Below are 241,116 nucleotides of genomic sequence, written 5' to 3'. Positions count from 1 at the left end.
AGCAGTTTCATCAAAAGCAAATGCAGAAAAAAAGTAACTTATTGAGGCTGACTGAAAATAAAATTGCATGTGTAGTTTTGGGTTTTGAATAAAATGTAACGAAAGAAGAGAAAACAAATTAAAATATAAAACTTAACTAGAAGCATCAATTTAAAATGACACTATTCTAATGAAATATTTTACAAAGTGCCATTATGTACAATTCTTGCACATTTTGACACTCTATAATACATTTCTCACGATCACGACCTCACAAAAGCACCAGCGCTATCACAAGCAACACTGCATCTCATAATGCTGTTAATATAATAATCAAAATAATGCGAGATAAGAGAGAGGGGCTCCCTGTAACCCCAAACACTGACGGGGGGGTAAGAAGTGTAATCTTCTCCTCTTATCTCCAACAACCCCCCTCACACTCACACACACACACACACACACACACATTAGCATCTGTTATCTCACAATTATCATATACATTAGTCAACACCTGTTTCACTTAACCTCGTTTAATTAGGGCCATCGAAACGTTGCGCTTCACTCAAAACAATACCATCCGACATGTAAAAGGCCAGTTTGTTGTGGTTCAGTCAATAAAGTAACAAATAAAAAGCGATGGCTCTGAGGCTGAATGGCTTTGTGTTATCAAAAATATTCATTTTCTTACTTATTTCATGAAAGACCTGCGAGTTTATTTTGGAGAAAAGAACAAATCTGTCTTTGAGCGGCACTTTTACGCGTGCGTAAAATGTAATTTATGTAATTGTTTATTCGCGTAATTTAATGTTTTGGCGATAATAATTAATTCAATTCTCAGAAACTACAGATCTGTAGGTGATGAAGTGTCACAGAAGAGACTGGCGGGATGTTGTTAACTCTTTCCAGGTCCGCCTCTGAGCTCTCCGCCGATTAGTGCCAGACATGCGAAGTGTTAAATTTGTCATAAAAATACATCAAACTGGTGAAAGATTTCTTATCGTCAAAACTAAATAAGATGTAAAATAAAAACACAATAAAAACGATGAAACTGGCTCAATATTATTATCACTTTTTGAAACGTGCAGTTTTCTGTTTATGGGCTGCGAAATGTAAAGGGTTTTTTTTTTTTTTTTGCTGTTATGAAACTTAATCTAAAGACTATTTTATGACAAACACATGTTAATTATTACAATGAGCATATTGTTATTTTCATGCGTATTTATTCACCTCTCCAAAGAAAAGGTCGCATTTGAATTGAAACTTCTCTTCAAGATCTTCGTGTTGCGATAAGTAGCACATATTTAGCCTCTCCACGAAAACGCTAAAAGGAACAGCGGAGGGCTCCTTTGATGGGATTTGTTGCCAGTGAAAGCTGCGGGTCTTTTGAACGGAGCTGTCAGTCACCACCGGAGGGACCTCCCCCCTCCCTCCCCCCTGCAGACCCACGCTGGCAGCTGGCTGTATATAAACAGATCCAGGAGACTGAGGTCGCTACTCAAACTAGCAGGGACGCAGGAAAGATGCCCGCATCGCAAAGTGGAATTGGCAGCTTTTTCTTGGAGCGGAACATCAGCAGCATGCCGACTGGATATCAGATCCCGGTGCTGGGATGCCCGCCGGGTGTGCAGCAGCAACAACAGCAGCATCTGGCCGCGATGGCAGCTGGAGTTCCCATAACGTACTCAGGACTACAGGGATACAACTTCATCCCGTATGCGCACCACAGGCACATCGCACACATGGTGAGTTGAGAATTCATAAAATAAATCAATCACTGCATGTAAAGCTGCTTCATGGGGAATAAAAACGAACTGCTTTTGACAAAATGTTTGAAAATCTGCGTAAAAACAACACATTTTTAGAAGACGCATCTTTGAGATCTCACACGCTGAGTTGTACTTAACTTAGACTACGAAGCCCAAAAAACTTTTTTTTCCTCTGAACTCATGAGTTCAAGAGTTACACACACTATTTAAGTGTGCGTTACCTCGCCCACTTTTGATTAAACTTGTGCGTAAAATCAGCGTAAAAGTGTATTTCCACAAAGAGCATCTTTGAGATCTTATTCTCACATTGAGTTATACTAAAGTTAGACTACAAAGCCAAAAGAACCTTTTCTGAACTCACGATTTTAGTGTGCGTTCTACGTCAATGATCGCCAAATGCGTGCGTAATTGCGCACAATCGGGATCTGTTTCCTCGCTCTTACATTCCTCCTCTCTCTTTTCCAGAACAACGCTTTCGACTTGAAGGCCGCCTCTCCCTACCATCACGCGCTGCTGGCACGCGGGGGTGCGTTTTACCCGCCGTATCGCCCCGGAGCAGCCGAGGACCCGGGCAGAGTCGCCAAAGTGGCCACCCGAGAGAGCACCGGGGCACTGAAGGCCTGGCTGAACGAGCACTTGAAGAACCCGTATCCAACCAAAGGCGAGAAAATCATGCTCGCCATCATCACCAAAATGAGCCTCACGCAGGTGTCCACGTGGTTCGCCAACGCGAGGCGGCGCCTGAAGAAGGAGAACCGCGTGAGCTGGGCGTGTAAGGGGAAATCAGACGAGGAGGATGACGAGCAGGAGGGAGAGAGCGACGATGCGGACAGCTCCGTGCAGAACTGTCACCTGGATGACGAGGATGCGCCTCAAAGTGAGCGCGCAGACACAGCTGAGCGCGCGGACAGCTCTGTGGATTTGGAGATGCCGCAGCAGCAGCCGAGCGGCCAGGATCAGGACAGGGAACTTGCACTTGTCAAGAAGGTTGAAAAGAGCGACTCTGATCACACAATAGCCGCTCTGGAGAGCAAAGAAAACACACAGAAACCCAAAATCTGGTCTTTGGCTGAGACTGCCACGTCAGAGACCGTGAAGAAACCCGCGGACAGTATTTACCATCCGGCCGGGAAACTGTGGGCAGAGTGGGCCTCAAGAAACGGGCTGTTTGTCCCGTCATGTTACACCACTCATGAAATAGTCTAAACTGGCGTTTAGACACAAACGAAAGACATTTTTCCTCATCTTTTTGCACTTTAAACTTTCAAACCTCAGGGATTTATTTGGTGGTTAATTCCTGAAGTTTGCAGTGAAATGAAAATTGAGACCAAAGACTGTTATAAATGTAAATAAATGTAGATGTATTTTTCCATCACCGGCATGTAAATTATGTTTCCTTTGTTTATTCATGAAGAAGTATTTTTGCTTAAATAAAGTTCAGCTCCGAGCGAATTCCTGACGTGTTTTACTGCTCTATGTTTGACTAAAAAGCAGTGATAGATGTAGGAGGTTTACAGTAAACTACAGTCATTTGCAGCTTTGTTTTTTCTTTCATTCGGAAACCTAAAATATCAAATATGAAGCCCAAAATGACACTGAAGTTGGCCTCCAATCCAAAACTCCTCTTAGAGTAGTGATTTTTGATCTGGACCTGTTTCAGTGAGGGTTAACATGAAATACAAGTCACTGTAAAATGTGACAAGTTTAGTTGATTTTACTTAAAAATCTAGGAAACTGATGAAATTGAAAATGTAAGTTAAGATTACTATTAGTCTAAATTTCTGTTGACATTAATTGACATTAACACCTAATTGCTGAGTTTACTTAAAATGTAGTCGTATTTATTTAATTTTGTCAAGATGTTGCGACTTAACAAGTTCAGTCAAATCAACCATTCAAAGTTTTAGAAACTTCAGTAAACCAAGTTTACTGTGCTTTATTTCTGTATTCTACTGGTTACAAACTAGTCGATCACATTAAACATGTTAAGAAAACTGAACTTGCAAATCTCCGAAGTTCATCACTGCTGGTGAAATTCTTTGTCTTGACCAAATTAAGTCACACCAACTTTATTTACACATATTGCTAACACTTAAAAAGAACAAAGTGATTTTAACTGTTAATTTTATGTTACAACAACTTCACAAAATTCTGCACATAAATCAACTTAACACTTAGATATATGAAGATTACTAATTATATTTACTTAAAAAAAGTCTCCAAGATTTATTTGTTGAGGCTTCATGTTAAGTGTCTAACGTGCCTTCACTACAGTAAGACCTGCAAAAAGCCAAGACTTGGTTGCTCAGCAATGTAAATTACCTTTCCCTTAACCCTTTGAAACCCGAGCAAATTGGTTTGATTGCTCTCAAAAACATAGGGGGAAGAAACAAGCAGCTTAACAAGATACGGCCCAAAAAAGCAAAAAAGTTACAAGAAAGTTACCTGAAAACAAACAGGAAAAAACTAAAAAGACTGACCGAGAAAAGAAGAAGCTGAAACTGAAAACAAAATAGATATTTATTGTTTTCTTTATCATAATTTTAGATATAACATTACTGGCATTATAAAGATAGCTTTCTGAATCCCCCCCCCAGTTTTTGATCATTTTCTAATAATACCCCCTTCTATTTTAAACCAGTTTTGGGTCAAATGTTTTTGCACTTTGTGGGAATTTTTCTGCCAAGTTGGTCACTGCCTTCCCCCCTCATGTTTCCAAAAGAAATCAAACAAATTTGCTCAGTTTTCAAAGCCTCAAATAACTTGTAAAATGCGTCCGAACCTGAACGCAGCACAAAAACACTGACGCTGTGACGGGTTTCAAAGGGTTAACTGTCAAATCGGAAGCAACGAATCGAAAGCCAACTTCATCCTCGTTATCCCCAAAATATGTAAAGTGCATAGTTTGTGCTGGTAAGGATATCTTCAACATCAACTCAAATTCTCATGCAAGACCAAAATGAGAAGTCGGCTTATTTATGTAAATTGGAGGAGTACAAAGAGAGCATTTGCGTTACTTTGCATATCAAACAAAGTCTATTAAATCTTCCCAAACAGGTTTTTAGTGAGCTTGTTGGCTTGCATTACACTTTGAAAAATGTCAGACCTCAAATGTCTTAAATTCCTCTCTGACTGTGCATGTTAGGGATCCATTTTTGCCATTTTCTCCTCAGGTGCAACATAAAATTCACGTAATATCAGGAAGAAGCAGAAGGCACACACGGCTGTTAATGTAATTATTCAGCTTTGCAGAAGGATTCTTCACTATCAATCACACGTTTCCATGTAAATTCAAAGGACTGTACCTCCATTAATCCGGGGATAATGAGAAAGTCCCTGCAGCCTTGTCTCCAGGCTTCACCTCTTCATGCAAATCCCTACAAACAGGAACACAGAGGGCAGATTAGCTCTTATCTCAGCCTCCTTTCTTACAGCAAACACATGAATACAAAACAAAAACATGCCATTAACCCTCAAAATGTCCAGATCACCGATAAAACTGCGTCTTTAGATGTGCAGCTAATTAATGACACGATCCCACTTCTTATATTTCCAATTTTAGCTCGAAAATAAAATCCAACAGTTTGATTAGCTGGATTTTTGAGTCTACACTGAACCTGCAGCACCACCATGAGGACAAAAGAGGAACTACAGCACTTTGATCCACCAAACCAGCGTCAACAGGTGTACGCTCGTGTTTGCAACCAGTCAAATTCAGTCAAATTAGGAGACACAGACACAATGCACATATTTTTAGACCCAGTGTGACTTACGCTTTCCGGGGATATCCTGATGTCGGATGTCCAACGCAAATAAGCGTCCATAAATCCGTTTGAAACAACGAACGCCCTGCATTGAACTTCCTTGAAAATCTTTACGTTTCTACGTTTTCATTAATATTTAGGTAATCCAGAGATAGTTTTCCGTGCACACGCGGGTGCAACTTAAAGAGGAACTCTTTATAATTAATTCGGCATACTTTTATTGCTGATGTTTTACCAAAATTGGCACAAATTTGGGCAAAAATGTCGGAGCTTAAGCTGCAGGCTGCAGCACGCTTCACTGAATCCACGAAGGCCATGACAGGCTACTTCCTCTGTATACCCCCCAAGGCATTATGGGAATAGTCTTAATTTTGACCAAGGAAGGGCACAGGGGTCACACTTTAACCCTCTGGGACTGTTTGGTGCATTATATGCGCTTTTCATTCTTCATTTTTTTGATATTTATGGCTGTGTTCATGCTTATGGCATACATTTTGCCAACATGGTTTATTTTTGTTTAATATTGAAATTTTCCAGCTCTGCTCCTACAATAAGTCCAAATTACACAGAGGAAACAAAATTGCTATATTCATACTGTTAAGTATAAAAAATGTGCCATTGAAATCAATTCAAATAGAAATTTCTGATCCAACAGCCACAAAAGCATAAAACATGCATTGTATTATTTCTGATCTTTTTTTTATTACCATATTTGGCATATGGAGGAAATACATGATATATATATATTTATATATATATATATATATATATATATATATATATAAAATGTATTTTCTCCATCAAAAGACATAGTGGCATCATGACAAAAATCTGGCATTTTAAGTGTTAAATTAGCTTGGTTCTGAAAAGCGCATTTTTTGCACAGAACAATATGAATGTTTTTATATTAAAGTGGGCCCAAAGGGTTAAAGACCTTTGCATTGTACAGAAACATCACTATCACTTCTATGGTTTCACATTTAAGCGACACACATTCAAACGCCAATAAAAGGCTTCAAAATTACACATTTCACACTATTTCCACTTCACAAGTACATCAAAATAAAATGTAGCCAAGAACTTAAAAAATGCTACCAACCTCAAAACTAATGCAGTGAAGTCACATACTGAATTACGTTGCACTATCTTCTAACATTCAGGGTTCGTACACATTTTGCCAATAAATTTTCATGACTTTAAGACTGAACTGACCGCTGATACTCCTTTTCTTTTTCAGGACTGTGTAATACTTTTTAAAAACATATTATTTAAAAACAGGATTAGAACTGAATATTTAAATATAACTTGGGGACAGTTTGATATTTATTGGAAATATAACCATATATTTCTAAAAGAAAACATGAAGTCATTTTATTTAAAGAAAGTTTTGCAATTTTTTTCTTCTAATTTTTCAGCATTTTTTGAGGGAAAAAGTATTCCTGCTATTTTTTTAAAAAGGAAATATGCCTTCCAAACTCGAGGGCCTGCGAGTTTGTTTCTTTAAATATTTTAAATTTTAGCCATTAAAAAAAACAAAAAAAACCCAAAACATTTTGGTATTATTTAAAGAAAAAAAAGATGTTTTCTTTTAAAATCACAAAAATGACACCATTTATCACGGCCAAAACATGTAGAAACAGAAATCACCGTCAGATTCTCACATTTCCGATGGTGCCTGAGCACATCATGTGTTATTATACAGGTTCGTAAAACAAAATTCCACGACCTTTCCAGAAATTTCAGGGTAAATTTAATTTCCCAAAGCTTTTCCAGGCATGGAAATTGCTTTTTCAGGTTTTTCATGACCGTATGAACCCTGAATATAGTTACACTGCAACTTCATCACTTCTACAGGATTTACATTTATTGTGAAGCTACTATTTACAGTTTTAGGGGAAGATTTATGTACAAGGAAAACATGCAGCAGCAACACAGCAGCTCATAATTATACACTCTCAGCCAAGTCTATAAAAGACTGCGTTTGTGACTCCTGTCGGGAGATGACTACTGATTTCCCGTTCTCCTGAGCCAAAAAGTTTCCCCCTTCAGTGCGACCCGCCGCTGACGCCTCCTGGTTCGGCTGATGCTCGTTTTCCTCCGGCCCCGAACAACCCTCTTCCTGTGAGGACCGCATCTCCGAAAACATGGACTCCTCCTCAATGGGACCAGTCGGGTGCATTATCGGCACCCTGGTTTCTGTCAGTTGTTCCTTCTGTTCTCCCAAACATGACTCAACACACACCTGCAAGAGTAAAACAGTGTTCACGTGCAGAAATATTACAAATATGGAATATTACATTTCAGATGAACGTTAGGCAGCAGACATTTAGAACCACCGCCCATTTTAACCTAAATATTCAAAAATTCAAGGGACTTTTAACAAATAGATTAACAATTTTTGGACATTTTGGCTTTAACTGATAGGACAACTATAGGCGAGAGAGAGGGTGGGCAGGTTGACATGCAGCAAAGGGCAGCAGGTCGGAATCGAACCCACCAAAGGGTTCAGCCTAAACGGGACGCACACTCTACCAGGCGAGCGACAGGTCGCCCCACAACTTGTTTTAATGCAGATTAAACAAATGACATAATGTTTTAATTAGTGAGCTTTGGAGGTGCTCAAAGGTTGATTTTGTTACTTCGGGACAGACCTGGATACCTGTTTCCTCGGTTACAAAACTGATGCTCGGATAAGTTCTGCAAGAGTCCACGACACGAAAACAACCAATGAGAGCTGAGGAGTCTCTAACGCAGCCGTCAGTCTCATTTGACTGTCATTGCCTATTTTTCACCTCAAATGTCTTCGGAAACATATTTTAGTGTACTGTTTAGATGTAAAATGACAATAACTGTGATCCGGCTGCCACGTTGAAAACAGTTCACCAACCAGAGCAAACTTTCTCATTAACAGCTGAACAGTTCACTGAAACATGGATATGTATACGTCTGAGGTGACAAACCGCCGATGTGGTAACAGAATGATGATTCATGTTTGATCAGCGCTGCCGAGTTTAACGCTCATGAGCAGTGACTGACAGCAGCGTCTCCTCAGCTCTGATTGGCTGCTTTCCTTCAGCCGTGGTGAATTACTGCAAATACCAGTAGAAGCACTACGATGAGGAGGAAAATGATTTTTCGTCACAGATTATCCCAGAATCACTGACTTCTTTTCATTCACTACTTGAAACCATTTTTATAGACTTGCTTTTGTGTGATGTCGTCTTTTTGTTTCTTTTAATTTATTTTACAGATTTTATTTATGTTTTATTCATTTGATTTCCCTTTATTTGAGTGTTTTATTGCTTTTGGTTTATTTGTTTGTATTATTTAATATTGACATTATGCATCCTGGATCTTGCATTATTATTGCATTATTATTATTTGTACTTTTTTGTTTTTTGTTTTTAACTTCCATGTATCTTATTTCTGCTTTTGCTTTGTTGAAGCACTTTGTAAACTCTGTTTTCAAAGGTACTATATAAACAAAGCTACAATTATTATTGTTATTTTTATCATATGTACTACTGTTAGGATATACAGATATTTTCAGTAAAAATAAATAATAATAAATAAAAATAAATAAATACAATAAAAATTCAAATTTACCTTTACCTTTTCCTTTGCATCTCCTGAAAAGAAGAAAAAACAGAAAACATTAGTACATAAAATGGATTACTGAAACCTTTACTCATTAAACATGCTATAAAAGAGAGTTTTTAGAGCACAGCGTACCTTTGCAGAACCAATACGTGAGTGAAATTGCAGCTAGAGTCACAATCACTAAAGTCACGAGACAGATCACAACGACGTGCTTTCGCTGGTTTTTCTCTGTAAGAGAAAGTAAGAAATTAAACACATTTTGACAAAAAAATGAGAGTATTTAAGTGGAATATGTGTATTCACTTAGAAAAATACAGAACTCAGACAACAGGAAATGGTTTGAAAAGGTTTCATATCTGCCACACATTTGCATTTGAACAGAGGAAGCTCACATGAGCAGGCGTAAAAACTTTCAGGAAGTCCATACCAATTTTTTAATGGCTAAAAAAGTGTTTTTTTAGCCATTAAAAACACGGGAGTCTACACACAGTGTAAACATTGTGTAGGTGAAGCTGAAAATCCCACAGTCAAAACCACAGACCAACATAGATTTGTGTGCTGCACCATCTCATCACCGTCATGGTTTCGTTTTGAGAAAGATGCGACTAACCACAGAGCTGCAGAGGGCGGGAGCGCTAAAAGTGAGAAACGTTTATAATTTATCAGCCCACACAGAACTTACCACAGACACTGTCAGTTGTGTTTGTTCCTTTTTGCTTAACGTGGTATCCATCCCGACATCTGCAAAGAATTTCACAGTGTTAAAGGATATTTTCTGGCTTCATGTGATCAAAATATTCAGATTGAAACTCTGTGGAAGGGACGAAACACAACTCTTCCAAAAGATATTCTGTCATTTGGTGTTTTGATACTGGATAAAACCACATGTGACGTGTTATAAATGTTAAATTTCATTGAGATCTGTGACTGTAAAGGCCATAACGTCACCCTTGTGGACTTTGTGGAAGCATTTGTTATGTTTCTCCCTTCGATTATTCTCGGTTTTCCTCTAAGTCGTCACCAGTTTCATGCCTCCTCTGCTGGCTGGAGGCATTATGTTTACGTGTTATCTGTCTGTACGTCCGGCCAATTCTGGTGAACGCAATACCTCAAGAAGGGAATTTCCTCAAATTTTGGCACAAACATTCACTTGGACTCAAGGATGAGCTGATTAGATTTTGGTGGTCAAAGCTCATAGTTTAAGGTCACTGTGACCTCATCTGTCAAATTTTTGTAAATGTGATATCTCATGAACACCTTGAGGGAATTTCTTCGAATTTGGCACAAACATTCACTTAGATTCTGGGATGAATTGATTAGATTTTGGTGGTCAAAGGTCAAAGCTCAGGGTCAGTGTGACCTTGTCTGTCTCATTATTGCGAACACGATATCTATAGAGAATTTCTTCAAATTTGGCACAAATGTTCCAATGGACTCAAGGATGAACTTACTAGATTTTGGTGGTCATGGATGAACTGATGTGGCATGGAGTAAGTGTGCAGGAATTACTTTTTTCCTCATGTACGCTGTTTTTTTTGATAGCCTTGCACCTACGTGATGTGCGTATAACTGCCCTCTTTCAGCTGATTTTCAAAGTATTACAGTACTTTAATTTCTGAGAGGAAAATTCAAGCACTTCAAGCACATCGTATGAACCCTGGGCAATAGTGTCAAACTGATGTTTGTGTAAAACATCACATGAGACGCCCATGCTGCTGTGTTACATGTCACGGCTCTTCTGCCTCCGAAATGCCGCCGTGCTCTCTAAAGCCTGCGTAACGGCAAATCGTCTTTACAGCAGTATAGCACAATCTCTGTTAAAAAAGGCCTCTGAAACAGCTGGAAAAGAAAAGTGCTATATAATGAATGTATAATGAATTTCTGGTGGGGTTTTTTTCAGAGCAATCTCGTTTCATATGTAAAAGAATCTGAGTTTCTTTACTCACTCTGACCATTCCTTACAGACGCCGTTCCACGAGATTTCGTCGGAAAATGTGCCTTCTTTGCATTCCTCACACTTTGTGTCGCGTGCATGGCTGCCTAAAGCAGAGCGAGACAGCCAAAAAATGATTTAGCACATTTAAAAACCAAAGCTGATTATTATACATTTGGGTTAATATCAAATGTTAAGTCGTACCTGTGGTTTTAGCCCCATATCCTTGTTTACAGGTTGTGTGCGGCACGCAGGTTATACACACGGCACTGGAGCAGTGGAATCCCTCTTTACACATGCAGGCGCTTTTTTCCTTCTTGTTTTTATTGACATGGACCTGAAAGTTTTTATCTGAAAGAAGAATGGACACAAGCTGTAAACCCTGCGATATCAAATAAAAGTCTATCAATATATAAATGCGGAGATGTTGATTTGCTTCTTACGTGGGTCACAGTACGGCTGAGGTGTGCACTTTGTATCAGTGGTGTATTTATCCTGATAATCATTATCACCACAATCTGTGCACTGAGGATCTTCACAGGTGCCAACGGTGGACATCCTGGTGCCTGAAAAACATGAAGTTGTTCCATAGTAAAACGAAGAAGCAAAACAGTGCGGTATCATAGTATTAAACATATGCAGTAAAAGGGGACCTGTGGCTTAAAGTAATAGTATGACATTTCCGCAAACATGCTTTCTAGCTGAGAGATGAAAAGACCAATACTGCTCTCATATCTGTCTGTTAAATACAAAGCTACAGCTGTGCGCCTATTATAACCATTTTCCAACATAATTAGAGTATATACACATGATTTTGAAGACGATTAACCCACATAAAATAGGCTACAGACTCCTTTCCCATTGCCAGCAGAGCAGAGTTGTTTATATTATCTGTGGGTGTTGGTTTTATTTTTGGTGCGTCACATTTGACTCTGTGGTCAAGTTGGCTAACAGGTTAGTCAACAGCAGCAGAAAGCAGCAGGGATGGAGGCTGTTGAAATGTTGCTTTGGTTACTTCTCTTTGTATTTCTCTCACTTATTCAGACTCTCTTTCAAACTCAGTGCGGACTAATTTGGATCGAGGTTTGAGCTGCTTGGGCAGACATGGAGGATATTTTGTATAAGCACATCATCGCATCTCATTGGTTAAGAGGCTAAAATTAGATAAAACTAGCGCGCTCACCTGGTTGTTGTGATTCCATCAATGCCGAATTAACTGATTAATCAACTTGTAGAAGCATTGTTTGCTAATCATAAGGAATATTGTTTCGATTATTTTTGATATTCATTTATTTAGCTAGATTTCAATACTTTTTTATTTGCTAGTTATTTGTTTAGATTAATACCAATCATTATTTCATTTTGCATATTTAGTTTTGTATAATTATTACCTTTGTGTGTGTGTAAATTGGGTAATGCAAGTCACCTATGATTATGTAGATACATATCAGGCAGGACCAGCATGCACCTGGGTAGGCAAAATGGCGGTTTTTTTTGAGCAAGAGAGGCAGCGGGGGCCATGATTTCTTCATGCTGTTGTTTGCTTGCTTGTTTTTGGATAAATGAATCAGTGAAATGAAGAAACTCTGACTGTAAAAGGTCATTATTTTGCCTGCAGACATCACATGCCCATGACTCACCAGTGGCCCTTTAATTCTATGTTTAAGTTTCATTCTGATTTTGCTGACAAATGACCGCAACACTAATCATCTCAGCTGTCTGGATGTAGCTTCTTATTTACAGACATATATGAGAGAAGCATTCATCTTCTCCTTAAGTCTTGGCAAGGAAGCAGAAAAGTGCATTTCCCAGAATATTCCTCTGTAGTGCTATGAATGTTAGGATGGGGAAAGTGAAAGAGAAACTAATGAAGGAAAGGAGGGGAGCTGAGTGAAAGCAAAAGTTAATGTTTTTAGTATCTGCATTGATGCTGTTTGAGACTGTTTTCCAACAATGTGGCCACAGCTACATTTTAAATTGCCAGTAAATATGTCACAAAACCTCTACAAAGAGACAAAGAGTGACTGTCTGCAATAACAGACTGAACAGGTTCCAACATCATTTTATGCAAAAAATGTCAGTGTGTTTACATACCTGGACCACACATTTTGCAACACTGGCCGTTCTTCTCATACTGAGTCAGAGGGTCACAGCGGGACTGAGCGGCAGCCTGCAAGACAAAAAATACAGAAAGAAAAAGGCAGTTAAAAAAATGTATCCCTGCTGTTTTTTTGCCCTTAAACCTTATTGACACATTCAAAACATATACATGCGAAATTTGCAAAATAGAAGGTATATATCAATATTTCATAATAAAAAATAAATTAAATAGCATAATAAATAAAATGTAGAGAAATGAAGAAACATAAAAATAAGACTTCAGTGTGCTATGAAGATGGAATTAACTGAAATGTCTAAATAATCTAATTTTTGCCTATTCATTACTGATGAGTTTTAACATTAGATTTTTTTTCTGTCTGTTTGTGACTGTTGGTTCACTTCCTCTCGGGCCGTCTGTAAGGGGCGTGGAGGAAAGTCCCAAACACTCATAAAGGAGTTTACTCTGAGACTGAACGCCAGGTGCCTTTTGGTCTTTCTTTTGCTTTTTTTTTCAATTAATATCATTATTCCTGGTTTACGATGCAGATAAAGCCATGCACTTTCACGTGAACTTAATCTATTCTTACTGCAGCGCGGAAAACGAAAGTGAAACTTATTTTTGCAAATGTGCGCCACAGTATCACCATGAAAGAAAACAAAAATATGCGAAATTTCGACCAAAATATCAGATTACACTACATCTTAACGCGAAAAATTCATAAAATAAACTATAAAAGTACCATATTATAGCCGACAACGGCACGACTGCGTGAGAAAACGTAACCGCAGCAGCTTTCAGTTATGACGAGTCAAAATCTATTTGAATTTTTTAACAGTTAAATACATGAATCATGTGACTCACCATCGACGCCCACATCAACATCGATAACAGCAGTAAAAGATACATTTTATTGAATTGTGTCCGCCGCATGTTGTTGCTCTGCGTTCACAGTCTGTTTTCTGTGAGATCTGCTCCCTCCTCTAATAGCTACCTCACGAAGGGAGGAGCACGCGAGGGTATTTCCTGTGTGTGTGTGTGCGTGTGTTTGTGTGTGTTTGTCACTTGACCATTTTCTGTAAATTATTCGCATGGTATTGTCAGTTTGGTTCCTAAAATGTCCATTTTATCCTCTTCACTTACTAAAACACCTGCCCAAACATGAGACTTTGTGGTTGATTTACAGAAAATAACATGAAATGAAAGTTTGGTAACTATTAGGGGTAGAAAAAATACTGAGATATTGGTACTTCAACAAAAACAGCGACATCACTGTGTGCAAATACACTAAATGCAATTAAAATAGCCTAAACATTATCAACAAAATGCATATCAAAAGAAATAGGGGAGAGCGGGGTAGGTTGGGCCATTTTTATGTCAACATGATTTAACCTTCCATTAATCACAGATTAATTTAATAGTTCTAAAAATAATTTGATTTATGAACAGATACAGGTGTCTGCCAACATGATATTGTTATTATTTTTTTTTACAAGTGCCAACCTCCAAAGCTGAAAAATTAAGCCCCCCCAAAAAATTAATTGCAAAAAACTACAGTTCCTCTAATGGCCACATGGGGCTGGCTCCAAAACAGAGTCAATCCCCATAGACCCCATGTTAAAATGTCCAAATTTACAGCAGAAATAAACATATTTAAAGCCTGGTATAAAATCCAGTTTTGGTCTCTATAACTAATACACCAAGTGCAAGTAAAAATAAGTATTGTCTACAAAATGCACGTTAAGTCAAAAGTACTACTAAGTACTACTTATGAAGAGGAATACCTCTTTCAGTGGTGTGTTACTATTTTGTTGGATTATTACTACTGCCTCTGGAAATGTGGCTTGAAAAAATACAAATGCACATATTATATCAAAGTTGAGTTTCTCATTAAGTATCTACTAAGATCTGAGTGAACATGAATGTTCTTAACTATTGGAAAACTGAGTTCAAAACAGCACATTTTGAGGATAATAGAATTTCTTAAGACTGTGTGGGCGTGGCAAATCACGTTTTGATTGACAGCTCCCTGGATCCCACCTTTGTCAACTGTCTCTTATCTCCCCTACAGCCCTGGAGCAAAGCTGAGTCGGTGTGATACAGCCCTATCTGTTCCAGCCACAAAGAAACTGCCACATCTGGTTACGTTACATCTACAGTCTTGAAAGGAGCACTGAAGGATTTCAATTTGGCATGTTAAATTAGTGTTATAAGAGTGGCGTGGGTGCTTTAGAGACAGGGTGGTGTCTGTATTTATTTGTTATTTCCGACATGTATTGCAAGTCAGTCCTTTCAGAAAGAGGGATCCCTCCTCAGCTGCTCCTCCTGAGGTTTCTTCCATTTTTTTCCCTGTTACAGGGTTTTTTGGGGGGAGTTCTTCCTGAGGCAATGTGAGGGTCTAAGGACAGAGGGATGTCTGAGGCAAACTGTGTTTTGTGATAATGGGCTTTATAAATAAAACTGACTTGACTTGTATGTGTGAGCGTATGGTGTGATTGGGCGAGTAAGCGGGCGGTTGATGCAAGTGTCAGTGACTGCATCAGAGTATTCGGAGTACGGCACGTTGTTTTGTATGTCAAGCCATTTTAACATTTCATGGCTGGCTTTGGATTGGCTTTATCCATATTACGTAATATCGATCGTGGATAATCACGCCCAAATCAACTCATCTTCATGAAACAGTGAAAAAACTAACATATGAAGAAAGCTTTCAGTAAAAATACTAACACTAAACTTTGAAAGTGCGCCACTAAAAGTAAAAGGGAATTTGGAATTAAGAATTTGAATTTGTTATTTCCATAGCTGAGTTAAGTTCAACCAATATTTGTGAACACACGCTACTGCGGTGTGCTTAAAACTTAAAGCAAACTTTCGACCTTTAATGCAGAGGAAGTTTACAATGCAGCACAGCCAGTTTATGCTGACTCAAACTTGCGTACATGAGCTGAGACCTGATGTAAAATTTGATTGGAGCCTCCGTTCACGTTCACATTGAAAAATGGAAAGCTTTGCGTGGAAATGACCGTACGCCCACTTTTCTGTTGTATGTTCATTTCATAAATTAGGTCATTGAGTTTACTCCTGATTTTCGAAACCACCGTCTGTTGATGCGAGAGTAGCAGCATAGCATGTAGTTTGTTCTCAAACAGGACTTTGAATGTCTTTGTTTTGAGACATCAGGGGGACATGCTCTGCTAGCAGTGATATGTCATCAATTTTGCCTAAAAACACATACAGGTTATTATAATACAAGAGTAAAGTAATCTGAGTAGTGAGTCAAATAGGTGATATATGAGAGGTAAGTAAAATACTTAATATGTAATGCATGTGACATTATTGTAAATTTTGCCGACACTTACTCAAAGCCAACAACTATTTATTCATAATTATCAAAATTATATATACATTTTAAATTATTTTAGAGAATCCTTATAATTTGTAAGCAGATTTTCAGGTCATTATCTTGTTTTTTGGGCATTTTTTAAAAAATACATTTTTACTTTCCCTTTTTTGATGTTGCTTGTTTGTTTGTTTGTTTTTTTTAATATTTTCAAGTTTTCCTGTACATTTTTATTATTTCTAGCTGATTTTTGGTTAATTTCTTCTTAAATTGCTCATTGCCATCTTCCCACATTTTTGACAGAACTCAAGCCAATTTGACCAGGTTTCAAGGGGTTAAACAACATACAGATTTCATGTTTTATCTATGGGGGAAAAATACAGAGTTATCTAATGTATTATTCCCCCAAATGTATCTCTGCTTGGGAAATTCATGACAGAAGAAGGTTTATTGTTTCATTGTTCTCGGCCGCAACTGCTCTGCTGTAAAGGCTGAAACTAAGGCAGCTGGAGGGATTCCCCAAGGAGTTTTCATGAATGGGGATTCCCCACATGGTCGTCGTGTAAGAAGCGCTGGTGAGAGTGCACTGCTGTTGTGTTCAGACATGCACACTGACAATTTAATGTAACAAAAAGGGAACCGATGCCTTTTGTGTTTGCTGAAACACAGTCAATAAGCTGCCATTCAGATTTTGTTGCACATGTATTCATGCAATTACGGCATGTGCACTTCACTTCTCATAAGCTTTTCATTGCTGGAAATTCCAATGGATTCCTAATAAGAGCGTTCTCCCTGAGCACACACTGAAACTGAAGTCATCATTTACATAATAACACCTGTGAACTTTTCTCTCATACCAAAGCTCATGTTATGTTATGATAATGTTTCAGTAGAAATGATCATGATATTCCTGGTTGTGTGATTTCGTATTATTCATGCCACAGATCCACCTGTGAGAGACGGGGTATTTTGACTTGTAAATTATACAGTTGGACTGGGACCCGCTGTCTTTGTTCTTCTATTCTGCTCTGACATTTGAGCGCTATACTGTGCCTTTTCTTGTATTCGCTCTGCTCATCTTGGTTTATATTCATGCAAGTCTTGAAAACAGTGAATTGTTGACAAGAATTAGAAAAAAGGGATGATGGAAAGATGGCTGAAGGGGAAACTACACATTTTTCATCACTTTGTACTACTCATTTTTTTTTCATTTGATTGGAATAAAGAATGTGTTTCTAGTCACATGCTTTTCTGTTTCTACATTAAAAAAACTTATTTGACAAATCCAACTTTTATGTCCCTAAGCAACACTGTGTTAAATGTAAAATTTTCTCTTACCCTTTAAATAAGTTATGACTTTGCATATTAAATGGATATAAATATGGATATACATAATTTATCATTTTAAATGTATCATAAATTAAAATTTTATAATAAATTGTAACCATAATACCACTAAAAAATCAAAACAGCAAAGATGTAACATACAAGGAAGAAAAATAGTCAAAAGCATTTATTGTAATGTAATCTGAAACTCACGAAATAAATCTATAAAAGATTAAGAACATTAACTGACAGCTGAAATAATAAAGTAAAAATGAAAATGCTAAAGAAAGTGTAATGGTTTGCATCTCTTTAAGAAGATAAGGATGGAAGTAATAGGAGCAGTAGTAGCACTGGTGGCGGCGAAGGCAGGATTAGTATCAGTGTACATTTAATTAGTTTTGGGTTTTTTCTTTCTCTCCTATGTCTTACCTTAGTTTGTTTCTCAGTGACACCTCTCTGACTCCATCAATGTATAACATTGATTTCAGTATAACTAGAATATTAATAATAGGTCCAGCAAATCGTATATGGAACATCATACAACATAATTAACATAATTAAAAATGATGTTTATTCCTCAAACAAACTACTAAAAATGAAGTTGAAACTGAAAATTTTGTTTGTAGATGCAGCAAGATTATAAAAGGCAGAATAAAGTATAACCTTTTTTTTCAGGCAAGAGGGCAATCATTTTTGGTATTAAATAATCATCCTAAAAAGGCAAAAATTAAGGCATTAAAACAATGGTATCTGTTTCACAGTTTGCAGCTTGAAACTATCCTCTGCATTTGTAGGGCAGCTTTGGGATTTGGGGGGGGTTCACCCAAGTATTAGTTTGGATGAACAAAATATATATTAATGCACTTTGCCATATTATTTACCTTTAAAAAACTTTTTCCTCTTTCCAGATTAATGACAAATTTTTATGCTGAAAATATTAGTAGTTATTAGTAATTGGTATTGTGTAGAAACACAATACTTTACAACAGCTAGCATTAAAGCTGTATTGACTAGAGTTGGAAAAAATAGTTACATTTATCTATGTTGACAGTGGTGGGTGTAACTACGTGCATTTATGTAAATATTAGACTTCACATTTTTGAAGTACTTGCTCTTGAGTATTTCTATTTTATGCTACTTTATACTTATATTCCTCTACATCTTAGAGACATAAATTGCATTACTGTATTTTAATTTGGTATTATGAGTATTGAGAAAAAGCAGCAGGTTTCTCAGCGCTCTCTTCTGGGTCAAACAGGATCTGCATCAGATAAGACGCATTTTACTGCAAGTGGAGACAAGTAAACTGACAGAAAATGTTCGCTGTTTTGCAGAGGTAGCCTGTGCTTTGCTGTAGGAGTGGCTGAACAGTAACTACCTGGAAGAAGTGTAACCTGATCTGAAAGAGGGCGGTGGCACAAAGTGTGACACAAATCTCAGCACTTTCCCATTTCCCCGGTCAGAGAAGCAGTTTGTTCAGCACTTCTGTTTAGGTTTTTCATGACAAAAAAAAACAAAGAATCTTTCATATCTTCGCCATAAAAGAGGATCAGTTTCCTGGACTAAGCGGTTGCATGGATATTTTTGTGAAATCTAGAAAGTAATGATGCCAACTTTAGGATCAAAGAAGAAAGACAATCCATCCAAAATGGACAAACATGAAGACTTTCCACAGGTAAGAATCAACTTTATATACACAGACAAGCATTGAGCAGTAAGTTCTTTTAACAGCAAGTGTCAAGTTGTGAATTGCCAGTAAGTGTAAAATCGATGCCCCTGGAGATCAGCACTCTCGCTTTCATTAACGTCAGAGGATACAAGAGTTTGGGTTTATGGGAGTCAATCAAGCATTTCTTACTTCCTCAATTCAACCCAACTTCCCTGCTGTTAGTATTTTCCCACAAAGAAACAACTATTTGCTCAGAAATGTGGCAGACAGTGACTGATTTAAGGAACACAGTATGTTCCTGTAATAGTATGTTTGTAACAGATGCTGTTTGTGCTTAGAAATGCGGCCGTTCCTCTTTACAATTCCAGTGAGCTGAGGCTGACTAATCCCGACTAATCATAAATAATCTAAAAAGAAGACTTAAGCAGTGCTTCGGTGAAATATTGCTGAAACAAAATTCTCCACGACAGCTAAATGGAAGAGCGTGAAAGCCCTAAAGGAAGTTTGGAAATAGCTTTGTAGTTCCCTGTGAGTTATTTGTTTGTTTTCCAAATGCAACACTTTAAAGGGCTGTATTTTGTCACACTACCATGCATATTTAAATCTGTACCTGAATATTTTGGGAAATATCAACCAGACTTATTCACACACAGTGTGCTCAGATTTCCTCTTAACCCTGTGAAACCTGGAACGACATCACTTTTCTTGTGCTACTTTCAGATGCCTTTCAAATTTAAAACTTTGAGCACGTTGGTTTCATTTTCTTTTGAAAACATGAGAAAAAAGGTAAAGACCATCTTTGGCAAGAAATGTCCCAAAAATTGCAAGAAATTTGCAGATTTAGAGGATTTTTTTCTTTTAAAAAAAGCTATAGAAAAATGTCCACAAAACTATATTTGTATTATATTATAGATTTGTTTTACAGATATAATTATTTAAATATTATATAATTTTTAAGTACTTTCTTCCCAAGGCATTCCCTTGTTTTTTAAAACTTTCCTTTTGTTGTTCTCGTTTTGCTTTTATGCTAATGTTAATTTTTTTTTTTAACTTTTTACTATTTTTTTTTGCAAATTTTTAGGTAATTTTTTTTTCAAGTTTCTCACTGCCTTTTCCCTAATTTTTTCCCTAAAAAGAAAGAAAATCAACCTAACATTTCTCACGCATTCATACACTTTATCTTTATATTTATCAATATTCAGCAGATTTTTTGTTTTGCTTTCAGTTGAGCAATGAGATGCAGCTGAGCATCATGAACAAGGTGAAGAGCGGAGAGCTGTCCATTGAGGATGCTCTGAACCAGGCCAGGAAGGACAGACAGCAGCTGCTCAGACGGAAGAGCCTGGCTGAAGAGGTACCAACATTTTAATCCTCAATACTGTTTGTACTGTTTGTATGTTTGTGGGCTGTGACACCAAAGCTCTTGTGCTGACTTAAGTTTGAGTACGGTTTTCTGCTCTATATTGAGGAAAATGGGGGCTTCTGTTTGGTGCAGGGCAGGCAGCACACAGTGAGTCATGGGACAGAAAACCAAAATTATGAAGCACTCCATAGCAACCCAATTCACACAATAAATGTTGGCATTTTATGTTTCTGCACACTACAGATATGCTACGCTTGCATCTTATTATGTAGTGAATATGTTGAAACTTTACATTTTAATGGTGCTGCATTTAACATGGTTATTTTTAGACAACTTGAATATGGTTAAAAGAAGATCATGTTTTGCCCAAAAACAACCGCTTTAGTGGCACACACACACACACACACACACACACACACACACACACACAGAGTCATGCACTCTTCTCTATGTAGTGTGTTAATAAATACTGTGAGCTGAGTGAATATGCAGTCTGACAGTGAAGTTTCTGCAATCAGCTGTACATCAAGAAAAAGTTACACCACATAACTCCTCATTAAGACATATTTGTCTGTGTATTTTCTTGCTGGTGAAAATATAATATATAACAGAACACTTGACGGCTAAATAACCAAATATTTTTCCTCAGTAGTCGGTGGAGACCAAAAATAGAGCCAAAAAGGAGAGTGAATTTCGGACTTTAAACTATCACACCACCAGAAACACGACTTCATATAAATGCTAATGTTGCTGTGTATCTGCTGGATGTCTAAAAAGGCCACTGTCTGTTTAAAGGTTTGTCATGTGAAGGTGACAATATGCCAGTGTTAAACAAACAAAACATACTATTTTGTGAGTTTCAGAGGTGTTGGTAGACAGGATATTAATTGCATTTTATATTGCTTCATGAATTACCTACTTGTACCCTCTGAAGTTGTAGGAAGCCTGTCTTGTAAACAGTGTTTTGTTAATGAGCTGCTCAGCCTGCTGGATCAGTTTTTAAATCTATCTGGTGCCAGTTGTGTCTACTCACAGGTTATTGTTATGAAGGAATGTGGGAGCTGTTTGCGCTGCACCTTAGCAGGAAACAAAGGACAAACGATACAACTGTCCTCAACGTTATCTTTCATGTAACTACAGTATGTGGTTTACTAAAACGGGTTTTCCATTATATATTGATGCCTGACATTTGTTTTTTTTTTGTGTGTGTGTTTTGTTTGTTGCAGGAACCGCCACCCTCACAGTACAACTTCAGTGTTCACAAGCACAGCCGCTACAGGTGGCAGAAGCGGGTTGTTCAGGTGAGTTTAACAAAAAAAAACAAACGAGCATACAGCCACACTAGCAGCTTTGAGGTTCAGTATTAACATGATGTTTAGCAGGTATCATGTTCGGCATCTTTGTTTCGTGTGTTTTTTGCATGCTGTTTATTTTTGCATGCTTACATTTGCTAATTTGTCTTAAACATACATACATCGAAGGCTGATGGGAATTTCATTAGTTTTGCAAATATTTGGTCATAAATTATAGTATTGGACAAATTATAACCTACCATCAAACCCTAAAAACATGCATTGTCCTATATCTGGGTATCATTCTGGGCTTTTGATTTGGAATTTGTTGTCTTAACCATTTTCCACCTGATTAGCTGCAGAGAAAACACATGCTATCTCCACTAGGTGCACTGTCACGATCAATGTAGCTGCTAATCATTGACATATCCCAGGCTGAAATAATAATAAAAACAAAAAAAAGTTAACAAAATTTTAGCTGTGAATATTGTGTTCCATTCTTTGAATAGATCTCCCTAAATCCTACATATTCCTCCTTTAGCTGATCACCAAAGAAAATACAATTCATCAAGAGCGGGATATGAACATTTGCTCCAAATCTCAAAGTCAATAGGATTCATCTTCTGGGGATGATGACTACCTTAAAAACGTCAGAGTAGTTGTTGAGATACTTCAGTGTGGACCAGCGTGCTAATGTGGCTAGAAAATTATACCTGAAGATGAAATAAGATAATTTTCTCTGCATTATGTATTCAGCAGACGGAAGCTAACACACTAATTTAAACTCTCTCATGGTGACCAAACCAGATTGATTTCAAGACCAAAATGCTGTGCAACATCGAGAAAGGCATCATCAAGCGACAATTCCCCTTCTCCACTGTCAAGAGTTGTGATGATGGAGTGGGCTCCAGGTTCACCATTTCCTTGAAAGGACATCATGATTATGAATTAGAGGCCACTTCACTGGAGGACAAACACAAGGTGAATTTATACTCAGAGCAGGTACTTTTAAACTATAAAAATAAACCAGTGCATGTAAAAGTGTCCTGCTTTTTTTTTATATAAAACTCTGCCGAGGCTGTCAATTATGTTAAAGTAAGACGAGGAAGGTCTTGTACTCCTCTGTGGCCAGGTGTTATTGACGCTTTTATTGGGATTTTTTTTCCTGCTGGTGATTCTCAGATGATGCAGCTTGTGAATCAGATCATTTATGGGAACATATACAGTGATCCTGAGGAGGGTAATGCAGAAACACAGCAGCAGCCTCAAAGATCAGAGAGCCTTCGGGAGGGCGTCTTGTTGCTGCACCGAGGAGGCCTGGCATCGTTCAAATGGGTGAAGTACGAACCTTATTCAAGACTCTAATCATTACGGATTGTTAGCTGGTTTTGACTCCAGACATATTTTAAGAGACGTAAAATACTCTGTGAACAGCTCAGATCCTGTTATCATAGTCTACGTTACCTTCTCTTTTGTTCCAGATATGATGTTCATCTCCACCAGGGCCAGCTAACACTGGTCCCCTTCAGGCGACAGGCCCCCGCTGACGGTGAGGTGACGACCTCGGTGCCCAGGTCCACCGTGATTCACCTGTCAGACGGAGACACCAGAGTTCAGAAACCTCAAAGCTCCGACAGTTTCACCCTGATCACCCACAAAAATGAGTACAAGTGAGTGAGGATTACTCAAGGGGAAGTTCAGGTTTTTGAAGTGGGGTTGAACGAGGTACTTATTAATAGTCAGTGTATTACTGACAGTAGATGGCGGTCGCCATGCTCCCAGTTTGGAGAGGCAGATGGGAGAACTGCCACAGAAGCTAAGCAATCTGCTGCTGTGGAAAGGGGTAACAAAAACAAAAACAAAAACAAAAAAAGGGAGAACACTAGAGTACAAATTTTATCTTTAAAAATACATTACAGACAGTATTTGTTTTTCTTGTTTGTTTTGGGATTTTTAAAAATTTAATTTTTTAAGTAATTATAATTTTCGTCTTTCTTTGAGGAAAATGGCATTTGCTACCATTTCAAATAAGCAATTTTTTTTCAAATAACAATTAATCAATCATTAATTTTAACAATAATACATTAAAAAAAGTCCTTACATTTAAGCATTTAATGAATTCTGTCCACGATATCAGCGGTTTCTCTTCAAAATAATTCACAGTCTCGCAAAAAAGTGAAATGTCAATTAGCAGTCTCTTAGCAGTCTCTTCTACAATGCATTTAGTTATTTTGTAGCACTTATGCGGCCTCATACGAGTAATAACAAAAATAAAGGCCTCAAGTGTTCATTACTTGAATTATCTTAGCTAATGAGTGAAGTTGAGTTTTGTGGATTTATTTCAGGTTCAAGGTGCCTGTACCGCATCAAACAGCTGCCCCCGGGGCCGTCCAGAGGGAGCGAGACGCTTGGGTCAAGGCCATTCACAAACTGTGCTCAGACTGGAAGAGGAAGTCGATGGCGGAACACTTTTTTGTGGAAACGAAGGAACTGCGAAATCTCAGTATAGCCGAAGACGCGGAGGACACTGACACAGATCTCGAGTCAAGCGGTGGATTTGGCGGCAGAAATATGACTTATCCTCCAGTTGATTATGAACATGCAGATCCCGCTTCTGCGGGTGGAGATCATTTATCAGCCGGTGACACGAGTCAAAGTTATCCCTCAGCAGATTATGCAAAGCCTCTTCCTAAACCTCGCAGCAAAGGAAACGCTGCTGATATCAAGCCTGATATTTTGCCTCCCGTCCCGTCACCGACCTCACCAACCTCCCCCGCTGTCTTTGCCTTGTCTTCACCCACTTCCCCTCGACCCTCACCCTCCGTTACTGCCCTCACATCCTCCTCCACGGTCCCAGAGTCTCTTAACCATGAATCTGGCTCATCAGGTGTGAAAGGGCCCTCGCCCCCGAGGGTCCCGGTACCCCCACCTTTACCCTTTAAAACCCTGATGCAGTCAAGAAAACCACGCACCAAGGCTTTCCACTGGGATGTAGCTGTCTCAGATAAGGTAATGCTGTCACTTCTCAGTTAAACTTTGTTCATCAGAAGACACTGAAGTACCACATTTTGACAGTTAACCCCTTAAAACCTGGATAGACATCAATTTTTTGTGCTGTGCTCTGACGCCTTTCACAAGCATTTAAATCTCTGAGCAAATTTGTTATATTTCTTTTGAAAATATGGGGAAAAAGGCAACTGGGCAAGAAATGTCCTGCAAAATGCAAGAAAATAGTGGATTTAGAAAATTTATAAAAAATAAGGAAAATGTAATCAAGAAAACTGCATTTATAATTATCAAAATTATATATTGAAAAATATATTATATATTTTTAAGCACTTTTTTTCAAGTAACTTCCTGTTTTTGTTTTATTTTACTTTATTTTACTATTTTACTTTAATTTTCGTGTACTTTTTTTAAACAAGTATTTTTATTACTTTTTTATACTGCATGTTTTAAAACAAAAACAATCACCCAGTTCGGTGTCAAAATAGGCTGTCTCTATACACTCTTGAATTATTGTTTATTCACATGGAGTTTGGTGGTTTTGGTGATGGTGATTTCAGGGCTGTTTCTGGTTAAACAAAAATGATCTCACTCTTTCACTCTGTAGAGATCCTTTCCATAATGTTGTCAGACACTTGTAATCTGAGCCTATCAGTGGTAAGAACAAGCACTTTCAGTCAGTGTACATTGACAGTGCTCTATTTCCCCAAATAATTACACTGAAGCCAGTTTCTCTCACTCAACACTGGACCAGTTTCAAAAATTGCTGTTCCCATTAATCACTTTGACAGAAAAACTTGGGAAAACAGGATCCAGGTTGGACAATACCAAAGATACCCTTTAAGTATAGGGCTTACAAAGTGTCTCATTAGTGTGGATTATTCATATTTAAATGCAGTGCTTTCTGATTGTGGCAAACTCTGAAAGGTCAGTTTCAACTTGGTTTCACTTCATTATTCCTCATATTGCATCATTGTTGGGAATTACTCTTTGTTTTCACTGTCAGCTATTGCTTCCCCAGCGTTGCTCCTTTGTAATGTTAACATTGATTTCCTCATATAATAGAGTTGTCTCAGCCCTGAATTAATTTGTTTCTTGGCAGATTGCAAAATCATTTTGGACACAAGAAAGCGGCAGGAGGATTGAAATCGACACATCGCGCCTATATGAGCAATTTGCCGTCAAAGATCTGGGGACGTTTGATGTGGCAGAGCCGAGCCATACGCAGCATATTATGCTCAACCAGAAGATTGCACACAACTTCAGTGAGTATCTCTACAATGACTGAGTGTCAGGGTTCATACACATTTTTAACAACACGTTTCCATGACTTTTACATGACTTTGAGGCAAATTTTAGACCATACATTCTCTGAAATGACCATCAAATCTCCTCACTGGCTGTTTATCACAACTATATAACAGTTTTAGAAATATATATCATTTACAAAATAATGAATTAAAACAGGATTAGAACTGAAAATACATATATTTTTTAAGCGTAGGGACTATTTGTTATTTATGTGAGGGGAGGGGGTGGTGCAAAAAGGGGGAGGCCTATAAAATAATTTCTAAACACTGGGCAGAGACTTTTTTAATGACTTTTTTTCTCAAAAAAAGTTTTTTATTAACAATCTTTGGCATTTCTTTTTTCTTTAAAACATCTTGATTTTTTTTTAAAAATCGGCAATATCCTTTTTAATTTATTTTTTGCAATATAAAGGAAAAAAACTGTGACTTTTTTCTTTAAAGTTTTGGGTGATTTTTCAAGAAAACATCAAAGATGACACAATTAATCACAGTCAGAAACTGTAAAAACAGAAATCATCGTTGGATTTCACATTTCTGACGGCGCATTATGTGTTATTATACAGGTTTGTGAAACAAAATTCCATGACTATTCCAAAACTTCACAGTATATTTAGTTTTTCAAAACTTTTTCAGGCCTGGAAATTGCTATTTGCAATGACTTATCCAGGTTTTTCATGACCGTACAAATCCTAGTGTGTCTGAGTGTTGGGGTGAAGTTGTGAATATTGTCAGCTTCAATGGATCATTTTCAGCACTTTCACAGCAACATAATAAGTTTAATTTTCATGTTGTAATGAAAAGGCATTCTTCTGGATTAAGTCAAATAAAGGAGCTTATTCCTTCAGTAAATTAGAAGTTGTGGTGTGAAATAAACCCAGCAGAGGGAAGCACCACATAGAAAGGGATCCTTGCAGGAGGAACGTTAATGTCAGGCTCCTTAATTTTAATAAATTAGACTATAATTGCCCAATTTAGAGGACGCTGACCTGAGAACTCTTTTAGGGAGGGCCTATAAATGTTGCCATTCTGCTCCTTTAAAACATAGTGAGGCTATAATGATGCCACAGCGGCTGTAAAGCAGATAGATGGATGTTCCTGCGATGTGCCTGCAGGGGGCAGTGTGTCACCAATCCTGCAGTGCCACAACTGCCTGAGCAATCTGCAGAGCCATTGTGAAGTGGAACATATTCTATATCTCATCTAATGGCTTTTCACTTTTGATTAACTGAGTGAACGTGGCTTGTATATTTCACGATCCAAGCCAGGGGAGAACATCTCAGAAGCTTTCTCCAACAGGCCGCGACACTGCGAGGCGATACAGATGTGGTGGTGGAGGGCTGCTAAATGGAATCAGTGTGATTGTGCAGACCGGCAACATAATTAGAGTTCACATGTTCATAAAATATGGATAGGGGATCTGAGCGACAACGACAGCGATTTCCTGCCTTGATACTGAATACCCCAGCAGTCAGAGTTTGTGCTCCTCTCTGACCTGGAAACTTTGGTTGTGTCAGGAGCGGGGAGCTGAGTGATGACAGCCTGCAGGCAACCCGAGGCCACGCATCCTTGTGCTGCGAGCTTTAGAAAAATTTAAACATTTGAAGAACAAGGGAAACTCTCTGTCTTGCTGCCTCACCTACTTTGGTCCTATTAACGCCAATACAGAAAATGATTTTTCAGCAGGTGCGGAGGAGGCATTCAGATCATTTTGTTAGATAAAAGTAGCAATACTACAAATTGCAAATAAAAGTCCTGCATCTCAAATATCACTTGAGTACTATCAGCAAAGTGTAATTAGACTATGAGTTTAGTTCTAGTTTATTTGTCATTTACATTAAAAAGTATAGTGTACATTAAGTGCAAGAAATGCATTGTGCTCTGGCTCTCTCTTAACCCTTAAAACCCATAAATACAATAAATTAAAATACAGATCAGAAGTAACAGTGATCACAATCCAGAAAAAGGCACCTCTGATTGTAATATGGATTATTATAAGTGATGCACTAATGTATAAGTAGCATTTTATTAGAATCAGAAATACTTTATTGATTCGTAGGTGGACATTGTGAATTTTATGGTTTTAGTTTATCAAGGGAAAGCTCATTTGAATTATGTTATATTCTATTGGACAGCTAAATCTGGACATACACTGTACAATTTGAGTTGTTTTAGAAATGTTTAATTCCAACTCCCACTGTATGAGTAAATCATCACTGATGTAAAGCCAAAACTCACAATTGATGCTCAGACTGTGTGCGCAAAATAGAAAAACTGCAACACTCGGGCTGAAAAACAAAGTCAACATGAAAATGTCACAGCCTGCAGTTTCTCAAACGGCCACTTGAAGCTGACTTCAAAACAGAGCCAGTCTCCATAGACCAAGTTAAAATGCTCGACTTTACAGCAAAAATAAACATGTTCACAGCCACGTAAAAAATGCTTTTGGTTTCTATAGCTAATTGTATCATTCATGACAACTGCATAGGTGTGAATTTTCATATAAATCACCTGTTAACATTTTATTAAGGCCCAAAGTCACGCACATTTAAGAACGGGTTGTCTGAGTCACAGGCTGTCTATGAGGAGTTGATACAGTCTATGCGTCACCTCTACTCCTCGCTCATCCAACTATGGTCACTTCTGGCTCAAAAAACTAAAATGATGACAGCTGAAATGGCTGATTTGCATTCAAAATGGCAGTCCCCAAGCCAATGGATGACGTCACAGTAGCTCCGTCGGTCAGGGGCAGTTAAACAGGTTTGATTGATGTTCAGTCCCCCTTGTACACTACACGATTCAGTCTGACTCTAAAATAAGTCATGTGGCTCAAAACTCGTGTCAGAAATGGGCTCAAATCATACAGTCTATACCCTGCTTTAGTCCAAGCATGAGACAATACATTATATATTATTAGACTCACACATTTGTATGTAAAATCTAGTTTACAAGTCACTAAACTACCAAATTTAGGTGGAGTAAAAAGTACATTTTTCCATGAACTCTAGTAGAGCAGAAGTATAAAGTAGGATACAATGCTAATAATCCAGTAAAGTCGAAGTACCTACATTTTTGACTTAAGTATGGCACTTAAGTAAATGAACCAACTGCAGTTACACTACACCACTGCATTTATATTATAAACAATTGAAAAAAATAATCAGTAAAAGCTCTTTTAAAGTAATGAAAACAGCATCAGACCAAAAGTGCTAACTGCCTGTGAAAACACAGGAACTCTCAGAGGATTCACGTCATTGAAGCCACATGTGAAAAAAAATCTGGTAATAGGACTTCTTTTTCTCTCCTCTTTCTATCTTTTGGCATCCCCCTACAGACAGACAGACACACACACACACACACACACACACACACACACACACACACACACACACACACACACCTTCACTGCGCTTGTTTGCATGTTTATTACCACAAACCTGCCTAAATTTGTGCTGTTTATTCAGCTCATATCTCATTCTTTGCCTCACTATTTATTCATCTGATCCCATTACACTGGGAGCCAGTACGCATGCAAAATCTCTGCAGTTTTTTGTTTTTTTTTACAAAGATAGCAACAGCTCAGCAGTCAGTCAGACGACACCTCGATCAGATGTTATCGCACGTAGGTGATCAATAATTAAACAAACTCAGAACTGATAATTAGTGTCAGGTATGAAGCTGGAGCTCTCACTGTGTCCTCAGCGACTTGAACAACATTAAGTTGTTTGCAGTTACACGCTGAAGCAGATGGAGTAAGACAGCTTGAGCAGGTGGTTGTATTACTGCTGTATTGCGGTTTTGAGTGGTTTCCTCTGGTAATCAACTTGATCCTTGTGGGTAAGAAGAACATCGGCTGTGTCGAGAATCCACAGGACGGTGCTGTGATGATCCATGTACTTATTTATACCATTTTTAGTGCTCTGCAGGAATCCTACAGACTTTTGACAACAAGATTGTAGCTCGTATTGATTTGTTTTTGATTACATTCTTTAGAGAAATACCTACAGAGCAGATTAAAGACGAGGATACAAAGTTTGTGTGTGTGTGCATGCCACCACGACTTTCAAATCACTTTAAATTTTTGATGTAATATCTACTGCTATATGTCTGAGTCACCCGTCACTTTTGATGAGATCAGTGGTGAGAGAATTATTAAGATCCTTTAGTTAAAGTCCCCTTCACTCAAAAATGTGTTTACATCCTCTAAATTGTCTGAACTTGATGACTTGTATCTGTGCAAAGTTTGTCACAAGAGAGGTGATTTAACATTCCTCTACTGAAGGGGTCATGTCCGTGCACTTCCCTAACATCCAAAATTCAACACACATACACCGGCCAAGAGAGCCAGGGGACAGAGAGAGAGGCGAACTGCCTCCTTTTTATATAGTCTAGCTGCCAGCACAGGTGAGCTGAAATTCCCTGATGACCCAGCTCCACCCATCAGGCTCCTGGAGGGAGAAGCCTGGTCAGACAAGGTCGTGACAAGCTACGTCACAAATACAAACGGCCAATCACTGTCTAAGGGTGCAATAACATAGGTGAATATTTGCTTTCCGTTCACCTCCATGATATGCAGGCAAAGTGGTGAATAAAACATCTGCTTCTGTTGGCAACGTAAATTCGCATTGCATGGAGTTCAACTTTGGTGAACTCTGACCGTCAAAGTCGCAGCCTCAACCAATAGCAATGAAGTACATGACTGTTGTTGTTGTGTCTACCAAGTCGATACTGAATTTTGGCCATGAAAAATACATACTGCCTCAAATGAGAGATGCTGCCTGGCTAGCATGAAACATTAGAAAATGGAAAAAAAAAAAAATCAAATTTCACTGTATTTATCAGCAAGCTGGCTAACAAATACCATCACATGCTATCACTGCCAGCACAAATATCGCCATGGCATGCAACGGTCACTTGCCTGCATCCGCTCATGTGTGTACCCCAATACGTGAAACACATATCAATGAGAAAACAGACTTCGACACAACACCAGGAGAGAAACCTGAAACCTTGTACAGAGCAGACTTATCACACATAATATCAACATCTTGGTGAGACTCTTAATATATCTTTCTTCAAACATGAGAACTCTGGTGTATAACCACATAATAACAATGTAGCAACATGAAAACACTGCTATTGTTTGTTTTACATACACTAACACTAATGTGTGTCAGCTCTGGTATATAACTACATAGTAACAATATGAAAACACTAACATCGTAGCTGATATTACTGTTTCAAAAGCATTAACACTGTGTCAGCCACTTTAAGTTACAAGCTAACAAATTAACAAAAAACAAGAAGACGATAACTACCCTTGTTATTCTGTCTGCTAGTCACCGATTTTGTTGCACAACACACTCATTGTCTGAGTCTGTTAGAGGCTCAAACATGTATTGCTGAATCACTCTGTTATTTCCTCTAATGCAAAAACTAGCCGTCTTGATGCATTAAACTGGTCAGAGCTCTGTGCACACTGAAAAGTGGAAAGCGAAACTGAGTGCAAGCAGGATCCAGAATTTCTCAATGAGGGAGAAAGACTTGATGTGCTTTTTTACTTGTTATGTAGATAAACCATGCAAAACAAATCATTTATCATAAAAGTACCAAAAATGTAAGAAAAAGCCAAGGGTGGCTTCTAGTTAACCTGGTAAAGCAGCCCTTTGCTGCATGTCATCCCCCCACTCCCCTCCACCTTTCAAAAAATCTACAAATCCTGCATTCAAATCCTACTAAATAAAAGCACAGAACTAGATGAAGCAAGCTACTAAAAAGAACTTTGCCTCTCTTTGCTGAATAATTTTACATTGCTGCTGTATCAATGCATATGCTGCATTATGCTGCTTTAACTGGAGGAGGTGAAGCTCGTTTTAACTACTTCTCCCCCTCCAAAGAGTCATAACATAAACCTGAGGGTCTGTGGGACGATTAATGAGAGACGAAAGAAAGAAAAAAGTAATGCACAAATCTGTTTTTGTTTTTTTAAACTTCTCTGATATCTGCTGCAAAATACTGCACATTGGGTAACAGTTATTTAAATAAAACCATGAGAGACAAGAAATGTGTCCTGAGTGAAATTGCGACAAGGAATCTCAACTAGACAGAAGGTGTTTTTCAGCCAAAAAACTAGCACAAATAGTACTTTTTTAATGAGCTTGATATGAAAAGAAATAATAATTGCCAAATAATTACAGCGGGTTACTAAACACAATATTTTCCCTCTCAAAAGTTGTGGACTCTACGTTTACAGTAGTATAAAACGTAAATACAAGAGTACAAATGTGTAATTAAGTTCAATACTTGAGTGAATCTTTCTACCACTTGCTGAGATTCTGTGGTTCGGTATGATCTGCGTTTCTGTTTAGGATGTGTTTCCGACTAATGTGGTTATTTACCTTGAGAGCCCCTGTGCATGCTGCCTACTTAATGACTAGAAATGTCGCACTCCTAATTAAAAGTACACCTGTGGCTTCCTGCGCCCAGTGGGATACACTCTCCATCTCCATATTCTAATTTGTCAGGGCAATGCCCAGTTTGTCTGAGTGCCAGTCCACAAAGGGCTTGATTTGCACTGTGTTATTTTAGGCCAGACGCCTAACTCTCACTCTGGAGGGCAGCGGTAGCACTCAAAATTGTTTCTTAATATTTGATGTTGAGATTCTTCATTTGGAAGTGCGACATGAAAGCCTTTGTTGGCCCCGGTGAGGGAATTACTGTCTCCGGTCTTTAATGTCAAGGATTTAGAGACGCGTTGATTACAGCTTTGTAGATCCAAAATTCTCAACATTTAACATGATTATTTTATTCACTTTGTTATGAGGAGATTTTCAATCATTTTATGACTTGGATTCAGTAATAGCACAATTTGACTCCAATTGGAAGTGAAGTGAAAGGGACAGTTTGACACCACAGGAAATGCACTGATCTGCTCTGTCTTTACGCCTCTCATGTCTGTGTGTGTGTTCACTATGAAGCTGGAGCCAGCAGCTGGTTAGCTTAGCTTAGCATAAAGACGGGAAACAGCTAGCCTGGTTCTCTCCGAAGGTTACAAAATTTGCCTCCAAGCACCTCTAAAGATTAGGGGTCGACAAGTTAAGTTGCAGGAAACTTGGTGTTTATGATGCTGAAAGGTTTTAAATAAACATTTGCTAAAGGCATTTTAAAAAGTTTTGTTAGAGTTTGTTATATTCCAAATTTTGACAGAAATGTTTTAATTTTTTATTGTAAATGCATACTAGTTCCAAAGTTTACCTGCCTCATTTAGTACTAACAATTGGTATCAGCTATATACAGTATATATATATATATATATATATGTATATATGAATGGATTAAAAAAATGAAGTTTATTAGCTTCAGAGGTGCGTGTATTTTGTTAACTTTGGACAGAGCCAAGCTTGCTCTTTTTCCTTTTTCAGTATTTCTGTTAAGCTAATTAGCTGCTGGTCATAGCTTCATATTAAACAGACAGTGGCATCGATCTTCAGTCCAATCACTAGAATAAATGTTGGCCTTGTACATTTTTGAAAACCCACCTATATATTTGTATGTTTCAGTGGATATGTTGAAACTTAACATTTCTTTACATTTTAATTTTTAATGTTATGTTTACAACACTGGTTAACATTGTTATTTTTTGGCACAAAACGAGGGGCTCGGAAAACATCATGTCTGGGCTAAAAATAGTGGACATACTGACCAAACTGTTCAAAAACACCTGCCTCTGTTGGTGTTGAACAGAAGTCTAGCAGCTGTCAAGCCATCCTTCATCCTCTTCCTCTGATAAAAAACTCAGCTTTTATACATCTAACATGAACTATGTCGTGAGTCTGAGTCTTTATAATTGTAAAACATCTGTAGTTTGCAGAAACAGGCACCCCAGTCGCCAAAATGTTATTTTGGCGACTGGGGTGCCTTCTTCTCACCTAACTATCAACAAGAAATCTCATTTCACAAAATGTCAAAGTATTCCTTTCAAACGTCTCACGGAGTATTTTCAGCATTCAAAATTAAGGGCAACAAGGCTCTACTTCAGAAAAAGTTTTGATCACAAGTTGGTTGACAACCTCACAACTTCACAAAAGAAAATTGGAAGTGACACTTCCAAATCAATGCCCGAGTGTCTGACTCTGGCTCAAGCATCTCAGCTGTATTTTGTAAAAAATCACCATTTACTTTACATACATGTCTAAAATTCCTGAAGCTGGCTCCTAATGAATGCGTCTCACAGCTTCTGAATTATGCAGAGGCATTTTCGTTAAAAAAAAAAAAATCACATCAGCTTTGACTTGATAGAATGCAAATTTGTGCATTTCCCTGAGGCATTTTGGGGAAAGTAATTAAGCAAAGGACCCTTTGTCTTCAGAATGCTTTTTGAGTCATTTCATCGCAGGATAAGAAGACTATCTGTCAAGAGGAAAGCTTTCATGTACCATTGAGTGTTGTTGACTTTTTTTAATCTATTGTTCTTCCAGACATTTTCCTCAAAAGTTTTCCAGTGCAACCGGGAGAGCTGAAGGACAAACTGTTCATCATTAATGAGGAAGATGGAGGCCTGTCTGATGAGCACATCACCTCTCTGAGGAGGTATGACTTTGTGCCAAAAAACGCTGATTTGTATTCATTCCTGGTAGCGTCACAACTGAAGCCGAGGGGTGAGTGACTTTTTGCGCCTGAGATCATGGGCGGCTGATGTGTGTTTTCGTTGGCAGAGACAAAACCTCTGAGAAACTAGAAATACTGCCAAGTGGTTGTACGCCTCCGCGCACCAGTTAAGTTGCGCTTGCAGTTTACATCCATGTGTGTGAAAATGTGGATATTTAACACACATCCTCCCCCTGGCAGCACAGAAGATCCAAACAATCAGCACAGTTTTGAGATTAGAATCACCAATTCAGTATCTGACCAAATGTCTCCCCGTCTGTTCCTGAGTTATGACGTTGAATTATGGCCAGAAAAGTGTTTTTGCAGAATATTGTGATATCACAGCTGACCTGTGAACTCATGGATATAAAATGTCAAACTTCATCTTTATGACCTATCAGACATTTGTTTGATATGTGAGCCGATGAATTCTTGAGTTATGGCCAGAAACATGTTTTATGAAGTCACTGTGACCTTGACCTTTGACCTTGGACTACCAGATTCTAACCAGTCTTCTTCAGTTCACTAGACGGTTTATGCAAATCTTAAGAAATTTCCTCAAGGTGTTATTGAGATATTGCATTCACAAGAATAAGACAGCAAAGGTCACAGGGACTGTGAGCTTTGACCTTTGACCACCAAAATCTAATCAATTCATCCTAGAAACCAAGTGAGTGTGTGTGAAATTGGAAGAAATTTCCTCAAGGTGTTCAAGAGATAATGTGTTTACAAGAATGAGATAGCTTTAAAGTCATAGTGACCTTGACCTTTGACCTAAGACCACCAAAATGAAATCATTTCATCGTTAAGTCCAAGTAAATGTTTGTGTTACATTTGAAAAAAATCCCTAACGGAGTTCTCGAGATATGGAGGTCACAAAAATTGTCCGATGGACTGATGCACATACAACCTGAAAATAAAAAGCCTTTGGCCTCTGCAGAGACATAAAAAAAAAAAACAACAACCTTGCAGCTCCGTAAATCATCATCGAGGGAGTGCATGTTGCAGCCTGGAAAATGTGAAACAGGAAAACACTGCCAGTTCATGTGATGAGGACACATGGCTTGCACAGCATCCCTCACAGTGTTCTAATACTAAAAAGCAGATGCCAGAACCTTTTACCAGAGCAGCTTACTAATAAAAGTTTTATCTGGGGTTATTTGCGGAAATGGAAACCATTGACATGCCCCTGGGAATAAAACACTGGAGGTGGGTAAAATGCTTCCCAACTCTTACCTGCAGTTTACTCAGTGGCTTGGATGCTGACCTCCTGGAAGGCGAGTGATCTAATGTACTGTGTGGAGGATTTTATTTATTCTATGAAAACATAATATATATTTTAATGCGTCGTGGCGTAGGCCTGAGGAATACAATTTTGAAAGAACCACTCCCAACAGGTGCTGCAATATTAATGGCCAGCGCTACTCCAGCGGCACATAGCCGGTCTCATGAAAAAGTGAATGCCTTTGGTTTGAGGTCAGAATACACGGAAATGACAGGGGGAGGAAGTCCAATTTAAGATGAGCGGGGTTCAAATTCAGTGCAAGCGAGTAAATGGCTGTTCCCATCAGCGCCGTGCTGTTTTGTAGAAGCTGACGAGGGCCATCAGCGCTACTTGGCTTTTAATTACTCTGCTTTCTCCAGGCCGCTCGAAATCAATGGAATGGCAGTGGTCCAAGGGAGGTAGCTTAAGAGCATGCGATGACATAAAGAGACAAAGGTTAAAATGGGAAAGCAAAAAGGAAAACATCCCCAGCTGTGACATACATTTTTAAAATGAATCTATGTTGGGGGTTTGTTGTTGTGATTTGTTTCGTGTTGGATAAATATGACTGATATTTTGCACATAAACTAATTTATGTTTATTGTATTTTAAAAGACAGAGATGTGGATTTTCAGATACAGACAAGGATCAGAACCACATACTTTAAATGTATTAATTTGCCTATTTTTTATAGTTTTCACAAATGTAGCCACTGATATATTAACCATGTTAGCCGAGTGCTGCTCCTAACATTTTAACATAACATGCAAATAAATAAATAAAATAAATAAATACAACATAAGCTACATTTTTGAAAAGACCTGTAAATTTGAGGCATCAATTCGGGAGAAAATTCACACACTGGTTGTCACAAGAAATCCAGTCCATAACTCCATATACAGTAGACCAGTATACATTTTCAACATGCACTCTTTCCTCTTAGCAATAAAATATTCATCATGGCACCTACAGACATCCGTTCTGGAAGGAAAGTTTTTGTGACTGTTGTCAAGCTTTCCTCCGTTCTGTCAGCTGAGTTTTTTTCCTTTACATGTGAGATTATTTTGTATTTCTTTTTGGTGTTTATTCTTAGCCATGTGACTGTGGGTGTCTTGTTTCCTGTCTGATGTGGACCAGTCAGTTAATCAGTCCCTCCAGGATTTTGCGATGTTGTGAGTGCAACAGTTAATGCAAATTAAGCCTATCCCTAGTAGTCTGCGCAACATGGCAATTTGGTCCAATCACACTAACTTTGACTAACTAACAAATTTGACTTTTAAAATGGATAAAATCTCATTTCATTGTATATCTGCATGCAGTATATTGATCCGCACAGAACCCTTAATATTCTCACGTGTGCACGATCAAGAAGGATATTAATTATGCACCATGAATGTTGTGCTGTATTCAGTATACTTCTCTTTCTGCTTTCTCTCCACATTGTTAGACTTAAGCTTATTGAAAGAAGAAAAAAAAGCCTACCATGCTAGCATACATTTGACCCAGTACATTATAACCCCTGTACCTCTAACTCCATGTTCGCTCTTGTTAGCAAAAAAAATGTAAATGTGCCTATTTTGCAGTTCTTTGGCTTTAAATTAAACAAAAAAGGAGAGCCAGAAAACATAAATTTCCCATTTTAAAACTCACCATCCAACAGAATACAAAAGTCTCCATCCATTAAGAGTAGCTGTACCAAAACAAACTAACAATGGTGAGCAATTATCAGTCATTGCAGCTTTCGCAAAATACAACAAAATATAAATGTGGCAGTCTATGGAGGTGAGACTGTACAATAGCAGTAACCAGTGAACACATTATTGAATAAAAAATGATTAATTGATCTCAGCACGTCCTAGTGTGAAATAGCACTTAATGCCCACATAATGTGGCCACTTATGGGTACTCCAACATGTGTCTTCAGTCCATAAATTTCAAACCCCAAATATAAAACCAATAAATGTTACGAAAAGTAACATCACACCTATGCGCCTTTTTAAAAAGCGAATTACAACTGCAAAACTTTTGAAAGAACCACTCTCAACAGGTGCTGCAACAACTCTCTGCCGTTGCTGGCTGCTGGCTGTTTACAGTTCTGTAACTTCTCCCTTCACCACTAGGTGTCACTGTGTCTTTCAGCTCAGCTGACTGTTCCACCAGGAGAGACTCGAGACTGAGCTCTGGTGGTGCATGCTGTGCACTACATACAATGAGCTTAATATAGAGAAGCCCCTGTATTTGTGACGGTACAGAAAAACATATCCTCTGGATTTCTAAATTCCCTGGTATACTGTAATACTGTGACACTGCTCAAGCCTTATGTTGTTTGTCTTTGACCAATATTGTCAGTAGGGGAATTTCAATATTGCCTGACCCTACTTAAAGCAGCTATAATCAGTATTTTTATAACAGCAATGGATCAAATGACTGTGTGTAATGGGAAAAGGGTCATGCATAGTTCCCCTCAGCTCTCTAAGCTTGAAAAGATGTCTTTAGGGCACACAACTTAAATCTTTTGGCTTACTTATTGCTCTAATCAAAAATTTAAGCAAAAAAGTGACTCATTGGTGAAAATAGTGGAGCAGTTAAAGAGTCCAATATTTCAAAATAGCGTTTTCATGTAGGATCCCATCCCTCACTGCAAGAAGCAGATTAAGAAAATACCTTTTTTAGATCCTTAAAGCATTTCAAAAATTAGTACGGCATCTAACAATATATTATGTTTGTTTTCATGTTCAAGGTACGTCCCCACAATGGATGATGTGGAAATGTACAAATCCCACAAAGGACCTGTGACAGAGCTGCATATTGTGGACCAGTACATGATGGAGGTACACTTTTTAGCTTTCCATATTAACTCAAATTCAGATTGTCGTTTCCTATGGATTTGACTTGTGACAGCCATTAAACAAGCAGAGTCTAATGCAGCTCCTGCTCATGTAGCACTTTCTTTAGGAGGGCTTGTTACCTGCCTCCTCATTCACACACTGTGGGTGTCATGACAAGCTCTTAACATTCATCTGGTTATCACCTTCCAGCATGCCTGGCAGTCATCTGACCTGTGTGTGGTTGGCTAAAGGCTGCAGGAGGGGGTAACAGATGAACAGCAGGATCAGCCCACAGTGCCTTTCAGGAATATTTGACACCAGTCAAGAGGGATTTTGTATGTAAGAGACAGGGTGGCATCGCCTATGGATACCTCGTGTAGCTCTGGAGGCACAAGCCTTCTGTGCTAGAGTGCATTCGGCCTGAATGCCACTAAATCGACAACATAATCAGTCTTCTTTACTGCCGCCAACTAAAGCAGGTATTCAAATATTGCACTTAATAACAACTGCAATCACTTGAAACTGAAAGATTAGAGATGATTGCTCACTGCTTTGAGTGTTTTTTTTTCAGAATCTAATGTTCTGCAATTTTCATTTCTTCTGCACATTCTCCCCCTAAAACCCATTAAATAATTAAAGAAAATGAAAGGGCTGACACTTTCTTCATGAATCATCACCGTTGTTTCACCGTGTTAAGCATCATTATTACTTGGAGTCAAACGTGTCCTCCATGTGACGCATAGGATCGTTGACCTCGGCTGCTCTCTATACCGCACTGTAAACTCTGATACATGTGTCTGCCAGTGATCTGCTTTAATGCTTTTTAGCCACGCAAACAGTGTGGCTCTACTTATGGCAATGTTCGTCTGAAGGTTGATCTGTTGGTTGATTCCAGACTGAAATATCTCAACAAATATTTTATCAGTGACTCAACCCATGTTATTTTAAATTTGTGAAGAAAACTGTTTTTCTCATATGTCAATATGGTGAATTGACAAATTGCAGTAAAACAGGACTGTCTTTAACATCAGCAAGGAATTATGAAACCACTATAAATACATATTTTGAAAGGCTTGGATATCAATAGGGTTTTGAATATGTGCGGGTATCACATCAGCGACCTTTTTCAAGAAGGTGGTTGATGAAAGAGGGAGGCTATGATCATACAGTCAAATAGGTCCACCATCCGTGGAAAACTTAAAACAACAAAAAAAAGATGCAAAGCAAAATGACACAAGCAGCTCTATCAGTTCCACTTTTCTACATTTTGACATGATAAACAACATTTATCAGAACATGCACGGCTGCATGTAAACGGGAATAGTAGTGAAATATTCATTTTCATTAGCCATGTAAATGGCTTTGTAGAAATACTGGCTTTTCAGGAAAAATGGCAAAAACAAGAAATATTTTGTGCATGGAAACATGGCCGTTTACGTAGTGCGTGTTATGTTGAATTCCTTAAGAAAACATTTTTTCTTGCATGCCTCCCTGGTGAACAAAGATTACAAAAAGGGGGGGCACATTTAACAACAGCAAAACCACATCAAAACATCAGTTTAAAAACTCTCACACAACTTGTGCAGCATAATCTAAGTCTCATTTATCCAAGTACTTCCCACATGCGCTTTCGCTAAAACATTACTATTTCAAACACTTCCGCATAAACATGCTGCGTTGCATTTCTTCAGAAGTCAGAGGTCGGACCTGGGAATGACATTATGCTTGAGTTGACCGTGTTCCAGTACAAAGAGTTGGAAAACCAAGATGCCGTTAGCAATACCAGTTGACAAAAATTCAAATCACCGTAAATTGTACATACAAACAATTCATAAAGAATTAATAAAACTGTTTTCTTCACAAATTCAAGGTAATACAAGGTGAGTCACTGATAAACAAATCATCATTTTGTGTGAGAGGTATTCCTTTCACAACTAGATGGACTGCCATTAATTTTAGAACACACAAACTCAGGAGGAAATGTATAAACTATGATGATAACCTGACTTTTCATCTAGGGCCACCATCAGATCAAAATAACACTGTGGTTTGTGACTAAATATATGCAAAAACTCTGAACATTCCCACCAGCCTCAGCTGTACTTCATGTTTAGTGCTAATTCATGGATGTATTAAGAGACCTGCATTCAGCACTGAACATGGGGCACTTTTCATTTCTATATAAGTTGCTCAGCGGCACATGAAGCCAAAATGGTTCAAGTGTTACAAATTACCCAGATAATCAGGGGATAATCGCCACGATTTTCACACTGTGTAAAGCAGGCGCGCTAGAGACTCACAGCAGCTGACCAAAAGGTTAACTTGTGGTTTTGTGCTCCACTAACTTGAATGGGCACAAATTGATTTAATTGCGCAGCTCTCCTTGACATTCTTAATATTATTGGACCAAACGGATCAAACCTAAGAGTGAAATCGGTCATTTTGCAGGGGTTTTTACGAAAAAAAAAATGTATCCCCTGATGTACAGGCGTCTCTTTCGCCATGTAAAAAAGTATTTTTGGTTTGCAGGGCATTACAAGAAGGTGTAGGAATACACAGTTCTTAACAGCCTGTGCTAATATGCAAATCTTAGCACGCTAACACACTAAACAGAGAGCTGGGCATTGTAAATATCACAGCTCCCAAACACCAGCATGTCATGCTGCCATTAGCATTTAGCTTATGTACAGCCATGTACAGCCTCACAGAGCTGAAAGACTTTTAAGACTTCTGTGCTTTTAAACTGCTGAAATTGTCTGATTATCTGCCTAACAGTTCTGAATAATCACTTTCCTCTCAGGATGTCTGTGGAGGACACAGAGTGGCATCTGAGAACAAATGTTCCACCATTAAAGAAAACTAAAAGCATATTAGTGTTGTGGCACTGACCTTTTTCCTAAGATGCATCAAATCCTAATAATGCTTTTGCAGGCTGCTGTTTTCTGAAAGTGTTGCACAACACTGTATATGAGGTGTTTGTATGTTCTAAAATCACACTTGTCATGCCTGTGCTGTGCCAAAGCAGAAATCCTATGAAGAGATTTCTTTTTTATATTGCCAATTAAATGAACACAAGTGTTTCTGATTATGGATCTAAGTCAGCAAAATACCTGATAATGTGGCTACTTCAAACTCGGTGACTAATGTGTGAACATGTTTTTTTTCCACCCAAGAGGAATTAAATCGTAAATTGTTACCTTGGCATGGAATCAGTGTGATCTGTTAACCTCGTATTAGAAATTTAAAATGTGTCAGAAAATGTGACAAGACAAGGAGCACGGTGCTCGAGAATGTGGAGGATGACACTCCGGGATTCTTCTTTTTTTTCAGAAATAGCTAAATGATTACATGGTTTTGATTCCTAACACTAATCCTAATATCTCTCCTTAACAATCCGTCAGACCAAGTGCCCTTTGGCTTTTAGGAGACGGTACCTGAGCATGAGCGAAACTGTCTGACAACGTGGAATGATTTATTAGAGGTTAGCACCGACTCAAAGGTCGACTAGGCAGCTCAGCCAATCGTTTCAAGGTGTCAAGCCTTCAGTTTCTCTGTTAAATCAGCCTGTCGACAGGCCTGCAGCACTCCACTTTTGCCTGAGGTAATCTCGCCAAAGAAGTTGAGTGTGTGAGAAGAAGCCGCAGCCATCCAAAGACTTTATCTCCCTGCAGCATCTCCCCGCAGCACTGCTTTTTAGATAATTCTGAATAATCACATGGAAATAGGTTGTGTGATGATGTGGTAATTGCACTCTCTTCTGTATACACACGGCTTATTACACTCACATCTCCTCTCTGCTACAGATGTGCAACATCCCGTGCCTCAGCATACAGCTCGACCTGCTGCTGACTCTGAGAGAGCTTCCGATCAGCATGAACGACCTGCAGCCTGTGAGTTTAGTCGATCACCTACAGAGTCAAATCAAAAGTTGAATCAGATGTTCAGCTGTTTTAAAGTCTGTTCCATTTCTTCAAGCCAAGAAAAAGGGGTAAAACTGCCGCGGCACACGAGGAAAACACGAGCATGCAAATTTATTCCATAATGCAAATACTAATGTTGAGATACATCGTGGCTTTAGACATAAATGAAAAGAACATCTGGGGACAAACTGACATTAATACATGAAAGCTTTTCTCCCTCCAGTTTGATTTTATGTTTGAAGTGGTGAGTGAAGTAGTTTCTATTCTATTTGCTGGATGGTTAAGAGTCTTGAAAACAGAAAGGCATGAGAGGCACTTTAAGACACCTCTCTTCATTTGATGGTGAAGAAAAGATGGATCTTAATCAAATCAAGTCCCATTTTTCTGTAGGTGGTGTAAAACAGACAAAGTTTTTATCTTTATCAGAAACCCAATAAAAACCCACTTTGGGGTTTTCGCCGGGGAGAGCTGTGGAGAAATTCATGAATTTAACTTCATTCGACAAACTTCTCCTCAAAGGCAAGCACTCTTAAATGAATACATATTTAACAAAATAAAGAAAATATACAAAGTTACTATTTAAATATACACATATTATATTGATTTTAGAACTTTCTTAAAGGGAGCAGTTTTTGGGATTTATGGGGATTTAGTGGCTTCCAATAGTGAGGAGTACAGATTGCAACCAGCCAAAACTTGTCGCGGTTGTTGCCACGGACACACTGCCGGTGTGAGCAGTGTTGCACAGGGGCGGTGCGGCTGCTGCTCAGCTGCAGAACATCTAGAGATATAGAGGCTACCCGTTCCACATAACGGGTATGGTTTTCAGAAAAAACAGAGAATGAATGAAAATGGTGTTTTGATATAATTGTTGACATTAAACCTCATTTTACTACAGTATCTATGTCTTAATCTGGTACAGACATGAAGGATTACAAATATATCCATTTACTTAACCTATCCTGTTTCCATTTCAAAATAACGACCTCTGAAAGGGTTCCTGTGGAGGCTTTTTATTGCAAAATATTTGCATGACCGTGTTGTTGACAACACAGTGGCTCGCATGGGTCCGTGTGTTAAAGTAGTATCGGGTTTTAAAAATGAAAATACAGAAGTTAGAGGAGCAGGCAGCTGTGCAACAGAGCTGTAGAAACAATGCTGTCTGTCTGAACACACACAAGTGTGTTACCCGCAGCAGCTCAATGAGATCATCATCGGGTGTTTCAGTTCCTTCAGTGTTTACTGTTCAGTAGGTTTTTATAGGGAGTCAAATATCTGCAGAGGTGTCTTCCTCTTCAAAAACAAACTGACCAGGTCATTTAAACAGGTAAAAACACTGAACAACGCTGTTTTCTCGTTACTAATCAGTTTCTCAGATACTACTGGGCAAATTGAAGACGGGCCGTTAGCTCAGCACCTGCTAATGTGCACTCGCCTTTTTCTCTGATAACCTAAGATCCAGACGTTCAGGAGGTTTTAACCAGGAGCCGAATTATCTGCAGAGGTCTCCTCCTTTCCAAAAACAAATAGACCCAATGCTTTAAAGGATCGGTGTGTAGGATTTAAAACGGTATATTGACAGAAACTGAATATTTAATAATAAGTATGTTGTTTTTTTAAGAGTATAATCACATGAAAATGAGAATCATTGGCTTCATTACCTTAGATTGACCTGGTTACATATTTATAGGGAACAATTTCTTATTCATCAGATCACGATGTTGCACCACTATATTTCTACAGTAGCCCAGAACAGACAAACCAAATACTGGCTCTAAATAGGGCCATTAGTGCTCTCACGTCAGCATCTGTACTTAGAACTCCCATTGCGGCAAAAGTATCAGAGAAACGCCTTTTTTTTTTTTTACTTTATTCACAGTCTTAATGCAGTTTGAATCACCTGGTCCATTTGTTTTGGAGAGGAAGAGCTGTCCGCAGATAATTTGGCTCCTGGTAAAAAAAAGACAACTACGGAACAATGAACACTTAAGGAATTCTAGCCTGGAGAAGTTTCAGCTGTTTGCAATCTGCAAGCCTCGCCACTAAATCTGAAAAGGAAACTGCCGCCAAATCTGCCGCAACCTTACACACTGTGTCTTTAAATCATTGAGAAAACAGAATAAAGTTACATTACAAATCAGTGTTTGTCCATGCCATCATCACACAGGGGCTGCTAGTTACATTGGCCGACTCAAAAACCCCAAAATGCTCATGGTCCTAAGACTGTTTGATCCGTCCATTCTGAGCTACACTAGAAACATGACTGTGAACATGGTGATCTCCAGAACGAGGTCCTGGTCTCTATGTAGATATGAACTGCTTACTCTAAGGTAAGAAAAACATGATTCTTAATTTTCAGGTGATGATATACTGTAGAAAACATACCTATTATATTCCATTCCTACCAATAAATCCCCCTAAATCCTACACACTGGACCTTTAACCCTTACACATCCAGCCAAATGTTTAAGCCTTGTGCAGCGGACATCTCAGGTCAATCATTAGTCAGACTAATCGTTAACACTCTTATAGAGAATTGTTGTTTATTGGCATTGAGGACTGCAGGGTGTGAAGATATTGCAGTCAGACAAGAATAACTCCCAGCTCCTCAGCTGTTTTTTTTATTTTTTTTATTTTTTTATGTGATTCTCTCAAGCCTCTGTTCCTTTCTGCATCAGTGCTTCAGTCCTAATCTCTTGTCTGCTGACTGTTTGAGAATGAAGAGCTACAGTGGGTAAGAATGATGGCACTGTAATCCATTGACTGTGGCAGTAATTTCTCTTTGTCTAAAACTCAGAGACAACATATTGTGCGCTGGCAAGACAACTTGACGAGAAAGATTAGCAATCTCATTAAGTTTCAATTTACTCTTGGCTGTTTTCTTTCTCTTTCTGCTGCATTGTAGCAGCTCGTATATATTCAAAAAAGGTATTTTTTAATCAAACCTTTGCATTTGCATGCAGGTACTGTGAGACAAAAATATCTTGCTCTCTAAGATAAAATCTCAGGTGCAATGTGCCACTGTGTCACAATACAATGTGTTCAAACGTGAGGAGGTTAGGGTCCTCTGTTGCTCTAAATCCTTCAATTCTCTGACACGACAGACTTCTTAAGGCCCGAACATTAAGGAGGATTTACTCGCCACCTGACAGACATTGAGGCTTTAGGAGAGAAAATGGAGAAGTCACCACCTGGGGGGATGTTTCTCACCTATGATGTGCTTGTTGGGGCATAGGCTCGCTGCCAGGATGTCAGGTTTTATTCTGCATTGTGGCCCTGGCTTCTTCTTTAAACTGTTTGCTGTGCTGTGTGTGCAGCCATTTCCAAATATAAATAAGAGGTGAAAACGCAGTGGTGCAGGAGACAGGTAGAGCTCTGGACAGGAAGGCACCCTCTGAAACTGTGACGTATTGAATGGTAAAACCAAATGTAGCTCTTTCAGCAGTATTTGTTAACTGTTCACTGTGACTTTTATTGAAAAAACTGCTACTTTTCCCAATTGTAGTCCCAATCACGCATAAGCTAGAGCATCTTTATCTTCTTTAATGTGACATATGGAAACAAAAAATGTGGCTGGCGAAAAGTCATGAGAGGGATTTAGATTTATCCTTTAGATTTGATTGGATATCTGAAATCTATAACACTGCACTGCACTGCATCTACAAATGCAAGTTCAGACTCTACCATGCAGAGTGAAAGCCATATACCTACAACATCCAGAAACACTGCAGACTACTCTGGGCCCAAGCTCATATTAGATGGACTGACACAAAGTGGAAAAATGTGCTGTGGTCTGGCACCATAAATGCTGGAAGGTTCACATCCAGGTTTTGGAGCAACATATGCTGCCATCCAGATGACATATTTAGTCCATCGTGACAATGAGACACATTCTGCATGTGTTCTAACAATGTGGCTTTGTAGTAAATGAGTTCAGGTACTAGAATGGCCTGCCTGCAGTCCAGACCTGACCCCTATTGAAAATGTGTGGTGTACTATGAAACACAAAATACAGCAATGGAGACCATAGGCTGCTAGGCAACTGAAGTTTTACATATAGCAAGAATGAGAAAGAAATTTAAAACTTCCATTTGTGTCCTTACTGAGTGCTGATAAAAGGAGATGTAGAAAGTGATGTAACACAGCAGTAAACATTCCCCTATCCCAACTTTTTAAGAATGTGTTGCAAGTATTAAATTAAGATTGCATATATATATTAACAACAACAACAACAACAAAACAAAACATTTATCAGTTTGAAAATTAAACATCTTGTCTTTGTGCTCTTTCTAATTGGAAAAAAAGTTCAGAATAGGATTTACAAATCATTGCATTCTGTATTAAATTTGTATTTTAAGCCTCCTACAGACTTATACGTTTAGTGGAAGCTACATTATGCAAAACAGATCTAATCAGAATTTTATCCCAAGCTGTCGGTGAGCGCAAGACCATAACAACGGCCATCCATGAACCTCTCACTGTGCGACAAAGGAACATGGTTTTAGAGCCACAACCAAAGATATCGCCATGTTTCTTTCACATTAGTCATCTATCTTCTGGGACAGCACAAAATCACACGGTGTATGCCGGGCTTTACACAGCATCTCAACTTTTTTGGAATTGGGTTTGTATATACAGGCCCTTGAATTCAAAACAAATCCTCCAAAAACATTTTAAAATTTCTAGGGGAGGACAGAAGAGATTGATTTTTTTTTTTTATAAAAACACTCAAATACTTCAACACAGGGACTCAGGTTTAAATATAGTTTTCATTTAATTGTATTTGAAGAAGGGACATGCACACAACCTCATGCTTACATTGTGTTCTGTAACAATTGCACAGACTTACTTTTACCAAATCTAACCTTGATACTAAATCAGATGCCACTCTAAAGCAAGCTGCATGATATCATTCATACAAACTACAGTTGTTTGCTACGATGGTACAGATGGTTGTCTGCAAAGCCAGTAGATATAATGTAGCTTTCTCTTCTGTGTAATTGAGACTGTCCCAATGGTAGGCTTTGGGAAGTTATTCTTAAAACAGGAGCATATGGTGGGAGTGTTGCTGCTGGCTGGCATGAACCTTATTTGGAGGAAACTAACTCTTTGTCAAGGACTATGATTCCCACAGCATCAACTCCTTTTTCCTCCAGCACACCATTGGCAAAAAGCTAAAATCCCATTTTCAATTCTTTTCAGCTTTTCAGTATAATTTCTATCCATATTCAACAGGATCTGTTCAGAACTGGTTAAGAAGGGAAATTGTGCGATATTCTAGAGGGATATTTGTACTTGACACAATTGCATACCAAATAATGATCCTGCCAAACAACAAGGCCCCGATTATTCATCTTATGAGGTCAAATGAGGTGTTGCTGTTTGTCTTTATGATGTAAAATACTGAAGCCTTGAGTTATTTTTGTCTTTACTTTGTCAGCACACACAACCCCAAAACAAGCTCCAGCCTTACACCTCTTAACATTCACAAATTTGTTGTGTGGAAAAATGAATGCCTGTACCTGTATATGCGACTGGATTACTGAACAAAATGACTTTGCTCTGTGCCCCTTGTGTTTGTCTTCCAGCTGATTAACAAGAAGATCAGAATGTGCACGCAGCTGAACAACTGCAGGTCATTTGTTTCCGTGCTGGAGTACCTCCTCGCCATTGGCAATTACCTCAATGAGAACGCCAGGAAGGAAAAGGCCAAGGGATTCCGCCTCTCCTCCTTAACTAAAGTACGACTCCACCACTGTTGCCTGACCTTTGACAGAGCTGCAGCACAAGGCTAATAAGACTACTCATTGATATACACAGCAGGGCTTCTCTGCATCTTCTTTCAACTTTCTCTCCTGCTTAGATTCACTCAGGTCTGACACAGTCCTTCTGACAGTTGTGCGATAGTGTCACTAGCTGGCGTCACAGGAGAAATGTAACTTTGCACAAAGTTTGGTCACTTGTGGCTGAGTTTCTCAGAAGTGAACCATCATTAAATGAAGTCAGTCAGTGAATCTTTTTATCAAAGCAACATTTCTGCGTCTGCTTTCTGGTTTATTTAAAGAGATAGTTTGACCTTTTCGGCAAATATACTTATTTGCTGTCTTGCAGAGAGTTAGATAAAAAGATTGATTCTTCCGTCATATCTATACTGTAACCATTGGCATGTTTCCATTAACTCTTAAATTGCAAATACAAAATACACCTAATTGAAACGTGTCAATTTTGAAAAAAATCCCACTTATTGCAAAATGTTTCAGGCTCGCATGAGGTGGTATTTCAGGCGATTAGAAAAAGCCATGTCTCGCAAAACTGCAATGGCAACACTTATCACTTTTATAGGTCACATGATGCCATGGCTATGTGCTTGTCGGTAGGAACTGGCTCTCTCGGGCATGATGCAGCAGGCACTGCAAGAGATGTTATTGCATCGCGTAACTCTTCAAAAGATCAGCAGATCATGTGGAAGCTCTGAATCCACAATTCTTCAGTAAAACCATGGACTATCACCTCCGAGAAATCCCTCATATGTGGCTGGCCGCTCCCACATATAAGGGGCTTGCCTTTCCATTATCGATTGCAGAACACACCTACACCCCCTTCAATTGGGAATAATGACAGCTAGTGCGGTGGCTGCAATAGAAATAAACCTGCTAATGTTTTGCACATCCATCGCCATGCTTCTTGGAGTGTTTTTGCGACAGGAGAAGTTGCAAGACATAACTCAATGAAAACAAAGTCAGCTTTGCAATTGTGTTTTGTCATCATTTTGAAAATATCCCTTAAGTTTTGCGGTAGTGTAAACGGGCGGACTCTCACAACTATCCCAGACATGGAGCTCACACTCCTGCAGCAACAGCTACAAACTGTGGTGTGGTGAAGTTAAGTCGGGTGGAGGTGTTGATGGAGTGGGCAGTTCAGTGTACTGAGATGCCCCCAGAGACCACTGATAAACAAGACACTCACTTTAGAGTCATATCCTGTATCTGTTAAACATGAGTTTCACCACTATCGAGACAGACATATCAGGAAAAAAAACTTTGTTTGAGACCATTCTCTGTCTCAGCAATACACTCTTCTGATGTGGTGACAACTGACGTCATTTTACTCTGTTGATATTAGAAGTTAAACTAGTGGATAAAAGCGAGCGGCAAAATAAGAAACAATCCTTAAATTTGTATTATATATGGTATTGTTTTAAATCTGTCATTCATCAACGTGACATTCAGAAGAATAACGTAGTCAAATTCCAGTCACATACACATGCTAATTTAAGTGGAAGAGGGGGAAACTTTGACAGAGTTTCCAAAAATTTTCTAAACTGTTCTTCTTAAGGTTTAGTTTAGTTTTAAGTGTTGTCAGGGGTTTCCAAGAGTATTTTTCATTCTATCTCTGAATTTAGTTTGAGCCACTCTTTTGTGTATGTGTCTCTCTCTGCTGGGAAGGTTTAAGGGGCAGTGCTCTTGGCACAGAAGTAAAACGTCCTCTGCTCCATTTAATGAAGCCGAGGCCTCGTGTTCCCTCAGAGGTGTTTCCAGGTCTAATTGAGAATAGTAAACTGTTGCTGCTCGAGACAGACTCTCATCAAATTAATGGCCGACTGCTCCCAAGAAAAATGCAAGGTTATCTCAGATCTTTTTTTGGTTCTTGTTTTTTTTATTTGTAAGCGTCAATACTTGGTGCGTGTCTTGTATATGTACTCCTCAGAGACTGTCAGGGGTCTTAAATTGGTAAACAACATAACCTAGAAAGAGACTATGAGTGCCTATTACAGAGTTGGAGAGGTCCCTCTCGCATTTCAATTATGTGGCGCCATCAAGTGCAACATGGCTTGAATTTTAGAGTCATCATTATCATTTTAAGCAAATACTGTATGAAAAGAGTTAGTGCAGTTACGTCTAACTATGAGTGATAAATAATATGAAACAGCATGCACAGAATTTACAAAGTGTTTTACATTTAGTCACTGGCATAGGAGTTTACATTGGTATAAGCAAAGATGTTCACCTTGCGCAAAATAAAAAGAAGCCAGGGGCCAGTCAAACAGCCCCAGAAATGTTTCAATGGTTTTAGGACATTTCTATGATTTTGGGGCATTTCTATGGGTGTTTCTTGGATTTTAGGATGTAAGGATATTTCTAGAATTTTAGCACATTTCTTGGACATTTCTCAGATTTTATGGCGTTTCTTGGATTTTATCATGTTTCCAGGATTTTAGGACATTTTGTAGGATTTTAGGACATTTAAAGATTTTAGGACATTTCTAACATTGTGGTTTCTAGGATTTTAGCACGTTGAAGGATTTTAGGGCATTTCAAGGATGTTAGAATGTTTCTAAGCTTTTAGGAAGTTTGTTGGATTTTAGGATGTGTCTAGGATTTTAGGACAACAAGCTCTATTTTGATGCCATTTTATGCACTCTGGCACCTTATATATACAAATAATTCCCGGTGTGATAAACTTTCCAAAGTTTATCACACCGGGTATAAATACAAATACAAATAAACAACACAAAGGACATGTGGCATAGAAAAAAAACATCTCTCTCTCTAAATGTCAACAAATCTATGCATTGCCATCATATTCTTCCAGTCGCCTTCAGTAAACAGTGCTGTAGATATCACTGTTTACTTTACATTATATGTCCTTGTCTGTGGCAGAGAACTATGGGTTAGTACAGAATGTGTCCTTTTATTTTTCTCACTGTGCTCCCCCTCTCTCTCTCTCTCCATAGCTCTCCCAGCTCCGTGGGAGAGACAGGAAGTTCACCTTGCTCCATGCCCTTGTGGAGCAGATCATGTTGCATGAACCATGCCTGGCCACTTTTACCCAGGAGTTGGCAGAATTTGAAACTGTCCCAGGAGGTATTTGCTAATCAAGATTTGATCAAAGCTGAAAAAAATCTGTTTCTTTCCAACTGAGGTCTGTTAAGTGAAACGTGTATTTTCTTTTTTTTTCCTTTTTTTTGTTGGATAGCTTCCATCAAAGGCCTGACCGCAGAAGTAGATGGTGAGTAGATCACATTTTACTACAGTGTCCAAAGACTGTTGTTCTTAAATTTGCTGAGATCACTGTAATACTGACCCGACTTTTTTGTGCCAACACAAGTCATTAGTGAGGAAGTGTGATAGTAACATTTACGAGATATTTCTGTAATTGTAGATTCAGTGTATTCTGTTGAAACACCACAATCTCATTGTCAAGGGAACATATGGGCTCAACCCAATATATTGTCTATATGATGACTTACAAACAGTCAGCAGAAGCACAAATACAGCACTTGACACGATCACACAGGAGACGGCATCTGATTTAAAGCAGCTATTTGCTTCAGTGGTCAAATATGATGGATGGTAACCAAGGTGTGTGTGTGTGTGTGTGTGTGTGTGTGTGTGTGTGTGTGTGTGTGTGTGTGTGTGTGTGTGTGTGTGTGTGTGTGTGTGTGTGTGTGTGTGTGTGTGTGTGTGTGTGTGGGTGTGTGGGTGTGTGTGTGTGTGTGTGTGTGTGTGTTCCTTCAGTCCTGAAGAATGAACTGCAGAAAGTTATCCAGTATAAAAAAACTTCGGCCAAGAAGAAAAATGCTGGAGTTCATCACCCTAACTTCTCCAGAGACCTGAAGGTATCGTAGTAAATCCTGTGTTTATTATTTATTAACGCATTCATTTAAAAGGTACAATATGTCTTCTTGTAAATGGACACGGTATTGATTATAGTCTTTGTTTATTGCATAAATAAATTGTTTATTTTCTGCTTTACTTCCATCTAATAGTGGACTTTAAAACCCCGTCTAATAGCATCAAGTGACTAATTAAAATCTAATCTCTACAAACAAATGTATGCATATGCAGAATCTGTTGGCAATGGGACAAGATTTTGGTTTTGGAAGTGTCTGGTTTTTAGTCAACTTTTAGTTAAAGTAGTATTGGCCAAACAAGTTTGAATGGCAGGTTAACTGTCTGTGCGGAAAATCAAAACTCATTCAGTGAAATGCAATCTCAGAATTCACTGGCTATCATATGACACCAAGATAGCTTTATATTAGCTTTTTCAAAAATGAACATTCATTTGCAGATATCTGTTTAAATGGATAAGCTGAAATGACCGGCGCCGGCCCTCGCCCCCCTGAGGCTTTATTGTAACCAGACCAAAAGCTGATGGGTTCAGAGAATGATTAAAACCCAACTTATCATAAAGAAGAGCACTTGAACAAATATCAGTGTGACAAGAACTGCCTAAAATGGCAAAACCTTTTTATGGAAATTTCAGCATGTTCTTTGTATTTAGTGTGGCCCATGTACCTGCCGCTAACATGGAGGTGGTGGGGCCAGTCACCAGGGGGCGATCTAGATATCTATGGCAGTGATACTCAACTTATGGCCCATGGGCCAAGTCCAACCACAAATAGGGTGCCTGGGATTTTTCTGTACTTTTAATGTACATAAGGTGTCAGAGTGCATAAAATCAAAAATTTACTCTTTTTAATCATAAAAAGGTGCCAGGGGAGGAACACAAATGTCCTCAAATCCTAAAAACACCCCTGTGTACACCATACCTATTTGGGGCTGCTTTAACTAGCCTCCTGACATTTTGCAAAAGCAGCCCGCGGTTAAAGCAAGTTGAGCATCTTTGTCCATGAGATGGACAAAAGTACCTTCCAAATTTCATTGTATCATGTACAATGACAATAAAGCTTTCTATTCTTCAGTACTTGATAAGTAGGTCAGTATTTGTTCAAAATATAGAGAAATCGCTTTTTGTTTTGCTTTGTAGGTTGTAAAAGAAAACATATTTACAAAATAAATATAAAAGGACCATTTTTTCATATTAAAAATTTATTTTAGATTAATAGTAATAGTGTAACTACTGTCTATAAATATCTGCAAAGATCCAAACAACAAAAATGAACATTAGTTTTTAGTCAGATATCACCTGATTTAACATTATAGGCAGATTTCAACGAGGCACAAGCGTGACGTTTGGAAGTATTTTAAAAAACAAAGTGTGCAGTGAAATATATTCCCCATTAAAGCTAATCTTTACAGTCTGTGTAGCACAGAAAGTAGACTAACCTTACCTGCTTAGGTGTTCATTTTGGTCCCCATTCTAACAGTACTTCTTTATTGCAAGTAATCGATTATATGATAGTAATTTATGGGTACTCGCATATGGAAATTACTTAAAATGCCCATCCCTTTATTAGCAAAGATAACATGCTCTTAAGAGTTAGCAGCAGCATCCACGTGTTTGGCCACACATGTCACACCACTTCTTTTCACACAGACCTCATACACACTGTTTTTACTGGCATGCAGCTTTGTCCATTTCACAAACACAATGCTGAAGGTTGTGTGTATTCTAACGCTTCAACATTTATTTTTTTTAAAAGTATACACTGTATGTTGTGATGCCATCCCTGTTCTAAATGGCTATAGAGAGGCTGACCCGTAAGAGATAACTGTAAAGTTTGAGCAATGACTGACTGTCTGAATGAACAAACTCACCAGGAGTTCCTTGTGCTTTCTCTCCATACCCCAGTTGGCAATTGAGAAATACAACACGGATCTCTCGGCTCTGACGAAGACGTGTGAGGAGATGAAGAAACTCTACTCTGTCATTCTGGTAATCCATGAGTTATTATTCCAATATCTCTTTTGTACAGCCTCACAGATGGATAGTTCTCAGTCCCAGTATTGCCTAGATGGCCCTCTTCAATTATTTGTCATCTTACAGTATCTCCTCATCCCTACACACTGAGTACTTATATTTCACAAGGATTAAGTCCCCAAGGTTACTTCTTTTTCGCTAGGTGTCCTTCAAGGCCTTACACCAGGATATTATGCATCTGATATATTCTATAGCCGTGGCCTCCACATCATTTAACAGCAAGCTTGGCTGATTTGCAGCCTTGAAATGCGCTGTACTTACTCTTTTGGATAATTTCTTTAGGATTACTGAACAATCGCGGCTGTCTACTGTAGCCAGAAAGTGCGAGAGACGAGTTCTTCCTGGCCCTTAATGTGCGATGTCACAACGATGAATGGTCTTCAGAAGATTTTAAATGAGAAGCTGTGCGAGCACCCCTGGTGGGTTTCTGATGTGGTTTTTAAAAAAGCAGTGTATTAGCCCACAAGGACACATACCACAAAGTTCTTTGGTTTACTGCTAGTAGTAAGTAGTTCACATTTGTAGCAATCCTTTTTTCATGTATGCCATTCATTATGAATAATATGATTTTAAATATACTGGAAATATTTTTAAATACATTTATTCATACTGTATGATTCAAGTGGTGTCTGGTATTGATTGGACCCTCTGACACCGAAAATTATATTTTTTAGATTTGTTGAGTTTGTAAAGAGAACTTTACTTGCCTTAAAAGGGACAGCTCACCCCAAAATCAAAAACAGATATTTTTCCTCTTAACTGTAGTGCTTTTATCAATCTAGATTGCTTTGGTGTGAGATGTGGAGATATCGGCCGTAGAGATGTCGGCTTTCTCTCAAATATAATGGTACTCGATGGCTTGTGGTGCTTAAAGGGATACTTTCCTGATTTTGAACAAGCTTTCTCTCATAACAATGTGGGCAGCATGTGTAAATAAACTACATGTATGTTAAACTTCCCCCCATCGTGCCAGTGCCCAGATCTCCCTGCTTCTTTGCAAGCAAAAATGTCCAGGATGATGCATGATCTTCATTGCTTCTCTGCCTGTTGTTTGAACGGCTAAAAAGCAGCTGAGATGCGCCTGAGCAGCACTGCTCATGCAGGCAGTGTGGCTGCTCTGACTTGTTAACAGGGGCGCTGAAAAAATAACAAAAAAAAACCCAATAGGTTTAGCAACACTCACGCACTGCTCAGGTAGGTAGTGTGCTTCTGGCATAACACTACAGCTCAGGAGGAAGTCATTAATGTTTATACTGTGGGCTGTCACTGGCAGGAGCTGATGTAGGAACTATTTTCTTTCCACTGAACTTCACCTGCCAACCTTTCATGGTACAGAAGGAATCCTGCATGTAACTGCTCCCAACAACGTCTGTGGATTATCTTGAGTAACCAGGTCATGATTTCTAGAAAGACATACTGCTGTTGAGATTTTCAAATGTATGTTTTTGGTACTTTGAGCACCAAAAGCTGGGTGCCATCTAGCTCCATTATATTATAGAGGGGGCAGACATCTTTACGTCCGATAATGCCAACACAACAACTCACACCAAACCAATCTAGATTGATAAATAACACAACAGGAGAGAGGAAATCATGATTTTTTTTTTGTTTTGGGATGAACTGTCCCTTTAAGCAGTTGTGTTGACGTCAGATCTCTCATAAAGAAAATTCCTCTGTCACACACATCAGATTTAGTGGAGGTACCGGTCCTGTGTATTCCTTTATCACACTGTCTATAAAGGAGGACATTTTCTTTGCTCACTAACCTGGTTAGATTAGGTTTATAAAGCTCAGGCCTACTTTTGACATCTTAACAGGTGCTATGTCTTTTTTTTAATAGTCGCCACCAAAAACAATCAATACAAAAGTGGTGCCTATTTTCCCACCTTTCCCATATCTCTCTGGACAATCCATCATCATAGAGAGTCCATTTACCCTTCCTGCTGTGTTTGAGCACTGAGATATTATAGCGTAAACTGTAAGCTTCAGCACTGGTGAGCTATTGTGTTATATTAGGCCCACAATTAGATTCCTGTGTACTGCAAACTTTTTACACAACTTGCCTGCAAGTAAGTAAAGGGGTCACAGCTAAAAGTGAGTGCACAAAATAATAGGGATATCCTTCTGATAGTCAATTTGCAGCAGTGTTTTCATAACCAACACTGTCTCAGACCTTCAGCCTCCTACTCCGACTCTCTTATCTACATCTCTCCTGTGTGACTGGGGTAGATTTAATAAGAGAAATCATCAAGGGGCATTGTAAAGGCTTTTAAGTATAATGTCTAGGCTTTCACGAGGTAAAGGTATAGCTGGATGTATTGGTAAAAATGCTTATTTGCTGTCTTGCAAAAAGTGGGATGAGACACGTATGTACAGTTGATATAAAGGTATACAGCCTCCTCCTCTTCCTACTGCCTCTAATATTTGCTAGAATTGCCCGTGGTGTGCCAAAAACAACCAATCATGGCCGAGTAGTCTCCAACGCAGCTGACAGCCATGTCAATCACTGCTCCTAAACTGGTGTCAATCTATCAATCTAGGCAGATCAAATATGATTTCAGATTCGGGTACCGCATTACTTATCCATCATCTCTAGTTTTTCCTGACACATTTTTTTGTGCATAGTTTAGCTGTAAAATGAGAAAGTTTGTGACCCAACCGCAGTGTTGAAGGCAGTTGACTAGCCACTGGCCACCAGCTTCCTCATTTTTCAGCTAAACTGTGCCCCCAAAACGCCATTGTCATGTGAACGAATGGACAAACCCTAACAAAACTTTAATGTTTAATGTAAATCATCTTTATAAAAAATAACCATCTTTAAAGGTATACAATGCTGGATTTTTGGTAACAGTTTCTAAACACACTTGCCTGCAAAAGTAAAATTAAAAGCCAACTGTAGATTTACTCTCTTTGGAATTCGCCTCACTATATTTGCATTTTTTGGCAGTGCTGTGTCTCGCTGTTTCACGCCCATAACCATCCTGACTACAGAAAATCAGAAGAAAAAAAATACAGGCAGTCTCTGCAGAAAAATACACCGCCACACACCGAGGACGTGCCATAAGTGATTATTGAGAGGGATTACTTCTTTGACTCTATCATTGTTTTTTGGGAAAATCCTGGAAAGTTTGCCTTTAAAGCTAAACCTTTATCTGTTTAAATTAACTTGCCTTGCTCAGAGTAAAAAAGGAATACAAAAAAATGCTCATAATGAGACAGTCTCTGTTCTGTAAATCATACAATATGTATATATCATAAATTTGCATAGGTAAAATGGGTATTTTTTTAAGTAAAGTTCATTTTGATTTAGCAACTATAATTAATGCTCTATTAACTCAGTAACCCTAAAATCTGATTGATTTATGCATAATTATAATAATGTTCTGACTGAAACAACTTGTAAATAGACCATCTTCTCCCATCCAATCATATTCCCCAAACTATCAAACTCCTTTAAAATGAAACATCCTTACAAGATATTTCCCTAATATTTCAGTATTATTCCTTATTATTCTTAACATAAATCACCCCTCCATGTATTATTAAAAATAGTCTGGTTGTGTAGTGGCTGTGGCCTTTTAAAATTTAACAATTTGACCTTTAACTGTGGTGTCCCCTTCAGGCCAGGACTTGTTTTTAATCATCAGGCAGCCAAAATGCACCATCAGTCCTGCATGCTCAAATCAAAATTGGACCAGTGGACATATTTCTTCTTTAGTTCAGATCATTTTTCTTACCTTTAATAATTAAGTTTGAAATGTACTTTTTTTTCCCATCCCTATCAGTCCACTCTGTTTCTCTTTAAATACCACAGCCTTCAGACAGACCAGTGGCATTTGAAGATGGACTCAGTCCAATGCTTAGTCCCTAGCCCCTCTGATTTCACTGTGTGGAAACCCTGTTCTAATATTATGTGTCTGAAACGTCCTGCGTGTACAATAAACCGCTTGAGGAACATTGGAGGGAATGATTCAGACTGACTCGGCTGTGGCGTTGTGCAAAGGAGCAGCAGGTTGGGGAGAAGGTGTCATATTTAGTCATATCTTGTCACGGGGGAAGGAGAATTCATAATGACTCCCTTAAATAGCCAAGATGCAAATGTATTAAACATAGAAAAAGCCAACGGAAATTTTGTCGAGTTGATTATGGAAAGGTTTATTTTTTGTAGTTGTTATTCTGGAGGTATAATTTTAAAAAGCATTAAATAAAAAAGAGACACTTTATGTATTTTTTTTGGTAACATCTCCTCTCTTATTTCTCATAATTTGATAGATTTCCCAAACAAGTCTGACATATTGCGTGCCTTGTCATTACATCGACACTAAAACCTGACAGCTCTGTCACATTGCCAGCTTTTCTTCATATAATACATATCTTTAATACACCATGTCAGGCAGACCCGATATAACAACATCGATTCCACCTCAGTGGCTGCAGATAAGGTGCTTTTAATCATGCTTCTTCAAGCAAATAGCTCAAACTTGCAGATTAAAGATGATACAAGATGATTCTGTTGGGTGCAAGGAACATTTCAGGATCTGGTCGTGTAACTTCATTTATATCATTATTATAAAGTAAACAGCAGATGTCTTTTTTGCCTTGGAGCGACTTTGGGCGACCCTTTCTATTTAACATTTATAAGTACTGTATAAAAATGTTAACAAATGGTTTATAAAGTGACATCTTTCAGTGTTTATTAATGCACAGTATAAGTCAACAGTTAAAACATACTTTATATTGCTGCCACTATGTTTTCCTACATTGTCAGTCATTATCCTTTTTTTGACAAATAAACACCTTCAGGCACACCTTCACTAACTTGTAGGCAGGTGCGTTATAAGAAAATGTCTTTAAGTAAGAAAGAGAGTTCCCTCACACACTATTCTACTACATGCAATAACTTTTACAGAAATTGATGGCTGAAAACATGCAAAAAAGTTGAGAGACTTATAATTGGAGTAATACTTTTTTTTTCAGAGCAGAATTACGGCCTATTTTTTGCTTTACCCAGACTTCTAAGTGAAGAAACACACTGATTCTTTGAACAGTGACTCCCTTTATTCTCCTAAAAGCATTTTTAAGTGTGGTTTTTGGATTGGTTGGCTTTACTGGGCACAGATCTTGTTTGTAAAAATGCATGTAAATGTTTAACATACATAAGAACCAACAAGGCTGATCAACTAACAGGCTGTGCAGAGAACTGAAGTCACTCAAAGATAAAAAAAATTACCTCAACTGGTGTGTTGGGGCATACCGTATGAAATATTGGGAGAAAAATATGCAAATAGACTAATTTGCACATCTGATGGTATATTATAATATTTTATAGAGAGAACAGGTGTTAATTATCAGCTGACATCTCCCTCTCGCTATTAAGGACATGATTGAAAGCAGGCATCTTACACCTGCGTAAACCTCTCAGAAATGTCAGAAGGCTAATACAAACATACTCACTGTCAGCAATTAATAATAACAATATTTTGAGCATGTGGAAGAGCTGAGGAATGTTTTACAGACAATTTAGGCCTTACTTGTTAAATTACAGCTGGTCAAGTCATTAATTATTATTAATTAATAACTATACAGATTCAGAGTGATTAATTAAATTAACGTTTGAATGGAATCTGAAATAAAAAGCCAGTTAAATTTAATAGTCTATTCTTAAGATGAGTTTTTTTTAGTAGGAATTTGGATAAACCTTTACTGTAATTGCTCCATTTGTCCATCTATTAATGAAGCATTTGTTGGTCGAATGCCAAGGAATTGACCTGATAGCAAACGGTTATACTGTTGGATTTGTCAGAAAAACTTCAGCAAGGAAGAAGGACTCCGCTGGGAAGACGAATCCCATCTTAAGAGAGGGAGCCGCAGAGTAACCGTGAGAGGAGTCTGGTTATAACTGACGTTATGTACACCGACATGAATGTAAAAGGATGTGAATAGTCAGCTGATGGCCATACAGCTGTGAATGGGCCAGAGACTGTGGATGAATCATCTAATACAAGGTCAACTTCAGGGCTCTACTTGAAAAATACTATGCTTCGTAAGATCAGTCCCAGTGATAAAGATTAACACCGACTGTGAAAAATCGCGTGCTGTTAAATAAGTGATTTGCCAGACATCTTGAATCTTTTAAAATCCGTAATTGTTTGGCTCTGCTATGACTAATGACATTATTTCAGTCTTCATATAACCTCGTTCTGACCATTGTGGCCATCAGTTTCATCATAAAGGAATAAATTGGCATTTTGGGAACTACACTTATTCACTTTCTTGCTTAACATTAGATTTAAAAATACATATATCTATATTTAAAATATGGAGCTCAAGTAAGCACCTTGGTTTAGCTGGTGTCAGGCTGCAGTATAGGTCATAAATCCCGCCCCTCCATGTTAGTGAATGGGACATGAAAAACTCAAAGTACATGCAAATATGTTTTTCCCAAAGATGATTTCTGACACTAAAGGTAGTTCTCATCACGCTGATGTTTGTTCAAGTGTTTGGTTTTATGATAAGTTTGATTTTAATGAGTTATTCAATTCTACAAAAAGGGGATTTTCCGCCATGGTGTTTTAACAGGAACTCCCACACTGTGGATATCGCTACTGCGCTGACTCTAGCTCTCAATGACATCACCATCACAAGATGGCAATGCCCGTACCCTGGATATTTTAACCGCACTTAAGACTAGCTGGGGTGAGAGGGAATGCGTCGTCCATCATCTGGGCGGGAGTTACTCGCTTTGACGGACAGATTGCATCGATCAGACCTGACGTTTGCATTAGCGTCTGCTCCGCTATTACACAAATACTTTGTCAGTTAGACAGTAACAGCAGCAGCAGCAGCAACAACAACAACAACATTCCCCATAAGGTTTTTGCAATACACTGAAGTTCCCAGCATATTTCAGCTTTTCTCATTCAGCAACCAGCTGCCTCTGGACTGCTGAATACCAGCTGGCAGCGTCCTTGTTTTCTGTCCAAAGCACTGTGAACGCTGATCTGCTGACACTGATCCCCAGCTTTGCAGCCTCTCGTATCTGCTCCTCCATTAGAGCAATCAGTGTTGAAACAATAATGAACATCTTCTTTATCACCAGAGCCAGTTAGTACATTAAGCTTTTGCCAAATCCAGTCAGACAAACAACAAAAAAGTATTATCCTCCATGTAACTCTGCAAGTGCACCCTCTTGTTCTTACAGAACCATTGCTGAGGTTGTACCAAAAAAAAGGAGCGGGTACTATCCACAAGTTTTGTTGAAGGTGTCAAACAAAATCCCAAAATGTCAAACTGATCAGTAATGGACTGATTTAGAGAACATGTTTTGTCAGCAATCATTCAAACAGAATAATGAATATAGCACTTACAGCATTTTAAAATCTGTTAAACATAATAGGTAAAGAAAATGAGAGGAGGGTGACAGCAGCATAGCTCGAGCCTGAACTTCAACCTGCACATTGAACAGCATGCAATAAGCCAATTAGTACACTTAGTCACTGTGACCCTTTCAGATAGACTGACTTGAGAATTACCAACACATTTATGCCAGCGACCCTTAACCACCTAGGTGCAAGTATTAATTCAGCTGTGCATTTCTACCTTCTTGTATAAGTACACTCAGGGAATGAGTTGCATGCTGTGGCAGTGTATGAGGTAATTATATCAAAAGCCCAGTGTTAAGAAGAATTCACACGACCTTGGCACCAGTTCACTTATGAAACTGAACGTAGCTGCTAATTATGAAATAATTTTTTATAGGCTCAAAGGTCTCAGAGTGTAATTGCTGACTGACTTAAGTTTTTAATATCCAAGCAACTAATCCTGTTTCTCTCCCTGTGTCAAGGTTAAATTCTGTGAACCGGAGGACCAAGACTCTCAGGAGCTCTTCGGGTTGATCTCTCAGTTCATCCATGACTTCAAGATGGCCCACGCTGAAATTATATGAGTTAAATTGTATAGAGCACATATGAGTATGTTTAAACAAGGAGATCATCTCTTCTAAGTCAGTTCAGAAAGATTAAATTATAGGATATAAGCTCAAATGCAGTGTTTGATATTAAAGAGGACCTATTATGCTCATTTCTCTGGTTCATACTTATATTTAAGGTTTCTACTAGAATATGTTTACATGCTTTTATGGTCAAAAACTGTTGATTTTTGCCATACTGTCTGTGCTGGAACACCTGTATTCACCCTCTGTCTAAGACACTCCATTTAAGCGCCTGTCTGTTTGAGGCCCCTTCCCAAAAAGCACAGTGGTTAGTCAGCAATTGTGGGCCTTCTTGGCATCTCTGCACCATCACTGCAGCCTGGGAATGACTATAATGGAAAAAAATTGCACTTTTTAACACAAAAAATGTTCAAAACACAACCATGTTACAGAAGAACTGACTTGACAACCAAGATCACGTTTCCCTTGCCTCCGAAAGTGGGAAGAGACTAACAACATCAGCAAGTTAAAGATTACTTTACATATATATACCTCATTATTTGAAATCAGGTTTAATATGAACATCTGTCATTGTTACACTACATATATGTTCACAAAATATGGAAAGCATAAAAGGTCCCCTTTAAAGATAATAAAATGTTGCACAGATTTATATTTCTAGCAGCTGTTTGTATTTTTCTCCAGAGTTGTTGTACAGATATTTTATTTTATAATGGGCTCTGGATGTGATTCATTGTACAGACATTCAGAGTGAAGTGTACAGTGATGCTCATAGACCTGGATGACAGGATGTCAGTGGAAATCAATTTTGTGAATATTAAACTGATTTATGTCATATTGTTTCATGTCAGAAGTTGTTTGATTTGGGTGAACTTCATGTTTACTGACATGTGTTTTGAGACGAATCAGTAAAGAAGGATTTGCAACTCCTGGGCTGTAAGAAACACTCAGAAGCTGAAGTGTGCTGCTAATACCCACAGCTGTCTGCTGGCAGAGGAACAAAACAGACACCACTTCCGAGGCCAGCTGAGGCTGGTGTACTTTGGGCGTGTGATTATTTTGAACATGCATTTGTGCTGTGGTCAGGGACGCTTCCTATCCCGCTGCTCCAGGAGGAACTCCAAGGCCGCCTCTGATTAAGAAACACATCTGCACTGTGGCATGATGAGAAACACAAACTCACCTCTAAAAGGTAGAAAGATGTTCTTGGCACCAGTTACAAATGATTAATGTGTTATACAGGTTTGTGTGTGTGTGACTTTTTAATCAGTTGACAGCAAAAACATTATTTGTAGTTGTGACTGTGAACCATGGTGGTATAATGAACCAGACCCCTCACTGAGCAGGAAAAGTTACACATTTTCCTGCAAAAGGAGAATCGACTCATTTTAATTAAAACTTAGCATCTGCAGAAACTGGTGATTCATTAGCAGCAAACATATTTCCATTAAAATGTTTCCTTCACAGAGGTTTATCTTATTATTAATTTTTAAATTTCCAATTTGTCAAAATTGATGCTGGATGGATCATTAAGGTTGTTTTTCCTCTGATGTAGTGTCTTTGTAGTGCTTTTAAAATTAAAAAGCGATAAGTGACCTAACATTAAGCACGTGCACAAATTCAACTCTTAGCGCGTCACTTCAAATTACATGGGTTTCTATTTTCTCTCTTACTTTGGAATGAGTTGCACTTTTAAAGATGCACAGATAAATATAAGGGTCGTGGATTTATTTTGCCCTCGTTATACATCACAATCGCACACTTTCATTTCTCAAATACTGTGTCATTACAGGGATTAATCTGTTTTTTACTCTGCTTTTCGATTTTGGTTCTCCAGGTCACTGCTTTTTCTAGATCTGTGTGAAAAAGTAAAACATTTAATTTCGCAGTTTCCTCATTTACATTTGCATTTACATTTACGTTTGTCAAGATGTAAGGATGTTTTCATTCAGTCATCTCATGTCCCCATAGTCCTGTGTAGGTTTACAGCTCAGAAAAAAAAAAACTTTTGCAGCAGATTTGTACCACAGGAAGTTAGCATAAACTATAAACAGACTGATTAATGTAATGTAATGTAATGTAATCATTTTAGACATTTTATTTAAATTATACATACTATTTCTACAAAAATGTTGTATCTTTTTTTATTTTGCATTTTTTATGGCCTTTATGATAAAACATCTGAAGAGTGACAGGGAAAAGGCCAGAGTAGGAGGGAATGACATGCATGTAGTTATGGTTCAGATTTCAACTCAGGCGGCTGATAAGGCCTCAGCCTAAACAGGACACACACTGTGAGCTAGAGGCTGCTAATTTATACAGTTTTTCTCAATGAAAAGTTAGATGACATATTTAGCAAGCTGATACTGGTAGCATGCCATTTGTGTATTTGTAGAAGAGGCATTGTGAATTATACATCTGTTAACAAAATATTTCACAAAAATGCCTGCACGCGTGACAGCCAACGTCCTTGTGCACTTGCTGCAGTACATTACTGGTCCTGTTTTTGTCTCTGTTCTGCACCATGCACATATTCCACAAGGTTAAATTTCAAAAAAACACTGAAAATGAACTTATCTGCCTTTTCTGCAATTTCTGCGGTGGCCTTTCTGTTCATCTAAAAAGAGATGCATTTCCATGCATGCAACACTAGGGGCATACTCTGTACACTACTGATCCATCAACAAAAGACAAAACTGTGGAAACAGGGCATGGCTTACACAATGTTCTGACACATTTTCATGGATAAAATTGCAAAACTTTACCATGACTTTACCATTCTACTTGTTTTTTTCTTGTTTTTTTTTTAAAGATAATTTTTGGGGCTTTTATTGCCTTTAATGGACAGGACAGTGAACATGCAGCAAAGGGTTGAGGTTGGAATCGAACCCGCGGCCACTGTGGCGAGGATACAACCTCTGTATATGGGGCGCCACTCTATCCACTGACCCTCCTTCATTTTCCTACTTGCCCGGCGTTTTTCAAGCATATCAGATTCAAACTTGATATCAACTCTAGTCAACAAATAGAACGTGATGGTAAACAAAACGTCAAATGACGTCGAAGCATAATAGCGCTACGCTACGTCATGAGCTTTAGAAAATAGATTTGTCGTTATGTTACATTTTGTGAAAGGTTGTCAATGGAGGATTTCTGTAACAATTTCATTATACATAACGAAATTCTGTGAGTTTTCCAAAACATTTTAATGATTGGTACTAATTCCATGACTTTTCCAGGTCTGAAAAATGTGATTGTGAAATTCCATGACTTTTTTCTGATTTTCCACGACTATAAAAACCCTCTTCATATGAATTCTAAAAGCTACGAGAACTTTCCTGTCCAATTTTAGACTGACATTTCCCCCCTCAACTCTGCAAAAATTAAAATATACTTATCAGTGGTTTGAGCTCCTCATCTTTGAGCAAGGCACTTATTATTTTCTTGCTCCATTGGAGAAAGTTAATTTGCCGACAGCTGTAGCAGGAAGCTGCTGGTGTGAAGGTGTTATAATTAATTATTATTATCCCTGCTGTGAGAACAACATTTGGCAACATGTTTGCCGAAGAAAACAAAGTCTTCTATTTGTAGCATCTGCAGTTTAAAATGGTAGAATTCCTTAAACACTAGTTTTCACTGTTTCTAAACACCACATCTGCTTGTGTTTTTCTGTGTGGAAAAGCTTCTGTTTCTCCTGCCTTTGTTTACTTCATGCAACCATCTCCAACCTTCCTCCTGGTTTCATGTAGCAGAAAAACATAAGAGTTTTGTATTCCTTTTCCTCTGAAATGAGCCTGTGTATTTGGGTTTTTAAATGTAGCAAAATCTGTTTTAAAAGAAGGTGATAGACTGCTTTTCCATTGCCAACAGACAAGTATGCCTTTCAGGTTTTTTTCCTGCTGAGTCACGTTTAACATCATGGAAAGACAGAAAAACAGGTTAACCACAAGTGGAAAGCAGCATGGAGGCCAGTGAAATTTTGTTTTATATCTCTATTAGGGTTGGGTCGGTACATAAATTTTCAAAACGAATTGATTTTAAGAGCCTGCAAACTGCAGAAACTGAAGTCTGAGATGAATTTCCTACTACGTAAAAATAGTCTATCTAATCTAATATTGAATTTTACACACTTGACTCAACAGTTGTTCCAAAGTGCAAAAAAATGAAACCGTGACCTAACAGCAAATTAGTGTCTGACTATTATCACATTGCACCACGTTACATCAGTGTACTTTGTGCATCGAGTCCATTAAATATGCACTTCTGTTACATTTAAAAGGTGTGTGAGTAGCCTATTTGCTATCTTCCTATGGTTGTTTACCTTTTTAACAGAAAATGCATTTATATTGTGATATTTACTGAAAATGATTCTACACAACACAGCCAACAGCAAGCAGACTAAGTTGTTATTAGCATGGTCATTTATCTTAGCTCCCTTGCGAACACCCTGAAGCCATCTGACACCTATGCTGTTTTGTTGTAGTGAAATAAGGAGGCATCATGTGGGGAATTCCTTGAATTTAACATCATAAATCAGCTGTTTCTCGACCGTTGCTGCGCTTTCAAAGCGAGCGATAGGTAGCTTATTATTAAAAACAGGCCATCAGACAAAATTCCATAGCTCCAAACCGTGCAACGCGTTGCCTGCAGCCAGTTAGGAAACCTCTTTTGTTGGCTTCACATTTAAAAATGTTGCCATATTAATGCAGTTTTCTTGAAAGACTAACTCTGTCATGTCCCTACTTGTCACCCCAAAAACACATGAACTTTCTTGTAAACAAACACAGCATGCGCAGCCCTGACCCTCGCATCTCAAATGAGATTTTATCTCATTGTTCCTGTGCTGCATTCACAGCCAGTCCAACACTAGTGTCTCTGTTAGTTCGTTCAGAAATAAAAATATTATGTAAATCCGATCCATTGTTGATTACTAATGCAAAATAAGTTGGATTAAGTGTTGTGACACTGTCAGCACAGGTTGCTGAAGTAGACAACTTTTTAATTTGACCAGAATGTGTCATTATGACAAATGTCAGTTCAGCCAGTTTTTTATTAAATCAAACTTAGCAAGCAAACTAAGTATTGAACGATGTCCGAGCGCTGCTTGGATGAAGATAGACAGCATTTAGTAGGGGTTGACTGAAATTGTTTTTTCAGGGCCAATACCAATACTTATTAGTAGTAGTTAATGAGACTGATAACCAATATTTGGAACCATTTACAATAAAAATTAAAATATATTCAATGTCAATATTTAGAATTTGGAATATAACAAACTTCAACACGAAACTTTGTTTAAATGTCTAAAGCAAACGACTAATAAAGCATCTAATACGGCAAGTTTCAACCAACCTTATTATAAAGTCACAGTAAAAATAAATAAATAAATAGAAACAACTCCCTGAGGTTTTACAAAGTAAAAGTTCATCCTGTGCCGAAACGTTCTTTGCACTTTTTAAGAAATTAATTTTATCACCGATCATTAAAATAAAACACTGATACAGATAATCAGCAAAATGCCAAATATTGGCCCCAATAATCAGCCAGACCAATAATCTGTCGACCCTTAGTATTTAGTGGTGGCCCATCATTGCATCATGTTAAATTAGCACGTTCAGTTGGGTTTAATGTTTCCATCACTGCTGATCAAAGCTGGAGCCGATAAATACCCTTGACTACTGCAGAGTCAACTGTCCCAGGAGTGAATGCCGTTTGCAATCTTGCCCATTAAATACAAAAGCCAGATGTTAGTGGGCGTGAGTGGGTTTTTCTGGTCCAGTGGGAAAGGGGCTCTAGTCAGAGGTTTATAGTTTCGTCTTTAATTTTTGTGAATGCCCAGCGACATAAATAAATAAATAAATTTTAAAAGGAGCCTCGGAAACATACTGAATGCAAATTTGTATGTGGTTCTATGTTGGACAGCATTTCTATTTTGGGAACTATTTTGGGAGTGTACTAGCAGCTTAATTGGCAGCTGAGGGAATAAAAAAAAAATTTTACATACACACATTTCGACCGCTTCAGTGTACCTGCCCATACTTTTAAGCTGCTGTAATCAAAATGTTTATATGAACAATGGATCCAGTCACTACTGTAGTACTATCTCCAGACACTGCTGTTCACCGCAGCTCTACAGAGAGTTTCAGCATCTTTCAGCTCACTATTTTTGTTTTACTGTCCACAATTTAACTGTTTTCTTTTGCTGTCACCTCTCTTATCAACCCCGTTTCCAGCAGCAGCAGGCAGCTGTTTTTGGCAAAATAAAAACAAGCTCTGATAAACCCACTGCACACTACCTGCTCAGCACCAGACAAAGTCAGCAACCAGCTGGTGAATATAGTGGTGCACTTGGCAACTAACACCATATTTTTCTCAAAAGTTAGAACTTTGAAAACCTTTGAAACCTGAGCAAATTGGCTTGATTTCTTTTTTTTTTTTTTTTTAATGGGAAGAAGGCAATGAGCAACAAAAAAAGAAATGACCCAACAAAGTAAAACAAATAAAAAAGGACCTTGAAAGAGTGCTTAAGAAATCATAATAATTTTGTAATATCATTTTATATATGCAATTATCAAAGTTATAAAGTTATATAGTTTTTTTTCCCCTAGCTTTTTGTTTTTTTCCACTGACATTTTTACAGAGCATTTTAAACCAAATTTATCAAATCTACTATTTTCTTGCAATTTGTGGAACATGTCTTACCAAGTTGCTTATTGCCTCTTTCCTTTGTTTTTGAAAGAATGTTTTCAGGATCCAAAGGGTTAAATACTTGAGAGTTTCCAAAAAGCAGCACAAGAAAAGTGATGTCGACCCAAGTTTCAAAGGGTTAAGAGAGCTAAAAGCAGAGTGAATATTGGACTTACATTCTTCAAATTGGCATAAACAGGACTCTAAATGAGTGCTAATGTTGCTATGTGTCTGCTGGTTATTTCAGTAACTGACTGTTTGCTAACATGTTTCGCATATTAATTTTAAGTGGTGATAATGCGCCGATGAAAAAGAGAAGAAATCAAGACTCCTAAAATGTTTATTCACAGAAACTCAGAATCTCTCCTGAGACAAAATGTTAAAATATCTGAAGGATAGCAGCTGCCTCTGCCAGTGACTGACAGCACGTATGTCTGATTGCCTCTGGCCTATTGCCTATGTTATTACTTTAAAAAGTGGCACATGCACTACTTTAGATTTACTTTTAATTAGTGTAAAAGTATATACATTGCCTTCATAAAAATGAGCTTGCTCCTTTTTATAGATTACCAAAGAAGCTCATTATGTGCGACAGGTCGGTCTGACATGGTCACTGTGTTATATGCAGAGTACATACTCTTCTTTTTGACCACTAATTAAATTCCTTAGAGACTTCTTCGTTTTATCAAGACCCAGTGGTGGGTCTGATTTTTTTCCCTTTCTTTTTATTTGTCCCTCTCAGATGATAAAACGATCAGAGTCCCCTATAGACCACATTAGTTTAAAAGGAAATAATTGCTGGAGGGACCAGGTAAAATATTAATGTGATTTGCCCGCTATCTGATGAGTAGTTTTAACATTTTTAGAGTTTCACCTGCAGTCTGGGTCTGGCAGTGCCTCAGATTGCTGCACACACACAAACAGATGAAAGTGTTTTCTAATCATTGAACTTCAACTCAGCCTGACACTGTGACATGTGAGTGCTTGAGATAATGTTATTTGTGGTTCATGGTGAAGTAGTTTTTAGCAACAGGAGTCCAAAGACCAAGCCTGTCACCACCACTGAAGAAGACAAGGTCATGCCCAATGACTTTTAATATCTGCCAGCTGATTTTTCAGATTGTTTTACTTTCTAAAGACACTGACGAAAAACACAAAAGGTGCTTCCAGTTTCAAAACTTTTCCAAAACTTGTTAATTTTTAAAGAAATCCACGCTTGGAAAACAATATCTCAAATTTCATAATGTTTCCAGGAATTTCATGACCATGGGGTCACTGTTGAAATATGAAAAAGTTCCTCTGGTCCAAAAAACACCTCGTGGCTACAGTGATATTGCCTAAAATGAGAGCTTTTGCAGATTACGTACATCCTAAAACAATTCTTCAATCATTAAATGAAGGTTTTCCCACACATTCATATATTTGTGGGGGACCCAATGCAATGAAACACATATCAATTTTCTATTTGTGGACCTCTTTTGGAATATATATGGCATATGGTTATTCATTTCACCACACTCACACACAGAGTGCACTCAGGGCACAGATGGAGCAGTAAAGCACAACGCACAGTGAAAGTGAAACTTTATTGCTTTCACTCCCTCTGCAGCAGCTGCTGCTCTCATCCACCGATCTGATATGATCAGCTCATCATTCATCATTCAACCTTTATTTAAATCTCCAAGAATCACTGAGGGCAAGCTCTCATTTTCAATGATGCTGTGAGCACAGAAAACATAAAAATCAATTATCTACCCCATGACTTTTCAAAGTGCTGCTGAGGGAAAAAAAGAATCCATGGCAAGTTCAACCTGTGCTGCATTAACGGACCCACAAAAACATCTAAATTTAGAGAGGGCACACAAATGTTAAAAAAATAGGACACATACACGAGATAACCCCTCCATGGTCAGCTACTGCCACACACTGATACAGTGGGAAACACTGAAGCTCCAGTGAGTGAAGAAAAAGGCCATGACTTCCTTGACCTTGGAGGTCCTGTTTGAGCTGCTGCTGCCACTGACCCCCAAAAGGTTTTTGTAGTGTGTTTCGAGCATTTATATTCTCACAAACAACTTAAGAATCACCAAAGAGAGAAAGAAAATAAACATTATGACAGTAATCATGGACTTTATTCCTGTCACAATAGTTCTGCACTGCACAGATAACTGTATGATTCAAAACCGAATCAATGACACAGCAGGGCTCCAACTTAAGGGTGTCACGCCATCCCGGGGACAGAAAAATTGATAAGGGAAGATAAAAAAATAATTTTGGGACGGTCGCAGTACACTTAACCTAAAAAAAATACAACTGCAACTAAACCATAACATTAACCTCTAAACCGTTACATTAACCTCTGACAAGCTGTCAATGTAGAACTGTGAGAGAGAGCAAAATTTAAGAGCGTGCAGGCGCTCTGTCACACACTGACAGTTACATAACCTCCTCACACTGCAGCAGATAGGTGGCCTTCTCACGCACACACACCTCCCCACACACAGTTTACAAATGTAAAAATTTAATTTTACTAAAATAAAGTAACACAACATTCACAGATATTACAACAGATCAAAAAATAACTATGTTATAAATAAATAAATGAGTATGTATTTTAGAAGTGTTGTATGTATATATGTAATCAAATGCAAATAATACCTGTGGTGTTTTATGTATGCCACACATTATTCAGAATAATTTTATCATTAATTAGAATTAACATTAGAGCCATGACATTACCCCTGCCAATCTGACCAAATGTCAGATAGATAATTTTTGTTTGAAAATGTTCAAGATTTTTTGCCATGAAGGACACTTAATGACATATTTAGAAAAAGTGGCAGAGGCCACTATGTGGTAAGGTATGTCGCCACTGTGAGGCTGCAAGACCAGCCGTAAAAAGTCGAGCACATGGAGCCAGAGGGTCTCTTCAATAATAGTTCTCAAACTCTGATGTACTTTAGGGGGTACGTAAGCTCCCTCTAACGGTACGCAGAGGAATAGGCAAAATATTATTAAAAAGTGAAATAAATTAATAAGAAAGCAAACAATGTTATCAAATATAAAAAAATTCTGAATGATAAAACTGTGAAATTACTTGTGTGTAACATTTTTGGTTTGATATCAGCCTGCAAACAGAATGACTGGTTTAAAAACACAATCCACAGGGTGTGCAATCGTGCCTCCAAATGGGGAAGGAGTAGGGAGAAAAGTGTGGATGAAGAGGATAATATTTTGAGCTGCCCTGTTGAAACATAAGCGGACGACAATCAAGCGCTAGTTTAGAAGTGGCATTGGAGTCTCCACACCACATGCTTTCAGCAAACGACACAAAACATTGAGGAGATATGAGTCAAGGTACCTCAATAAGTTATCTTCTTATCAGCAATAAACCTGCCTCCTGTCTGCAGCTGAATGGGGTGAGCATACACTACAGTGAAACACAAGTCATGTTTATGGCTAAGTATTTTCTGAGGTGGTATGCAATCTTAAAAATTTGAGTACCACACATTCATACACAATATTCCAGATTTTTAAACACTATATATATATAAACCATATGAAACATTGTAAAACTTCAACTTCTATATAGGCAAATGTCAATCGTCATTTTAAATGAAGTGCTTCTTAAATGTGACAAAGTTCAGTTTTTCCTGAAATAAGTCCAAGTCTCGTCAGTTTTTAGTTTTCAGGTTTGAGTCAGTTCCTGTTTTCATTTTTAGCTCTGGGATCAATAACAGTTCTGGGTCAGTTTTAGTTCTGGATGCACCCCATAACAACAAGAGCAAAGTGAATGTGAACTTGTCACACAGTCCTACCACACTGCTGTCATCAGAGGCGGTTTCCTCCTCAGGGACTGGGGATGATGAGGTCTGCAGTGGCTCGCCATCTCCTTTGTTCAGGAGGAGAGAATCCACAATCCACAATCCAAGGTCCAGGGCTCCTCTCAACCTGTATAACAACAGGGCTTTTACTTTTAGTAAGGTCTTTCAATTATCTATAGCCATAGTGAATTACCACATCATCAAAATCTTCAATTTGCTACTTTAAAGGGATAGTTAGGGATTTTTGAAGTAGCTGGTTGACGGGGCGCACACCCCACAAGGGTTGATATAAAACTTATATGTATTTCAGCCACTTTAAAAAAGGCCTACCTGAAAAAAATCAATATCAGTCTAAATGGACACTATATTTAGAGCATTTTCTCCGCTTTACCTCGCCGTCACACAGCCTTTTCCTTTGGCACTACATTTCTTATCCGCCACCGGTCAGCTGTTTGGGTCAGAAAGCGCTGTTAGCGACTGTTATGCAATCCAACTGAAGTGAAACTTCAGATTTAAAACACTCTCAATACAGCCTCCACTTAGACTGATATTGTATTTTTTAGGTGGCCATTTTTTAAAGTGGCTAAAATCCTTTTTGATATCAACCCCTCTGTACAGCAAGGTAATGGTGAGCAGTTGGGTTCGTACCCTGTTTGTTTGTGTAAGCCAGAAGCGCTCCGATTGTCAGCTACTGTGTGTAATACACTGACTACACATGAGTATCTCATACAGCCACACTTCAACAATCCACAGCTATTACTTTAAAGGTCCCGTGTGTCGGATTTAAGAGGATATACTGTCAGAGATTGAATGTATTAGAATTATGGATATTTTCTTTAGTGAATAATCACCTGAAAATAAGAATCCTTGGGTTTTCATAATCTTACAATGAGCTATTTACATTTACATAAGAAGCGGTTCCTCTTCCATAGAGTCCACTTTTGTTGCCATGTTTCTATAACATCCCAGAATGAACAAACCAAACACTGACTCTAGATAAGGCCATTAGCATTTTTGCATTGGCCACTGTAGTCAGAGGCCCCTCCAAGACAAAACGAACAGCGATGGAAAAACACTGATTATCAATGTGAAACTGAGTTAGACTGTATTTTTACTGGTTTAAAGAGAAAGAGACCTCTGTGGATAATTTGGCTTCCAGTAAAAAACCCCTGAACAGTGAACACTGAACAAATCCTAACGGGGAGTTCAAGCTTGACACATGAAAGAAGTTTCAGCTGGTTGCAGTCTGTAATCCTCACTGCTAGATGCCACTAAATCCTACCAACTGCTCCTTCATAGCAAAATATTTGTTTTTTTAAACTGTACAGCACATTTTTGTATGAAATGCTTTTTACCTCTGACATCAATCACAAACCTTGATATTTCACCTTTTAACTATTAATCGTGGCTTTTTCCATTTTGCCAAATAATGTACATAAGTCTAATCTTGTCCATGAGCTGATGTATAGTATTAGCTTTAGTATTAGCACAATAATAACGGCACGTTATCACATATTGGCCAATATTGGCTTTAAAATGAAATATCTGTATCAGCCAACATGCTGATTTCTGTCAAGACCAAAAAGCAACATTTTTATTTATCTATTATTTTAATTGACAAAGTTAACATGTACATAGCATCAGCCCTAAGTTGAAGTATTTTTCTTATTTTGCACAATCAATTAATATAGCATATACTAAAAAAACATTGTTCTTCATGTCTCCATCTGCTGATGGGCCATCACAATAAGAGTATGCACAATATGATACTGATGCTCTACAGAGGAGACTTGATGATCACTTAAACTAGGTAGGAAAAACATATTTGACATTGATATCAACATCGGTTTATTAGCCAAATTAGATCTTATACATTGGTATATCTGTAAAAAAATTCAATATCATTCAGCAATGTATTTATTTTTAAAACTTAACATGTTCTGGTATGAAATGTTTTTGTTATCGCATCAATCATGAATCAAGACATTTAACCTTTTAACCATGAATTGGGACTTTTTATGTACAAAAGTCTTGTCACGTCAATAAACTGACATGTAATTTCAGCCTTTTACAAACCTTGCATTTTCATAATAAATGTGACATACAGGTGCATATATATTCATTCATAATCTCTTCCTATGCACAAATGAAACAGTTTTAACCCTGTCGGTACCTGCCCACAACATTCAGGCTGCAATGCATAACGTTAGATTTTAACACACACACAAAACTACAATTTACTATAAAAAAATGAAGGAATAACCATTATGCATGCTCAGTGTAAATGATGAAAAAGTCTTCTTGTATGCCTGAACACCGTTTAATATGTTACGGCCATTAAAATTAGCCTGAGAGGTGCAGCTCACGGTTACAACTAAAAAATACACACGTCGCTACCATCACGTTAGCCGGCTAAGCAGTTAGCTAACGTTAGCTTAGCTTAGCTAAAAATTCACTCACCGAAACATCGCAAAAAAGGTTTCTAGGTCCCGTCGGTCGTCGCTCTTGTATGTTGTCCTTAATATTGCTTAGTTTCAAACACAAAAAAAAATCCGTTTTATATTGTTTTCCACTCTTTATTGCGCACTCCTTCTCTCTGTCCGCTCTTGTTGTCTTCTCGGCTTTCCGATTAGTGTTGAACTTGCTAGCGACAGGAGGCGGGACTTAATTTACTTCTACCAATAGGTGACATTCAATCCGTCATCTGACCAACAGGAAGTGATGAAACGTTGCTGTGTGCATTTACTTCAGTATTTATATTTTATCCAACATTATCCTTCTAATCCACAACACTTCAGAGGCAAATATTGTACTTTCACTCCACTACATTTGTCTTAAAGCTTTAGTTATTTTCAGAAGAAAGTTTTTACACTCTTCCGGTCCAGTAAAAAACATGTTTCTCCAGCTGTGTTGATGTTGATTGTTTATGATAAACTGAAAGTGGAGTGTTCCTAAATATGTTGAGAAATGTTTTCTGCTTCTGAAGTTAAATAAACCCTTTAAAACTCACCTGGATCAGCTGGAAACTGCATTATCACAGAGTTGAAAATAGGGCTTTTATCCCTGACTTTTTAAAGATACATGGTTATAACAGGACAGCCATGCTACAAACATATGATGATCTTACAGACCATGATGCATTACTTTAGACTCAGCTACCCAACAGTATATAAAAAATGAGCACAATATTTAACATCTCCAACAGAAAAAATCACTAATGCAGAATGTTAATCTAAAAACATCAGAAAGAATAGTAAAACACCGGCAGGGGGAAATTTTTCTTTTACTTTTTTTCCAGTGTTAAAAATACTTGTAATGTAGTTGTTTTTTTAACAGTTTAAATTTAGCATTAGATTTTACTACTTCTTCCCCCACTGCCAAGAAAAGAAAAACCAAATGTAATAACAACTAAATAATTTTGACAGCTTACTTTTACCCTTTTTTTCTGTCTTTACAAAATAATAGTAATACTAAAATAAAATCATTTTATGTAACATTTTCTCTACTGGGTAAAACTTCTTTCAGAAGTTGGTATTCTTTATTTGTATATTCAGGAAGATAACAACAACAACAACAACAACAATAATAATAATAATAATAAATGTATTGGTTATAGCACCTAGTGCCTTCCACACAAATACAGAAATAAAATTCACAAAGTGTTTCACAAAAGCAGACAATAAAAACATCAACAAAATCAAAGGCGATACAACAATAAAAACAAAAGCCACAAAAAGAAGGCAAAAGAAAAGGTCATAAAACACAGACTAAATAGAGGCCACTGAGGACCCCTAATAAAATAACTTCAGGTATCAATGCGGGAAGTTTTCTCACGATAAGGGGCCTGAGATCACTTAACAGTCAGTCCTATTAAAAAAAAGTTATAAAACTTTGTTTCCCTGTGTGAAAATTCAAAAGTGTTTCTTGGCACATTACAAACCATCCCCTCTGTCAGCTCTGAAAACTCTCTATTGCCATGGAAACATATTGACATGCACAACATTGGGCACTGAACTGTTCGGCAGAGCTGGGTGATGACACAAATCTCACAAAATGGCAGCTATTCAGGTTGGGGTGATATCCTCAGTTTGTCTTCCATTTATAGATGGATTGATGCCCAAAACAACACAGACTGAGTTTGGATTTGTAAAGTTGCTGTCAGGGATTTAAACACGTCTGATCCAAATAGTGAATACGTTTTTCATTTTTTTAGATTTTAAATGGATGTATCGTGATCGTGTGAAGACTTTCTATTGCGTTTTAAAACCCAGTTGAACTGTGCAAAATTTGGCGCTGCTTCTGATCTGTTTTTGTGATCTGCTAATGACAAGCTGTGCATGCTCTCAACATGTTTTCTGTTTTTAAACATTTATGTGTGAATCACTTTGCACCGCATCGTGTTCTGGCACAGACTGACTTTTTTGTGTGTGTGTGTGTGTGGGGGGGGGGGTGTCCAGATCCCTTTTGGTTGTTGGGCTGTTTAAAATTCAACCATTTTATCACTTTCAACAGTGTAACCTAATGATTTGTTGTTGTTCAGCCACAAAGATCAAAAAGCTGCATTCATAAGCATGGATTTAATGAGAAAGCAAATGATTCCCCAACATCAAATGTGCTTTTCAGGATTCAGGCTCATTTCAGTTTAACAGCACAAAGACAATAATTACATCAAGGTTTCTGGGGTCTCCATCCACACATCCATCTATGCATCCATCCATCTTGAAATTATACCCTTGACATTTATTGTCTGACTTATTTTTTCATAGTGTTTTTGCAGTGCCTTAAAGGTCCAGTTGTAGGATTTAGAGGGATACATTGGCAGAAACGAAATATAATATAATATAATATAAAAGGTTTGTTTTTCTAGTATATAATCACCTGAAAATAAGAATTGTGCTGTTTGCGTTACCATAAAATTAGTCCATTATATGTCCATGTTTCTACAGTAGCCCAGAATGGACAAACAAAACACTGTTTAAACATAAAACACATTTTTCTTTTTAATATAAAATTGCTTTATTCAGTGTCTGCAGGTCTGTTTGTTGAGACCTCTACAGATATTTCGGCTCTCAGTAAAAACCTTCTGAATGTCTGGATCTAAAAGAAAAAAACCGAGCACACGAGTCCGCCATGTTGCACCGCCATGTTTCTACAGTAGCTCAGAATAAACAAACCAAACACCTGCATTTTTGCGTTGGTTGTTTTAGTTAGCAGCCCCTCCCTCATAAGCTGAACAACACTGGAAAACATAGATTTTCAGCATGAAACTGAATTATACAGCATTTTTACCAATTTAAATCACTGAGTCTGTTGGATTTGGAGAGGAAGAGACCCCTGCAGGTAAATCAGCTCCTGCTAAAAACCTCCTGAACATCTGGATCTTAAGTTATCAGAGAAAAAAGGTAAGCACACATTAGCAGGTGCTGTGCAAGCTTCCCATCTCAGTCATGCCAAACAGCACTGGAAAAAACACTGATTTATAATGTGAAACTACTTCATTCATTGTTTTAACTGGTTTTAACCACCTGGTTTGTTTGTTTTGAAGAGGAAGAGACCTTGGTGGATAATTCGGCTCCCAATTAAAACCTCCAGAACAATAAAGAAAGAAAGACTCTAACCAGGAGAAGTGTCAGCTGGTTACAATCTGCAATCCTCAACACTAGATACCAACAAATCGTACACTGTTTCTTTAAGAGCCTCATTCCACATTGCATTTCACTACACATATTGCTTGTTTAAGTGACAAACAAACCTTTGAATGTTTATGTATTTGTTAACAATAGTGGTTACCTGTGTATACTTTGCTCTTAACAATAGCTGAGAAAATTCCATTTGCAGGTGAAGGCCATGCGATGCAGCTGAGAGGCTCTTAGAGGAAGTGGACCTTGAGTAAAGATTTGTATTTATTTTTTTTTTTTATCACTACTATTTCTGAGGTCATGAAATAACCTTCAAGCTCCACGCGTACTCATGAGGGTTGCAAACGCTGGAACTGGATCCCTCGGGCATGATGCAGCAGGTGCTACAAGAGATGTTATTGCATAGCATATCTCTTCAAAAGTTGAGTGGATCATCTGGAAGTTTTGAATCCACAATTCCTCTGTGAAATCGTTGGCTATCAACTCCCAGAAATCCCTCATATGTTGCTGCCCCAGTGTTTTGAACATCCATCGCCATGCTTCTTGGATTGTCGCAGAAGTCGCATAACATCACTCAGTGGAAACGCAGTCATCTTGCAATTGTGTTTTATTGACATTTTGAAAATATTGCTTAAGTTTTGTAGAAATCTGTAATGGAAACCTGCTAAGTGGGTTGTCAGATGTCACTCCACTGACCATCCCCTCCTCTGCCCAGTGACAAAATCAGCTCATACACTACGTCACTTTAGAAACGTTGATATAACATGTATGAAACGTGCAATGTAACATATTCACGATTTGCACAAAAGGACGATGCCAACATCTTCTTTTGGTGACTGAACTGTCTGAAAATGTTACATCATTTTTTTCTAGGTGATGTCAGAGTTTAGTCACTTGTGTCACATTTACAAGCAGTTGTTAATTTCCAGACCATTTTCTCAAAAGACCTTCTGCATTTAAGCCTGAATAAATATGCATGCATTATTTATTTATCTTTAGGAGATTCTTTCTTCCTATGTTTTTCTATCTTCAAATTGTATGCGTGCTGTTGACATTTTTACAAGTCTGCATATTAACTGACCTGCTGTGCTTTGACTAAAATTCCATAACTTAGCAATTATTTAAAATGAATTAATTTGCAAGGTTCTAATTAAACACCGGCCTCTATTTTTATCTACAATTAGTCCCTAATTACATAGTTTGATCGAGGAAACTAGATCATTATTAAGGATTTATGGTCTGTAAAGTAGACTATTGCTCACTTAAAAATGTCCTTATAATATAATGTCCTCCATATTTTTTTTATTTAAAGTTGCATGTACTATATGTACCTGTGTGTGTGTGTGTGTGTGTGTGTGTGTGTGTGTGTGTGTGTGTGTGTGTGTGTGATCTATAAGCTCCTCTGGGCTACAAACTGAAGGTGCCAGATCATGTAACACTTTGCAGTCAGTGGAAGGACATCAAAATTGATCTGTTGCTTTATGGGGAGCCGGTTCGTAGTGACACAAGGACAGAGGTGATTCTCTGACATCTCTAATCTATTGTCAATATTCTCACAGGACACTTTGGATGACTTGTTGATTTAATGCAGCATGAGAGGACAGAGGAGTGCAGTTTACAGCAGCTGACGCTGAGTGATGTATTACACCTAAGATCTTTTTTAGCAGATTGTTTTTAGATTTTCCTCAGATCACCAGGGAAATTATAGGTGAGATTAATTAATTGAAGTTACGGAATTTTTAACTGGGTGAGGAATGTTTCTTATCACCGATTCCTCTGGAACAAGACAGGATTGTGGAGCTGTAAATTGAACCTGAAAGATTTTCAGCCCACCTGTGCCATGAGATTATGATGAGTCACTGCATCACAGTAAAACCTGCAGCCAGGATGGACAGTCCGCTGTGGAAGATCTAAAATGAAATTCAAAATCTTTCTCAAAGTTATTTGAATTTCTATAAATCTAGATTAGGAATCTAGTTAGGAAAAATCATGAAAAATGTATTTGGAGATAATTATTTTATGGATTTGTTGGAACCAAGAGTGGGGGCTATATATTTCCAGTATCATTAACACAGACAATTAATGAATGTATATTTAAGTTGGAAGCTAATTTATGAAGAATTAGAGAAATATAAGCTTTTGGCAAATTACGCAGCGACAGTTAATTATAACTTCTACCACATGTGCGTGCGTAAAGTGGATGGCTGGGCGCGCACACACGCAGCACATCATTGCGGGGAACCGCTGCTGTCAGACGCGTTACTCGGAGTGGGAGTGAGGGCTATGGACGATTTATCGACAGATTCGCGTCTAAGACTGGAACAAGTCTTCTCTAAAACATTGCACATAGTTTGTCCAAGCTTTAAATAACCTAAATATGAGACGCATGGAGAGCAATCGGTGATCTTTGCGTTGTTTGCAAAAGAAGGTTTATTCCTTTTTTTTTTTGTCTCACTCGGATATGGCACACATCTGGATCCAATAAGAGAATTTCACAGCGTCAGACACGTCTGCGGCGGGGGGGACCAGCGGAGGGACTCGGAAACTTGTGTGGTGCAGCAGACGGTCTCTCTTTTTTTTTCCAGAATCGGATCTGAAACAGCTGAGAGAGAGAGAAAAACCATGGTGAACTCCCTCTTACTGATGCTCAGCTGGACTATCATCTCTGAGGTGGCGAGAGCTCAGAATGACACGGAGCCGATTGTCCTGGAGGGGAAATGTCTCGTGGTGTGCGACTCGAACCCGGCCACGGACTGGAAGGCTTCGTCCTCTCCGCTCGGGATCTCGGTGCGCGCCGCCAACTCCAAGGTGGCTTTCTCTGCAGTCCGGAGCAACAACCATGAACCGTCGGAGATGAGCAACAAAACGAGAATAATATACTTCGACCAGGTTAAGATGATTTTTATGCACAATATGTCCAAAAAAGTGGTTAAATTTGCTTTTGATAGCACTTTGCAATTTATCTTCCGCACCTTTTCTTGTCTTATTTGTCAATTTTAGTCTTTTTTGTGATAAACCTTCATTATTCAGCTAAATTTTGACTTGCAGAACATTAAACTGTCATTGCAGTTCAGTGTAGCTGCACCCCAGAGTTTTAGTTTGAGGCTAGTTGCAGTTGGCATGTGGATTCTGCACACACCTATCACACACACGCAGGCGAAAGTGACTGGATTAGGTTTGCATCCTGCAGAGCCCGCACATCGTGTTTGGCTCAAACTACCCACCACGCACGCGCGCACCCTCACCTACATAATACACCCCGAAAACTGAAAAAAAGCAACAACAAAAAACAAGCGTACACAAACAGGAATGTGATTAGTCATGCAGCGGTGGGCAGGTGTTTGTAACAGCATCACTCCTAAGCCCTCTCATTTGAATTACATAACGTGATCCTCTTGCTGTCAAAACACTGCAAGTGATCTGATTGGTGTGTGGATCATGTGCACGCTGTTGCTATGAAAGCAACACTTGTCAAAGGTCGCGGCTGACGCTGCAGTGGAGTCTTTAACAGGTGTGTGAGAGTCTGCAGGTACAGGAGCTCCTCCATCACTCACAGAAGCCTGCACTGTAAATACACTGTACGTCTGATGTGCTCCGCACCTTTTAGTGACACTCACGAGGCGGCATTAAACGCTATGCTGACTGACATATTCAGGGTGGATTATTTTTAGCAAGCAAAAGTAATAAAATGTTATTTATTTATCAACACTTTAATATTTATAAACGGTGTGTGTCACCTAAAGAAGCTTCTGATTCTTTCACACTGTAAAATCTGTCAAACTGATCTTACCTGAAATAATCTTGAGACCCACTGCCTTCAAAAAAGGAAATACAATTTTTATTCTTGATCTATGTTTGCATCTAATTCTTATGCTTACTTACAATTTAGCTTTATTTATTTAATTTTGTGAAGTTCTTGCAACTTCACAATGAAAATTGAAACTACTTTGTTCTTTCTAAATGTTAGTAACTTCAGTAAACTAAGTTAGTCTGACGTAACGTGATCATGACAAAGAGGATTTTGCCAGTGAGGAAGTTTGGAGATCTGCAAGTTTTGTTTGGTGTTTGGCTAACATGCTTAAGAATATACATACATATACATATTTGACTGACTACCTTGCAACCAGTGATATATATATATATATGTAGCACAGTAAACGTGGTTTACTGAAGTCGCTTAAACTTGGAAAGATGTTTGGCACATTTTCGGTGCTTTTTATTCTTCATCTATTTCATAATTTTGGCTGTGATCATGCATATGGTTTAAATTTTGGCAAGATTGTGGTTTTTAAAAAAAAATCTTTGTTCAATTTGTTTAATTTCCAGCTCAACTCCTACAATATGTCTAAAATAGACATGTTACTGTTAAGTGCAAAAAATGCGCCACTGAAACCCATTCAAACTGCAATTTTCGATCCCACAGCCATCAAAGCATAAAAACATGCACTGTATTATTTCTGGGTGTCATTCTGGGCTTTTGTTTTGTAATTTTTATTGTTTGATGGCGTTATATATTACTATATTTGGCATGTGGAGAAAATACATGCTATTTTCACTATGTGCATTGTCACAATCAATGGCTGTGATAATTATTTTAAAAACTCTACTTTGCATATAGTGTACAATTTTCATCTAAACACATTGTGGCATCATGACAAAAACCTGGCATTTGAAGGGTTAAAATTTTGAAAATTAATGAATATTTGGTATTTATGATTAGGACTGATGTTGGTCAAAAAAACTAAATGAAAGTAGAAAATCATATTAATGTATATTATGTTTTAAAGCTTGATTTTGAAATGCACATTTTGTGCACAGAGCTATATGAGTGTGTGTAATATTAAAGCGGGCCCTAAGGGTTAAGTTGCAACAACTTTACAAAATGAAGAAGACATGACTAAAATTTTAGTAAACTTAACCATCATATATAATGAAACAGAAAAAAGGACTTATAGTTTTATATACTTGCATTTTTCAAGGCAATCGGCTTCCTTTTTTTTTTTTTACAAGTACAATCAACTTGTTAGATTTTACAGTGCAGGCATCTTATTAGTGTAAAGAAAAAAAATGTCATCAAGCCTAATCTTTTTTTTTGTGTGTGCAAAAGTTCAATGCTGGGTCGAGGTCCACTGAGAGAAAGAGTTGAATTGGATATGTTTTGAAGTGTGTTGCATTCAGTTTGTGTATAAGCGGCCTGGTGTGAGTGTTGTGTGCACTGACATACACTGAACAAAAACTTAAAAGGAACACTGTTGTCTCTGCGCCTGTTTTTCACAGGTTGGAGTTAAAAATCTAATGTGATCAACAGATAAATTGCTGTCAAATTTTGGTCAGAAATTTTATTAAAATCAGTGTTGGTCAGCACTTCTTCTTTTCCGAGATAAACCACACACCTGGTGTGTCATATCAAAATGCTGATTTAACAGCCTCATTAGTACTCAGGTGTGCCTTTGGACGAGCACAATAAAAGGCCGCTCTAAAATGTGCAGTTTTATGACAAAACAATGCCACAGATGTCCCAAGTTTTGAGGAACTGGATGTTTAACTCACACAAGACGTCTCCAGTTTCATTTCCCTTCATTTTTCAGAAAAATTCCCTCACACTGTCTTACAAAAATAGTGCTTTCAATGAGATGTTTCTGTAACTAGATCTTTATAAGAGTTACTAAAATGCTGCCTTAAAATAATTATTTTTCTCCAAGTTTTGTTTTGCTCGTCCCTCTCCTGTGGACCTGTTTGGAAAGAGACGTATGAAGTATTCTGTTATTCTTTGTCCCTGAATTTGGCAGTACATCCAACCAGCCTCTCAGCTGCAACAAGTTGGGTAGGCTGACAAACTGGTGTCAGGTCAGCACTATGGTGAGGATTGTGAGCTATGAGTAGCTTCCTTGAGACAGTTTCTCACAGTCTGTGCAGATATTCTTCTTTTGTGCAAACCTTTTGTTGCATCAGCTGTCCAGGCAGCTGGTCTCAGATGATCGTGCAGGTGAGGAGGCTGGATGTGGAGTTCCTGAGACGGTGTAGCTACATATTAACAGAAATAACATTAAATCTAGCTTACAGGAGGGAAATGAACAGATTTCAACTCAGGGAAGCTCGTCTGCATGCACATCGTCCTCAGGGTCCTGACCTAAGAGCAGGTCGTCTACGTAACTGACTTGTTGCGGTTGTAAGGTTGGTTGGATGTACTGCCAAATTTGGGGAAACAACATCTGAGATTGCTGCTTATAAAATTAACATTCAGTTCATGGGCAGCAGCTCTGGTGGATATTCCTGCAGTCAGCACAATAACGGCACATTTCTTCAAACTTGTAACAACTGTGTGATTTAACTACACATTTCAGTGTTTCTATTATTGTGTCCATCCTAACACACACCTGTTTAAGAATGATGCTGTTTTATCAGCATGTTTTTATGCCACACCTGTCAGGTGGATGAATAATCCAGGAAAAGGAGATTTGCATCCAAAATTTTAAAGTGATATTGCTATATAGTGCATAAAAAATCTTTGTGTTGTGTTTTTGTTCAGCGTTGTTAATTCTAAATGCTAATGGAAATGAAAGCCTTTGTTGTACAGCTGGCTACACAGTATGGACACCTTTGTCACAGTGTGTGTTTTTCTTCTTCTCTCGTAGATTCTTGTGAATATAGGAAACTACTTCACATTTGAATCAGTATTTTTGTCCCCAAGAAAAGGAGTCTACAGTTTTAACTTCCATGTCATAAAAGTGTACCAGAGCCAAACCATACAGGTATTATTTTTGGTTTATTTCACAGAGATAAAGTGGGACAAAATGTCTTTTTTAGGGAATAATGAAGTTACTGATGTGGGGTGGGCGGTTAAACGTCATGTTTCATTTTTTTAAAAAAAGAAAAGAAAAGGAAGTCTACTTTTACTGTTATATTTGAAGCCCAACTCTGGGGAGAAAAAAATGCAAAACTCATACAACATATCTCAGAGTCACATAAGAGAAGGTCTATTTATTGCAATTCACTCTTAATAGAGGCAAATCACAAAGAGTTTAAGATGTATACCCTAACCTTAATCTTAACATTTAACCCTAATATTTTAATGGCATAATCATAATTTTTGTGTTTGATTTTTTCTTTTTGATAAAGCTACAAGAGAAATTGTAGAGGCATATTTAAAGTCACTTCTCAAAAAGGTCCTGTACAGATTTTTCCCCAAAGATTTATCTTATTTGTGCCGATATGTTTTAGGTGTTCTCTTTGTTTATTTTACTGTTTTCATCTCTGTTTATTGTATTTCTTTGTACCTTATTTTATTTTTTATCTGTACTTTAATTGTCAGATTTCATTTAACTGTAGAGGACCTACTGAATTGCTTGAAATACCACCTCATGCTAGCGTAAAAACCTTTCTGCGATGAATGGGAGTTTTTTCTAAATTGGTGTTTTTCCATTAGGTGAATTTTTAACTCACAATTTCAATTTTGGCAAGTTGATGGTTAATGGAAACCTGCCAAGTGACTGTTGGATTTCCTTGACTACCCTTTTTCTGCTTTTTCAAAAACTCATGAATGAGAATAAATGCTTCATTGTAAGACGTAGACCGACCTTAATGCCCTTCCTTTTATATCTGATATAGGCCCACAGTATGAGTGTTCATTAGTAGTTGTACGACGAGTTAAACACTTTGTGATCATCAAGTTAAGATCTTACAAATAAGATATAAACTCTTGTAAACATTTTTTCTAAATTACTACTTTTGCTTTACTGTGCTAATTGTTATTTCTGTTGTCCAGGTGAACTTGATGTTGAATGGGAAACCGGTCATTTCTGCATTTGCGGGTGACAAAGACGTAACTCGTGAGGCGGCCACCAATGGAGTTCTGCTCTATTTAGAAAAAGAGGACAAAGTCTACCTAAAGCTGGAGAAGGGAAACCTAGTTGGTGGATGGCAATACTCAACATTTTCTGGCTTTCTTGTGTTTCCTCTGTAAAAAAAAAAAAAAAAGAAAAGAAAAAAGAGAAAAAAGAAAAAAGAAACGAAGATTGTAAGCTTACTGACTTCTTCATAATGTGTTGTCACTGTATAATCAAAACATTGCTGCTGCGTCCGCTGGATTTCGCCAAATTGTTGAAAAATTATAGATGGGAATGGATCAGGACAGAGAGGGATTGGAAATTGACTTCGGAAATAGTTCACATTCTCTGGATGTGCCGAGTCCCCGTCCAGATGAGAGAGACTTGAAATGTTCCCTATCGCTACTGTATGTTCCTGTCACTCAAGCAGCCTCAGAGAGGAACACTAAAACATCCCAAAAGTACTTTTCAAACTTTGACTTGTCGAAATATATTTAGCATACTGATTTTTATCATGGCAACTGTTGCATTCAAGTACATCTGCCTTCTGGGTGTAAAATGTATATGCTTGTGTTACTTGTGTGACTTGTCATCACCAAAGTATTCACATTGTAAGTATTTCGGGAGGGGATGTCTAATTGTTCCAGGTCAAGAGGTGGTCAAATGAGAGGGATGATGGTGGTGTAGGTCACCTTGAATTTGATTCATTTATTTATTTTTTAAAGGAGATTAATGCTTATTGCAAAGCGTGTTTAGTGATCAGAGGCATGGATGGATTAATGAATAGGCCTATCTGGCACAAGGGTCCACACTGACCCCTTGGGCGTCTGGGCTTCATCTGCAATGTCACTGAAAGACTACATACAACTTCAGACACCAAATGACTGCAGAGCGGTGCAAAATGACCACAAAAAGATGCAAAACGACCAAAACAACACACAAATTGATTTCAAAGAGTCACAAAAGGACCACAAAGCATTAGAAAAGACAACAAAGAGATGCATAACAACCTCAAAGACAAAAAAGGACTACAAAGAAGCACAAAATGACCACAAATTGATGCAGAACAAGTACAAAGAGAAACTAAACAACACAAATGAGACTCATGACTGGTCTGCATCGATATATCATTAAGTAGGAGGGACAGGGGTCTTGTATGCATCTGTGTCCCGGGCAAAGTCTCCGACTCCCACTGCGGTACTGTAATGTGCTGTACCTTACCCGTCCTGCCACTTGCACATATGACCCGACAACTGACACAAGATCCCAGAAATTAAATTAAAACAAAATTCTACTGCAAATAAATTGCCGGGTACCGAGGGGTAACCGACCCTATAAAGGACTGTAGCCCAGGGGCCCATTGTGTCATAAACCTCCCGTGATCAGAGCTCAGATTTAATCATATTTCTGATCATTCATGCTCACTGCTGATACCAATATTTTGCTTTTGATAAATAATAGTGGTAAGTTAACTTTAAACCTAGAAATTATATCTATATTTAAAACGTTCTCATCCCAAGTCGTCACATATTGTTGCTTTGCAGTGGATTCCTGCGTCTACATATTACATATTATTATTATCCACAACACGTTCTCATCCCACCGCGTATGGTGCCTCTCTGTCAGTGACCTTCTGCGTCTCTTTATGACGTTTTAGGTATCCTTCTGCTTCAGCTATTTATGCTCCAGGATGCTGTTATTGTAATGCCAACAAATGCACATGGTGGGATGATGCAACACGGTACCTCTGTTTACACAACGTGAGCACATGGCAATTAACCGGACTGTCAGGATGGTTGGGATTAAGACTGTTGGGTTTAAGCAAAGAAGGCACATGGTAAGGTGTAGAAGAAAAAGCACACATGCGCACAGAAAGTGAACTACAAACTCCAGCACTAAAGTCAGTTGTTTGTGCGACGAATCCACCTACCCAACCATCAGGCCTATAAATGCACTTGTGCCATATGTTATGTTGTTACCGGCAGCATTATCACCTGACCATGTCCTTCAGTGTTTCATGCCCACGTGTCCGACGCTGTCTCAAGTGTCAAAAGTCCAAGACAGCTTCTGCACATTGCATGTGGACGTGCCCGATGCCGTTCAGCTGTCCATTGGTGTATCCTAACAACACCAGCGGTTCTATCAAGGTGCATTCTCATCTGATACTTTCCAGCCACATTCTGGTTGGACGCGGAGGGTGGGTTTTGGCGTCATGCTTGTCCACTGAAAGCACTGACAGCGCGGACATGTATGACGCGTTCGGAGTGAGAACAGGCTGGTATCCACCTGTGTCTGTTGTTGATTTTCCAGGATGCCACCATCATGATGTCAACTCAAGCACATGGTGGGATTATGCTGCACGTGGTTATGATTACGCAACAAAAGCACATGGCAACAAATGCCGGGACATCAACAAAAGCACATGGTTAGGCTTAGGCAAAATACACATGGCAAGGGGCAGAAAAAAGAGAAGTGAACACCGACCTTCTGCATGAAAGTCTGAGGTTTGTTCAATTCATCTGCCCCTCCCGCTCACCTATAGGGACCTGCGCGCTCCTTATATTACGTCATTACCAGCAGTGTTTCAACCTGACAACATCCAGCAGTGTATCATACCGATGCGACAGGTTCAGTCCCGCTGTGCTCTCAACTGATGCTTCCTGTCCGCTGCTGCAGCAAGTGCCATCTGTCCATCCAGCCACTCTAGCCGTCCAGTGGCGTATCATAACACCCCAAAAGGTTCTGTTTGGCCAAGTTTTAAGCTGACGCGGCCCAGCAGTGTATCATACCACCACGAATCTTACATCAAAATCACTGCAAAAGTGGCAGTATTTGACAACTTTGGAATGAGAACGGGCTGCTTTATACCACTAACTTGTTTTGCCGAATATGTTTTGAGGGAAACATAATTCTAGCCTGGATTCTGTTTAATGAATATTTTCTTGTACCTCTGACTCTGGACACTGGGGTTAGCATCCTGAGTCGTATGTATGGTTGGGTTTAGGCACCAGAAGCACTTTGGTTAAATATTTTTACATTACCAGTTGATCTGATTTTTAATTGTATGTGAACTGTGTTGCTGATGAACCCACAGCGTATTATACTCTTCAGATTTATGAAGCATTTTATTTTTGTTGTTTACAACTTTAGTGTTTTGGTCCACTTTCTCCACACTCATCAGCACTTTTTTTGGATGCAGCAGGCAGCTGTTTTCAACAAAAACGCTACGCTACTGTCCAAGCTACCAGACAGCAGACAGACAATGCTAGTGACTAATTTAGCAGCTAATGAGCCAAGTATTTCCCTTTAAAATGTGATGATATCTTAGTGTTTACAGCTCATTTTTGCTGCCCCCATGTGGCCAAAAAATTACTTTTCATTGCAGGTTGTATCTCACTCTTTCCCTGACATTAACCAAGTGCTGTCAGTGCCTAATCATAACCATAACAGATGTCAATAATCCTTTAGTTGGTACAGTATGAGTGGATATAGTTGGTATAACAAGTCAAATAGTTGCCACTGAACATTTTGTGACTTGTCAGATAAAGTTTCCTCATTATGTTGATAAAAAAACTTAATTCAGGCAGCTTTACTTTTCTCTTGAAATGTATTTGCTTTTAAAAAACTAGCAGTATATAAATGTAATTTCTACCTGTGTATTTATAATGTTTCTTGCACAAGTAAACTTGTGGTTTATGGACCTTAATAAAGTTTAATGGACATCTGAGAACCTTAATTAGTTAACACGCAGATAATAAACAGATTCCTGTCACTGCTGGTGAGCATAAACAGCTTCCACTGGGCAGCCTGGGATAACTGATGAATTAATAAATTCCCTAATTGTTGCTCTTGAGCTCAATGTGCGCTTACAGTTTGTGATGGCTCTCCCCTTCATGTCGACAGCAGAGATACTGGCTGCCTTACTGCAGTGTGTGCTGCTGCAGTGTGCAGCTGTTAAAACCAACCCGAAAGCTTGCTGAGGCTTTTCTGGAGAGTTTATTTAAATCAGTATTTCACCCTGAAACAATAATCTGCACCCTCATCAGGTTGAACCTCTCTGAAGTGTTTTGGGCGTTTGCTGATCAGATTTAAGTTGCTACGTGTTGTTTGCTGACACATTTTTGTCAGTGACTGATAAGTTGCCCTTGGCATCATTGGAGTTTTCGTTTTTTGTGACCGGAAAAATGTTTGATGGCGGTTTTCTTTTCTTTTTTTTTCCTTTTTTTTTAAGTCTTCTGGTGTGAATAAAGAGGCAGAGGTAGATATGACAGCAGTGTGCAGCTCAAAAAGCCTACTGAAGGTTTACAGCTACAGTTGTGTCACACTTCATTCCAACAATTGCTCAAGGAAACAGGGCTGAAGGTTTACTCGCTGATGTTAGGACTGCTAACATATTCAATGACAGAGCTTTAAGTGTAAAAGAAATGTGGCAGTTACTGAATCACACTGCTATTTTTACTATGTATGTTTATTTTGCTAAACTGAGACAATTTATATTTTGGATCTACTTTAACTTGTCTCACATTGTTTGGCTCATAATGATTGTGGAAGCTGGACTGTAAGGATCATACTTACAGCAGGTTATTATATTATCACTTAATTTGTATTTAAATGAAGGAAATGTAATCTATGTGATAAAAAAATTTAATGTGGTCATTAAATGTTCCATTTAATTAATTTATCGAAAAATTCCGGCGATAGATGATGAATAAATATCATGATTTTTATAAAATGATTTTTCCAAAGGATTTCCTTTTTTTTTTCCATGACCAGTCAAATTCACTTTGGCAAACTGGCAAATCAGATCAACTGGTGCTGTTCTGAAGGATGTACCTCCCTCCTTCAGTCTTTTAGAGAACAGCTATTCTTCTTTATTTCTAAGAGACAAAACAAGTAAATGGTACAAGGACACACATTAGTGAATAAAACGACTGAAATCGAACATTTTGTGAATAATTTCCCAGATGAATGAATGTTTTCATTAGCCAGTCCCTCCAGGATTTTAGGTTCTGTTTGTGGGATTTTCGTGCCCTGAAATGCCTGATTTCACAGCAGTTCTAATAAAATACTGCAGCGTATGTTGTGATATTTATAGTTGTTTTTGCTACAATAAAATCTACAGGGTCACTAAAATTTGCAAAAATAGTCACAGACTGCGAAGTTATTATTATGAGCGTCCAGTGTTTCCCTCAGAATTAGAAATTTTTGACAACAGCGAGGGTGCAGGACAGCTGATCGCTGATGATCAGACACTTCAATCAACGCAGTGCTGAATGACCGTCTGATTTAGCTACTCTCCTCCTGCTCTCTCTGCCCAGTGAGCACAAGCTAACACAGCATAATGTGATCTCATCACTACTCATCATATGCTGCTGGGGCTGAAGCCGTGCAGCAGTGATGAACATCCGACACTGAGCCGTTTATCTCATCACATCAACACTGAACAGCTTAACACGTTAGCTGTGTGATGCTAACAGTTAGCCAAATCCCTCTGAGTGTGTGTGACTCACAGGTGCAGAGCTCACACTCCTGCAGCAGAAGTCTCAAGAACAGAGAGAGAGGGGCTGAGTGAATCAATAGGCTGCACGCAGTTTTACAATGAAGTTAGATTTAACCCGTCTTAATTGGTCAAATTTGTGGTTTAGCTGCGGTGATTGGACAAAATTGCAAGGTTGCACAGAATTCAGTGATTGGCCAAATTTGCGTTAATTGTTGTCATTGCAACATCACAAAATCCTGGAGGGACTGAATACGTTTAAACATTATTAGCAATCATTTAAAAACTTTTTTCCATACATTGCTGTTTAGTTGTATAATCTAAATGAATGAAATGATCATCAATAATTTCATAGTTATTTAAATGTTTATATTGATTATAAATATGGCACATTCCAGCCTCCACTGATGCCAATCTGCAATTATAAACATAACACTTCTGAAATGAATCTTAAAGTTACAAAAAGTTTTCATTTTGGTGCTGTGCAAGCAGACATAACCACTTTCAATGATCTGTAGTATGTTGTATGCATATAAATCCTTAATTTAGTCTTTAGCAAATAGGGACTTCTGCAATTTAGGTAACTGTCTGTGATTTTAGACTCATTTTTCCAGCAGCATCGAAGAGTTGAAACACAGCCAGAACTGTCAGTCTCACTTCAAATTTGCTGCAGTGATGACAAAGGTTTTTTTTTCTTCTTCTCTTTCTTTATCTTATGTTCGTATTATGTCTCTGAATTTGGTCTCAGAAGTGGAATGAAAAACCCATTTCATGTATCGGTTGTTGAAAGTAGCATAACCTGCAAAAACAATTTTGGGATAGTTGAGGATTCAGGGGGTGCAGCTGAATCTACATTTTAACAAACCATCTTCCTGGTACAGTTTCATTTGTGAGAAAATATCGCTGTCTTGAAAGAAGGTGTCTGATGATAGAAAAGGATGTGGTTTTGCATTTGCTTGCAAATTTAAACACCAGACATTCTAACACCATATCATTTTTGTCTCATTATACAGACAAATGTGTTAAAATGAATTTAATTTTTTTTGCAGGTACTACTTTTCAGCCTCTTTGCATTCATACCCAAATATTAGATTTATTTGTTGTTTTCAATGTGGATGTCATCACTCCTACCAAGACATCAAATAATTTTGTTTCAGGCTATTTGATTTCTGTCTCCTTCCAAATCAACCTTGGTGAGTAAAGGTGGGGCTCTGAGAAATGTCCTTAATCATTGCACTGAGTTGAATTTACTGTGTGAGTACTTACATTCAGCCTTTGTGGAAACAGAAACCGTGCACTTACGTCCACAACAGAAATATCTGATTTCATCATCGTACTAACGGCCTTAAATATATGCCTAGAACTGTTTATGAGCTGATTTTTCCTTGTTGTTTTGGGAGAAAAACTTCATGTAGTGTCTCAAATGCACAGAATGATGTAAATATAAGTGAACATTAAATCTTTACAATTGTATGTTGTGATTCCCAAATGACGTGGACTTTGACTTATTGAAAGTGCAAAGATCATTTTCAATGAAACTCATTGAAAAGCATATTTGGGGCATTTTTCACATATAAAAAAAGCTCAAAAGCATTTTAAAATCAGGCAGGGAGGCTTAACTATCAGATCTGTTTTACATAGAAATATATGAAATGGACATAAACTCTTAACAATGTATTAGCCTACATGGTGGTGGACACGAAATTGGTTATATATCAGTTTGGCAGCACAAAATAATGTCGATGAGGATCTTTCAACCCAGTCCCTCACTCTCAACTTGTTGAAGAACGACACTTTGTCAGCAGCCCTTAGCAACAGACACTGACCGTAAAGGTACCGTTGGGCTGAAATAAGAGATGCACCTTGTGGTGGCTGCTTTTGCTGCTTTGGGCGATCACCATTGCATGAAAAGTGAGAAAGTCTGCATATAGGCGCATTCATCTGGGAGAACACTGTTTACTGTGTGAAACCAAAAGTCAATCAAGTTATTAAAAACAGTCTAGTGTGCTAGTGTGTGTAGCATAGTGACATATGTTATGTGATGTTTGTGACAGATTAGTAACAACTGTACAAACAGTGATGTCTTTTCCTAACCTAACTATGTGCTTTTGTTGCCTAAAGTAAAGCTAAAAATTAAGCTTTTCACCTTTGTTCTAAGTTTATTTTTATAAGAGACTGGATGCATTTAACGAGCAGAAACTGTACATTTTGTGTAAAAATTGAAGCACATTTGGAAAAGACAGAATTCATGTAATGAGTGGAAATCGTCATTCCCAATAGTCCAAAACTGATACAGGAGGGAAACTTTTGACATGTGTAGGGCTACTGACCAAGCCTCGCTATTTGACGATGGTATGAGAACGTGTTGTTCCTAAACCTAACCAATCTCTGAGCGTTTCACATCATAAACCACACTAATGAAATGTTTGAAAATGGAACTGTTTGTAATAAATTGGCATTGTTTATGTGCTGCCAGCACGTTAAACTATAAAAAGAAATGAGTGTCTGTGCTATGAGAAGACATGTTGAATCATTATAAAACTACCTCAACTTGTCTTTTCAAATTTAGTCAACTTAAACTGGATAGACACTAACTTTACAATGTATTTTAACTCATTTCGTGCCTGCCACATAATGCTGTCGTGTCCATTTCACATACTTCTGTGAGACACTGTTGGAGCTGAGAGATTGAGACTCAAATGACCCATTTTATCAGCTTACCCATGAAACTGCATCACCATGATAAATACACATTTAGTCTTTAAAGTTGTTCTGAAATAATAACAACTGTACATATAAAAACAAAACAAACTCTATAATTAAAACACTGTTCTAACTTGATAAGCCAACCAGTCATGTGGATTGGTGCAGGATGTGGTGCTACACCAATAACACAAGTAAAAAACCTGTCAAACATTTAGAATAAAGAAGACATCTGTGTCTTTAGAAATTGTTACATGGTGCCGTCAGTGGACGAGCAGAGGTTTCTAATGACCTTTTATCTGACATGTATTTCTTTGGAATTAAAGTGGCAGTAAATGTGTTGAATTCCTCTCTCTCATTTTTGTGTTATATCTTGAAAAAGCAATAATACCCTCTGTTAATGAATCTGATCCTAAAATCATTTGCTGGGAGATTATCTGCCACTGCAGCTTGATTTGTTCGCGGGTGTGTTCGTGCCGTCAGATTGACTGTTTGCAAGATAAGAAAGATCCAGCAAGAAAGTCATTTTAAGTAAACTGCATATCTCTCGACTTAACATGAATTTCATTAGACAGCAAACAGAAGGTCATCCTGAGAACTTTACACTCTGTGATTTTATGGTCGTGTAGCTGAAGGGAGAAAAAAAAAACTGCTGCAGAAAAGGGGAGAATTTTAGTGACACAAGTACTGTCCTCAAAGCTATATGGTGGCAGGTGTGCTGAGTTGAATTTCAAACTTAAATGTGACCTTTCTTCTGGCATTTCAGAGGACAATATCGAGTAGTGATTGAATATATTTTCTCTAAACAGAGGAGCACTTTACGCAGATTGTTTCCAGCACTTGGTTTGAGATATGCAGAGCACCGTTCACTTTGATTGCATCCGTTGGGACACATAACCCCTGAACTGAATTATAACTCAGCATTAATACAAGTAAAACAAAACATGAGCGTCTCTAAGCATAAAAAAGCACTCACCCATGGTGCGATAAAAGGTGTCCGCAATACCCACTGTTTTAAAGTACACATGCATGAGAATGTGCAGTATGTTATTGTAGATTTGCACAAGATTTTCAAAAAATCTTATAAAGTGGATTCTGCATTTATTTATCCTGTGTAGCTCTGCTCTAAACGAACATGTTTATCTAAACCTTCATGTAAGGTACATGAAAATATTGTCACGCACTTTTTGTGCTTTAATGTGAATAAAGTGGAGTGTAGATTAATCATATTTTCCAAGTCCTATGTCAAAACGGACAAGTCCCAATGCAAGTCCAAAGTCCCAAACTTTTAATTTCAGGTCCTAGAGAAAACATAAGGTGCTATTCACCAAATGTGATGCCACTGTAACAACAGAGTACTAATATATTACATTTAGAAAAATCATCATTGCTTTTCAAAATTTCTAATTATTTGTTAAAACAAGTATGTTGACAAATTCTTCCAGCATGCAGCTTTTGTACACAAACAAAAGGATCTTTGGTATAATCTTTCAAAAGAGGCACTCAGGAACGTGACGTTAGTTCTTCACAGTTCTCTCCTGCAACTTGATTGGACTTTGTCGAATTGGTTTAGACAAAGTGGATCTGTGAAATTTAGTGTCGACTTGCTGGGAATGATGAATAATTTTAACTGGTATAATTCAGGAAATTAATTTCTTGGAGGCACACTTTTAAAATGACATACTTTTTGTCATTTTTGGGCCTTGGGGGATGGTATCAAGTGTTTTCAAGTCAAAAGGCTCAAGTCCAAGTGAAGTCATGAGTCATTAATGTTAAGTCCGACTCAAGTTGCAAGTTCATTTTTGTGAGGTCTTAAGTTATCAAATTTGTGACTCGAGTGTGAATCGAGTTCGTCATGTGACTCCGGCCTGTTCTTATTCTGACCCTGTCAAATACTGACACTTGGTCAGTGATTTTGGTATCAGACATCAACACACACAGGCACTTTTTGCGGTGGTATGACACATCGGTAGATAGTGTAAGTTTATCAGGTGATCAGACAGTACCTTTTTACGTCAGTATGATTTGCTCGCAGTGGTACGCTACGCCACCACACAGTGTCAATTGATAATATCGCCGGACGAAACCTGTCGCAGCAGTATGATCTGCCACTGGATAGCATCAGTTTGAAATGCTGCCAGTAACAATGTAATTTAAGAAGCTGGAAAGTCCCTATAGGGCAGGTGGAAGGGTCCAACAAACCCTGGACTTTCTCCTGGGAGCACATTGTTTGCTTCCTGCATGAATGTTGTGCCAAACCATGATGCCTAACCACGAGCTTGTGTTGTGCAAAGAAATAATTATAAACACGAGGTGTTTTGCCAACTTTGTAAGGTTGGTTTGAAAACACTGTATGCATCTAACGAGCACAAATTGTACCTGTTGTGTGAAAACAAAAATGCATTATTTTTTTGGGGGGGATTTTTTGCCTTTATTGGATAGGACAGATCAATAGCGTAAAAGGGGGAGAGAAAGTGGGGATGACATGCAGCAAAGGGCCTCAAGCAGGAGTTGAACCCGAGGCTGCTGTGGCAAGTACACTGCCTTTATTCATGGTGCACCTACTTTATCCACTCAGCCACCGACGCCCCCAAAAATGTATTTTGATGAGACATAATGGATTTAACAGGCGTAAACTGAAACGTCATCCTGTAACATCACTACTGAGCAAGTGGCCATATTTGAGGAGTTGGGATGAGAGTGTGTTGGTGTCTCTGGCCCACACTTCTGCTTTATATTGTGTCAGACATTATTGTTCATGTTAACACAATCTGTTTAGGTTACATCTTCAAGTACAACAACTGAATCCAACAAGCACAATGCAGACTGTTTTTTAAAAAAGTGTTAATTACTCATAATCTTTCCTCTGTATGCCTGCAGGCGTCACTCAGCACTTGAATAAGTAAAAACACCTTTACAGATAAGACAGCTACGTGCTTCAGGTAGCAAAAGATGAAGACGTGAGTTTCACGACTCGTGTAGGATCTGAATGTTTTTGCTCACAGACTCATTTTTGAAACCACATGGAGGGAGGTGGAGACAACAGCTTTTATGATATGGGACAAACGCAAAAATACATTGTATTGCTTAAACAGCAGCTCTGCAGTAAACACATTTTCTGTTCTATAATGTTTGACGCGGTTTGTGATTGACTGCATTATATTTTGGAGGTGTACTTATTATTGAGTCTCACCACCTGTCTTAAAGAAAGCATTTGAGGCATAACAGACAAAAACTGACCTGATAAGTACAGCAGTTTTCCTCTGTGAAAAACATTCAGCTGGTGGCAGCCAGACTCCCAGCGTTCATTCTTACTGAAGGTGCCGGGCCAATTGTGAAATTTGGAGCCTTTGATTTCCTCTTTAGTGGAGTAAAGACGCTCCGCCAAGCAGCTGCTGTAGGCATCAACCTGGTAGGATACCTGACTGGAGTGAAAATGGTTCAATACACTGGAGACAGACGCAGCACAAAAAGGGCGAGACAATTGAGGATAATCGCTGTTTTAACCTCACTTCCTCTTGACCTTTAAAGTGCTGTGAAGATCAGTAAGATTCTTTTTGTGCAGATTAAGTTCAGCTGTAGTGATAATAATGCACTTAAAGGACGACTAATAGAACATGATTTTTAGATGAATAGCTTGTCCTCTTAATTACTCGTATTGTAGAGATGACAGACAGATTTTAGAGCAGCTATAATAAATATTTTTATGTTAGCAATCGATCACATGGCTACTTGTATTGGGTAGTGATGAAAATGCAGGTAGCAATCACTTGACTCTTACAACAGCAGCATGTCCAGAGCGTTATAGACCCGCTGCATATTTCACGTGGAGCAGAGCGGCGAACGACTGCTGGGACGCTGCTGAAATATTGCAGAGACGCGCTTGGTGGAATAACAAGCATTGACTAGAATGTCCGTGATCGGCTCCGGAGGCCATGCCGCGGCTATAACGTGCTGCAGATGGACTCGGTGGAATTTGGGGGTTAAAGCATCTTTTAACTTTATGTTTCCCTTTCCTGGCTATGTTGTTTCACAGCTCTCGTCAATGTCGTTTTTAGTTGCAACAGAAAGTTGACTTTGGTGAAAAAGATCTTAAAACTCGCTGTATTTTGCAAGGTGGCAGACAGGAGAAAATTAGCAACTAGCCAGTGAATATAGCAGAGCATTTAGAAGCTAAAAAGCTGGATATTTCCCTCCAGAGTGGAGAGCAAATGAAGTGCCAAAAGAAGAGTTGATATTGTACTTTTCTCAGACGGCCAAAACAGTAAGTCCCAATGAATGCTAATTCTCTATCTGCTGGATGTGTAAATAAGCAACTGTTTGCTAACAAGTTAGCGAAATTATCTTTTAAGGTGATTGCCCTGTTGTATGAAATGTGCTATACAAATAAAGCTGCTTTCCCTTGCCCTGCCTATATGTCTGAATTGAGTTTGTGGCATGTTTTGCTGCCCTCAAGTGGCCAAAAATGTATTGCAGGTTTTGTTTTGTTTTTGTTTTTTTAAATATTTTTGACTTAATCCAATTTTCTGGAAAACAACTGTGGGATTTTGAACCTCTAGTGTCAAACAAAACTAGCTTCACTGGTTGGGTTTCTGACAAATTTAACCCGAATTTTCAGACTATCAAAGAAGAAGAAGAAAGAAAGAAAAATGCGAATCTATGCACATCCAACTGATATACAGTAGGCTATATTAACTGTACATAAATAAAGGTCTAGTGTGAAGAATTAAGTGGCATCTAGTGGTGAAGTTGCAGATTACAACCAAGCAAATCTTCTCCTGTGTCAAGTGTGTAGGAGAACTGTGGCGGCCAACTGCAAAATGCTAATGGCCCTATCTAGAGCCAGTGTTTGGTCTGTCTGTTCTGGGCTGCTGTAACAACATGGCGGACTCCATGGAGTAGGACCCGCTCCGTATAAAGATATAAACGGCTCATTCTAAGGTAACGAAAACACAAAGATCTCAGTTTCCAGTGATTATATACCAGTATTTTTTACCATGTGTTGCGATAGCTGACGACAGTGTCAACAAACTTCTCATTTTCAAATTTTGTGTGCATGTGTCCCTTTTTTTATTATTATTATTGTTCTGTGCCCCTTCTCTAAATTTGGGTGTTTTTACAGATTCGTAAACTCGGCAGGCAATTCACTGTGAGTTATTTTTATCCCTCTACAGTAGTTTGAGTTCCAACATAGATAATGGATCAGTTTATCTGGTTAGAGCTGATCAGATTGATAGTAGAGAGGAGAAGCAGAGTGCAGATTGGGTGAATGCAAACTTTTAGACCAGTGCAATTAACAGTTAAGTTTCACTTTCACTGCCATTCTACTGCTCTGTCTCTGACAGCAGTATGCTCTGCGCTCTGACAGTGTGGTGCAATAAATACTGCATGTTATACATATTTCAATAGCGCTAGAAAATCTATTAATGTCGGCAGATGTTTTAATTTGCGGCATCCTGCCACAAGTAAATGAATGTGTGGGAAATGAGTGTACACTAAAGAAAACAGTTATTTATATTATTTTCCATTTCTGCCTGTATGTCCGCCTAAATCCTACACACTGGACTTTAATACTTGCAAGCATATTTCACTTGCATTTTCACTATTGCTGGAGGGTAAGAGTAGTTTAAAAGTCTTCTTATCACTGGATTTTTAACAGAATATTTTCAACTTACACAAACTCCAAATAACATCATATTTCATGCTGATGGTCAATCCCTCTTGTGGCACCTGTTACCTAAAAATGTAAAATTTTAAATCAAAGGCATAATTAAACGGTGTATCATATGAAAACTCTTGTCATCTCTGCTAAACTTGGCCTTTTATACCTGTGCATTATACATTAGCCAGATCAAAGCGTCGGCCATTAAATAATAACATGTTTTGCTTCACCAAAATCTGTAAAAGATATGCATAAAAGCACACATCCGACTTCAGTTTAAACTAAATTCCAAACAATTTCATGAGCTTCAAACAGGACTGCTGTGAAACTTGTACTTTCACGCTGCGCACATAGGCAGAATATGTGAGTGCTGTATGCAAATGAGCTTGGAACAGAACTGCTGATTTGTCGGGCTTAAGGATTGCAAAACCACGTTTGCATGCAGTGCAATTCTTCTGAGCACCTCTGTGCCTGCAACACGCCTCATTCTGATTTCTGAATAGCAAATGAAAAGCTCATTTGGCGAGGCTCAGAGGCTGGGGTTGGGGTCAGAGGGGCTGCTCAGGGTAACTCAAAGTCGCTCTATATGATGAGATTTCAGTTGGTTCATTACTCACGTTGCTACCTTTGTAATTCAGGCAGCTGTCAGTATCCAGAGGGGACTGAGCGCTGCACAGAGGAAGATATTTCTGGCAAAGCTTTTCTCAGGAAGCACGAATAAGAGAGCTAAATCACAATATGTCCATCAATTCCAGGTGGGGTTTATAGAACGGCAGATATCTGTGTCCACAGAGGCAAAATCTGTATGATAATAGTGTAATTTACCTGGTCTGTGAGCACAGCACATGCAGAACATTGTAGCATATCCTCCTAACATCTATTGATCAAAAATCCAATCTTTTAAATAAATACAAAGTCCAGGTTGTGTTTCATGCGTGCACACTGAGGCATCTGAAATAGAGTGGGAGCGGAGCAGCACCAGAAGGCTTTCCCCATAGAATAAATCAATATTTTACGTTGTATTATTACATTTTACATCTGAGGAATAAGCTGATTGTGTATACACCTCAGTGCTCCATATAGGACAGAGATACTAAACTAAACATGCTTTGCTTGGGCCACTTTTCCAAAATGAAAGGGGACAGTTGCAGCAGCCCCATACATGTTTCTAGGATTTTAGATTTTAGGACATCTTTAGGATTTTTTTGGACATTTCTAAGATTTTAGGACATATTTAGGATTTAAGGAGATTTCCAGGGTTTTAGGACATTTCTAGGATTTTAGGAGGTTCAAGGATTTTAGGACATTCTTAGGAATCTCATGACATTTCAAGGATTTATGATATTGCCAAGATTTTATGACATTTTTAGGATTTTGGGAAGTTTCTAGGATTTCTTAAGGATTTTATGACGTTTTTTATGACGTTTCAATGATGATGATCAGGAAGCTTATAGGATTTTGGCAAGTTTCTAGGATTTTAGGATGTTTCTAGAATTTTAGGTCATTTTTAGAATTTTAGGATGTTTCAGTGATTTTTGGTACTTTTCTATGATTTCAGGACCTAGGATTTAAGGATATTGAGGCCTTAGCTAGGACCTCTGTTTTATGCACTCTAGCACTTTATGTATAATAAAAGTATAAAAACAACTACCAGTGTGAATCACTTTATTTTCATTGTTAATTAGAAAATGATTATTAGCCTAGATCATTAGCCTATTTGGGGCCATATTTTGCCTGCAGGCCATAAGTTGAGTATCACTGGTATATACACTTTACTGCTCCATATGGATCACTGTGAAATCCCAAATCCTTTTTGGTAACATGATTTAGTAAGTAATTTCATATTAAACACACAGACGATTTTGTGGACCAGCCCTGTCATTTTCTCCTTGACGTCTTGATGATACTAACCACAAATGACATGCCCGGCTCTCAGGATATTGTACTTTTCCTTTGACTGCATTTGTGAGTGAGATGTGCTGCATTATGAAAGAAAAAGAGCTGCACGTTAATGGTAATGCGGACGGCATGATGAAGATGAATTGCCATTGTCTCTGTCATCCGTCTACCGTGAAACCCCGGAGCAAAGAAAAGAGGAGGAGAGGGACTACTTATCCGGCATGGCAGCTCAAGAATGACTCAAATCAAAAGTGCATTAGTGGCTTTGATGGACAATGGGCATGTAAGTTGTGAAGCATCTTTCAGTCTGAAAAGACAGACTAATACACAGACTGTCTTACGTGAGGAAATAGCAAATGCATGGAGCAATCAGCCAGTGACCTTTAAGACTGTCCTGAAGCTAAACGGGATGCAACTGAGTAGAGTTTGATGTGTCTCCATAAACAGCTGATAATAACTTTCTAAATCCTGACACACAGGTGGAGGGTTAACTACTGATTCCTGCTGTTCTTGTTTCACATATAGTGCCATACATCATCCTTAAATACCAACTCTGATTTGCATAAATGAGACGTATTTACCCTTAAATCTGCATTTTAAAGAGCTTTTATTCTTAACCCTTTGAACTTTTTGTTCTATGAGAAACATTTTATTTCCTGAAATCTGAATATCCTTTACCATCAGTGACAGTAGTTTAGACCATAACATAAATTACAGACATGAATAAAGAGGTTGTTTTTCACTTCCCGCTTTAAACGCTAACGCAAGACAACATACTGTTACGTTCAGAGGAATGAAATTATGGAATAGTGTGCCATCTGACATTACACATTTAACAAGTAAAGTTATTTTTAAGAAGAGGTTGAAGAAATACCTGATGGCACAGAGCACCAAGTAGGACATGTTTTCTTAAAAAATATCTGACAATATGATCATTAATGAGGACCTCTCCTTTTTATTTTCTCAGTCACTGTATATGCTGTGTTTTGAGCTCTATCAAAGGTTTTACCAAGTATTTAGATATACTGAGGATACCTGTTGTCATTGTTGTAATTATTGCCATAACTATTTGAATTGTTATGAATTCATGCTATTGTTGTTTTATTTTTTTTATTTTTATTTTTTTGTTTTATTTTATGATGTAATGTTTACTTGTGCAGACCCCAGGACATTGATATTGATATTTTTGCTTATAGTGATGTCATTTCTTCAAATGCTGTCTGTACTTTGTGAGTTTAAATGTGTCTTAAGTGTGTTGTATTTTTTGTTGGAGCCTTGTCAAAGGAGAATTTCTGTCACTGATTGGGACAGACAATAAAGTTTATCTTTATCTTTAAAACATGATGACAAGGTGACAAAGCCTTAGCTTTCGGATCCCCAAAAAAATGAATGCTCTATCTCTTATGGTTTTTATTTGAAATCAATATATATAGAAAATTATGCAAACAGCGACCTGCGGCTGTTACAGGGGAATGCCACCATAATTACAGTGAAATGCTACATTGACACAGCACGTAAGGGAAGGTAACATGATGCGATGCTGGAGAAGACAGAAGCCTTAGCTTTCTGCTGCCAAAAGAATGAATGCTCTATCTATCATGGTTTTTATTTTAGAGCTATTCAAACAAGATCATGCAAACAACAATCTCCTGCAGCTGTCGGTGGGAGGTCTGTTTTTAAAGGGTTAAATGTGAAGCTCCTACAGAAAACAGTTCTCGCCCTGTGAGTGTGTTTCAAGGTGGTGTCATAGACGTAATTGCAGTGTGTTGACTCGAGGGTCTTGACATGATGAGCACCGAGTGCACAGACACATTCGGCACGTTGGAAACACTTAGACCAAACTTCAGCTGATTGCAGTGATCAAATCTTAAGTAACTGAATAATTTCATACATATGACATGATTCATTCCAGTGCTTATACAGGTTTTCATGAGAACATACTGAGATAAGATAACTTGAGTATGTGTCATTGTGTTATTTGACTGCAACAAAGCCTTAAAGGAATACTTCAGAGCAAAAAGATCATGTGTGTATCAAAAACTCACCCTGTTACCAAGAAATTATAAAGAAACCCTTTGGACTGCATATAACAACAGCCAAGCTGTATCAAAACATCCATGTACAAACTCTCACAACTCGTGCAGCGTAATCCAAGTCTCATCTATCCAGTCATATGCTCAGTACTTTGCAAACACATGCCTTTTCACTAAAAACATTAGAATATAAAACACAGCCACCTGTTTATTATAGCAACATTTTCAGTAGTGGGGCAGCAGTTCAAAGTGGTCTCAAAGAATTAAAACTTAAAATGTTGGGTTTTTCAACAATGAAGAATCGATGCCATAGGCCAAATTTCAAATCTAAAATTAGAAAAGAAAGGAAAAAAATTTCTTGCAAAAAGGGAATTTGTTTAGTCAGAGGCCCAAAGGGCAGGTGCTCGAGTACCACCTGGGGACTATCTGTGCACTATCTGTGCACGTGTCTGACAAAGGCAAATCCAGTCTCAGCTGCCCCGCACAGGTCAGGTATACGCAGGGGTGTTCCTAGGATTTAAGAACATTCGGAGCTTGAAATGACAGAAATCGCAATATTTCTTGAACAGCGCTTTTGTTGCCTTAAACAAACTTAACACAGGATGTGAACTCATTGAACTCATGTTGAAGTCTCGCACTTACACAACCACCACCTCCCTGATAAACTTCCCTGATAAATGCCTTCTCTTTGGTTGAATAAAGGAGCACTCCCTTCACTTCACTCAGAGAAAAAACAAAAAAGAAAACGTTACAGGTGAACATAATCCAGGGCTACAATTATGATTCCTACAAAATGAAATTACCAAAAGAAACTGGGACGTAAAAATGTAATTTCTGTCAGACAGGGTTGCTGTTTGGCAGTTAGTGTTTCTCAAAGTGAAAACAGTCGTTCTCTGAAACCCGGAGGGTTATACTTAAGGTTTTGAGGTGTTAAGAAACCTGTTGGTGAAATCTCACCTTGCTGGAGGTGCTGATGTTGAGAAGCAGCTGCAAACGTGATGATATTTTTGCTTGTTTGGGATGATCACTCTATCTTTTTAAAACATTAATGTGGTAATGATTTGCTTGAATATCACTCCAGAACATTTAAAAACATGTATTCAGTGTTGGTCGTAAAAGCATATCACCTGGGCTTCTAGCTGTGACTCATTTATTTTGGCGATGTTGTTATGGAACTTGACAGACATCAAAGTCATCCGTGCCAAATTTACAGACTCCTTTACAGGCTGAACAAACATCTTTGCCTTGATGAAAAGGGATCACTCAAAACTGAGAGCTCCTACATTTACATTTAACTGCAGCAAAATCTGTTTCACTCATTTTTAGGAGAGCACATCACCTTTGTGAGAGTCAGACGGGTCGGCGAGGTTTGTGATCATTTAAAGATACAACTTTAGAATATTAAAACAGTCAAACTAAACAGCTGAAAGCTTCATGTTCAAAACACGGTCTAATATAAAGGAAAGTATTTGAATAACAGATTACTCATTCTTCTGTGCTTTGCAATTACCCGCGCTTGTGTTTGAGAGCTCAAAGTGCCTCTTAATCACTCTGGAAATCAATGGAAAAAATGTTCAAAAGCAGCCATATGTGGATTGCTGTAACATTTCACAAGTCCGGCAATTAATCATTTTTACCCCCGTGAAGAATTCAATCAAGGACAAGATGTGTTGGCGCTCAGGTCGTTTAATCGAGAACGCCACTATCGTCCCTCCACCCTTCTGATTTGACTCATTGTTCATACCAGCTTTCAGCGGAAAGGTATAAAAAAGGTATAGTTTGTTTGTAAGGAGCGGTAGTTGTTGATTTTGATTTGTTTCTCAATCTCAACGCCTCATTAAGAAGAATCATGTTCACCGAGCTGGTGTCCCATCAAAAACAGCCTCACCGCACAATGCTTCATCTGAGCAGCTCGGTGTTGACGCTCACATGCAGATATTCTCTTCATCAGTGTTTCCGGCTGACCCCATTTTTACATCTATACCAAGTTACCAGCATTGAAGTTGACTGAAATGTGAATCTCTCTTTATGTATGAGGAACTACTAAAATACTGTAGCTATTGCACATATTTTTCAAAAAAAAAGATAAAACAATTTCTGAATATATTTGTAGAAGAGCGTTGAATGCTCGTATGTTTAGGTTGACCCACGCGGAAACCTCTGGGGCTGAGAAACTAATTCCTAACTCCTCTAATGGCCACTTGCTCAAATAGAGAGTCAATCCTCATAGACCACATATTAAAATGCAGAAATAAACACGCCTGGTACAAGAAAACAGTTTTGGTCTCTATAAAGTCCCGTTCACTACAACTCTGTGAAGGAGTGGATTTGTTATATAACTTCTAAGTTCATTAAGGCTTAACCAGTTTTCTTGTGCTACATTCAGATGCTTTTCACAGGCATTTAAACCTTTGAAACTTGAGCAAATTGATTTGATTTCTTTTGAAAACATGGCTAAAAAAATGCAGTGCACATCTTGGCTAAAAAATGCTCCACAAACTGCAAGAAATGAGAAAAAACTGATAAGAAAATGAACTGGGAAAAATGAAAAGGGAGACAGAAAAGAGAGATGGAGAAAATTATTAAAAATAAAAAAAGGGGAAAGTTAATTACCATTACAGTTTTAGCTGTTTTTCATGTGATTTCCTTGTATTTTTGTACCATTTTTCTAACTTTCTTTCTTAATTAAGTACACTGACCCACTCATCACTACCCTCACTGCCCTCAGTCTGCTGCCTGCTGTGAGGGAGCGACAACAGAATACAGCAATCACTTTTTAATATTGGGTAGCAGATGAAATGAGTATTTAGTGAAATCAAAGTCACTCTGAGGCTGAAACACAGACATGTCAGCCATGATTTTCATTCAAGAATAAAAACGAGCAACATCTGATGGAGTAAATATCCTTTCCATCGCATTATTTGTGCTTTCCGAATAACGGTTTCAGATACATTCCCACTGTAAGCGGCCATTTCAGTTTGACATAATATTGCCATTCTAGAAAATCAGGTTAGCAATACGCTACGCTACAAATTCTATGACGAAGGAGTTTTCCAGCTCAAAATGAGGTTTGTTACTTAAGTTACTTAAGTTGGAACATCAACCTCTGGACCTATATTCTCAGCAGTTAACTGTTGACATCCCTAGTAGTCACAGATGGGACTAAGTGATGGTTAAACATGCCAGTGAAGCCACTGGAATTAAAATAACATTATGATTTAGTTTTTTTTACTTGCCTACACAGAAACTGAATCAAATTACCTGAACAGACTGTTTGTCAGTCAGTACCAAAGGTTTCTGCCTCCTGGAGAAAACTAATTTAGGAGGGTCTACTGCAGAAAAAGGAATAAAACTTTATCAAATAAGTCAAAACGCCAAGAATATATACTGATTAGCCAAAATGAATTTTAATTTCAGTTAGACTTTAACCCTGTAACTCTGACTATCAACATACAAATAATCCAAATAAATGTTTTTATGCTTCACTTTGGAGTGAATCTGTTCCAATACAGGTGCTGTTACGTTTCTCCTGACAATCTAACTCATTATTAAAGACGTTTTTCATGTTAAAGTCAGGTGCAATTTACGTGAAGACGTAATTTTAAAGATTAGTGCTTCTGATTGAAATGTGACTATATAAGTCTTACATGAATATGATTTGAATGATTGGACTTATTTTTTGTGAACTGGTCTCCAGTGGAATTTTATGAATCAGAGCTGATGGCTTTTGATCACCTTCATGCTGGGGGCCATTAATCTGGATGGTATGTGAAAAAAAAAAACCAAACACTTCAACCCAGACGACCACTTACAGCACTCATTTTCCCCACTGGTGTTCATTCACAATTAGCCACTAACATCTGCTTCGCAAGGTTTTTATGGCTTCCTGTTTGTTTACCTCGTGTTTTCTAACAGGGGCTAAAAACCAGCCTTTCACAGAGTAACATTCAGTCCAATTATGCTGCACCTTCTGCTGAGTTGAAACTTATCAGCCTCGACCCTTCAGTTTCACCTAATCTCACTACACTACTCTGGTTGCACAGTAACAACATTTTGTCAAACCTGAAGATGTTAAAATTGATATTTTGGTGCTTGTAATACTAACAGCATTGATTCTCATTGGAGAGCCAACATGACACATATGTCCAAATAAAGGATTCAATGAGAGGACTGGCCATCTTGAAGTCTACTTCCCCACTTTAGGTTTTTCAATTTATATTTTTCTAAATGTAAAAAATAGTTATGGTGATGGATATGTTTAAGCACAAACTGGTATTCAGTTTTGGTGCCACAATCATGACTGGAAATACCGCCTATGTCTCACTAAAAATCAACCATTTCTGAAGGCACAATCGGGAATGTAAATGCAGCAATATCTCTCTAAAAAACACCCAGTTTTGGAACCACAATCGCCACTAAAAATGCTGTTGTGTCTCGCTAAAAAAACACCCAGTTTTGGTGCCACAGTTGCTGCTGGAAATACCACAGTTTCTCGCTAAAAAACGATCATTTTTGATGGCACAACCAGCAATGAAAATGCAGCAATGTCTCTCTAAAAACATCCACTTTTGGAGCCACAATCACGATTGGAAATTCCATGATGCCTCTCTACAAAATATGTAGTTTTGGTTGCACAGTTGCCTCTGGAAATGCTATCAATGTCTTACTAAAAAAGACCCAGTTTTGGTTCCACAGTTGCTGCTGGAAATATCACAGATTCTCACCAAAAAACCCACTTTTGATTGCACAATGGAAATGCAGCAATGTCTCGCTAAAATAAACACGGTAACAAAGGAGGTAAATGTCATTGTTTATTACCAGACAAGCAATCAAGAACTTGCAAAATTTGGGGGGTGAACTTTGATGAAAGATTTACATGTAAAAAAAACCCAAACATTTAGATAAAGTTGTGACTAAGTGGGCTGGCCAGGATACACAATTAATGCTTGATCGGGATTAGATTATGGTTGTTTTTCTTCAGGAAAATCAGCCAATTGAGCTCTCGTGAGACTGGATGTAGAACAGGCAAAGGCACTGAGAATATGTTGCGAGGCCATCTGTACAACCCCAACTCAGACTTGTAGAGAAACTCCACTGAGAATGAAAAACTGTAGTGCATAATGAAACTAAGTGGATGTGGTAAAGGAAAGACAGAAAACATTTGTGTATTACCTTCATCAGGTTCTGATGACCAAAATAATGAACTAATAATAGCTATTATACGAGTGTTACAGCTCAGATTCAGTTCTGATGGCAGTTATGGAAAGAAAGTTAGGGGCCCGTTTGACCGCTTGACTGGATGCTCTTGTTTGACAAAAGCTAAATGTTACTACCAATGTGAGCAATTATCTGGGCCAACATCCTTTCTCCTCGGCTGTTTCGCCACAACACTTATCGAGATGTTCAGCGGGCATGTCACAACATCTAGTCCCTGGACTGGAGGTGTTTATTCATTTTCCCACATGAATACCTCCCTCCATTCACGGCCGCATCTCAATCTAAAACACCCTTGGCACGACTACCCGAACGCATCTGTAATTCGGTAAATAAGGTTGCTGTGTCTTTCCCTCACCTGCTAAGGGTTAGAGCAACCTTGCTGTTGGCGCGCCATGAACTGAATTAAAAGTGCGAGTAAACAAATTCTGCATTTAATCGAGGAGTAAACTTAATGGGCCAGAGCGCCTTATCTCTCAGAGTGCAGGAAACAGCACAAAAACATCCACTATCCTCTTTCTGTACACCGCATCAAGATCAGCGAGTTAGCTTTGCCAGTTGGGATCTCTGTCGTCTGGAGGATCTGGGTTTAGACTCCTCTATTAGCAATCATCTGGCCTGCTGAAGTGTCCTTCAGCAACACACTGCATCCTGAACCAGTGCTTCCCTGTAGAGCGGGCAAACAGAAAGTGAACCTCCCCACAGGGACCAATAACTCATCGTCACATCGTTATTATAATCGGCAATCCAAGAGGGATTTGACTTGTACGATACAAAACATGTCAGTAACACTTGGATTGCTTCATTGTGAAGGCTGGTGGCTTTCAGAGCTGCAGTGTTACGCTGCGACACGAGTACTGAATTGATAACAAGAGCGCCTTTTGTGTGTGGAAGTGTGGGACTACAACCTTATTTTGCATATCATTCTGTGTATTCAGTAATCACGTTCTTTAACATCCAAAGCAGAAGAATACCATTAGAATACGGTGTAATATAGCAGTATAAACAGGTTGGAAACTGACAGTAGAAACTCCTCAAGGTCAAGTGCGGAGCAGCGTGCACGCAGCTCTGGTATGACACTGAACGCTGTTATTTACTGTGCTTTTGAGAGTTCATTTCCCTGTGTCTCTCTGCAGAGATATTTACGAGGCGAGATAATACTGTGTGTCGGATTCACTCTGTGCCACAATGATTCTTCATGTATTTCCATTGTCTGTTCGTAACTGAAACACTGATCAAGATCAATTCAAACTGCTGAGAAGCTTTCAGGGGCTTTGCCTCAGTTGTTTTATCCCACACTAAATGAGTTTGTAATGGTGTGTCGCTGTCGCTTTCTGTTTACCCGAACATGGATATTAAAGGAATTTTCACAGCAATCTTTCAGTGACATGATGAACCTTTAGATGTAAGTGTCTCTTCTAATCTTATTCTTATATGATTAAAGGCTTAATTAATGAAGGAATGGCAATGTCATGTCAGTCAATGTCGGTCGGTCTTTCGGTCAGTCCACCACTTTGGTCCACACTGAAATTTCTCAATAACTATTGGATGGGATGCCAGGAAAGTTGGGACAGATGCAGCCAAGTCACCTGAAGATAATGTTGGCATTTTACATTTCTGAAAACCATGTAAACGTCACATTGTTATATTTGTACATTTCATATGTATTATATCAATGCCTCATGTACTATGGTACATGAGGCATATATATATATATATATATATATATATATATGTGGTATAAAGCGCTTCTTAAAAATGCCCTCATATTTGACATCACTTATTGGCTGGAGAGCTGGAAAACATTACACACGTTCACAGGACTTGGTAATGTTGCAGCGTACTAGACTCGGTGTCAAACACATTTTGACTTGGCCTTGTCTCGGTCTCTTGTGCACTCTGGATCTTTAATTGAGACTGCTCAAGACCACAACAGATTTATTTGTTAAGTACTGCGATTGGATGGAAAACTTCCCTCTACAAATCCAGCCAATCACAGAAGTCTAGTTTGCTTTTTTGCTTTTTTTGTCACAGATAATGGCTGCCACCCTTCATAGAAATCAGAGGAAAATTGTACACATATACACACACACACACACACATATATATATATATATATATACATATATATATATATATATATATATATATATATATATATACGTATATGACTCTGTCTCGCCCTGCTGGTATTGGTCTTGTCTTGTCTTGGTCTTGGCAAACTCTGGTTTTGGTCAAGTTTTGGTCTTGGTTAGTATGATCTTGACAACAACACTATCAAAAACAATAAAAACGGTTGTTTTTCGTGAGTCAGTGGATTTTTAGCCACCAAACAAAAAGTTACACTTGAACATACTGCAAATACTACAGCTAACAGCAAGTATGGAGAGGAAGTAATTCTTCATACCAGCAGGCGGCGGTAATCTGTATTCGTTATTTAAAAAGGGAAACCAAAAGAAGGATAGGATGGATTCAAGACATTAATTAGCCAGTATAGGAACTGAACTGCCATTTCGAGGACGTTCTCCATTGCCAAGTCAACTTGCTGAATTGGCTGAAAAATTACCATCATGGGCCGATGAGTGTCAATGCTGCAGGAAACTCTGCAAAAACCATGGTGACAAAATGCTCACTGAGAGCCCGGCGCTGACTTTATCTGGTAAACTTTAGTGTGTTAGCATCATCACTGCATGTTATCACTCAGCTCAAATCACTAGTTTGTACGACCTCACAAAGCTGCTAGCATGACTAGATTCTAAATTTCTATTTTCTGGAGATCTGAGGCTTTTTCACTCAATGCTTCAGTGACATGATGAACTTGGAAGATAATTTTTGTAATATATGTAAATATTGTTGTTCTTACTAAATCATTAGAGGCTTTAATTTGTATCTTCACTTAATAATGAATCTTTTTTTTATCTTCGCCTGATTATTTTCTAATCTTCAATAAAATTCTTAAGATGAAAATGATATGAAATATAATACATTTCATTACACAGTTCAGCAAAGTTTTGCCAGTGTATGAACTGTATAACACATCAGTCAGACAAGCAGAAAATCACAGCGAATTTAAGATGCAAGCACGATCGGGACCTCGTGGTTTGTGTGTTTGACCCTGAGGACGTAATGTGACTGATGATGCAACTCAGACGCCGGTTATTTTGGTCTCATCAGCTTTTTTCCATAGTCATGAATCTGATGATGGGCCGAGAATAATAGCACGGGGAACCTGCTGTGCGTGGGTTACAAAAAGCTGCAAGAGAAGGAAACTATTCCAGCAACTTGGCAGGAATCACAAACAATGTCCAGCAACAATTAAGTCTCCTGAGATGCGAGCAGGAGGATGTGCTTATTCAGAGGGTCTCGGCTAGGACTCGACTGCCAAACCCGCAGACGGCACACACCGAGAGATCCAAAGCAGACTGCTCAGTCTCTATGCAGCACACAAAATTAGTAAATATCCATCTGTCTGTCCTCCTCTGTAGCTGCTGTCCAAGCTGCTAGGATACAGTATGTTGCCTTTGGGTAATAATCATGTGTTTTCACCTCGAAGTGTCAGCCTCGTGGTGTCGCTCGGTCAAATATAGTGATACTGGCGTGAGCTGTACAGAGGGACACAGAGACGGTGCCAGTAAATGAAGGATGAAGGTTTGTCTGGGAGTCTGTGTGTGTGTATGTGTGTGTTTGTGTGTGACAGCAAGTCTGTGTGTGGGTGGACGGATGGGTGAGCTTTCACCCAGTTGGAGAGGAAGACTTATTGCTGTGATTTGAAGAAGGCACTGTCTCCACCATCCAGGATTGCTTCACTTGCAGGCTCCAGTGTTACATTTTTGAAAATCATCATATTTATTTTGCTGTCTCACGTCAGCATATTTGATGTTGCGTGTTTAAAAAACAAAACACGTTTTTTTTTCCTTCTTTCTTATTCTCATTCAACTATTTAGCAGGAACAAAGCTTCAAAATGCAAAAATATTTTAATTATGAGGCATGGGTATCAATGAGAAGTGAATGGATGTTATTCCTATTCTCATTCTATCAAGAATAATGATTAAGACCTTGCTGTAATTGTGTCATTTAATTGTCTTACAAGTGTTTTTATTTGCTTATAGCCCTCTAAGTGGGGGTGGTAGTCTCTGAAGGCCGGGAGAGAGAACAATCTGTCTCCTCATAAGCATATTCAACTCTCCCCAGATCCATCACTGTCTATTGTTATTATTAGTTTTGGCATAAAAAACTAATTTAGAAATCAGAGTCGGATAATTAAAAATCCAACTAAATCCATTCCCACAGGAGAGAGAGCATCGGATGGCTGAGGCCGCTGCCAGCCCAGTCAGAGAGCTGCGAGTCTGCAGGCGGGATGCATCTCATTTTCTGTGACGCTAACCCTGTAAAAGACTGCTTGATCTCTGTTTATCTTTGGGAAAGTCTCGAGCCTTGCTCTCTCTCGATCTGTTTTGTTTTCATGTTGCTTTTTTGACACTGATCAACAGAAAAAGACCCAAAGTGAATGTATTACTCAGCAAGTAATAGACTGTGGGTATAAGGCTGCCATTGGCTGTCTATTTCAGACAGTAAAATGATTTCTGCATGTTAGGTTTAGGCATAAATATCTCTTGGTTATGGCTGAAAAAAGATCATATTTTGGCTTAAAACCAAATCCATGTGTGGTAGCACAAAAGTTGCTTGGTAAAAAAACACCAGAGTTTTAATGTTTTATGTTTTTGTTTGTTTGTTTGTTTGTTTGTTTTTGCAGGGATTTTGTGCAAATATTCCACCAAGAGAAGTTCCCCTCTATTTTGCAAGAGCTCTGTAGCTGCATTCGGGGCTTTGTGTCGCCCAAGACAACTGTGATTGGCACAAAGTGATATAGGTCTGGCTATGTGAGACCACTCAACAAGTATATAGTAACACTACATGTCACATTCACTTTTGTGACTCACCCATAGGTCCGTCAAAGGTGCATTTGAACAACCACACAAATACCCCAACAGTTCTTGTCCCAACTCGTCATATATTGGCACTTTGTCAGTTTACACATCTACATATTACACTTTAGGTACCCCTCTGTGTCTGCTGTTGACGTTCTCTGATGCAGCTACTGACACCAGGTTTTAACAAAAGCACATGGTGGGATTACAGTAGAAAATGGTTAAGATTAGGCAACAAGAGCGCAGAAGGTTAGGTTTATGCAAAAGAGTCATGGTAAGGACTAGAAAAAAAACCCCATTATATTCATACAGGAAGCAAACACTGGACTTCTGCATGAAAGTCCTGGGTTTGTTGGACAAAAGCAACAAAAAGACAATACTAAGAGAGTCAGACGATGACACAACAGAGCTATGATGTTCCTAAATATAAGAGCAGCAAGCTAACGTGCCACCCATAGGAGCAAAGAGCCAAACCACCTACAGCTACCACCACATAACCCAGTTTGTGACGTTCACCTGCCATTAGTGAACCAACTCATGAAACAACTGTTTTGGTTCACTGTCTCACACACACACACACACACACACACACACACACATGCAGATGCCAACATGTTAATAAGGGGAGTAATGGAACTTTTTTCCATTTTTCTGTATTTCTGTATAAGCTCAAATGCTGAATCCTAATTTGATCTTAGAATAACATGACCTCAAACCAACAAGAAGAGCATAGCAAGAATGAAAAACACAAATACAGGAATCTCTTGGGTGTGCAACTAAAACATTTAACAGAAAATGTTAATGTGGGACAACATTGCTCACAGTGAGAAGCTGATTAAGATAATAGTTTTTCAGGGTCTTGACGATTAGAAAAAGATTTCTTCCCAACAATAACTTGGGAACATAACCGCTGAGAACATAACCATGAGAAAATTTAATCATGCTTTAGTTGCTACGAGCAGATATTGAAGGAAAACAAAACACGTTGTCAGCAAAATGTTCAGTATTAACACTTTGCAAATACTTTAATTAACATTTTATAGTTACACTAATAGAGACTGTAATCACGGCGTCAGTACAAAATTTCAAAATGTATTTGCTGTTCCCGATTAGTGGTATATTAGTAATTCCTTCAGCCCTGCAAAATGCAGAGAGCAAACAAATAAACCCCCAAAACAGAAATAAAAATCTTTCTATCTATCTGTGCATGTTTCCACAGATTCGGGTACGGTGTATTAACTGCATCCTGTCTGAATTATACGCTGTCATCTGCCTTTGTTGGCTCTTTATGATAAAGCATCCGGAGGTATTTATCCATAGCGCTACATAGTGAAGAAACTGTACTGTGCCGCAGAGCCTATTTTCTCTGAGCAAGTACGTCTGTGTTTCATTCTGAGAGAAATCCATTTGGGGCCCTCTGCTTGAGAAGAAAGAATCCAGCCCAAAATGATCCTCAGAGACACATGAATTGTAGCGGCCACAACACACTGTTTATAAATATCATGTAGGTTTGTCAGCTTGTCCAAACATGAATACCCCTGAGAAATAGCCTCATGAAAAATGTAAGTTGTTTCTCTGTCTGGACCTATTAAATCTCCTATTAAGCTTCCAAAGGCAGTCAATACCCGGCGCATGAACCATTTGATTCACTTTAGAGCTCACGTCTCACCTTGCACATTCTCCAGTCACACCGTGTTTCGTCTTGTTGCTCCGCGCAGACAGTGACATCCGGCTGAGGGGAACACAAAGCTCTACAACAGACAGCTTTTTGAGATTTATAAACATCACGCCGTTCGCTCGCTTCGAGCCCATCAATTACAAAACAGCAACATCCCAGACAATAATCGCTTTAATTTGACACTTTAATAGTCTTTTTGAAATATGTACCAGGTGCAAGATTTGTCCATACATGTAAATTGACTAAAATGAGAAGAAGGAGAAATGATACGCAGATATAACTGGTGTTATAGCAGCTAATGCAAACAGCAGCACAGCAAACGAATACATAATCTGTCCTGATATGGCAGATGGCATGTATGGAGTTACATAACAGATGGCAACAAGCGCCCCATAACTGGGAGACGACGGCCGTGCATCCTAGTTTCCTCGAGGAGAAATCGAAGTCCACAACAGGTCTGAAGCACAAATCTCACCCCCAGACTGAGACATTATCCTTTCCTCACTCCGTTGACACGTGCCAGATATCCTCACCGCAGCACAACTAAATCCATGACTCATTGAACGAGTGTGATTAAGGACTGTCTCCCAACTTCCTCGTCAAATAACTTCTTTAGTTAATATAGAGATCAATCAAAGCTGGATTTTAATGGCCATTTGAGATAGGACCGATTTTATTCACTTCCTTCAATACTTCTGGAAACTTGGAGATATGACCAAATTGTGCTGTATATCATCAGAAATTAATGATTTCCAACACATATTGGATCATGACTTATGCTTGTCAAATGTTGTGAGTTAGGGAGTGTATGACAATTATTAGAAGGAGGAGGTGGGGGTGCAGATTTATATTTTATTTCAGCCTTTCCTTGTGAGGTTTAGTGGCTTTTGTGTGTGTCATGGGTAATAAAGGTGTGTTTAGTCGCTTGGTGTAGAAAACAGCATTGTGGTATGGCTTTACATTCATACAGGAAGCAAACACCAGGCTCCCAGCTGAAAGTCTGGGGTTTGTTGGACCCATCCACCACATATAGTGACCTTGTTCCTTATATAACATAGTTACTGGTAGTATTTCAACCTGATGCTGTCCAACGGTGTATCATACTGCTGCAGCAGGTGCCTTCCAGCCTACTGACAGTGTATCACAGCGCTGCAAATGTGGCTTTTGGCGTCAGTATGTTATGCCGCAATCACTGACAAAGCGGTTGTATTTGACAACTTCAGACTAAAAACAGGCTGGAACAAGGAATTTTTTTTGGTTGTATCAGTTAAAGGACTTGCTGAAGATCTCAACCCTATCAGACTACAACATAATCAGATCAATTATTCAGCATAAAATCATAACAAAAGTTAATGTTTTTTAATTGTTTGGAATCCTTAGTGGGATGAAAATATTGCATCATTTGACTATTTCAGCATCCACAGAGCTGGTCTCTGAGTCACTTGTTTATTTAACAGCAATTTGTCCAAAATGAGAGACTGGATTTGTTTTTTTTTCTGTTTTGTTATGTTTGCTACAAATATAGGCTCTTGCTTTGAGGTAATGGGGGGAGAGGATTACAGTTTTTAAGGGTAGAGTCCAAGGAAAATATTAATAACACAGAGGAAGGCTTTTTATAAAGTGAAATATAAGATTCAGCCCCCTCCCTACTCTAATAGCTTCCACACACTCCCTTAAATGTCTTTCTATTCAAACCTGCATTTCATATTATTCTATAATATGCAAAACTCTTACTGTGATTGAGATCTGAGTCTCTTGGTTCATTATCCTAAAATATTGCAGACTCAGTTTTAAGCACAGCATACCATAAGAGGATCACGCTATAATTATTACACTATCCTGTATATTAGAATGCAGTTAATGTGGCAAACACAGCATCGAGCCTGAAACATGAAAAAAATTGATTGTCCCATATTTCTCCTAATTACAACAGCTGTGATCAATTTTGCTTTTGTTGTTGTGTCCAATTACTTCCTTGACCAAATCCCAGCAGTCCTCTTGCAGCCGAGCTGCAGCTCAGCAAACGAGCCGCTGCCGAATATTGTCTGGAACATTTATCCACGATGCAAAAGTTCACTGTGGTGTAAACATATTTAATACTGACTCATTAACGACATCTAATCGCACATTTATCTCTATAATTTGACTTCCAATCGTGAATTGTAATAAGACACTAATTGTGGTTTCATACATGTTGATGTTGTACTGTACGCTTTCATTTAAAGGATCCAGTAAGTACATTTCCCCTCATGCTTTACCTGTTAGTGTCTCAGAGTGTGCACTGTGCTCTAATGCTCTGCTCTTATGAGAGAAACATATTTATCATTCTTGAGCCATGCAGAAAATAATTGACCAATTATTCAGTTAAAAAAAGGTGCACATTCTGCATAATTTCGGGTGTGTAAAATGCAGCGGATTGACGGTGCAGGATGCAGTTCTTGTGTATTATATCGCTGCTGCTTGTGTTTTAATATTTAAGTAATTGGCCAGGTTGTCTCTTGCAGTTAAGTTCAGTGATGCAGCCAAAAAGTAACTTCCCGTGGTGCAACAAAGAAAAATGATTATGCAAGGCAGTGGTGAATAGCATATGATGATGTATGATCCAAACAAATCTACCTCTGGCTCTCCGACAAAAGCGCATAGGCGACTGCTATCCTGATGCAATTAATCTCCATAATCTTTGCCTATTCAATAAGAGTGCTAATAAAGAAAAAGAGACAGACCTGTTTACACACAGGTGCTGCTTACAATGTTGATTACCTGCTTTGTTATTACTTTAAAAGTGTCATCAAAGTTTGCTGTGAGATATCTTGGCTGTTTTCCGCTGAGAAACAAGATGGCTTCGATCTTGATCCGAGTCAGATTAATAAAACACCACAAGAAATACCTCACAGTGGGAATGCATGAACGCAGGAGTGCTCAAGATAATCCCTGCACACACACACACACACACACACACACACACACACACACACACACACACACACACACACACACACACACACACACACACACACACACACACACACACACACACCCTAAAAGTAGTGGACAAAGAGATGTTCTCTTATTGAATTTCTTGAGCTCATCCTTTGATGAGAGTCTGCCTATTTCATTGATCTCATCTTATCTCAAATTGGGAAGAACTCTTCGGCCAATAAAAACAGATGGATGAAACGTCCCTATTAGATTTGGGCAGTAAATATTTTTTCATACCTTCCTCAAATTTCACTGAGCTATACAGTATATGACCATATTTGTGTAAAAAAACAAACGAATAAAAAGTTAAAACTGAGCTGCTGGTGATAGAAGTCGTTGTAGCATGTACGACATTGTCCAGAGTACAATGCTATGTGTGTCTAATATGCAGCAGTCTCCAGGATTTTGCAGTCTTTTTCTGGGATAGTCGTGGCCAAAAATGACTGATTTCATGGCAGTTTTTGCATTTTTTGTTTTTAAAAAAATGCAATGCATGCTGAAACACAACGTGCAAAACAAAACGTTCATCCCCACTTTCGTGCCAAGCATAAAGGAACTGCTTTGATATTTAGAAATGATTTTTGTTTGTAAAGTCAGAGGTTTGTGTTGCACATGTCTGCATCTTCACAACCAGAATCAAGGAAATTAGTTGGTGAGGAACATGTGGGGAACTGGTATGATTGGTCAGATTTATTGGACAAAATTGCAAGGCTGCACAGACATCACAGTGGTTGGTTGAATCTGAAGCATCCTTCAAGGACTGCCCATTATTTTGCAGCCATAAAATTCCGAAGCCCAATTATATAAAAAAATGTTCCACTGGACCAAAATCCCATTATCCCAAAAGCTAACAGCCATTCTGGCATTGATCACATCCCATCGTCCATTAGAAAAGGTAACAGACAAAAGCAGCTCAACCAATGGGAAGCTTTTTGGATCCATAAATTACAGGCTGCTAAACACCCTGAATTAAATAACAAACTGGATCTCTCTGCGTTTTTGTAAATGACATTTGGTTTCTTTAAAGCTGAATGTCTTGTTATAGTATTCCTTCACTTTGTTATTCAATTGATTTCATGATGTTACCAATTGTTTGTTGAGTTGAGTTTTGGCCTCAATAGCACCATCTTTTGGACATTTAATGTGTTGACACCCTCTGCAGGCCACCAACCAATTATCAAGTGGAAATTTCCTATTGGGGGAGTACCACTTTAAAAGAGACCTATTGTGTACTGACATCTGTTTGCTTGACTTCCTGATGAAGGCTTGAAGGCCAAAACATGTCAAAGACTTAATTTACTAGTCCTGTAATGTTATTCCCACCACTCGCAGTTACCATCATTCTTAGCTCAACTGACCTCTGGTGGCACGTGCTGTGCACTACAATACATCATCTCAATACAGCATCTCTGTATCAGTTTAATAGAAAGAGCAGCTGTGATGAAAATCATACAATTGGGATTTCTAAATACCCAGTATCCCATAATACCTTGATACTGCCCAAGCCCTATTATGTTTTGTTTTGTTACGCACCTTTCATACCGCAAAAAGTAAGAGAGAATAAAAGTTTGTCTCTGAAGTCAGCACAACTCTCATTAAGTATTTCATTATGCTAATAAATGTAATTATCTCTCAGCTGTTGCATGCATCCATGAAAAATTGAAATTTCACACTATGTTTCACTCCACCTACATTTTCATGTTTAAGTGTTTTACAACATTGAATCTAATAAGATTAAATGTGACTTTTGTTATACTTGTCAATCGAAAACAACTGCTTCATGTCAAAGTGAAAAAAGATCTCTGCAGTTGTGCAAATAAATTACAAATGTAAAATACATATTTACAAATATCTGCCCCCTTTAATAAGGCACACCTGATCATTACTGATGCAGCCATCTGGTTTTAGAAGTCACATAATTAGTAAAATGGAGATCACCTGTGTGCAGTTGAGGGGTTTCAACTGATTGTAGTGGAAATACACGTGTCTGGAAAGCCACAGCTACACAGGAACGGCTTAAAAACAACAATGTCAATGTCCTGGAGGTACTGAGCCAGATCCGAGCCAGATCTCAATCCAGTCGAGAGTTTGTGGCTGGACTTGAAAAAGGCTGCTCGCTCTCGATCCCCCTGCAACCTGACAGAGCTCGGGCAGTTTTGTAGAGAAGAGTGGGGAAATTTGCAGCACCCAGACGTGCTGTGTTTGCTGCCAAAGGTGCATCTACTAATTACTGACTTGGACGGAGTGAATACTTATGCAGAGAGAGATTTGTTTTCACTTTGACAAAGAGGGTCTTTTTCTGTTGATCAGTGCCAAAAAAAGGAACATTAAATCTACTTTGATTCAATGTTGTGAGGCACTAAAACATGAAAACATCTGATGGGGGTAAATACTTTTTTATAGACGCTGTAGCTGCAGCAATTCTGACTTTTTTGTGACTGTTTGCAAAGCCTTTTCCCCTAACATATCCCCAAAATGCCAACTGACTCATCCGTGGAGCATGTGTATGAGTGGAATTACAATCAAGCTGTCATTACCTTGAGGCCAATTGTACTGGTAATTGTGCGAGGATGACAACAGGTTGGCCAGCATTAAGGCTCATCTTCCTCTGGCTAGTTCAGCACCTGCCTGCTGGCCACCTGCCTAATTTTTTTCTGACGGCCTCAGCAGGAATGATTGATGCCCGAGGGCCTTTGACGGTGTGTGTGTGTGTGAGTGAGTGTGTCAGTGCCAAGCTGCTCCATCCATACAGTACTCCCTCTTGAAACTCATTTAGGCCACACCTGTCACTGCGCACACTGGTTGCTTGATGTTTTCCCTTTATGTAAGCTCACCGTGGACACACACTCTTCTAAGATAAGCAGGGACTGTGTGGTGCTGATAACATTTCAGAAATTTTAAATCACCTTTTGGGGGAGTTCTGAGGCAATGTAGGTTAAGAAATCTGTATCTCTGCGTTGTTTAGCTGATGGTGCACAATGCTTGTAGCTGACAAGGTTTATTAAGACAATATCCTGCTGGCATCAGACGGTATAGTGCTCCTTAGGCTACATAACTTTCAAAGTCGTCAGATCACTGTGCTATTCACATTACACAACTTGCTTTGTAATCAGGAGTCTTGAAGTCATGGTTTTCACACTACACTGCAACAGAGAGTCACACACTACAAGATCTTTCACCTGGACGAATCGCTGATGATTATATCATGTGATGTACACATCGAACCACAATCTGAGGTTGGGGAGAGAACTAAAGAATATCAAAGTCAAAAAGTGACAAAGCAGCATTTAGAGTAAGTTATTAGGCTAATAACTTACAGAAACATTGCATTCGATAGTCCACCTTCCACCCTCTCTTCTCCTCGTACTTCAGTCACATCTTTGAACCAACCTAATCCCCAGAAAAAAAGGCAATGTGTGTTTTTTGCAAACCATGGATGTGTTACTTTGCGCAGTTGTTACTGTGTGTTCTTGTTTCTTGGTTGTTGCTGGCTGTACTACAAACTTCCTCTGGGCATAATAAAGATAACCTTGAACCTTAAATGCGGGGGTAAGTTTAGGCACAACAATTACTTGGTTGTGGTTAGGAAAAGATTATGTTTTGGCTTAAAATACCAAGCTTTAGGGGCACAACCCCAGCTGAAAAAGCAAGTGACGTCTAGGTAAAAAAACACTTTTTGTGGCCATATCTCCACCGGAAAAGCAGTTTGCTACAGCAAAAAGCCATGGAAACACTGCAATGACTTGCTAAATCACAGCTGGTTTTGTTGTTTGTTGTTGTTGAACAATGATCTGGAGCTTGGCAAGCATCTCGCCGAAGACCCCTAGAGGTCCTTGAGGGAGTACCAGGAGGTCCCCAGAAAAATGGGGAATAGTTTCTTTTCTCTATATAATTCGCAAGTGAACCAAATGCGAACTGGAGTCATAAAACTTACTATTCTGATCATAGATTTCACTTTCTTCACTATTATCTCCTCAAATGTAGTTGTCAACTATAGAATGCTGTTCTTTACTGTATCTAACAACTAAATCCTTTCAGATGAAGGACTCTCAAGTGAAGTCTTTTCAAATGTGTATCAATTTAGTGGTCCTTGGAGCAAAAAAGGCTAAGAACCACTGGTCTAGGTGACACACCATCAATCACCCCCCAATGACAGAGTCAGATAAAATACTATGTCACAAAACTTTGATGTGATAGATATGAAATGTGCAAATAAAGCGTAAAACATAATGTGTGGAGCGAGCGGACAATCAGGGCTAAAACTCGTGTAGTACAAACCAGGCATTATTTACATCGTCTCAGAGGTAGGGGTCAACTATCAATCTCTTTGCCATCAAAATAATAATTCCCACGACCTTTCACCCCTTCTTTGTCTGGTCCCTCCTCACACATATCATAAGACCACCGATATGGACACACATAAGCTTTCTCTTCATTGTTTGGTGTTGATAATCTGCCTTGTGTACGATGACCTGAATGCATTGCGTTATACTGAACTCTTTATCCTCTTTTTAATGCCACACACACACACACACGCACACACACACACGCGCGCACGCACACGGAGCAAGCTCTTTTAGCCCTAAAGAATTTTAAACCTCCCAATGTCCTGATACTATTGCATTTTTCATTGGTATTTTAAGCAAAGAGTTGTGAGGTCTTAGAAGTCAGCTGGCATTAATTCCTCTGAGGCAGAGGGATTCAGCTTCTCCCTGGAAAGAGGCTTAAAAAGAAAGTTCTCCTGCTTCCAAATGACTTAATTTCTCCTTTCTCACATATATTTTTATATTCCTCAGTGGACAAGAGAACAATAGATAACTGAACATGGATATTTTTTTGTTCTGTTTAATGGCCGATAATTAATTCAATAAAACACCTTATTAAGATGTATTGGTCTTCCATGTACAAATTATAAATCACTTTGACTTAACCAGAGAAGTTAACTAATTGTCTCATTGTTTTTCCATTGTTGAGGGCAATGAACTGTCAGAGGTGCAGGTGGATACATAATACATCAAGGCAAGAAGAAATACAAAGAAACTGAGATCGTTAATGCTGCTTTGTGGAAAAAACATGAAATTTAATGTGTCTTTTTCAAACTGCCATGAGCTAGAGATATGAGTGACCAAATATCACACAAGAGAGAGATTTTTGTGTTGAATGAGACAAGAAGCATAAATTAATTGAAATATACTTAAGGCCAAGTCCTCCAGCCCATATGACCACATAGTCTGTACGATTCGACCTCTGAAGAAAACAAACAGGAGTATTTACTAAATTAAAGCCCCTACCAATGGATATCAGAATATCTCGTTAATGAAACTAAGTTTTAGAAAATGTTGTTAACTTAATGAAGTGGTCGCCTGGCACAAAAAACAATGTAGTAAGGTTTAAAAAAAAAAGATCATGCATTAGCTTAGAATAAGTATTTTTATGACTAAGGTAATGTAATGAGATGCATCTCGCATGTCACATATTTCGAGTTTGGTTGCTCAAAATCAGTCAGTGCTGATTTTTGGTCCCACACGGGACACAAACAGTGGTCTTCCAGATGAAAAAAAACCAAACTATAGCTATAATACCTTTTTTAAACATAAACTTTTCATAAAAAAAGAATAGGATTAGTACTGAATATTTAAATAAATCAGGGATTGTTGGTTATTTATGAAAGGTGAGGGGGTGGTGCAAAAAGGGAGAAGCTTTTAATTTTTTTAAAGCATTGGGAAGGGACTTATCTTTCTTATTTTGCTTTACTTTAAATTTACTTGAAAAGGCTGTATTTTGAATTTATTTTACTGCAAATTTTTAAAGAAAACATGAGGGCACCTTCTGTGGCAGGATGATACGCCACTGGATGGTGTCAGTTTTAAATGCTTCTGGTAACAGCGTAACATAAGGAGCTGGAAAGTCACTATGAGACAGGTGGAAGGGGCGGAGGATGTGTCCAACAAACCCTGAACTTTCATCTGGAAGCCCGCTGTCTGCTTCTCGTATGAATATTGACCCAAACCATGATGTTTTTTCTAAACATAACCAAGAGCTTTTGTTCCACAAGGAAATAAATGTAAATATGAGGTGTTTTACCAAGGCTGGAAGTTTATTTTGAGAAAAACTATATGCATCTAACGAGCAGAAGCTGTACATTTTCAGTGACGCAGTGCATTTAACTGACACGCTGTCCTGGAACATGAAAAACAATCATAAGGGAATACCCAGCTCCTTATATGTAGTCCTGAACGGCACTGACCAAGGGGGGATATTTGACGTGTTTGGATGAGAATGTGTTGCCTGTAATAATTAATACCACAACTCAAGGTTGCTGCCGAACAAAAATTTTAAATACGGATTTTTATTTCTGCTTGTAAGAACGACCTATGTGGTCTTACTTTGGAGGATGACTGCCTCATTCTTAATGTACAGTTGAGGTTGTTTCAGGTGCTGAGGTCTAAAGTCCATCAAATGAACTTCTCCATTCGCATCACATTTATTCTGGCCAGTTTGGAGAACCAGCGGTTAGCGTGCGTGTTATTGTGGGATGCGGTCTGAACAAAGCCGAATTTCTGGTACAGGGAAATGGCCGTCGTCTGTGGCGAGCTGATGTCCAGGACGAGGCGGGTGTATCCTTGCTCTTTGCAGAAATCAAGTGCCTTCCTCATCAGCTGCGAACCCAGTTTTTTGTGGCGCCACTGAAACGCCACAACCATGTGGGAAATCTCGCCATAACTCCCATCACCAGCATCTTGGGCGAACTCTGTGCCTCCTCCCATCGCTCCTCCGTTCCTGTCATCAAACCTTTCACCTTCCTCCCCTCCACTCTTCCCAGTCACCGCCACTATTCCCACTACCTTTGACTCGCCGTTGACGTCCGCCTCCGCCACCCAGAAACCGTTATCAGGGTTTTCCAGGTAGCTGGCTGGAATGTCAGCCATATCTGTGCCCAGCCTCCTCAACATGTAGCCTTCGTAGATCTCGTGGCAGCAGTAATAAAGGAGGCCAGCCCATGCACTGCCAAAGAGTAAAGCTTGGAAGTAAGAGCTGCCTCCCAGCACATAGCCAGCCATGGAAATGCTCAGAGCAATGCCAACATGGTCTGGGTGGCTCAAGGCCTTGAAGAAAGCCGGGTATACATGTTCCAGTATCCCGTCACGGAAGAGCGACATGACCACATGTTCGTCTGAGGGTCTATATTCCCTGATGGAGAACTGAACTGTATGTCAGAGAGGGAGAGAAGGAAAGAGAGAGCTCAGTGAGGCTAATCTGCCTCTTGTTGCAATAAGAAATTCCTGCAGGATTGCACAATGGGCTCAATACAATCACGTAACTTGTTTTTAAGGGGGGGAAAAAAAGAATCAATACACCTCTTACAGAATCTAACCCTTTTCATTTCTAATTTAACTCTATTCCACATGAATATAAAAGCCTGGCACTTGACAACCTGAGGTCAAAAAAAAAGGAATAAAAATCGCAATTACAATTATCAAAGCATTGTTTCTCTTAAGATTTCAAGAGTGGCGAGATGCGATACAATAAGCCTTAAAAAATGCAGACAAATGGAAATCAAAGCAAGGTGAGAATACTGATGCAACAAACAAAAGGTCTTTGGTTTCAGGGAAATGTGTTACGTGTCATCTAGGCATGTTAGTAGTGCCATTCATTCACACCCTAGCTGTCTTATTAATGCTCTTGTTTGTAATCAACTCGACAACTAAAAAAAAAAAAAAAAAAGTATAAAATATTAACATAATCAGAACATCAACTTACAGTTATTTTTCTGGGCCATGCCGACTCTTTCCCCCTCGTCTTTCGCTCACTCTGAAGGACTTAACACTGTTGCTCCCCCTGAACTTAAGCCACGGATTGTGATAATCAGCCATTCACAAAAGGGATTGAAATGAGTCTGAGCATGCTCACCTATGAGTACACACATACACACACACACACACACACACACACACACACACACACACACACACACACACACACACTCACACACACACACAGGGAATACTTGTGGACCTCTAATGACTTTGAAGTATAACTGCTACTAATTGTTGAACATATTGATTATATAAGAAATTTAATAGCTACACTGCAATGACAGTGATTTTAAGGAAGCACGCTTTCTGCTTAATTGAAATTAATCACAGTGTTGCTTTGATTATGAAACGAAGAGTATTTTTTAAAAACTTAATTAGCTTAGTCAACAGAGTAAAGAACTCTATCAATGGATTTCTCAAGGAGGATGAGCACAGATCTTGAATACGTTTAGTCAGAATATGAGCAGAATGTGAATCCAGAGCTCGTTCGGGCACTTCATAGATATTTCCAAGAAAAAATGTTCTTATTATCCTCTTTTTCAGTGCTTCAGTTTTGGTGGCGTTCTCTCAGGAAGCTGCCGTGGATATCAACACCGCTTCTTCCTCCGGAATATAAGGTGAAACTAAAATTAATATTGTCTAGCCCCCGTGACATAAAAGTGTCCTATGGCGTCGGTGACAGTGTCGTGTGCAATAACCCGGTGGCCCTCTGACATGATTAAATTTCCTTGGCAGGAGAAGGGCCTTTACACCTGTTTAAATCAATAGCGCTGCCTCATGAATCTGGGAGTGCTAGAAGGTCAAAAACTCTGGAAGTTTCTCAAACCATTTCACAGCCTCAATGTGAATTCTGAAGTGCAAGTGAAGCCTCTTTGAAATCACAATTGGTGAGTACATTTTAGTTCTTCTGTTTACATATAGTGGGCTGTATGATTAAAAAAAAAATCATAAGTGCCTTTCAAACATGCATCCAGTTTGATTAATGTGAAAGGGATTTAAAGACTCTTTATGTAACTTTCAGAAAATCCTTCTCCAAGGTCGTTCAGTGAACTGCAGTCAGCATCTTCTGTAGCTACGAGCAAACACCTGCATCGACCACAACAGAGACAAAGACTGGCTGGATTAACAGGCTTCTTGTTGACAGAATAATGAAAAAAATTAAATTAGAGTCATATTTAAAATAATGTTATTACGTACAATGTTCAGATCTTTCATTTGGACCAGTGACTGCATGATTTCAATGGTTTGCCATATGTGAATTACTTCAGCTGACGTCACAAAGCAAACAATGACAAATCCATTCAACGCAGCTTTACAGCTAGCTGGTCGGGGTGGGAATCACCACAGGGCCCATGATACGATATTATCAAGATACTTAAGATACGATACAATATTTAGGGTTTCCAACACATTCATTTACTTCAAATAACTGCTGCCATGTATTGACTTTATATTTTTGAAGCTGGACCATTCATAAGGTGCGCTTATATACTGTTGCACCGCACTCTCGGAGTGTAGAGCGTACTCTGGGAACAGCCGGAGAACGGCAGTCGCAGTGTGAGTAAAACTTAATCGTTAATTGCCTGGGTCTGAAAGTTTGCATTCACTTGCCTCTGCAGAAACTCCTCCTCTCATCCATCAATCATAATCATCAGTCGATCAGCTTTAAACAGATCGACAGATCAAATATCCACCCCACAAGTCACAAACTGCTGCTGAAGGAAAATATAACTCACGGAGAGCCCTGCATGCGCTGTGCTCACTGACCAGCCAAAGCCTCTCAATTTAGACACACACAGACATTCAACAACCCCCTGACACTGCCTCACATACACCGTAGTTCTGTGGGAAACACTGAAATGTATGACAGAAACAGCCTGTGTGGACTCTGTGTTGTGGTGGGTGCCAGCCGTTTGCTAAGTTCACTGCTGCTGCACAATGTGCCACTGTAGTGGACCTGAAGAGAGATGCAGCATGGCGTTGGGAGAAGTTTGACTGGAGTTTGCCTCTATATTGAAGTCAGTCCACAGACTGTTATAAGCAAATGAGAAATTTGGGAAGGTCTCAGTTTTTAAGTTATGCTACAATTCATTTACCCACTGGCAGTAAAAAAAAACACGTAATATATTTTAAAAGTTACAAACAATGCCTTTAACATGTTGGTCTCAATTCTGAGTGACTCACTCTTAATTTTTACTTTACAAAGCCGGACTAAGAAACATTTCTGTAACACAACACAACAATTGAATGGATTAACGTACAAGTTACAACACAAGGTTAAATACACAGATTTCCCCTGCACAACGAAGCTGGAGCACACAGATTGACTAGCAGCCTTTATGTGTGCAAACAGTGTAACATTTCAACACTGTCGTGTCTTCGTCAGAGTCTGAAAGTCCCTTTTCTTTCATGTTTGCTGTCCTTGAGCTGACAGGCACCTGATTCAGTTGCACGCTGCTCTAAGATGTGTGGAGAAGAACCCAGTTTCAACAACATTTAAAATGCACGTCTTGTTGGCCTGATTAAGATCAGTAGTACATTTCTTGCGTGAGTAATCTCATATGCACACAGAAAATAAATTAGTTTAATAAACTATGAGACACTGAGATTCTTCTCATGTCAGATCAATCTATAAAATTAATTTTTCCCCAAACGGTGTGGAGAAACAAAGAGTTAAAAAACATCATATAGCCACAATAATAATCAGATCAGTTGTCTCCCTCCTTATAAATTCAGTTTTCATCAACGTCATGGATGAGTAGCATAAAAAGAATATCCAACAAAATGCTTTAGATACAACATGTGGGCAAATAAGACTTTAACCACTTAAAAAAAAAAACAACAACTTTAAAGGCTTGTCACTCTACGTTTTGTGCAATGTCAGGACTGATAAAAAATTCTGTATGAAATGAACAACAAAAGTTATCAAATCCATCAGTAATGCAGCCTGTGAGAAAACAGACAGCACTCGCCTTTCTTTGGCTCCTTCCATAAATGTCCCATCACATCTGAATAAAGCCTTTAGAAACACTTACTGTATGGAAAATTCAGCTATGTCTTATTTGGTTTGCTGTTTACATGTAGAAGTTATTTCAATGTTGTAGCTTTCCACTGTGGGGTCATACTTATGTTCTCCAGCTCTGTATTCACTCCATCTACCCTGAACAAAGTTAGGTTTCAATAGCAGTTGATTATTGCCATATCAAAACAGGTTAAGGAGTTAGGTTGAGGTTAGTAATGATCAGCTAATTTGTTGATTTATGTTTTCATTTTTAACCGTAACTGCAAAGTTGAATATATATATATATATACTATTTTATGCACTATTTTGCTTTCCTATCATCTTCGATAAATCAAATCTATCCTCAAAGGGGCTGCAGAAAAATATATCCTAGTGATCTAAAATCGTAAAAATACCAGTGTAAGTGTATGGTATATTTGAATATTTGCTGTGCTTTACCTTACACACTAACCAATCAATGCAGGGTTTTTTTAGGTGGGCCCATTTTAGGTGGCTAAAAACTACCTAATTGAGGCTGAGATTTCTCATTCTTATTTTATTTGGTGTTTGTGATGCAAGGATTTTCTACCTGGAATTTATCGTAAATATACATTGTGATTCAGCCTATAGGGTCTAACCAGTTTTCTGTGTTAGAGTCTATTTCCATATGAACTAACAAATGGTTAAGTTTCACTTTCACTTTGCTTGGCACTCTGATGCCTCGTCTCCAGCATACACTGCCGCTCAGAGTGTGGTGCTCTGAACCAAACATTATATTCCAAAAGCACCACAAAGTTATCGATGGCACGGTGTGTGCCAGAGTGCACTCTGGTGCTCGGAGTGCCTACTTACAAATGCACCCCGAGTCACAAATGTCCATAACCATGCTGAAAGATTTTAGCTGACTTTTCATTAAAGTGTTTACAGGGAATTATGGTTTTTAATCTCGGTTCGGCCCAAAACTGCTGATGTGATTCAAGTCGGGTTTGGACAAAAATTATGGAAAATCATGAAAAATTATGAAACCTCAAAGCTGGTGATGTGACAGACAGAACCTGGTTTGGCTGAGTGTGGGTGTAAGTAAAGGGGGGGCTGGTTCTGTCACGTTTGAACACACTGTTCTTGATGTCGTGGGCCCAACTCAACTAAACGACAATTATTAGGAGGATGCCCTATAGACTGACTGCAGCCCTACACACAACTTCATATTGAAACTGTGTTCAAGGGACATGATCATGAAAAGTTTCTCGTACCAGAGGGGTTGTTAATAAGTGGTTATTGCTAAGACTGGTGGGACTTGATAAACATTAATGGTTGACTGCTGAGCGGACTGAATAAAACTGCCTTTTTAGGTGGCTCGCTAATGTAGCTCAGGTTAGAGAAGATTTCAGAGGCAGTTTCAAGTCGAGGCTAGAGAACAGTATCACCTGTCAAACAGCCCAGTAAATTTATGATGGCACAGCCCGATAGATCAAAACATCATTTTAACATTAATACTACTGGAAGAAATATCAGTGTGATGTAAGGGTTGATGCCAGGGAATGTATGTATGTAGATTAGACAACACACAAAGAAATGTCTGGAAACATGGGAATAATATAATAATGTCACCTACATTTAGTTTCCCAAGTTTCTTGGACACCGTTCAAAAATGAAACTAAAAGTCATGACCATTACTTGTTGCATTAATCAAGTCGTATTTGAGTATCATGAATGTGTCACGGTATAAATTTCTTCAGCACATAATACTTCATCGTCACAGGAAAATAATATCACTTGATAAAATTAGTTTAGAGTGCTTCAGAGTTGATTGCACATTGTCTTGAAACAAAAAGTCTCGAGAAAAAAAAGGTTAAAGTTGCCCTGGAAACTAACTGAAGGCAAACTGCAAGCTCCACTTTTAATGGTTCCATGAGTGCCCAGTGAATTGCATTTTTATTCATGGACATGTACTTGCACACGAGGATTGTAGGAAAAAGAGCCTGTTCGGTATGCTTGTCATTGAGCTACGACATTAAGGGATTAAACCATTACATTATTGAGTTTTTTTACCCCATATATCCAGTGGCTCGCCATCATTCGAACACACCTCAGACAACTTTATTTCCAACCCACTGCCTCTCCAGAAACTCTGAATTGAATCTGAATTTCCTTGTGGCTTCTTGTGCCTCAAAAGTGCATATATGCAGAGCTAATACACTCCCCAGAGATTTCCATTTCGTTCAAGACATCTTTCATTATTATAGTAATGCATTTGCTCTTATAGATTATATGTTTGGATTTGCGCAGGCATTTATGATGTCTGAAAGTGCCCCTGTCAAAGTAAAACATGGATATTGAGTTGGACCTGTGATTTTCGTCTACGAGAGTGGAATCTTATTTAGCCTTATGCGTCCGTAAAGGCACTTTCTCCCAGTGCAGGACATACAGTATCTATGGAAAACAAAAAAAACCCACTCTGCTTCATAATACTCACAGGGTTAAAATTTGCAATGATAAAGAGTCTTGATGGTGATTCACACTTCGCAAGAAGAGCGAGCTCAAAGTTCAGTTCACACAGATTAAATTGAACTAGTCTGTGCAGTGTATTTCTGGGAACGTTTTGGTCCCCAGATTTTGCTGCCAAGTGAGTGCTCTTGACTTTCACTCTTTGCCGTTGCAGACATGCTGCAGCAGCACAAAGGGAGAGGGAGACTGCACAATAAAGTAAAGAAGCAACGAATTTCCAGCTCACAGCAAGTTAATACGATACAGTCTCCGGATTTTGTTGATATCTAGTTTGAGCAAAAAATGTTGCACATTTGCAATCCTTCATAAGAGTTAATAGCTTGTTTACTGTATAGCATGAATGTCAAACTGAACGCCTTGATGAGCCAGTTCAAACATAAACATTTCCTATAGAAAAACAAAAACAACAACAACAACAAAGAATCATTGAATATTTGTATTCAAAACAGGAAAATCCGACTCCACTGGCATAATCCCGATTCGGGTACAGCCCTACTATTTATGTCTCATTCCCACTTCACAAAATCATCAAATAAGAGTAATTTTTTTGTCCAGATTAATGTGTCACCAGATAAACTTCATAAGTACATTAAAATAAGGAAAACATTCATATTTTCAGTCAAAGTTAGATCTTCTGTGATCCATTCGAGATAATGCTGCCTGTAACTAGACATGATTTGGAAACGTTGCTAATAAACATAACCAGAAAGTTGATCCCTTTTTTTTTTTTTTACAATATTCACTCGTTGCAACTAAAGTATGATTAATTTCTCTTATGGCTATGTTTCGGTACTTTGTCTTGGTCAAAGAAAAACTGATTTTGTGAAATATATCAATTTGCTTATTGAGTTAGATGAGAAGATTGGTACCCTTATATAAGAGCCGCATCGATCTACTCATCCCAGTTCTCAACAAGAAAACTAGATTTCCCCAAATATCAAACTATTAACCTTTGAGGTTTAATCAAACAAGTCAATAGTAACTAACAGCATGAGAAAAGTGACATTTTGTGTATTATAATTTAGCTAAAACTACAATACTTCTCAAACTTTATCCAAAGTGTTTTGTTCCCTTAATGCAATAACACACAGGCCTCAGGATGGTGTCAAAGTCCTGCACTTTGCTCACCAATCACCTACACCACCACCTTCTAAAAAAGTCTTTGCAGTAAATAAACAGTGTAATTTCTCCACTTGAAAAAACATTGCCACAGAATAACATCCAGGAAACAATTACGTTTTCTCACAAAACATATTTGTCAGTACAAATCTCTAGTATATAAATATAATTTGTAGCAGAAAAGGTTGATTTATCCATATATTGTGGGCAGCTCCTTCAAGTTTCTGCACAAAAAAATGAGAGCAGGGCATTGGGAGGTTTTACGTTGCCTGAATGTGAATTTTTAGAGTTTGTGTTTTGTTTTTTAATCACAGAGAGCAAAGTATTTGTACTGAGAATCCAGGGAGCACATTATGCTTGGGTTATCTTGTAACAGTGTTTTAGATTACAGGAGATAAGAAATCATAATGAAAGTCTGAAATCACAACAGAAAGGGAGCTGCGGCAGAAAGTTGTCTTCTTTTAAATCTTCTTTTATGATAATCTTGCTTTATCGCAATCCAAGTCATGCCCTGCTTTTTTTCAACCACTAAGACATTTTACCCACTGGAAGCAGACAAAAGTGATTGTCTCACCTCAAAGTGAGAATCTGCAGGTAATTTTCATACTGAAAATGGCAGGATTTCAGACAGACACAAACCTCCCTTAAGAAGCTACAGTACTTTAAATTCAACTGAATAATACAAGAAAGCTGTCTAGACACATATTGTATTAGAGAGTGATGATGGGGTCAGTTGTAAACAATGTGCGAATGTGTGATGATAAGTGCTGGACATTACCAAGCTGCCCTCTAACGCTCACAGACTTTTCATGGTTTTATATGCAAAACTGAGGACTTCACAGAAACCCAAACTAAAGATTTCTAAGCACAATTGTCCTGTGAGGCTCTTGAAATGTGCACCAGTCAGTTGGATGGATAAACAAAAAGTAAATCTTTGTTATTCCTTGCCATTCATGAAGCTAAAAATGTGAAGTTTTGCCCGAGGGAGGTGCCAGAGAAAAGGCTATGTTGTTACCTAAAAAGTGTTTGAGCTGTTGACATGAAAGTGTTTAGAGATTCTCATGGCATCTTTCTTATTTTGTTTCTATTTATTTATGTATTTTTTTGGCCTTGTGGTTTTACAGGGAAGACTATTATAACAATTCACTTTTGCTTTTTAAAAAAATATATTTTGGGATAATACAGACATGGGAGTCATGTCATAATCAGTTTATGTTGGTAAAAATGATAATAGGATCCCAATAAAGATGATTATATGATAGCAAAGTGTGCTTAGAGGTGCCATACTACTGTTCAAACGGCCTAAAATTCTGAAGCACCATTAGTCCAAAAAATGTCCCATGAGACAAAAGCCTATTCCTCCGACAGTATGTTATCCAAAAACACAAATTGCCATTGCTCCAAAGCCCCAGTTTTAAATACACACTCCTGTTTTTTTTTTTGTTTTGTTTTTTAACTAAACCTTTGCACCATTATACAGCCGATTTCATGCACCGATCACAGGTGTTTTTACTGATCCTTTGTGGCGTTTCCAGCGGCGTGTGAACCACAGAATCTGGGTGTTTTTCACCAACCTGTCCCTGACTTTCCAACGACTTCTGCACCATCAAACTTGGATGTTTAAAACTGAAACTTGATCTTTTCTGAGCCGTAAAGTGTTTTTGTGTCTAAACCTAATCTCACTTTTACCACAGCTTTGCTGACAAATGTAAGGTATCCATGGTTTACAGACCCATACAACACATTTTTTATAGTGATTGGGTTGTCTAACTGCAGGTTCTCGGAGAAAAGGGACTTCAGAGTAATGGATGCTTGTTTTTGGGATAACGGGCTATCGGAGAAATGGTCCAGTGGAACATTTTTGGACTAACAGGACTTTGGAATTTTGAGCCATTGCAACAATGGGCAGTCCCTGTTTCACAATGCTACCACATTTACAGTTTGTACCTGCAGGACACATGATTTTGCCATTACTATCAACCTTTAGATACCTAAAATATTACATGTTGAACATTGACCGCCTACCCAGAAGCGGTTTGTACAGAAAGGTGTCAGTGGGTGATAAAAATTTAAATGATGCATCCTCTGAAAAGCATGACTATAGCAAATGAGACTGTCAACAAATGTCATTCAGGAGAAAGGTTATTAGTTTAAGTGATATCTTTCACAAAATGAGGGACACCTTTTAGGAAAAGCACTAAATATAGACAAATATTTCACTCTGAAACAAGGTGCTGGGCAGTTGGGTCAATGGACTGAGATGGTTTTGGATATATCAGCCAACAAAAGGCTACAGAGAGACCACATGCCAAGCAAATCAACATGAACAAATTAAATGACAAAATACACTATTGTCCATTCCCTCTATAATGACACACAGAAGCGCTTTCTGAACTGATGCCACTATCTACAGGATGGTGGTCCTAAAACTGCCAAAACGTATTTGTTTTATGATCTTTAAGCTTAAGGTTTGGTTAGGTTTAGGCACAGAAACAATTTAGTTATGTCTGAGAAATCATCATGGTTATAGAATTAACTATTCAGTTGAGGCTTGACTAAAATTGTGGTCATGGTTAAAAGAAACCAATGGTGACTGTGTATAGAAAACAAGAAAAACGAGCAGTTAAGGTCCACTGTTTTGTTGACCCCATCCATCTATCCTGACCTCCTCCGTCTATGGACTTTGTTGTTTTATAACAAGGTCAAGGGCTTCCTTCCTTGCTCCCGATGAATAAAAGTCATAGTTCATACGGTCGCGAGAGGGTTTTGTCACTCTTTTGTAAGCACGTAGATTTCAGGGTTTTGTTGAAATAACTGTAATGCTGTTGTTTTTCTTTGGAGAGTCACTGTTTTCTATCAAATCTTAAACACTAGAAGCTTCTTATATGTGTCAGTTTGACAGAAAGGCAGTTATTTTATCACTTTGCACAAAAATAAAGTATTTAATGTTATTTCTGTAGGTTGTAGTTATAGTTGCAGGTCTGTCTGATGCAGTTTTGATGCACACAGCTGTTTATTTGTTAAATCCTCATTGAATGTTTTGGTCTGAAAGAGGAATTACAACACAAGCCAAATTAAGGTTTATTGGTCTAACTTGAGAGTGGGAGCCAGCAGCAAAATAACCATATCATTAAAATAATTTTACTTTGGTCTATTTGTATCATTTGGCAGTGCAAGAGCAACACAGAAAATATGTTTATTTAAGGCATCTACGTGAGATAAACTATTGATATTGAATTTCTGCTCCTTCCTTATAAAAATATTGTTAATTAAATATAAAAGAACTCCACAAAACTAACAAATAATCTTATAAAAAACCATAGAGTAAAGGTGGTCTGTTTGCTCTGCTCCTGAATACAGATTGAACGACAACAAAAGGCTTTTCAGCAGAACTATATTGTGGCTCAGGCTCATCCCGGGCTCTCTGGGGACGGCTGGGTCAGAGAAGGAAGCTGCAGCAGCAGCAGCCTGAAACTAAACTCCATCTATCACACTTAAAAAGCTGCCCACCTCCACCTAGCCACCAATATGCCAGGAGATGTTGGGGGGGATTATAGAGGGATTTTGCAGCAAGATAAAGCAGTGAATAAGCATCGGCTTGTTTTTCATTAGGAGAAGCTGGTATTGTTTAAGGTTAATTACTGACTTGGGGACATGGCTTAAAAGAACACAAGTCCCTACATGGCTGTAGGCTATATTAAACAACTGATTTGTCTCAGACAAGGCACATACCGAGGAGCAGCAACTTAAAGACTGTGATAACATAAAGGAAGCAGTACTGAGGACAAATAAAAGAAAATAAGTAGGTAAATAGATAGAATAGAAACAAACAATATTTTATTCACTCAATCGGTGATGTGGTGGAATAAGGACAGAAACCTGCACCGCTAGTAGACTACTACTATATGACCTTGCAAACACTGAGACTCTAAATATAGGAATTACTTGAAAAACCTCAAGTAAAAAAACTGACTAGCAGCATAAATCAAATTCTTTAAGCAATTAATCATTTTTTTTCTCTGTTAAAGTTTCTGAGAAATCAATTTAGGTACATGTCTGCATGCAAGAAATAACTGCATTTATGTATGTAGATGAGACAAAGCCAGCTTGTCACAGACATTATAATTGGGGAGAAAAAGACTGCTGTGATAATCACACACAGTTTGAATTTTAAAAAAACGAGATGTGTTGTAGCTATTTTTATGTATCGTCAAGAATGTTCATCTTTTTTGGATTCTTTGCTGTGGAGGCATGTGAGAAATCATAAGTTTTCTACACAAATTAAATGTAACATATACAAAGGACCATTTGTATTTGTATAGTTTTCCTCTAACACGCCTGCCTAACAGGGCAGTGCAACACGGCGATACATAGCAACACAGCAACATAGCAAGGACTAGCTCGCTATATAGATATAAACACCTCATTCTAAGGTACTGAAAACACATTTCTTATTTTCAGTAGATTACACGCAAAAGAAAACATACTAATTACTAATTAAATTCCATTTCTGCAGATATATCCCCCTAAATCCTACACACTGGACCTTTGAGTGGAAAACTAGCAAAGGTAAAAGCAGAAATTAAATTCTTTAAACATTTAATCTTTTTTTCCTTAATTAAAGACTCTTTGAAATCAACACATATGTGTCTGCATGCAAGAAATAACAGTATATTTCTTTATGTAGATGATTCATAGCAAATCTTTCACAGACATTATAATTGGGGAGAAAAGCCTGTGATGATTACACACAGTTTGAATTTAAAGAAGTGCTGCAGCTATTTTTATAAGTTATGACAGCAGTGCATTGATTTGCACATCTTGGCTTTATTTAACCTCCATCTGACGACAACCAGTTAACCTCTCTGTTCGTCTGATCCTGAGATTCTCCACAGAAAATCTGTTTGTGAAGGTTTTGACCGTTCACCCATTTTAATGTCATTACTATTCATGTGTTCTTTCTACCCATAAAGTTAAATATTGTCATTTTCATTACTCCTCCATTTCTGATGTTAATGCACGGAAATCTGATGGAATGCCCTGTTTAATGTAGGTCTTAATTTTACACAGCCGTGCCGGCAGGGAAGTCGAGTCTGTTATTGGCACTTTCAGTTATTTATTTTTGCGTGACCTGGTAGTGCTCGGCGCTCATTTAAAAGTAAACAGCCTCCTGTTTGACTGAGAGGATTTTTTAATGGACTCTGCCAAACTGTATCCCAAAATTGGATTAGATGTAGAGGGGATTAAAGTGTAAAATGTTTCTATGCATCAACTCATTTTTCTCTGATATAACATATTACAAATGCAGATCCCATAATGCACTGTGCATAAAAGCATGACTCTTTTGTCTATTGACAAGGTGAAAGCACTATTTGAGAATGCAAATTACACTCTGAGATTGAAAAGGATGAATAAAAAAAGCAATTTACTCTGTCAATTTACTGTATTTTTGAGAATATTATTAGTGATTGCTGTTTGGGCGAGGCTCCGGAAACAGGGTGATATTTTAAAAAGTAAACAAAACTAAATAAGGCATCCTCACCCCGGTGTCCTGCTACACATCACAGCTGTACAGTAAAGTGACCTCTGCTCCAGCCAATTTAAACACTGTACCTCCACCTCTGAGAGGAATTATAATTAGTGAGACAGGTGCAACAGCAACTGCAGCATCCTGTTGTCAGATGGTTCGGATCATCAGAGGTCATGTGGCTTAAGTTACTTTCATATTGAGAAATTCAATTAAGGTTGTACCAGCAAGTACCCGCACTTGTATCCCTGGATTTACAGTGTTATTGGGCAGAAAACATTGGCTCCATATGGCCAGTGGTGGATAAAAGATTCATAACCTTTTACACTACAATGTACAAACACATAGGTAGAATGTAACAACAAAAGTCTCTAAAGTAAACTCACTAAAATGTAATAAAATGTCAAAAATATGAGTACTCTCTATGCATCGACCATAAAAATAGAATGGGAATAGAACAGGAATTCCCATTCAAATCAACAAACAGGATCATCACAATGGCAGCTATTTTTTTAATGTACTGTATCCACAGAGTGCCCCAGGGATGATGTTTTCTGTAGGCCAACCCGGGAGCTAATGTCGTGCGGGTTCCCTCGTCAAAAAGCCTATGGGATTTTTCTATTAGACTTTGGATTATTGCAGAAAATAAAATGGTTATGATACTTGCATGTTTAGTTCACCGAGACAATCTTAAGCCGTGCTCGGCTCGGTTCAGCTTGATGATGTTGTGTAGTTTCATTTTGTCACTTGTTAGCAGCTTCTCTTTTTAAGACACAAAAAAGCTTCAGAGTTTACAAGTGGGGTATTTACTGAAATATTTGATGTCAAATAACAAAAAGTAAAAGTCTCTTCAGCTTGTGTTAACCACGGACCTTATTTCATATTTTTAACCAAAAACCCGTCCTAAAAACCCACTGCCTTTAAGACGAGGGAACCGAAGTGCTGAAACAGACTTTTGAGTTTTAGGACTCATTCCTGGAGTACTCTCAGGTAACCACTGCAGCAGGCTAACGTCCATATAAATAAACTGACTGTGTCAACCTGCAAACTCACTGAGGTGAGGCTCTGCAGTAACAAACGTATTACAGATGTAGTAGAAGTATGAGGAATGGAGAGACGTCTTTTGTGCATGATCTCCATTGCCTTGTTTAGAGGAATTGAGGATTGTTGGATTTACTGGATTAAGTCTACTGTTCCAGCAATCACTGACTCTGGTTTGTTTGAAATAGAAGCTTAATTCATTAAGTTAAATTATAAAATATGCTGGTCTACATGCTGTTTATTCCGCTGTCTCTCTGCCTCTCAGCTGTTCGCTAAGCAGTGGATCAACATAACATCATATTTCAACAAACATTTAATCAATGGCAACAAAAGAAACAGGGAAAAAGGGTTAAGTAACAGATTATCAAAAATGTATTTAAATAACAGTAGGCCAAAATGGAGGTCTCAAAGCAGTGATTCAGTGCGGTTACATATACACGAATAACCTTTAACTTTTCCAGGTTATGATCATATTTGGATTATGGTGTTTGGACTGCTTAAACATGGACGCTAGATTGCCAGTGAGTGGAAAATGTATGTTTTTCAAACTTTAATGTTTTTTATTTTTGTTGTAGTTTTTCACGGTGTCTGACCGTATTTGAAGAGTCTGAGGAAACAAAGAAGAGAGCAAATTAATCTTTAGAAAACATCGGTAGAAAGCGTGGCCATTAATTCTTTGGCCCGGCAGAGCTACGATGCTGCTCATTTGGAACCAGAGTCTGCGTATTCGCGACCTCTGTGGTATTGAGTTCCCGCTGATAAACCCGGCTGACAAATCGTGAGCAGCGCCATTGATCGTCAGCACACTGATTGGCACACGCAGCTGTCATGCATTATGTCACACACCTTTTTGTAGCAGTGCTTTATTTGCTCTATTTGCTTTAATGTCAAGAGTTAGGAGAGGATATTGATACCACTCCAAGTCTGTTCATTAACTATGAAGTAAGAGCCAGGAGCTGATGAGCTTAGTTTAAAGATTAGAATCACTGTTGAGTCCTTCAACCAGCACTTCTAAAGATTTAACTTCTAATTAAATGACCACAAGTCAAGTGATATGCAGAGTGAAGGGGGGTAAGGGAGTCCCCAGGGCTCTGGGTCTTCAGGGTAGTTGAACTATTCTGTTTGGTTGGTATTACAGCCTTGTTAATATGGATGGGTCCTCTCTTAGTGGAGAAAATAAAGGGTTCACTGGATCAAAAAATGTTACATATCTTCTTTGGAAATATGTCAATATCTTAAAGGAATACTTCAACCAGAAAATGAAAAAAATGAGCATTTATGTGTCAATTATCAAAACGTTTTCATCCCAACTCATCACATAGTGCCACACATACATCCACACAGGAAGCTAACTCCGGACTCCTGCTCAAAAGTCAGTTGTTTGTATGAACCATCAACCTCCCATCCCGCCGCCCTATAAGCTCACTCATACCCCTTATATGATGTGGTTACTGGCAACGTTATTTCCTGACACTGACGATGAGCCCATGCCTGGTTCCATCAGGCTGCGTTATTGAGTGACGCTGCCCGTACAACGTTGCATGTGGACGCGCCTGGTGCCATCAGGACGTCCGCCAGCGTATAATAACTATGCAATCTTTTCTGTTTGAGCGCGTTCTCCTCTGACACCATTCGGTTGGACGCAGAAGGTGGCTTTTTATGTAACGCTCGTACACGAAAACCACTGACAGAGTATATGACGAGTTTGGAGTGAGAACAGGCTACAATTACCAACTGTCAATTGCCTGTACATCGCTCTGGTCTTCTAGCAAAGGAAAGCAGTCTGTTGCTTATTTTTAGTGCTTTTTTATAGGTTTAAAAAAAAACAGCATACACATGTTGAATTTGGTGGAAAATTGATGTTTAGCAGGTTAAGCAAACAGGCAATTATTTTCGCAAATGATAGAAATGCAATATTCCCTGAAGTGGGAAACACTCTTTAGGTGAGGAGTGAGGTCAAATATATTTGATGGTGAAAATATGATCAACATTGTACATAACAACAAGCATATGTGAATTTCACATTTTCTCTGATGTTCAAGATTATTCAGACCTTGCTGAATCCCCATGGTGCTCATCTTTGGTATAAAAGTTGCAGTATGCAGAGTGCTGCAGTCTGAAGTTATTGTGTATGACAAGATTTATAATGCAAGTCATTTATCAAAATAAATGCACCTACAGGTAAGACAGTGATAAGGAATCTTATGTATAAATGTATGTGTAGACTGGATAAGGTAGAGAACAGCATAACTGATGCACTGGTTAATCCTAAAAGTTGTTTACATGTTGAAATAAACTTTTAAGACAACAACTCTGGTGCAGGAGAAAAGTTTTAATCATGATAAATAAGTGTTTTTTAAGTGCTGTGAGAGAAATCTGTGTTTTTTTTTGTTTTTTTTTTAGGTCTGCTTGATGCAAGTTTTAAATATGTTTTTAACATAGACAATATAAAAACTGAAAGTAGCTACTGTGACATCACCAAATGTTTGTGGACTGCTGTTTTGAAGCCTCGAGGTCAGCATTTAAGCCGTTGCGATCTTGGCTTTTTGGATACAAAAGTAACCATATTTGGACAAAAGATCAGAGCTGTGGAGGAGCGAGGGGACACCTCCCCTGCCACTCAAACGCCCCACTCTAAATTATGCATAACTTAAAGCCTTACTAACATTAAATGGGTGAGTTACATAAAAATTCCCCCTCAACTGACTGTTTTGTACCAGGCTGTAAACTTTTTTGTTTCTGCTGTTTAGTTGGACATTTCTCACATGAGGGTCTATGGGGTTGACTCTGTTTTGGAGCCAGCCTTAAGTGGCCATTTAGTGATTTTCAGTATTTGGCACATTTGGCTTAATTTTTTACGGCCTCAGAGGTTACCTCTTTGATATAAATTGTATATATTAACTATGACGCCATGTCACTTTACCTAAAATGAACTGAACTGATTGAGGAGATCTGCAGAAGCATCTTTAGAAACTGCATTAAGTGCAGTATGAAACGTGTGGTTTTGCACACAGACAGTAGGGACACGTCCCTACCAATATTTGAGTAAACTCATTTGCATTGCCCTCATTCTAATAGTTATGTGCATGAAAATATGGGACAAATTGCACCTTGCATTGATATACTAAGGGATAGTGCATTTGATTTTTCAACAGGGATGATCCCGTATTAAGCCTCATCAAAAGGGTTTTCAGTTAGTTTTGGTATTCCACCTTGAATGAAGAGCAGCGCACAGCCGCTTAATTAAAGTTTGCCTCATCCAGAAAGAGTCCAAAACATGGCTCTGTGTCTGTCAGACGGTCTGAAGAGGATACTACCATATCAGCAGAGCATTAACGTCATGCACAGCAGACCACAGGGCAGGTCAAATTTTTTATTGAAACATTATGACTTTAATGCCTTAAAATATATTTTATTAACCAATCTATTATTATCATTATTATTATTAATATTATTATTAATATTATACTAATTAGTAGCTATAGTAGTAATATTACAACTTCTGTCTCAAAATATAAATATTCTTGAGTTGAACATGAGAAGAAATCTTGTTGAAACACATTAGCTATTCAAGTCCAGGGATTTACAAATTAATTAAAACTGATTAATTCATCATTGATGTGAATAGGTGCTAAATGCACATTTAAAGAGCTAACATTCTCAAACAAGACACAAAAAAAGGATGGCTAACTTACTTATTCCTACATGTGTGTTGACTCAGCAGGGATAACATTAAATGAGAAAGCTCATCTACAGGAGAATAAATATTTGAAAGCAAAACAGAATATATATAATATAATATATAATATTGCATTATTTTCCTTTATAGCCCATTTTATAATTTTAATATTCTCCTATAAACAGGATTTTGTGTTTTTCTTTACATAAACAGACATTTCCACCGTAAGTTGGTGCATAAAAGTCACTAAAATGCAAGAAAATGAAGTGTTTGACGCTCAAAATTTCCCACCAGACCCCGACTTAATGTGTCCCCACCAACGCTGAAATGAATCCAATGCCCTTGGTGTGAGATAAGATATGCAACAATGGGAAAATATCATTATCTCAGCTGATCAGGAAATCTGTGTAATTAGTTGACTTTGTCTCATATTATCAGCTTTGCTTTAGTTGCAGCTCAGCCCTTTAAACCATGTAATGAATCTCCAGATGTGAAGATACTCCTGCTTTGCAACATTCACACGATATCAACAGACTGACCTCATTTGCTGATGTGGGTTAGAGTGTTTCCTGCCTAAAGAGGCTCTAAGCAAGTATCAAAAATGATCTCATCCTGGGAATTCCACCCTCCTTCATCGTGACATATATCTTCCACCTTTCAGTTGTGCTTTTTTGAACCTCACTGCTTTATCTCTCTGCGCATCTCTTTGAACCGGCAATGTGGCTGAGTCCCTGTGGGGCAGGTTGGACGTTGCATGAAAAGAATTGTTGCACGATGTAAATCGATGAATATTTTAATAAGTGTTCACACGTTTGGAGAAAAATTCAAACGATTTTTCTTGGAAAATGCTTGCAAACCTCAGTGATCCGTCACTGAGCAGCTGTGGTGTGTAAAACAAGTGTTTATTACACTGCACACGAATGTCAAAATAACTTTAAGCTGCCTGATGTTGTTCTATCACAGGACAGATGTGACATCACGCCAAAAAGACACGTAGACTTGTTTCTGATACTGTAACATATCTGTGTATCAAACAATGTTTTTCCTAATCAGTTCTCACAGCAGAGGTGGGGAGCGGCTGTTAACCTCATTTGCTTTCACTGAGCCTGTCTCTGTCTGCGTATTTTTAAGTGTGATGTTTTCAAAGTCTTTGAAGAAAGACAACCTAGATTTTTTTTTTACTCTGCAATTTCTGGGTGCTGCGAGCATCAGCCGTATATTGCCAACAATTTAGAGATAAGTGATGATGAAAAAAGGATGAATTCAAGTGTTACCTCAATTTAAAGGTGCAATGTGTAATTCCTGGTCTGGTGCTTCAAAAAAACGGGGTATCATTTCTTGTTTTGCTGCTGTTTCTATTTTCTTTGCCAGATGTTGGTAAAGGTCTATAACCAAGAACTTCAGTCATCTTTGTCTCTACTCTGCCACTAACTAGGGTGTTATAGATGTATTATGAAGATCTGGATACAACACGGAGGCGTACCTGCATCATCCGCATTACCGGGCCCATACGCCATCTAGTTTCATGATAATAAAGAGAAGGCAGACATCTTTACGGGTGATATTTCCAACACTCTGCAACTTACAAAACAATCTGGATTGATAAAAAGCGCTACAGGTAAGAGAAAAATAATGTGGAGTTTGATTTTGGGGTGAGCTGTTCCTTTAAGCTTAGTGACAGTTTAAGCTTTAGATACTTTATTAGTCTCACTATCAGGCCCTCAGTGAAATCAACACCATCAGTACTGTTATTCATAATTCGACCTCTTTCCAAAAATTCTTTAGAAGTTTTACTTTGCGATGCTTTTCTGGCAAAGCAAGTCAGCCCTCGCAGTTCTCTCATTCCATTTAATGAAGTCCAGATCATATTTAAATCTTGCACTGGCTCATTTTTAAGCCCACAAAGGAGCTCATGCTTAACTTTCCCTGCCTCAACCCACAGCAAAAAGGCCTTTCATGGTACTCATTCCAGCCAGGATTAATATTAAATACTTTGTTTTTACATTTATAAATGGGCTCGCCTGCCAGATAGTTCACAGTAATGTCAGACACATCGCTCTCGTAGGCTAGGTTATACATATTTACCTCGCTACAGAGGGTAGCATCTAGGAAAGTCTATGCCATTCAAAAGTAGCTCAGGTTTCTGCGCATAATAGCATGCTGAAATTGTAACCTTCAGCAGATAATGCAGGAAAGGTCACAACATTTACAATCATAGCAGCAGGAATGTTATTGTAAGCAGATGTTTTGTCATTGTTGTCCTATAATAAATATCCCGTATATAACCATGTGCATCTGATCTATAGTGAGTTCCAGTCAACAACATATTACATGCAACACTATTTTTCTGTACAGGGTAACATCACTGTCCCTACAAAAATGTTTTAAAAAAAGTCATATTGTCAAATGTTCTAGGTGTTATGTAAATATTGTTAAATTATCAAAATGCTCAATCCCCAGTAAAATGCACAGTCTGTATTAAGAAACTGCCTTTAAACAAGCCGTCAGGACTATGGTGAAGTTGTGATGTTACAACCAGACTATATGAAGGTAGAAACTGCAGTTACACTGTTGTTACAGTCATTTCCCAGCTGTTATGATGGTGCAGAGATGCTGAGAGAGCAAGGGCACATTATATCTCAAAATGTTTTGCACCGTTTTGCTACGGTTTCCGGATTAAACGACAAATTTCCTTGAAACGGTGTGAAATGTTGTGCAACAGGCTTTGAGGTATAATTTCTCCCATTTGGTGGGTGTTAGAGGTGATATCAAATCAGCAGTGACCTGTATAAAAACGAATGTCTAGTAGAGCTTAATTTTTGTACTTACATGTTTCGTTTACATGTCACACTTGCTTTGGTAATGAAAACATATGTTTTCAGTGCATGCCAAAAAAGCCCTTTGAACTGAACTGAATAAACTCTGCGGTTTTAAAAGGCAGTGTGCCTGCAAAACACAACAGGCCGTTCAACGCATCACTGTTTCTATTTAAATAAATGTTTTGCTACGTTTTGTCGGGGCTGAATGCAGCCCAGATGTAAAAGAGTGGGAAACACCGACCAATAGGAACAGGGCTTAAAAAGACAGGTTCTAAAACGGAGCGTTACAGGTACATTGAAGACGACAATATGAAAAAAAAATTGTTTTTTGAAACATGAAAGAATGAAAACATGTTTTAGTAGAAACCCCAAATACAAATATAAACCTGAAAATGAGCATAATATGGGACCTTTAAAGTTTAAACAAAAATATATGAATTATTAAATCAAATGTCCTCATGACATAAGCACAGGAGGAATGATTCTCCACAGTGAATGGCATTTGAGACCAATATCTTTCAAAAGCCAAAAATGAAATAGGAAAGAAAAAGCAACTTGAGAGACCAACCGATTCCACTCCCAATCCTGCCGGAGATACACAGCATGCTTCATGGACAGAATCAGTTTTACAGATGGAAAACATAAGCACATCTTTATAACCTAGTCAAGATAGTCCCATTCAACATTTAATCCAGGCTGCCAGAGCCAACTAGAATTAAACAAGACATCATAAATGAGTAAGATCAAACATTACTTTATGTCAAATATTATATCTCAGAGTAAGAGTGGTTGGCAAATCATACACAGCCCGTCACAGTTATACATTACAAATGTTGTTCCCAACTCTAATATTGTATTGTTTTGTAAGAAAATCTGCCAAACAGCGTCATATTTAATTTATCAAAGGCCCTAAAAATACTTTCTCAGCTTTTTAATGTAAGCAAATAGGTCAAACATGAACAAATGCTTTTTGGCCATGATTTTTGGGTATCTCACCATAGTTATTTCTGTCTTTGCTGTTTGATCTTCTCAATAGTTTTAAAGGGGAGGGGCTCAGTTGGAAAAGGTGATGTCATGGACACCTATAATTCCTTCAGTTGTTCAGGAGGCTTTCACAAGGAGCCAAATTATCTGCAGAGGTCTCTTAATCTCCTAAACAAACAGACCAGGTGATTTAAACGAGTAAAAACTAAATAAAGCAGTTTAACAAATTACTGTTTCACTGTTAACAATGACTGTGTATCCAACACTGTTTGGCGTGTCAGAGACGTGTCAGAGAGGCCGCTAGCCCAGCACTTGCTGATGTGTGCTCACATTTTTTATTTACTTAAGATACAAATGTTCAAGAGGTTTTTACCAGGAGCTGATTATCCTTAATATAAGCAGTTAACTTTAAAAAATCAGTGTTTTTCCAAGGGTGTTCAGCTCGTCCCGGAGGGGCTGCTAAATCTGGCAACATAGCAATCTTCGTAGACGAGGACCTGCTTCTCACGTAGATATAAACAGCTCATTCTAAGGTAACGAAAACATGACTATTCTTATTTTCAGGTGATTATATACTAAAGAAAACATACTTATTATATTATATTCCATGTCTGCCAACATATCCCCTTAAATCCTACTCAATAGACCATCAAGGATGTTAACTGTCTTACTTTTAGATAAAAACTTCTGATTTTAAACAAATTTCTAGACACTCACTTTGAAGAGATTCCATGAGGATATTAACAATAATCAGTTTCCTGTTGTTAATCTGAATGCCAACAATTTTACATCACCGATTAGAGCTCTTGAGCGCACAAATGCCCTACATATGCAGGACATGTATTGTTAAATGACGCAATCCGGATTGTTTTTGTTTTCAGCCATTGAGCTCCATCCAAAGAAACCACTTACAATCAAACTAGACTTAATTGTGCCGCATTATTATGTGTTCCTCTGCATCTCGTTTTGATAGTATTCTCCTCTGAGCTGGTCGAGTGGCCTAATTTGAAGTATTCAATTGACAATTCATTGGCAGGATGACATTAGCTTACTGGCACGCGTCAAAGTTACATTTGCCAGTTGGAGCCGACTGAAGTGTTGAAACCAAAACTGAAGTGAAAACAGCGCAGCACCTACTGAGGTGTTAATAGAGGAGATTCAGCAGCCGGATCAAGGTGAACAACACCCACAGACATCACACTGTCAGGTTTTATAATGGAATTCACAAAACTGAGGATTTATAATGGAATTCAGTAACACAGATGAGAGCAATGCTATGATTTGATGAACCTTATTGCTGCCACAATGCAGATACTGATTTTGTTTATGCTTTCATTTGGACTGCTGTCGACCAATTAGATTTAATTGGATGAGAAACAGACAAGTCATAATTCATCCTTGTTTTTCCCCTTCTATTTTACCCCATTAATTAAGCTCTGTGTATGTTTTAAAAGAGGGGAAAACATAAATACTAGAGCGATTTCAGAATCACAATATCACAAAAAAATGTCACCCGAAATGACTACCATTTGAAACCATCTTTTGTGCTTTTATTTGCAGTTGTTGGACCATAAATTGAAGCTAATTGGACGACAGTAGAGCTGAGTCGATGCCACACTAATATGACTGAAGGATCATTGGCGTAAATCTCTACTTGGGGAAAATCCTGCCGGAGTGAATGTGAAGCATTCATCTTTCTTCAGTAAATGCCATTAGAGTAACGTTGTGCAATGCACAGAGCACTGGATTGGTCTGCTGGAGCTGCCCAGTGGTCATCAGCTCAGCGTACAGAGTGGCACCAGACCACCAAGGCTGTGTACCCGAAGGTATGTGTGCTTAAAAATAACACTCCCTTCCTGGGGAAGTGAAATATGAATCCAACACCTTGTTAGCATCAAGGCTCAGAGGCTACTCGCAGGTCAGTGAAGCTGTACTTGGGCACAAAGGGAGCTTGACTTACATGCTAACGTAAGCATGTGACTGCAATATGCTCAGTGGTGTTAACATGCTGATTTTTAACACATTTGAAGTTGACATGATCTGTATGTAGAATGTTATTATGCTAACATCCGTTAATGAGTACTAAACACAAAGAGCAGCAGATAGGAATGCCATTACCTTTGCAGGTATTTACTCATAAACCAACAAATTAAACTGCTGATCAGATGATAGTGTTAGACAAAATGTCAGGGGATTATCAAAATAATCACTGCTATCCTGAAGGGACTATGAATGTCTGCACAACATGTCTTGACAATGCATTTCATAGTTGTTGAGATATTAAAGTAAAAACTAAAAATGTCACCCTCATGGTGGTGTTAAAAGGAATGTCAGGGGATCATTGACATAATTTGCATAATCATCTGGAGACCATGAATATAAGCACAAAGTGTTATGACAATTAATCCAGTAGTTCTCAAGACATTTCACTCAAGAACAAAAATGTCCACTCATGGTGGCGCTAGTGGAAAAGACAGGGGATCACCAAACCCACTTAGGAGCATGAATGTCTGTAAAAAAAAATGACAATTAATCTCACAGTGGTCAAGACATTTAAGTCAAGAACAAAAATGTTTCACTCAAGGTTGCGCTAGGCTAGAGGAAAAGTCAGGGGATCACCAAAGTCACTCGGCGTCATCATCTGAGGACCATGAACATCTGCGTCAAATTTCTTGGCAGTCACTTCAGCAGTTGTTGAAACATTTAAGTTAACCTCAGGGGAACGTGAATGTTTGTACAAAATCTCATAGCATTCAACTTAGTAGTTGTAGATATTTTAAGACTAGAACAAAGTGGTGGACTGATGCATCGACATTGCCATCTCTCGAACCACACTTCTAGTGTTCCCAAAATGGCTAAAATAAACAGTTTTCAGTGTAATGTTTCCATAAAATCAGCTTAACATCACTAATCGGAGAAAAAAATTTGGTAAGATTTAAGTTGTCCACCGCTTCTGAAGAAAAGGTTTTTGTACAATTTAAGCTGTCACCCAACAGCTTGGATGTGTCAGTTTCTTCAAGGTCTTCGCAATCTAACTGACAAATTCAGGCTTTAGTAATGATATTCATTGAAATATTTGGAGGCATTCTACTGTCGTTCATATGATAAGTTATTTGGTCTATTGTTCCATGGTGAATATGGAAATGCCTTTCTAAAGTAATACTCTTGGCATATTAGGGGCCACTGATTAAAGCAGATAACTGATGGAAACTTACGAGCTAGGACTCCCACACATTTGAGGCATTCTAGACGGATGACTGATGATACATGAGTGAAAGTTTTAATTTCCAATTCAGCAATTCATAAATGAAAGATAAACAAATCTTTAAATAAACCACTGGATGCTGGCTCTGGGACACCAATTTGTTTTCAAAGCACTTTTAAGTCCCGATTGCTGCACTGATGTCTCATGCACAAAAACACACACACACACACACACACGCACACACACACACACATGCACACACAGATGCTCACACGTGCTTAGTCCACACAAAGACTTGTCTTCATCATTCAGATGATTCATACTCTGCCGCAGTGGAATTGTGTCTTTATTGTCTTGCTGATCAACTTGACAGACAGTAATGAAATGAATGACAGAAGATATCCCAACATAGTCCTCAGCCTCAACACGTAAAATCCAGAGTCCCTGTCCACATGAAGGAACGGAATTCATTATCAACAAATTAATTAGTCTTGAAAGTCTCACCAAAAAAACTGTGGTCCATCTGCAGTAGAAACACTGTGGTAGCTGTTGGAACAAATTTCAGGGGTCTAATCATATAAAAAAATAATATTAATAATTAAATGCTGCAATAGTTTGTCTGCTTGTCAGTAGGATAACTGAAAAATTACATGACTATTTTTTATGAAACTTGGTGGAGGGGTGAAGCATAGGCTAAGGAAGAATCCATTACATTTTAAAGCAGATCCAAATCACAGGGCAGATACACAAACTATTTTTCACTTTGCAACATATGCCATTTATAGTCTGGTCCTCGACTGCACACAACTCTCACTTGGATGTCACAAGCAAATATGAAGGTGGCTGAGCCAAAATGGTGGCAGGTAGCAGTGCAGTGGCAACAGTGCTGACAGAGCTAACAGTGTTAACCTGGGAAAGTTCACAGTCACTGGGCATCCTGGGGGGTAATCAAAAGGTCTGCACTGAGGTTGTGCAACAAGGCCATCGTGCCACCATGGGTACAAACGGTATTAGTGGTGGTGTTAACAGCACCAACACTACTAACAACAGTGAAGGAGAGCTAATAGTGTTAATGTGGGGTGACCTGGGGGGTAACTGTGGGGTGGGCGCCGTGCTTTCATGATGAAGCATTATCAGCAGTTCTAACAGCCTAACAGTGCTAACAACAGGAACGGTGCTAACAACAGGAACAGTGTTGAGAGAACCAACACTGTGATCATATAGCTTGGTCCGCACCATTTAAGTACTGCTTTCACATGCACGCCCGGCACATACAATGCACAGCGACACAGCGATTACTTAGCCAGTGAAGGCATTAAAAAAAAGTTTAGCATGCTGCTATGTTAATAGTCTGAATGACGAATTGTTGACGAATCTTTAACGGCGTGAGATAGGGCATTTGGTTTTGGAGGAGGTCTCTGCTCTCGGAGTGCCCCTCTAGTTTATAAATGTGTTGGCTTACATTAGCCAAACTCGCCCTGCTGCTGTCTCCACAGATTGCTCAGATTATGCTCTGCTGCTCAGAGAACGTGGTGCTCTGAATAAGCAAACAGTTTAGTCCAACAGTGCTCCTAATTAATGGATGGTCCAATTTGTAGTGCGTAATGGTGCTCACAGTGACTATTTACAAACACACTTTGGCCTATTTGCATGTAAAAACTTAATGTTTTTGTCATGTTTGACAATTAAGTTTTCAGTATCAGAATCTAACATTTAATGTGTAACATTAACTTCTAAAATTACAATATCAGGAATGGCAGGTAGTGACGCACCTATGGAGATCACTACTCCTGACTATTTAAGAAGCAGCGTGAGACTGATAAAGTTAAAGTTTACGAGTTAACATTATTTATTTCGTTGCTTAATGTATTACTTAGCAAGAAAGCTATCACCTGTTGGTACTTACAGTTATTTATTGGTAATGTTGGATGCCCTCTAGTGGACAGAACATGTAACAGCCACATGCTTAGAGGCACTGGCAATGCAAGATCTTCATGTACACAGTGTTTAGGTACATAGTTAATATCAATAATAGGCTAAATTTGAGCATTACCATTTTTAATAAAATTCAAATATCAAAAATAATCAGGAATTACATTTAATTGAGTTTACAGAGGAAAATTGACAGTTCTTATCCGCAGTCTGAGCTGTGATGCCCTTCTGCTGCCTCCTAAATGGTACATGTCATTTGTTCACACAGATGCATCGCTGCCTCTCACAGCCCCTGACACATCTCTTCACTGCACTCAATCTTGCTTTGTGCTTTTTAAGCTTCTGTTCATAACCCCCAGTGATATAGTTTACTTGACATTCTCTCATAATGTGTTGCACTACAGCTGTCAGGACTGAAGACCCTCAAATCCTGTCCCATCACTCAGACTCTGCTGGGTTTTCAAGCTGACGGGTGCATCCTGTGGTCTCACACTTCGACTGCAAAATAACAATCAAGTGTATTATCTATTAATCTGCTCATCAGTTCTGCAGTGAGTCCATTTGCTTGATCTATAAAATGTCAGAAAATTGTGAAAAATGACCATCCTAAATGCCAAAATGACACGGTCAAATGTTTTATATTTCATTCACACTGGTATAAAAGAAAAAAGCAGCATATCCTTACATTGGAGAAGCTCCAACAGAATATCACAATAGCTGCTGATGAATTTTCTGCTGATAGATGAATCATTTCAGCTGTATTTAAGACACATATCACAGATTTCAAATCTGACCAGGCAGTCTCAGTTGCACGTCATCTTCCCCTCTTTCCTCAGCTTTCCTGACAGCTGTGAACTGTTCAATGAGGACAGAGTTTCCAAAAAGGCCAAAGAGTGAAAAAACCGACCTCCCTGCTGAAGGCAAGAGAGCAATACACTGTGTGCAAGGTTTTATGTTTGCAAATAAAGTATTAAAGGCGGCAACATAAATTGCATGGCCTTTGACTGGTAGTATGTTGCGTTGTGCTTTTGAGATCGCCCCTCACTCGTAATGAACAAAAGCTGGCTGAGACAGAACAGCTGTAAGTGATGAAGAATGGCTGAAGCTGCTATGGATTTTTCAAACCGTCTGGGTTGACTCTCCTGACATTTAGGCTAACATACAGAGACAGTGAGCAAACACAATTTTTCACTGTAGCACCAGTGCAGAAAATGATGAAGTGTGCACAAACTCTTCGAGGAAGACACCGGGCCACCTGCAAAACCTGCACTGACTGCTGGATTGTACTTTATTGAGAAAGCAGATGGTGCTGTGATCAGGAAAGTGGTCGTAGCATATCACTCTTTGAACCTTGAGCACAAATCATGAGTGTGTAAAACTCTTATTTACAAAGCGCCATCCTTTTATTCCTCCAAATATGTCTGCAATTCTCTCCAAATCTCATTCATAATTCTTCTGCAGGAGCCATGATACCAACATGTTTGGCATATTTCTGCAAAACGCAGCCAACAAACTCAAAAAAAGCTCATCTTGATTAAAGCTATTTTAACTTCACTGAGAAATTACTGGGGAGACAGAGACACCCTCTGGTCTGCTTTGGCTGTTACTGCAGTCAGCCTGAGCTTAAAAGAATGAGTGGTATGCTTTATTTTCAGACACAAATTCAGACTTTGTTCCTTCAAATTAACATATTTTGCATCCCAGAGAGGACAGTGCATGTTTTAGTAACTCTCTACAGTCCACTAAACATAACAATATGTCATATTTTAGCCTAATTGTAGAAATTTCAACAGCTGTTGTTGTAGGAAAATGCTAATAAATGAATCACCAGATTCTGGCATCCCACTGTATTTAACAAATGAGTAATAAAGGCTGCTTTAGCAGAGGTAAAAGCATTTTTAAAGGCTGTCAAAGTGTTCTAAAAGTTCCCACCAAACAAAAATATCCACATCTGTGTCATTAGAGAGGAAGCAGGGGAGCGAGAGGACAGATAGAAACGAACAGATAAAGAGAAAGAGAGAAAGAGAGAGGGGGACAGAGACAGAGAGTAAACAAGGCCATCGGGGAAATAAGTCCAGTCATTTCCATGTGTGTTGCTCTGAGCCCGGGTTTAACAAGCTGTGCATAAAGACAAGTCTGTGTGGGTGGAGTTCCTCTTAATCATAGCTATGAATGTTCAGCGGGAAACCTACTGGGAGGAGAAACTTGTTAATTGAGATCTTGATCCTCCAGAGGTGTCTGCCATAACTTCAAGCTCTCCATTTCTTTTTTTTTCTGATGTTTTATTAGCTCATGCAGGCCACACTTGAGGGCACAATTTAATGAGGTTTGTGCATTGTTGTTATTTGTGGGAGCCACCAACCATCCAGCATATATAGAGAATTATCTGCGAAAATGAGGCAAAGATATGCAGACAATAGGATCAGCATTTCACCTGGATTCGTTCTTTTAATTGTGAGGGCACGTGCAGCTTATTTTGATTCATGGATTGGTTTGCCGGGTCGCTGCAACAGCAATTACGCTAATAAAATATACGGCTTCCTTTAAGTAGTCTACACATACAACGCCAGATGAGGAAATTCTTTACATCTTCTTGTCATTTCTGTATCAGATACAGGGGATGTTGTTTCTGAAATAAGTGCCATCATATCATGACAGTCCCATCCTCTATCACAGTCTTATACAAGCCAGATTTTAATGAGCCAGTCCACTTGAATTCTGTATGTTTTACTTTCTCTGTCCTCCTGTCTCTTCTAGCATTTGTACTGTTTACCTGTAAACTGTAATTCACTCATAAGAATCCAAATAAATTCATAATACTTACTATTACTTACTAATACTTACAATACTTGAGTGCATTTAATTATTGGTTGTTTTTGGATATGTGATTTGATTAAATTATACAAAGAATAAATTGAATTAAGTTAAATTAGATCAAATATTTGTCACAAATTCATATTTATTTAATGACTCCAATGCCTAATATTTATTTTTATTTTTTTTTTAATTCAATTTAAGACATTTGAAGGACCTGCAGACACCCTGGCCTACATAAGCCCATTTGTTTTGTTTTTTGTAGTAATCTCAAAAGCAGCTGTTTTATTGTGCAAATAAAGAATAATTCCCTAATGTTCATGTACTGTATGTTTGTTATGACTCACAAGCCCTCATAGTTTTATATCTAATGTGTGCACAGGAAATGGTTTCTCCTCCTTTTGTTTCGCAGGTTTACCATTAAAAGATGCCTTTGATCTGCCAGCTCTACTCATCGCTTTATCTCCGACATGAGGATGTGTGAAGGTTTTAACTGAGTGAATCAACTGAAAACATGCTATTATTGGTGATTATTTACTCCTATTTTTGCATCTATGCTATGCTTACTTCATTTCTATTTGCCTTGTTGTTGTTTTTTACTGAGTCTAATTTGAATTTATTTTTGTAATAAACCCATTTGTTTTTTATGTTTTAAATTTCATCAGCACAGTTCTTGTCACCCATTGTGTTAGTATACTGTGCTGATAAAGACTAATTCCCAAATATTCATGTACTTTATGCAATATCATTTTGCTATGAATCACAAGCTCAGATTTTATGTTTAATGAGTTAACTTTGACATATGAGGACATGAAGATTTTAAATGTGTGAACAAAGTGGCAACATGTAATTATTGGTAATTATTTATTTCTGTTTTTGCTTCTAGGCTATGCCGATGTCATTACTCTTTGCTTTGTTTGTTTGTTTGTTTGTTATGATTGCATCTATTTTACTTTATTTTTGTAATATCCCTATAAGCCCATTTGTCTATTTATTTTTTGTTATCTCACTTGCACAATCCTTGTAATCCATAGTCAATGTACTGTGCAAATAAAGACTAATTCCCTAATATTCATGTTATGTATGTGGTAACATCATGTTATGAATTACAAGCTCTGATCATTTTAAATCTAATGTGTGTACAGGAAATGGTTTCCCTTCCTTCTGTTTCACAAGTGTGATGCATTCGATCTGCCAGCTCCTCTACTCATCACTTTATCTCAGACATGTGACCACGTGTGAAGATTTTTACTGTGTAAACAAAGTGAGTACATGTAATTATTGGTGATTATTTACTCCTATTTTTGCCTCTGTGCTAACTTCATTAATATTTTCCTTTTTAAAAAAAATAAATTTAACTTGATTTTTGTAATATGCCTACACGCCCATTTGTTTTATTTTTTTATTTTACCAGCACAATCTTTGTTATCAATTATGTAAGTGAACTGTGCAAATAGACATATTCATGTACTCTATGTATTAACATTTATTAACATGCGAAGAACCACGAGTCCTAAAATTATATCTGTGTGCACAAGAAACTGTTTCCCTTGGTCTTGTTTCACCGGTTTACCATTAAAAGCCTTTGATCTGCCAGCTCCTCTGCTCATCGCTTAATCTCAGACATGTGACCACGTGTAAAGATTTTAATTGTGTGAACACAGTGAGTACATAGAATTATTAGTTGTTATTTATTCCTGTTTTTGCCTCTAGGTAATGCTAAATTTCTAACTTTTTACAGTTTTTTGACTGACTTTAATTTCATTTTTGTAATATGCATATAAGCCCATTTGTATATGTTCTTAAACCTTACCAGCACAATCCTTGTTATTCACTAATGTGCTACTATATTTTGCAAATAAAGACTAAATCCATAATATTCATGAACTACATATATGAACATTTTGTTAAAAATCCCAAGCCCTGATTTTATATCTAATGTGTGGAGAGGAAAGGGTTTCCCGTCCTTTTGTTTCACAGGTTTACCATCAAAAGATGCCTTTGATCTGCCAGCTCATCTGCTCATCACTCCGTCTCAGGCATGTGTGCATGTTTGAAGATTTTGTTAAATGTGAGAACAGAGTGAGTACATGTAATTATTGGTTGTTATTTATTCCTATTTCAGCCTCTAGGCTATTCTAACTTCAGACCTATCTGCCTTTCCTTGTTTGTTCTCTGAGTGTCTTCTAATTTTTTAATAATTCTACATGAGCCCATTTGTTTATTACTCTCATCACACTCCTTCCTGCGCATTAATGTCACTGTATGTTTTTATTGTACAAAAAAGACTAATTCCCCAATACCAGTGTACTGTTTAAATTAGCATTTTGTTAGGAATCAAAAGTCATGATCATTTTACATCTAATGTGTGCACACGAAAGAGTTTCCCCTCCTTCTGTTTCACAAGTTTACCATTAAAAGATGTCTTTGATCTGCCAACTTCTCGATGCATCACTTTATCTCAGACATGTGAGGGCGTGTGAAGACTTTGTTAACTGTGTGAACAATCAGTCAGAATAAGAACTGTGTGGGAAAACCTTCAGGGAGTGCACTGTTGGTTTGTTTAGCTTGATAAAAGACTTAATGGCATTACATTTTTGTAAAAGAAAGATAATTAAACACTTGTGGTCAGTAATGAATGTCCGAACTATTTTGCATAGTTAAGTCAAATCAATCGGTGGAAAGTAACATATTACATTTACTGGAGGGCAAATTTGAGGTATTTGTACTTAATTGCATTTTACGCTACTTTAAACTTCTCCACTACATTTCAACGGGACATATACTTTTTACCCCACTACGTATCTTTTACGGCTACACTTTCAAGCTACTTTTCAGATTCATATTTTAAAGTAAAAACACATATGATAAGTTTAGAAATACAATGTATAATTAAAGATTAGACCAATGGTTAACAACTTCTGGACTCTTAAAAAAAACATTGTTTTTTAGGGGGGCCCTGTCATGTTTAAGATGTCTAGGAGTTGTTGGCTGCTGGCTGATGCATCAGCACTGATCTATTTATGTAACACTGTAAAATGATATTAATGGGCAGGTCGAGGGTTTTTTTTGTGTTTTTGCATAATGTACATCTTGCTGTTGACACGTTTGTTCTTTTATTCAAGTGGGATTTAAATGAAGAGTGATGGAAGTATCATAATACTTTGAGAGATATGCTTTTAGGAGGGGCTGCTTTAATTTAAAATGTTGCTCCATAACAACTTAATTATGAGACATCTTTAATTTTATATGTCCATAGAGGAGCTTTTATTCTGTTTTCACGAACTAGAGCTGGGGCCTGTGTGGTGTTGTACTGTGCTCTGTATGACTGACAGAATACTGTGTTTGGTTTGGAGCTCATGAAGAACAGATGCTGCTCTGCCTACAGATACTGAGGAGCCTAATAAACAACAGGAATTTAAAGGAGAACTTCTAATGGAGAACTTTAACAATGTGATTTGCGTGCTTTTACTTGAGTAAATAATCTGAATACTTCTTTCACCACTGGTAATATCAGTGTAGTAATGTATTTTTGAAATACTACTTAATACTACAGAGCAGATTAAAACAAATTATCAGTTTTGAATTAAATTTGCTTCACAACATAAGACCTAACTTGTTTGTTTCAGATGTCAGAAAAACGACAGACCGTCATCCCTCCAGAAAGATTGTCCAAGTCATTTGTTTCAAGGACAATCTCTACAAAAAACCCAATTTATCTTACCTAACTTTCCTAACTATAATACCTTAAATTTCCATCTATGTATTGCAGACAGTCCTGTGGATTTTGTGGCTAAGTTTCAAGTGCATTTTACATACTAACATTTTGTGCTAAATCGTGTCTAACTAAACTACTACGATAACTACTTTGTCATTGCATATTAAAACTATTAAATTTGGTTGGCAGCGATACACTCCATTAAGCAGCATGAATAAATTCATGTACTACAACAGGAAATATTCATTTAATATATAAAAACTATGGCCAAAGATTTGTCCTCATTCAAAGTGAAAGTTTGAGAACAGAGAGTTGTATGCTGTACAGACTGCCAAAGTCCTTGAGGCAAATTAATAACATTGACAAATATATATATATATATATATAGCATGTTAGCTCCGTATGTAACTCTATTTCTGATAGGTTAATTGGGTGCAAATATTTCAGGTTTTCATTTAATATAGTGGGTAAAAGACAAAAAATGTGTAAATCAGTGACAGAAGGAACTAATTTAATCAACTCGATTTGCCGTGGCAACACCACAAACTTTGGGAGTAAAGGTCAAGCAGATTTCAGTCATTAATACAGACAGCACAGTGCACTGATGTGTCAGAGACATTTTGTTAATTTCGTCGTGCCTTTAGTGTAGTCAAACACAAAGTGAGTCCACAAATGTAACAAGTCCAGAACGTTAAAATTGTCAGGAGTTAAAATACTACACAGCTGTTGTGTTTCTCTTTTTTTTTACTTGAGTTTGATTAACAGTATAAAAAAAAAAGAAGAAAAAGATATGAGCATCGTGACCAATTAAAATCCGTTAGAAATGATGTGCATTTATTTAGTATCCAAATCTTTACTTTTGTTGTCCTTGTGAATTGGTTTGCCAAAGCTAAACTGAAGAATCAAACAACATCTGTGTAAACAAAAGCCAGAAGCTAGAATCTAAGCCGTTCATGCTGAGTCCTACTTGATGTTCTGTTTGGCAAACGCTCTGTGAATCTGATACGAGAGCCGCGTGAAAAAAGTCCGTGTTGGGGCAGCTGTCAAAGTCCATTTCACAGCTCAGCTTTCATCTGCCTCCAGGTTAATGTTGTTACCAAACTTGGCATACAGTTGGACCTTCAGATCCCCCAATACTTGCTGTATCGCTGACACCCGTTCCTCAAGGCCTTTGACCTCCTGCTCCAGTGTTTCCTGATTACAGAACATAAACTCCAATTACACGACAAACACTACAAACCCCACATGACGCATGCAACTATGAAGGACGAAAAATGACTAGTCTCAATAACTAAATAAATAAATAATTGTATAAATAAATACAGAAATAAGTAAATAAATACAGGATTAAAAAAAAAAAAAAAAAAAAAAGACTGAATAAGTAAATGCAGAGGTTAGGACCTCCTACCTTATTAGAAAAAAACACAGAAAAACCAAAATAAATAAATGTGATTAAGCAAAAATGTAGAAATAAAAATAAAATATTCATGTCTTCTTTATTTATGAACTGTTTTTTATTAATTTTTGCATTTATCTATTTATTTTCATATTTCTTTCAACGTGTATTCATTATTTTTTGTGTATGAAAATTTAATAGCTTATTTTTATTGTTTTGTTTATTTACATATTTATATTTCCATTCATATATTTATTATATATTTATTTATATTTATTTATTTCTGAATTTATTCATTCCTGCATTTTTTTATTTTATATATTTAAACATTTATTTAAGTATCTATTAAGTTATTTTTTCGTCCTCCATAAGCAACAGTCTGATTTAAAACATTCTTCCAATTTGTTTTTAATAAATTTTCCCAACTAACTGACTTGATATTCTAAAGGCGGGAGGAGAACGTGATGAGGAAAGAAAAAAAGTGTAAAAATTACCTTGCATATAAACGTGCACTAAATTTGTCTTTCGCTGTGTGATGCAGACTGCTCCACATCAATAAATGCGGGCCTGTGTAGTTTGCTTTGTTGCGAGATGAAGCAGCAGCAGATAGAAGGACAAACAGAAGTGACAGAGAGGAGGACAAGATCTGATCTCTTTCTGTAGTTTAGCAGCTATGAAGCACTGATTCAGCTCAGCCTCTCATCTAAAAGGTGCTCAAGCATCTCAAGCACCCCAAACTGCTCCGGACCGTTTCTTCCTGTTCCAGTGCTCTGGATCGACTGTCACTGCCAGCACGCATAAAGGAATAGTTCAACATTCTATGAACTTTGCTATTTGTTTTCTTGCCAAGAGTCAGATGAAAAGATTGATACCACTGTCATGTCTGGAGTATTGTAGTCGTCACAGTGCAGTGATGTTGCTAGGTCTGTGTCCTGCGTCCACGACGCATTAAAATCTGAAAGAACGCAATATCGATGTGTCCTGGGGACACAAACTTATTTGACAATGCTACATTGTCCGTGTACAAATCCTTTTGAAATCATAAAAAAAGTAGCGTTGTGTCACTTGACTTATTTTCAAAATACTTCTCTTGTGAAACTTGTGTTTTGGATACGATTATCACACTACTGTGTCAGGAATGTTTTTGTTCATACATTCCTGTCATAACATGAGCCGTGACAGCAGATGCTTTATTCAGTCATGTCGATGATGACCCGATGATGCTTTACCGTCCAGGGGACGAGCTGGGTTGAAATAGTCTTAAATCCTCATAAAGATGGAGAATAAATATAGGAGTAATAATAATAAATAATATAGTATCTTATATTTTTTAAAAATAGATTATAACAAAGATTATTAGCACATTTTGTTTTCTTGATATTCAACATAATATATTTTGTATAGAGACAGTATATGAAGATAAATATACAATACATGGTTTTGTAAATAAAGCTTTCAGATTTGGAATTTCATTGTTTAATTTTCAGATACTTTTTCAACATACATGAATATAACCATTATTACTATTGGGGACTCGTGACATTGAAAACCTATCAATGTCACTGTGATAAATGAAAAATTCATTTTCAACATACAAGCATATATATTGTACTCTATATGAAATATATAAATATGAAAGAAAATATGAAATTACATCAGTCAATCAATAAAGGTGAAATTCATGTATGTGAATTTTTCAATTTTGTAACGCATTTATTGATATAAAATGGAATTTATGTATATACCAAAGCGTTATTTCTGACAGCATGGCAAATAAACAGCGTGTGTCAGACTTACAGATTATTTTTGTGTATTTGTGATTTGCAGAAGCTCAGCAGTAACTAATAGAAAAGGCATCGAGCAGTATCTGTGCAGGCACCGAAAGTAATTATCAACAACAGCACAACCACATTTGTCAAACCATGCGCTCAGTGAGAAAGTCTGGATAGGTTTTGAATTTTGTGTGCACCTCAACTAATTTATTCCCACCTTAGTGCACACATCAGAATTTCTTTTGGGCCACTATGACATCTCTCTTCATGAAAGTACAAATAGGACAGAGAAGCAAAAATAAATTAACATGTTGCAAGAACGGACGAATGAAGCATGTGAAAACCTCAACTTCAAAACCTTTCGCTTTTCAATCTAGTTTCTCATCTTAAAAAAGGCATGTGAGAGGGACAACTTGAATACCTTATTAACACTTAAGGCCTCAGTCACACTGAGACATGACTATTATATCGTTGGCTGTTTTACAACCTAGACTTTATTGTGTTTATAATCGGCTGCTTCTCACTGATTAAAAAAACTGTCTAACGAGTCAATAATATGGGATTTCAGGAATATAAGTAAATACCATATTTTTAAAACAGTAAGTTCACGGGACAGTCAGATGTCTTTATGCTTCACCGATACACTCGAGCTTCACAGGCTTAATTTTGCTTAGAGGCAGATATTTGTGTAAAACAAACTCCTTGTAACTTCATATAAAAGCATTTAGTCTGGCTCTGTTCAATACAGCTGAGTTCTGAAAAGACCATTTTTTGTATCTTTATTCAGTGTAACTTACTGTTAAAGAATGTATTGTATATAATAATATATTGTACCACAAAAATCCATGCTTCATTCGCTGAATCATGGATCATGATGCAATTTTGCATCGAAGTAAGTAGATAAAAATAATCATGATCAATAAAATGTCAGTCCCAGATGGGACAGAAAACAGTTTATGATCTAACATTTTGTTGTTTTATATAAGACTAGAGTAAACTTTTTTATTAGACAAAACTAAAATAACATGAGTAAATTGTCTTTGGTGTTTCTGTACTTACCGTCACTTTTCTAGAAGCAAACTGCTCATCAAATGACTTTCTAAATATTTCATTATAGGTTAAATTCTCCTCCATAGTCTTTAAACTTGATGACTTTGGCTTGATGAGTGTTTTTTACTCATGATTATTAGTCTGAAGACTGCAAAAAGGTATAAAGAAACCTACCTTGGCAGCCTCCAGCATCTCTTGTGTTTCTTCCTGGGTGTGACTGACAAAGACGTCCCCAATTTGATACGGGATCAATAGAGAGTCGTCGTCTAACATCATTAGGTCGTCGCTGGCATCCTGCAAGTTCTGCAGAGATTTCTGCAGGGAGACATTAGCAGACCATTACAGAAACTCAATTAGGGCTGTTAACAAATAAGTATTAACAATTTAGCAGCTACATCGCCCTTCAGACCCAATTTAACTGTAACCCATTTGAACAAATAAAGTTTCAATGGAATCAATCAGTGTTGTTTCAATACGTTTTCAAAGGCTGTATTCTGTAGCTCCGATGAGTCATACCATGTTAATCTAAGAGGTGTTAAATAGATGTGCATGTAGACTAATGTCTATAAACAGATATGTGCATATGAATGCAGAACCTGTAGGCGATGGGACAAGATTCATCTGCTTTCTGTTTGTAGCCTGAGTTGTATTGGCCAGTCCTGTTTAAGTGGGCTTTTGTTGCATGCAGGCAAACAGACTGTGTGGAGGGCACAAAAATGCAGAACGCACTGGCCAAAATTCAATCTCAGGACCCATCGGTTATCGTCTCATGACAATTAATTTATTTTATTTTATTGGTTTTTTAAAAATGTATCTGCATTCATTTACAGACATCTGTTTACAAATCGTCACCAGACCAGTAGTTAATGGGTTCCAAAATTGCTAAACCAACTATAAACAATGCCTGGCACGCAGAGGAGAAAATCTTGGCTCAGTTATTCAGAATGTGGATATCCGCTGACTACATCTGAAACTCAGAAATATTGCCCCTTGAGGCTAAATTGTAGTCAGACTGAGGGTAGACTAACTATTAGAAACACCTCTCAGTAAACATGCATAAAAATCAACAGCAGCACAAACTACAGCCTTCAAAATGGCAAAAAAAAATCACTCTGCACCTTCTTAAAATACTTAAACTAATGAAAACAGAACTGCCACAACAGACTGCATATGCATATTAAAATATTATTTTAATTATCCCGCAACTGAGTGTAGTACATAATCGTATGTCAGTCAGTTAGGAGACACAGTATCATGTCTGAACACAATCATATTATTCCCAAACCCTGTGAGTGTCCAAAATATTTCAAAATATGACTTTTGTAACCTTGAATGACCAAACAGTGAACCCAGAGTGTGTGATATTTACAACACACAGTTCTTTCTAAGCCCTGTGATACTATGGCGACCTGTCCAGGGTGTACCCCGCCTCTCGCCCACCCGTGACCCTTACGAGGACAAGCATTACAGACAATGAATGAATGAATGAATGAATCAGTTCTTACTTTCTTTGCCTCTATTTCATTTTTCAGCTCCGTCATCCGATTCGTGTTCCTGGCAAATTTATTGATCTTCTGTTGGTCTTCAAAAGTGACATTGACATCTTCAACTGCCTGCAAAAAAGAGGAAAGAGTTAAAGCTCTGGTTAATGGAAGCACTGGAGTACAACAAGTACATTCAAGTACTGACATATAATTAGGTAATTGTATTTTACTTCAGTATGTCCATTTTCTGCTACTTGATATTTTTACTCCACTACAATTCAGACAGAAATAATATTGTACTTTTTACTCCACTACATCTATTTGATGCTGCAGCTGTCTGCAATGTAGCCACTCTGGCAGCTGTCAGATTACGTCCTCTAGAACTGCTTGTTTTTGCCACTGACAGGTTCAGATTGTTACTGTGTCAGTCCACAAAATGCCTTGAGTGGTAATGTCTCCTCAACACTGGACCAATTTAACAAAAAAAACTTGTTCCAATCAGACACTTTGACACAAAACATGGGAAAATATGGTCCAGACTGAAAAACACTCTTCAAAGTCAACCCCACCTTCACCTGGTGCAACATTAAACTAGTACAGTTACAAATAAATGTTACAGTTACAAACAATTATACTTCAATACTACATTATTCAGTAATGGGCCATTTGGCATCATGAGTACTTTTGCTTTTGGTGTACATTTTGAAGGTAGTATTTATTTATTTAATCATATAGATTATTTTAAGGGACAATGTAATTAACACAGTACAACTTGCAGCTGTTAGTCGATGTGAGGGTCTAAGGACAGGAGTGTCGTGCTGTAAAGCCCTCTAAGGCAAATTGTGATTTGTGATTATGGGCTTTATAGGATTAATGTCATCTTTAGTGTCATATTATTAATCAAAGTATTTCTATAGTTTATTTGATAGGGACAATTAGAGTTACAAACAAAGCTGTAGTAACTGATGTTTCACATATAGAGATTATAGCTATTGCTAATTTCCAACCCGACTCTAGTTAGACTTTTAGCAAGGAAAAAGAAGAAAAACATACAATAGCTTGCACACAATAACAGTTATTGTAAAAAAGGTTCATGTTTATATCAAGATAACAGAAATACAACATACTCGTACAGTAAAAAATAATAAAATAAAAAAGTTAAAAAAAAACCCAAATATGAATGTTACATGCAATTACAACAATTCAGCATCATAAAATAGTTAAAAATACTCACATATCTCATTTTGCTTCAGCTAACCATTAACACTGTTGTCAAACATTTTAATATCTTGTCTTCTGAAGTGAAAAAGTGAATGAAAGACTTGCTACAGAGTATGTCTACATGGTGGTATTACTACTTTAACTAAGTAAAATATTCTTATAGTATTTATTTCCCCAGTTGTTGTTTTCGCCAGTTAAAACCAAAACCTGCTGGTTCACCGCCGTTAGCTTAACGCTGTGTATGAATGGCCAAATTAGCTTCGGTTAGCTAGCAAGCTACAGACGACAGCTTGAGTTTTATCCTGCTACCGCTGCCGACTACAAAATACCTACCTTAGCTGGTTATAATCATCATAATCAGGCTGGTTAATTGTCAGAGCACTCGGTAAAATTACGTTAAACACGGAAAATCTAGCTAGTGGGTTAGCTAACTAGCTTAACGGTAGCTAACGTACTGCCGTTGACAGCTGCACGAGGGCATGACTGTGATTTTTAAACATGCCGAGCAAAAGCAATTATAGCTTTTTTACCCCAAATACACCGCGACTGTTTTATTTAAACTTCCAAAATAGACTGACACATGGTGTGGCGAGGATAAAATACAATTTCTGTTGATTTAATACTTACTACAGGTCCCTTCATAGTGGCTGCCATGTTGGCTTCCTCGACTGCAGAAAGGCGGCGGCGTTCAGCAGCCCGCTTTAACTTTACCGCCACCTACCGGGGAGTCACCACTACTGTCAGAATCAGGCACTACAGTGTAAACACACACAGGGAGTTAGACTTTTCTCACTCTAAATGGAGACTACACATACCGAATATAGGTAAACAGGTAAAAACAAGGACAACAAAAAAGATCAAAGGTACACATAATCACTTGACTACTGTAAATATTTCACTAGGGGAGAAAAGAAGGGGAGAAGATGACTAGTTGAACAGGTTGTGCAAGCGGCGATCGTAAAATCGCACATCCAGAGACCTCCCTGGGGCAGTCAGCCTTCTCCATAAAAGGCTCTGAAATGTGGAAAACACTACCAACCTAAATGAAATTATTTTTAACAAAAGTAACTATTTTTAATGTCTTTTAGTTGAGTGATGTAAGTGTACATAACATTGATTTTTTTTACTGTTACTGTATGTTGTAATTCAGTGTAATCTTGATGTAAATGTGTACCTTTCTGTATATATATATATATATATATATATATATATATATATATTTATTTTTTACCATTACTGTTACTGTGTGCATGCTATTGTGTGTAGCCTTGATATCTTTTCTTTTTTTCCTTCTTTTTCTTTACTAAATGCCAAACTTGGGTCAGGAGTTGGAAACTAACAACAGCTATAATCTCTATATCTGAAACATCAGTTACTACAGCTTTGTTTGTAACAGGCGAAAATTGGACTATGTTAACTCAAATTGTCCCTATCAAATAAATTATGTAAATAAATTAATAATATGACACTAAAGATGACATTAATCCCATAAAACCTGCCGGTTCTCTTCACTTCACATGGCAATTAAAATTCGCATAAAACAGACTTGAGTTACATAGAATTATCAGATGAAACAGTTGCACAAAGAAAGTCTGGACTCAGTAGATTTCACCAGTTTTAAACTCATTCAGGTCCCAATTTCTTGAAGCTTAAGATCATTCTTCAGACTGGTCCATGCTGTAGGTGCACCTAAAAGCTTTTTTTCCCCAATTCAGTTCTGACTTTGGGCACAACATGTCGCAAAAAGTCCTGCAAACTGCGATAATAATCCTCATATTTCATAATCAAAAGGGAAGATAAGGCACGTAGGAATTTTACCAAGAATAGCTCTGTAAATAAAATCACACCAGTGACTGGGTGTGCACAAAGCAGGCCCAGTCACTTTTGAGTATAAGACACAATAGTGAGTTATGTGGCATCAAACATGACTTTTCATTTATGGCTAGCGAAGGGACTGTGCTTTATTTATCAGAGGAGGGAGGTGGCTGGGATATGACTTTGTTTTTTGTGTTGTTTTGTTTTGTTTTTCACCTTCCCAGAAGCTACAAATATTGAGCCTTCCTGAGAAGTCTGGGGAAAATGCACAATCCTCCCTCCACCATAAATTATTTGTTAGATTTAAAAACTTACCCTTTGATCTTTGAAAGTGCAAAGCTGAAGACCTGTTAAAATCCTCAAGTTGGAAAAAAGCCTTCATTTTTTAAATATTGTCATAAATGCTGGTTAGTTAGTGCAGAGTGTTTATTTTTTATTATTTATTTCAATTGATTTTTATTTTTGGCAACATTTTAAATAGGACATGTAGCCCGGAATAAAGTCATTTTGATGAATCAGAAATTTTTTTTTCAGCTAAGATTTGGTTATTTATTTATTTTTTTTGTTGTTGTTTCTCCTGACAGAAGCATTTCTTGCACATAATGTGTTCAAGAACCGTCGCAAATGTGAAAATAATTTCTGTTTCTGCAGTTTCTGGCTATGATAAATGGTGTAATTTTGGTGATCAAAAATAAAACTTTTTTTCTTTAAAAATTGCAACAAAAAACAACCATTTTAAGTTGTATGCCCCTCCCATAAGCCCAGAAAGTCCCTCCCCAGTGCTTCAAAAACTATTTGACATGCCCCGCCCCTCTTTTTGCACCACCCTTCCCTCTCATAAAAACTGAACAGTCCCTAAGATGCTTGATCAGGTTCATCAAAAATAACAATGTAGCCGGTTTGATTTATAATTACCATCAATTATCTCTATAAATGTGCTTACAATATGTCAAACAAGTTATTTTATCAACCGGAACTGCTGTTCTGTAAATATTTCTACAGCAAACAGTACTGCACCCAAGTTCAAATATTTACTGAATAACTCTGCAGAGCTGGAGCACTATTAATCCAATTGAGACGAGCTGCAGAAGATGAATGAGGTGAACCACATCAAAAATACGTCAGTGCTCTTCCATGGTTTCTGCAAGCCGGCAGTATCATGAGAAATCACATTGTTTTGACTAAATCCTGATTTGCCATTTCTTTCCAGTAGTCTTAAAGGTGAACTTATTCAGAATTTATTCATGTTATTCCTTTGGTCTAAGACAGTCCAAAAAATATTTGTAAATATGCACAACTCTCTCCAAAATCCAAAAACTAGAATGTTAAAACTCATATATAAAGTCCGGAGATGCTCCACAGACAATGAATTAGGTAAGATTTTTGACAAAACTACAGTATGATAAAACTCATTTGTGTATAAAAAAGAACACAAACATTTTAGGGTTCAGAAAATCAGTGCCATTGATTGTCTGTGAAGCAGATCCAGACTTTATACTATAGACCAGTGATACTTAATTTAGAACTACTTCCGAGAAATGTCCTAAAATCCTAGAAATATTCACCAGCAGGCAATACGGATGTTTTGGCTTCACTTTTGGTTAGGACTGCAGCAGCAACTATCACTAGAGCAGCCCGGGTCCTTTAGAGTGAAAAAAAAGTCTGCTGGGATTGTGTCACTTTTGGAGCCAGCCTCACAGCACTGTTAGAGGAGCTGCAGGAACTGTTTTTTGAACTTCCGCATTGGCTTAATTTTTCCGCCTTGGAGGTTGCCATCTGCTTCACCCTATAACAACACACGTTTGAGACTTTCTTTTTTTTCATGGCTTTGAGAGAGAGGAGCTCATGATCACAAATACTGATTGAACGTTTCTAGGTCACGGAAATAACACATCAGAGTTCTTCATTTTGGTGGTGTTCACTGTAAAATCAATGGCCTTTTTGTTGCACCACTGATAAAAGTAATACCATGCATTCATGAAGAGTTTGCTTGAGGTCTCTCAGCTGCAGGCTTTGCATGGAGTCAAAAGTGCACGATCCAATCAGGGGAATCCAACTCCCACCTCAATGTGCATGCAGGCTATAGGCGACAATCGGGACATTGTGTTCATGGATTCCAAGCCTCGTCATAATAAAGTCACAAATAGGCCTACTGCACATCTCAAGTTTTTCAGCTGTTTAAACACATTCATACTTTGTGGTTTGATTTGCATAAACGGGCTTTTGTCAGCATGATCACAGCACATTCGCTCACAAAAGCAGCAAATAAAACGTAAAGATGAGAGTGATTAAAGCAGGAAGGAATCATTTGGTGAACTAAAGTCAGTTTCTTTGATCTGTGGATGTCTCTCAGACTGGCCCGTTCGTATTGATGCATCGACAAGCCATCAAAGACATTTAAATATGACAATGTGGAAGTCTTTAAAGACAGATGATTTAATTACACAGCTCTTGATTAACTGTGATAATAAAGCAAAAAAGGCTCCGTGCAACTCAAAAAAGCTCTTATCAAACAATATAAAAGAAATATAGTAGTTATTTTTAGGCATGTGTCAGTCTGATTTTTTTAATTGTCTCACTATCTACAAACCCTGACTCTGTTTAAAAAAAGAAATCCTGATGATAATGATGCCTACAGTTTGATACCTAAAAAATTAAATAACTGGTTTAACCCTTTGAAACCTGAGCAAACTGGTATAATTTATTTAAAAAATATGTGAAGGTAATGAGCAACAAAAGAACAAAAGAAGAAATTACCCCAAAATTAGCAAGAAATTAGTAAAAACTATGAGAAAATACCTGAAAATTAGTTTTAATTTAAAATAAATAAATAAAAATAAAAAAAGAAAATATTAAATAAATAATATTAAAATATAATAACAAGTATGTAATATAAATTCAAATATGTCATTTTGTGATAATTAGCCATAAATACACTTTCTCCCCATGTTTTTTTAAATAATGTTCTAAACATACTAATTTTCTGCAATTTCTTACCAAGTTGCTTATTGCTTCTTTCTCCATGTTTTTTAGAGAAATTTGCAGTGGATTCAAAGGCATCTGAAATTAGCAAAAGAAAAATGATGTCGCGCCAGTTGTTAAAGGGTTAATACAACAGGTTTCTAGGTGCAAACATTTCGTTTCGGCAGTGTGAAGTGTCCCAGTTCAGTATCCTTAACACACATCCTGTTAACACACAGCTGTCAACAAAAGAGTGCTGCACCGCCTTATCACAGAGTGACTGATTAAAGTGTTTCTGCATTATGATCATGTCGGGCTATTTTCAACGAATTTAACAAAAGGATTAACCTGAGCTAATCATGAGCTTTTATTATAGATCACTAACACTCAATTTGGGCGGATAGTGGACTCTTCACAGGAAACCCAGGTGATCACATGAAAACAGTCCCACCCATTTTTAAAGCACACATAAAGTAGCTTGTTAAAAACAGCCTGTATGCACAGTAGGAGCAGGAAGCCCGTGTCTCTGACAGAGTGACAGACCATATTTTTTCTTGAGGAGGATATCACTTGCTTCACTTGCAGAGGTTTAGCAAGGTAAGATATTTCATAAATGATAAGACAAACTGCTGTTTGGACAGATGCGATAGATCCTAAAGAAGTTATTCATTATTTGCAGCTTATCTTTTCTTGTTCATGCAACATAACAGAACAATATTTCTGTTTTTTTAGTTTAATCTGAGTTTAAAAAAAGCTTGTGTTTGGAGCTCTCGACTGGGAAAAACATGGGAAACGAGAACTCCAAGAACAAAGAGGCGACCAAGGTAACATCTTATTAAAAATTCTACTACAAATATCTGTAATGCTGTAACTGTACAGCAGTATATATACCTTTGCAGCCTCTACATCAGCAGTGAGATGCATTAAACAAATATAAAGTTGGACCAAAGGTTTGAGCCTCAAGTTTTTTTGCTTTACTGTTAAGGGTCTGTTTACAGTTAAAAAGCAGTGTTTCTGTTAAAATGTAGATAATGTCTTGTGATCTGTGGCCGGAAGATGGACCTGTATTCCTTTATTATCTTTCACAGAGTGGGAAAATAAACGAGAAGCATAAAAATGGATCGGTGAATGGCCTTTCTGCAAACATCACATCTAATGGATTGGAGATTGCTGGTGAGATTTTTTAAATTTCTTATTGTTACGATAAATAATATCGAAATAATGCATGATGATGATTTAAATGCAAGATAACATAGTGGTTGTATGTAATATATGCCCATAAATGCAGGTGAGTCGAAATGGAGCATCAGTAAAAAGTCCTGTTTACTAAATTTGGAGAATTCAAAGATGAGAGATTCATTGTTTTACTGTTTATTCTGTCTCATTGCATCTTACTTTGTGAGAAAATCCTGTACATCCCTCTCTAACAGACAAAATCAACTGATCTTTGCATGTTTATGTTAGATTAGTACTTCGGACTTTTATAACGCTCTGCAAACAGCGTGACTCCCAGCTGGACTGTGTCTTGAGTCTTCCAATGTAAACTATAGGCGTAGTCTGAGACTTTGACAAGGAGCGACTATTTGACCTGTCACAGTTTGTGTCTCTGCAGTGACAAGAGTGCTGCAGGATTCCCATTGACACCTGAGTTTGTCTAAGCGCTGATGTTGACGCTGGAGATAAAGATAATGTCACTTTTGCGCACTGACTTGCCCATGTTTACTTCACAGAGCCTTGCATCATTAGCACTGATATCATGTATTAGTTTTATGTCACATGAAAAGAGCCTAACGTTCAAATCAACACTGAGATCTAATAGTGGCCACTGTGAACCTTTGTGAAGCAGATGCACACAAACATTGCAACATGGACTTCACATTGGAGAAATCAGAGCCAATTTAAAGTGACGGTTCACCCCAAATCAATAATACATGTTCTTCCTCTTACCTGTAGTGCTATTTATCCTTTGAGGTTGTTTTGGTGTGAGTTGCAGAGCAGTGGAGATATCGGTCGTACAGATGTCTGCCTTCTCTTCAATATAATAGAACCAAATGGCACTCGGTTTGTGGTGCTCAAAGCGCCCAAAAAATACATTTGAAATAATCAGAACAATGTCTCTTTTCGGAAATCATGACCCTGTTACTAAAGATAATCCATAGACCTTGTTGTGAGCAGTTTCATGCAGGAACTACTTTTTTCCTATCAAATTACACCCACCATCGGTATTACCGCTCAGAAGGAAGCATGCAATTACCGCTAGCTCATTAAGAAACCACTGAGCTAGCTTATGTTACAGCTAGGCCATGGAGGACGGCGTTAATGTTTACATTTGATGCTGTCACAAGCATGATTTTTGTTGTGAGCAGTTTCACAACTATAAACTATTTTTTTTCCATCGAACTATACCTGCCAGTTGCATCACCGTGCAGAAGGAACTAAATCTACTACTAGCTCACCTAGCACCACTGAAGTAGCTAAAGTTACAAGTCAGTCGAAGGGACGCCATTAATGTTTACAACTCGAGCAGTCACAAGTACAAGCCTCTCGTCCATGAGTAGATGCCATAGATGTATTATAATAACTAGACACCAAACCCCAAGATGGCGCCTATTCATTATGACTTCCAGGTTTGCTTCCACAGTATGCTGACTATGCACAGTAATGTTCCTAATCTGCTCATTGACTTTACACAGTGATGAAATCATAGATTTTTAAATTATTTTTCTTGGCTTGAGGAAAGTTTTACAAATAAAAAACCTCAATGGATCAAAAATTCAGAAATGACCTTGTTTGCAGCTCGAGGTGTCCTGTCAACAGATGTCTTTTATAATGAAGGCCTGTAGGGAAAACGCTTTCTGAGTCACAAGGGATTTTGTTCGCTGCAATACTAGTGGCCGCTGGGAAAAATTGAAAGGAGTGCTGAGCTGCGCTCATGGGGGCCTGTTGGATGATTGCTTCTGTGCAGTCATTCAGTTAGCGGGTGTAATTCTGCAGAAAGAAAACAGTTCTTACATGAAAGTGCTCACAACAAGGTCTATGGATTATCTTGAGGAACTGAATCAGAATTACTGGTAAGAGACATTGCTGTTGACTTTGTTAAATTATTATTATTATTATCATTTGAGAGAAGGCAGACATCTCTATTGAAGATATCTCCCAACACTTGGCAACTCACACCAAAACAAACTAGATTGATAAATACCACAATAGGTAAGAGGAAAATATGTACCTTTTAAGAACTAATAAATATTTTGACTTATAATTGAAAATAAACTAGTAATTCCATTTTTTCCCTTGTCAATTTGTGTATTAAGTGACAGTTTTGTGACTGCAGGTTCCATTATTATATAGTTTCAAATTTGGTGCCACAGGCCAATCCTTCTATTAACTTTTGGACTATGGATTCTTCTATTTCTGCAGTTAATGGTGAGACCATGGTCCAGCAAAATGGTGAGCCCGTCACTTTAAACCTCACCACAGACTCAACTGAGCCTGAATTCATTGTAGTCGAAACAGACTCTAAACCTGCTGAAGCCCCAGTTATTCCTGAAGTCGCAGAAGCCGTCATCCAGAAGGAAGAGGTGAAGGAAAGTAATGAAGCTCCAACTGATGTAAGTCTTCCTGCCACTGATTCACAGCCAGTGAGTGCACCTTTTCAAGTTTGGTTTTAAAAGACAAGTTCCGTATTATTCTGCATTTTTCTTATTGTACACAAATCCCACAAAAAGACAAAAATCAGCAAGTGCTGCCTGATGTAACATATTATTCCTTGCCACAATGCTCCATTGTTCTCCCAAGAATTTTATGTTTGTACAAACAAAAAGTAGGTCACACTGTTGCATTGGATGACATGTTCCTCCATTATGATTTACACAAGCAATGTAGTTTATTTTGACTAAAACCCATGGACATCAACCTGCTGCCGGAAAAATAGAGTAACAAATGTGTTAATCCGTGACAACAAACAGTCCCTCACAAATGTTGTATTTACTCCTACTTAGGTCGCATTCATTAAAAACTACAGTGTCCACCTGATATAGCGAAAAATTTAACCTCTTTTAAAAGTTAAACTTTATTTTTTTGAGCCATATTTAAGATGTACGTCTTTGAGCTAAATGCTTCAAAGGAGGGAAGGGAAGGACAAAAGCATTGCTGGTTCTGGTCTTTTCACATGATTTGTTAACAGTAAGGAAAATATAGAAATATACCAGTCTTATACATCAATGTTTTGTTCTCATCTTTAAAACAATCTGCCTGCCAAACTGCCTGAAATCACTTCGATTTAATCAGTCCAGTAAACCAATTTTACCACTCCAAAACCTAACTGAAAAAAAGAGAAAGACATAATTCCTGTAATCACAAAACAATTGTGATGAAGCATGTGATGAAGCACATGGTTGTCGTATGTGTCCATAAACAAAAAACAACTGTATTTTCTCTAAAAACAAATAATGATTTTTATAATAAAGGAGTCGAGCTCAAGTGGAGAGGAAGCTGCCACTGTGATCGTGCACCAAGAGGACTTTGAATACCCACATCGAAAAGCTGAAATATCAACGCAGACGGACAGAAAAACAGAAGCAGATATTTCAACACAAACTGGTGAGGATGATGACGATACAACCACCAACATCGAGGGCCCAGTGGAAGAGGTAGTCGTGATTGAGACAGTAGCCACAGAGGGAGAAACGCTGGATGAATCTATAGTTGTCATCGCTGAAGAGGCTGTTGGAGAGACTGCAACCAATGAGCCCTTAGCCAACCAGACAGCAGGGATCATCATCGAAGAAGTTGTCCTGCAGAACGATGTGTATGAGAATATTGTGTTCAGAGCGGAACGAGTGGTAGTTACTGACGTCAAAATCTATGATCCAGAGGAAGAGAGCATGAATTGGCGCATGGAAACTGAGCCTAAAATTGCTGCGGAACCAGAAACTAATCCAAACAAATTCATTATAGAAGATGAAATAGCTGCAGAGGAAGAGAATATTGAAGAAACTGTACCACTGGAGATCTCTTTCGGCCTTCCTAAAGTTGTGGCAGATTGTATCGAGGCAGTTTTCGCCGCTGTTTCTGAATCCGCTGACTTTGCTGCTGTAAACATGTCAGAGTCAAGTGCAGATAAAGTAATTACTGAAAGCAATGGTGAAGGAGCAAGAGACGTGTCAGCTGATGCACTGTTGATTGAAACCGCTGAACCCGAGTCTAATGCTGCCACTCCTGAGGCCGGGGAAGCAAATGGCGTTCCTTTCCTTCCACAGGCTACGGTGATGGAAACAATCTCAGAGGTTGTTTGTGACAACCCTAATCCTACACCTGCAAACCAAGACGTACCTGTAGAAGAACAATCTGTCTCTTCTGGAACAATATGTCTAGTTAAGGTGGAACATGCCCATGAAGAGGTCACTGCTGATGATGTGGTTGCAATTAAAGGCGTACTAGGAATACTTGATCAAAAACAACTTGACGATCAGCCCTCAAAAAAGTGTGGCAGTTGCCCTGGGGAAGAAATTATCATCATAGAGGCTCCTTCCAATGAGCTTGTCACCACTGAGGAACTTCCTGAGGATAGTCTGAGCTCTCCTGATGATGAAGTCAAGCTTGAGTCTATTCCTTACACTACAGACGTGAAAGCGGAGGTTTGTCAAGATGTGAAAACAGATGTCGGACCTGAAAGAGTTAACGAACCAGAGCCAAGTCTTGTCATGGTCAAAGAAAATGGAGATGATGCTGTTGCAGTAGAAGATGTACCAGCATTACCTGAACAAAAACAGCTTGACAATGAGCCTTCTAACACATACGACAGTGGCCCTGAGGAAGAGATTATCATTGCAGAGACTCCTTCAAATGAGCTTATAAACATCGAGGAGATTCCTGAGGACACGTTAAGCTCTCTTCCTGAAGTTATCAATACAGATGAGAATGCTGAAGTTGGCGAAGATGTGAAAACTCTTGTGGTACAAGAGAGAGATGAAGAAACAGAATCAAGTCCTGCCTTTGTCAAAGACAATGCTGAGGTGATGATGGACAAAGCAGCAACTGAAGAGGATGTTCTGAATGAATCTGTTGTTGTCATTGCTACGGAGGTTATTGAAGGTACAAATGAGGAATCCTTAGCCAACATGACTGCAAACCAAGAGGAACTTCCTGTCCCTCCTGTGACACTACTTCTAGTTAAGGTGGAATCTTTCCATGAAGAGGTCATTGCTGATAATCCAAATGTTACTGATGATGTATCAGGAATAGTTGAACTAAAAACTCCTTTGCCTTTGGAGAATTGCAATAGCTGCCAAGAGGAAGGAATAATCATTGTAGCAGCTGCTTCCAATGGCCTTATCACCATTGAAGAGCTTCCTGAAGATACACTGAGCTCTCCTCCTGAAGTTATCACGACTATTGAGAACGCTGAGGTGGATGAAGATGTAAAAACTGATGTGGGACCAGAAAGAGTTGAAGAAACAGAGCCGAGTCTCGTCATGGTCAAAGACAATGCTGAGGTGATGAAAGAGGCAGCAACAACTGAAGAAGATATGTTGAATGAATCCGTTGTTGTCATTGCTAAGGAAGTTGCTAAAGAGACAAATAAGGAGCCCTTAGAGAATGCAAATCCAGATAAACTTTCTGTCCCTCTTGTGATGGTACCTCTAATTAAAGTGGGATCTGCCTGTGAAGAGGTCATTGCTGATGATGCTCTTGCAGTCGAGGGTGTACCAGGAATACCCAAACAACTTGATGAGAACTGTGACAGTTGCCCTAAGAAAGAAATTATCACAGTAGAGACTCCTTCAAATGCAATTATCTCCTTTGTGGAGCTTCCTGAGGATACATTAACCTCTCCTTCTGTAGCTATCACTACAAATGAGAATACTGAGGTTGGTGAAGATGTGAAAACTGATATGGGACCTGAAAACTTGGAAGAAGCAGAGCTTGTCATTGTCAAAGACGATGCAGAGAAAATAATAGAGGCAGCAATTGATGCTCTCTCTCTGGAATTTGAATCTTGTACCATCACTCTTGAGGAGCCTCTTGGTATCCCCCTGGAAGAAGAGGTGATTGCTGCGACAACTTTTGTACCTCTTTCTAGAGAACCAGCAGCAAGCCTTGCCATTACAGAGGAGCCAGTTGAGGCAGGTGCTGAGCAGATGACTGCAGAAGCTATAGAAGCTTTATCGAATGAAATTGCATCAGTGCCACAAAGTGTTGAGGAAGATACTACTAGAGAAGTCGTCACTGGAAATGTAAGTTCTGAAGAACCCATGAAAGAAAGTGACATTGCAGAAGAAAGAACAGAGGTACCAGAAATTGCTATGGCACAAGCTGAAAGCGGCAAAACCCCCGAACAGTTCACTTTGATCTTTGAGGAACCTATAGAAAAGAACCCAAGTCCTCATGAAGAACATGCAACCACTGAGGTGTTAGAGAACATACTGCAATCAGTTGAATCTGTTTCAGCAAAGCTTGATGTTACAAAAAACTCAGTTGAGGAACCTCCAGATGTGCCACCGAGAAACGCTACAGAAGAGTCTGAAACCTGCGCTTCAGTCCAACAAGACCTTGTAAAGGAGAACCTCGCCGCAGCCGAAGTGCTGTTGGAAGATGCTGATAAAGGGACTGCTGTGGAAGTCTTGAAATGTATCGAACAAACTACATCCACCCCTGTAATTTCCAAAAAGCCTGTGGAGGAGAGTGCGAACCCTCTTGAGCCAAAAACTGATGTACGTGTGGTCATCATCGAGACAACTGAAGTTAGAGAGGCGATAACAGAAGAGATAATGCAACATGCTCTTTTAGCTGTTGTTGAGGAGAGCCCTAAAGATGCTGCATCAGACGAACCTGCATCCAAGTCTGTCAAAGCTATTCTTGAGACCATTGTAGAAGAAATCATTACAAAAGATGTTGCAGCTAAATGTAACCTTGCAACTTCAGAGACAGTAGCACCACAGATTGTTGCAGAGGGACCGTCTGAAGAGAAGGCAGAGAATGAATCCAGCACGAACTCAATAGACTCAACAATGGGCTCGCAAAGTGTCACAAGCACAGACATGGAAGCTTTGATTAATAAGCTGCAGTCAGCTTGTATATCAGTTGTTGAGAAATCAATGTATAGGATAGGTGCTTTAAAGCTTTCTTCAGTGGGATACAGAATTACTGTCAGTATTCATGTGGCCCCAAAGGAAGAACAAAAGTAAAATATTTAATTTATCCAAATGTTTGTTTTAAAAAATATTGGTTTATGTGTTGAATATGTAGTGGTAATTGTTTATTAATTGTTGTATGCTTAAATGTTTTAATACAGACTCTTTCAACATAAGCAAATGATCTAAAAGAGATCTTAATAAAAGAATCTAATCAAATTGCAGCTGGATTGTAAAATTATTTCTGTTTTATAAAGAAGTTTCAGTTCTGTTCCTATTTTATGTTTTTATATATCATTAACACTAAGCTCACAAAATGCTGAAACATTTTCCAATAAAAAATGAAATATGTTTTATTTGTTCAAGAGTTTGTTCATTATTTATTTGATATTATTTACATTATTTAATTGGATTTGAGAGGACAAAACACAGTCATTCAATCTTTATTTAGTCTTGATGGATCATTGCAAGCAAGCTCTCATTTACAATGACATAGAGAAATTTTTTATTGTAAGTAAAATAAACCTGTGATTTTAAACAGGGGTCTTCAGCATTTTTTAGGACACGGACCCCTTGGCTTAAAGAGAGAGAAAACAGGGACACCATACTACATCTATTGTAAAAAACTGCATTGGATGTTAAACCAGGAAGATGGAGGTTGTCAGGCAGAGGGCGTTATCAGCCTCGGGTTGCAGTCTTGACTTGTATTTGCTTTTGTAGTGGGTGAGAAAACTCCATTTTCACATACACAAGTCGGTAAGAGGCAACATATGTTGGACTTGTGTTAATGTATATTTTTTGGTCATTTTTTATTTCTGAAAAAAAAAAAAGAATTTAAAAAACTCATCAAACAATAATTTGGTGCCCCCCCTGCAGAAACTCTGATGACCCCCAAGGGTCCCTCTGTTGAAGACCCAGGATTTAAAATGTATCAACGTCAATTCAAAAGTTATGCTTTCGAATCCAACCTTTCTTGCGCAACCACAAGGTTACCTGCTACTGAACTGAATCTTGTGGACTGGACTTGGCCAGTGTTGATCAAACTGAAGGTTTGGCAAGATCCACTACGGTAAACTACAGACGCAGTTTTGATCCATGGGCAGAGGAGGAGTGGACATGTAAGAAAATTTCATCCAGGCTGCCTATTACATGCATGACAATATGTATGCAGAGACTGGTTAAGCCTAAAACCTGAGCAAATTGACTGGATTTATTACGAAAACATTGGAAGAAAGCAATGTGCACCTTAAGAGGAAACTGGTAAAAAGTGCAAGAAAATTAATAAAAACAAAATTTTAAAAAAGAAAAGAAAAGGGAAGTTAAAAAATAGAAAAAGGAAACCAAAGAAAAAAAAACATAAGAAACATAGTTCTCCGGTCATTTTCCCTAGCTTTTTAATTAAACAATTAAAATATCAATCAAGTTGCTTGTTGCCTTTTTACCCATGCTTTCAAAAAATCAAACCAATTTTCTAAATATCTAAATACTTATGAAAGGTGTTTGAATGCAGTCACTCAGGACTATAGTCTTAAGCGATCTTAAGTGATATGCTGAGGCACTTTCTCGTCTTAGGTGTCATGCTAGCTGAGCTGTAAACACCTGACCGACGTCAGCTCAGTTACCATGACACCCGATGTCATGCAGGCTAATAGGCAGCTTAGGCACATAATGTAATGACGAGTGAGTGACTAGCTGATTGAGCTAAGCTAGCCACTACAGGCTGACAAAATAATATGCATTTTTTTAACCCATTACAATATCACACAATGTTAAACAAAAGCAATCCACATGCACCAGTTAAAACATAACATTCTTACTAATGCTACAATGGAAGTCATGTGTAAACATGGGTTTTCTATGGATGTATATTGAAAGTATGGATACAGCAGTGGAGGGCAGGGCCCTGTGCACTCCTATGGCTGCTGCTCATTGGCACATGAGGCAAAAAAAGCTCTTTTTCTCTGTGGATCTACAGGCCCATGAGGACTGCTCACTAGGGACTTAACGGTGTCCGAGCACAGCCGAATGTGCCCAGCGGAGCAACCGGCTTTCCGGTTTAGTGCTTCACTAGCTTGAATGGTGGTCTAAAAAATTGAATTTTGCAGCTCTTTTAGACTTTGTAAATGTTATCGAATTGAATGGCTCAAATCAATCAAATTAAGTCCACCGGAAAAAGTATTTCTGGGTCCATGGGCATCACATGATGGACCTCGACGGTGCAATTCCCCTTTTGGCCACTATGTAAACTCTGCATCAGAGCCTGGTACACTTCCTGGGGCTTGGGATTTTCTGTCACCTCCTCCCCTGCTCTGTCCATGGACTTCAAAACTCAGCCTTTTGTTTTCTGCAGAGGATGCTGCCAAGCTGTAACTCAAATTGAGACTGGCCAATAGAGATGTGTCTTACATCTGTCCGCGTAGGTCCCTCCCACAAGGTTAAGCTCAACAGCAAGCAAAACTTTTGGATTCGCAAACAAAAGATTTAAATTTACATTCATACATTTTAATAACAAATGTATTTTACTGACAATAAATAAAGTGTTTGATTGCAGTATCGGTCATTTTGCTCTCAAAGCTGTTTTGTGATCGCAATGTTGAAACAACCTTTTTTTCTGTTTAATTGCATAATAATGGAAAAACTCCACAAAAATAATACCTGATTTCAAAAAAGACAGAGGTAGTCACTTGAAATGTTAAATTTGAATCACAGTGATGGAAAACTGAACTGAAGAGATTTACTAAAAATGATTTTAGAATCAGAGTTGGTCAGTACTATATTTTTAAAGATACACAGCAAGGTATTTGAGTTTCCTGACATTTCTCAGGGCATAACTCTCACACATTGTTGAATATCAATGAGTGAGGGGTGGGACACACACATTAATAAAAGGCTGATTGTTGACAATGCCCCGAGTAGGCAGAGGCATGGTTGGAATTGTGCGCCCATCTCAATGCTGCGATTAAGACACTCACTGCTTGCATTATCAGCTGCGCCGCTCTAACATAATTCTCAAAGGCTAATTCTTTGTGATGGTGTATAGGAGACAGCTAACCTAAAGCAAGAATCAGAAGCATCAACGGGGCCAGAGAGTGTGACTCCAGACGCGGGGCCAGAGGAAGTAAAAGCTCCTGAAACTGAGAACGGAAACAGTCAACGCGCGGCAGAGGACGGTAACCCAGAGAAGAATCCAGTTATGAACTTCTTCAAGACACTAGTAAGTGACACTATTTGAGAAATTAAGTTGTGATTTATATGCTCTTGGTATTTTCAGTTGCTTGTAAATTTAGACTGCTTGGGGGGAAAAATTAAAGAATTGTTTTCATCAAACATGAAAAAACAAATCCTCTCTTGTTATCTCCAAATATTTCTGAAGGCAAACAGCTGCTCAAACAATTAAAAAATGTGCTCTTATTTTACTTAAAGCTTCAATGCAGCCAAGACATTTGGTAATTTGTCAGATAAAGATGTGATCTGTGATAATAAAACAGTAAAGATGTTTAAATTTGATTTGTTATTCCTCTTATTTGAGGTGTGTTTTAAAGGTATCCATAACAAAATGATGACAGCGCCTTATGGAAAACCTTGCAACAAGCAGCTATTGTATTTCCTCTTCATCGTGCTGTCTTTTGGCCTCATGCCGTTTTAAAGAGTTACCATTGCCCTTGCCCCATGCTAATCAAGTCTTTGAACATGCGGGAATGTGGTGGCCTATTGTTCAACCCATAGTGTGAGCTCACAAGGGAGGCCTGTGCAGTTGGAAGTTGAGATTTGTGAAGATAGAGCGAGGGCAGGCCTACGCCATCTCCAGAGCACAATGGCTGTCACAATGACAGCGCATGTACTGTATGTGCTCTGTCAGGGACCTCAGTGTGCCTCAGTTAGCTTACCATAAAGGCCTATGTCTGCATTCATGAAAGGCTTCTGTTTTATCTAAATAATTATTTTTCTGTTCCTGTTACATCAGCCATGTACGCTCATCCTGAACACTTTAGACTGCCAGCTATGAAATAACATAATGCGCACACATCTGAAGGATTTTGCTGTTCTTGTTATTTCTTGTTTGGCATAAATAAAAGTGACCGACAGTTATTTTTCTTTTCCTTGTTGCACAGATGACTCCCAAAATAATCAAAAAGGAAGCAGCTACTCCTGATGCCGCAAAAGACCAGGTGATCAAATGTTTATGAAGCATCACATATTAAACACGCAAAATTATTAACTGACTGTAATTTTCCCAGATTGCAGTTTACCCTGTTTAAAATGTATCAGGTTATGTGACTATTTTATCACTTCATCAAAGTAAGGCAACTTATTACTTGTAAATCGACTCTAAATTCAGTTTCTAGTAAATGTTTTAAATGGGCAATGAACAGTCACTAAAAATATAAGTGCATTAGTGTTGCACTCATATTTGTTTTCATTTTCCAGAAATATGCCAAAAGAAGACACAGCAAAAGAATGAATGTTATACTCTAAATGAGCTTTTTACCAGAAAATAATATATTTTTGGGTGTAACACCCTTCTAATCACCACCAGTTTGATTAGTGACTGTTTATGTCAATAACTGTAACTTACAATAATTACGTTTATCTTTTAATGTAATTACATGTAACTTCACTAGTTACATGTAACTAGTTACTCCCTAACATTGACCACTGTATAGTTAATCAAAAAGGTTTTGACATTCTTGTTTGATTTTCACTCAGTGTCCATTTTAATATCATGCTTATTTTGGTTTTAAAAACTCAGTATTGTTAGGAGATGATTATTTGACTAGTTGGATGGATTATGTTGAACACTGGGTTTATCATTTTTTCAGGTTGCTAACTGACATCCATTTCTGTTGAAGGGATAGTTCAGATGTTTTAAATGTGCGCATAAATGAAGTTGCAAAATGAAAGACAAACTAAGTAATCAAGGAAGTAGCAGACCAGCAGCTCCTGTGGCCAGAAATTTTAAATCTCAAGGGAGTCTGGCTTTGAAGAGAGCGATATCACAGCTTCATTTTTCTGTCGGCGTTGTTGTGTGACATTAAGGTAAAGCAGTGAAAATTTTCTAATTACAGCACACACTTAAAATGAGATTGATTTTGTTAGGTGGGACTTTTTTTAGGTGGCTAAAATATATTTTGTCACTGATCCCTCCACAGCAGTAGACTGCTTAGCTTTCATGCTTCTCCATACTGGAGGCGTCTACTGTTCGTAATACACTGTCTATGGATAAGTACCTCATATGACCCCACTTCAAAAAATCTGAACTATCCCTTTAATTTCTGTTTCTGCTTCAATTTACCTTGCCCTGATTCCAAAAAAGGTCATTTTATTTAAATTATTATTTATTTAAATTTAAATTCTCCAAAGCACAGGCTTTTTTTTGCAGATCTTTGTTTGCTTCAGTTTAGCTTTGTCTCTCTAACTGCTTCCTTTTTTTGTTGCCAAATAGTCCCAGAAGGAGACCCAACCAGCGGCCACCACTACTGTGAGCACTTTGCACATAAAGTGTTTTGTTTTTATTTCATTAGAAAAGTTATATTTACTGGGTTCAGTTAACTTCTATAAATGCCACGTTATTTGCTATTTTTTTTTTTACATACAAAATAACTTTTAACCCTTTGACACCAGAGCAAATTGGCATGATTTCTTTCAAAAATATGGGAAGAAGGTAATGAGAATCTTGATCTGAAGAAATTATCCAAAAAGTAACACAAAAAAGACAACTATCCCAGACATACTTTAGAAAATAAGAAAAAAAAGTTTAAAATAAATAAATAAAAAATAAGGAAATGACCTGAAAAAGTGCCTAAAAATATTAACAATTCTGTAAAATATGTTTAGATATATGAATATGATAATTATACATCTATTTTTGGGGAAATATTTGCTAGCTTTTTGAAAAAATAAATTTCCAAATCTACAAATTCCCTCAAATAACTTCTTACTGAGTTGCTCAATACCTTTTTCCCATATTTTTGAAATAAATCAAACTAATTTACTCAGGGTTCAAAGGATAAAAAAAGCACAGGAAAAGTGATCCAGGTTGGCATTCGGACGAAAAGTTAGTTACTACGCTGAATTGATCACTGCTTTGCATTTCTCCTAATCATGCATCATGTACAATCATGTGACTGAGTGGAAAGTTTTCTTTCCAAAACATTATTTTAACACCCGTTCTATTTGAAAAGGTTGCACAAGTATCTGAGCCGCCCGCACCACCCAAAGGAATGAATATCCCACCACCGCCTCCTCCAGAGCCACCGAAAATGGAAATCAAAGGCGAACCGGCTGCCAAACCTGCCAAAGCATCACCAAAAGAACAACCAAAAGCTGCTGCAAAAACCGAGTCCCCAAAAGTAAAATCAGCCAAAGCTGCTCTGAGCAATCTCTTCCGTCCAAAGGTAAATACACTGCATGACAACATCATTATTTTAAGGGATGTGGACTTTTTTAGTGGTGCATGTTGCACGGTGAGATCAGATTATAACGTAGTGTGGAATATACTGTATGTGAATTTGAGGTATTGCTAGGTTTCAAGGCACCGAAAATCAAGGGCGCTTCAAAAAGTGGAGCCAAAGCCCCGGCCAAGACTGCAGCAGCGGTACAGTAGATTATCATATTCTCAAACTGACCATGGCTCATGCTGTTACTAACTGAACAACAGCTGGTTTGTCTGGAAGTGTCAGAAACTGAACAATGCCCAAATTGAAACCAGCTGCAGCAGTTGTGTTTAAGTTAGTTTTATTTTTTGTTGTACTCTTACGACTAATCTGTTGAGTGTGCAACGTAGTTTGACTTGGTGAAATGGTTTCCCTAAAAAAAAAAAAAAGTCTCATATTAGCACCACTAATTCTACCACAGTCCATATATACATCAAATGTTATATATCTAATATTTAAACTACATTAATGTTTTGTTTAATCAAGAAAAACTAGTTTGATATTCTGGGGAATACACTTTTTTGCTTACTTGCGTAGACTTAGAAGAAAAGATCAATACCCCTCCCATTGCTGTGCACCCATTTTGAATGTTTTCACTGAATTTATTGTCAGTGATTATCAGCCAAATAGATTTGGGTTTGCTGGGTCCTGCTACACCTAACAGTAGATGCAGAAAGCCTTTATCAGGCCATTAACCCTTTGAAACCTGGAGCCAAATCGCTTTTCTTTTGCTGCTTTCAGACACTTTTCACAGCCTTTGAACCCTGTGCAAATTGGTGTGATTTCTTTCAGAAACATGGGAAAAAAGGCAATGAGCTACCTGGTAAGAAACATTATGCAAACTGTGAGAAATTAACAGAATTAAATTTTTTTTTAAAAAAAAAAGGTAGGGATAAAATGTATAAGAATAAAAAAGAAAATGCTAGGGAAAAACTACCAAATTTTTATAATTAATATGACTGTACGCGACCTGTACGAGGACAAGTGGTTAAAGACAATGAATGAATGAATGCATGAATATTATAATTATTAAATTAAAATTCATGTTACAGAATCATTATGATTTCTTTGTTTTTTTCCCCCCACAAATTTTCGGGTAATTTCTTGTATGTTTTAAAAGAAATTCCTTGCAAATTTTTAGGTCACCTCTAGTTTTGTTGCTCATTGCTTTCTTACAGTGTTTTTGAAAGAAATCAAGCCACTGTGCTCAGGTTTCAAAGGGTTAAATTCCCAATGGCATCAGGGTAGGTTAGGATTCACTTTTGTGAGGTTTACGCACCAACACTACATGGTTAGGTTTAGAAAAAACACAACAGTATGTTTGTTACTAACTAACATTACTTTACTTTAAAATAACTCATTGTTCACTTTTGGTTCCTCACGGGACACATACGCCGTTCTCCTGGGTGAAAGTCATGTGTTTGTTTGACCCATCCAGCATTCCTCAAACAGCCACTATCATCACTATCAACCCTACTCTGTTATACTGACAGTACATCACCTGACCTCCTTCATCAGGGCCAACCCTAGTCTTTTGGGGGCCCGAGGCGGATTTGGTTTGGGGGGTGCCCCTCACTGTCATGTGTTGCCTCTTCACATGACACTGAAGTAATGTGCTTATTGTAAATATCAGTTTAAGCACACATGATGTTAGGTTACTGTTATTAACTGATATCACAGTTTACAGAAGATTATCTGATTGTTGTTCCCCAGTCGCAATCTCATGTTGTTTTCTTCTTTGGTTTTAGACAAACAGCTCCGTTTCATCCTTTCATTGAAGTTGTTAACATTGCCACTCACTTTGTTATGAGTGGGAGTCAGGACCCTCGTTTAATTTGTGAAGCCAACGCAATTTGCATAGTGAGTGTAGGGCCGCCGAGCCCTGCTTGTCAGACATTTCAAGCGCTTTTGGGGGCCTCCTGCGGGTGGCCACCAGAGCTCTAGCAGCTGCCTAGTTCATTTAGGCGTTGGGCCGTCAATAAACACACCCATTTAATACTGATACCAGAATTCTGAGCTGACTAGTCGATACAGCAGAATCCCTCTAACCCATATCTATGGGGCTGATAACCACAAAAATGCCCTTTTAATCATGGAGCAAGGTTTGAATTGGGTGTCTGTGTGTAGGTTAGCTAGAGTCAGATGACGATTAACTTAGCTTAGCATAAAGACTGGAAACAAGGGGAAACAGCTAGCCTGGCTCTGTCCAATTACAGTCGCCTATCAGCACTACAGCTCACTAATAACGTCTTCTTGTTAAGACAAGGTTACCTGACAACCAGACTCCAGATACTAAAACTCCTAAATGTTACACCTTTACACTCAAAATAAACAGCATACAGCACAGGAAGTGAGCTTTAAAGGTGCTGGTATACTCATTAACGTTGAAGAAGGCCAGGCTAACAGTTTCCATCTGCTTCTAGTCTTTATGCTAAGCTAAGCTAACAGCCTCTTGGCCTTAGCTCTTCTCACCTAAATCTCAACAAGAAAACAAAAATGTAAATGTTTCCCAAAATGTTAAACTATACTTTTAACCAGTTCATATTAGTCAGTTTTCATTACCACACTAACATATAAAGCATGGCATAATGAAAGTTGTTTATCATAAGCCCATTTTCTGTCTGTCTTGTTTGCTTTTACTAACAAGAAATGCTTCACTGTCCTGCAGACAATCAAGGATGACCCACCACAGCCAGAGGTAGCCGTAGAGGTAACACCAGTTGTAGACATGCAGGTAAACTAGAAAGGATGCTGTTAATGTTCTCTAATGTGAGTCTAAATATTAATATCCTTTCAGAAAACCTCTCATTAGCACAGTGGGTCTTACTTTGAATCATCTTTTGAGGATATGCTCATTAAAGACAGTCCAAATGCAGCAAATTACAACATTTCAACATGTACATCTAAATATTCATTTTTCAGAATAAAAAGGGTAGTTTTGCTCTGCAGGTGACACCAGTGGAACAGCCCGAGCCTGTTGTTGTAGAAGTCCAGGTAAATCAAAGGAGGGTGCTCAATCTTTGGGGTTTGTCTCTTTTAGGGAGCGGAACAATCTTCTGGTCCTCTGATTGCACCACATCACTTTGTTTGAATTAAATAGATTTATTTTTTGTTCACATGTTCTGATTTGCATCTGTTCAGAGTGAAAATAATGTTGAACCTCAGGAGACAGCAGAGGAGGCGGCACAGCCAGTTGTAGAAGAGCAGGTAAATCAGGAGGAAGTGCTCGGGAATATTAATTCTTGATTTTCTTCACTCTACAGGCACCTCTGACATGATGTTGTACCAGATGCACCAAATATTATACTAAACCAAACACGTTTCATTCATTTCAGTTAACAAACATGAAATTTGGCTTTTGCAGTTTTTTAAATTGTATCATCAACTTTTGTATGTGGTAAATTTCCATCATGACAGATGAGCCAGTCTATGATTTATTGCATTTCAGTTGATGGGAAAACAAATAATTTTTGCTTTGCAGATGGTGGAAGAGGTACCACAGCCAGTGGTAGAAGATGAGGTAAATTAGAAGAGCCTGACATTGTGAGAAATAAGCTTTTCGTGCTTTCTTGCTGAAAGTTAGATGAGAAGATCACTTGGTCTTTTACGACGATCACACTGAGACGCATCATACCAGGCACAACTGCTCCAAAAACAGCTGGGAACGCCTGGAGCAGGGCTGCGTGTGCATACTGTACGCGCTTGACCAAAAGTGAAACTGACGAGCGATGTGATTCTGCACCTTGAGCTGAAAAGATGAAAATATTTTAACTTTTATGCATGCCCAAAAAACGCCAGAAAGTGCATCGTGCAGGAGCAAGAGAGGAGTGCCATAAGTAAACAATGGTTTGGTCGTGATGTGTCTCAGTGTGATCAGCCCTTTAAGAAATCCAACTCCAGAGGGATTTGTAGTTCAAATTTCCAGCTAGAAACTCAGAAATTCTGACTTCCCAGTGCATATGAAAACGCCATAAAGTATGGAGCAACAGCTAGCTTAATTAGCTTAGCTTAAGATGGAAATGGAGGAAAACAGCCTGACTTTGTCCAAAGACTCAAAGCTGCCTATTAGCACCTCTAAAGATCACTTAATAACACGTTCTATCCAATAAAACCACAACTTTTTGTTTTTACTTTTTTTTTTGCATTAAACAAATGAAAAATAACATCTTAAACAGTACGATTTCATATTGTTTTACAAAGCCAGGCTAGCTTTTTCCAGTTGCCATTCTTCATGCTAAGCTAATTGTTTCATGCATTATATTTAATAGGCATGAAAATGATATTGATCTTCTCACGTCTTAGCAAGAAAGCAAAAAACTAAGACTTATTTCTTTAAGTGTCAAACTATTGTTTTAAATCGTCAGGGGAGAAAGAAACATTCCTTTTTCTGTTTTCTTCAGTAACCTTATTTACTTTAGTGCACGACGGTGTGGGCGTCTTCTTTCTTACAGGGACTGGTTCGAATTTTTCTGCCTCCTTTTTTGCTCTGATCCTGGACTTTTACCCTCTTTTACCCCGTCTTTCACTTCACAGGTGGCCCTCATCCTGTCCCCTTCAATCACTGTCAAGCCATTAATTTGTAAATACCTCATATTGTGTATGTTCTCTGCTGTCTTGATGAAAGAAGGTGGATCCCTCAAAAGCCGGTACTCTGGAGGCTGCTGCGAAGCCAGAACTGCCACCGCCTGCCGAAGAAGAGAAGAAACCAACCTCAAAATCCCTCCTTTCTTTCTTCAAGCCTAAAGTAAGGACCTATTCACGCAATAATATTTTTTTTCCATCTGAAATGTATGAATTGTGGTGAAATTCCTAAACAGACAGTAACAGATTAATGTGAATTTGAGGTACTGTTAGACCGCATGACCACAAAAGTCCAGGCAGCCTCCACAAGTGGAGTTCAGCTCCTCAAGAGAACAGCTGGAGTGGTAAATACAGCAAAACTACCTCTCAAGAATAGATTATTAACCAGAGTGATTTCATCGGTTACATCTGGTATTAAAACCTGCTCTAAAACAATTTTTTTCTCCATTTTTATTATATTTGAAAATCATAACATCAGTGCTTCTGTGATCATCGCTCATAACGTCGCAGTACAGCTGGTACATCTTAATGTTGCTTCAAATGTTACGTCTGATGTCATCTCAAAGTCCATCTGCGCTTAATGAGCAGAGCACATCAGACACTGTTATGTAACGACGCAGAAGGCTGCTCTGGGACTGGAATAATTCAGTTTCTCCATCATGCATCACAACACTTTCAGGCTGATCCCAAGAAGGCGACCCCTGCCCCGGCTGCTGCAGCCGCAGAGACGGCTAAAGCCAAGGAGGAGCCCAAAGCAGCAGCCAAGTCAGCGGAGGCGGCTGTAGACAGCAAACCGGCTTCAGTGGCCCCCCCGGCTGCAGATGATGCCAGTGTGCCCAAAAAACAGGAGAAGAGGAACTCCATCCAGCTGTTTAAATTTCTGGTAAGGAGAGAATCATTTCTATACTGTTTATTCAGGTCAGATTTGAATCGCCCTGCATCTTCCACTAGATGGCAGCAGCAACTCATGAAGTAACTGAAGCTGTGGGCCTTTTTTCACAGCATGTGGTTTGTTTTGCACGGTTTGGTTTTTATAACTTGCAGTTAATACATTTGACGTGAATCAGGGGACACATAGTCCATGCAGTGTAGCAAGTGGAACAGTTCAGTGAAATGATACAAGTAAGAAAACAGGGAGCCAACAAAAAAAGCAAAAACAAAGATCTGAAGTTAGAAATCTGTTTCCTGCAATAAACAGCAAGGCTTCTAGGGGATTGAAATCAAATGCAAGTAAATGCATGTTTTGCAATATTATCTATATTTACATATGTCATTTGTGCTTATAGTGCTATTAAAATTTGTATATTCTTCTCCAGTCTTTAAATTGCATGTCCTGCTCGTTTTTGTTTGTTTTGTTTTGTTTCTCTTTCTTTTCTTCGTTCTTTTGCGTTGTAGTTTTTTTAGGAAGCCTTGTGTAACACCTTGGTAAAGGGACAACAGATGAAAAAATAGCCTCCTTCTTCCTTTATTCATTTGCACTGTCCCTTTAAAAATAAACTAAACCTATATCTTAATAACTTATGGGCTAGACATGAGTCAGACATGAGGCTCTGTAAAGGTCCACCGTGTGGGATTTAGGGGCATCTATTGGCAGAAAATGCAAAGTATAAAATATTAATAACTATGTTTTCATTTGTGTAGTATCACCTTAAAATAACAATTGTTGCATGTGCATTACCTCAGAATGTGCTGTTTATATTTATTTCAACAAGTCATGGTGTTACATTGCATCATAAAATGTGGGTACAACACATACAAAGTGAAATCTGACCTGCAATAACAATCAAACACCAGAATGATGATTCGTTTCACGGAGGCGTCCAATCGGCCCTGGTTCGGAATATATTTGATACGTAAATTAGAGAAATGGGTGAGAATTAGAATTCTGCAATAATTGAAAACATTTTTTACAAAAGATTATTAAGAAATGCTTTTTTTAATTTTAAAATGTTCTGTTGTATTTTGGCTGCATTCAGTCTGCTGAAACTCTCAGCTCTGCGCATTGTGGCACCCAAAAGCTCCCACGGTAGAGCCCTATCATGTCCACACGGTGGAAAACACGGAGGGAATTACAGTATTTGAAAGAAAATATAAAAGTAACTGAAAAAACACAGAATTTGGCACGATGTGGATGCAGTTTTAAAAAACAACTGTTTTTACGACCATCATAGGAGTTAAATTAACGGAAAACAACCGTGCCACTATGATTTGGCTTCATATGGTCAGGCTTCTTCTTTTCTCTGCTCTCTGTGACTTTCAGTGAAGCCATGGCTCAGCTTATTCCTTAATTAGTGAAAAAGTGAAGACAATTGTGAAACAGCTTATATCCAATTCATTTTGAATATTGTCTTATTTATTTACCACGTGATTAGAAACCGTTCCTGAAAGAAATTATAACATAATCTGTAAGGCCTTCATTGCCTTGTTTACGGGGCAGGTCCGCTTTAAGAGAGTCTGCCATGCTGTTCTACAGTAGCCCTGAATGGACAAACCAAACATTGGCTCTTAACAGGGCAATTTGCATGTTGGCCACTATAGTTCTTACAGTTTCAGTTCTGCAACCTCACAGCTGGATGCCACTTAATCTCACACTCTGGACCTTTAAAGAAAATATTAGTACAGTCGATACCACAATGAACAAACATTTACAGCTTTTATCCTTTTAATTTCAGAGTCAGAAACGTAACTCTACAGATGCCGGTGTCCAGACAGAGCCAGCTGTTGCTGCTCCAGCAGCTGAGAAAGCCAAATGAAACCAAAACCACCAGTGAAGTTTCCCTGTACAGACTCCCTCTCTGTTTCTGCTCTCACTCAATCTTTGTATTTATCTCTCTCATCTCCCTTTCAACCCATATTGAAATACTTTAACTACATTCATTTGTTTTGTTACCGTTTAGAAGTTGCAATACGGAAGGAAAAGTTACAGAAAGGGTAAAAGCAAGTAGTGAGAAGGGAGGGCAAGTAGTTGACCAAGTGGTGATTTGAAATGTTTAAAGGTGAGGTAGTTGAGATATATATTTATATATATTTTTGGTCATTTAAATGTCTTGACAAGTACAGCAATGTGAGTGTGAGACCTTTTCTACAGACATTTAACGTGACTTCTCTCTGTTCTAACACACTGTGCTAGTATGAGTCAGTACCATGCTTTGCTTTCAGTAATTATTACATCAGAAATATTTTTAAAAAATACACACAGGTTCTATTTTGCTGTGCATATCAGAAAAATATAAAATGACAGTACTTAATCTATGTGACATTAAGATTAACAGCTCCAATAAAGAGCTGATAAGAGGAGCATGTTCATATAACAAACTGCACTTTTTAACTTTATGTAAGCTATATGTAGATTAAAGCACATATCCTAACAGGATCGGGCCATATGGGAAAATCACAATCTTTACTGTTCTGTGGGGAACTGATTGTAAGTGTTACAAATGCATCTAAGGTGGCAGAATGGTGTCGCAGTGCACGTGTCCTCGTTGTGCATTCTGCAGTCGTCATAATTCACAGTCGATTAGCTTTTCATATAATTGCAGCACTTTGTGTCATGTAATTTAATGGAAGTCTTTATGGTGTTAGTCATTTGTGTTTGGCATATGTGCAATTAATATCTCGCTTTTGTTTGCCTATATGTAAGTATATGTGTATGTGTAACTTCAGCTATCTTGAAGACAATAAATATGTACACCATTCATTTGTTCTGTGGGTTTCCTTTCCTGTAAAATAATGGACATAGCCACCGTGACGTCCTGTTTTGAAAACTCGACTTTGTCATTTTTGGAGCCAGAAGTGACCATATTTGGATGAGAGGGTGGAGCTGTGGAGGAGCGAGGGGTGGATCAGACTCACAGGCTGCCGTGACGCCTCACAGACAGCCTGTCAAACAAAGCTGACGAATGCAGTCGAGATATTCTGACCTCCTACTTGAAAAAGTACAATTGAACGCCACTTAAAGTTCTTCCTTGTGAACTTGAGGCACGTGCCCAGACTTCAGCGGTCTGACGTCACGCAACAATGGCAGCATCCATAGAGGCCACTGAGATGCACATTGTAAATAGTAAGAAATCAACTGAAAGGCAATGCAAAGTAAACATATATACATATAACATATAAGACATATAATAACATATTTTGATATGATTCCAAGTAAAAAAATGCGGAAAAATAAAAATGTATAACATGTCTGTTAACTTCTGCGTAGTTTTTCCTCTGTTTCGCTCATATGTGCGAGGAAGCGGCCCCGCTGACGCTGCAGTTGTCCATGGACTAGCCAGAAACACCAGTTTGTCCCTGTCTGTCGTGTTTTTTCTGTATGTTTGGTGTTGTGCACCACAAAGGTCGGAAATTTCAACGGGGAAATGCCAACCTCCGACTTTGAATAGAACGCAGCATTAAAGCGTTTTAAAAGAAAGTTACCAGTGAGTTATTTAAATAAAATGTCCTCTCATGTACAGTTGTAATCGTGGAAATTAACTGTAAAAACCAAAAATGTTTTTTTGTACCAGGCTGTGAACATGTTTATTTCTACTGTAAAGTTGGGCATTTTAACATGTCCACCTCAAGTGGACATTAGAGGAAGAGCAGTTTTTGGCACTTCAGCAAAGTAATTTGTACCTTTTATTGATCAAATTATGGTTTGAGATGCCTTCATTTTCACCAAAGTTGCTACTTTCTTATTGGGTGAAACAGCTGCTCTAAATATTGAGCAGGATGTGTCTATGCTTAAGTAATCAAGAATGTGTGGCTGTTGCAACAATTGCAAAAATATGTGGCTCAGTAAGTTTGCAAAAATGTAATATGACAATCTTCTAATCATGTCATCGCATGAACTAAACTTTGTGAGCTAATAGGGCATGACGTGTGAGTCACACCTCGCTATGTTGGGTGTAGAGGCAAATACTGTACGCCTTACTCATCTATGTGTTTATCAGTATGGCTGTTAGACAAGTGACAGACACAGTCACAGCCAAAAACAAGGAAAAGAAAATGAAACTGACCCCAGCGCAGGGCATCATCTGTAACAGACAGATGACTGCCGGACATTACTGCTGAATACTAATTTACATTTCCTTCAGTCCATGAGACACCTTGAAGATAAAAAAATGTAAAACAAGATCTAAGGAATTGTATATTTCAGGTAAAGGAAGCCCTCAAATCTTCTGTTACCATTTATGATGTAATTTCTCTGATGGATAGCACAGTGTGCAGTCTTTGGAGGGATGTGTTTTAGATAGTAATGTCTGAGACCCACCATTAAGTGATGAGTCGTGGCCCCTGAAGGCATAACTCACGCTGCTCCTTTGTTATCAATGAGACACACTCTTCTTACATTACCCTCTATAATAGTTGTGATCGTTTTAAATTGTGCATCAAAGTAATTGCCATGGCACTTAAGGAGAAAAAGTGAGGTATTGCTTGCACGTTGTAAGACATGTGGTCCATTGTCTGTCCTTTCCCCTGAGGATTGTTTCAAATAAAGATGAATGTGTCACTTTTTTTCAACAGTATGGCTGATATATGCCAAGAGTTTATTACTAACATAAATTCATCTCTTTTTCAATGTTTTCCTACAGGTCTACTTGTAAAAAGTCAGATTTCCATGTTTTGTTTTTTTTTTAATTATTAAGCAGGTATAGGTACTATATGAGAACTGTGAAAGTATTGAAATCTCAATCCACAGAGAGACAAACACATGGTCTGTATTCAGAAACTGTGCATTTAACTTTTTAAAACCCTGGGCAAACTGTCTTTCTTTCAAAAGCATGAGAAGAAGTTGTAAGTTATTGGTTACAAGAAAATTATCTAAATGTTAGTGGAAAAAAAGAAAAGAAAAAAGTAAGAAGAAAAAAGGTATATATAGATAAACAAAATATACAAATATATAGATAAAATAAAATAAAATTATTTTTAAATTATGGTTTACTTCTAACAATCTCTCTCTCTCTCTCTAAAACCTAATTTTAAGGTGACTTTCTTGTCACTTTTTCCTAATTCCCTGCAATCTGTGGAGCTTCTCTTGCCAAGTTGCTCATTGTCTTTTTAGCCATTCATTGAAAAGAAGTCAAATCCGTTGTCTCAGGTTTCAAAGTTTTAAATGCATGTGAAAGGCATCTGAACACAGCACAAAAGAATGATGCTGTTTCAGGTTTCAAAGGGTTAAATGAGCTGTCATGACTTCCTTGAAGTTGTGATATCACAACTATACTATATAAAGCTGTTACAGCTGGTGCTGTTACAGTCACCCCGGCTGCAATGATGGTGCAAGAATGAAGTTTTTTTAAAGACATGGAAACTCTGACCAATCATGGAAGATTTGGCTCTTCTGGGCCGGGGTTTAAAGTGACAGGCGCTAAGTGCAGCATTTCAGACAGTGTGAATTCAGGTACAGTATATTCAGGCAGACTATTTGTGGGAAAAAAAGTGTTTTTTGAACATTAAAGCATTAGAAATAATCTTGTAGAGACCCAAGACACAAGCAGGAATCTGAAAATGAGCATAATACAGGACCTTCAAAATATGAAAACTTTAACTGAACATCACCACCAGTTCCTGATGTCATTACTTTCTGATGCTGTTATTAGGAATTTTGCCCTGCTGTTTATGAGTCTGGATTCACTGGAACAAAAACCCCAGTGCATATAAGGATAACAGCTGCATGTTCTTACACGCAGTATGCCAGAAGTGTCAGTGTTTAAGGGGAGGCTTTTGTGTAACAGCAATCATATTTCATGAGGGCAGGTCAGACCCTCATAAAACGAAATAAAGATTGTAATGCACGCTGCACAAGATGTGCTTGACCACCGTGTTGCTGCAGTTCATTCCGGGACAATGCATGTGACTGTGTGAATGCACTGAGCTCAGAGGGGGTGGAACAAGGGAACAGTGGGCAGGGAGGCCTGACAGGAGGCCTGCTGTCAGCACTAATGTGCATCACGGCACTGCTCACCAGCAGCAGGTCTGTCCAGTGAGAAAAACGTTTCAGTGAAACAAATCCAGGGACCAGTGAGAAGACAGTAATCACAGATCTGATAAATTAACTGTGATCTCTGCAGCACAGTCTCTTAAACTGAGGGTGAATCAGCAGGTCCTGCAGGCACGACGTGTGTGTTTGTGTGTTAGCTGGGGAGGCATTCTGATGCAGATGCTCTGGAGCGACTTTTAGGGTTGCTTTTTGTGAGTCTTTTCAGGGGAATGTTACATCCTGCTAGAGCGACAAAAGGCGTCTGAGGTTTGATGCCAGAAATGCTTTAAATGACTTAAGCTATTTTGACGCCTTTGAGAAATATTGAATCATTACTGTTTTTTGTTGTTGTGACAGCTTATTTGCCTATTTGTCTATTTATGTCACAGTTTCCTCTTTATTCTACTGTCAGTATATTTATATGCACAGTTTAGTCGAGCTATGGTTATGGCTCGATTAGACCATTTAATTGGACTACTGTCCTTGTCCCAGTATACAAGCACCAGAGGAGAATCCATTTATTGATGGAGTATGTCTGACTCTGCCACGGTAGGTGGTTATATGCCCCCTTTCAGATAGATGCTACTGGACCTTCTTCCGGCTGACCCATTACATCACATCCAAAACAAGTTAGCAAGCAGCAAATGGGTCGCATGTCAAAAGGTGAAAACATGCATAACTTTTCGGTGCTTTACATTTCATACCTAAGAAATCTATGAGTCATATTTGATTCTGATTTTATGTTTTAACCACATATATGCTATATTACAAAAAACAGCCCTTTAGCATTTAGAAAATATTTCCAAAGTTTCTCTTTCTGAGCCACATGGAGACACTAATGCACGTTTTTACAACTAGCAGGCTGGACTACTGTAACGCTCCACCAAAGACTACAATCAATCAGCTGCAATTAATTCAGAATTCTGCAGCACGAGAACGAGAGCACACATTAAGTCCGTCTTAAAAACTTTTCACTGGCTGTTAGTTTTTGCATTGATTTTGATCTCAGACATGTTTTAAGTTTATGAACGAGGAAGGCCCCTCAGACCCTGCGACTCTTCTTTTTTAGCTTTTCCACAGAGTAAAACATTTGGTGATTCTGCTTTTAGCCGTTACACTCCAAAACGCTAAAACAGCCTGTCAGGATCTGAGAGGAGCTGCAAATATTTTACTTTAAAACTAAAAGTCTCTCTCTTTAGTCCGGCTTTTATGTAGTGTCTTACTATCAAAATTTTATGGCTTTTGCATATTCTATTTTTTAAGATCCATTTTTGCTTATTTCATATGTTGTTCTTGTTTGTGTTTCTTCAATCAAACTGTAAAAAACATTCAATTAGTTTGAAAGATGCTATATAAATAAAATTTGATTGATTGATGGATACTGCTGCGTATGGAATGGAGAGCGTCTGCTGCAGCGCCGTCTTCACAGCCAATGGGAATGCAGTCTATCGCCTATAACTAGCAGGTTTACCTGGGTTTGAAAAATCCTTGTGCATGCACCAATTTTGGTGTTATTTTTACGCTGTTGAGGTGTGCTGAGGGGGGTGGGGGGCAGGCAATTGTATCAGGGTGGCCATACCCCCCCCCCAACCCCTCTTGGGGGCGCCACCGATTACTGAGCAACAAGTGTGTATGTCCACTAACATTGCATTCTTTATCTCTTTCACTTTTCTGAGTAACTATGTCTGCATGGGTCACTGTGGAGTAAACAACAGCCGGAAAGTAAATTCAGGTTACAGACAGCAGTAGCAGCAGAACAAAGAGCCCTCACGCTTTTCTCAGTCTCTCCTCAAAGAAGAAGCAAAAATATTTCAAACATGCAGAAGTCAGAAAAGGAGTGCTTTCGGTGAGTGATAAAATTTCTCTGATGATCGACAGCACAACAGCTGGTTGCATTGAATAAACATTGCTGGCTAGGGGGTGAGAGAGGAGATTATATATTATCAGAGTCTCTCAGGAGCGACACCAGGATTATGAAAGAAGCCAGGCTGTGAATCTGGAGGAGAACAATGCAGTCAGCTGCTCCTGACACGCCAAGACAAAAAGAAGCCACCGCAGCCTTTCCCCATTCGCAGATCCTGCTCCTATCAGGCTGTCTGTCTACTGAATACATAATTATTCATTCAAGCAATTTTTTTCCCAAAGATGCCACTTTATCTTTAATTAAAATGTACTGCTTTTGGTTTGAATGCATACATGTATGTTGTTGTTTTTCTGAAAGATACAATCAGACAATGAGTCTGCAGGATTGTGGAGGAGAAATTACATTAGCATAAAGTCAAACAATAAGACAAAGTTAATTAAATCAGTTTAAAGTAAACAATGTTCACCCACTTGTTGATGTCACTACTGAGGATGAATAGTAATTAAATAACTGCAATAGGATTTATGATAAAATTGCCATCCAGTTAAAAAAATATCTGTCCTGTTTAACACAAACTACCACCACCTCCACATTTTCTTTTTTTAATGATAGGCTATAACATCTCCTGGCAATCTCATCATGCGGAGGCATCATACTGCTTCTCCAGATTGATAGCCTTTCACAGAGCCTTTGTGGCCGCAGAACAATGGGAAATGAGCGGGAGGCCTCAATGTGTCACATGTGGTGCCTTTGATTAACATACTAGACTTGTTTGTGTAACAGGATCTCGGGGTGAAGCAAGAATACCAAAAACTGAGGCAGGGGGTGCAAAAATGTTTTAATTTAGGGCGGCACATGTAGATGACTGAGTATTATTATGTCTTATTTTGCACTGTAGGCATGTGGAGAACATTTGGCCAATTTATTTAACTCTTTGAAATCGGAGCAAACTGGCTTGATTTCTTTTAAAATAAATAATAGTAAGAATAATAATTAGCAACAATAATACCTATGATTCGAAATAAACAAATAAATAAATAAAGCAAAAAAGAAAAGTTAAAGAACATAAATAGGATAAATAAAAATAATAATATATTTTCCTGTAACCTAATTTTATATAAATATAATATAAAATCAAGATAATTATAAATACAGCTTTCTTGATATGTTACCATAGCTTTCAAATGAAATATACATTTTCCCATTTTTCAAAGGTTTACGTGTTTGTGAAAGGCATCAAAAGCACAAGAAAGCTAATGTTGACCAGGTTTCAAAGGGTAAACCTTACTTTTAATCACATGAAATAAACAAAACAGTTTTAGTGCATTAGCTCCTATCTTCAGTGTGTGATTTGCATATGATAAATAATGAGAACATTCATTACTGCGGTGATGCTTTAGTGAAATTTTCTTGCCAAACCTGCAGATCTGCTTGTGCTTTCATTACATAGGAAACGCCACGTGTCCAACTTGTTAGGTAGCAACAAGGATTTCAAAACAAATTTTAATATACTGAATAAGCAAAACACTATGATGGCAGTGATGGAGAACGTATTTATATGTTTTACTTAAATAAAAATAACAATACTACAGTGTAGAAATAACAAGTAACCGTAAAATAAGTACCTGAATAAAATGTTGATTTCTTTCAAAAACATGGGAAGAGGGAAACGAGCAACTGAAAAAAAGGATATTTCTTGCCAAGTGGCTAGTTATGTTTTTTCAAAGTTTTTAAAAGAAATCAGACCAATTTTTACAGGTTTCACAACTTTAAATGCTAATGAAAGACGTCTGACTGCAGCACATTAAACTGGTGTCGATCCAGGTGTGAAAGGGTTAAGTACAAAATTATTAAGCATCATAATATACTTTAAGTTCCAAAAGTAGTCATTATGTAGAATTGTATTGTATTCATCACTTAAATGTTGCAGCTGACAAACTTGAAGCTAACTGTGTAAGTAAATAATACAATATAATTCATTTATATTTTGCATTAATGATATGAATCTGCAAAGTAACAAGTAACTAAAGCATTAAAATCAACGGAGTGGAGTAAAAAGTGTAATATTTTTCCTAAAAAATGTATTGGGAAATAGAGGTATAAAGTAGTCAAAAGACCTCAGTAAAATACATCTATGTCCAAATTGTACTTAAGTACAGGACTTGAGCAAATGTACTTAATTACTTTCCACCACTGCAAATGGCAAGAAGGAAGTAAACAGCCCAGCCGACTGTGAGAGATGGTGTCTTTGTTCACTGTTTATGGGTGTGGTTACTGATAAAGTTTTTTTTTTTCTTTCAGACATTGCTTCCACTCATCGGGGGAGGGTGTTTCGATAATGAGCGTACACTGAAGTCGACTGAATATCCTCATTGACTGTGTGATGTCTGCCTTTAGGCTACCATCAATGTCTCTCTGTAAGGGTTTAACCCTTTGAAAACTGAGCAAATTGGCTTGATTTCTTTCCAAAACATGAGAAAAAGGCAATGAGCCATTTAACAAGACCCAAAAATTAACTAACAAAAAAGGGTGAAAAGTTTTTTTCTGAAAATTAGCAAGAAAAGAAAAATGAAAAAAAACACGACAATGAACAAGGGAATGACCTTAGGAAAGTGCTAAAAAAACCACATATAATAACATAAATATCATATATGTATATTCTGTAACATAATTTTAAATGTATAATTAAAATAATTATAATATATATATATTTGTAGACATTTTTATTTTTTCAAAATAGTTCTAATAGTTTTTGTCATTTTCTTGTCAGATTAAACCAATTTCTTGCTTATTTCCTTTTTTCATGTTTTTCAAAAATAAAATAGACCAATTTGCTGAGGTTTTAAAGATTTAAACGCTTGTAAAAAGCACCTGAAAGCAGAACAAAAACTCATATAGATCCAGGTTTCAAAGGGTTAAGGGTGGAGGAGGGGCTGTTATTTGTGGGTGCTACTGTAGTGAGTGAAGGTCTCTCTCTCTCTCTCTCTCTCAGTCACCATAATAAGGGACTGTTCTTCATTTATCAGAGGAGGGGGTGGCATGGTGTGACTTTTTTGATGATATTATCATATCTTAACACTCTCTGAAACTAGATATTTTTCCTTAACCCTCCCTGAGTGACTTTGGGAAAATGCCGGGCCGTCCCGGCACCAGAATCAGGCCCTCACCACGTTTTTATGTAAGTCCTGGAGCTCATGTAACAAGCAGACAGCAAAAGAAGAAGATCCATCACAAAAACAAACAGCAGCTATAATTTCATTTTTTTACCATCTCTGGTTATGATAAACGATGGGATTTTGATGAGTTTTTAAAGGATTTTTTTTTAACCCTTCGAGTCCTGGATCGACATTATTTTGTTTATAAGTATTTACATACGTCCAGAAAACTATGTTTACAAATCTATTTAACATTCATTTATTGAATTTATTTCATTTTAAAGCACTTTTTTCAGGGTTTTTTTTCTTTTCCAGTTTTGTTGTGCGGGTTTTTGTGACATTTTTCCAGGAAATTTTCCTTTTTTTTTTTTTTTTTATTTTGGGGTTATTTCCTTTTAAATTGCCCATGATCTTATTCCCACGTTTTTGAAGAAATATCAAGCCCATTCACTCACGTTTCGAAGGGTTAAAATGTGCTGGCAAGTTTGGGGTTTCAGATGATATTTAAAATAACAAACACAACCATGTAAAGTTGCATGTCTCTCCTCTAAGCCAAAATAAAAAAAAAAACATAGTCATACACGATGCTTAAAAATATGAGATGACATGCCTCCCCTATTTTGCACCACCCCCTCCCCACACATAAATAACAAACAGTCCCTAAGTGTATTAATCTTATGGGGTGTTTATATTATCACTGATTATTCTGATACAGTGTTATAAATTTTGAGGAATTCAGATAAAACATTTGCATTTGGCTTTCTTAAATGTATTTTCAGGTGACAGCAAAATCCAACTGAATATAAAACTCGCCATGCTTTGAGATATTTCTGGATGTTTTTTTTTAAACGGGAAGGAGCAGACACTGCACATGACTCAACCAACCTGCTTCTGCAAAAAGACCAAACAAAAAAACCCTCATGTAACTGTGAAAAGTTTGAGGCACCCCTCCCCCACCTCCACATGGTGGCTGATGCATGACGTTAAAGCGTGGAAGAAGAAGAAGAAGAAGAAGAAGAAGAAGAAGGGCTGCCTGTTGAAGGTAGGTGCAGCATTACAGATAAACGCTGCTGTGTAGCTTGTGGCACCGATCAGCACACACAGCTCACTGTGACAGTTTACGTAGAGGTACGCGTTTAGTTATCATGAAGGCGAACTCAAAGTCAGCGAATCACCATAAAATAAACTAATCAATAAAAACAGACTGTAACGTGTCATGAAAGTGTGACCTGGTTGATTTTAAATACACATGGCATTGATTAGTCTTACCTGATAATGCAACTCGTAAGCAGTTACTTTACATAATGTTTTATAAAACACATTAAACAGATAATCCTTCCTTGCACGTTTCTAAAATTGGCGTTTATGAACATTAGGGACTGTTCTTTACTTATCAGAGGAGGGTGGTAGCTTTTTTTTTTAACCCTCCCTGGCGTTTTTTTTTTAAAAAGTATTTTTATTATTTATTTATTTGTACAGTAAAAATAAAACATCAACACCATAGAAGCAGATTGTGCAGGTGAGATGCAGAAAACCCTTAGAGGCTCGTAAGAGAATCTCACCTCAAAATAAATCACAAAAGCAAATAAAGCTGCCTACAGTAAAATAATAATGATAAAGCAAATAAGATCAAACAGGCATAGGATCACTTAAGTACAATAAGAATGCTTACACAATATAGAAGAGAACATAAAATAAATGGGAAAAAATAAATAACACATACGTAAATATAAAAATACTGGTGGAAAATGCATGACCTTCCCTAGCCATTAATTAGTTGTTAGATTAAAAAAAGACCCTTTGATGTCTGAAAGTAAAGCGTAAAGTAAAAAAGTAAGTGTTTGTCGCACGTGATGTGTCCAAAACAATTTCTGTACTTACAGTTTCTGGCTATGATAAATGCAGTGATTTTGGTGATTTGTTTTGAAATCACCATTTTAAAATCCATTTTCTTAACATAGTTCAAAATAGAATGTGTCACAAAATAAATCACCAAAATTTAAGCGATTTTAAAAGTTTGGAGGGCATGTTTTCTTTATATTTTATATACTTTGCGCTTGTACTTGTTTCTACTTTCTGTAACTAGTTACTCTATAACTTCTGTGCTTGGCATCAGAGTAACTGTAATGCAATGAACCACACTTCCACCCTCCTGCAATAAGGTGGAGTTAAATGGTGTTAAATATTTTTTTAAGCACTGGGGGGGACTTAGGTCTTTTATTTTGGCTTAGGGGAGGGGCATGTAACTCTAGGTGGTTGCATTATCTATTTTATCATATGCATGTGTTCTTTTTCTAACTTTACATACTAGTTTTACACATTGTATTGTAACATAAGGCACAAAGTTTTACATTTTTGCACATTTTACACACTCTGCACATATTTGAAAACATATAAAGATAAGAAGATAGTGAATGAGAGATTTTTTTTTAAAAAAAGTAAATGAATAAAAGTAAAAGCAAATCTGTAAAACAGAGTTTTAAGAAGTGATTTAAAAGATGATTCTGATACTGTAAAATGATTCAGCACGCCTCCACCTTCATTTACGCCACCCCCATGCTCTCATTCATAACGAACAGTCCCTTATGTGCACTTATCTTGCTTCTCGAGACCACGTGACTGCCCTATGGGTTTTTTGGGGTTGCCGTGCACGCGCTCCATCTTCCCGTTGAGAGAATCGTTGGAGAGAGCGAGAGCGGAGCGCGCGCGTCAGAGGGCTCAACAGCTGCACAGTGAGGAGGACTCGCCAAGTAGAACAAATATGATACAAATGCAGACAATTCAATAGGTGAGCTGTCCGCAAACAAGTGTTTTTCCCTTTCTGCGTGTGTGAAAATGAAGAAGCAACTCATGAAAGACTGCCTCGCTCACCGCTCGCAGTATCAGTGTCATTATTAATCCGGAAACTCTCAGTTTGGTAGGTATTGTTTGGTGAGTTTCTACAGTTTGGTCGAAGTCGAGACAACAGAAAAGTGTAAAGTTAGCTAACGTTTGGTGCCCGTTTGGAGGTTGACGTTAACGTGTCGTGCTAAGTTTCGAAACGGGCGTCAAAAGAAAACAAAAAAAGCAACAACGTAAAGTACACGGTTAATGTTGATTTGTTGTCATGAATTATCGCTCTCGTAACGTGTTTTTGGTTGAGTTAATGTTAGCTAACTTCTTTTGATTTGAAGCAATCAGTGATTGATATCGATCTGTATCGCCCCAAACCGAATTCCTCGTGCTCCGCTTATTATGCAGTCATAGAAATGTAATAGCAGCTCCGCTTATTAACCGGACTTTGTTGAACTTTTCTCAAACTTTGAGCATCTCCCCCTCCTCCTCCTCACGAGCAAACTGCCGTTAAAGGTCTTAACGAGGGCTGCTTGAATAACAAGGTGGCTAACGTTAACGCCGCCTCACACAAAGCATGGTGTGCTTTAAAACAGGTCACACTGAGTCATAATCCACTGCTGCATGTGCTCACCTGGCTTTAGACAAAAATGCATCCGGGCAAAGTTATTATAGCAAATCTATGCAATAGATAGTAAAACTGGACAATTTAGGAGTTAGATTATTATGGGGGAATAGGGATGATTCACTGAGGAGTGATTATCTACTTATAGGCAACTATAATCAGGGTGTCTACCTTAAAAAGCCAATGCTTAAATATTACACCTTTCAAAGTAATTAAATAGTCCTAAACTTCAATTAGTGAGGTATCAGTTGACACCAACGTTTAATCAAACTTCATTTATCCACCTATAAATGAATTTTTGTCTTAACGTGTCAAGCTCTTAATCTAACGTAATTTATCCACCTATTGATTTATTTGAGTCAAAATGAGTCGAGCTCCTCTGCGCAAAAAGTCCACATTTTTAATATGATTGAAATAACATTTTTATTTATTTATTTATTTTAATTTTATTAAGAGGAAATATTTAGAGCCACACAAACCATGACAAATAGAGTTAAAGGTCATCCTAAAACAAGTGAGGAAGAAAAAAGTGTCCAGGCAAAAGAATTATAGGAAATAAATGCAAAAGACAGTAAAACTGGAAGTTAGAAGTTAGATTATTATGGGAGAATAGGGGTGATTCACTGGGTAATGATTACCTACTTATAGGCAACTACAATCAGGGTGTCTACAGGTCCTTAAAAAGTCATAAATTGTTTAAATATTAGGCTTTTAAATTCATGAAATAGTCTTAAACATGAAGTTATGAAGTCTTAATTGTCACAAGCATTCATTCAAACTTAAAAGTATCCACGTTTTCAGTTATTTTTGTCAAAATGAGTCAAGCTCCTCTGCCTGAAACTCATAAACCCTGACAAATGGAGAACTAGATAGTAGATATATATTCAATAGCAAATTATTTGAAAACAAAGGAGGAAGAATAAAATGTGTCCAGGGAAAGTAATTACAGCAAATGTATGCAATAGACAGTAAAAGTGGGCACCTTTGTTGAAGTAATATTATTATAAAAGTAAAGGGGTCATTCAGTTATATAGTCAGCTATACTCAGGATGTGTTAAATATGAAGTTGTGAGGTCTTAACTGCCACAAACATTTAATCTAACTTCATTTATCCACTTATGAAGTTATTTTTGTCAAATTGAGTCAAGCTCTTGTTTTAACTTAGTTTATCAGACTATTTTATTTTTAGTCAAAATGAGTTGAGTCTGCGCTAAAGTCCACATTTTTACATTTTTTTAAATAATGTTTTTAATTTTCTTTATTAAGAAGAAATTATTCACATTAAAAAACAAATAAATAAATGTATACTGTGGCTCTGCAGCGGGCTGCGATATGTTTTACTGTTGTCACGTCTTCTCTTTGTTTTATGAGCCTTAAGCTTTTGAACTTGCTCATCCAGTCACTCCACCCATGTGCCAAACAAACTAACAGTCTGATCTGAATTCCTTTACATTTCACTCACTCTGTATATAAGCATCTGATTATACATACGGAAAGAGCTACTGTGACAAAACTGCAAGAAAGTAGTGACCCTGGTCAAAAACAAAAGTAAAACAAAACGTTACATGCCTGAGAAATGCCATGTAAATGTGCAGTGTGTGAGTCAGCGAGGCAGCTAAGGTCAGCTGGGGTAGAATAGCATAAAAAAACAAGTTTTGATCTGAGGTGACTGACTGGTGTTAAATGTTTACTGCCAGATAAAACAAAGCCTATACAACATTGCTCAAGAGTTAATTTTGGGTGTGATCAAGAAACAAGATAGTTGTTTAAAGTTGTTTGTGTCCTGAAAATGCTAAATATTACTGTAATGGTTTCATTCGGTTGTATTTTAATACACATAAAATCTGACATTGCTTACATGTCTCTCGCAATAACATCACATGGATCAGGACAGGGGAAAAAGAAAAATAAATTTTCCTCATCCAAGCAGATAACAAAAACTTATAAATGTTTTTTTCATGGCAAAGCAATTGCATACTTTCAGTGTTTTCCATGTGTTCCACAAATATTTCAAATATTTCTCTGCATTTTAAGTAGATTATATAACTTTTTAACTTGAACAAAAAATTATGTTCTATGTTACCTAACCCAAAGTAATTGATGCTGAGTCATATTTTTTTCTCCAACTTTGTCTCTTTGAGAGTTAATCTTAAAGTAGATACATAGATGTAGATACAAAAACACACACACACACACACACACACACACACACACACTAATAGTTAAGTAAAATTATGCTTGTGAGCAAGAAAAACATTGCCTTTATGTTTTATCAATGCCCTGTACAGAGAGGAAATGAGTTGTCTGTGCAGTTGATTGCTAAAAAGATACATTTCCTGTTTCACTATAAGGGAAGGCCATTCTCTCTGCGTGGGGTGTTTTTAACTGATTTCATCTCAAGTTAGGTAGCAGCTACCTGATCCTGTTTTGATATTCAGCAGAGCCTAAAAACATTTTCCCTTTGTTTCCAGGTTCCCATTAATCTGGACGGCGTGTATAGCGCTCCGCCTTCAGAGGACAATGCCGACTCACTCATTGTCGCCGTTTGCAGAGAGCCCAAATGGACTTGCCCAAGATATTCTCATTAGCAACAATGCAAGCGTCCCAGGGCCGGGCTCGAGCATGACACCACACACCACGTACTCAGAGAAGGCTGTGTTGCAACCTGGAGGAAGTGTGTCTTGTATGTTCTGCGATCAGACTTTTACTCATCAGGATGAGCTAGGACCCCACGTGTTAACGCAGCACCCCACCACTTTCTATGAGCCGGCTGTGCTCAGAGTTGAGGCCGAATTCAGGATCCCAGGAGACAGACCGCGGCCCAAAACGAGCGGCCTCCCTATAGAGAAAGAGGAGGTTCACAGCTGTATTGTGTGCAGTCAGGTGTCACAAGATGCCAGTGAGCTGGAGACCCACATGAGAAAGCACAAGGACTACTTTACGTACTGCTGCAACGTGTGCGGACGCCGGTTTAGGGAGCCGTGGTTCCTCAAGAACCACATGAGGATGCACGTAAAACCAGGACCAAAGAGCAAAGCCCAGCAAGACCTGGAGACCCCGGCAACAATCAATGGCATCGTCCAAGACCCTGCTTTAGAGCCCGTGGTCACAGTTTACAAAATGTGCATGGTTTGTGGGTTTTTCTTTCCCGATCATGACAGTTTGGCTGAACATAGCAAAGTGCATAATCGAGAGGTGGAGGCTGACAAAGAGAAGGAGAAAGTGGATGAATCTCCTGACAAACAGGACACATTTCTTCAGAGTCTAAACCTTATACCTCGCTCTTCAGGAAATAGTTTGCAACACGAGAGATCGTCAAAATGGATTCCCCAGCTGGATCCCTTCAACACATATCAGGCCTGGCAGCTCGCTACAAAAGGTAAGATAGCAGCTGGTCCAAATAATATCAAAGATCTTGGCCAGGAAGCCAGCACAGACAATGAAGAATGCGGCTCTGATAAGGAGGAGATGAATATTATTTGGTCTGAAGGACAATCGGACAAAGCTACAAAAGAGGTCCTCGGGAGAGAGCTTAAGCAGCAGACTGAGGAAAACGCAGCACCGCAGCGGAGGTCTCTAATGCAAAAAAATAAGAGCATAGAAAGGCCAACCACGTGTGAGGACTGTCAGAGAACCTTCAGGACTTACCACCAGTTAGTCCTCCACTCCAGGGTCCACAAGCGGGAGAGAGCTGGTGAGGAGAGTCCAACTTCCTCTGTTGATGGGAAGTTGTCAAGAGTGGCCTCACTGGAGAATGCAGAGGAAGGCTGCGAGGAGGGCTTCGAGGAGGCAGAAAACCTGGGTCCAGGTAAATTTAGCTCTGATTATACACGTCTCACTCATACTGTCTTAATTGTGATTCAGGAATTGTTTTATACATGAACTCTGTTACCAAGTGCTCCCTCTGCTGATGGGAGGAATGATAACCAATGCCTCTGGATTCTTATTTTGTCCTTTTTATGTATTCATTTATGTTTGTGTGCCTGCTTTCAAAGGTGAAGATGGTTTTGATCGATCAAAAGTCAGATCAAAAGAATGCAGCTACTGCGGCAAATCATTCAGATCAAGCTATTACCTCACAGTTCATCTGAGGACTCACACAGGTATATTCAACCCTTTAAAAGACTGCATACGTTAACGAGATAGTTTGGATGTTTTGAAGTCAGAAACGTATCCATAGTAGATGTGTCGGCATGCCCCCAGTTTGGAGAAGCAGGCTGGAGTACTGACTCAGATATTATGCAATGTCCTGCTGTGGACGTGGGGCAGCAACAAAACACATCTTATTCACCGAAGAAGAAATTAAGATCAGTGTTACTGTATGTATTTTTAGAATATTTTTATGGCTTTACCATTCTGTCACTCCATTAAGAAAAATAATAATTCAGCATCTCTAAATACTGGAGCTGCTAGTTTACTGCTGCCTCGATCACATATTTTTTTCCGTTATTTTGTGACTTTGGCACGTAAAATGGTGAGTTTAAATTCATAAAAGTCACACAATAACCCAAACTAATCAAGGTGCCTAAAAAAAATGTCCCACCTAAAATAACATTTTCACAGCTTTACATTAGTCAGATGGGGATTCGGACAGGGAAACTGAAACTGTGATATTGCTTTCTTCAGGGACAGAAATCATTAAAACTATTATTAAAAGCAATAATATAACAAACCTGAACACAGAGGCTGCAGGTCTACTTTTGCCTTGATCAGTTAGGTTATTACATGTGTGACTGGCATTTAAAAGGGTTAATTTGGATTCACTTACGTCAGACAATAACACAAACAATCTGATCAAAGCAGCAGTAGAACAGCAGCTTCTGTGTTCAGCGAGCTAAAATTAACGTTTTTGTCAATGGAGTCTGGTGACTTTGACGAGAGCACAGATTGGGAACTGACGTTGTTAACAGCTTCCCTGTTAGAAAGCGCTGTCTGACATAAAAGTAAAGCAGTGAAAATACAGTCAATATAGTGTACACTGTTACAGGTTTTCAGTGTTTTAGGTGGCTAAAATAAGTTCTGCTGCTAACCCTCATTCACAGCAGCACAGCGCTCAGCTTCCATGGCGTAATTCCTGTCTGCTTACCCAAATTGGGGAAGTGCTGACTGACATGTGCTGTATATAATACACTGACTATGATTAAGTACCTCATACAACCCCACTTCAAAAGATCTGAACCGTCCCTTTAAGTCATCTGTATACAGGCCTAATTCTGCTTCTTATATTTGAAACTATGTTTGCACTCACCGCTTTGTTTCAGGTGAAAAGCCGTTCAAGTGTCCCTACTGCGACTACGCTGCAGCCCAGAAGACTTCACTGAAGTATCACCTGGATCGGCGTCACAAGGACAAACCCTTCATGGACATTTCCAGCAGACCTTTGGTGCCCTATCCGAATGACATAAAACATGGAAATGATGATGAAAATCCTGCTCCGAATAGATCCATACTCTGGGTTCCCGGAGCCAGATTGTGCACCAATGGAACGCCAGAGGACAGATTTGACAGCATAGGTGGCAAGCTTGGCAAGCCACTCGTCCAGATGAAGGCTGAGTACGAGAAATTAATTGCTAAGTCTGCGTACTCGCCGACTGATGATGTGATCGTAAAGTGCCCCGCACCTGTTAACCTGAAGATGGAAAGGGAGGAGATAAAAGACGAGAACTCCGAGGCACCATTAAATCTGTCCTTAAAAGTGTCCCTCTCCATCCCTGCCAGTGCAGAACACAGAAACGGATTAATTCCACTTGCGTGTTCGTTTTGTGCGTATAAAACCATGTACCCAGAGGTTCTCATCATGCACAAAAAGCTCTCTCATAAAGACAAGTCAGACGTTACAAAAAAGAGCGGATACGGCAGTTTGAAACAGAAACGTCACACAGGCTGCCCCCCTGCGCTCGAAGGGAAAGATGTCACCCCGCTTCCGATGATTGACCGCTGCCACCCTCGTCGAACCAAGTCCCCACCCCCTCAGCTTGCAAAACCACAAGAAAAGACACCTGTTAACCCTCCTCATGGACCTAAACGCTCTCCTGTCCATGCACCTGCACATGATGCCCCGGAGACGCAGCGTTACACACACAACAGCGACACACATCCCAGTCAGGAGTCCTCCAGCTACACAGAGCTCATGAGGAAATCTAACACGAGCAACAAGTACGCCACGGAGCGACCGGGCCCCCCAGACAGGGTGGGAATCGGCGAGAGGAGTTACCCAGCGAGAAGTGGCGTCATCTGGCACTCAGATGCTGCCAGGCTGTGTCTGTCGAGCCGATTTGGGAGCCTCCCTCAGATGGATTTTGGTGAACCTTCCAGCAAGAGGTTAAAGTATGCGGTGCCTCCAGGCAGGGAGGCTGACAGCGGTGAGAAGTCTGGCTTCAGAGGACCAGCAGGAAACGTCTCCAACAGGATGCTGATCTCAGGGAGAAGTGTGAAAACCACGTCAGGTCCGTCCACAGTTTCTGAGACACTGGGTCCTTTGAAGACGACGTCTGCAGCTATGGGAGGAGGCCTGAACTCTGACTGGAGCATGATGAACCTTCTGCGCTCCTACCCACCCAGTGACCTGGCGTCCCTCTATCACAGCGCACCACCCAACCCCAGTCATGGAGGACTGGCCAACCCAAGAGCAGGTATGCATTAGGTTAGCCGGGTCAGAAGAGGTACTAAGAGGAGTATTTTCTTTTTGTTCAAACTTGGCTTCTTCACAGGCGCATATTCTCGCAGTTTGTAGAGTTCAAGTATTTCACTGCTAGAAAGGACGGCCTCTTAATAAAGCAGTCTCTCCAGGATTTCACAGGCTGTGTTTGTAATCGTTGTGGCCTGAAGTGCCTGATTTCGCAGCAGCTTTTCTACAAATATTCTGATGCTATTTGTTAAATTTTTTTAAATTTTTATTTTTTTTTATCATAAGAGTTTGTATGTTTTTCAAGTTACAATTACATAGCATACACATCATGATTCAGAGTTTTCTTTGTCATATAAGTTAAAGTCAGTCAGAAAGATTCAAAAAGAGCGAGATCAATGAGGTGGAAACGGGCCGACCTGATTATAAAGACGGTGATCAACAGGAAGAAAAGGTCATATTACAGATGAGGCAGACACAGAAAAAAGGAGAGACTTCCGTGCACTTCACAGTGAGGAGAAGGAGAGCATGGGATCCCAAAAATTGGGGAAAAAATTGCCAAGCAGTGTAGAATTCACAGAGGATAGCGTGATTTATTTGGATTTTTGCAATCGCAACATTGTGAAATCCTGGAGGGACTGATAAAACAGTAAAACAGAGAAAAAGGATGATTTGACTCAAGAGGGAGAAAACCTACAACTACCAGAATGCACTGCGTGGCACCAGGCCGCTAAACTTTCACGGCACAAAAATATGTTTCTGCAAACATTTTAGGGGAGAAATAGACAGTGCAGTAACATAATCCTGATTACGTGAGACGGGGGGAGGTTTGTCACAGCTCGCTGACACATACTACCCTCACTGTTTTTAACAAAACTGGCCAAAAATCGTCAAAGTGTCTCTTTAATGAAAGATTTTATTTCCCAGGGGGCAGAACTGTGCTGTACCAACATTTACCCACTCTGCCCAACCTTCAGAGGAGAGACCCCCCGGGCCCTTTCCCTAATCAACGCTATGGAACCACTGACAAAAGTACCTAAAGTGGGTCCAAGGTAAAAAGATGAAAAAATATTCTCAAAATTGCGACCAAAATCTTTCAATCTTTACACGGTACTTAAAAGAAATGAATTCCGGTCATATTTAAAAATATAAAATTTTCTTTTTCTCTCTAGATTTGAACTGCTGCTCCTTTATTTTGGAGACCTTCCTGGAAAATTTGCTCAGTATTCAGATTTAAGAGAGATGGTTTGTGCTGGAAAAAGCGCCTAGGCTCCCCTAATTTAATATTATTTTCAATAGAGGAAAATTCAGTTCGGACATTTCAGGGCTGTACATTTATTTTCTGTTTTGAATACACATCATCTCTTTAAAGATGTTATTCCACTGGTGTGCACTGTGATATTTGTGTGAAAACTGTTGCCTAACTTCAAATTTGACCCACACTAATATTCAAATATCCGTACATGTCTATGACATAACAGTGAAATTTGTATGTGGAGTAACGTAAAATAATCTGTAAACTTTTAGTACATAAAATATATATATAGTGAAAACTTGTAATTTGTTGGAAAAATTGCTGCTCTGGTTATTTACTGTTTATGTCCAGGCAGTAAGTAAGCACTATTTTTCCCCCCTTTTTCCATGGCACTGAAGGGTGGGGATTTTGTGTTTGATAACTTGATGGCTCCGGCCCAGCGGTCTTCAAACGGGCCACAGTAACGTCCTGCGTACGTAAAGCTGTCTACCTCATGTTGTGCCCGCGACACTGTTCTTATTGTAAAGCTGCTGTAGCGATAATGTCAGCTGAGCCTTTGTTCCTATCGACTAGACAGATGTTTTGGGTTGTAGTAAAAATAGATGGACATGTGTTTGTCGGGCGTCAAGGTTGTTTGGAGGCACCACATAAAAACTCGTCTGCTGATTTCAGAACTACTGCCGAGGCCACATCGACCTCGGGCACACGATTAACTGGTTAGTCCTTTGATATTCTTGGTATTTACAAGCCCAGTTTTAAACACAGAACATATTTTGTGGTTATTTGTCCTTTCGAAACGGCCGTCATCTGCTTTAGTGGTGCCTCTAATTCATTAGCTGTAAAATGTACCAAATTTCATGAGTTCTGTTTGCGCATTAAACGGTCCTCTGCTGTATTATTTGGACTGCGCATTTAGTCACTTTTCAGGAGTTTGCTTTTACTACGCAGAGTCTTGAAAGTGTCATTTTGTTTCGAGTGGCGGCAGTCAGTCCCGGCTGCTCATCAAGTGGTCTTAGATGTTGTGTGACCGTGTAGTTTGGAAAAAAAAAAAATAAATACAGAAGCAGCTACCGGCTCGATTAATTACACTGTGAACAGAAAGTCTCAGGTTTATTCATTTATGAGCCGCTTAGTCTTTTGTGTGATTTAGTATTTTTGCCACTTTGAAAGGCTCGGGTTAAGTTATTCTTTTTTTTTTGTTTGGTATTCACATTACATGTGTACTTATGTAAAAATGAAAATATTGTTTGAGATTTGTATGACACATTTCAATAATAAAGTGAGGCGAAAAGCTGCGTGTTGTTGTTTGGTACTTCACTGAGGAACACAGATTTAGAGGCTGTTTGAGGGCCTTAGATGCATTCAATGAAACTAAGTAAAGTAAATTGTGACAGTAATCTTCACAGATAAACTTTGACATAATGCAACAAAAATAACCAAATATTAGATGGGAGAAGGTTGTTGTTTTGTTTTCACACAATGATTAACATTTGGAGTAACGCCTACAGTTCTGTTTCTGTTATATCCTTTGAAAGATCATTAAATGTTATTATAGGACAATGAAATGTCATGGAAAGTTTTGAACTTTTGTTCATGAAAATGTGTGGGAAACCTGAAATTGGCACTGTTTGATATGACGAACTTGTCTTAAATTTAGACATCTCCCAGGCATTTATCACACATACCTGCAGCTGAAATGTTTTGGGATTGTCAAACAGCAGATATTCTATATGTCGTGTCAAAGCTCCTCCAAATGTTCAGACTCTACACTGTGGTGCCTCTAAAGACAGCATCTATTCATAACAGTTATCAAAGAGAAAGACTGAAACCAAAAACGGAGATGGTGATTCAAAATAATACCCACCAGCCCTTTAAAGGACAGTTTGGATTTTTTGCAGTGGTGTTGTATGAGGTACTTATAAATATTCAGTATTCTACAAACAATAGATGTCAGTCAGTACGCCTCCAGTTTGGAGAAGCAGGCGTGCTGCCATGGAGCCTAAACAAAATGTATTTTATCCACCTAAAAAATAGCCTTAAAGTGTACACTACATTTAGCTGTTGGTGGTGGGAAACTGAAGCGGTTTCATCGCCCTCTTTAAAGCCGGACTCCATGGAGAAAACACTGATTTAACATCGCTGAACACAGGAGCTGCTGTCCACTGCTGCCTCAGTCAGACTATAAGTTTGTGTTATTTTGTGACTTTGCATTTCAAAAGTTGGCTCAGATACACCGATGTCACACAATAACACAAAGAAACTAACTCAGTGGTAGACCAGCAGCTCCAGTGTTCAGCGAGCTAAAATCAGTTTTTTTTAAATGGAGTCTGGTATCTTTGCTGAAATCATAGATGGTAAACTGAAGCTGTTAACGGCTTCTCTGTCAGAAAGAGCTGTCTGACAGAAAGGTGAAGCCATAAAAATATTCTCAATACAGCGTACACTCCAACTGTATATATTTTTTTATACTGCACTTTTTTTAGGAGGTTAAAATACATCTACCGTATGAAATACACCTCATACAACCCACTTCAAAGATCTGAACTAACACCTTGCTTTAATTTGTCCCATTTTAACTGCAAACTATTCTGGCTCTGCAGTTTGATTTGGATACATTTATTATTTATTTTTATTCATTTGTTTTTCACAAAAATAATCCACCTTTTCTAATTTTTCATTTAAGATTTCAGTGACCTCATCAGGGGACTGCAGTATGCAGCTGTTACAGTAACATTTTATAACTATTTTAGAAAAATACTCCTCTATTTTCAGTCTCTAATAAGAAACAATGCAGACTACGTGCCTCACACCTCTAGTACAACACGAATCATTTGCACAAAAAAGTAATGTTTTTACTTCTTTTTGGCATGCAAATGTGCCAAAAATGTGAATGCATGTCAGCTGAATTGAGGAATTATGTTGTCTTGTTTCCTTTTCTCCGTCAATGATTCAGATCGACCACTAGAGGGCAGTATTTACAAAGTGTAGATTAGATCCTTGTCAGTTTGTGGTTTCAAACCTTTCCTAGCAGACACTGCGTGTAGCTGAGTGCAGTTAGTTATGTCTATATATTGTGGCCAGTATGAAAATGAAGAATTACAGATCTATAATGCAAAATACTCCAGTGTTTATTAGCCTTGATGCTGAGTAAATTAACGTTGTCTTTGTATCAAAAGGCTCACCTCTTCACACAGGACAACAGAGACGAGGCTTGTTGTACTTTCTTTGATTTAAAATTTGCATACACTTGCATGGCCGCACCCTAATTGGTGATGTCACACAGGTGTTACCCATCAAATGTCAAATGCAACACACCTGGCGTGCGTTGTGATTCAGCGAGCATTTACTACATTAAAAATAAAGCGCTGTGAGTTTGATTCTACATCTACAAGACATGAGCACTGTATTGTTGAATTTCTGCATATCTATAAATGGAGAAGACTGACAAAAGCTATCACGGCTGAGTATTCTGTAAACAACAAACTGCAAGGGACAATCTTCAGCACATCGAACACTTTAAACTTTGATTCCCCACCCCCCCTCTTCCTCCTCCCTTTTTGAGTAGACCACATCTGTTTGCTGTCTGTTCCCCTGGGCCAGCACTGTGTAATCTATTGCATTAGCTCACATTAGTGCATATCGCCCATGGGCCTTGGTAATCACAAACGCAAAATGAGCATTTCACTTAGCATCACCCTCATATTCCCCCACACTATGGCAAACTTAGTGCAAAGGCATGGCAGGGAACGCGAGTCGACAACAGCTTATGACATGCATCCCGTTACTCTCGATCCCCGTGTCCAGAACGCTGCGAGGGATTTCATGTCAAAAGTCTCTTTAATAGGCAAAGATACACTTTGAATTTTCACTCTGTTTACTTCCTTCTCTGTGTGTTTTCTCTCTAATTTGGGGGCCTTGAAGAAACATTAAAATCTTCTGCCAAAAAATTTGGCCTGACCTTTACCTACGTCTTTATTCCTCGCAGATGAATGGCACTGCAGGCCTTCCTTTCATTGAGCTGCATCATAGCTGGGCTTGGAAGAAACCTAAAATCATTTTTGATTCAATGCAGTAATGTAGAAAAAATAGATCAAAACATTGAGAAACTCTCAAGCAATTTCTTTACAGCGGTGATACTAAACCGAAACCTATGGCCAACGATCAAAATACAATCCAAAAACAGTCCCCCCCCAAATCCTTGAAACATCCTAAAATCCAAGCAATGTACTTAAATCCTAAAAATATTCTAAAATCCTACAAATGTCCCACAGACATGCCAAAATCCTAGAAATGTCCTGAAATCCAAAAAATGTCCTTAAATCTTAGAAACATCTTAAAATCCTAGGAATGTCCTGAATTTCTAAAAATCATCCTAAAATCCTTAAAATGTCCTCAAATCCTAGAAATGTATGGGACTGCTGTTTTTGGCCCCGAGCTTCTGTCATTTTGCACAAATGGCCCTGCAGCAAAACAAGTTGAGTATCCTGCTCTACAAGTTACAGAAAACAGACTTTATTGATCTAATTAGACCTTTTTTTATTTGCCCACAACTTTAATTTTTACTCCCTAATGCCATGCATCGTTGCCAATTATGCGCAGATATCTGGACAAGGACAACTTGAGAAAAAAAAACATGTTTTCATGCAAATTCTCTTGGGATTTTTCTGCCTCCAAATGCTTTGGCATAAAACACCTGAGGTCTTCACTGCTCCTTATCAAGTTTCTCTCATCACATTAGGTTTTGTGTGATAAGGATTCACAGCGCAGCCATTTTAGTGCACAACTCAAAACACAAATGGCATTTTATGCTTGCATTGCCATCCATTCATCTGTTCAGCGTGTTTGGTTTCAGACGAGGTTGTGGATACACTCGTCTGTAACTGTGTTTAGCAATTCCACCCTCTTTCTCTCCAGTTGTACGACTATCAAATCTCCTCCCTCCCTCCTTGTAAAGTAAACTTCATGTTTTTCTCCTTCCCCTTAAGTGCTCTCTCCTCTTATTTTCAGTCCTTTCATCACTCATAATTGTTGCCTCCAGATTGTCAACTTGCATGAATTAGCAATTGGGCCAACAAAGCGGATACGGTCAATTGTTGAATATCCTGTCAGAATTTGAGGCAGAAAGTCTGCTCTGGCTGTGATTGCTCATCATCGTCACCCCATTCCTCTGAGGAAGAGGAGCAATGTAATGGTTCCCACAAAAACAGCCCCTGGCCCGAGGAAAGGGATTTGGGTGTCTGGAGACAACAGGGGCCATATGGAGCGGGCTGAGATAGCAAGGCACATGTACAGAATAATGGATGACGTGTCATGTTTCATGTTGCCGAGGAGCCATCAAGAGACTTGGTTTGGGGAAATCAAAAGGCTCACGTACAGCAAAAGCGACTGTTGGACCATTTAGCAGTTTTTGTTTATTTTTTTGTTGAGACAGTGCAGAACATATAGCCTTGAAGGATGTGTTGCTCTACTTTCAGTGTCTTTGGTCTGTTGAGGTTATTTGAGAGTAAACACTTTGATGATTCCCATTGGATATTAAATATGGGCTTACAGCATGATGTCATAGCAGACAACTTTAAGAGCATAATGACGTGTTTCTGAAAAGAAGATTTTCAAGCATAAAGGGACAATGAACTGAGGAGAAACTAAAAGACAAGATGTCAAATAGATAAAAAGATAACTTGTTTACTTCAAGATGAACATTAATGCCGCTCCACTAATTTAGTCCAGACAAAAATATCTCAGCAAGTATCGTACTGATTGCACTAAAATTTTACGCAGAGATTCTTGATTCCCAGAGGATAAATCTCTATGATTTTGGTGATCCCCTGACTTTTCCTCTGTTGCCACCAGCAGGTTGACATTTGTGGTTTTGACTTAAATGTTTCAACAACGATCGGATGGATTGACATGACATTTAGTGCACACATTGATCTTCCCCTCAGGAAGATGAAATTAAGATGTATTAAAAAGTTTCTGGTGCAGCATATAAACCCTCCACACCAGACTGTCCAACCACAACACACAAACCATACAACAAAACAATACCACAACATGAATGTCATGTTTGAGATGGCAATTATTCTACAAGTAATCACAAATTATCTTTAAAATTATAGAAAATCCAATGTGTCCAATTCTAGTTTATAATTACACACCTGCAAAAGTAATTTCTTTCTCATCAGCTTCAGCTGTACTTTTATTTTTAGAGCAAATGTTAGCATGCTAATATGCTAAACTGACGCCTCTTCCACACATAGTTCCTTGTAAATAACTGAAATAACTTTTTGGACAACGCTAGTGATTTTCACAATTCACACATGCAGTGAATTCAGACATATTTCTACTTTTTCACACATACGATGGCTGTGCTGCAATATAAGAGGAAAGAGAGAGTCCAGCAGAGGGCGATAATGCAACACTTTCGGATGTCAACGACCATAAAATTCAACAGAGGAAGGAGACAATGAGGCGAGGCCGGAGTTTGTGTAAGCCGGGTCCAAAGGCACAACTTCAGGGTTCATTAACGTGATGCCTTCATGCGTAGACTATCAAGCTCTTGTTTAAATGGTCTTAGTATTGAAATGCAGCCCATCTTCTTTGTAGCTTCCATGTTGTTCCCACTTTACCGCCTCAAAGCACATGAACACAACAAAGAACGACTTCCCAACTCGGAAACTCCGACCTCCGATCCCATGAATGCAGCATTGAGCTTGTAAACGTGATAAACATTTCTGCTAAACATTAGCATTTTAGCATTGGCACCGTAAAACTAGTGGCAACTTCCAGAGCTGAAAAATGAAGCAAACACACGTGCCAAAAACTGCAGTTCCTCAAATGGCCACTTGAGGCTGACTCCAAACAGCAAGTCAATATCAGGAGACCCCCATGTTAAAATGCCCGACTGTACAGCAGCAATAAACATGTTTACAGCCTCCTACAAAAACCAACTTTGGCCACTATAGCTAATTTCCCTTCAAGACAACTGTCTTAAACTTTTTTATAACTCACTCGTTTACATTTCAATAAGGCTAAAACGTAAGCATAATTAAGGGCAGGCTACAGCAGTTATGTGCATTATTTTACTGTGTATGATGTAAACATGTTAGCATGGCTGGGCCTTAGTTTGGCCTCACAGAGCTGTTAGCACGACCGTCGACTCTCAGTTCTGTTTCATTAGGCGAGTTTCAATTAACCCTCAAAACGTGCATATAAAATACATTTCATGGAAACACCTCAATTCTAAAATGAAACCCATTTATCCCAATAAATGTTTTACGCTCACATGAGGTAGTATTTTTGTTTTTAAAGGTCACATGATGTACAACACAGAGTCGCTACAAGAGGTGTTGTTGCATTGGGCAACTCTTCAAAAGTTGAGCAATCATCCAGATGTTTTGAATCCAAAATTCCTCCAAAATTGTTGACTATCTCCTCTCTGAAATCCCTCAAATTTGGCCACACATAAGGGACTTTATTTCCATTATCACTAGCATAACACACCTACGTCACCTTCGATTGGAAATGGTGACGACTAGTGCGGCGGCTGCGATAGAAAAAAGCCTGGTAATATTTTGAACAGCCATCGCCATGGGAATGTTATCGTGAGAGGAGAAGTCGCACAACATCACTCAGTGGAGATGCAGTCATCTTGCAATTGTGTTTTATCAACAGTTTGAAAATATCACTGAGGTTTTGTGCAAATCTGCAATGGAAACCTGCCTATTGTCAATATGAGGCATTCAGGACAAAGTGGATGTTACAAAAGGTGAAACCCACGGCTGCTGCGGAGATAAAAACCCTTCTGTCCAGTGCTCTTCTACCGGGGGGCACTGTATACTTAGTCCCCCCCCCCCTATCTGCTCTACCTGCATGTGGAATAAGCCGAGCACCTCACCTCTGTTTTTCTCCCAGTGTCAGAACTACACTTAAGTGCTGTTTCCGATACCCATGAGTAAGCCCCATAAAAGCTGCCCCATCGCCGCAGCGTTATTGTTTCTTGCGGATGATTGATTGATGGATGAGGGCTGACACTTCAATGAAGCCATTTTCACTGGCATCTCTATCCGATGATGTGCAGCGTATATTTTCCATCCACGCCTCATTGCTCGCCTGTGTCATTCCTGGAACTTCATTTACACCATGTTCCCTGAAGGACCTTTTTTAGCCCCATCTCCCTTTTTCTCTCCCTGGCTCCTCTTTTTATCTCCTCTTTTTTCCATGCCATAAAATAATGCTATTTCTTGTCGACTCTGGAGGGGCCTGGAATCATTTGCAGAGAATGATAAAACCAAAGGCATGGAGGGGTTATTTACAGGAAGTGTAACGCTGACAGGGTCCCACTGTTCTGCTTTTTTCACTGTCAGATGCCAAGTCCGTGCCGAGGCAGGGCAGGGCGATGATATACATTTCAAACACACTCGACCTACGCCGCATGCACGCACAATCATTTACTGTTATCACCACCAGCCAAATAGGGACTTCCAGCATCGCAGATTCCACCAAGATGTTGTCCAAACCTCCCCGAAAAACATGTTAAAGTATATTAGTTCAATGACAGTGTGATTGAGGTGCCTTCTCGGAGACAATTGCCTGTTTTTGCTCATATGGGGAGCAGATGGTAAGCAGGCATCAGTGCGGCAGGCTTTCTGGGATGACAGCCATGAGATTCCCCCTCAGGTGCCATTGGAGCCCCTTTAGAAGGGGAGAGTGATTGGTAGGACATGGCACCTCCTAAGCAACTGTTTTTTTTCCCTGAGCTTTCCAGTCTTACAGTTCTAATCAACAAGCTACAGTGCAGTAAATATACGCGCAATGTCACCTCAGACATTATCACTTGTTTTGCAGCTATTTGGAAAATGGTATATGTATTACTGATAAAAATATGCTTTTCGGGACATTCACTATCCATCAGATTGTCTATGAGAAATAACTGTTTTGGTCAAAATTAAACAAGATAGGTTTCTGTCTGCCTGTGCTGCACTCTGTTTAGTAACACTCTGTTTTACCCATCTTTTTATTTAAGGGCAGTATATAAACAATTAAGAAACAGAGCACAATGTAGTTTGTGAACATACACAAGGGCACTTTTTGTTATTAACCCTCTAAAACCTGGATCGTCATCAGTTTTCTTGTGCTGCGTTGAGACGCCTTCACAATCATTTATGCAAATTGATTTGCTTTCTTTTAAAAACATGGGGAGAAAAGCAATGAGCAACTTGAACTGTAAAGCTCTATAAAGTTATTATTTTCTAAAAGACAGGGAAAAATGCCAAAGAAACAATATTTCTTATCATAATCGTATTTTTAAAGTTAAGTTTAAAGTCATTTCCTTTTTTTTTCTAATTTTTAGGTAATTCTTGTACTTTTTACTTTTTTTATTATTAGCATTTGTTTTCTTAGTTTTGGGCCATTTTTTCTTTATATGTTTCTTGCCCTTTTTCCATGTTTTTGAAAGACATCGAGCCAATTTACTTGGGTTTCAAAGGGTTAATGTATTTGTAATCATTATAACTCCTACTACTACATATGTTCCATATTTTTAAATATATTTGTTAACCTCCGCTCTTTCAACACGCTGTAAAATTGTTTTAAAGGAAAACATAATTATCATATATTCTCTATTAATAACATAAAAAACATCACGAAATGTTTAGCAAACACTTAAAAATCTAATTTAGCATGTACATCAAACCACATAGTATATATCCTCCCTTATTTAAAAAAAGCACAGTACAATGCTGTTGTAGATTAAATATCTATAACACAATAAACGTGTCATTTCTGCCTATTGTAACTATGTTCTGTATATCATAACCTGTTTCGAGGAGCAGCTGTACTGAGTTATTTGAAAAACTTCACTGAGAAAAATCTTGAACGTCTGCAAAACTGAAATATAGACTTCAGTTGAAAGACCTGTTTTGGGTATGAACCAACCAAGATATGCAGATAACTCAGAGAACCTGAGCCAAGCATGAATAAATACATATCAATGCTGCATTAACAAAGTTATCAGCTCTTTATTTCCTAAAATAAAGTGTTCCGTACTTATCTTAATAAACACTAAATGCTAACGCTACGTTGTGCAATTTGACTTGATAGTTTCTGCAATATTTCTTTTTGCTGATCACTAACGTGCATCTTATACACCATAACTGTATGGATTATAACGGTACATTCATCAGTAAATACCTATTTATGTTGTGTAACCATACCTGTTATGTCTGTATTACTATTAAAAGAGAGCTCAAAGTAAAGCTTATATATTCCTGGATATCCAACTGTAGATATTCATATATTGATTAAAGTTCTTGTGTTTAGGATTTAGGGAGAAATATTGGTATATAGGAAAAATGATACTCATTATGTTTTTTGAGTCGTTTGTATCTACATACAGAGCGGGTCTTCTTTCACTGAGTCTGCTATGTTGTGTCTACAGTAGCCCAGAAAGAACAAATTAAACACTGCAGTTGTCACTTATTTAATGCACCTAAGTCATAATTAAATTGACACGAAAAACGCCATCTTAAATACGTTTGTAAACAGTCATGTGATCAATCACGTGAAAAATATGTAACAAAATAATGTCAGTACATAAATAAATTCATAATATCACACAAAATGCATGGATATAAATATTCATGTTGTACCATTGCATTCCCTTTTAACTATTAACTCATTTTTGGTTCAGCATCTGCTCCAAGTGTGGATTTGATGTGTGTGCATACTTTTAACATTAGCATTTTTGCCTGGCACACGAGAGAAATTTCAGCTATTTGCAATCTGCAACTTCACCTCTAGAGGCCACTAAATCCCACACACTGGACCTATAAATAATTTTTTTATTGTGCTGTGATAAATTGTAAGGTTCAGAAGTGCAGTTAATTCATATATTTGAGTAAATGGGAAGTTTTATATATTTAACTATATATATTTTGTTCACTCAGTTAATTATTCACATAAATACTTGTGAGTTATATGCAAATATGATAATGTGCTGAATCTTAATCCACGATTTTCCTGATATTTCCCTCAGTCTAAGTCCTCCTACAGTAGCATCTGATTGGTTAGTTCAGTGACACGCGAGTCTTGAACAAAGAGGTGTTGTTGTGAACCAGATGAAGTGTGGAGAAAAGTAGGAGCTGCTTTAGAAAGTGATCCATCACCATCATGCTGTTTTTTTTCCAATAAGAGTGATATCAAAACCTCACGTTACAAGACTGACTAGCTGTTACACATGTGCAAATCACCTGAAGGCAAGTTTAAAACTGCCTATAGATGTATTTAAATGTACTAAAATATGTATTTATACTTGATTACAACTATGTTATACTGTTTTATCAAATATTTAGTTAAGTGGTTATCCACCAGTTTTAAATACCTTTAAAGAATTAGTTACAGCAAAGATATTTAATTTAATTCTATTTAATGAACTACATTACAGTGTGTTTGAAACCATTTTTCATTGTGTATATACTGCCAATAAATTCTATACGAGGGGAGTTAATTTACTCTCCAGTCTATAGATGTGATAACGAATACAAACAGTCTACTTCCAGGTTTAAACAGAGCTGCCAGGAGGTTATATTAAGATGTTAATGTGATATATCTCGCCACCACTTTTATGTGAAATGCATTTGGAGCATCTGCCTTTCAGCACCTTGAGATCGAAACATACCCTACAGTGGAGCAAGGGGGAAATGAGAGGACATAATGCACAGTTGAACACATGATGCATTTACTGTAGTTGTGTGTCTGTGTGTGCGTGTGTGTGTCTATGTGCGCTCGGTGTACTTGACCTTGGCTACAACAGGACATTTTGGTTCATCAGGAAAGATGATTGTTTCCTTTAAAAGATATTAAGAGGACTGTGTCTAAAGGAAACTGACATGGCTCCCTGCATCCCTGATGGTTTCCACTCCGTTTCTTTTATAGTCACTCAATCGGTATGGGAATAGTGTCCCACCTCAGTATTTATACATTAAGCAAGGTCTCCGTCTCCAGAAACAAGAGAAGAGACGTGATTGGCCCCAGAGTATAATTTCTCCCGTGTCTACATTGGCGTGTCATCCTTTATCAATAATCACCTTGGAGGGAGTGCTGCTCCTGTTCCAGGGAGACTGACCTCTGTGGTGATGAGGGTACGTGGATGGTGGTCATCCGTTACCACAACCCGTACTCGACCCTGTATAATATCCGAAGATGGGAAGAGCGGAGCGCCCTTATATAGGCTCGGATCAGAGTGGAACCACATACAGTAGGAGCCCCCTGGTCCTGCTGTCATAGACCGTATAGGCTAAAATAATACAAATACTCCCAATTTGAAGCCCTGAATTTGGCATTTTGACCACTGCCATCTTGGATTTTAAGAGTCATAAGTGACCATATTTGGACGAGAGGGGGGAGCTTTATAATGCTGCATTCATGCGATGTAGGAAAGTTGAATTTTCCAAATTGGGAAGTGGTTCTTCCGACTTCGTTATGTTCATGTGCGTTGAGGTTGTAAAGTGGGATCAACATGGAAGCTACAAAGGATTTTAATGCTAAAAGCGTTTAAACAAGAGGCTGACAGCTGTTTCCAATTTATTAAAATTTGTATATATTATTATACATCATATGCCATATCAATATATCATATATTATTTCATTTTTTGTATATTTCATATATTATATATTATATTTCTACATGTTTTTCTACTTAATTTAGGTCACACAGCAGTTAACGTTAATACCATATTGCCCCTAACGTGATCAAAAATTCATATATGATGCATGAATTTAAAAAAAAGTTTATAATCAGTTTGCTCACTTGCTACAGATAATAGATGCATATACTAAAATGTGCAGCTTCTAAACGTAAATGATAGACACTAGGAACAAAATAATGACATTTTTTTTATAATAAATTGTTAATGCTGGTTTATGCTTTTCACCATTTCTGCTGCCTTGAAACGTCACAAAAATGTCACAACTTGGCAGTTCAGGTATGATCAAAATTTCCCAATTTCCCACTCGTAATTATGACGTCAGAGGGCCGTTCATTTGCTCGTAACTTGTAAACACGAGGAGCACATGAAGGCTGCATGACTCTAACACTGGCCCGGGTGACATAAAAAATGCAAAGAAAATAAAAATCATAGCTTTGTTCTTTGTGAGAATATTTAAGAGTTAGAATAGCAACAGCTACAACTACGCCTATACTCTGAATCTGGAGTTACACCAAGGTTACCCTGCCTAACTAAGGTTGCCGTTGTGGTAGCAACTTGTCATCAGATGATGCACACCTGTCACTCAAAGCAGTCACGTCCTTAATAATGCATAACTTTAAACCTTAAAAATCTTTAACAAGATGAGTTATATAAAAATTCACCTCTCGTACAGTTGTCATGAACCAGGAATTCAGCTACAGCTAGCTGCAAAGATTTTTATTTGTGCTGTAAAGTTGGGTATTTTAAAATGAGGGTCTATGGTGACTGACTCTCTTTTTGGGCCAGCCTCAAGTGGCCATTAGAGGAACTGCAGTTTTTGGCACTTCCACATTGGCTTCATCTTTCAGCCCTAGGGGTTGCTGCTTGGTCACCGCCCTTTCTCCACATTAATAAGAAGAGGGAAGAGAAACAATGTCTCTTTCTAAAAAAAAAAAAAAAAGAAAGAAAATAGTAAGAAGTAGGGATGCTCAAGCCTGTATTTTTTCTTTAAATGCATCCCTAAAAGCCATTATCTGATTGCAGTACATTTACATGTGACCACTTTGTTATTCTATGTGGTGGTTTAATGCAAAAAAACAACAACATGCGAATGAATGAGCAGCTGGATTTGGGAAAGGAGGAGCGAGGAAGTTACACATCTATTCCGCAAAGCAATAGTCCTCTTCTTCTAATGCAATGTGACACTGAATACTACACACAGAGAAACAAGTAACCTCAAATTGGGTTATTCTTCCTACCTGCCAGTAATCCAGTTGATAAGCACTATACATGTAGATTTCTGGGGAGCAGAGAAATCAGATTACCCTGAGCTGAACTGGGATTTTCAGTCTAAATTGGCTGTTGTTCCTCGGGTCTCTCATTCCATCAGGATGAATGAGGGGAAATAAGTGATTTGACTTTGCACTGGATAAACTGTCTGCGCAGGAGCACACATAAAGAAAACACTGCTAAGGTTATTGAGCATACAAAGGTGCACCAAACATAAACATTTAGTGCTAAAATTTAAGTTTGAAAATCTACAAAACAGTTAGATGATTCATGTAAAGGTATCTTTGTAATATTTAGGGTTAAAACTCATCTAGAAGCCACAATTCTGCACTTTGTTTCCTCATTTATCATCCAAACACAGGTGAGACTTCTCAACCTTTATTGTGAAAAGCCTGTCTTGAATGAACTTAACAAACTAAACCAGGATTAATCTGTTTCATAAGGCCGACCCAGGACCCACAGCTGATGAGATCAGACTAATTGAAGTCTGGTTAAAAAAAGATTAAGAGCAGTGATGCTCAAATTACACCCCGCAGGCCAAATCTGGCTCACAATAGGACGCCAGGTGGCCCCAACCATTGTCTAGTTCACAATGAAAATAAAGTCGTCAAATCCTAGAAATGTCCTAAAATCCAAGAAACATCCTGAAATCCTAAAAAGGTCCTAAAATCCTAGAAACATCCTGAAAGCCTAGAGCCCTCCTAAATCCGAGAAAATTCCCTGAAATCCTAGAAAAGTCCCAAAATTCTAGAAAAGTCCTAAAACCACAGAAAGATCCTAAAATTTATATAGAAATTCAAGCCCTGTACAGTCGTCATTAATGTTAAATTTAGCTACACAGACCAAAACCACAACCACAAATGAGATTTATTTACACATGCAGAATCTAAAACTGCAGAGTTCAAATAAAAATAGATTAAATTTTAACCTTTGCATATTTGGTTTGGTCTCTAATGGCACATTTGATTCTCCGAACACGATTTAAGCAGACAACATTAGGATGAAGCACTTTTGTGGCTCTTGCGTCAGCGCACGTGTGACTTGCATGTAACATCTCTGCATGATTCATGTCCTAAACGGCGTTTTGTTGCATTGCAAACAGCTAAAGTCTCAGCCTCTCCTCTGCTGTTTTCGTATTGTCTAACATGACACATGAATCCCCGGTGGCCCTGGAAATCAGACAACCCAGGTGCAACACTAATATCCTCCCAGTATCCAAACATTTCCTTTAAAAGTAACTGGCACACTGGGGCCCATAAATTAGAGCTGAACGCTGCTCAAGATGTCTGGCTTCCAATAAGACCGTACCCAGAGCAATAAACTTTGACATTGCTGCTTGAAAAATGCCTGCCCTTTTTCATTGTCAAGTGTTACAAATTGATGAAATGAGTTCATCGATGTTCCCTGGTCATTATCTCTCCAGTGGCACTTTGTTTTACAGACAGTGGGAAAAGGGACAGTGCAGATTAGAGGCCCAGGCACAGTTTATCAAACAAAATCTAATATCATCCATAAGAGAGGAATCTGGAAATCAATACTTCATTACTAAATTGTTAGTGGGGATGAAGAGTAATTGTGTGAGTTCAGAGATGTGTCTCGGCGGCCGGGGCATAGGAAGTTCAATGTCACCCGGGAAGTGATAAGTAAAGGCACTGATGGGAAGAAACATTTCTGTAATGGGGGGTGCTGGAGGAGGGCAGTGGCCTGAGCACAGAACAGACAATAGACACTGGTTTGCCATTGATTGGCTCAGCTATAAAGATGGAATAGTTTAAAGAGCCGGAGAGAACGAGAGCGCAAAAAAAAAAAAGAGTTAGAGCGAGCACCACCTTCTGAATTTACCCTTGTCTTGTCACCAGTTTTTGTCCATTGCGTAAAGTCTTCTTCTGTGGTCACTCCGATCAATCGCCGGCTACATTTGCATCCTGACAGAGATAAGTGCAATGATAAAACAGTCCCTCTGCAAAAATGGAAGACCGCTTGATGACACGGCCATTACTGTCAGCTCAAGGTTTGTCTTTGAAACGGCTTTGTGTTAATGAACGTTAATAAATAACTCTGACGATTCGTCTCCGTCGCCGCCGCGCTTTCTGTGATGTTTACAGTACCGTACATCGGGCGATCTGTTCGGTGTGTGATCTTTGCACAGCCCTCCAGCTCCTCTTTTGTTCCCACTGCGCGTGAGGTCACATCAGTGCAATGAGCACATCACCTCCGTGCAGCCCTGGCACAGCCTCATCCCTCTAAAAGCTTGTGTCTGGAGTCCCTCTGACCTGTTCCCCTGCCTCACCATGTTCAGCCATGCAAATCAGAGTGCCTTCAATTTCAACATTCATAAGCCCAACCTGCAGCTTGTGTTTGGAGCCGGTGGGAGCTCCGCGTGCAGCCATATGGAGAATTGGTGACTGTTGTATTTTTGGTAAAACAGTGAGGTAGAGAAAAGGTTGCTCAAATATTAGATATTTTATGTTTTTATTTAATTCTTTTCGAGCCACTTTGGGATTTTTTTTTTGTTCTTTGATAAACTGGGACATTAAATAGAACCAATTAAGCCTGGAGCGAATGATTATTATGTCTAATTTATCTGTCTGTTATTTTTCTGATCAATTGATTAACTGTTAAGTCTATAAATGTCACAAAATAGTGATAATAACTATCACATCCTGCAAGAGCTGAAGGTATAATACATTAAATTTGCTTGTTTTGTCACACAGACAGTCAAAAATTCAAATATATTCCATTTACAATCATTGAAATCAAGAAAAGCAGCACATTTTCACATTTTAGAAGCAAATGCTTGTCATTTACGATTAATAAATGACTTGATCTACTTACCAATTATAAAAATTTTAATTCAAAGGATTGGTTTATATGTCACTGGGGTTATTTTGGGTTAAGTTTGAGTCCTCAAATATTTGACAGAAAAGTCAGTAAATGGAGTTTGAAAGATGAGGGCATTTAACAGGCAGAGAAATTCTAATGAAAGAAGCAATTTAGTTGCATTATGAGAATTGATCCAGCATTTTTGAAGCTTGACTCATACCAGACAATAAAAGTCAGGGCGTCTCAGCCGCTGCTGCACCGACTTTGACCAACCTTTGCTAATGTGTGTCTCAAAAGTCATCTGCAGGAGTGCGCATGTAACGAGTTTTCTGTTGTTCATCTAATGATTTAACCCACTGACTGTTTCAGCACAACAACCAACACAAATGACTGTTTATCTGAGAACCACACATCAGTTATTTTGTACAAGATATAATCTTTAATTGATTTCACCAATCAAATTCATTTCATTTTTGAATTTGAGAGGTAGATGAAGAAAAGAGGACCGCCTGAAAATGGTTCTTTAAATGTGCATTAAATGATTTTTTTTTTGCCATTTTGGGGCTGTGGAGCTGTGGGGCTTATTCATCTTTTTTACCAACACACCCTCATACCTACACGACAGAATATGTTGTTTACCGATGACTCCAAAAACAACATTTATGACCACTGGAGAGTGCACGTAACAGGTGCACTTACAGTCACAGCCTTTACACACCAGGGGAGTGACAAATACACAACATGACAATGCAAAATAGTTTCTCATCAAAACTATGAATACTGGCACCGATGCAAATTTGCGACAGTTGGTTGTTTAATAAAAGGTTTTAAGTGACTAGATTTGATACGAATTTGCAACTACTGGGATCCTATCGCCCCACAACAGCAACTAGAATTCTGTCTTTGGTTTCTTGTGATGTATCCTACACGCTGCTGTAAGCTATTTTATTGAGTTTCCTTTTAGCAAAATGCTAAATGAATGAATCTGAGTTCCCTCCTGTGAACAGTTATGAGATGTGTGTATGCTATGTCTATGTCTATGAGCTGCCTTATCAAGGTTAAAGGATAAAAAATGTTGCTGTCATGGTTTGGACTGCGTAGCCTCTGTGTTGTAAAAATATGCCTTTGTTTGCAGTGCAAAAGCTAAGAAAAATCTAACTTGTTTTAAAAAAAATTTTGCTGTGTAATTTTCACATTCAGTGTGAAGGTACTCGTGACAAAAACAAAAACGATTAAAAAAAATCTAGTGATATGCAAAGTAACTGAACAAAAATACCCCCCCCCCCCATATACCGGCCAGTGGTGTAACTGCAAACAGTTGCAGTTACAAACCAAAACTATGTAGTTACTTTTGGGAACTTTTGCAGTTACTTTGGGCTTTACTTTTTTAAATGTAAGCTACTTTGCTTTATGTACATGATGTCAGTCAAGTATGGTGCATCTCCAAAACCAGTCAATGTAGACTTTTGGTTTCACAAACGACACTAACAGCAATTTACTCTGTGAAAGTCCTGTTTGTTTGACCCCTCTGGCTTCACCTCAGACTTCCTCCTTTGCTCCGTCAAAGAGATTGCAACTGAACAGTAAATGTAAATATGGTTCAGGTTTTTGCTAAGACGACCTATATGAACGATCAGCAGTTAGTATTCATTTGGAGTTGTTTTTATGTCCACCTGAGGAGTCTAAGTCCAATTTTCGCTCTCCTTTTAGCTCTGTTTTGGTCTCCACCATCTCATGAGGAAAATATTTGGCTTTTTAGCTGTTGAATGCTCCACTATGTTCACAAGCTACTCTCTAACTGTGTCTGTCTGTTGTCTCATGATGAGTAAAAAAACAAAACAATGAGCTGAAAGATACTGAAATTTAGTAAAACTGAAGCGACGTACACTTGGCCTATTGCTCTATTGTTAATATAAAAATATTAATTATAGCGCCTTTAAATCTTCAGCCCACCAAAACATGCATGATAAGGGAGTGCTAAGAAGTAAAATCTCAATATCTGAAAGAGTGCAGTATATTCTTACACCTTTTATTTGAGGTCTGAGTAAATATCCAGCACTGCAAATTCTACAGATGGAGTGTATTTCTAATTAACAAAAACCCCACCTCGCTTACACATCAAAAACTAGCAGTGGGAGTGATATAACAAGCTGCTGGGATCCAGATACTCTCATTTCATAACATGTTTGAATGTTCAGCAAGTATACTGCTCCATTTTAAAAGGAGCCTCTCCCTGTTGTTGACAGAGATAAACATTTTTTTATCGCGGCGCTTTGACGTCGGTGAAGTGAAGCTGACAGTCCAGTAACAGGGGCCGTTCGCTAATGATTTTTGAGCAGCCCCCAACTGAGTCCTAAATGTCTGCAATATCCATAAACAACTCTATACTGTCCAATTAGGCAGACAGAGATGTACTGGGCTGTCAGACAGATTTGCATGGCTAAGCACCTGAGATCCAGAGGATGATGAGGGGGATGGTTCACCGGCCAGGGAGAGAATGTGCACAATGGATGACTTTCATTACGGCATTACCGCTTTACATACACACTCATCCAATTACTGCCTGGATTAATTGATCATCGTACCTTTCTTTCCCCAGCACCGGAGCCGGTGTGTTTTTCTCCCTTCTGTACCAACTACACGACCCGCTGCTTCCATTCCTTCTGCTCTATAGCTCCTGTCCCAGGTTTACAGCCACAGCTCTTCATAAAAAAAGTCTAAGGGGACATTTTGAGAAGGGGGGGGTTTGTTAGAGAAAACCGTCGTCGGCCACCACTGCGAGGACGGCCATTTGCAGGATCGCATACATTGGGAATAATTAGAATTTATGTGTGCTCGTCAATCCCGCCTCATCCTCTTCGCTGCTGTAGACCCATCAGTGGTCAGAAGGGTTCACCGGAGCATGACTCATCCCTGAGTGCGTTTGATCAGAATGAATTATGCCCCTTAGATTCATTATGGCACTTTATTTCTCCTCTCTGTCCTCCTCCCTTGTCCGTTCAGCACCGGGAATGAAATGTACAAGACAGGGTACATATTTTATTGTATGCATGCTGTCATGCACGCACACTTAGGGATAAGAGGTAGGCAGTGGTGGTTTAGCCCAGCCGCCCAATATAATACACCACTTTTTTAAGAGACAGAGTGTGTTAGAGAAAACAGCCACAAAATATAAATACTCCAAATTATTTAACTTCAGTCCACAGGCGTGAAACCTTATGGCGTGGGGGGAGATTTGTCGGTGCCATCTTGCAGATAATTTGGAAGAGAGAGAGAAAAAAAAAGCACAACTGGAAGATTTCAAATGTGGCTTCATGAAACCACTTTAAGATGACAAAAATCTAATTGAACTCACGCTGTTTAGTGTACAGGACTATGACAAGTGCTAATGGGATCATTTAAGATCATTTAAAATACAAACGAGTCTTCGCTTTCCGTTCATTAATTACTGCTAATTATACGAAACAGCTAGCCTTGTCGGGGCGGTGCATTTGGTTGTGAACATCAGGTCTTGAACAAGAGGATGTCCCATTTCCCTCCTGGATGATAATGTATGGTGATGCCACGATGAATATATATCACTGTGCTCAAAGGTGCAGGTTTCATTTTAACATCGAGGAGGTCTGAAGGTCCTCAACCAGAATATTTTGAGCATCAAACACTTATTTCCTTCAATCTGGTGAATTTTTATGCACCAATTTATGGTGTGAATGTTTGAAATGATGTCAAAATAAAAGTCCTCTGCTATTTTGGTGTTTTTATCTGGGGGGGCATATGCAAATGTTCTTAATGCACAAAAATAGATAGAAATAAAACTATTGTGTTTAATCCTGTAATTTTTTTTTAATCATGGCCTGATTTTGAGACAATAGGCCCCTGGGCACAGATGTGTAAAAGGCCCCACCACCTCTCATACACAGGACTGGAAACACACATAGATTTTGTGGTAGTTTTGCTTCTTTTTATGTCTTAATTTTGTCCCCTGCACAGTCATGTAATGTTGTTGTCACTTTATGTCCGTGTTTAGTTATTTTCTTTGTCTCTTTTAAGATTGTTTTGCTCTTTTTTGGGTGTGTGTGTGTGTGTGTGGTGGGGGGGGTTAGATGTAATTTTGTGTCTCTTTAGGTTGTTTTGACTCTATTTTTTATTTTGTACCTGTGTAGTCGTTCTGTGTTGCTTTAAGGTAATTTTATGGTGTTTTTTTTGTCATTTTGTGCCTCTTATAAGGGTTTTTTGACCCTTTTTGGTTATTTTGCCTCTTTTAAATTTTCACCAGTTATTTTGTCTCTTTGTAGTTGTATTGTGCCATTTTGAGATAATTTTATAGTTTTGTTTAAGTTTCGTGTCTCTTTTTACATTGTTTTGCCTCTGTTTGTAGATATTTGGTATCTTAAGGTCATTTTGTGTCTCTTTTTAGGTTGTTTTGTCCCTTTCATAGTTAATTCATCTGTCTGTAGCTAATTTATGACTCTTTGAGGTAATTTGCAGGGTTTTTTTCCCAGGTAATTTTGTGTCTCTTTTGTCATTTTGTGTCTCTTTTCTGGTTGTTTTGCCCCTATTGTAGTCATTTCGTGTCCCTTTGCAGTTTCTTTGCATCTCTGTATGGTCTTTTCATGTCTCTTCCTGGAGGGTACGTGTTAATGTGAGTGAATCTTTGGGCCTCTGGGCCTGTGACCAGTAGGCCCGTTCAGTAAACCATCCATGTTTTTGATTAAGTTTCCTGTTTCTATAACGCACTTTGTCACCTTGATCTGAAGAAGCAAGAATTCTCTGGAGATATCATGTGAATGAATATTTCAAATTTTTAAAATGTAAAAATTTTAAATTCTTTTTTTTAGGTATTTGCAAATCACAACGGTCCGTTTTCCAAATACAGTTCATACAGTGAGATTTCATGAGAATAAGTCCACAACATCATTTAGAGAGAGCAGATTGCATCAACTAATTTCTGCATTTTTAATTGTATTTTTTTCCCTCCCTGGCCCCGTGCCCCTCCAGGGGAAGAGCCCGGTCTAACAGAAAGGTTAGTAATCTCTGATGCAAGCAAGCTGCTAGATTTCAGATCATGTCAAGTCTTCTTCTGTTAGCGTTTTCAGCCTGGTTAATAATGTAGTTACCTATCCTCGGTCATTTATGTATGCAAACGTTACCTATCCGGAATAAAAAAAAATAATTACCACTTCCAAGTGGTCAATCTTTTTTTAACTGTTGTTTTCAGCCTCTCTTCAGAGCTTCATCAGTAATCAAGGGTTAATTTCACACCTCAGTGGATTGCCTGCCTTAATCTCTATTCAGTGTAATTAAATCTGTCCAATAAAGTGAGCTCTTTTCCTCTTTGTTCTCTCCCATCTCCTACTCTTTTTTTTTTATTGTTTTACACCCATCACATCTCATCGTCTGAACTACAGGCCATCCAGCCTCGCTTGACAGGCAGAATCTATCCCTAAAATTAAAACATTCCTGACGGAGATTGTAAGGGGGGAAAAGAGAGGGGGAGGGTGGGAGAGGGAGAGGGGGAGTTTGTTGAGCTTGGTGGGAGAGGAAAAGGGAAAGGGAAGGGAAGCTGACACATCCAGTGTCTATTTTACTTTCTTTTTTTTCTCATTTCAGCAGAATGGAATGTGAAGATCTGACCTTGTCAATCAGGCCTCTTGACAAGTTTAATCACGGTGTGCCCTCTGCAAAATCATGGCTAAATAGGAATGCAAATAATAGAGCGCTGGGGCCTCTTATAAATGGTAATCAAGAGGACTAATCAACTGACAGGTCCACAGATCTGGCTTGCACAAGGAGTCACTCAAACTTCTTTTTTTTTTTAATAAACCCTCGAACCCCAATATTAATAAGCAGAAAAATGAACAACATTAACATCATCTGTCCTATCTTGTTTTTAATTTGCATGCATGTGTTAAGCACTTTATTCATGACTGTTTTTCTGTTTTTAACATTTTTCCTCTGAGGAATATGAGACAAAAGGTTATATTTAAGCCGTGTAAAGGGTATCTTTCTTTTCAAGTTAGACCAGCCAGCGGTATCTGAACGATGTAAATGAGTCTTGCCAATCCACTCCTCTGTGATCTGCCACAAAAGTCAAGGGCTCCATGAAGACTTTGAAATGTTGATTCAGTTGGTGACTTCCCTTTGCACCTTTAAAAAATACAACTGATCTAACTTTTATGTGCGCTTGAAACTTGTGAAGGTTGCCGCTCTCTCTCTCTCTCCCAAATTGTCAAAGATGTCAAAGCTAAAGATGAAATTCCGTCTTGCCACGACTGCATCAAAAGTCAGGGCTTCTTTTTCTTTTAAAGGGACAGTTCTGTGTTTTTTTTAAGTGGCGTTGCATAGGGTACTGATCCATAGAGAGTATATTGCAAACAGTATGTCAGTCGGCACACCTCCAGTTTGGAGAAGCAGGCTGGAGTCTGACACGTAAAGCTAAGTAATCTACTGCTGTGAGTGGGGTCAGCAACAAAATGTATTTTATCCACCTAAACAAAGTCCCACCTAAAAAAACTTTGTATCAGTTCAATTTTACGCTATATTGAGATTATTTACTTAACCTTTCTGTCAGACAGCCCCCTTCGACGGGGAAGCCGATAAAGCCACCTATGCTCTCGTCAAAGCCACAAGACTAAACTGACAAAAAAAGTAATTTTGGCTCACTGACCATCGGAGCTGCTGGTCTGCTGCTGCTTCCATCACTTAGTTAGTTTGTGTTATTGTATGACTTCACTGAATCCAACACGTTCTCATATACTGTCGCTTTACAGACTCCTGCATCTACCTATTACGCTGTGGGTATCTTTGTGTATCTGCGGCTGATGTTCTGGGATGCCGCTCCCATGATATCACCAAAAGCACATGGTGGGGTTACGCTGCTCGTGGTTATGTTTATGAAACAAAAGCACATGCTGCCACGGATGTTTAGGTTTAGGTAAAAGAGGCAAATGGTAAGATATGGAAAAATGGCATCACATTAAGACACAAAGAACCAGACTCCCGCATGAAAGTTCGGGGTTTGTTGGATGTATCCACCATCCCTCCCTCACCCTAATGGGACCTTTGTGCGTCTTATTTTACATTGTTATACTACATAGTTACCGGCGGCATTTTAACCTGACAACATCCAGCGGCGTATCATGCGGACACAACAGCTTCCGTCTGGCTGCCTTCTCAACTGACGCCATGTCTGAGTATCATGCTGCTGCAGCAAGTGCCATCCGGCCTCCAGTGACGTATAACAGCACAGCGAGTGCTTCTGTCCAGCTGACGCTTTCAGCTGACGCTTTCCAGCAGTTTATTTTAAAGCCATGAAAGGTGGCTTTTGGCATCAGGATCTTATGCAAAATCCGACAACACTGACAGAATACCTGATAAAGGCAGCATTAGACCAGCAGCTCCTGTATTCAGCAACGGTAAATCACTGTTTTTGTCAATGGAGTCTGACTTTGAACAGAGCGATATAACAGCTTCATTTTTTGGTTTACACTTGAACTGATATTGATGCTTTTTAGGTGGGACTTTTTTAGGTGGCTAAAATAGATTTTGTCACTGACCCCGTCTGCAGCAGTCAGTGCTCAACATCGATGGAGAGGCACCTCATACAAGCCCACTTCAAAAAATATGAACTATCCCTTTAAGTCCATAAGATCAGAAAGACAAATCCTGATACTTAGCCACAAGTCTATCAGGCTGAATTCATCGGCTAAAATCAAATAAATCAAGTGAAAATTTTATGCACAACACATGTTGAATCCAATTCCAGAGATATTCTTTGTGAAACACTGGAGTTGCTTTATGTTTCCGCATCTATAATTTCATTTATTTAGAGAACCTTACATTCAGAAGGGGTAAATTGGATTTGCCTCGCCATAATTATACATGATTTTAGATGGTTTGGTTTGTCACTGGGAATAAAAGGGGTTATATGGCACGTCAGCTGGATCTAACATTTTAAAGACTTACACTTCTCCGCTCGCTAATGATGGTTTACAGGCCAATTCTCTGGGGGCAGTCTGAGTGCTTCCAAGATATCGCATCTTCACAGGCAATCCACATAACTTAGTGTGGCAATGCCAAGGGGAGGTTTAAAGACGAGCCAAAAAGCGTGAGTAAGAGATGTGTCAGGAAACGGCACCATATATAAATCTGTGCAAACATTACAAAATCAAATCCTCTTTCACCTTTTCTCTGGATCATTTCTCTAAATTGCAACACTAGTGGGAATTTTGTTTTTATTTTTTGAGGCTTTACGGTAAATCCAGTGCCTTTGATTTCTCCCTGCGTTTAAAATAAAACCACATCCAATTTTTTTTAACCACGAGCGGATAATGAGACAATAGGCCCTTGAGCACAGACATGTAAAAGGCCCCACCACCTCTCCCACACAGGACTGCAAACATGCACAGATTTTGTGGGGATTTTGCTTAATCTTTTGTTGTAGTCATTTTGTGTATCTGCATAGTCATTTGGTGCCTTTTGTGTCTCTTTCTAGTTGTTTAGACCTGTTTTGTGTTTTCTTTTGTCTCATTTTGGTTGTTCATGTTGTTTTGTGTCATTTTACATCTCTTTTAATGTTGTGTTACCCTTTTTGTAGTCATTTTGTGTCTCTTTTAAGGTTTTGTGCCTTTTTGTAGTTATTTTCTGTCTCTTTGGGTTTTTGGGGGGCATTTTGTGCCACTTTTTAGGTTGTTTTGCGCCTTTTTGTAGTTGTTTTGTGTCATTTTGAGATCATTTTATGTCATTTTAGGGAATTCTGTGTATCTGTCTTTTTTGTCATTTTGTGCCACTTTTTAGGTTGTTTTGCACCTTTCTACAAATATTTTGCATCCCTTTTTGGCTATTTTGCCACTTTCTGTAGTTATTTGGTCACATTGTAGTTGTTTTGTGTCATTGTGAGGTAATTTATGTTTTTTTTAATGTAATTACTTGTCTTTTTTAAGTTTTGTGTCTATATTCAGGTTGTTTTGCCCCTTTTAGTACTTATTTTGTGTCTCTTTTTGGTAATTTTGTGGTGGGTTTTTTTTAGACAGGCAATCCTCATAACTTAGTGTGGCAACACAAAGGCGAGGTTTAAAGACGAGCCAAAAGGCGTGAGTAAGAGATGTGTCAGGAAACTGCACAATTTATAAATCTGCGCAAACATTACAAAACAAATACTCTTTCACCATCACTCTGACTCATTTCTCTAAATTGCAACACTCATTGGAATTGTTTGTAGTTAAAATACTAAGGCACATCCATTAACTGCACCTATAACGTGAATAATAATTTAAAAAACGGATACTCGCACTGTGTTGGATTATAGTTCAGTAACATTCAGCCGCCTACATCACCTGCAGAGGAAGATCAACATCCAAACAATGGAGCAGCCAAGACCAGACATCATTAGGCTTCTTAACACCTCACAAGACACAGACAGACTGACATCCAGCCAATTTGGCCAGGAGCTGAGATAGCTACTAGTAGTCTGCAACCTCACTATGGACTAATGATGGTCTAAGCCTGTCTTGGCCCTTCACAGGCCCGTTTGATCAGGTGCGGTGGAAATCCAGTGTGACGTGAAGTTGACTATACATTCAGCAGTATTTACCTGCTTGAATCCCATCGGCTGTTTGGCAGATGATCAACGGGGGTGTTATTTAAACTGATGTATATCTGCTTTACAATAGCTGTCACCTGCCACTCTATCGAAGCTGGATGAAAATTAAGTGAGCAAAAAATATGCATATAAACAAAGACGCACGCTGATGTGCTGAATTCTCCACGTCAAAAACAACAGTGTGCCATCTCATAATAACAATTGCATTCATATTGATTAAACACAAATAGCAGAGATGATTTGGCACCAGGCAGACCATCTACTCAGACTGCAGGCAGCTAGATGGATGCTCTGAAGGCAAATACAGGGAGGAATGATGCACAGTATTTATAGCATCCAGATAACACTAGGTTGGAAATTGACAGGCCCACCTAATGATGCTCCTCAAAGTGGCATGGATGCAGACGAGTGGACCTCTTCAAATGGGAGGCCAATCCCTGCTGACACAGGGGATAATAGCCCAGCATTGAGCCCATTGTCTGGGCACCCCACACCATGGCATTTGGAACTGAGCTGCCCCTGTTCCTGCGGACAAATGATCCGCACTCTGCCAGGGAATGTCAGCCATCACGTCTCTCAGTCAGTCTGCTCACATGAGAGATGATGGCAGCAGAGGCCACTTTCCCTTAACCCTATTAGTGTATGAATAATTAGGCCTGCTGCAACAAATAGGGTCTATCTATCTATCTATCTATCTATCTATCTATCTATTGGAGGATCTCGCTACAGATGCCACCCCAGCCTTTAATGTTATGCATAAAAAATAAATGCATAAATAAAGACATATAAGGGTGAAGCGGAGTGTATTAGGCGAGCATTGAAATTCCTTTTCACCAAAATCAGCACGTCTAGGTTGGGTTTTTTAAATGTTAGAAAACTAGTTTTAAAAAAGCGACTGCTTTTCCATTACCAGCTGTAGACGAGTACACCTTTCTGTTTTAAAAAAAGCCCAAAACTTTTTCCTAGCATGTCACGTTTGATGTCAAGTATGGGCCATAAAACAGTTTAGTAAACAGTAGAAAGCAGCATGGAAGCAAGTGAAAATGTTACGGAGGTTACCTCTTTTTTATATCTTTTATTTATAGTCCTTCTCTCAACCT

The 241,116-nt window shown here is 38.4% G+C and overlaps 9 protein-coding genes and 1 long non-coding RNA gene across 33 annotated transcripts; 6 read left to right on the top strand and 4 right to left on the bottom strand.

Annotated features, from left to right (window-relative positions):
• Positions 1-1,465: 1,465 nt before the first annotated feature.
• irx7 (iroquois homeobox 7) lies at positions 1,466-3,197 on the top strand. Its single transcript, XM_042492604.2, has 2 exons — positions 1,466-1,721; positions 2,211-3,197. Exons 1-2 carry the CDS (start codon positions 1,500-1,502, stop codon positions 2,949-2,951), a joined length of 963 nt encoding a protein of 320 aa, XP_042348538.1. The 5' UTR covers positions 1,466-1,499; the 3' UTR covers positions 2,952-3,197.
• A 4,039-nt stretch (positions 3,198-7,236) lies between these two features.
• Positions 7,237-14,152, bottom strand: cd40 (CD40 molecule, TNF receptor superfamily member 5). Of its 2 annotated transcripts, none has more exons than XM_042492612.2 (9): positions 14,005-14,152; positions 13,137-13,212; positions 11,486-11,608; positions 11,247-11,393; positions 11,056-11,149; positions 9,792-9,850; positions 9,242-9,337; positions 9,116-9,138; positions 7,237-7,751 (listed from the first exon to the last, which is right to left on the bottom strand). In XM_042492612.2, the coding sequence occupies exons 1-9, from the start codon at positions 14,071-14,073 to the stop codon at positions 7,455-7,457; spliced, it is 984 nt and encodes a 327-aa protein (XP_042348546.2). In that variant the 5' UTR covers positions 14,074-14,152; the 3' UTR covers positions 7,237-7,454. The 2 variants fall into 2 exon arrangements, with proteins under 2 accessions (XP_042348546.2, XP_042348547.2); XM_042492613.2 differs by having other exon boundaries at positions 9,122-9,138.
• Positions 14,153-19,254: 5,102 nt separating this feature from the next.
• On the top strand, positions 19,255-63,551 carry LOC121947463 (uncharacterized). Its single transcript, XM_042492528.2, has 17 exons — positions 19,255-19,481; positions 20,701-20,829; positions 22,065-22,139; positions 22,938-23,111; positions 23,313-23,470; positions 23,612-23,800; positions 24,476-25,139; positions 26,239-26,401; positions 34,921-35,032; positions 39,094-39,184; positions 42,985-43,071; positions 48,690-48,842; positions 51,836-51,965; positions 52,078-52,110; positions 52,620-52,720; positions 54,637-54,720; positions 62,609-63,551. The coding sequence occupies exons 1-17, from the start codon at positions 19,410-19,412 to the stop codon at positions 62,708-62,710; spliced, it is 2,517 nt and encodes an 838-aa protein (XP_042348462.2). The 5' UTR covers positions 19,255-19,409; the 3' UTR covers positions 62,711-63,551.
• LOC148188664 (uncharacterized) lies at positions 22,146-76,190 on the bottom strand. The gene is made up of 4 exons (XR_015777401.1): positions 75,688-76,190; positions 73,222-73,354; positions 23,595-23,720; positions 22,146-23,053 (listed from the first exon to the last, which is right to left on the bottom strand). It is a non-coding gene; the product is annotated as an uncharacterized LOC148188664 (long non-coding RNA).
• Positions 76,114-87,956, top strand: cbln4 (cerebellin 4 precursor). Of its 2 annotated transcripts, XM_088081802.1 has the most exons (4): positions 76,114-76,172; positions 81,545-81,755; positions 85,502-85,618; positions 86,632-87,956. In XM_088081802.1, the coding sequence occupies exons 1-4, from the start codon at positions 76,141-76,143 to the stop codon at positions 86,827-86,829; spliced, it is 558 nt and encodes a 185-aa protein (XP_087937928.1). In that variant the 5' UTR covers positions 76,114-76,140; the 3' UTR covers positions 86,830-87,956. The 2 variants fall into 2 exon arrangements, with proteins under 2 accessions (XP_087937928.1, XP_042347314.1); XM_042491380.2 differs by lacking the exon at positions 76,114-76,172 and having other exon boundaries at positions 81,460-81,755.
• On the bottom strand, positions 81,154-167,132 carry pfdn4 (prefoldin subunit 4). 2 transcript variants are annotated; one of them, XM_088081801.1, is made up of 4 exons: positions 167,001-167,132; positions 165,174-165,281; positions 163,843-163,983; positions 81,154-81,468 (listed from the first exon to the last, which is right to left on the bottom strand). In XM_088081801.1, exons 1-4 carry the CDS (start codon positions 167,025-167,027, stop codon positions 81,367-81,369), a joined length of 378 nt encoding a protein of 125 aa, XP_087937927.1. In that variant the 5' UTR covers positions 167,028-167,132; the 3' UTR covers positions 81,154-81,366. The 2 variants fall into 2 exon arrangements, with proteins under 2 accessions (XP_087937927.1, XP_042347313.1); XM_042491379.2 differs by lacking the exon at positions 81,154-81,468 and adding an exon at positions 159,945-160,644.
• LOC121946499 (N-acetyltransferase 8B) lies at positions 124,343-127,104 on the bottom strand. Its single transcript, XM_042491084.2, has 2 exons — positions 127,048-127,104; positions 124,343-126,493 (listed from the first exon to the last, which is right to left on the bottom strand). The coding sequence occupies exons 1-2, from the start codon at positions 127,064-127,066 to the stop codon at positions 125,742-125,744; spliced, it is 771 nt and encodes a 256-aa protein (XP_042347018.1). The 5' UTR covers positions 127,067-127,104; the 3' UTR covers positions 124,343-125,741.
• A 4,499-nt stretch (positions 167,133-171,631) lies between the features above and the next one.
• Positions 171,632-193,994, top strand: bcas1 (brain enriched myelin associated protein 1). Of its 20 annotated transcripts, none has more exons than XM_088081783.1 (17): positions 171,633-171,746; positions 171,882-171,973; positions 172,238-172,322; positions 174,570-174,760; positions 182,325-182,498; positions 183,397-183,453; positions 184,728-184,763; positions 185,467-185,679; positions 185,799-185,879; positions 188,387-188,452; positions 188,668-188,712; positions 188,860-188,925; positions 189,200-189,238; positions 190,343-190,462; positions 190,563-190,643; positions 190,979-191,182; positions 192,972-193,994. In XM_088081783.1, the coding sequence occupies exons 2-17, from the start codon at positions 171,935-171,937 to the stop codon at positions 193,050-193,052; spliced, it is 1,578 nt and encodes a 525-aa protein (XP_087937909.1). In that variant the 5' UTR covers positions 171,633-171,746; positions 171,882-171,934; the 3' UTR covers positions 193,053-193,994. The 20 variants fall into 20 exon arrangements, with proteins under 20 accessions (XP_087937915.1, XP_087937914.1, XP_087937917.1 ...); XM_088081782.1 differs by having other exon boundaries at positions 174,570-174,790; positions 190,346-190,462; XM_088081781.1 differs by having other exon boundaries at positions 174,570-174,790.
• On the top strand, positions 174,807-182,329 carry LOC148188663 (uncharacterized). Its single transcript, XM_088081780.1, has one exon. The coding sequence runs from the start codon at positions 175,601-175,603 to the stop codon at positions 179,336-179,338; it is 3,738 nt and encodes a 1,245-aa protein (XP_087937906.1). The 5' UTR covers positions 174,807-175,600; the 3' UTR covers positions 179,339-182,329.
• Positions 193,995-204,915: 10,921 nt separating the features above from the next.
• znf217 (zinc finger protein 217) lies at positions 204,916-214,914 on the top strand. Of its 2 annotated transcripts, none has more exons than XM_088081778.1 (6): positions 204,916-205,070; positions 208,211-209,547; positions 209,735-209,842; positions 211,001-212,371; positions 213,292-213,416; positions 213,537-214,914. In XM_088081778.1, the coding sequence occupies exons 2-5, from the start codon at positions 208,260-208,262 to the stop codon at positions 213,402-213,404; spliced, it is 2,880 nt and encodes a 959-aa protein (XP_087937904.1). In that variant the 5' UTR covers positions 204,916-205,070; positions 208,211-208,259; the 3' UTR covers positions 213,405-213,416; positions 213,537-214,914. The 2 variants fall into 2 exon arrangements, with proteins under 2 accessions (XP_087937904.1, XP_042347986.2); XM_042492052.2 differs by having other exon boundaries at positions 204,934-205,199.
• The last annotated feature ends 26,202 nt before the right edge of the window (positions 214,915-241,116 follow it).

This window comes from Plectropomus leopardus, chromosome 9 (assembly GCF_026936395.1).
Source record: "Plectropomus leopardus strain MGB_pleo_1.0 chromosome 9, ASM2693639v1, whole genome shotgun sequence".
Classification (NCBI taxonomy): Eukaryota; Metazoa; Chordata; class Actinopteri; order Perciformes; family Serranidae; genus Plectropomus; species Plectropomus leopardus.
The sequence above is the reverse complement of the archived record's forward strand: the minus strand, read 5'-3'. Positions and strand labels throughout refer to the sequence as shown.

Bases quoted from the DNA above. Each gene is read 5' to 3' on its own strand.
- cbln4 (XM_042491380.2), top strand. From the start codon at position 81,489: ATGGTGAACTCCCTCTTACTGATGCTCAGCTGGACTATCATCTCTGAG. The intron at 81,756-85,501 runs GTTAAGATGATT...CTTCTCTCGTAG, and splicing joins GAATAATATACTTCGACCAG to ATTCTTGTGAATATAGGAAA. The intron at 85,619-86,631 runs GTATTATTTTTG...TCTGTTGTCCAG, and splicing joins ACCAGAGCCAAACCATACAG to GTGAACTTGATGTTGAATGG.
- znf217 (XM_088081778.1), top strand. From the start codon at position 208,260: ATGCCGACTCACTCATTGTCGCCGTTTGCAGAGAGCCCAAATGGACTT. The intron at 209,843-211,000 runs GTATATTCAACC...GCTTTGTTTCAG, and splicing joins TCATCTGAGGACTCACACAG to GTGAAAAGCCGTTCAAGTGT. The intron at 212,372-213,291 runs GTATGCATTAGG...TTTATTTCCCAG, and splicing joins ACTGGCCAACCCAAGAGCAG to GGGGCAGAACTGTGCTGTAC.
- LOC121947463 (XM_042492528.2), top strand. From the start codon at position 19,410: ATGATGCCAACTTTAGGATCAAAGAAGAAAGACAATCCATCCAAAATG. The intron at 25,140-26,238 runs GTAATGCTGTCA...GTTTCTTGGCAG, and splicing joins ATGTAGCTGTCTCAGATAAG to ATTGCAAAATCATTTTGGAC. The intron at 51,966-52,077 runs GTATTTGCTAAT...TTTGTTGGATAG, and splicing joins ATTTGAAACTGTCCCAGGAG to CTTCCATCAAAGGCCTGACC.
- bcas1 (XM_088081781.1), top strand. From the start codon at position 171,935: ATGGGAAACGAGAACTCCAAGAACAAAGAGGCGACCAAG. The intron at 171,974-172,237 runs GTAACATCTTAT...TATCTTTCACAG, and splicing joins AGAACAAAGAGGCGACCAAG to AGTGGGAAAATAAACGAGAA. The intron at 190,644-190,978 runs GTAAATACAGCA...CAACACTTTCAG, and splicing joins TCAAGAGAACAGCTGGAGTG to GCTGATCCCAAGAAGGCGAC.
- irx7 (XM_042492604.2), top strand. From the start codon at position 1,500: ATGCCCGCATCGCAAAGTGGAATTGGCAGCTTTTTCTTGGAGCGGAAC. The intron at 1,722-2,210 runs GTGAGTTGAGAA...TCTCTTTTCCAG, and splicing joins ACAGGCACATCGCACACATG to AACAACGCTTTCGACTTGAA.
- pfdn4 (XM_042491379.2), bottom strand. From the start codon at position 167,027: ATGGCAGCCACTATGAAGGGACCTGTA. The intron at 165,282-167,000 runs GTAAGTATTAAA...TCTTTTTTGCAG, and splicing joins CCACTATGAAGGGACCTGTA to GCAGTTGAAGATGTCAATGT. The intron at 163,984-165,173 runs GTAAGAACTGAT...GTCTCCCTGCAG, and splicing joins ATGAAATAGAGGCAAAGAAA to AAATCTCTGCAGAACTTGCA.
- cd40 (XM_042492612.2), bottom strand. From the start codon at position 14,073: ATGCGGCGGACACAATTCAATAAAATGTATCTTTTACTGCTGTTATCG. The intron at 11,150-11,246 runs GTACGACTTAAC...GCTCTGCTTTAG, and splicing joins ATATGGGGCTAAAACCACAG to GCAGCCATGCACGCGACACA. The intron at 9,139-9,241 runs GTACGCTGTGCT...TCTTCTTTTCAG, and splicing joins CACGTATTGGTTCTGCAAAG to GAGATGCAAAGGAAAAGGTA.
- LOC148188663 (XM_088081780.1), top strand. From the start codon at position 175,601: ATGATTTTTATAATAAAGGAGTCGAGCTCAAGTGGAGAGGAAGCTGCC.